Source organism: Lontra canadensis, unplaced genomic scaffold (assembly GCF_010015895.1).
Source record: "Lontra canadensis isolate GAN:19392208 unplaced genomic scaffold, GSC_riverotter_1.0 scaffold78, whole genome shotgun sequence".
In the NCBI taxonomy this organism is placed as follows: domain Eukaryota; kingdom Metazoa; phylum Chordata; class Mammalia; order Carnivora; family Mustelidae; genus Lontra; species Lontra canadensis.
Genome location: NW_022631072.1, coordinates 9,618,273 through 9,855,827, shown reverse-complemented (window position 1 = coordinate 9,855,827; position 237,555 = coordinate 9,618,273). Strand labels below are relative to the sequence as shown.

The window sequence follows — 237,555 nt, the reverse complement described above, 5'->3', positions numbered from 1 at the left end:
AGGGCTCGAAGTCTGAAGAAATACCTTCAGAAATTTCTTTTCTTTCTGCACACTCTGACCTTTCTATTATTCTTGACGTGGCTGAGGGTTCTAGTTTTCTGAAATTTCCTGGGGCTTCCCCTGGGGGGTTACCTTCTCACCTATGAGCAAAATGAGGGCTGCCTGCCAGAATGATGCAGACAGCCGTGACCTTGAGCACCGAACGGGGAGTCCAGCTCCAAAGTGTCGTTACCTTGCCTTGAGTTTAAAGACGATATCTGCCTCTTGGAGCTGTCATGAGAATTACATGACCAGATGTGTGTGAGGGTGAGCACAGGGGCTTACAAATGCAAGATTTCCTAATACAGAGCAAGGTCTGCTGAGGCTTCTTGAAAGTAGGTTCTCTTTTTTGTAATCCTTTATTAGATGCATTCGGATTCATGAAAGAATTTTGGAAAATATAAGCAAGTAGAAACAGGAAGATTCTCGGTCCCACCATTCAGAGCAACCACGTAACTCTGATTCACACGCCCTTGTAGTTGTCACTTCATGCCAAGGATTGGGCTATTTTCCCCCACTGTTGGAAGCACGTGGAACACAAGACGTCGTATGTCGCATTTAAACCTAACATCACAAAACCTTCTCACGTTATTTCAGTGTTTGTAAACCTAGAGTTTGTTTTTTCTTTTCAATTGAAGTTTTTGGTTATGAAACCATGGTTCTAAAGATATTTATTTATTTATTTAACAAAGAGATAGCACAAGTAGGCAGAACAGCAGGCAGAGGGAGAGGGAGAAGCAGGCAGAAGGAGCAGCAGTTTCCCCGCTGAGCAAGGAGCCTGATGTGAGCTCGATCCCAGGACCCTGGGATCACGACCTGAGCTGAAGGCAGTCACCTACCCAATTGAGCCACCCCAGCACCAAAACTGTGGTTCTAAAGCTGAAACTGTATTATAGCTGGGTGTGTATATGTAAGTGGCAATCCCTTTCCTCCCCTACTGGTTCCCTGCTTCTAACAACTTTATTTGTTGGTGATTGCTTTCTGGTGCTTGTATAATTAGCATTTTCCCTTCTTTCCCACGAGAAAAGTAACACACTAAATATCTGTACCTTGCTGTGTTTTCATTGAACAGTATATCCTGGAGACCATTCCGTATCAGTAGAGTTTTTCCTCCTTGCTTTTTATGGCATTGCATGGCTGTATTTTAGTTCATTCAGCCAATTTCCTAAACAGTGGACATTTAGGTACTTTTCAATTTTGTACCATTGCAAATAATGCCACAAAGAATGACCTTGTGTAAATGTAATTTTTTTTTTACAAGAATTTATTTTTTTTTGAGAGAGAGTGCACATGTGAGAGAAGGCTCGAGCAGTGGGGAAGGGTTGAGGGAGAGGAAGAAGCAGACTCCCCACTAAACAGGGACCCCACTGTGGGACTTGATCCTGGGACCCTGGGATCATGACCTGAGCTGAAGGCAGACGCTTAACCAACTGAGCCACACCCAGGCGCATGTAAAGGTAATTTTTAATGGTTACAGAGTACGCCTAACTCCACCTGACCATCACTTTTCAAAACTTGTCTTCAAACTCCATCCTCTGTCTTCCTGCTCTGAATTCTCTCTGCCTTATTCTGAATTATACCTTGGTGACCCCGACCTCAGTCTCCCCCGCCCCCAACCCTGAACTTGAGGCCTACACATGAGAATCTCAGCTTCCCTGGGGTCTCAAACTGGTTCTTCCCCAGTTCTCATTTTCCCCTATGGACCCAAAATGAAATGCCTGCGGGAACCCACTGATCTCCCCACCCCCAGCTTCTTTCTGGAGTGATTTGGACAGTTTATACCAGTTTATCATTCCTTGATTGTTTTTGCTTGTTTGTTTGCTTGGTTTTACTTTTTATTATGAAACAGATAAAGAGAAGGAATCAGACAGTGAAGACATAATACCTTCCCTCATCTAGATTAAAAAATTGCTAAAATTTTGCCATATTTGATTCATCTATGTATATTTTTCCTGAGCTATTTTAATTTTTTGTATTGTTTTGTTTTAGGTAGGCTCCATGCCCAACATGGGGCTTGAACTCAGGATACTGAGCTTGAGAGTCGCACGCTCTACCAGCTGAGTCAGCCAGGCACCCCCTAAAGCTATTTTAAAGAAAATTATAGACATCATGATGCCTCATATCTAAATACTTCTGTATACAAAACAGAAAGTAAGGACATTCTCCAAAAAACCATTCCACACCTTTCAATAATAAACAGTAATGTTTCAAAAGTAGACTAAGTCCCTAGTTTCTAACACCCAATATTGATTCAGATTTCCCCAGTTGTTCCAAAAATATCTTCAATTATGTTTTAAACCAAGATCCAATCAAATACCACAGACTGCGTTTGGTTGTTATATCTTTTTTATTTAAAGCAGGTATCTCCTCATTTCTTTTTTTGTCATCAAATTGATTTGAAGAGACTTGGCCACTTGTCTTGTGACAATGTCCTGCATCCTGGATTTGTCTGATGGCTTCTTCATGATGTCACTGATCTTGTTCCCTTTATGCCATGTCTCTTTGTCTTTTTTTCTTTTTTAACTTTTGTTTGCTCCATGTAGTTTCTTTTGGTTTTGATCTCTTTCCCACAAGAGGTTTTCCTCTAATGAATCCTAGGTTGATTGGAATCCCTGCCAATTGCTGATTGTTTACCTTACTGTGAGTCTTGCAATTATCAGCTGGATCCTATCCTCACATGTCCCCTGATGTCAGTAAATCTCATTCCCTAAGAAGATGCATCCAATTTCCTGCCTGGAGGGTGTACACCTGAGAGCCAATGGGAGGAAGGACTTCGGGCTTTCAGCGTTCAACACTTAAACATCCTTCAGTTGCCCTGTGTTCCAACTGAAAGCCTGGGTCTTGTTTCTCAGGCCAGAGGCCCTCTATTCTCTCCAGATAATAGACCTCTAGCGTTCAGCTGGGGTAGGTAGCGGGAAGACCACCACCCAGGAGAGGGAACCTGGGGGTCTAAATGCCTTTTTTTTTTTTTTTTTAAAGTAATCTCTGCACCCAACATGGCTCTAGAACTTACGATCCTGAGATCAAGAGTCATGTGCTCTATGAACTGAGCCAGCCAGGAGCCCCTCCAACTGCTGCTGCTACTGCTGCTGCTGCTTCTTTTTTTAAGATTTTATTTATTTGCCTGAGAGAAAGAGAGTCAGAGAGAGAGGGAGAAGCAGACCCTGCTGAGCAGAGAACCCAATGTGGGGCTTGATCCCAGAACCCCAGGATCACAACGAGCCTAAGTTAGATGCCCAACTGACTGAGCCACCCCAGCGCCTCCCTCCAACTGCTTCTTAAACAACTTTTTCACCAATCCTGCTTTTGGCTCTGCTTTCACCGTTACTACCCACGGTACCTATTGCTACTAATCCCTGGGCCTTTGGGGGTGTACTGTAAAGGGGATTCCCATTTGTTTGGGTTTTTTTTCCTACTTGTTGGCTTAATTTTGGCTTTCTTGGAGCTGCCTAAATTGCTCAGCACTTCTCTGTCTGCTTTCTGGCTTTCAAAATATTGTTGCTGCCATTTCCTCTTCTGTTTCCTCTTGGCCCTTGTGGGTTTTCATCCTTTCCAAATCCCTTTACTGATGCTTCAGAGGTATGGAAGGAGGAAGCAGGAGTGATACATGTATCTATCCGCCAGCTTTATCCAGCATTTGATTTAGAAAAAATGCTTGATCAGTCTGATGAGAATTTTGGTTGTGGAAGACTTGCCCCCCCGCCAGAGCAGGGCCTCTGGGTATTCAGATATGGGTGAGGGTAACGCGAAGAGAAATTGACCAGGATTGCACTGAAGAGAGTTTTGAGAGAATTCTGCAATGACTGGAGCTCCAGCAGTTATCTTGTGTTATGAAGTAACTTTGAAGAGGGCACAGAAAGAGAGGAGTCTGGGTCTAATAACACTGTGATACTCCCATATCAGTTCTGCACTATTTATCTCTGGACTTTTTTTTTTTTCTTTTTTAATGTACATAAGAAATTTTTTTGTTTTCCCCCCTCTATCTTATCATAATAATCAGTTATTACAAGGCAAATACTCTTTTTTTTTTTTTTAAGATTTTATTTATTTATTTAACAGAGAGACAGCGAGAGAGAGGGAACACAAGCAGGGAGAGTGGGAGGAGAAGCTCGGCAGGGAACCCCATGTGGGGCTTGATCCCAGGACCCCAGGATCATGACCTGAGCCGAAGGCAGACACTTAATGACTGCCCCCCAGGCGCCCTGGCTAATACTCTTCTAAGTGCTTGGCTTATATACTACTTTAATTTTTATACCACGAACCCTATGAAGCCAGTACTGTTACTGTCCCTGGTTGACGCCTGAGCAATGAAGCACAAAGAGATGAACTAACTGGCCTAAGGCCACATAGTCAGTAAAGGCTAGAAAACAAGGCAGTCTGGGCTTGTAAGCACTGTGCTCTGTTATGGAAGCATGGCCAAACCCAGTCCTCACTGACGTCCCGAACTCTACCACCCACCACGGTCAGCCAGTATTGGTGAATGATTTCTAAGATAGGAGGCCTGCTCCTGGACCCCCCACGTCATCTGTCCCCTGACATTGAAGCGAATGAAGGAGGTTTCAGAGCTTCCGGGTGCAACCATCTATGGTGCAAGCAAAGGCTGAAGGAGAAGCAGAGGCTGCAGGAAGGAGCCCAGTGACCTGGCAGGGCCGGGAGGTGTGGGCTGCAGCACGGGTAAAGAGCCCACAGCACACCTGGCCCCTTTACCCAAATGAATGAGAGGAAGGTGACAGAGAGAGACCTGGTAATCATGTCTATGAAGCATTTCCATCATTTAGCATCATTTCCTCAGGACAGATTCCCCAGTGTGGGCTTTGGTACATCTTGACTTCCTTTGAATAGAACTGATGAAAGAATTCTTTAGCCAAGGGCTGCCTGGGTGGCTCAGTGGGTTGAGCCTCTGTCTTCGGCTCAGGTCGTGGTCTCAGGGTTCTGGGAGCAAGCCCTGCATTGGGCTCTCTGCTCAGCGGGGAGCCTGCTTCTCCCTCTCTCTCTGCCTGCTTCTCTGCCTACTTGTGATCTCTCTCTGTCAAATAAATAAATAAAATCTTAAAAAAAAAAAAGAGTTCTTTAGCCAATTTCAGAGGTTTTACTAATTATGAATAAAGAGAGCGGCCTAGATTCTGCTAAGTGCCCAGTAGGTAAAATTCGGGACCAAATTTTAAGATATTAATAAGAGTGCTTGGTGCCATAAAACTGTCCTAATTGATTAAATTAATCAAAGACAATAGACATAAAGTATTGAAAAGGGAAATGAGTGCGTGCTAGATGTTAACTCTTTCGATGAGTGAGGAGGCCTAGGAGTGCAACTTCTCAGGAAGCTTTAATGAGAAATTTGGGCTGTTCCTGTTATTGCCTGATCTCTCTGAAACTTGCAATACTTGGGGATATAAATTCCAGTCCTTGGTCCCCAAGCTGACTGTAAATAAGCCAACCTCAAGGACACCTTTGCAAGCTAGAAAGCGCTCGAGGCAGAGTGTGAGTTCATGTAATTAGCTGTGATTTGTGGGGGCTGTGAGTCAGTTCGCCCTGGGTCCTGATGTGGCTTTCATGGGCTTGCCTCCTGGTCACAGAAGTAAGGAGAGTGGCGGAGGGTGGGCTTTTTGGGAGACCCCATGAGTAGGGTATGGATCGAAAACACCATTTTAGACATGTACTTCTTCTTCTTCTTCTTTTTTTTTTTTTAAGATTTTATTTATTTATTTGAGAGGGAGAGAATCCGAAGCAGACTCTGAGCTGAATGCAGAGCCTGATGTGGGGCTCGATCCCACAACCCTGAGATCATGACCTGAGCCAAAACCAAAAGTTAGATGCTTTTTTTTTTTTTTAAGATTTCATTTATTTGGGACGCCTGGGTGGCTCAGTGGGTTAAAGCCTCTGCCTTCGGCTCAGGTCATGATCCCAGGGTCCTGGGATCGAGCCCCATATCAGGCTCTCTGCTTGGCGGAGAGCCTGCTTCCTCCTCTCTCTCTGCCTGCCTCTCTGCCTGCTTGTGATCTCTGTCTGTCAAATAAATAAAATCTTTAAAAAAAAAAGATTTCATTTATTTATTTGACAGAGGGAGAGACAGCAAGAAAAGGAACACAGCAGTGGGAGTATGAGAGGGAGAAGCAGGCCTCCTGCTGAGCAGAGAGCCCGATGTGGGGCTCGATCCCAGGATGCTGAGATCATGACCTGAGCTGAAGGCAGATGCTTAACAATTGAGCCACCTACAGGCTCCCTACCCCCCCTTATTTTATTTTAAGATTTATTTTAGGGAGAAGAGAGAGAAAGCATACAGGGAGAGGGGCAGAAAGAGAGGGAGAGAGAGAAGCTCAAGCAGACCCCAGCTAAGCATGGAGCCCGACATGTGGCTGGATCCCACAATCCCGTGATCATGATCTGAGCCCAAACCAAGAGTCAGATGCTTACCCAGCTGAGTCACGCAGGCACCCCTTCCCTCTTCTTAAAAAAGACACAAGATAATGAAGCACATGGGTCCTGCCTTTGGAATGCAAATCTGCCTGCAGAACCACATCCTGGCTGAGCTGCCTGGGAGGAAACAGTTGCAGCAGCTCTCGCCAGAAGAGTCCTTCTAGAAGATTCCCCAGGAATATCTGTGACCACAGCACTTTCCTTTTGAATAGGGATGGGCGGTGATGGCCTGGGGGAGATCCTAAGCCAAAGCTAGACTGCCTGAAGAAACAAATTGGTGTCCCCATGAACACTTGCTGAAAAGCGTCCAAATTGGACTGTTAGAGAAAATGCAAGAAAATGATAATATATGTGAAATCAATCATGGTTTCAAATAGTTTTGGAGCCTGGGAAAGAAGTCCTATGAATGCTGGTCTGAGAATTGTTCTAATAGCTCACCAAGTTATTTGTTAAGTTTTTGAATCACCTAAGAGCAACAGGCTTTCTGAGGAAGGAACAAAGACTTTGGAACAGACAGTTCTGAGAAAGTCACAGACCTGCTCCACAGAATCTAACCGGCTTTATTCAGGGGAGTTTGATAAACAACCCAGCAGCCTTTTCTTCTCGGCTTTCATTTTCTCCCTTCTGATCATTCCTGTATTTCATGACTTCTAGTTCCTTCATTCACTTTTACCCCCGAGGATAGGGTCATGGAGCAATCAGGGATACATTCAGGAACAGAATATTAAAGGTGCCATCCTTGTTCTGCGTTAAAGAGAGAACATCATTGAGCCACGGAAAATGAAGCAAATCATTCACCTAGGACGGCTCGGAATAGATCATTCCCCCGGCTCTGCACCCATCCTCCGTAAATGAATCCAGTGCTTTTCTACAGGATTTTAAAAGATTTTATTCCTAATCCATTTTTCTCCCTAGAGCTTTGGAAATATGGCTCTGTAATTTAATGATTACAGGAGATGAGCAAAAGAATGAACTAAATAGGACAACATCAGCTTGCCTTGTAATGAGGGGCCAATTTTCCAAATATAGAGCAAAATCCCATTGTGGGGCTGTTGTTTATGATTCCTCCGTAACAGTGACACGAGAGACCCTATGCGAACACATACAGCGCCTTTCCCACACAACGGGCCTTCCCCTTGGCTCGTTAGAGAGTTTGGAGAGAGAAGCCATAACGATCCATTTCTCTAAATCACCCTCACTGCCCTGGATAGCAGTGACTTTGCTGATGGAATAAGACATCCCCGAAGCAATGGACAATAACCACGAGTTAGCAGGAGAGACAGCAAGCCCCCGAAACACCGGGGGATTTTCCTGTGGCTGATAAAAAGTAAGAGTTAGAAAGTATATATATGCCACATCTTCTTTGTCCGTTTATCTGTCGATGGGCACTTGGGCTGCTTCCATAATGGAGTATCCTGGATTAAAACCCGGAATAGGAAGGGGACCTTACCAGAAAGACGGATGAAATGGGAATCAAGTCTGCAGGTAAGTGAATAGTAATGTCCCAGTGTTAATGTCTTAGATTTGACAGATGCACCCTGGTTTGGTAATACGTTAGTTAGCCTTAGGGGAAACTGGGGGACAGGCATATGGAACTCTGTTCTCTGTACTTCATTGCAACTTTTCTGTAGATACAAGTTTATTCCAAAATATAAAGCTTATGTTAGGGGTGCCTGGGTGGCTCAGTCTGTTAAGCGTCTGCCTTTGGCTCAGGTTATGATCCGGGGGTCGTGGGATTGAGCCTCGTGGGGGCTCCCTGCTCAGTGGGGGATCTGCTTCTTCTTCCTCTTCCTCTCTCCCTCCAGCCCTCCAGCTCATGCTCTCTGTCACCCTCTCTCTCAAGCGTGTTCTCTCAATAAATACATAAATTCTTTTTTTTTAATGTTTGTGTTAAAAAAAAAAAAAAGTGAGGGGGTGCCCGGGTAGCTCAGTCAATTAAGCGTCGGACTCTTGATATCGGCTCAGGTCATGATCTCAGGGTTGTGAGATCAAGCCCCATGGGGCTCAGTGCTCAGCACAGAGTTGGCTTGTCCCTCCCTTCCCCCCTCTCCCCCTCCCCCTGCTCGAGTGTGCCCCTCTCTCTCTTCCTCTCTAAAATAAATAAATAAAACTTTTTTTTTTTTTTAAGGCCACATTTTCACTGGCTACTGGTGGGAGCATCAATGAGGGCAGGTGTTCTGACGCTGCTCATTAAAGGCTTTAGAAGCGCGCGGGCCCACTGACCTCTACCTTCACTCCCAGGAATCCGTCCTGAGGAAAGAGTCTGGGGTATTCATCCCAGCAGTCTCTGTAGTGGGGACAGTAGGCTTCAAGCTAAGAGGCTAACATCGGGACCCCAGGAACAATGATGATGTAGCCACACTGAGGAATATGCCAAGGTCCCAAAAGCAAGGTGAAGAAGTAAATTTGATGAGGGAAGACTGTCACCATATATCATGGAGTGGAAAAAGCCAGCCACAAACTATTCGGTATGGTATCGGGTGTCTCTCTCTTTTAATCTATGCCAGCTTAGGAGAATGGTAGGAGATTCACCAACACATCAAGAGTGGTTTTCTCTAGGCAGATGAGATTGTGGGTGCTATGGTCTGGATTGTATCCCCTTTAAATTCACATGTTTAACCGACTGAGCCGCCCCAGCAACCCTTAAAGCGCTGAGCTCCCGATGTGACTGACTGCATTGGAGATAGGGCCTTCGGGGAAGCAGCTAGGGTTAAATGAAGTCCTTAGGGTGGGGTCCTGATTCTGCCTCTGTAATCAGACCTTCTAAGAAGAGTGGTCTCTCCTCCCGGGCACGTGCACATGCATCACGTGAGCACAGAGCTGGAAGGCTGCTGTTTGCAGGCCAAGATGAGAGATCTCATCGGAGCCCAACCACGGTAGCACCCCTGTCTCCGACTTCCAGCCTCCAGAGCTGTGTGAAAGTAAGTATCTGTTGTTTCCAGCACCCAGTCTGTGGTATGTTGTTATGGCAGCCTGAGCTGATTTAAGACAGTGGGTATCCTGAGTTTTCTTGTTTTTGCTCTCTTGCTTTTCTATAGTGAATAGGAATTGCTTTATTCTTTGGAGAACAAAGAATGTGACAATTGTATTCTTAGAGTTTCACTTTACCACTGATGGAAGGAAACACAACTCCCCAGGTCTCCTTCAGGAATAGTGTTGGCAATCATTTCTTCATGGAGTCAACGTGCAGTGGGGCTCTTTACGTTTCACTCTTGATCTCGGGGTTGTGAGTTCGAGTACCATGTTGGGAGTAGACGTTACTTAAAAATAAAATCTTTTTTTTTTTAAAGATTGTATTTATTTATGTATTTGACAGACAGAGATCACAAGTAGGCAGAGAGGCAGGCAGAGAGAGAGGAAGGGAAGGAGACTCCCCGCTGAGCAGAGAGCCCAAGGTGGGGTTCTATTCCAGGACCCTGGGATCATGACCTGAGCCGAAGGCAGAGGCTTAACCCACTGAACCACCCAGGCACCCCTAAAAATAAAATCTTAAAAAAAACCACAACACACATCTGTGTATGTTAACTCAGCTGACTACCGTAGAAATAAGCAAGCAGGTTAATATACCTCATTGGTGAGGTTTGGGGAGGTTATGGGACTTGCCAAGGTCACGTGCCTTGTGGAGGTGAAGCCCAGACCTAGACCTCTTGACTCTAAGCCCAGTGCCCCTCTCTGTTTTCAGTTACTGCCTGTCCAGCTCTTTCTTTTGCGGGTAGTCCTGGGCCATCTCAGGAGTAAGATTTGGAGAGCTGACTCAGTCCTCCAGAGTCCCACCGCAGGCAAATTCTGGTCATCATAAATTTCATACTGGAGACAAAAGGTTGTTACTTTCTTCCACTTCCATGCCAGCCATGACCTATTTCTGGGTCTTGTGTTTCCTGGAAACTCAAAGGCTGTGCAAGCTTTGATTTAAGCTCAAGCAGGCGGCCTTGACCTCTCCTGTGCCGCACCTGGCCGCAGAGGTGAAGCCTGGATACTGGACTCCAGAAGCAAGGTGGCATGGCCTGAAATGGCTCTGCTGGAGCTGGAAAAGTCAGGATCTGTCAGTGTTGGGATCTGGCTTCAGATCTGTTTATGTATTTGTTCTATATTGGCAAGTATGAGCTTGGATAAACTGAAATCCTCTTAGGGATTTTGCGTTTTTGCAGTAGTGAATGAGCAGTTGCAAACATAGGCACTGTTTTCTAGATTCTTTTTTTTTTTTAAGATTTTATTTACTTAGAGAGCGAGAAAGAGAGTAAACGGGGGAAGGAACAGTGGAGGAGAATATCTAAACGACTCCCAGTGAGCACAGAGTACATACATGAGGCTCGATTCCACGACCCATGAGATCACCACCTGAGCCAAAACCAAGAGTCAGATGCTCAACCAACTGAGCCACCCAGGCACCCATATTTTCCAGATTCTTCATGTTCATAGAGTTAAATAAAAATTTAGGGGGAAAAAAATCAAAGAAGCAAGAATAGTTTGTATTGGTATGGGGATTGGTACTGCCTTCTTTGAGTATGGAAGTTGAAAAATCAGCTTACTTATAAAGTAGGAAAATTTAAAAAACAACAACCCCGTCCTCTGTGCAATGGACCTATCAGTGGTTGAAATGTAGAAGGCATTGTGCTAGGCTTATAAGAGATGCAAAGCTGAACACAAAAAGAATACCTACTCTCAAGATGTGAGTAGTCCACTGGGGGAGACAGACATGTACCCACATTTTTACCCAAGGCAGTCAGATTTCAATCCGGGATGGTGATTGGAAATGGGAGGGAAATTATTTTAACTGTCATAATTGCTGGGGATTATGGCTGGCATCTGGGCACGTCCAGGGATGCCAAACACCCTGCAATCTTGGGAAGTGTTCCATACGACAAAAACTTGTCTGGCTCAAAATGCTGAGTGTCTCAAGGGAGGATCCTGTGCAGGAAAAACTCTGGGTGGAGAGGCTAAAGCTTCCAGACAGAGGACACTGAGCTCATGCCAACAGGTGTGTGTGCTGATAGGCAGAAAAGGTTACAAAGATATTTTAGTGGAGGGGCCAAGGTGAGCCAGTCCCAGAAGTGAGAACACACAGGCCAGAGTCTTAGAATGACACACAATTCAAGGTTTGGGGACTGGAGATAAGACCGGAAACATAAAATAGGTCTTGAAGTGCCATGCTGAGACATTTGAATTCTATTTCCTGGAAGATCTTCCTGGAAGGAAGGTCTTTGTTATTTTTGATTTTTTTTTTTAAGATTTTATTTATTTATTTGAGAGAGAGAGAGGGATCACAAGTAGGCAGAGAGGCCGGCAGAGAAAGAGGGGGAAGCAGGCTCCCTGCGGAGCAGAGAGCCCAATGCAGGGCTTGATCCCAGGACCCCGAGATCATGACCTGAGCTGAAGGCAGAGGCTTAACCCATTGAGCCACCCAGGTGCCCCTAGAAGGAAGTTCTTACGCAAGACAAGGAATAAGAGCCAAACTGCTTAGGAAGGATGACGCTGGGCACAGCTCCCCCAGTTCTGGGGTCTGTGATTTACTTTACTTCACCTCTCTTAGCCTCGGATTTCTCATCTATGAAATACCTAGCGCACAGGTTTAAATGAGACATGCAAAGCATCCAGCATGCATAGCACGGCACACGGCGGTAACAATAACCATTTTTGTTTGTGGCTTCAGGCTTATTGGTTCCTGCTGCTACCACTCCCACCTGCTGGCCCAGGAAGCTGACCACAGATGTGCAGATTGGTGTGTCTTGGCGCAAAGGTTTGTTAGCCACTGGCAAGAGGGATGGTTCTGGTCTTTCCTTCTTGAACTTCCTTTCCAATAGAGAAATAGAGGAGGCACAACTGCAACCCATACCATGTCACTGTCCCCAGATGGACTGTCCCTAAATCACAAAGGAGGTCTTGAAGTCAACTGTTCAGGACCTCAGATGTCAACTTGCTCCTCTGAGTGAAATTCAGACCAGGCCGGTACTGGCCTGGCATCACACAGCTGAGCAGTGTGATCAGCTGGGACTGACCCACATGTCAGGACCCCCAGCCCTTGCCTCCCTTGCTCTGTCCCTGGTTGAGTGAAGAGGGAGCTGTTGGCCAGCCAGTGGCCCTCGCCATGCCTTACTCCTATGTCTGGCAGGTGAGAAGACCTCAGTAGGAGGAGGGGGACACCTCAGTCGGAGCAAGGACATCTGGCAGAGACCCTCTCTTCCAAACTTCTCCATGGCCACCCAGTATGTGCTGCTGTGCAGACTCAGGTTCAGAATCTCCACCATGGCCTCCAAGCTCCCAGCAGCCTGTCCCGCCGACACAGCCCATCTCTCTGCTCCCCTGCACACTCCGGCTGGCTTTCCTTGAAACCTTCCTGCGCTTTGCTGACACTGGGACTTTCTGCCTCCTGTTCCCGCATCATTTTCTCTCCTGACCGAAATCCTATGCCTCTTTCTCTGTCCAGTTCAGCTGTCCCAGACCCCAGGAAGCCTTCCCCTGTCGCCGCTTCAGGAAGGCCTCCCTCTGCTGCCTTGGAACACTTGGCCATGGCCCGGCCTGTCCCGCCTTGTGTCGCTGTGGGTTGACTGGCACCTGCCATTCGTCTCTGGAGCTGTATGTTCCTCAAAGGTGAGGTCAGCATCTCAAAGGCAGTGCTTTGGTTCAGTCTGACACTTTCAGGGCCCACCTCAGTGCTTTGCAGATCCTTGGCGATGATAAATACTTCTTCACTGGGATGAAATTTTTCTCTCCCCTGCTGTTTGGCGCTTAGTAACTGGCCGAAAAATCTTTGTTGACTTGATTTGAGGACTGAATGAAGAAAGTCTAGCATCGGGGAGGCATTTGTTCCCCCAATTATTTACAAGAAATTTCAGGGGCCTGAAATTATAAGCTATATATGGGAGCACAGCTGATGGCTTGTGTGTTCCAGCTTCCCGGAGTGGCAGTGGTGGTCTTGCTGACAGCCACACTCAAGAGGCTGGCCAGGCTGGGACCTTGCGGAGCTGGGGCAGGAGGCCAGGTAGGCAGGAGAGGGGAAGGAAGGCTTGGAGAAGCACAAGCTGCCGTATTTTTGGAGGGAAGTTGGCATTTCGGCTTGAACTTCACAACACACTCTTCTAATATTTTCTCTCCTAAAGCCAATGATAGAATCATTAACACTGCTTTTTAAATTTCACATGAGCAATTCTGAGGTTTGACGACCAGTAAGCTGATGGCTTGGGAGGTTGCTCTAATAACTTTATTTTCACAAAATGAAAGAAAATGACCCTGTTGTTGTTGTTGTTAAACCATTACGTGGTTTTCCTTTTCTTTCTTTCTTTTTTTTTTTTTTTTAAAGATTTATTTATTTATTGGGGAGAGAGAGAGTGAGTGAGAGAGCATGAGAGAGCATGAACAGGGGGTTGCAGGGAGTAGCAGAGGGACAGGGAGAGAGAGAATCCTCAAGCAGACTCTGGCCTGAGCTGGGAACCCAACGCAGGGCGAGATCCCAGGACCCTGAGACCATGACTTGCGCCCAGACCAAGAGTCGGCCACTTAACCGACTGAGCCATCCAGAAGCCTCTTTGGGTGGTTTTTAGACAATTGCACGGTAGGTTAAGAGTCAGAGCAGAGCTGGAGATCCAACCCCAGCTCCTAGTTAAAGCCAACCCACTCAGGTACTCCCGTTTGCTGGTCTAAAAGCTAGTGACTGAAGCTATCTTCAAGAACACCATGGCATGCCTTGTGCCATCTTCTCAGGCCTTTGCCCTTCTTCTCCGAGGCTGTCCCCAGAGCATGCCTGAGGAGGATGGGTTAAGAGAGTGGCTGACTGAGCAACAGTGGAACCCCAGCAGTGGTCCTTACCCAGGGTGTCAGGCCTGCAAACACTCTAGGTGGCTTTTCCAGCCACAGCCCTTCAGTGACTCTCCTGAGACCACCTGCGTGGCTGGCCAGAATTCTGGGTTTATGAAACCAAGGGAAGTGACTCAAGGCTCAGCTGGCTTAGGCTCCCTTTATCTGACCAATGGACTCCTCACTGGGAAAAGAAATGTGTTTAGGTCATCAGAAACTGGCAGAGGTCACCCAGAGATGCCTAGAGGCTAGAGAAGGAGCTGGAGATCTGGGTGGGGACTTGTGGTGGGACTTCCAGCCTTGTGTCTCTAAGGACAAACCTGTTGAAGTTGACCTTTAAACAGCACCCTCTGAATTCTTGGCCAAACTGGCTTCTTCTCTCGGAACGCTAGCCACGGACCGCAGCTGCATACCTCAAGGCTAATGGAAAATGTCGTCTGTTCTTAAAAAATAATAATAAAAATTTAAAAATCCCTTTTTGAAGACTGCGGAGCCTCCCACCACCCAGAGCGAGTGTCATAGAACAAGCACGGGTTTTTGGGCTTGATTTCAAGCCATTAACTTAATGGCTCTGGTGCTTGGAAGCTCCGCGGAGGACAAGAGTTACCCTGTTACATAAACATATTCATCCGGCTGAAAACATGTTATTGTTTTCTGAGTAATGGTCGTTTGAAGTAGTGTGTGTGCGTGATATCATCATGAATATTATTCAGGCGCCTTTGGAAAAGTAACAACAGCCCCATGAAGCTCAAAGGATGACAGCATTTCCTTCCCTCCCGATCAGATCGGGTATTAGAATCATTTTGCACAAGTTGAGGGCTGGTACCTGGCCATCACTGCCGAGAAGATAATTAGGAGATAATGTCAGTGGCAGAGAAAGTTGTCAGAGCCGAGTGGTCTCCCGCCGCTCTCTGAGTGCTGAGTGTGGCTGTGGGGACGGCAGGGGAAGCAGAATCCTTAGTGCGAATAAATGTGGAGGGAGAGCCCAGCATTCCCTTCGCTGCTAAGGAGATGATCGTCCGGCGGCACTATTCTGCGGATGGCGTGTCCTACCAAACGCCCATCCCGTTCCCCTCTGCTCCCCGAACTCCCGTGTGCCAGTGTGGGAAGAGGCGGGCATCACTGATGTTACAATGCACAGCTGAGATAAGGAGGCAGCTAATTGAATTTAATTCACTGAGGAGGCAACCAATTTTGTGCCGAAGCTTAACTTCTGAATGGTAAATATTTTGCATTTGGTGCTCTTCTCCTACAAACTGAGCGCCGATTGTTTTTGCAAGACAGATGGTTTCGTGGAAGGGCGGAATGGTGGGCAGTCAAGGAACAGCCCTCAGGGGACCCCGGGCCTGGCCTTTAGCCCCTTTTGGTGGGTTGGCCTGCTCTAGCTGTTGCCAGGGCTTGGTGCCTAGGGATGCACTCATGACAGGGACCAGGGTCTGTGAGGCAGGCTCTGTGATGCAACCCTAGATCCAAATTTAGATTGACCAAAGTAAACAAAAACACAACTCTCCCTCTCCACTGTGTGTGACAGCTAGTAGAACATCTGTAATATGCGCGTGTGTGTGCACATGCCGTCCTTATTTATGGAAAACCTATTCCTTGAGGCTTTGGATAGGATGTGATACCACATATTTCTAAACTTTGTCACTGGCAGTCAGTAGTTGGCTGTTTTGCTTGCATTTCTCTTGGGTGTGGATTCTTTGTTCCCTCTTCCCTTTTGTCTCTCCTTCCTTCCCACCCTTATCTGTTCTATTTCAGAGCTGGCCTGGGATGCTATCGCACATTTTCCTCCTGGGAAAAATAATTCACATTTCATCTCTGACTGAGGACTTAGCACAGTACTTGGCCCAACCTAGATACTCAACAAGAATTTGTGGGAAGAGTAAGTGGAAAACAAAAAACAAAAACAAAAACAAAACTGAACACCTGTTGTGGGTTTGTCTTTTTCTCTAGGAACTAGACCACAGGGGTGACTCCAGGGCCTTTGGGTTGTCATGGTGATGGTTTGAGCTACAAAAACATTATTCACCCAAACTGGGGTGTCTCCAGGAAGGTTATCCTTCTTCACTTGCACCTGGGAGTGACTGTCTAAATGTCGTGGACCAAGGAGTGGCACCCACTGCCACAGGGCCCGGCAGTTCACTTGGCTTCTTCATACTCAGAAGGGTCCTGTCCCTTATGACGACGAATTTGGTGGCATTTTTCTTTGTAGCTCACACTCGAGAACGAAGGAATGAATACAGATACTCTCACAGGCCAGTCCCAGTGTGGGGTAGTCCCTGTCTGAAAACAGTCAGATAAAACAAAATTAATTATAGCAAGAAAATTTAAAAAAAGGAGTTCATCCTGCCAGAATGAACTCGATGAATTTATAATTACTGAGATTTACTTTCCTTTGAGAAGAAACACTTATCAGAGATGGACTTTGATTAGCCAACGCTGGAAAGTGATAACTGCATAGTGACTGTGGTGAAGCCAGGGGGTGGGAGAAAGAGAACTGTTAAGTAAAGACAGAAATGCCGGTGGGGTGTTTCCTGTACATATATTAGCCTTGGGCTGAAAACCAGTCATTCGGGGCACCTGGGTGGCTCAGTGGGTTAAAGCCTCTGCCTTCAGCTCAGGTCATGATCCCAGAGTCCTGGGATCGAGCCCCGCATCGGGCTCCCTGCTCGGCGGGGAGCCTGCTTCCTCCTCGCTCTCTGCCTGCCTCTCTGCCTACTTGTGATCTCTGTCTGTCAAATAAATAAACAAAATCTTTAAAAAAAAAAAAAAGAAAAGAAAAGAAAACCAGTCATTCTCCAGGGGTCCAACGTGGACCTTGTGGGGAGGAGAATGTATATATATTTCCTACAATTATTTATATTTTTTAAAAAAGGGAAATAGTCCTCTTTTTTCTATAAAAACTTATACAATTTTAAAATATTACAAAAGTAAATAAAATCAAAGGCGTATATCCATGTAATCTTACCTTGTAGTAATGATCACATTGAGAGGACACTGGTCCTGCCATATCCCTGTGGGGGTCCCCTCAGGTCACCTGAAAACGGGCCTCATATGCACAGCCCAAGCAAGGGGCAGTGAATGTCCCCATAGACCCATCTGTGTGGGGTAATTCTGAGGGCTCTCAGGATGTGGAGTCCCAGGGGGGCCCATAGCACCCATCAACCCCCCTTGGTTGGCTCAGTCCCTCCCAGTCTCATTACTCTTTCTGTGCTTCCCAAGGTCATCTCTCAGATAAAGTGTGTGCACCCAAATGCTTGCCTCATGGTGTGTTTGGGGAGCCCTACTGCTTTCTAACCATCTCCTCAATATACACTGTCTGCACCCAGGATCAGGGAAGAGTCATGGCTTGGAGGTATCCCTGCCTTTTTACATCATTCTTTTCTCTCCTACCCAAGCCCTTCTGGTCCTCATCTCTGTGTTCCTTTTGCTGCTCAGCTCTCTGGTCCAGAGTTCATCTCTCTTCTCACGGAATCACATTCCCACCCGACACCTTTTCTTCCTTCCTTCATTCTTTTTTAAAAAAGGCTTTACTTACTTATTTGAGAGAGAGAGAGATAGCAAGAGAGAAGAGCAGGGTGGAGAAGGAGAAGCAGGGTCCCTGCTGAGCAGGGAGCCCAATGTGGGGAGAGGAGAGGTTCCCAAACTAGCAGATTCTGGACAGTCTTGTCTCGGAAGCACACTGATCACATCCACATGCACAATTTTGCACTTTTGCGAAGCCCTCTGTGGTACCTTCACCACGTGTTGGGTAAGCATCAACAGACTGTAAATGTCTTGACAGCAGATGTAGATCTCACATTCCTGTGGTCTCCCCTTCTGCCTCCTAGCAAACCCCAGGGCAGGAGCTGGCTGTTGCCGAACAGAGAGGCAGAGCCATAGTCAAGAGTCACCTCTACTGTGCCCTTACCAGACAGGATGCTACAGAGCGGTAGAAAGGTTTCCCTGTGAACATTTATGCTTTGCATCTCTTGGTCTGCATTTCTTGAATCTATTGACTTCTGAAGTTAAAGATAATTGCACATGTTACCAAGGATGTTATTTATTTATTTATTTAATTTCACTTTTTAAATATTTTATTTATTTGAGAGAGAGGGAGGGAGAGAGAGAGCACACACATGGGGGTGGGCAGAGGGAAAGAGAGAAGCAGACTCCCCCCACTGAGCCGGTCGCCTGATGCAAGTCTCAATCCCAGGACCCTGAGATCTGGACCTGAGCCAAAGGCAGATGCTTAACCGACTGAGTCACCCAGGTGCCCCTATTTATTTATTTTAAATATTTATTTATTTATTTTAGAGGGGGACGGGAAGGGGGATGGAGAGTCCCAAGCAGACTCCACACTGAGCATTGAGCCCGATACAGGGCTGGATCCCAGGACCCCCCCCAGACCATAGCCCTGGCTGAAACCAAGAGTCAGATGCTCAACTAATTATACCACCCAGGCACCCCTAGAACACCTATAATTCTACCCCCTTATTATCCCTTTTCATAAAACACGTAAAGTAAAATAGGAATAGAAAAGATTCTCTCGCTAACCCAGAGTTAAATCCTGTGAGTTAATGTTAGGCACAAACCACGTTAGACTTTTGTTTCTATGTGTATATTAAATGTAATATCTTTCCATATTTTTCTGTATCTATTGTCCATCTGTCTATCTATCACTGTTTATCATCTTGATAGAAAGAGAAGCTTATATTCCTGTACTCTCAGCAGTTCTCGTGTCCAGAACCCAAGGAGTTTCTACCATGCTCTCCCTTTTGTATCTGCTCTCAAAAAACACATCCCTGGTCATTAGGGGAATGAGAAGGCAACCATGAGCTACCACCTCATTCTTATTAGGATGGCTATTATAAACCACGAGTGTTGCGTGGGGATATGAAGAATGGAATCCTTGTACACTGCTGGCGGGAATGTAGAACAGAGCAGTCCCTGTGGAAAGTGGTACGATGGCTCTTCAGTAAATGAAACAGGGTGACATGTGATCCAGCAAGTCCACTTCTGGGTAAATACCTCAAAGAGGTGCAAACAGGAACTTGGACAAATATTCATACCCTCCTGTTCACAGTGGCGTTATTACAGTAGTCAAAAGACGGCAGCGACCTAAGGACCAGTAAATGGATAAACTAAGTATGGTACGTACGTATGACAGAATATCCTTCAGCCTTTGAGAGAGAGGACCTTTGGACACATGTTACAACACGAATGAGCCTTGAAGACAGTGCTGAGTGAAGGAAGCCAGTGGCAAAGGACAAATATCACATGATCCCTCTTGGACGAGGTTCCTAGAGTAGTCAAGTTCAGCAACGAAAGTAGAATGGTGGTTGCCAAGGTCTGGGGGGTGGAGTGGGGGATGGGGAGTTAGTATTTAATGACTATAGAATTTCAGATGGGAAGATGGAAAGGTCCCAGTGACGGCTGGACAACGATGGAGTCCTTAACGCCAGAGCCCCGTGCACTTAAAAAATGGTCAAAACAGTCGATTTCCTGTTATGTACATTCTACCCCCCAACACACACACAAAATAGCTTTGTGAAGGAGTCCAGGGCGGCGTTCTGTCCCACGACGACGTGTACTCTTCTAGTAATAAAGCCTACTGAATTTGAGTCTTCAGAAGGTTCCAGGCACCAAATCAATGATTCTATTTTCTTCTCTCAGTCACTCTGAGGTCGGTACTACTTCTGTCTTCATTGTTCAGAGCAGAAAACAGGGGCGGGAAGAGGTTCTGGTGACTTTCCCACATTTTCTGTCTGAGGAGGAACCGTCAGGACTGGAAGTCACGGTGGTTGGCTTCAGAGCCCAACAACCTTCAGCCCTCATGCTGTATCCTCTTTCTTGGGAAAGACAAAACCAGTGACCGGGCAGGCGGCCACTGTTGGGAAGGGGCTGAGTGCAGGTTCTGCCCAAGTGAGCACCGGCGGAGCCTTGCATTCCCCGGATGTGGATCAGTGCCAGGCGTTCTGACCAATTCTGCGTTCCCAGGCCCTTCGAAGGGAGTTTTTCAGCAACGATGACAGAGGTTCCCTGTACTTTGCAGAGCACGCTACCCCACTGCAGCTGCCGTCCCTTCTCCCCGCCACGGCCCACACCCCTTCTCTCAGAATCCGCTGCCTTTTTGACATGAAAAATGTACTATAATGAGTCTACTGGCTAATTAATTAAAAGGGAAGAAAATCCCAATCTTCAAATATGAAATGATTAATTACATAAGCATTCACGCCTCTGCACACCCAGAACAGCACGTCTTTAATGTAAAACTTTTTCAGCACATTATTTCCTGCCAACGTGGATGTTTTCTGCCCCTGCAAGGCCGACTTCTCATATACGCTGGTCCATTTCACAGCCAATGGCCCCAAATGATGTTTATCCTGCTCATTAGGAGCCTGTGTCAATTAAGCAGGCCTGGCTGAGCTGCCTGTCCAGGCCTGCCCCTTGTGGGCTGGCCTGTCTGTGTTCTCTGCAGCCCCAGCCTGCTGCGACACCCCCATGTCCCTCCCCACCACTTAGGGGCCCCGGTGCTGTCCACAAGACCAGGACAGAGCTCTGACATCAGAGAGCATCCTCGTGGAATGCTTGTCCTTCATGGCTTTTTAAAAAGCGTGTTGTAGGGGCACCTGGGTGGCTCAGTTGGTTCAGCTCCTGCCTTGGCTCAGGTCCTGATCCCAGGGTTCTGGGATGGAGTCCCCACATGGGGCTCTCTGCTGCTTCCTCTCTCTCTGCCCCTCCCCCACTTGTGCTCCGTTTCTCTCATGCTCTCAAATAAAATCTCAAAAAAATAAAATAAAAGTATGTTGTCTGGCACATGGACTCAAAAACTTCCAAGATGCTGTACCCTGCACTGTTTAGTTTTTTTAAATAACGTTTATATGTACTAATTGTTTCATGGGTACAGGTCTGTGATTCATCAGTCTTAACACAATTCACAGCACTCACCAGAGCACATACCCTCCCCACTGTCCATCTCCCAGCCACCCCATCTCTCCCAACCCCTTCCACACCAGCAACCAACCCTCAGTATATTTCCTGAGATTAAGAGTCTCTTATGGTTTGTCTCCCTCTCTGGTTTCATCTTGTTTCATTTTTCCCTCCCTTCCCCTATGATCCTCTGTTTTGTTTCTCAAATTCCTCATATCAGTGAGATCATATGATACTTGTCTTTCTCTGATTGACTTATTTTTCTAGCATAATACCCTCTAGTTCCATCCATATCATTGCAAATGGCAAGATTTCATTTTTGATGGCTGCATAATATTCTGTGTGTGTGTGTGTGTGTGTGTGTGTGTACACATACCACATCTTTTTTTTAAATTTCTTTTCAGTGTTCCAGAATTCATTATTCATACACCACACCTAGTACTCCGTGCAATACGTGCCCTCCATAATACCCACCACCAGGCTCACCAAGCCTCCCACCCCCCTCCCCTCCAAAACCCTCAGTTTGTTTCTCAGAGTCCACAGTCTCTCATGGTTCATCTCCCCCTCCGATTTCCCCCAAATCACTTCTCCTCTCCATCTCCCCATGTCCTCCATGTTATTCCTTATGCTCCACGAGTAAGTGAGACCATATAATAATTGACTCTCTCTGCTTGACTTATTTCACTCACTCAGCATAATCTCTTCCAGTCCCGTCCATGTTGATATGAAAGTTGGGTATTCATCCTTTCTGATGGAGGCATAATACTCCACTGTATATATGGACCATATCTTCTTTATCCATTCGTCCGTTGAAGGACATCTTGGTTCTTTCCACAGTTTGGTGACTGTGGCCATTGCTGCTATGAACATTGGGGTACAGATGGCCCTTCTTTTCACTACATCTGTATCTTTGGTGTAAATACCCAGTAGTGCAATTGCAGGGTCACAGGGTAGCTCTATTTTTAACTTCTTAAGGAATCTCCACACTGTTTTCCAAAGTGGCTGCACCAACTTGCATTCCCACCAACAGTGTAACAGGGTTCCCCTTTCTCCACATCCTCTCCAACACTTGTTGTTTACTGTCTTGTTGATTTTGGCCATTCTAACTGGTGTAAGGTGGTATCTCAATCCCTGATGACTGGTGATGATGGACATTTTTTCATGTGTCTGTTAGCCATTTGTATGTCTTCTTTGGAGAAGTGTCTGCTCATGTCTTCTGCCCATTTTTTGACATGATTATTTCTTTTGTGTGTGTTGAGTTTGAGGAGTTCTTTATGGATCTTGGATATCAGCCCTTTGTCTATAGTGTCATTTGCAAATATCTTCTCTCATCCTGTGGGTTGCCTCTTTGTTTTGTTGACTGTTTCCTTTCCTGTGCAGAAGCTTTTGATCTTGAAGAAGTCCCAAAAGTTCATTTTTGCTTTTGTTTCCTTTGCCTTTGGAGACATGTCTTGAAAGAAGTTCCTGTGGCCGAAGTCGAAGAGATTACTGCCTATGTTCTCCTCTAGGATTCTGATGGATTTCTGCCTCACATTAAGGTCTTTTACCCCTTTCGAGTTTATCTTTGTGTATGGTGTAATGGACATCTAGGCTCCTTCCTTAGTTTGGCTATTGTGGACATTGTTGTTAATTTTTCTGTTTTTCATCAGAAGAACCTCATCCCTCTCTTCCTCCCCTGCTTCCCAGCCGGGGCCCTGCTTCAGAAGCCTTTGTTCTCCTTCTTGTGCCTACTCTGCCTGAATTTTGCCCCTTGCAGGAAGTGGGGTCAGGAGTTCCAGGCCTGCAGGGGTTGCTGGGGTCTTGTGTCTGGTTGCGCAGCAGGAAGGCCTTTGTACTGCCTCTTCCCTGATTCCTGTTGACGATGGGCAGAGGCTGCTTGTCCTCAGGAGACTCATCGGGGCCCAAGGCCACCCAGATCCGCTGACGTGAGCTGGGTGCTGAACAATCAGTAGCACATGACACGTTTCTCAGAGGAATTAGCTGCCACTTCATAAGCAGGAATGTCACTGTGCATTGAATGATCGCATGGAGTGGTTGTCTCAATCGGGGTGGGAAACCTCACCTGTCATTAGCAAGAGAACTTGTTTATGCTTCTGGCTGTAAAAATCATAACCTGACAGGAGAAGCCTACAGAGGCAAAGCTCTACATGCCTCAGAGATGGAGAGATTAATGGAGGGCACATGCTGAGAATGAAACTTCCATTTTCCAGAAGCATAAAATGGTATTTTTTCCCCATAGATATTGTGAAAAAGAGAAGCTATTATGGTTCAACATTTAGACAAGCATTAAAGCACTTTTGATACAAATTGAAATTATTATTATTATTTATTTTTACTCCAGGGGCCTGAATTCATTAGCAAATGAGTTGAATTTTCTACTTCCAGGATTTGGGCACACAGGAAGTTTGATCTAGTGTCTCCTTTCTCTTTCCCACTTTGATCCCCTGAAATCTGTGCTGTCCAGTACCTTAGTCATCAGCTGTAGGGGGCTATCCAAAGAAAAATTAAAATACTGTAAAATTACTATTTAAATCCTTCAAATGTGCCAGCCACATTTCAAGCGCTCAACAGCCACGTGTGGTTGGCATAGACATAGAACATTACCATCCTATTTTTTTTGGTTTTTTTTTTTAAGTTTAAAAATGTCCTATTTTTTTTAAGTTTATTTATTTCTTTAAGTAATTTCTAGACCCAACATGGGGCTTGAACTCACAACCTTGAGATCAAGAGTCCTGTGCTTTACTGACTCAGACATCCAAGCACCCCCAGAATAGTCTATGGTGTTGCTAGTCTATCTTTATTATCAAAGTTAACTGTGTTTTGAGGTAGTATTTGTTTATTTTTAAAGATTTTATTTCTTTATTTGAGAGTGAGAGTTGGGGGAAGGGTGGAGGGAGAGGGAGAAAAAATCTGAAGAAGACTCCCTGCTGAGCGCAGAGCCTGATTCAGGGCTCCATCTCCCGACCCTGACATCATGACCTGGGCCAAAACCAAGTCGGCCACTCAACTGGCTAAGCTACCGAGGCGCCCCTGGGGTAGTATTTATTAAACAGCATTTTTGGATCCTATATGTAATTTAGATAACAAGTCACTGAAACACTTAATAGTTTCTCTCCCTAAATCTCTTCTCGCCTGGACCTCACCATGCACAAAGAACCCCCTGCCTCTATGCCTCAGCTACATGGCCACACAAAGTCGCTTCTTTTTTTTTTTTTTTTAAAGATTTTATTTATTTATTTGACAGACAGAGATCACAAGTAGGCAGAGAGGCAGGCAGAGAGAGAGAGAGAAGGAATCAGACTACCTGAGGCGCTTAGAGCCTGACTCGGGGCTCAATCCCAGGACCCTGGGATCATGACCTGAGCCGAAGGCAGACGCCTTAACCCACTGAGCCACCCAGGCGCCCCCATGAAGTTGCTTCTTATGTGGTTCTTAGAAATGAAAAATTCTCCAGGATTTTCTAAATCATAGGCCTGCAGGCCCAGGAGAGGGTATAAATGTTTAATTAGCAGCAAACTCAGCCAATGACCTCATTGTGTCAGGCCCACTGCTGCTTCCCCCCTTCCAACTGCCTTAGAAGCCACCTCAGATCCTAACTGGCCTAACTCCACCCATTTCCTCCAGGGAGCATCCTCTTATCAGAGTGACAGTGTCAGTGTGGCAAAAATGTCACCTGAGGTCATAAGGACAAAACTCCCTTGTGCCCACAAGGTGCTGGTCAATGGCTGTGGGCGTCCAGTGGCGGGCAGCTCAGGTTACACGTGGCTTTCTCAAGGGAATTTAATGGAAGGTGATTTCTTTGCTACAATATTTGCAATCAGTGTAAAAGTAGGTTTGGTCTTTTTTGCTTTGTTTTTAATTCTGAAGCACAAAATCCTTACCGAGAGCAGTTATTCTTGCTTCATTTAACTTAGAATCCTACCGTGCTGCTCGCCCCGAAGCTTGCAGGATAAATGGCACTTTTACAACCTGCCGGAAATTAAGTGCCATTTGACGGGTAGCTTTACAGCTCTCTTGGAAAAGTGTGTGTTCACCGCTCTCTGTTCTTGAATTTGATCAGCCCCTAGCCCTCCCAGAATTTGCAGGAAGTCAAGCCGCTGGCTGGTTAGCATTCCTGTGGTTAAACCTCATTCTGGACACTGACTGTTGTTGGCTGGACAGGCGTTCCGATGCAAAGGCAGGGACCTCATGAGGCCGTCCCCGGGAGGGAATGATTCAGAGGCCCATGGCACCCAAACGGCCTTGTAGACCTTCTCCAGGACCGGCCTTGGGATTGCTGCTCCCCTTTAGCCATTTCTGGGCTGGGGAGTCTTCCCTGGACCTGTTCGTGTTGTGGGTAAAGCCTGAAAGGCCCTCCTGTGGTTGGAAGGCCCTCTGCAGATGCTCTCAGCAGCCTATTGAAAAGCAGTAATACTCCATTGTTGCTGAAAGAATCCTTGCAATTAGAAGAGGCAGAGGAGAAATTATTACATTATTACAGAGTTAAGTTATTAGATCCGTTCCGTGGAACGTTCTTTAAAAACCAAGCTCATTTTCCGAGAGAAAATTTAATGCAATCGCTCTCTCTTTTAAAGCACCTGACGCCACCAGGCTGCCTCTAGCAGCAAGCTGGCGACCGAAAACAAGGGGTTGTTGCTGTGATGAGAACATGGCTGGGGGTGGGTGCCAGGCAGGACAATGCCAAGAAGCCAAAAACAATGAGAGGGGAAAAAAATGAAGTGAGAGTCCCCCCAGATGGTAAACACAGTGTCAGGGCTCAACAAACACATACACAGGCCCCACCCACAGTGCGGAATGTGGGGGGTGTGGGGGGTGTTGGGGTGGCAGCCACCATGTCAGTCTAGAGATGAACAGAAATTGCTGGTGGTCTGAGAAGACTGGGCACTAACCGGGGTTGTTATCGCTGTGGTACGTCTGGGAACCCCCCGTTTGTTGGATGTCTGCTCTGGCCAAGGCTGGGGGATGGGTGGGTCAGAACAAAGGGTTCATAGGGTTCATAGGATCTGGCAAAAGCCATCCTGTCTGCCCACTTGTTGCAATTATTAGCAACAGTAACAGCAACTACAGTTTCCTGAGTGTGTATTATGTTCTAGGCACTTAGTCTTCACAAAGCAGATATTATGCCCATTTTATAGATAAAGAAACTGAGGGACAGTGACGTTAAGTGAAACATCCTGCGGCAGGTGCATAAACCACTAACTAAAACCGCTGAGTTCACAAGGTCCTCATTGCACATGGTGGAACAAGGAAGGTGATTTTTATGATTTGGGAGCAGTTGTTATGTTATGAGCTTTTTGAACGACGTACCATGTTCGACTGTTACCTATGTTATTCGTATTACTAAATCATTTATTTTGACTGAGTAAAAGGAATTGGTTTAGAGAGACACTTAATGTAATCTATTCCTCAGATTCGTGGAGATTTTTGTAACGCTCTCAATGTTTCTTTTTAGTGGGTGTGGGAGAGCTGGGGACAGGAAGGAAGGTAGGGTGTTAAAAGGCAAACATAGAAAAGATTCCTCATAAAAAAAGAAAACACGTCTAGAAATGATTGCCCCATAAACAAAACATGAGTGCACACAGCAATTTCATGTTCTCATTCCACCCACTCGGTTGTACTTAATGATTCAAGAACAGAACTGCCTGGGCAGATTTTCAGGCTCTGCGTTCCTGACATCTGTGCTGAAACAAGGCTGTGTGTGTGTGTGTGTGTGTGTGTGTGTGTGTGTGTGTGTTCACAGAGCGCATGCTTCTGTTGGGCGGGCAGAAAGTACGGATACCTTGATTTGAATTTTACCTTTACCATGATTTAAATGAAAATAGATGCAGGTATTTTCCCATATGCAGCCATGGGCTGCTAGGGTAAGTGCCAGGGAAGAGGACAGGGTAGCCTTGGAGTCTGGGGGTTGAATGAGATGTGATGATCATGCAAGAACGTGCTAAAAAAAAGAAAAAAAGTCTCCTCCACCTCTCTTCACTGTTAGAAAGCCAGGCCTCAACAGAAGTCTCTTGCTGGAAATCTTTGGGTTGTTGGGATCGGTGCTTTAGCAAAGTCTCCTCCTGGGTCCGAGTCAGGGGAGGGCGGGGTAGTGGCTGGGGTTTCAAGCCCAGGGCAAATGGTGCTTGATTTGGGCTTCCCGAGTTCCTCAGTTATGGGTTTGGGGAATGTCATACTCTTGCCAGTCCCCTTTCTTTCAAGGGGGAGATTTGTCTTCCATTAGACACTTTTCCTAGATTTATAACTTCTTCCAACCCTTTTCTTCCATGGCCTTGCTTCCCAGACTTCCATGGTGATTGTTGGAAGCACGACCGTTTCTTGGAAGAAGACCTCCAAGCTGGCCTCCTTGTCTCTCCACCCCAGGTTGGCCATCTAGAACCACCAGGCAGGCTGTGCCCAAGTACTAGTGAACACAGACTGGTACCTTTGCTAACTGATCACACAGTCCTGTGGTTTAAACCCTTCATTTCACCTCTGAGACTCAAGAGTAGAGAAGTCACTTTCCCAAAGGAACTGAATTTGTCAGTAGGGAGGGCTGGGATCCACACCCAGGCTGGTCTGATGTTCTAGCCAAGTACCTGCCACTCCCTTCCAGAAGGTGATGGGAAGTTAGACCTATGATTTTGTGTTTCTGTGTAACAGAGATTCTAGAAATGCCAGATCTCCACTGTTTAAGAGTCTGACATGGAAGGAGAGGCAGGTGACATTATGGATTTGGTATTTGAAAATGATGTGATTTTTTTACTTTCATGCTGATGCTAAAAGATTGGCTATTGTTTTAGTAGGATACTTGTCTCTTAGGCCTTCAAGCTTTCAAGATAGAGTCCACATCCTTGGGGGCTGTTTTCATACTGGGTTCTACCTGACAGCTCTGGTCTGTTGTCCCATGGTCTTAACTAATATTTACCACTCTTGGGGAAAGGAGAAAGGAAGACGGAAAAGCAAAAGGGAGGCAAGTGTATGGTTTGAAGAAATGGAAAGATTTTTAGGTTACAAGTTTTATTGTAACTAGCTAACTTTATACAAACACAAAATCCAGTGGACTTAAAATTCTAATGCTTTATGTCACGCTAAATTAATTTTTGGTTCATGTCAGTGACTAGATCCAGTTTTATAGTTTTTGCTCAATATTATTTTCCATATAGACATCCATATATTTACATATTTTCTTCTAATTCTTTTCAGCACATATAATCTAATTTTTTCCGTTCTTTTTTTCAATTTATTTATTTATTTATTTGAGCATGAGAGAGAGCCAGGGGCAGGGGCAAAGGCAGAGGGAGAGAGAGAATCTTAAGCAGGCTCCGTGCCCAGTGTGGAACCTGACATGAGGCTCGATCTCACAACCCTAAGATCATAACCTGAGCCAAAATTAAGAGTCAGATGCCTAACCGACTGAGCCAACCAGGTGCCTCTAATCTTATTTAATTCTTGCCATCACCCTGTTAAGTTGAAGTTTTTATTTTGTGGCCCAGAGAGGACAAGGAACTAGCCTAAGGTCACAAGTCTCATGCAGAGCTAGGATCTGGACATATTAACTTTGAATGGCTATGGAGTACTCCATGTTTTGATATTGGTTAGAGTCACAAAGATTTTTCTGAAGACAAAATGTTCTCCTACCTGAAAAGGAAATGATCTATCAACATTAGCCTCCCTTTTTTTTTTTTTTAAGATTTTATTTATTTATTTGACACACAGAAAGAGAAATCAAAAGTAGGCCTAGAGAGAGGGGGAAGCAGGCTTTCTGCTGAGCAACGAACCCAATGTGGGACTCGATCCCAGGACCCCGAGACCATGACCTGAGCTGAAGGCAGAGGCTTAACCCACTGAGCCACCCAGGTGCCCAACATTAGCCTTCTTGAGACCCAGGGTTTTCATCTCTTTTTTTACCTTGATTACCAGTTTCCATGACCATCAGAGTGCTCTTGTAAATAACTACCCAGGGTGGTCACTTGTTTCTCACAGCAATGTGTGGAAATGATGTTTGTCCTTTTGTTCATTCGTCCGTCATTAATTCTTTCACTCATTTCCTCATTTCTCCAATAGCCCCGTGAAGAATAACCACCACAGTGTTAACCCGAATGGGCAGAAAGGTCCTCAAGTAACCCCCTCCTGTGGCTTAATACTTGGAGACCATCACTCACTAGCCTCTTCACACCTTTGCAAGGGCTGATTAAAGAATATTCTAAATTAATTGGAAGTTTGGGGTACGACTGCACGGAAACATTTTAAAATTCTAATTTTGAGGCACCTGGGTGGCTCAGTCACTTAAGTGTCTGCCTTCAGCGTAAGTCATGATCTCAGCGTCCTAGAATCGAGTGCCACATTGGGTTCCCTGCTCATCGGGGGTTCCGCTTCTCCTTCTCCCTCTGAGTGCTCTCTCTCTCTCTCTCTAATAAATAAATCTTTAAAAAAAATTTAATATTTATGACTTTTGGGGGCTTCATATTATTTGTCTATGTCTATATGGACTTCAACAGGTCCATGCATGCTCATTGTAAAATATTACAACACTGCAGACATGCATGAGCCAGAGAGTGAGACTCTCCAGTAGTTAGGAACGACCCTCCGACCCACGCTGGAGAAGACGAATCCTCCCATTGCATGGACAGGACCAACATCACGTTCATCCATGCTAAATGTGTATAGAGGATGTGAATGGAAAGTTGCAGGAGTCTTGTTTTGGATTTCAACTTTTTTCCTATGCATAATTAAGTGTATTTAAAATGCTTTAAAATAAATTATGAGTCACACCTCAGCCTTTCTTCACCAGTGAGATGAAACGGAATGTGTCAAAATTGAGTTAAATCCATAATCTCTGTGGATGTGCTTTTGACTTGCACATAAGGAAAAGCAGGCAGGCAGAAGTGAGGCGGCTTCAGGCGCCATATTGACATTCACCACCGAGAAGGTCAGAGCAGGGAGTTGATGTCAGTGTGGTCAGCCTGTCCTACAATAAAGCTGTCCCAGCACCTGCAAGCCTCAGCTGCCATTTCCCTTCCTTCGTGTGAGGAATGTGCCATCCTGACCCTCGACTCCTGTGAAAAAACACCACGCCTTAACAAAGCTTTAATTGTTTTTCAATAATATCGATACAAGCTAGATTTCAGGTTTCAAAGACAAAGTCGCACACCAGATAGGGCTTTATTGGACACAAAGCCTAAGAGATGACAGCTGAGATTTCTAGTCTGCTCCATGATAATAACCAAATAATTGCATGACGGGTGTCATCATTCTGAAAAATCATAACATGTGTGTAGCTCTCCATTTTATTTTCCAATATTTTACCAGGGGTGGGGGAGGGGGTGCTTGTCTTCAGGGCTATCACTAGCAGTTTTAAATGCTGGGAAAATGTTTCTTCTCTGCCTTCCTTTTTGCCAAAGAGAGGATAGAGAAAAGCCACAATAAAAAACACATGACGCTATTATAGTCCACTTTCTACCAGGCAAACTACCTTAGAATGGGCAAAATCCACAAGCACAAACATGTTTCCCCAGGGGAGAAACGTTCTCTAGTTTGCAGATTTGGCAGCAAAGGAAGAAACAGTAAAGTGGGGGAAAGCAGGGCTTCCTGGAGGCCTGTATTGTGGAGACACCCTCCCGATGGTAAAGCAGCCAGAACGAATGCTCATTACTTGAATTTCTGCTTCCCACCGGCAACACCAAAGCCAGGTGACATACGAGCCCTTCTGAACACAGGGAAGGATGGAAGAAATCAGGGAGAGGAGCCCACAATGACCTCAACGACTGCAATGCCTACATGCTTTAACTCGGCCAGACCCACCGCACGTCAATTTTTAAAAAGCCAATTCTCGGAAAATTGGAGAATTAAAAAAAATTAAGAACTATTTCACATAGAGGCAGTTCCTATTTATATTCAGTACAAAGCAATTTAAAATTTATATTGGTCTTCCATCCACTCCAGAGTGCTCTCAGATTGCCGCCTGCCAGACCCCATTAGCACATGGTCCTCCCAAATGGAGACATGGCCCTGCAGTCTGATTCACCCAGAGCCAGACCAGCGTTTGCGCTCACTCGCAATCACTTGGCAATTGACAAGATTCTCTGCCCCGGGAACTGTGGTCACTTCCCCTCCGAAGAGGACAGGGAACAACCTGAAGGGATCATGATATAAAGAAAGATCATGCTTTGATGCTGGGTGGGATATGCAAATAAGAATGAGAATAGCTGGTTCAGGGCTGTCAGAGCGCTGGGTTTTATTTGAGAAATGAGACAAAATCTTCCTATGATCAGCCACTCCATGTGACATCCCAACCCACACTCTGCTACTGACATTTTACCTCCCACTGAACAGCCCGGCTGTTGTAACATTTTCAGGATTCTTAATTTATGTCTTGCAGGATCTAAAATCAGATGGCAGGAACTTTAGGAAAATAACCAATGTTGACAGGCACCTTTATACTTCAAGAAGCTGGTACACCTCAGTGCTGCTAAAAGTTGGGGAATGTTCTCTGCTTTCGTTTTCCAATATATGTCCAGAAGACAGTAGAAGGGAAGCGAAGAGCTGTCCTAAATCATTTAATTCCTCTTTTCAATCTAAACTCTATGAAAACCCTTTCCTTTCACCTAGTATCTGTTAGCAAGCTTATATCCCTTTCTTGGTATGAGTGATTCCAGCATTTTAAAATTAATTAAACTGTTAATTGATTGATTGCTGAACTTAAATTAATCAAGAAAAGACTTCTACATATCATCAAGAGCTATGGAAAAGTGAAATGACGGGGCACCTGGGTGGCTCAGTGGGTTAAGCCTCTGCCTTAGGCTCAGGTCATGATCCCAGGGTCCTGGGACCAACCCCCACATTGGGCTCTCTGCTCGGCAGGGAGCCTGCTTCCCTCCCACCCCCGCCTGCCTCTCTGCCTACTTGTGATCTCTGTCTGTCAAATAAATAAATAAAATCTTAAAAAAAAAAAAGAAAAAAAGGTAAAGTGACTAAAAGGTAAGATCAGCAAGTTAACATTTATGTAAGCTTTATAAATTACTGAACTGTTGATTCTCAGAGCACTAGGGAGGGAAAGATGATGATGATGATTCCTACTTTACAGAAGAGGCAAATGAAGCTCCGAATATGGAAATGACAAGTTGCAGATCGCTCAGCCTTGAAGAAACTGCAACTCAAACCCATATTGTATCTTTTTTTCTATTATAGGGCAATGTTGCTTTGTAAAAGCAGCGACTTTGGCTGGGCTGATCATACGCCTGAAACCTTTGCTCCTCCGAGTAGTGGCAATGCTGAACACTGGGGCTCTTGGGCTTACACCTGGCAAAGTCAGGATGATGGTGTGGACCCTAGATCTGGAACATTCTGCCTTCAGCCTCTTCAGAATGAATTTATGTCTATTTCTCTATAATGTAGTGCTAAAGAGTACAGATTTTGAGCCAGATGACTAGCTCTGCTGCTAGGAGCTGACCTGGGCAAGGGACTTTTCTAGGCCTTTGATGAAGGTAATGAAGATAAAGATAATAAAGATGAAGATAGTGATAACACTTGCCCCATAGGCTTGTTGTAAAGATTAAATGAGTTTATTTGTGGGAAATACTATGTAAAAGTTAGTATCATCTATTGGTTTTCCACCTGCTTTCATAAATTCATCATAATATGCTTGTGAAAACCTCTAGTTTGATGATAAAGCTAAGAAAAGTTGTGCTCCATCCCTGGAGGTAGGAAACTGGTTTACTCCTTTCATACAGTACCTTGCACATAATAGAGGTACTGTACTTAAAAAAAAAGGTACTTAAAAACCACCTTCATTATTATTTTTTATTTGCGTATAGTTGACACACAATATTATATTAGTTTCAGGTGCGCAACATCACAATTGAAGAAGTTAGTATATTATGCTATGTTTACTGCAAGTGTAGCTGTCTGTTCCAAAAGATCACTATTGTAATATCATTGCTATATTACTTATGCTGTGCCTTTTATTCCTGTGACTTACGCATTCTGTAACTGGAATGCGTTACTATAACTGTAACTTCCACTCCTCTTTACCTATTTAGCCCACCCCCCCACCCCCCACCTCTTCTCTCTGGCAACCACCAGTTTGTTCTCTGTCTTTATAGGTCTGATTCTGCTTTTTGTTTGTTTATTCAATTTTTAAGATTTTATTTATTTAATTTTTTAAAAGATTTTATTCATTTGTTTGAGAGAGAGAGAGAGAGAAACAGAGAGAAAGAGCATGAGCAGGGGAAGCAGGCAGGCAGAGGGAGAAGCAGACTCCCTGCTGAGGAGGGAGCCAGATGTGGGGCTTGATCCCAGGACCCTGAGATGTGGGGCTTGATCCCAGGACCCTGAGATCATGACCTGAGCTGAAGGCAGACGCTTAACCAACTGAGCCACACGGGAACCCTCAATTTTTTTAGATACCACTTATGAATGAAATCGTGTGGTATTTGTCTCTCTCAGTCTGATTCATTTCACTTAGCATAATACCTTCTGGGTCCATCCATGAGGTCACAAATAGCAAGATCTCATTCTTTTTTATGGTTCTGTAATATTCCATTATATCTGTTTATCTACACACACACATACACACCACCATCTTCCTTATTTGTCTATTGATGGACACTTAGGTTGCTTCCATATCTTGCATATTGTAAATAATGCTGCAGTAAACAGGGGTGCACACATATCTTTATGAAATAGTGTTTTTGTTTTCTTTGGGTAATACTAATGGAATTATTGGTTCATGTGATATTTATAATTTTTAAAAGATTTTATTTATTTGCAAGAGAGAGAGAGAGAGTGCGAGAGCAAGCGAGCACAAAACCCAAGAAGTTATCTTTTTTCCTGGGGTGAAACCGCTAACAACCCTCTGTACTAAAAAGCTCTCATTAGCAGTTCTTCTGATTTGCTCCCCCACTCCCAGGTTGATGGAGAAGCCTGGCCAACGGGTCCATACTCCGACTGAGTGAGAGCGAGGCGCTTCACCAGGAGACCTACGGAGGGGAGAAAAGAAACCAGACTCTCTGCAAGTTTGCTAAATGAAGAGAAGCCTTCCACCCAAGGCCCAACTGGGTGACCCCTCAACTCTAGCCCTCTACGCCCCTCCTCAGACCTCCGCCTCAGGCCCCGCCCAAGGCCCCGCCCCAGGTCCGCCCCACTTGGTCCTGACAAGTCCTTTCGCCTCTGGCCTGATTCGCAGGGAGCTTGCGCATTTCTTGCGGCGTCTCGGCTTGCCCAAATTAAAAAATGTGTGCGAGGCGGGGGCGGGAACTTCGTGCTTTCTACAGACCCCGCTACGGTGGCTTTCTGAGCTCCCCTAGAGCTGTTTTTTTGCCTTCTTGGTCCTGGCACTCCGGCTTCTTGCTCCCTGATATGGCTGAAGAGGGCATGTTATAAGTTAGGCGCTCTCTGGGCAGCCCGTCTCCTGGCGCAGGGTCCTTGGGCTGAGACTTCAGGCGACGGCAGGGAAGACAGGGTCCTTTTCTGGGACAGTCGCGCAGGCAGCGGCTGCGGGAAGCCGGACACCGGGCGTCATGTATTACAAGTTTAGTGGCTTCACGCAGAAGTTGACCGGAACATGGGCTTCCGACGCCTATAGCCCGCAGGTACCGGTCGCGCCGGGCCGTCTCGGACAGAAGCGGCCGCCCGAGCCTTTGCGCTTGGAAGTCGTGAGGCCGGAGGCGGCTGGGATTTTTGCCTGCGGTTCGGTTTGGCTCGCCCCGCACGTCCCGGCCCCTCTCCACGTCTGCTTGCAGCGGCCGTAGAGCCGCTCATTCTGTAGCTGCTTCCCCCGCCGGGCTGGTCCGGCGCGGAAGTTGGGCCTGGCACTTACCTGGGGTCAAGGTGACCTCCGAGGTCGTTGCTTCTGGGTCGTGGGGTGGCTTGTGGGGTCGGCGTGGCCCAGAATGCGACCTGGCAAGAGTCTGAAGTTAGACTTTGTCCTATTTAAGGAGGTTCCGCTTTTGGTCCCCGCAGTGCTCTACTGTTATCCCCACTTCCTAGCCCCAAAAGCCGCATCAAAGCACGAGGTTGGAGAGCTGGGATGACAGCACCGAGGGAAGTCATAAGGGCCGGAGAGGCTGTATGATCAGAACTGAGGGACTTAATGGGATCTTTCAAATGTCCAGTTGAATCTGGGCAATTACGTGCAACGACCTTAAACGCTTCTCAGCTGTAAAATGGTTGACTGCAGCTATTTGAGTCTAAAAAGTAATCTGATTTCACTCATTTTGTTGGTTGGGAATTTCGGACTCAGTTGTAGACTCTTAGTAAGAGCTAACATCCCGGCTTTGCCATTTTATTTTTATGACCTTTATCAGGTTACTTAATTTTTTGTGAGCTTAGTTTCATCTAGGGCAGCTTTAGTACAGGTTAAATGAAGTGTCTTGTCACGTCATTAGTAGTCTTTGGCAGGTGGTTGGTACTGGCCGGTGATAGGTAGCTACTTCTTCAGAAGTTGAGTGTGAGATACCATCGTGTTCATTCCTGTCCTCAGAAGTGTGGGAACGGTTGGTGAAATATGCAGTTGGTGAAATATTCAAGCTGGAATCGAATAGTAAGGATCCCAGGTGGGATGCTCTGTTGTTACCTCCTCCTTTCTGGGGGACACAGTAACTTGCCCAAGCAGGAATGATGTTTAAAGAGATTTCAGGGTCGCCTTGGTGGCTCATTTGGTTAAGTGTCTGATTTCAGCTCAGGTCGTGATCTCGGGGTCCTGGGATCGAGTCCGGAATCGGGTTCCCTGCTCAGTGGGGAGTCTTCTCCCTCTCTCCATCCCACCCTTCCCGCTCATGCGCTTGCTCTCTGTCTTCCTCAAATAAAATCTTTTTAAAAGGTGATTTTAGTCGGGGCGCCTGGGTGGCTCAGTGGGTTAAGCCTCTGCCTTCGGCTCAGGTCATGATCCCAGGGTGCTGGGTTGGAGCCCCGCATCGGGCTCTCTGCTTAGCGGGGAGCCTGCTTCCTCCTCTCTCTGTGCCTGCCTCTCTGCTTACTTGTGATCTCTCTCTCTGTCCAATAAATAAATAAAATCTTTAAAAAAAAGTGATTTTAGTCTAAGATTAGATGTGCTGTTAATATTAACTAAAATAAGCGTGTCTGGGTGGCTCAGTCGTTGAGTGTCTGGCTTCAGCTCAGGTCAAGATCTCAGGACCCTGGGATCCAGTCATCCAGCCCTGCTCTCTGCTCAGTAGGGTGACGGCTTCCCCCTTCCCCTCTGCCTGATGCTCCCCCTGCTTGTGCTCTTTCTCTCTGTGTGTCAAATAAATAAATAAAATCTCTAAAAAGAATTAAGATAGGGCAGGTTTTGGGGATTTGGGAGGAAGGGTCCAGGTTTATGAATGTTGAACTTGTGATGATGTTATGTCTGGTAGTAGCTGGATTTAAGAGTATGGAATTTAATAGGTTTAGGTGTCTTCAGCCTATAGTTGGTAGTAGAAGCTGTGGTGGGGAGATCACCCAGGGAGCATATAGGGAAGAAAGGTGGGAATGTGATTAGACTACAGCAACGTGAAGGGGAGGGTAGAGGAGGAACATTTATCAAAAGAACAAACCAGGATTAGAAGGGAAACCAGTGTGGTGTCATTGAAGCCAAGTTGGTAATGAGGTCTAAAGAAGAAGTGGTCAACAGTGATTTATTTATTTTGCAGATTACAGGGGAATAGCTATTTCTGTCATATTTATTTCTATAGAAGAAGCGTATTTTTCAGTGCACTGATCATAAATGTTTCAGTTTAATGAGTTTTGACCAATGCATACACTGTAACCCATACCCCTGTTAACATATAGGACATTCCATCACCTCTAGGAAGTTCCCTTCCCTATCCCTGTCCACCTTCCTCTTGTGACTCTTATAAATAAACTGTTTTTGCTGTTTTTGAATTTCACGTAAATGGAACCACACAGTACTCTTTTGTGTAGGGCCTTTTTTCCCCCATCAATATTTTTGAGGTTCATTCATGTTACATGTATTAGTAACTCCTTTTATTGCTGTGTAGAATTTCATTGTGTGACTGTATCACAACTGATTTGTTTGTGGTTGTAGACGTTCTTTTATTTTTTGCATATTTGTCAGAGAGCACAAGCAGGAGGAGCTGCAAGCAAAGGGAGAAACAGGCTCCCTGCGGAGCAAGGAGCTCCATGCCAAACTTGATCCCCTGACCTGAGCGGAAGGCAGACACTTAACTGACTAAGCCACCCAGGCAGCCTGTAGATGTTTTTAAAATAGAGTTTTAGCATAATCTAGGTTTTGCGATTTAGCAAGGAAGTAAAATTTTTGACTGAAACTAACATATATTGAAATTAAATTGGCTCCCAGAGCAGAGATTATCCTGAGATGCTTGTGGTACAGGTAGGGCATTCAGATTTCTAGTGCCTCTTAAATGGTATTTCTCTTGAGAATGTAATCTTCTTAGTTACTTAAGATTTCTAACTCTGCGTTGAAAGAAGTGATGTGTAGGTTTTATATGTAGATTTCGGAGTGCTTGTGTCGGGCATCCCCCAAACCAGGTGTTCTGGCTTTGGCAGTTAGGAGCACTTCAGTTTTTCCTTTCTTGGAAACATTAGCACCCTGTAAAATGTAGATATTTATAACTTCCAGTGTTATGTAAAGTAAATAACCTAACATGCATTGAATAACCTGATATGGAAAAACTAGTTTTCTAACAATGGTACAGGTAGATTTTTGTAAATCAGTTTGATGGCAAGTAATTGTATTTTCCAGTGGTTGATTGAAAAGCATTTTCCTTATCTTTTTGTGTCCTAAGTCAAAGTAAATTGAGGTTAATAAACATATGAAAAGAGGCTCAACATCGTTAGTCATTAGGGAAATGCAAATCAAAACCACAGTGAGCTATCACTTCACACCTGCTAAAATCAAAAGATAGACAACAGGTGTTAGTGAGAATGTGGAGACACTGGAACCCTACTATATTGCTGGTAGGAATGTAAAATGGTGCAGCCACTTTAGAAATAGTCTGGCAGTTTCTTAAAAAGGGAAACATTTCTACCTTATGACTCAACAATTCTAGTTAAGAGGGCAAGATGACCTTCTAGGTAAAGGAAACTGAGAATGAAGGAGGGGAGGGGGCTGCAGGGGAATCACTGAGGAGTAAGTTTAGCTGTGGTAGGTGGACATAAATCATGAAGGGTCTATGATGATAGGGCTTATTTTTGTCAGAAACAGGAATTTACAAAGCATCTTGATGGAGAAAGTTGTGGTAGAGTCTTGTCCAGAGGTTGAAACAAGGGCATACTTCTCACCTTCCGTTTTGTGGAAGGTTTATGATGGAGGAGCAAGTACCATGACAGAGCTATGCTTGGAGAGATAATATGATTGGGAGAAACCACTACCAGGGATGTCTGTTAAACCCATACAATAGTTCAGGGTCTTCCAAGTGGGAAAGGAGTCTGGGGAATAAGGATTTAGCAACCAGTGAGGGAGATTGTGGGGGATGAGAAAGGAGGACTCCAGGATGACTGGGTAATGAGAGGATGGTGGTGCTTTCCTTATAATAAACAGGGAACTCCTGAATAGGTTTGTGAGAAACTGGGTGGATTTTGGACCTGCGGAGTGTTATGTGTCCTGGAAACATGGAGGTGGTGGTATCTTGCTGGCAGGTAGAAAGAACGAACTTGAGTTGCTGCAGACTGAAACTTTGTTTCTAGTCCTAAATCAGAGTGAATTCAGATCAGTGCACTGAAAAATTCTATGATTTAAAATATTTTAAAAAATTGAGTTTCTCTTATTTCTCTACTCTCCTCCTCCTCAAATCTAAAAGGTAGAAGAAGAGGGAAACTTGGGCCAGTCAACTTTGAAGGGAAAGAAATCAAGTTGACTTTTTTCTTTAAAAGACTTGGAGCAACTGGGGGAACCTGGCTGGCTCATTTGGTGAAGCATGCAACTCTTTGATCTTAGGGTTCTGAATTTGAGCCCTGCATTGGGTGTAGAGGTTACTTAAAAAGAAAATCTTTTTTTTTTTTTTTTTTAAGATTTTATTTATTTCAGAGAGAGAGAACACAAGTGGGGGAAAGGGACAGAAGGAGAAGCAGACTCCCCACTGAGTGGGGAGCTGAATATGGGCTTGATCCCAGGACCCCAGAATCATGACTGGAGCCAAAGGCAGACCCTTTACCATCTGAGCCATCCAGGTTCCCCTTAAAAATAAAATCTTAAAAAAAATTTTTTGGAGCAACTAAATTATACTGGGAAGAACTTAACTGCTAAATGTTGTTGCTTTTGAATGGCTCTTAATTGTAGAGGTAGTGATTGTGTAAATAGCTCAGAGATTTGATATTAAAAAGCAAAACCTGTGATTTCCACTTGGTCTCTAGTCCACTATTTTAAGAACAGCATTCACTGGTTTTCTCATTTGTGGGAGGTGTGGGAGGCTCTGCCATCAACTGCTGATTTGATTTACATGACTTTAGTTCTGAAATATTTAAGTCTACGTTGTGGTGAAGCTATAGTTTATTTATACATTCAACAGATATCTAAATGTGCTCTTCGCTTTTTTAAGTCTTGGGATGTAAGAGCAGTGAACAAAACATGCCAAAATCCTGCCTTCGTGAGGCTTCCATTGCAGTAGGGGGAGACACAGTAAACAACGTAAAATTCAGTATGTTCGGTGCTTATAAGTGCTGTGGAGAAAAAAAAAAAAAAAGACCAGGAATGGGTGATAGGTCGTTAGGAGGGTAAGGGGGAGGACATGCAGTTTAAAAGGATGTCTTGGGAATGGCTTGCTGAGAAGGTGACACAGGGGCAAAGACCTGAAGGAGGTGAGGGTACAGCCACGTGGATACCCAGAGAAGAGCATTCTAGATAGAGGGAACAGTGCCTGGTGCCTGGGAGGTTTAAGGGACTCGTCTAGGGGACTGGGGTAGAGAAAGGGGATGCTATAAGTTTGAGGGGTGCATCTCATGGCCCTGGAAGTCCCTGTAAGAACTTTGGGTTTTGCTCAGTGAGATAGGAGGCTTTTGGAGAGGTTTGAGCTCAGTAGTGACATCTGTAGTCACCGGTTGCTGCATGACAGTAGGTGTGGAAACGGAGGGTGATCAGTTGGGAGGCTCTTGTAAAAATCCAGGGGTTTGGACCAGAGTGTGGATTGGTGGAGATGGGTGAGAAGTGGTCAGATGCTGAGTGTTCTTTGAAGGTAGAGCCAGAAGGATTTGCGGTGTGTGAGCTGTGTGAAAAATGATTCTGAGCACACGGGTGGCTCAGCCCTTAAGCATCTGACTCTTGATCTTGGCTCAGGTCATGATCTCAGAGTTGTGAGGTTGAGCCGTATAGGGCTTCACATACAGTGAATGAGATTTTCTCCCTCTGTCTCCCCCCACTCATGTGCGCACGCACGTGCGCTCTCTCTCTCTCAAATAAATAAAATCTTAAAAAAAAAAAAAAAAAAGAAGGATTCCAAGGATTTGGGCCTGAGAACCTGCTGTTGTGCATTGTTGAGATGGGGGAGGCCCGTAATTCTTCTGTATTGGGACATCTGCAACCCTGGAAGGGGCATAGGGGAAGGGATTTGCTCTAGTTGCCTTCCTGTAAATACAACTTCCTGGTCAAGCCCACTCTTGGGAGCCCCAGTGTCAGTCCTGTCTAGCTGCCTTGAAACATTGGAAGCACTGACTGCTCTTAAATTCTTAGGAAATAGGGGTTCCTGGGGGGGCTCAGTCGTTAACTGTCTGCCTTTGGCTCGGGTCATGATCCTAGGATCCTGGGGTCGAGCCCCTCATCTGTCTCCCTGTTCGGTGGGAAGCCTGCTTCTCCCTATTTCATTTCCCCTGCTTGTATTCGTGCGCGCGTGCGCTCTCTCTGTCAAAGAAATAAATAAAATCTTAAAAAAAAAATTCTCAAGAAATTTAATGACAGATTGGTGAATACCCATTCCTTTTACTTGTGGGGCCAGGACAGCTGAGTTATTGATTGTATGGTATAATAAAAGTGGGTGGGTTTGAATCCATCTTTCGTATGGAATCTCAGCTTTGTTTTAATCATCTGTAATTGAGTGGGGGGCACCTGGGTGGCCCAGTTGGCCCAGTTAAGTGTCTGCCTTTGCCCTGGGCCATGATCCCAGAGTCCCAGGATTGAGACCCTGCATCAGTCTACCCCCCTCAGCGAGGAGTCTGCTTCTCTCTCTGACTGTCCCCCCTCATGCCTTCTCTCTCTCTCAAATAGTCTTTAAAAATAAATCATCTGTAACATGGGATGATAATACCTCATTTACAGGGTTAATGTGAAGAGTAAATTTATTTATGAAGATTATGTAGGGTCCTGAAAAGAAATGCTGATTATAAATGAAAGCAGAATGTAGATTTTTTTTTTTTTTTTAAGATTTTATCCATTTATTTGACAGCATCAGCAAGGGGAGTGACAGGCATAAGGAGAAGCAGCCTCCCCATTAAGCCTGATGCTTAACTGACTGAGCCACCCAGGTGACCCTAGAATGTAGAATTTTATACCTGACTGTAAAGATGTTAAAATATGAAAAAAAGATTAGAGGAGAATATACAATTTATAATAGTTAATGGGATAAGATGCTTAGATTATTGGTAACTTGAAAATTCCATATTCTAAACTTTTACAGTATTGTAAATGGAAATATGGAGTTATTTCAAACCATTAGGATGGTTGATACTCCTTTCCTCATGTGGTACTGTACAAAATCTGCTGTAGTTTTCAGTCACTTGGTAGGTGAACAAACACTGAGCGATTAGGTATAATCCTTTCTAAAAATGCTCTCACATTAGTTCTGTCAAAACAGGAATTTGACTTCAAACCATTTTCAGAGCTGCTTAGTAGAAAAAGTTTTTATTTTTGCATTCAAAGGGAAATGATCCTTATAGGAGAAAATACAAAGCTCAGAATAAAGGAGTGTTTTAAATTCTTCAGTTCAAAGAGCAGTACTTTCTGATGTTCTTATCTCCATAGTTAGGGCCTTCCGTCCCATTTCTAACTCCTGAATCTGAGTGTATTATATACTAAATTTAGACTAGCAGCTTACTCACAAAACTTTCTTTTTAAATCAGTTGTTGCCTTTAAGCAACAGTTGAGAAAGGGAAGTAGGGGCAGGTAGTAGAATACTTAAAAACCCAAGGCTCTAGACTTTAGAGGGGCCTGACTTTTGACACTAGACACCATTCTTTTTGCTATGCGATCTTAGGCAAGTTGCCCTCTCTGATCTAGTTTTCTCCTCTGTAAAATGGGTATAGTAACATCTTGGTAGGGTTGCTGGCAGGATTAAGTGAGATGATGTTTGTCAAATACTTGACAGGATGCCAGGCATATAACAAAGTCTGAGTACATAATTAGTGGCTCTTATTTCAAAACATTAATATCCATAATGGCAGGGATTGTGTCTGTCCTAGTCATCGTGCATTTTCAGTATAGAGTAAGTGCTCAGTCATATATGCTGAGTGAGAGGATGCAGTGCAGAAAAGTCCACAGTTCATGCCCATTCATGGGACTGTGTCAAAGAAATTGAAATGATGTTTATTTTGTGGGGGGAGGTTAATTGAAATAGAGTTGGTTTATAATATTTTATTATATTTCAGGTGTATAACATAGTGATTCTATAATTATATACATTACAAAATGCTCACCACTGTAAGTATACTTAATCATCTGTCACCTTACAGCATTAATGACCATATTCTGTATGGTGTACTTTTTACCCTTCTGACTTATTTTACAACTGGAAGTTGTATATTTTAATTTCCTTCACCTCCTTCCCTTATCCTCCCACCCTCTCCCCTCTGGGCCACCAGTTCTCTGTATTTATGGGTCTATTTCTTTCTTTCTTTTTTTTTTTTTTTTTAAGATTTTATTTATTTGACAGAGATCATAAGCAGCCAGAGAGAGGAAGGGAAGCAGGCTCCCTACTGAGCAGAGAGCCCGATGTGGATCTCGATCCCAGGACCCTGGGATCATGACCTGAGCCGAAGGCAGAGGCTTTAACCCACTGAGCCACCAGTTCTATTTTTTGTTTTATTTTATAGATTCCACACATAAGTGAGATATTAATCGTATTTGTTTTTTCTGTCTTATTTCACGTAGCATAATATCCTCTAGGTCTATGCAAGTTGTTGCCAGTGGCAATATCTTGTTTTCGTGGCTGAGTTTTACTCCATTATGTGTATGTGTGTGTGTATGTGTGTACACACACACCACATCTTTATCCATTCATCTATCAATGTACACTTAATATTGCTTCCATATCTTGGCTATTGTAAATAATTCTGCAATAAACATAAGGGTGCACATCTTTTTGCATTGATATTTTTGTTTTCTTTGGGTAAATACCCAGAAGCAGAATTACTGGTTGGTTTGTTTGTGTTTGTTTTTTGGAATTACTGGTTTGTATGATATTTGTATTTTTAATTTTTTGAGGAACCTCCATACTGCTTTCCATAATAGTTGCACCAGTTTATATTCCCATGAACAATGGGTGAGAGTTGCCTTTTCTCTCTATCCTCTATACCCTTGTTATTTCTTCAATTTTTGATACTAACTATCCTTGTTGTGGTTTTGATTCACATTTCCCTGATACTTAGTGATGTTGAACATTTTTTCATGTGTCTGTTGGCCATCTTTAAGTCTGCTTTGGAAAATAAGTGTTCAAATCCTTTGCCCATTTTTTTTTGGTATTGAGTTGTATAAGTTCTTTATATATTTTGTATATTAACCCATTATTAGATATATCATTTGCACATAGTCTTCTCCTAGTCAGTTGGTTGCCTTTTTGTTTTGTTGGTTTCCTTCACTGTGCAAAAGATTTTTTTTTTTTTTTAAGATTTTATTTATTTATTTGACAGAGATCACAAGTAGGCAGAGAGAGGGGGAAGCAGGTTCCCTGCGGAGCAGAGAACCTGATGCGGGGCTCGATCCCAGGACCCTGGGATCATGACTTGAGCCGAAGGCAGAGGCTTTAACCCACTGAGCCACCCAGGCGTCCCTGTGCAAAAGATTTTTAGTTTGCTATAGTCCCAGTTGTTTATTTTTGCTTTCGTTTCCCTTAGCTGAAGAGACCGATTCAGAAAAATGTTGTTAAGGCTGATATCTAAAAGATTACATATGTTTTTAGGAGTTTATGATTTCAGGTCTTACATTTGGGTTTTAATTCATTTGGAATTTATTTTTTGTGGGGTTTTTGTTTTTTTTGTTTTGTTTTGTTTTCAAATGATCCTTTATTGAAGTATTTTCCTTTGTAGTTCTTTTTTTCTTTTTCTTTTTTTTTTTTTTTTAAGATTTTATTTATTCATTTGACAGAGACGCACAGAGAGAGGGAACACATGCAGGGGTAGTGGGAGAGAAAGAAGGGTTCCCGCCAAGCAGGTAGCCTGATGCGGGGCTCAATCCCAGGACCCTGGGATCACAACCTGAGCCGAAGGCAGAGGATTAACCCAGTGAGCCACTCAGGCACCCCCAAAGCTCCTTTTTAAAAAAAAAAAAAATTTTAAAGTAATCTCTGTACTCAACATAGGGCTTGAACTCAGAACCCTAAGATCAAAAGTCACATGCTCTGCTGACTCCACCCGCCCGGCCCCCTGTGTTTTTTTTTTTTTTTTTTTTTTTTTTTTAATGTTTTATTTTAATTAATTAATTACTTTAGAGAGAAAGCAGTGGGTGGGAGGGGAAGGAGAGAGAATCTAGAGGAGACTCCACACTGAATGCAGAGCCTGATACGGGGCTGGATCCCACGACTGCAAGTTCCTGACCTGACCCAAAACCAAGAGTTGGATGTTCAGGGACTGAGCCGCCCAGCACTTCCGGTTTCATTCTTCTGCGTGTAGTTGTCCAGTTCTACCAGCACCATTCATTGAGGAGATTGTTTTTTCCCCATTGTGTATTTTTGTTTCCTTTGTTGTAGATTCGTAAAAATAATGGTTTTATTTCTGGGCTCTCTGTTCCATTGATCTGTTTTTGTGCTAGTACTGTACTCTTTCGATTATTATAGCTTTTGGTATATCTTGAAATCTGGGATTGTGATACCCGCAGCCTTGTTCTTTTTCAAGATTGCTTTGGCTATTTGGGACCTTTGATTCCATACAAATTTTAGGATTATTTTTTCTCATTTTGTGAAAAATGCTGTTGGTATTTGATAGGGATTGTATTGGATCTGTCGGCTGCTTTGGGTAGTGAACGTTTTAACAATATTAATTCTTCCAGTTAATGAGCATGGTGTCTCTTTCCATTTATTTGTGTCTTCAGTTTCTTTCATTATTGTCTTAATAGTTGTCAGAGTACAGGTTTTTCACCTTCTTGGTTAAATTTATTCCTTAGGTATTTCATTCTTTTTGTAGTTGTAAATGGGATTGTTTTCTGAATTTCTCCTTCTACTTCACTATTAGCATATCAAAACGCAACAGGTTTTTGTATATTTTGTATCCTGCGACTTTACCAAATTCTAATAATTTTTTGGTGGAGTCTTTAGGGTTTTTTTTTTTTTTTAAAGATTTTATTTATATATTTGACAGACAGAGATCACGGGTAGGCAGAGAGGCAGAGAGAGAGGGAGAAGCAGGCTCCTTGCCGAGCAGAGAGCCTGATGCAGGGCTCTATCCAAGGACCCTGAGATCATGACTGGAGCTGAAGGCAGAGGCTTAACCCACCAAGCCACCCAGGTGCCCCTTTAGGGGTTTTTTATATGTAGTATCATGTCGGCTGGAAATACTGAAAGTTTTACTTCTTATTATCTAGGATGCCCTTTATTTCTTTTTTTTAGTCTGATTGCTGTGGCTAGGACTTCCAGTACTATGTTGAATAATAGTGGGGAGAAGGGACATCCTTGTTTTGTTCCTTTTGATCTTAGAGAAAAAGCTTTCACTTTTCACCATTGAGTATGATGTTAGCTGGTGGATTTATCATATATGGTCTTTATTATATTGAGGTATGTTCCTTCTAAACCCACTTTGTTGACACTTTTTATCATAAATGGATGTTGAATTTTGTGAAATGTTTTTTCTGCATTTGTTGAGGTGATCGTGTGATTTTTATCCTCATTTTGTTAATGTTGTATATCCTGTTGATTGATTTGTGGATATTGAACCATTCTTGCATCCTGGAATAAGTTCCACTTGATCGTGGTTTGATCTTTTTAATATATTGTTGAATTCAGTTTGCTAAACTGAGTATTGCTAATTGTTGAGTATTTTTTGCACTTGTGTTCATCAGAGATACCGAGCTGTCATTTTCTTTTTTTATTTGGTTTTAGTATCAGGGTAATGCTGGTCTTATAGAATGAATTTAGAAGAATTTCTTCCTCTTCTAGTTTTTGGAATCCTTTGAGAATGACAGTTATTAACTCTTCTTTAAATGTTTGATAGGAGGTATTACCTATGAAGTCATGTAGACCTGGATGTTTATTTGTTGGGAGGTTTTTTTTTTTTTTTTTTTTTAAGATTTTATTTATTTATTTGACAGAGAGACAGAGAAGGAACACAAACCGGGATTGGGAGAGGGAGAAGCAGGCTTCTTGCTGATCAGGGAGCCTGGTGTGGGTCTCCATCCCAGGACTCCAGGATCATGGCCCATGCCAAAGGAGGACGCTTCACGGTTGAGCCACCCAGGCGCCCCTGTTGGGAGTTTTTTTATTACAGATACACTTTCTCTACTAGTAATTGGTCTGCTCAGATTCACTATTTCTTCCTGATTCAGTCTTTGAAGATTGCGTGTTTCTAGAAATTTGTCCATTTCTTCTATGTTGTTCAACTTGTTGGCATATACTTTTCATAGCAGTCTCTTAGAATCCTTTGTATTTCTGTGGTGTTAGTTGCAACTTGTCTTTAATTTGCAATTTTGTTTGAGTTCTTTTTTTCTTAATAAGTCAGCTAAAGGTTTATCAATTTTGTTTATCTTTTTGAAGAACCAGTTCTTAGTTTCATTTTTTTTAAGTCTCCAATTACTGATTTCTACATAATCTTTGTTATTTCCTTCTTTCTACTAACTTTGCTCTCCATTTTTTTTTCTTGTTCCTATAGGTGTAAAGTTGAGGTTGTTGAGATTGTTCTTATTTCTTGAGGTAGGCCTGTATTACTTTAAACTTCCTCTTAGGACTGCTTTTGTTGCATCCCAGATTTTGAATCATTGTTTCCATTTTCATTTCTCCGTGTATCTTTAAAATTTCCTCTTTGTGGGGTGCCTGGGTGGCTCAGTGGTTAAAGCCTCTGTCTTTGGCTCAGGTCATGATCCCAGGGTCTTGGGATAGAGCCCCGCAAGAGGCTCTCTGCTCAGTGGGGAGCCTGCTTTCCTCCTCTCTCTCTCTGCCTGCCTCTCCTGCCTACTTGTGATCTCTGTCAAATAAATAAATAAAATCTTTAAAAAAAAAAAATTTCCTCTTTGAGTTCTTCCTTGATCCATGGATTGTTTAAGAGCATGTTGTTTAGGGGCGCCTGGGTGGCTCAGTGGGTTGAGCCTCTGCCTTCGGCTCGGGTCATGGTCTCAGGGTCCTGGGATCGAGCCCCGCATCAGGCTCTCTGCTCAGCAGGGAGCCTGCTTCCCTTCCTCTCTCTCTGCCTGCCTCTCTGCCTACTTGTGATCTCTCTCTGTCAAATAAATAAATAAATAAAATCTTAAAAAAAAAAAAAAAGAGCATGTTGTTTAGCCTCCCATGTGTTTGTGGTCTTTTCCAGGTTTTTTTTTTGTATTTGTTTTTTTTTGTTTGTTTGTTTTTTGTTTTTTGGGGGTTTTTTTGGCTGTAATTGAGTTCTAGGTTCATAGTGCTGTGAATGGAGAAGATGCTGCATCTTAAATTTATTGAGACTTGTTTTGTGGCCTAACATGTAATCTCTCCTGGAGAATGTTCCAGATGCACTTGAAAAATACATATATTCTGCTGCTCATGGATGGACTGTTCTGTACATATCTGCTAGGTCTGTCTGGTCTGATGTTATTTAAAGCCACTGTTACCTTATTGATTTTATGTCTGGATTCTCTGTCCATTGATATAAGTGGGGTGTTAAAGCCTTCTACTATTATTGTATTATTGTTTCTCCCTTTGTGTCTGTTAATATTTGCTTTTTATATTTAGGTGCTCCTGTGTTGGGTGCATAGATATTTACAGTTGTTGTAACCTCTTGTTGGATTATTCCTTTATATAGTGCCCTTCTTTGTTTCTTGTTACAGTCTTTGTTTTAAAGACCAATTTGTCTGATAATAGTTTTTAGTATCCCAACTTTCTTTTTACTTCCATTTGTGTGGAATATTTTTCTTTATATCCCTTCACTTTCAGTCTGTACCTGTCTTTAGGTCTGAAGAGAGCCTCTTAATAGGCAACATATAGATGGCCCTTGTTTTTTATTCTTTGAATAACCCTTGCCTTTTTTTTTTTTTTTTAAGATTTTTAAAATTTTTATTTCTTTGTCAGAGAGAGCGAGCGCACAAGATTGCACAAACGGGGGAGTCACAGGCAGAGGGAGAAGCCGGCTACCCACTGAACAAGGAGCCTGATGTGGGACTGGTCCCATTACCCTGGGATCATGACCCGAGCCAAAGGCAGACACCCAATGACTGAGCCACCCAGGCGTCCCTGAATTACCCTTGTCTTTTGACTGGAGCATTTTGACCATTTACTTACTTACTTAATTAATTTATTAAATAGGGTCCACACCTAGCCAGGAGCCCAGTGTGGGCCTCAAACTCATGACCCTAAGATCAAGACCTGAGCTGAGATCAAGAGTTGAACGCTTAACTCACTGAGCCACTCAAGTGCCCCATTTTTTTAAAGATGATTTGCATTTAAAGTAATAATGTATAGGTGACATTTTGCTAATTGCTTTCTGGTGGTTTTTGTCATTTTTTTCTCCTCTCTTCCCTTGTAATTGATGACTTGTGTTTTGCTAGGATTCTTTTCTTTTTTCTTGTGGATTTATTATGTTTTTGGTTTCTGGTTAGCTCAAGTTTCATATGTAGCATCTTAAGGATATAGCAGTCTATATTAAGCTTATGGTTGCTTAAGTTCGAACACATTCTAAAATCACTATTAAATCCTCCCCGTGTGTGTATATGTATATGATGTCATATTTACATCTTTATTTTGTGACTCTCAACAAATTTTATAGGTAATTGATTTTACTCATCTTTTAACTTTCATACTCGTTTTATAAGTGATTGGTTTATTACCTTTATTATATGTTTGCTTTTAACAGTGAGGTTTTTTTGTTTTGTAATTTTCTTCCAGTTACGGCCTTTTCTTTTTGGCTAAAAGTCCCTTTAACATTTCTTCTAATTTGTGTTGTTCTGGGGCAGCCTCGGTGGGATGTTTGGAGCTGAGGCAGGTGCCTGTGGTGGAGGATTCCTCGGGGACAGCTGCGGCCGGTGTGCGCGGGGCTGAAGGCGCAGGCCGGCCAGCGTGCCTGCTCCCATCTGCCCTGTCAAGGCAGAGGGGGAACGTAAACAATGGTGCTTCCTAGCACCCTCTAACCAGAGAGAGTTCCAGCAGTTCTCCCACCATTTAGCAGTTGTTCTAGCATTAGTATACGAGGTGTTCTTCACTTATAGTCTGTTGGCCTTTTATTTTACTTTTTTAAGATTTTATTTACTTGAGAGAAAGAGAGTGAGAGAGAGCACGACAGGGAGGAGGGTCTGAGGGAGAAGCTGACTCCCGGCTGAGCAGGGAGCCCCACCAGGGACTCAATCCTGGAACTTCAGGGTTATGACCTGAGCCAAAGGCAGTCGCTTAAGCCAATTGAGAACTACTCAGGCGCCCTCTATTTGCCTTTTAAACTGATTGGGGTTTTTTTTTTTTTTGCCCTGCCCCCAGGCTGGGTGAATCTGTGTGTGGGCCTCCCAGTGCTGTCCCTCCCCACCGCAGTTCTAGCATCAGGTGCGGTTCCTGTTGTTACTGTGTCTCTGTTTCCTGCCATTCTCTTTGTGGCCCCTCTATCCTTTGCTCTGCAGAAGCTGTTCAGTCGGCCTTCAGTTCTTCTTCAGGCAGAGTTACTCTCTGTGTATAGGTGTAGATTTTGTGTATTCCTGGAGGAAGTGAGTTCAGGGTCTTCTGTGCTGCCATCTTGGACCGGAACAAGTTTGCTTTAATGCCTTTTAGTTGCCCCGTTGATCTTAATGCTTGCCTGGTGGGAGTATCATTGAAGCTTTCAATATATGATCTTTAGACTAGGTCTTGTCAGTTATAAGTAAGTTTTGTTGTCTTTGAGGAGATTAAGGACCAGGGGTCTGACAATTCTGTTAATTTGAGCAAAGCCATTTTCTCTCTCATCTGTAAAATGAAAGAGGCTGAGCTTGAACTCTGCTTCCTAACTTTAAATTTTATTTTTTTTAAGATAGAATATAAAAGGATGAAGTTTTATTGGTTTGTAACTCTTAGCTCCTATCTTTTAGAATTTAATATAAAAGGATGCGATTTTATTGGTTTGTAACTCTTAGCTCCTGTCTTAATCTCCAGGTTATTTTGGAGAACCATCTATAAACCTGCCACTGTGGCTTTTCTCTATCAGATAGAAAACCAGAGTTCCCCTGAGGTACTTCTTTTTTGTTTTAATAGCTTTATCAAGATACAATTCACATCCCATACATACAGTCATTTAAAGGGTATAACTCAGTAGTTTTTAGTGTGTTGATGGATATTGTGCAACCATTACCACATTAATTTTAGAGCATTTTTGTCACTTCCAGAACAAATCTATACCCTGCATTTATTACCCCACTGTTGGTCACCTCCCAACCCAAGGCAGCTGCTGATCTACTTTCTGTCTGTGTAGATTTTCCTATTCTGGACTTGCATATGAATGGGCTCATAGAAGATGTGGTCTTTTTGACTAGCTTCTCTTACTTGGCATGTTTTTAAGGGTTATTCTTGTTGTAGCCTGTGACAGTACTTCATTTATCTCCCCCTTTAGGTTCTTTTTAAGCCTGTATTCCTGTCCATGTGGCCCAGGGAGCTGCTAATCACAGACTTGCGTTGACCCCCAGTGTCATTGAGTGGGTATTGCTGACTGTGTGCTGTGTGCCCATGGCAGGCGCGCTGCTTTAGGCACACAGTGTCTCCTGCCGTCTTTTCAGGGCTAGATCCCAGTGCTTTTAGATACATGTCACAGATGAGAATACTGAATTTCCTTTATTTTTACTGTGTCTGTTTAACTTACAGGTTTATTAATGCCAGAAGGTTCAGTTACTCTAATTGTTTTGTTTTCTGGTCCTGAAAGACAGGTCTCTTACCATTAAAGGCTCCTCCAGATTGAGAGATTTTTTTTACTGTGTGTCTGCACACTTTCTGCTGTCTACTCTGGAGTTAGAACATGTTTGCTTCCCCTCCTCCCCCACCCCCATCTTAATGGCAGGGAATTCTTCTCTATGGGGTTTGCTGTGGGAAAGTGGACTAAGGTATTTTGTTGAAAGTTTAAGGACTTTAAATCTTAAAATTAAAGGCCTTGTAATGCAGACTCAGAGAGCCTTTCCTTCCTTCTTGTGTGGTTGAATTACTGCCTCCAGGATTCCAGACAGCCTGCTTGATGAAAGGTTGTTCATAAGCCCAGGCATGCTTTCAACTTGACATTTTCCTTTTTCCTACAGGGATTAAGGCCTTTGGTTTCCACAGAAGCACCACCTATCATATTTGCCACACCAACCAAACTGAGTTCTGATTTTCCTGTATATGATTATGCTGGGAAAAACAAAGTTCCCGAGCTGCAGAAGTTTTTCCAGGTGAGAGAAGACACTAGAATGGACACTAGAGAATAAGTTCTTATTTCGGCCATGAGTTTTCTCCTAGTTATTTTTTGCTTGCTTTATATTAAAATTCACTGAGCTATTAGAAGTAGGGGAGGCTCGGGGCACCTGGGCAGTTCAGTGGGTTAAGTCTCTGCCTTCGGCTTGGGTCATGGTCTCAGGGTCCTGGGATCGAGCCCCGCATCGGGCTCTCTGCTCAGCAGGGAGCCTGCTTCCTCCTCTCTCTCTGCCTGCCTCTCTGCCTGCTTGTGCTGCCTCTCCTCTCTCTCTGCCTGCTCTCTGTCAAATAAATAAATAAAATCTTTCAAAAAAAAAAAAGTAGGGGAGGCTCTCTTGGGTTTGCTGATCAACAGAGAGAAGTCAGAATTGCATTTTAGAATGTTATTAACGCTAATCTACATCCAGATAACTGAGAGGTCAGTGACCCCGCATCTCAGGTGCTGTGGGGCCGGCACTGTGTACCTCCTGTTGCAGCCTCAGAAATGTATGCAGATTCAGGACCGGTTTGGGGACTTTTGGTCAGTTGAATCCCTTTTTATCCAATAAGTAAGACTTGATTGGGCAACTGGGGTCTTGAGTTGCTATGGGGTAGGGAGTTTGGAGACTGCAAAATAATGGATTCAGCATTTTTAAACGGGTTTAACAGCTTACTGGAAAGAAGCTGCATACAAAATGGACTAGAGCGTATTAATTGACCTGGTGTGCTCAGACATCACTGGCTAACGATCAGAGGTCAGACTAAACGTAGGGCATTTCTTGTGCCTGTGGTCATTTGACTGTGGATTACCTTTGCATTTAAAAGAAATCCACCGGGGCACCTGGGTGGCTCAGTGGGTTAGAGCCTTGGCTCGGGTCATGGTCTCAGGGTCCTGGGATCGAGCCCCGCATCGGGCTCTCTGCTCAGCAGGAGGCCTGCTTCTCTTCCTCTCTCTCTCTCTCTGCCTGCCTCTCTGCCTACTTGTGATCTCTGTCTGTCAAATAAATAAAATCTTAAAAAAAAAAAAAATCCACCAATGCTTCTTTCCTAATTGAGCAAGATACAGTATATTATTTTGAAACGTGGAATTTGTTGCATGTGTGTTCCCGAGGCTCCATTTTGGAGAATGGCTTTGGCCTTACAGGCTGTGGCTGTGTTTATAAGAAAACGTATCCCACTCTTTCTGTCCGCATTCTAATGGAGTAGGGCTTTTTCCACTGCAGTTTTCGATGGATTAGTTCTAAAGTAGAGACATTTGTTCTTATTAGCCTCAACTGTAAAATCTTTCTATTATTAACCATGTCCTTGATAATTCTTGCTTTCCAGAAATCCGATGGTGTGCCCATCCACCTGAAACGAGGCCTGCCTGACCAAATGCTTTACCGGACCACCATGGCGCTGACGCTGGGGGGGACCATCTACTGCCTGATTGCTCTCTACATGGCTTCGCAGCCCAGAAACAAATGACTTCAGGCTGCAGAGGACTGGTTTGCTTTTTGGCATAAACCCTTTGAATTTTCATTTTTCACTGCTCTGTAAACATTTTCTTTTTTACTTGAATGGTTTACTTAACATTTTCCCAGAGAAATAGGAAGATATTAAGGCAGTATTTTGGTTTATGAAACGCACGTGGTCCGTCAGAGCTCATTGGACAGTTAAAACTATTGCTTAAAGAAATGCTGCTGCTCCTTGGGCTCCTGATTTCCCTGGAGGTTCTAGAGGAAGGCTGCACACAGGCTCATTGACAGCAGTCTGGGCTGAAGTCCTTAGGGACTCAGAGTGGTGTTTTTGAGCATGGGGTACAGAGGCCATTCTGGATTTGGATGTGATTGAGGAAGGAAGAGAGAAACCAAGGCCAGGAGTATGAAACGGAGGTTTATGCTAGTAGACACCTTGGGGGTTTTTCCTTCTTGCAGTAAAATGTTAAAAATTATTTGCAGCCTGACTCTGTTCATTGGACAGTTTGTTGCCAAGGGTTATTTGCCTCACCTCAGATATTTAGTGAAATTTTATGTGTAATTGTTTGTATTTATTCCACCTCGGGAACAGAAGACACCTGTTTAGTGTTATACTTTAGACCAGTGTGTTTTATTAATGCAGCTGTGACACAAAGTCTCCTTTACCTTTTCAAAATGTTATGGCTTTAAATTATGACTTATGTTGATTGTGGAATAAATACATGAATGAAAAATCTCAATTTTGAAGTTCTTTTGAATGACCTTTCAGACTACTTTCAGGATACCAGAGGCATCTTAAACCCGAGTCTCATTTCTTTCTTTTTAATTAGACACCAGATAATCTTTACAGAATGGTTCCTCAAAGTCATGTAATAGGCTAATGGCATATTGATGATTACCATATGGTTCCTTATAAGAAAGCAGCTCGCCCCTTAGTGAAATGTGCCTGTAACACACAGTTCATTTAGACATTAATTTCCTGTGCTGTCACATTGGTAGACTTCACATACGTATGTTCTATGAATGCTGAGAAAAGGTGGGATTTTATTATATATAAAGTGGTAGTCTGTGTCTTGCTGTAGCAAGGAACAGTGACCTTTTGCTGAGGGTAAAATAAACACCCAGCAGAATACTCACAGGCTAGCAGGCCCTTACTTGTCTGTACAAAATCTAAATTTTATTCTTCTCTGGTATTTCCTCCAAGTTTTTATTTTGAAAAACTTCGGACTACAGAAGGATTATGAAAGTAGTATAGTATACACCTGTATAACCTTCACTTAGCAATATATTTGTGTTTTTTTGTTCTCTTATAAATGCAGGCACATATAATGAATGTATGTAAACTACATTTGTTCTTTGCTGAATCAGTGAAGATTAAGCTATGGAATTATGATAATTCAGCCATAAAAACTGTAGGCAGTACCTTTAAGAATAAGGACATTTTCCTTTGTAACCATAATACAGTTATCACACTCCATTTAACATTGATAACAATACTATGTAATACATATTCTATATTTAAATTTCCCCAGGCATCCCAATAATGTGTCCTTTATAGTTGTGTTTTTTAAAATAACAGCCTTAATTGGAATATAATTCACACACCATAGAATTCACCTATTTCATTTTATCTTTTTTTTTAAAACGATTTATTTATTTTAGGGAGAGAGTGTGTACGCATGGGTGAGGAAGGGCGGAGGGAGAGGGACAGAGCATCTCAAGCAGACTCCCTGCTGAGTGCAGAGCCCCATTCGGGGCTCGATCTCACCACCCTGAGATGTTGACCCAAGCTGAACTTGAAAGTCAGACGTTCAACTGACTGAGCCCCCCCAGGTGCCCCTACAATTCACCTATTTAAAGTGTATAATTCAGTGGTTTTTACTGTATACAGAGTTGTGCAACCATCACCACAATCAATTTTAAAACATCTCCTTACCCTAAGAGAAGGTTCTGTCCTGTTAAGACATTTCCCCTCCCCCACCCCACTCCCACCTTAGCAACCACCGATCTATTTTCTCTTTCTCTAGATTTGGCTTCTTTGGGCATTTCGTGTAAATATAATCATTTGACACGTGATCGTCTGTGACTGGCTTCTCCCTGTAATGAGTTTGAGGTTCAGCCATGTTGTAGCACTTGTCATGTGTCAGGGCTTCATTCCTTTTTACGGCTGAATGCGACTTCATTGTATTGATAGGCCACATTTTGTTTATCCTTTCATCAGTTGATGGACATGTGGGTTATTTCCACTTTTTGACTACTATGAATATGCTATTAATGCTTCAATGGACATTGGTGTACGGGTTTTTGAATGGGCCTGTGTTTTCATTTCTCTCGGGTATGTACCTAGGATATACCCACGAGTGGAATTGCTGGGTCATGTAGTGACTCCGTGTTTAATTTCTGGAGGAATTGCCGGACTTTCCAAATCAGATTTACCATTTTATATTCCTGCCAGCAGTGCTAATTGACTTTTTTTTTTTTTTTAAAGATTTTATTTATTTATTTGACAGCAAGAGAGGGAACACAAGCAGGGGGAGCGGGAGAGGGAGAAGTAGGCTTCCCGCTGAGCAGGGAGCCCGATGTGGGGCTTGATCCCAGGACCCTGGGATCACGACCTGAGCTGAAGGCAGATGCTTAACGACTGAGCCACCCAGGCGCCCCATGCTAACTGACTTTTGTTTTTGTTTTACGTCCAGAAGCCAATCAAATGTTGTATTTAATTCCCGTGTCCCGTTAGCTTTTTTAAATCCAGAATAGTCCCCACTGTCGTTCATTGAAGAGTTTGAAGAGTTCAGGGCAGTGTTTTGCAGAACATCCTTCAACTTGGATTTGTCTTACTGTCTCCTTATGATTGGATTGAGGGTAAACATGTTTGTCAGAAATTCTTCAGATATGATGTGGTATTCTCAGCTTGATACCAGATTGTCCTATTATTAGCAATTTGAAGGTAGGATAACTTTATTCAGCTGTTGTCTGCCGGATTTCTCCCTTATAAGATACCCTTTCCCCTTTGTAATTAATAAGTAATCTGTGGGGTGGTATTTGAGACTGGGAACTTCCCATCGTTAGTTTACACGCAGTGTAGTAGTAATGGGTGATTCTTGCCTGAAGCATTTAATACTAACGTAGCTGTAAAAATGTGATTCTCTGTTCTATCATTCTTTCTGCATTGTTGACATTTCCCTGTGAAGATGAGCTCTCCTCTCCTCTTCCAGAGTTCTAGTGTGATTTCCTCACACTGGAATGATCACCGTCTCTGTCAACATTCATTCCCGTGCTTCAGTGCACCCCAGATTTGGCTTCTGTGTCATGTCGACGTGCCCCGTCAAATGAGTCTCTGCCTCATTTTTCTCAATTATCCCACCTTATGAATACATCAGAATTTAGTCACCTTTTGATGGGTAGTTAGTCGTAAATTTTTTGCTTTTATAAGCACTGCTTTAATATATGATCTTCCCATGTCATCTTAAATGTTGTTGAATGTTTGTAGGGTAATTTCTAGAAGTGAGACAAGGCAAAGGGAATGTGTGTTTCTAGTTTTGATAGCTGGTCCTCACTGAAAGAGACGGTGCTGGTGTGCTTTCCTACTTAGCTGTGGTGAGGGTGCCGGTTCCTCCTCCCTTTTGCCAGCAGAATGCTCTATCAGACTTTTTATCTTTGCCCTTCTGGTAAGTGGTAACATTTCTCTGGTTTCAGTTGTTTTTCTAGGGGCACCCGGGTGGCTAAGTCAGTTCACCATCTGCCTTCGGCTCAGGTCATGTTCCGAGGGTTCTGGGATCGAGTCCCGCATCAGGTTCCTTGCTCATGTGCAGCGTTGGTGGTATAGTGGTGAGCATAGCTGCCTTCCAGGTTCCTTGCTCAACAGGGAGCCTGCTTCTCCATCTGCCTGCTCTGTCTGCAGCTCTCCCTGCTTGTGCTCCCTCTCTCTCTGACAAATAAAATCTTAGAGAAAAAGATAAAATTTGTGGGGCGGGTAAAAGTTTAGGTGGAAAAGTGAAGTGAGAGTCAGTAAAATTGAAGGAGAAATTTCTGTTACATAGACATTTGTGTTTTTAACTAGATGGAGGTGTCTAATTGCAGTGCTATTTATGTGCCACTGAATACATTTATAATAGTTTACACCAATACCTGTCAGACACCAAAACTATACTCTTTGCAGCTATTTAAACATAACATCTAAAATTTTTCATTGTAAGCTTATATATACAAAGGGGCGCACGTAGATCGTCAGAATTCTTTTCAGGTGCACAAGAGCGAGAAAGGTTGCAAATGGCTCCTTTATACTTCTCCTTTCAAAGAAGTGCCCCCTCCTTGGTTCTTGTCACCCAGATTCCCTTTCAGGGTCTGACTAGCTTTCCTTCTGCTGCGTGGGCTCTTGTCTGGTGTGGCTCTGATGTGAGGCCATCGGGGGCCTGGTGAAGGAAGTGGTGGCTTGAAACACCAGCTGACTTTGATTTGTATACTTTTCCTTCTCTTTGTGTGTGGAGCTCTAGGCAGGCTCCCTGGGCTTGTTTGGTGTTGAGGTTTCCATTCCCCAAGTCTTCCAGACTTTTCTTAACAGTTGCAGATTGTGCAAACCTCTTATTTTCTGACCTGTTGATTAGTAGAGGTTACACCAGGGGCAATGATTCATTGTTTAGAAATTGGGATACTACCTGCTCTCAGCAATTAATACATTTATTTGACATTTTGCCCATATTTTGGGTTGCATCACCTTTTTTTTTTTTTTTTAAGATTTATTATTTATTTATTTTGCAAGGGAGCAGCATGCAGAAGGAGAGGGAGAAGCAGGCTTTCCGCTGAACAGGGAACCCTATGTGGGACTCAGTCCCAGGACCTGGGGATCATGACCTGGGCCAAAGGTGGACACTTTTGGCGCCCCTGGGTTGCATCAGACTTTAGCCCCCAAAATTGCCCAAGTTGGGTGTGATTGGAAAGTGGAATCCTGTCCTCAGTGCTCTTCTTGTCAAGGTCATTGGCCATCTTTGGTTGTTCAAGGCTCCTCTGACCCCGGGTTATCAAGGACTTCTACTCATCCTCTACTTCTGCCAGCTGTTTCATGAGGGTGCAAACGCACATGCTCTAAAGTGCCAGGGATCCAAAGATGAGTCAGATGTCTTTGTGCCGAGCACTGTGATTAAATTTAAGGAAACACCTTAAAATTTTTTAGGCCCTTTTCAGGGTCTCTGTTTCAGTGGCTTAGAGTTGATAAACCATATGACCAAGAAACTCTTCTGTTACGGAGGAATTCTGCTGTTGTCTCTCACCTGTCCCAATCTGTGTCCTCCGTGTGGTCAGAGGGGGTCTGGTGCTGTGGGACAGACTGCCCCTGGCTGTGGCTTCTGTTCTGGGAAGCTTCTGGCACCTTGGCTGTAGGTTGCCCCTGCTCTTGTGGAGGCATCAGCTGAGCCTTGCTCTTCTTGTACGAGAGCAGCTGGGGTGGCTCAGCCACCTCCCAAGGTGCGGACAGGAGTGGGAGGGGTCATTTGCCTTTTCTGGCATTGGCAACTGTCAGCTGTCACTTGCATGAGCTTGAATCGGGAACCGACCTTTGTGTGGTTCCAGGATGCAGGGGGTGCCGTGCTGCCTCAGGACATGTTGGCTGGGTGGATGCTGCTTCTGCTCAGGGTCTGGAATGGGTTCGAACCGATTTCCAAGGGAGTTGCTGCAAATACTAATGGAAACAGGGCAAGCAGAGTGGCTGGGAATGACATTCTTTAGAGAAATTTCGCCCCCCCTCAAGTTCTGACAAAGCCCTCCTGGGAAGTCATGCCTTTCCTTGCCCATGACCTTGTCCGTGACCTTGAGCTTTGTCATAGTCACTTGAGTGTACCTCAAGGCCCCGGCCCTTTATGCTGCTCAACAAACGCGAGCTAGATCAGCCAAGTGTAAGTATCACGGTCTGGTGGGAGTCCGCTGATGCTGCCCCAGGCTGTGGCAAGCGCTGGGGTCGCCTCCCAGTCAGCAGCGGAAAAGGGCCAGGGCCTGGCTATCAGGTACAACCCAAAGAATCCAGGAACTGGGTTTTGGAAGGCAGACTGGGGAGGTTGAGGCTGGGGCCAGGCTGAAGTGCAGGCAGCCACGTAGGCGATAGGAGCGTTTCCTGAGGGCACCTCCTCACAGGAGGGCCATGCCAGGGCTCCTAACGGTCTCAGCATATCTCTGGAGTGGGGAGGTGTGGGCAGAGGGCAGGAGGCAGAGGTGGGAGGCAGGGTGCACCTTGGACAGGGGTCTGCTGTCCCCAGCATTGCGGGGAAAAGCCAAGGAAGGAGGGCTCGGCTTGGTTGCTCAGCTCAGCCTGAGCCACTTTCCTTAGGTTATGGAATTGCCTTGGCACTGGAGAGGGTGGGGGAAGGGTGGAAGAGGTTCCAGAATCGGTTAATACCCATCAGGCTCCAAGCCTGTCTCCTCCCTGCCCCCAGCTCTCCCCTGCTTAGGCCACCAAACCTCCGTGTTAGACCGCGGATTAATTTGAAAATTGAGTTGCAGCTGGATGAGTTGATGTCAACTTCAAAGTTCACTGGTGCTTAATTAAAGCCATCCAGAGACTAAACCTGCTCCCAGGAAATTATTCTGACCGAATAATTAAAGAGAATAAAGGTTAGATTTGTGTTTCCAGCTAAGTCTGTGTTGCATTCGGCATCTCCAAAACATGAATTCCATTAACCTTTCGTGAACCAACATTAAATTGCTTTCAATTAGTTGTCATTCTAATTAAAGTAGAGTCACACAGAAGAGCCTTTGTTTATACTTGGTGTCTGTTCGCTTTTCTCCCCTGGAATTTTGTCCTCTTGAAGAAACGGTCATTTGGAAAATTGGTTCGTAACTTTGTGTCTGCCCATCCCTCCTTCAGTCAGGACCTGCTGAGCGAACACCAGGAAGGACTGGGCCGGGGGGAGGTAGGCCGTGGCGGCAGCCGAGGCCTGGGGTAAGTCTTCCCTGCGGGGGGCTGGGTGTGGGGGTGTAACTTGTAACGCGTCCCTGGATGGTGGGAGCCAAAGTTAAGGAATGGTGAGGTAGCCTGTCCAGCCTGGGCCAGCTTGGGCAGGCCCAGGAGGGCCTGTGGGTTAGGAGGGGAGGGTGTGCCATTAAAGACTGAAGCGACAGCCCGACTCTACTTGTGAGGACAGTCGTGTCTTAGGCTTCGTAGCCAACAGCTGCTCAGGCCTGCGGTTTCTTGGTGCTGCCAGCCAACCCCGCCACCACTGCTGAGCTGGCCCTGGAAGTCTTGTGGCTTCCTTTCTTTCTTGGGTCCCTCGCTCCCTGGGCTGTGTCTGGCTCCTCACGAGTTTTATGTGTATTTGGTTTTTGTTTGTTTTGTTTTCAAGATTTATTTTTAGAGAGAGAGAGCACAAGCAGGGGGGAGGGGCAGGCAGAGGGAGAAGCAGACTCCCCGCTGAGCAGGGAGCCTGACTTGGGACTAGATCCCAGGATCCTGGGATCATGACCTGAGCCATCCAGGTGTCCCTGAGTTTTATGTTCTTGACCTTATGGCCCATCCGGTGTCTTGTTGTCCTTTCCCACATGGCTTTTCAGTGAGCAGATCTGGGGTTGAGGATAGGCACTCTGCTTCCCTGTCAGACTGGGGACTTGTCCCATCTTCACCCACAGTGACCCTCAGCAGACTGTTCTCTAATTGCTCTGTGCCAGATGCTGTGTTGGGCAGTAGAGACCAGAGAGAGGGGACATTGTTTCTGGCCTCCAGGGCTCACAGAATGATGAGCTCACCAAAGTGGGACAGAACCATCTAGAGGCAGAGCCAGGGCCCAGGAGGGCAAGGGAAGGGAGCACTGTTTAAATACATAGTGTGCGCCTAGATGCTTTCCAGGAGATCATGGTGGGGAAGAAGTTTGGTCTGAGGGAAGAGCATGTGCGGATGGACAGTATCCCGGATGTGCGGGAAGAGGTGGGGAGAGGAATGGCAGGACTCAGGACTGAAGAGGGAGGCTCAGGCCAGGTCACTAACAGCCTGTGTGTGTGTGATTTCAGTGATGACTCAGGGTGACTGAAAGGACGAGACTGTGGGTACACAGCAGGGCATGTTTTGCTGGGGAGAAATGGGTTGTCGGTGAGGCCCCTGGGCAAAAATTCTGGTAGGCAGTTGGGTCTGGAGATAGAAATTGGAGAGTGAGCCGGCTTCGCGAGCAGCGGAAAGCATAGTGTCTGCTCCGACACTAGGGAGCGTATGTGCTCGAGCAGACAGCCTGGGGGAAACGTCCCTGTCTCCAGAGTGGGGGCGGGCAGGAGCCTGTGATGGCTCATAGGGGCATAAGAGCAGGGAGGACACGACGTTCTGTGGAAGAAGCCAGACACAACATACCATATTGTTCCATGTGAGTGAAAGTCACAACCAGGCAAAACTAATCCATGGTGACAGGGGCCAGAGTAGAGGTTACTCTTGTCGGGGAGTCCTGACAGGAAGAGGAGGGGTCACAAGGCTGACTCCTGAGTGTTGGGAATGTTCCAGGTCTTCATCTGGGTGCTTGTACATACGTGTGCATGGATACCGATACACTGAGGTTTGTGCTCTGTACTATAAGTTATACAGACACAACAATCTTTTTTTTTTTTTCTTCCGAGAGAGAGTGGGAGAGAGCGAGCACACGTGCTAGCGTGCGAGGGGGGTAGGTGGGCAGGGGCAGAGGGAGAAAATCTTAAGCGGACTCCTCGCCCAGCACAGAGCCCAACGTGGGGCTCCATCCCACAACCCTGAGATCATGACCTGAGCCGAAATCGAGAGCTTAACCTACTGTATCAGCCAGGTGCCCCGCCTAACCACGCTTTAAAAAAAGGAAGGCAGGCGGATGTAGACGGGAAGAAAAGTAATTTTTTCCATTCTTCCAACATTGAGGCTGAGACTCCTGAAATAAAAGAGATTAGAACAAAGGTACCTCCTGGATACACGGGAGATGCCCAGGGGGCAGTGAGTCCCTCCCCGAGGCAGCTTGGGAGTTCAGGCTTCAGTACCTCTCAGTAGGGAAAGGGGAGAGGAGCGAAAGCCTCTCGGGGAGAGTAAATGACTTTTAGGGAAGACGAAGGGGCCTTTAGAAGAACAGATGGGAGGTACGACAGTTGGTGACAAAGTTTGTCAGGATGTGGCATCCATTTCTGGTCTCCTCTCTTGTGTCAAGGATCAGGTTCCCCTGGCTGAATCCTCTCGCAGGGAGGGTGGATTGTAGGCAGATCGGGGGCTTCGAGAAGCTCCCCCTGCATCTGCTGCTTTTCAGGGCCTATAGCTCCAAGGCCTCACTGTACCAAAGTGGCATGTGTTGGGCTGGTGTGTTGTGCCACACCTGCGAGGGAAGGTGGCAGGAAGGAGGGAGGGAGGCCGGAGGGAAGCAGGAAGACTGGAGCCGGGGGTGTCAGCAGAGGGCGGATATTCCCGGGAGAATGATGTCCGGGTCACTCACCCCACGGGCTGGCTCCGCCACGACGCACGGGTGTGGCCGTGTCCTTGGAGGCTGACCTGTCTGTCCTCCTGGGTCTACCGGTGTGTGTCGCTAGCGCTGCGGAAGGAGCCGCAGAACAGAGCCCGACAGGGACTCCCAGCAGGGAGGAGCGAAGAGCCTCAGGTCGAAGCCCTTCCTGAGAAACGTCCTGTGCCCGGTTCGCAGCTCCCGCCTGGGCCTGGCGGCGTCCGTGCCTTCCCGACTGCCCTCCCCGACAAATCCCTGTGTTTAAGTTTGATAATGCTCAATTAAAAAAGGTGATGAATGACTGTAATTTAATTTAAAAGGACTTTCTTCTATTTTAATGTGTGGGTTTCCCATAGAAACCACTTGAGCTGCGGCGGCCCTTGGTGGCAGCTTCATTACCAGAGCCATCTGCGGGCTCACCTGGCTTCCCAGACAATCTGTCGCGCTGCGCCTCGCTTCCAGGGCCAACACCGTTTGTTGTGGTGGCAGCTCCAGCCAGCCCTCGGGAGAGGACGGCTGACGGCGGCTCTCGCTCACGCTCCAGCTGTGGGAGTGCCGGGCCTTCCCCAGCAGGTAGGGCAGAGAGCCCGAGCCAGGCGGGGTGCACCTCCCCGGACTCCCCCGCTCTGCTCCTCGAGGGGGCAAGGCCAGGGGGCGGGGCCTCGGGGCAGCCGGAGCACCTACACTTACCCGAGACCACAGTGGAAAATGGCTTTCTTGGCCCAGCTTAGTTTTTTCTTTTTCAAATTCCTCCCTTGCCCCCAAGGAAGGGCTGCCCCAGTGCGCCAAGGGAACAGGACTGATCTTCTCGGTGCTCCCAGGGTCCCACGAGGGCTGAGTCTTAACACATTCTTCCAGGAAGGAGGGGGGCTCTTGGCTCAGCTGAGAATGAATTCATCTTCTAAATGAAAACGTCAAAGCCTGGCAAACATTCCTGCTAATGATTCCGGCGATGAGGTATACGTGGGCAGCAAATAGTGGGCCACGTGAAAATGGATTTTGCCAAGGAAGCCCGGGGCCTGTCAGTCTCCTGGGAGCAGGTCTGATAACCTAATCTCGGTTCTGCAGCGGGGCCTGGCTAAGGAGTGGAATTCTTTCTCGTGTCATGTTATTACTTCCGAACAGGGACGGTTTCAGCTCCAGCGCTGGAGGGCAGGCAGCAGCGGCTGCTTCCGGAGAGAGGGTTTCCAAGAAAGGGAGTTTCCAAACCAGTTAGAAGCAAAGCCAGCCAGAAGCAAGGGGGTGGGGGGTATGGGTGTGTGTGTGTAGGTGTCTGCCCGTGCCCGTGTGTGCTTGCAAAATGGCCCATCCAAGGGGGGTGGAACCCCAAGGGCCATCTCGCCCTGGTGGGTGTTGTCGGAGGGGCACTCCCGCTGGTGAAGCCTCAGGGCTCCCAGGTTGGCTCTTTTCCCTGCTGTCCCAGATGCTGAGCGTTACCGCCGCACCTCCGGCAGCATCTCTGCCTCTCCTGGGGTCCCTTCACACCCACCCTGGAACTTGGAATTCTCCCGCAGACCTGCAACGCTGGGGGCCTCGCAGGCTGTGGAAGCTGCAGTTTGGTAAGCAGCAACTTGACCCATCGGTGGGATACCTCAAGTGCACAAGGACAGAAATTTTATGAAAAAAGATTGTTGTATTAAGACCCATTTCCTTTTCCACGTTCCCTTCGAAAGCATAAAGGGAAGTTCATGTTCCTACATCATAATTTTAAACTCTGTATTTTGAAATAGGTAGACTCACAGGAGGTTTCCAGCATAGCACAGAGTCCGTTGAGCCCTTCCCTCAGTTTCCCCTGATGGTGAGGTCTGAGATAATGTATACCCCCAAGAGGAGGAAAGTGTCCGCTGCAGTGACCCACACTGCCGGCCTTGTGCAGTCAGCAGCACTGGTGCGTGTGCTCCCGTTCATGTGAGTGTGTCATTCTGTGCAGTGAATCCCATGTATGGATTTGTGTGATCACCGTCCCCACCAACATGCCTGCAGACTCTTTATCCCCGCAGAGCTCCCCCCTTCTGTCCCCCCTGGCAGTCGCTAATCTGTACTCCATAGTTTGGTCATTTCAAGAATGTTACATAAATGGAAATACGGTAAGCATTCACGATTGGCTCTTCTTTCCCTGTGTATAATGAATGCCCTTATGCTTCCTCAAATTTTCATGTGTCAATAGTTTTGTATTCAGTGGCCTGTCGTAGGGGTTCTACGTCATTATTTATTAAACATCAAATTTTAACCTTTTGGATGTTATTATAGAATTTAAGCAATGGTTGGGTGGTTTCCATAGATGACCAACCTAAGATTCTTTAGTAAGGATATTTACTTCTCACATTTCAGATCATATGCTACTTAGAGCATGTGGTTCGTTCTCTAATTTCAGGGAGAACCTGACTTTGCCATATACCAGTTCTAAAGCACACGAGGCCTGTCTTTGCAACCTTCCTAGGTCACACGCACTGTTGAGGGCAGGGCTGTGTTTGTCTCGTCCTGGGGTTCCCCGCTGAGCCCAGCACAGCTCCATGCACGAGGCAGCCTGGTGACATACAGCTGCTGTGTGGACGGCTCCTTTGGACCTAGTCCTGTACACGTGCCCCAGGAGTCAAAGTGGCTGGAAGGTGCTGGCAGCACAGGACATAATTGTAGAGAGACTGAAGTCTACAGAAGGAAGAGGACCTGCCTTCTCGGGATCCCTGCCTTACAGTTCTGTAAACAGAACTAGTGTTCTGCAGGTGACACGGTAAGAGAATGCCAGCTTCTAGTGTCCCCGCTTCCAACCAGGTTTCCAAGTCAGCCCCACCGAGCCTGGGCTGCATGGGCATCGCTGTGCAGAGGCGGCCTCAAAGCCCTTTCCCGGGACGCACTCCGGCTTTGGGACCCGGGAGTGGGACCCGACGGGCCTTGGCTGCATTAACATCAAGAATGAAACAGGATGACCAGGTATGAAGGCTTTGCTTTTTACTGAAAAAGTTGTTTTTCCTGGGGCACCTGGGTGGCTGAGTGGGTTAAGCCTCTGCCTTCAGCTCAGGTCATGATCTCAGGGTCCTGGGATCGAGTCCCGCATCGGGCTCTCTGCTCGGCGGTGAGCCTGCTTCCTCCTCTCTCTGCCTACTTGTGATCTTTCTCTCTCTCTGTCAAATAAATAAATAAATAAATAAGATCTTTAAAAAAAAAAAAAAAAAAGTTGTTTTTCCTCCCTGAGGCCGTTTCTTCTGCCCCCACTCTCCTTTGTTTTCTGTTCCTTTAGTGAGACCTGGTGAAAGAAAACTCTGCCAGGAGTTGAAACCTGCCCCAGGAGCCGGTTTTGTGTAACCCCGCTGCGATGTTTAGCCATCAGCCCTGTAATTCTGCGTATTCATCTCCGTGGATGGGTGGCTGCGGAGGAAAATCTCTTTTCAGGGCCACGTGTTCACATTGCTAAGGGAGAGGAGGTACAAGATCAAAGCCCTCTGGCTGGGCACGGGCCGGCAGGCCTCCAGGCTTGTGCTGAGAAGTGTGGGATGGGGAATGAGGACAAAGTGGAGAAGGCACTTGGCTAAGGACGGGAAGAAGTTGCTACGTTCGTTTTCAGCGTAATGGAAACTGCCCAAAGGTTGGAAAACAAGGGAGCAGCGTCTCCACACCAGCAGGTTTAAATTGAACGTCAGGGACTGAGTTGGCTAACGAAGGCGGGAGAGCGGGCCATTGCTGGCAGCAGGTGCCACAGGATGGCGTAAGAGCCTGGAAGCTTCTCGGCCCTGTGCTCTGGTTTTGGGGGAGGCGGGAGAGAGGACTTGTGTGTGAGGAGGGTCCCTTCAGTTTTGTGCTTCCCCAGCGCCGCCCTTTCCAAGTCGAATCGCTTTGTAGCTTTTCTTGACGCTGCTCCTCGGTGCTTGCGGTTGTTTAACCGAGCTCATTCTTTGTATTAGGAACCGGTAAGTGATTCCTCTGTGGCGCGCCAGCCGTGGGGCGCGGGGCAGCCGCGAGGACTCGGCGGGCAGGAGGATGTGGCTTCCAGTCTCGGCTCAGCGGCTGGGAGTGGGACCCGACTTCTGTGTTCCTGAGTTGCCTGTGCGCTCAGTGGAGACTCACAGGGTTGCTGGAACCTGAAAACTGAGTGAGCGCAGCCAACGCTGTTCCCGTTGAACGGCAGCTGGGTACGAGCCCTCGGGCTTTGTTTTCACCCTTTTCGTATTTTTGTCTAGGTTATGGAAGTGCTACCAGTAAGGTTCTCTGCCAGATTTCTGGATTGGCCCGACAGAAATGTATTGCGTTCAGGAAGCCCTGGTCCCCCGAGGATGTCACCCGCGGGCGCAGAAATGAAACAGGCGGACGTTTCCAAAGGAGTCAGTGAAGTTTTTTTTTTTTCCCGTTCAGGATTATTTCTCTTTATTTCTTTGCCTTCTTTATATTAGAGCTTTAAGGGTTATTGTAGGGACTTACTAATGAGTGTCAAATAGAAATTCAGGTGTTCTTTGGAGATGGTAAACTAATTAGCACAGAACATTTAACATGACCCGAGACCTGTGAGGACAGCCAAGAGCGCCTCTTTACAAAAGGGCACATCTATATTTTGGTAGAAAGGTCTGGACCTTTCTGTGGTCCTTGAGGACTGTAGCCCAGGCGGAGGCGGCTTTTCCAGCAAGGCCTGGCTTCTGTGCTGGGGACCGACGTGCAGCACCACTGGGCGGCAGCTTCCCCCACCCCTCCTGGAGCAAAGATGGAGAAGGACACAGGCCTTCTTGCTTCCCTATTTCCTTTCCAGATTCTCTACCCTCATTTTTTCCTCCTTCCTCCGTTTCTAAAGGCTGTGTTTCTCCGGGCACCTGCGTGGCTCAGTCGGTTAAGCATCCAACTCTTAATTTCGGCTCAGGCGTGATGTCAGGGTCCTGAGATCGGGCTCTGTGTTGGGCTCTGCACTGAGGCGAAGCCTGCTTGAGATTCTCTCTCTCCCTCTCCCCTGTGCGCACTCAAGTCTTTCTCCTAGTATGAGTGGCAGAAGCAAGCTTTGATGTTACAAAACATAACCTCCTGGCATGGCCATCATCTAAGTAAAGGAACACGGGCCACTTGCTGAATCTCCATGTCCTTGTCTACAGAGTAACACTCCCCCAGAACCCCATGAAGGCCCGGGGTGGGGGAGGCACGCTTGGCCACACAGGTGCTCCTCTGTTGGCTGCTCTTTTTGACCCAAGTCCCACCTAACTGCTCGTCAAGCCTGTCGTTTCTGTCCTAAAAACATGTTCGTAAACTCAATCCCTTCATTTCAGTTCCAGCTTTAAGCTGGAAACCCAGTTCCTTCTAGAAGTTACACCAACACACTGGTGTATTTAAAATCAGTTTCATCATTTCCCCTTTATGGATATCCCTCTTCTTTGTATTGAGGGAAAAATCACATAGTTCAGTGGGTTTGTTCTGATGCCCGTCAAGCCATTTGTCTCCAAATTGTTAGAAGATCAATTCCTGCCCCAAGGCAGCTTCTCAGGGGCAAGTGTGTTGGGAGTGGCTGGGAACATATAGTCGCCGAGGATGAATCAGGTAACGAAGAAAACCTCATCATTTCCATGCTTTTAAAAACTAAGGTATGGAATGCTCCCAACCTGATTTTTCAGAAAGAAAAATTTGTAGCGGCCAATTTCTGGTTGTGGCGCAGAGGCTGTGTCCCGAAGCAGCACGGGGGAGAGGGAGGCCGCTGGGAGTGCAGGGCCCTGCCGATCGCCAGGACTTCACAGAGGCGGCCTGTGGGGAGGCAGTGACAGGAGGCTGGCAGGCAGGTAACCAGGATCACCAGGATTACCCCATGTTAAACATTAGAGAAAGTGTAGACATGAAATAAATTAAAATGAAGCTACCCCCCCCAGTAAGTGGAAGCATAATCAGAAGTCATTTCCTCTAACATTATGAGGTGGGGCTCGTTCTGACCAGAATAGGGGTATCCCCAGCGTCAGCTGATTAACTGCCGTGTCTTTTGGTAATGGACAGTCATGGAAATGAGCCGTATAAACGAGGAGTCAAGACACCTGAAACGTTTTGATCATTTTATTTTATAATCTTCAAAATTTTCTGCCATGAGACAGGAATGCATGATAGAAATGGCTCAACATCTTCACATGAAACACTTGGATTCATTTTCATTCACAAGTTTTCCTAAAAACATCTATAATTTCATAATCCCACCCACTTGCAACCATTATCACAGATTTAATTGACCATTAAACAGTAGTTGCCAGCAATAGAGAGCTGGGACGCTTTCTGCGCGTTAGTAGTGTCTTGTGAAACTTCCACCCAAGAGTATCACGAGTGTAAATCTCATTGTACACAGCAACCCCAGAGGTGACCGGTGTCCCTCAATAAACTCCCTGCTGGTCACGGAGAGCTGTATCGCCCAGGTGCTTAAAGAAATGCTTTTTCTTCTAGGACTACTTGTTCTTCTCAGTATTCTTCTCGCAGGGAGTAAGACGTGCTGGCCTGATATTATTGATGCTCTCTGAAAATTATATACAGAACATACTGAAAAAAGATGGATTGCTTGGAATCTATCTCTCTCCTTCTGAAGAGAACTACTTTGAGGTTTTTTTTTTTTTTTCTGAAAAACTGTAAACAAAAGGAAAGAGATATACATGGACATATACCTATACACATAGAGATATACACTGAGTATTTTCAATGTGGCGTATATCTTCCTATATAGATACACAGAGTGTCTACACTCACTCCTTCACACATACCCGCACCCTTACATACAGCATGTGAATATAAATGTGAGTGTCCTTGGGAGTTCACTGGAGTTTGTATATTAATTACCAAATGATGATGAGATACCTGATTTGTATTACTCCTGAGAAGGTACTAGAAGGGAATGACAGTTCTGATGCACTTTGGAATGGCACAATCACGTAAACACTTGCATACTTATACTTAAGACTTCTGAACTCATTCAAAGTTTCTAAACATGATCTAACAACAACAAAAATTCAGCAAGTTAAAAAATAAATCCAAAGTTTTTTATAATCAATGTATAAACAAATATATAGGAAATGCATATTTGTCGGTAATTATAGTAGAAAACATGTACTTAAGAAAAAAGTCTTTTGATAAGAAACAAAACTATCCAATGCATAAGACATGCATTGCCCAAAATAGCAGAGGACAGCCACATCAGAACTGCAAGGCTTACAGCAACTCTACCAGAGAAAAATTACCATATATAGCAAGTCTGTTAAGTATGCAATTTATAAAAAATTACTGACTGTTATTCATACTTCCATAAAAAAGAATTTGTAATTTTCAGTCTTACCCCCTCAATATAATCTGCATAAAAACTACAACTAAACTGATGAATTTCAAGCACCAATTCAAACTTACTGTATTTATATTTCTCCTATTATCAAAGGAACAAATTATGAGGAAGGCTAAGCTAAAATTAGCCAAGTAATTCTTACAGTTGAGTTTTATAGGCATGCGGTTTTTCTTCTTCCATTCACTTGAATGCCAAACATTGAAAAATGTTTTGGCCAGTAAAGGAATCCTTGGAGGAATCCATTATTTCTGAGTATTAATGGTTTAATATACATTAAAAGCTCTTTAACAAACCACTGCTTTCTTCGTTCTAAGATAAGATTTGCACACAAGAAATGAAGGGACTGTTCCTCGCGACGACTTAGAAAAGGGCAGCACCAGACGGCAGATGAGGCAAGCGCATCTGGACAGCTAGTGCTCGTGTAAGGAAATGACGCTGGGACTCAAGGCAACCCCACTACACGGGGCAATACTGAAGTTTTTAATAAAAAATTTCCACTAGACATTTGGGGTGGGAGGATATCTCAGTAAGAGAGCTTTTTTTTTTTTTTCTTCTGACTTTTCTGCATCCGGGGAAAAACAAAGGAGCACAGTCTGAGCCAGCAGATGAGTAACAGTGTTTGTGATGCCTCTGGTTGTTCCTGAAGAAAACTTGTTCAGATAACAAGGGGTTTATTTTAAATCCATACCACTGCTGTCAGTTTCCAGTATTTACATCATAGCACTTATGTACGCGGGTAATTTCTGAGACAACGTTTCAGTCTTTCCTGCTGTTAAGTTTGGTGAATTCTCAACACACACCAAAGCCAACCTTCACTGGGCCGGCCGGTGGCTCTAGAGAGACTGCAGGTAAGACTACTGAAAACAGATCGCGTGGAAACGCAGAGCTGCGAGAGTGATGTCCCTCACTCCCGGCCTGTTACCTGAACTGTCACAAGATCACATGCAGCTGAAGGAGGAGAGAGAGTCACACTGAAGCCCTGCGGTTAAGACAGGGCTGAGGGGTCTTGCTGGTGCTCGGGAAGAGTGGCCTCACTCTGCTCCTTGCCGCTCTCCGGGGACGGCTCCTCATACATGGGCTCACCGAGGTCGTCACTGCCCCCTTCACTCTGCTCCTCGACGTGGTCCTCACTGGGCGCCATAGTCTGTTCCAGGCTGTTCTCCAGAAGTGTGGGAGAATTGCTTATTCTACTTTCTTCTTCAGCTGCCTCATTTAAGGGCTGGGAAGGAGGTGGTGTGGGAGTATCAGACTGTGGGACACTTTCAATGGAAGAGATGGGGGCTTTGGTTAGAGTACCATCGGCTACAATCTCATTTTGAGGCAAAGATAACTTTTCTACAAGTTTCCACTGAATGATGCTCATGTCTTTTCCACCAGTTGAAATCAGGTGACTGTCATTATGAGTAAAACTGACATTGGTGACATGGCTGCTGTGGGCACTGTACTTGTGACTGGGAGCCTGGAAGAAACAGACAGGAAAATTAAATTCATTCTTTACATGCCTTTTTACAGCAATGGAAGCCACCAGGTAAGGGAGGTAATTCAGATCACAGCCAGAGTCAGCACGTCTGAGGAATGGAGCTAGCAGTCATTTCCTTTTAATACTCATTTCTATGGGAGAAACAGAGTAACATATATACATCCATATAGTCAGACCATATTATTTCCAAAAATAACGTAATAAATAGTCTGTCAGGTTAACTACGTTCTGCTGAGACGGGTAGGGGAGAATTTACAAGGTGGGAGGATGGAAGGTGATTTAGGAAATGGTCCAGGAGCTTTATAATGTTGATTGTATGTGTAACAAAATATTTTAGTAGGTTTACGAAACATTTAAATATCTACTGAAAAATTACAGATAAACTAAAAATAATAAAGCCTCTGCTGTCTTCTCTAACGGTCTTCTGGACCTTAACGGTGAAGGAGTAAACGAGCAGTGCCGGCCTGGACGCTGCCCCCCGCCCCGGGCCCCTCAGCATCACAGTGAAGAGTAACTGCACATCTTTTCTCACCAGCAACACAAAAATATCCCCAAACAAAAGGCCCTACAACACTTGTTTTTAATAAATTGATTTTACCTTTGCTTTGGAGCAGGGATACTGAAACAGATGAACTTTGCAGAAGTCATCAGCAACAGCGATCACCTTCCTGTTGTGGGATCGCACCAGTGCATTGATATCGGTCCCATCGGATCCTTCTGGCCAGACACCTTTGATACGGAAACACAGGGGTGTGGAAAAATGAGTCTAAAATATAACTGCGATGCCACGTGGGTTTATTTAATTTTAGAATATTAAACTTAGCTGCTAACATTTCCTTTACAAATTTCTTAGTGGTTCAATGCGTCAAAGGATGAAGTTTTACCTAAAAATCTAATAAAATTCAGTGAAAACAGCCTCAAGATGGAAAATTTAAAGACACAGAAATACTCACTAGTAACCAGCAGGTGGTGCTAACGAATAGTTTTAGCTTAACTCCCCTCCGCAAATAAGCTCTTCCTTTTTAAAGTTTCTAGTCGGAGGGGAAATTCTGTTTACTCGTACAGCAAAGTGCAGGAATACAAAGGTACAGCTCTAGTTCTTCCCAGCAGACACTGCGGAAGCCGCGTGAAATGTACCCTCTTTCTTTGCTGTTCTCTGCAGGCAGGCACTTCAAAGAAAACCTCCGAAATTCTTTATCTTAATGGAAATGCATAGGCCACCCACTAGTCTATCATGCTATCCCACAGAATCTTCACGCAACTATTATTTATATCCAGAGACATAACAAATTTAATTATTCTGAATCATGAGGCATTGGTGATCACATTCAACATAATTAGCACAAAACACGATTAAGACTAGATGGAGGCCTGCGCACAGCTGGAACGCCGCCCATTTCATTATCAGTTAGGAAAGACGTTAGGTTGAGGTTGGTGTAGAGGAGAGTAACTACCACGACTTCCAGGGCTTTGACGAAACCTCAGATGCGAAGCCTTCTGGCCAAGCGTCTGTGATTTCATGTTGGAGCCTTCGTTGTATCCCTGGGGGTTTCAGCTTTCTATAAGTTTGCTGTGGCCGAACCAAGAAAGAAGGCATGTGCAGATTTCTACAGAAATTACGATTCCATGAAAGATTCTGAGATGAGGAGGGCTGGTATCTTTCAGAGTGCAAAGTGATTTTGGAATGTAAAGAATTTCTTTGGGTTGAGTTCAATTAAGTTTGTCCTGTGTTCCTGAACTATGAAGCACAAATATTGGGTTATGGAATAGTTTGTCTTGATAAATCAACAACAACAACAACAAAAAAGACTAGATGGAAATTATGGAATACAGAAGGGCTGAGATGCTGGCCTCCTGTGGTTCCGTGCTATTCCAGAGAACAAGTAAGTTTTTGGTAAATTCGCTAAAACACATCTAAACACTTCTTAACTGACATCTCTTAAATAAATATTACCAGCTATTGGCTACTGTTTCCGCTTCACCCAGAATAAGGAAATTGTATATGGATGAGTTAGAGTTAGTTTTTAATTTCTTGTCAGCCCAGTACTCTCCTACGTCTCTAGAGCAGTTGCATTTAGCACAGGGACCTATAATGGATTATTTTTCTCACGTACACAGCAAAAAGAACTGTTCTGCTCTACGATCAGGCTGGAAGAGAGAGCACAACTGTCACAAGGCAGAGATGTTGTTAAAGGGAAAAGTATTAATATTCTGAACATTGCTTTAGGTACTGACGTCCCCCTCGTATCCAGTATTCTAACTACTAAGTAGAACATCTCTTTTTTGTACTTCGCAGACAAGGCTTTATTATCTTAACTTTTCCATTTGTCTTGTAACTTCTTCAGAAGGGAACCCGCAGATCGGGAAGGGCTTAGAAAACAGTCACAGGAAAAGATTTTGAGAAATATTTAAAACATGAGATTAGGAATGATTTCCAAATTTTATCTTAAAATAATGTCTCCGAAAAATGCCTTTGTATTTTGACAAATGGTGCTGGGACACCTGGACATTCACACGCAGGAGAGTGAGAACTGCTGACAAGGACGTGGGGAAACAGAATCCTGGGAAGTCACGCTAGTGGGAATGTAAATAGAGCAGCCACTTTGGCAAACAGTCTGGCAGTTCTTCAAAAGGTTAAACACAAGGTTACCACTGGACTCTGGAATTCCACTCCTAGGTACATCTCAAGGGAAATGAAAATATGTCTATAGAAAACCTTGAACATGCTTGTTCAAAGCAGCATTATTTGTATTAGCTGAAAAGTAGAAACAATCCAAGTGTCTCGTCACCTGACGGCGGATAAACAAAATGTGGGGTGTGCATACGATATGCGTACAAGGGCTCTCACTCAGCCATAAAAGAAAGTGCTGACACATGCTACAGTGTGGATGGGTCTTGAAAACACTCTACATGAAAGTCCAGAATAAGCAAGTTATTAGAGAAAGAAAGTAAATTAGTGGCTGGTGGGTACAGGGGTGGGGAGGAGTAGGAAGTGACTGCTTATGGGTAGAAGGTTTCTTACTGGGGTGATGAAATGTTCTCAAATTAGACAGTGATGATGGCCACACTACAGTTCTAAAACCACTGTACTGTTCTCTTTAAGAAGGTGAAATTATGTGTTATGCTCAAGCTATTTTAAAAATGCTTTTACAAATTAAAATACTTCAGTTTTCACGTGGAGGAAAAAAAATGGGAAGGCAATCTGTGCTATTATGTATACTTCTTTCAAGTGTCTTTTGTACTAAGGACCAAAAGTCTGCTGGATTTTGCAGAGAACTTCATATTGGTTTGATCCTAATACACCTGATTTCTTGAATCTGACATTAATAGCGATAACACTGAAGAACACATAACAGACTCTTTTTTATTTAGAAATTTAAGCAAGTAATTACTATGTACGAGAACACCCACAAAACCATCTTTTCCCATCAGGTGTCATGTTCTTACCAAAGACTTGAAAGCCTAGTACGCAGGTATAGGTTGTCCAATCAGTGTCCTTACAATCTGATCGATTCCTGATTAGTTTGCAGCCATGTGTAATGTCCCCTTTAAATTCAGAAACAGGAAATATAGTCATAGTGCCTGTATAAATGTATTTGAAAATGTATCTTGATTCAAACTAGCTATGTTTATTTGTAATCCATACACTGAAATCCATACACTGCATTAAGATACATTTAAAAAGGAAAAATAAAGTGTTCCCTTTAACAGGGTTTATAAAATTGTAAAATTGTTCCCCACTGAAATTGTTCTTTCTTTAAGAAGCATAAGTGCCCATGTATTATACTCTTTCCTCTCTCCAGGAAGAGTTAAATACGAAGCCATATTAGAGCAGCAATCTCGGGGCACCTGGGTGGCTCAGCGGGTTAGGGCAGCCATCTCCCTGAGTAATTTCTTAGGACACATGTCTACATATGTAAATTAATTCGTTACTTTCTTGGAGAAGTGAAACTACATTTGAGATTTTCACTCTTTAGCTCAGAGAAACATATGTCAAGTCAGAGAGCCAGCACGCACTCTCTGCACAATTCACACTCTGCACAGCTGGTTCACTTGCGCCTTGGACAGACCTGTCTCAGCTGGACGTAATCATTTGTACTTACAGTACAGTATCTCATAGTCTCCTGAGTTGGACATTATATACTTGTTGTCCGGGGACCAGTCAAGGTGTGTGATATAGCTGGAATGTCCCTAGGGAATAAAAGATCAACTATTAGAAAGCATTTAGCGTTCTGAACAATCAGGAGTTTAGTAGCCAACAGGTTTTCTGAGAAGCCATTCATCTGGAATTCCTAATGTGTACAGAGGAGTATCACAGCGTCTAGAACGGACTTGAGCTCACAGAAGGTCTCTAGTTCTTTTTCACCCTATCTTGCTGGGAACTGAAGGTGCAGGTATGCAAAGATACCGAGTGATACACGAAGAGTTCCAGAACTCCGGAGTGGGGGTGAAAGGTGGCTCGGCTGGTGGAGCATCCGACTCTTGATTGTGCTCACGTCACAATGTCAGAGTCATGGGATCAAGCCCTGCGTCAGGCTCTGTGCTCAGTGTGGAGTCTGCTTGTCCCTCTCCCTGTTCCTCCCCTTGCTCTGGCGTTCTCTCTCTAAAATAAATAAAATCTTAACAAAAACAACTTTGGAACGAAAAAGGGATCTCACTACAGTGGGACACACTGAGCACCTGGAACTTGGGAGTATCTTGTTGGCCTTTCCACCCAGACAGCAGCAACGAGCACCTACTACCTGTGTCAGACTTCCAAGAGGAGTCTTACAGGCTTGTGCCTTAAAGGACACTTCACAGATCACCTATCATTGGGCCTTTTTTCAAGTCACTGGTGTCCCCTTTAGAAGGGCTTAGTTTTCAAGAACGAAGTAAGGGTTCCAGGTTGGTCACAGAGAGTACATTTTTCCTGGGCTGCTGCTTAGCACCCACGGTACAGCCGCAGAGCTGGGGAATGCGGCACAGATACATGGGCATGGGGATGTCTCCTACAAAAACTCTTATCTCCAAAGAGTATTTGTACTCTTTCAAAACAGCTGAATCCAATATGACCATCTGACTCATTAAAACATTCCTTAAACAGGAGACATGATCTTTTTCTGGTCTAGTTTTTACTAACGCTGTGGGAATTAAGACAAAAAAACCTATTAAATGCTGTATTTTGTTGCCTTTCTATGTAAGCATTTGAGGATTTCTAAGATAAATCGCAAGTCTTAATGGTGGCACAATGAGACTCAAAAGCATTTTTATTTCCTATAGTCTGTGGTAAAGCATATTTACTTTCTATTGTACTTTTTGAATTACTAGCTTTCTGCATGTATTTTTTTAAATTAAAAAACTCAAAGTACATTAGATGCAGTTTCTAATGATTCACATAGTATTCTAATTTTTTTTTTTTTAAGATTTTGTTTATTTGACAGAGATCACAAGTAGGCAGAGAGACAGGCAGAGAGAGAGGTGGAAGCAGGCTCCCTGCCGAGCAGAGAGCCTGATGCAGGGCTCGATCCCAGGACCCTGGGATCATGACCTGAGCCGAAGGCAGAGGCTTTAACCCACTGAGCCACCCAGGCGCCCCAATTCACACAGTCTTCTAATTACTCCATTATCCTTCTGAAGTCTGACACCTCTCTGGAGCTATGATCTCCCTCACAGTGCTATATGACACATATATTTATACATTTAAATACATTTAAATGCTGTGAATTTGAGAACTGTGAAGTGCCTGAAATCCCGAGTTTAGGAGGTATACTGGAAAAAAAGTTGGGAATCACTTGCTAATAAGCAAAATGGAGACCTACCAACTTCACAAGAAATCAAGTTTCAAAGCCAGAAGGACACATATGGTTACTGGATATTTTCTGAATCTGGCAGGAGGATAAGGTTCACACAAATCCTTTTCATGGTACGTATGATGCCTGGTTCTGGCATTAGAAGCCATGCCTCTCAGATAAGACAACTGCTGGCTACGTGCACGAAGGATATTAACAGATTAACTAGGCAAAGTGCCGTCCTCCAAGAAGCATTCACACTAATGTAGAAATATTTAAAAATATCATCTGGGACTCTGTGAAAAGGCTTTAATAACATTATTTAGAGGAGCATCAGAAGCACTGTATATGTAATATTCATGTAGTTCCATCTGTATTGATTGGACACAGCACATATTTAGAAGGTAAATGAGTATAAAGTATTCTCAAAAAGGGCCCCTGAGGGGCTCCTGGGTGGCTCAGTGGGTGAAAGCCTCTGCCTTCGGCTCAGGTCATGATCTCAGGGTCCTGGGATCAAGCCCCGCATCGGGCTCTCTGCTTAGCCGGGAGCTTGCTTCCCCCTCTCTCTGCCTACCCAATATAGAAAAGACTTCCCCCTCTCTGCCTACTTGTGATTTCTGTCAAACAAATAAATAAATCTTTAAAAAAAGGGGGCGCTGAGTAGAAAAAGTACCCAATACAGAAAAGACTTTGGGGAAGTTACCAATTTATACTGGAAAAACGAAATGAGTACTTTTTCCCTGGTATGGATTCCAATATATAAGCAAAGAGAAGATTAAATGTAACTGGGGTCTATAATGTTACCTTCCCAGACAGCACCATGGAGAGTCCTTGCCCTGCCCAACTCACAGGCCACGGAAGGTACGTGCACTGCGTGAGGGAAAGTAGCCTCACATTCCACCCCAAGGGCACGAGACACAGTTGGGAGCAAAATCTAGTATACTTCCTTGAAAAGAAACAGTAAAGTACTCTAAGCTGGCACTTTCATTACTATTATTAAGTAATCATAGTAATAGATGAAGCCCAAAAATACTACTATGAAAAAAAATGAGAAATATTGTAGCTAAATCTTTGTCACCGAGAGGATCATCTAAATCAGTGAGTTGCAACACTGGTTGTATATTAAAATTACATGAAGAGTTTTTTAAAAAGTAGCAAGGCCTAGAGTTAGGGATCTAGCCTTTTCCCTACGGAGGTATTCAGGTGACACCCCCCCCCCCATCTAGAGCAGTGCTATCCAGTAGAACTTTCTGTAGTAATTCAAGTGTTGTGTATGTACACAGTCCAGTGCAGCAGCAACTAGCCACCTGTGGCTTCTGGGTACTTGAAATGGAACTGAATTGTACTTAGTTTCACGAACAGAAAGTTCTGGTTAGTAGCTGCGATGCTGGAAAATGCAGGTAGAGAACAGTCCATTCGTACTCTATGGATTTGAAATACCTCTTTTGTTATCTAGATTTCCATATAAACAGACATCTGTTTCTGGACTCTCTTTTCTGTTCAATTAGTCTATCTGCCTGTTTCTAGCCAATTGTGATAGTTTTGTGGGATGTGGAAAATTTCAGATGAACTTTAGAACCACTTTATCAATGCTGAAAACTTAAGGAAGACGGCATCAAATTTAGAGAGGAATTTGTAGAGAACAGATATTTTTATCAAGTCTTTTAACCTAAAAACACATTATGTCTCTATTTTTTCAGTTCTTTTTTTTCAACCATGTTTCCTGTGCTTTACTTGCTAGATTTATTCTCAAAACATCTTTTTGTTTTTGTTGCTTTTGAGAACAGGATTTTCCCCCTTGCAATCGCATTTCTTTTTTAAAAAATTTATTGATTTATTCGAGGGAGAGAGAGGGAGAGCATGCGCAGAAGCAGGGGGAGGGAGAGGCAGAGGGAGAAGCAGGTTTCCTGGTGAGCAGGGAGCCTGACTTGGGGCTCATCCCAGGACCCCCAGATCATGACCCAAGCCAGAAGGCAGACACTTTTAGACACTTAACCACTTACCCGACTGAGCCATCCAGGTGCCCCCCATCCCATCATGTTTCTGATGCTCTTTTGCTAGTTCAAGGGAAAGCTGTTTTTTTTTTTTCTTTTTTTAAATAGATATATATATTTTTTATTTAAGTAACCTCTACAGGTCATGTGGAGCTCTAACTCAACAACCCGAGGTCAAGAGCTGCATTCTCTTCCAACTGAGCCGGCCGGGTTCCCCCAGGGAAAGCTATTCTTCAGTGTCCTGAACAGCTGTCTAGTCAATCCACATTCCGCCCCCTTCCCTGAAGGATGGAGCTGAAACACTGATTTCCCAACCCTTTCTGCAGCTAGGGTGCCAGAAACCACTGAGTGGGGCTTCCAGGGAAACTTTTAGAGAACGGACTTAGGAGGAGAAGTACCTTTCCCCGGTCTAATGCTTTCCTCCTGGAACGAGGATCTGATAACCAGAGAATGACAGAATATAAAGAGAGAAAGATTTTGAGTCTCTAATGACTTCTGCTTAAATGAGAACACATCCCTCATTTTTTTAAGTCACCAGGTACTGCATATATCCTGTTACAGTAACAATGAATCCTAATGCCTTACTGAAATACTGGTAAGTTTTATGGATTAGTTTCTTAGAGATTTCTAAGCAGACAGTTTTAGACTTTTTTCTTCTTTGATGTAAGTTTTCAATTATCAAACTCCTGGCAAAAAGGACACTTACTTTTACCAGCACTTCTTTCCTATCCTAACAGACTCTGAAACAGTGCATCATTGCAACTTCAATATACTTCATTTCCTACGTTACCATCTCAGAGCAGCGGTGTTAAAAGGAATATAGGAATTCGAGTCAAGCAGAAAGCCAGTATGTTGGCAACCGGGTGTAGAATAAAATCATCTTAATCCTACTGCAAGTAGAGTAGAAACTTTAGGTTAATCAGAACACTCAAACTCTTTCAAGGAAAATACACAATTATCCATAATTAGAAAACTCTTCTTGAACTTTCACAGATTCATATTAAATGCTGAAAAACACCCCTAAGTACAGCCCAGGGCTCATCTAGTTACCGAGTACAAGGCTGCTGCTGGCATCCAACACTGAGTGGAGAACATTCTCAGCACAGTGTATCCACGGTCAACTCTGGGTCTCCCAGCAGCCTGCATGAGGGCGCCCACTTAGCAGAGAACAAGTCCAGGGGGCAGAGAGAGGTTTCGTAACTTTATAAAGAAATGGTGGAGCCAGAGTTTAAGCCCAGGTCAGAGAACACAGCACTTAATTCATGCTTATCTTTTACTCATTTCTCTAACACTGAAGATGAGCAGAAAGTAATTTCAGAGTAGCATTTTAAGAAAAGGAATATACAAGTAACTAAGGACTTTTTCAGTACATTTCAAAATAACACAGCTGAGATAAAGAAATGGTGTGGAGGGGCGCCTGGGTGGCTCAGTGGGTTAAAGCCTCTGCCTTCGGCTCAGGTCATGATCCCAGGGTCCTGGGATCGAGCCCCACATCGGGCTCTCTGCTCAGCAGGGAGCCTGCTTTCCTTCCTCTATCTCTGCCTGCCTCTCTGCCTACTTGTGATCTCTGTTAAAACAAAACAAAACAAAACAAAACAAAACAAACCTGTGTGGAAAGTAACAGATTGTAAAACTTCACAATCCTCAACTCACATTCCTCAAGGAATTTCAGATAACCAACCAGCGGTCTTCAAATTCTTTTTATCTATAAGATCTTTCTTACACATTAAATATTATAAGAAATGCCCAATATGCAAAGCAAAGAAAATCATATCCATACCAGCCCGGCTTAGCCCCACTCCAAACCTTAGGGCTTTGCAGGAGACAAGTTAAAAAGAGCTCCAGAACCCAAAGCCTTTTTTTTTTTTAAATAAACTTTTCTATAGAAGCAGTTACAGTATCAAAATGCTTAGGGGTGCCTGGGTGGCTCAGTCACTTAGATGTCAGGGTCCTGGTTTCAGCTCGGTTCATGATCTCATAGTCATGTGATCAAGCCCGGCTCTATGCTCAGCATGGAGTCTGCTTGAGATTCACTCTCCCTCTGGCCCTGCCCCCACTGACTGCAGCTCGTGTGAGCACACTTGCCAAGTGCGCACGCGCTCTCAAAAAGAACTAAATCAAACTGCTACACAGTCAATGTGTGATACAGCCATGAACCCCTGAATCCTACAGTTTAATCAAACCACTTTTTCTAATATGTACTAAACACTAAGAAGATGGATGTTTTCATGGAAAGTAAAAGAAAAAAAAAAGGTTATTTTAAATTATATGGTCTAATTAGCAGGCAGAAAATGCCACAGATCTGGTAGAGCCAGCTTGGGGTGTGTGCTGGAGGGAGTGCAGAGCACCTAGGGGGAGCCCGTAAGCAGTGCTCCCAGAGGCAAACCTGGGAAGTCAGAGGACAGAGACAGGTCACAGAAGAGAAAATGAAAGGCTGCCACAGACAAACAGTATAGAGGGATGACTCCATTCTCTCTTCCTCTCCATCCCTCAGCCTGCCCAGAGAGGTCAGGTTCATGAGGAGCAGATTACTTCTTGGAAGATCACTGGGGTTTCTTCCAAGAGAAGGCCTGGGACCATGTGTAGTAAACAAACTTGAGGTGTCTGAGGTTGCTACATAAGAGCAAGTAAATTCAATGACTGGAAGAGCAAGTTTTGTGAGTTTACAGAAACTGCAGTAGAGGTCCCCCAGGAAGCTCCGAGAGTTAACTTTACAATCAACATAGTGTAAGAGTAGAAAAAGGCCAAGAAGTAAGAGTCATCATAGGTCCCAGGCCGGCAAGGATAGTCCAAGGGTACAACCTGACTGCACATATGAATCTGTCCAAAAAAGTGTCATTCAGGTGGGTGGTCACCAAGGAGTCACAGAGGCAAACGTGGACAGTACCCACCTAATGTCTAGGATAGAGGGACCTGAAGACCAGTTCCAGGGGTAGCTACTGACTACTGGGGATGTAGGTGCCAAGGCTGCCAACCTCCTGATTATACTCTGGTTTCACATGCATATTTTTGCCTGAAGGGAAGTACTGGCTGGAGGATGGGCATGTCCTGTCCCCTTGGCATTTACATACCTTATTTTAAATGAATAAACTAGCATTCTGATTCTGAGTTGGTTTCCTGAGGTTTGCTTATAGAGAGAAAACCTGATTGGCCAGAAGAAACTAGGGTTCAGTCCCTTACCAGTTAGCTTTTTTAGAAGTTGGTATTTTATAAGACAGTTTTGGAGAACTTGCATGATGTGAGTCCATTTCTCTAAAATGGATCTTGTTTTGTTTCTTAGCTTATGATTGTGAGCGAGGCCTTGGCCTGTAGTAACTTTGTCAAGCATGCCTTGCTTGTTCAGTTTTCTTGGATACCAGTCGTCATCTCAACTGACATTTGCACATAAAATGATGCCACAAAGAGGGACAGGCTCCAAGTCCTTGGTTAACTTATTAAAGGGAGATTCTCTAAAGTTCTAAACTATGGTGGTTACTTAAATACTGACTAGTACTAGTACTAGAAATAAAATAGAAACAGCATTTGTATTTGCAACTCTAAGAGTAGTTCCCAGTCTTCACAACAATCCTATATAGTAGGAACTGTTATAATGCCCAATTTTAAGATAATAAAATTAAGACTCAAAGAAGTTAATTAACTTGTCTAAAGTCTCAATCAAGTAAGCAGCAAAACCAGCATTAGCTCCCTTCTGTCTGTCCTATACCCTAGCAGACAAGAGATAAAAGCAGTTAACATGAAACTGTAAGACCAGCTGGTGGAAGCAGACAGCAAGGAGAAGTGACAGCAGGAAGCAGAGCACAGAACATTCAATAATTAGAAAAGCAGAGTAGCTGAGCCTTTTATTATAGCCTCCAACAGTACTATCAACTTTAACAGTTCCTAAGGATATCTCAAAATAGTACTTTCAAATGTTTTAAAGATAAAAGCTGCTTAATTGGAGAAGGCCAAGTCTCATGCAATTGATAAGCTTGCCATTTCTCAACACTTCCAAGGTCATTCTCATTATCTAGTGTCATTCACTGCTGTTTCCTTTCTGGATCAGTTGTACCATAAGAGCACAAGACAATGAGATACACACAGAAAAATCTGAGGCATTTAACATTACACTGGAAAGTCTGCACTACTAAAAGAAGAGGGTCAGCCCTGGATTTGCCACATCAAGATGTGACCAAAGACAAGTCCTTTATCTTGTCTGAAAATCAGTCTCTACATCAGTAAAATAAGAGCTGAGCCAAGTGTGTGCTACAGAACTACCTGTGAAATTTTGTGATTCTACAAGATTATACTTTAATTGATATACTCTTATTTATTAAAATACCAACTTTTTTTAAAAGGTTGGAGTGAAAAATTAAGAAAAACTTGGTGCCCGGTAGGGTAAACTACAGTAACCTGAAAATTTCTTTCAGTGGAACATTTCATTTGCTCATGTGGTTACAATGAAGCATTACTGTACTATTTTGTATCACAAATATCATGATAATCAATTAAAAGACATTTCAATAAATTAATGGGTAATGATTCATAACTGTTATCAAGGCAAAAAAAATATTTTGGATAAATTCTAAAACTTTGATGTTGCCTGTAGATCATTTTATAGGCTGGTTTTAGCGTATGGTACAAAATATGTGTGTGCATGTACACATGTGTGTGCACAAAGTATATAAACAAGTCTCTTCTTTGAACAGTAAATGGCCTGGGTTTCACTTATGTATATGTTTCTAAAAATTAAGTTTTTTATTTATCCCCCTAAAACTATTTTGTGATGTGTGCCACCACTAACCACTATTTCATCAAGTAATTTTCTAAACCTTTCCTAACATACACACCAAGCTACTTCATTTTTTATAAAAATAATAGTTAACACATATTGAGTACCTATTATTTGCCAAGCACTATTCAAAGTATTTTATACGCATTAATTTATTTTAATCCAGTGAAGCAGAAACTGCTCTTATCCTCATTTTATAGATGAAAAAACTGAAACAGATTTGTAAGTAACTTCCCAAGGTCACACTAGCTTGGAATTGGTGAAATACAAATTCAAATCCAGGTAATCTGATCCCAAGTCGGTGCTCTTAACCACTATGTTATACTGCCTGCCTTTCTTGTCCTGCCCTCACCTCAAATGTATACTTTTTGAGGACAAGGAATAAATCTTACATATATTCCTGGTGTCTAGAACATTTCTTAAGTTAGCAGAATGCTTGCCATAAGGTGTACTCAGTACGTCTGCAGAACTGAATCAAGTTTACCTTACAATGATAACAAAGTCAATCAGAACAAATTCAAGAAGAAAAAAAAACAAAAACAAACAAAAAACCAAACAAATTCAAGGAAATATGCTTCTGTTAACTCTCTTAATGCAGACAGATCTCCATATAAATTATTTTACTTTAGTGGTAAAAGAGGTGATACAGGAGATTGCAGGGTGTTGGCGGTCGACAGGAATGTGGGACACTGGGATTAAAAGTGAGATACCCCTTCATTTCTGACTCACATCAATTTTCAAAAAGTGTTATTCTAAGGGTTTCCTATGGAAATAGCTTTAAGACACTGCCTTAAAACTAGTCAGAAACAGACAGATATTAAACTCCCATCAAAAGAAGAAACACTTCTAAATCACACAGGGAACTGCAATATTCTGCTGTTAAAGTAAATCTGTTTTCAAAGAGATTAAAGTTTAAAGCAGTTAAGGATAGTAAAACAATGGCTATATCAATGTAAAAATCTAACTTATCTCAAGTAAAATTTTCCAACAATTTTACAGCTTAATTTATTTTACTTCAATACTTACAGTGCACTTTCCATGTCTGCTGTATTTTCTTCCATTTTCTGAGACTACATAGAGGTAAATAAAGTTGTCATGAGATCCTACAGCCAGGAGGGTGCCATCTAGAATGAGACAGGAAAAAATGTTAACTAGAGAAATGTACTGAGCTGCTATTTTATTGGACCTGTACTAAATGAATGATATTTTACAAATGTTAAATCTCACCAATTTAACTGTTATTTTGCATTTTTTTTTTTGAGGCAAACCAAAAAAGACTTACTTTTTAAAGATTTCTTAACATATAATGTATTATTTATTTCAGGGGTACAGGTCTGTGATTCATCAGTCTTACACAATTCACAGCACTCACCATAGCACATACCTTCCCCAGTGTCCATCACCCAGCCACCCTATCCCTCCCACTCCTCTCCCCTCCAGTATGTTTCCTGAGATTAAGAGTCTCTTATGGTTTGTCTCCCTCTCTGGTTTCGTCTTGTTTCATTTTTCCCTTCCTTCACCTATGATCCTCTGTCTTGTTTCTCAAATTCCTATCAGTGAGATCATATGATATTTGTCTTTTCTTATTTGGTATTTGATGAATGAACCCTTCCATCACTAAGCACACTTGAAAAACATGGCCATCTAGTCCAGTCATTTCTTGGAGATACTCAAAGGTCGGGGACTCTGGGGTCATCTCCTCCTAGTTAGTTACACACTGGCTCCAGGGAAGTTAACGAGCTCTTATGGGTCTAAGTACACAGCACTCATGAGCTGAGTGTTCAACTGCTCATTTCAGCTGAACACACATGACTCTCCAGCTTGGGAAGGGACTATGTTCTCTTCTTTTATGGTCTCTTCTATTGTTCTTACCATAGAACAGACGGTCAATAAAGTCCAACTGATCTTTGGATTTTAATTGCTACATTTGTAGCAATTTGCTAGGACAACACTAAAAAAGCCAAGCCAAACAGAAAACCTTTTCTGCTTTAAGATAACTTGTCAGGCTTATAGCCTGAGCAAATATTCTTCCTTCCATGTTTAACTCAGAGAACAGTATTCTGCGCTTCCTTTTAAACAACTTAGAAGCAATAAAAAAGAGCCTTTGAATCCCACACTGATCTAAGGACTGGAATATATTTTCAAATATAAGCAAATGTCATTCACACTAACTCCAGGGAAGAATAACATGAATGGAAACATATTAATAACGGGAAAAGGGAATGGGAATATTATGGAAACATAATTAACATTCTGAATAAAGTATAAAGAATTATTCAAACAAGGCTAAATGAATTTATCAAATTCTTATGAGTTGCTGAGTATTTTATATAAGTAACAAAATCATGACTATGTAGCCAGTAATACAACTAGATTTTAAAGAACTTGAACAGCCTCTAATAGTGTGTATTTTGAATATTACTATAATTTATATCTTCTTATATACAAAAAAGATTGCTAAATAGATGTAACATTCAGCCTAATACCTATTCAAAATCCCAAGTATGTGTAATTCCCCCAAAGTGGGATTTGACTGTATTCTGCTTTCAACTGCAAATGCAGTTGTAACAGTTCATTCTAAATTTGCTTGATGATTTAGAATGTTGTTTAACTTTAGAAGATCTTTTGCAGTTTCCCGCAACAGAATTTAATCTGATGTTGGGGGAAACATATTCATTAGTTAACAAGTTTAGAGAGTAAAGAAAAAAGTAGTCAGTTTTAGTGGAAGTGAAAATATGCACTGACAGAGAAATGCTGTGAGTGCCAGGATGGGGGTAAATCCGCCTACCTACTGAGTAGCGCACCACGGAGAGCTGTTCATTCCCATCTGTGTGGATAGAAACTAGATCTCTGGTTTCTGCATCTAGAACAAACCACCTGTTAAGAAGTAAAAATCAAAGTTTTCTTCAGATATTAGCACTTAAAGAAAAAAAAAAGATTGCTGACTTTTTCTCCCTTTTAAAAAATTTCAATGAATTTTAATAATGCCTTTAAATATCACGTTTCCATCATCCACTGAAGGATAAATTCTGCAAAATGTTGCTAAATACAATGTATATATATGGACCTAGGCACGTTCTCATTTCTATTTAGGTAATCACTCAATGCCAACTGGGTCTCTTTGCTAGGTAGCATCTAAACAGAAAGTTAAGATGACAGGATCAGTGTTTTTGAAGATTAAACCAGAGTTGGGGAAAAAGAAATGAGTCAATTGAAACAAAGGACAATTAAGAGCCAATTTCACTGATGGTGACCATATACAATAGAGAAGGTTATAAAAGGGAAATGAACAATAGAAGACACAGAAAAACCTTTAGTAAGGACGTAGGATAGGTTGAGCTGAACACTGAGGAAATAGGCGGTTCAGTGGCAGAGGGGGGACAGCTGCACAGCTATGGAGTTGGGAAGGAGCATAGGCAGTATGAAGGTCGGAGGGGAAAAGCACAGGGCTCTTTATTCAGTGTGATTTCAACGGAACCAGCAGGGGGCGCTCTGCCTCTCCAATACCTCCACATGTGCTCTGAATTTGCTTTCAAAGGTCGTTTCTTGTCCACATTTACAGGAGAAGTCAAAATGTGAACAGCCTTTTGAGAGGTAAAATAATGGTTAAATTTAACTACATTATAAATGACTTATCCAATATTTTTATAAGAGCACTTGAAGAGGTGCCTGGGTGGTGCAGTTGGTTAAGCCTTGGACTCCTGGTTTTGGCTCAGCTCCTGATCTCAGGGTTAAGAGATGGAGCTCTGCACTGGGTACCCTGCTCAGTGTGGAGTTTGGTTAACACTCTCTCCCTCTCCCTTTGCCCACTGCCCCTCACCCCGCTATGCTCATTTGCTCTAAAATAAATACCCCCCCTTTTTTTTAAAGGGCATTTGAAGGGAAAGATGGTGCTTCAGAAAAAGCTGGCAAAATATGAGGTATAAAGCAAAGAATGGCAACTGAAGACAACTAGAGACTGGATAAGTGAGAGGAAGGCAGGTTATAAAGAGCATACATAGCTGCTTGGAGGACTTTAGAGTTAGGCATGGCCTGGCTCAGATTAGTCCCTAAATAAGTATTTGGAGAACGAATAAACAAATATAAGGTAAGTCTTGAACATGACGGAAGTCAAGTTTTAGGAAGAATTATTATTTTTTATTTTTATTTTTTAATATTTTTTTTTATAATTTATTTGACAGAGAGAGAGAGAGATCACAAGTAGGCAGAGAGGCAGGCAGAGAGAGAGAGGGGAGGAAGCAGGCTCCCTGTGGAGCAGAGAGCCCAATGCGGGGCTCGATCCCTGGACCCTGGGATCATGACCTGAGCCGAAGGCAGAGGCTTTAACCCACTGAGCCACCCAGGCACCCCAGAATTATTATTTTTTAAAGATTTTATTTATTTGACAGAGAGAGACACAGCGAGAGAGGGAACAGAAGCCAAGGGAGATGGAGAGGGAGAAGGAGGCTCCCCACTGAGCAGGGAGCCCGATGCGGGGCTTGATCCCAGAACTGTGGGATCACGACCTGAGTCGAAGGCAGATGGTTAACGACTGAACCACCCGGGCACCCTCAGGGAAGAATTGTCTGATGTGATGAGAACAGGACAAGACTAGCAAGTTTTGTTTTTAAGATGGGAAAAAATCAACCACTAAAATAAGCCAGTGAAGAAATAATGACAGTTCCTTGTAATTTTGAAGCTTTAAAACTAATACCTGGAAAGAGACCATTTCCCCTTCAGATTAAAAGAAATATTATTTAGGAGAGAGAAAAGGGCATGAAAGAATTAAAAAAGTTTAGTGATGTCGCTTAACATGCCTTAGTGCATGCAAGGTAGAAGATGAAAGACTAAAAGATGCTGACTTTTACTACCTATCAGTGAAATCCCTCTCTAATTTAAAATATTCATGAATGAATTTTAGTAACTTGTGAGCTATGGGATGAAACTTCTAGGTAGCTAGCCAATTCATAAATTCTGTGTTCTATGTTGGTAAGAGAAAGCGCTTCTATGTGAATACCTGAGTTAAGGCCAACAGCAGGAAGCTGGCACTCTGAAGCTCTCTGCTGTATGTCTAGCGATCATTTCCATTTCACAAGGTGTGTTACTTTACTACAACTGGAGAGTACCCATAGATTATCCGTTTCTTCTGAGAACGTAATTTATTAATCAATTTTTATGGCTAACATTGTTGAACTCCTCTGGGGCCAGAAAACCAAAGCTGATGCCAGCGAACGGCCTTTTCAGAATCAGGGTACAAAACATCCCAACCCAGAATGATCAGACAGACCTAAAACAACGAGATACAGTGCCACTCTGTAGGTATCAGATGTCAAGTTTTTAATGAATTGAAACTTTATTATCTTAGGCATTTGAAAAATTATCATTTTTTATCAGGAGAGCCCCAACTACTGTTCCCCCTGACCCCAAACTACTGTTTTAAGACTGTTTCCAAGTCAATTTAATCTTCCTGGGAAAATGACAAATAATTTTCTCTTTTTGGAAATTCCCTTAAAAAGTAGTAAACAAAACAAAACCCCCAACAAACCCTAGAATATCTGTTGGTGTAACATGTAGAAACCTAAAACTCTGAATTGTTGACTAATAAGAAATGGTAGCTATAAAAAAAAAAAAAACCCTCCAAAAAACAAACCTGCCTACTTTTTCTAGTTCTTTAATTATATATCAGAGGTTAATCCTATTTTAATCAAGAATTTTTAGTAATAATTCAATAACTTTGTTATAAGAAGTACCTAACTTTCATAGGGACTCCAGCAATAATTTAAAAATTCCCACTCTTTCCATTGCAAGAATTAAGTTCTAGCTTCAGAAAAGACTTTTGGGCTCAGGACCACGGTCTCTAACAAATGTCTGGGGAAGACAACAAATCCTCTAGCAAAGGGAATTTTCAAGAAATAAATATTTAAGTTTCATCATGGTGTTGCAGTATGTTCTTATTTCAGTCCAGAGTATATATACTGGAACCAAGCTTCTGCTTTAAGATAATGTGGATCATTACCAGGCCTAAAGGACCTAAGGCCTATAGGCCCAAAGGACCTAATGCATCCTTCTAAATGTAATTGCTCAGTAACACAGAGGGGAAATGTTTGGTGATATATTTAAATTACTCTGACTTGTGCGTCAAGGACCAAAGCCTAGTACCATCATTTCTCTTGACTTTCTAAAAAGATCTATATTGATTTCTTTGGTCACAAGAAAAGAATCAAGATTTTAGAGATGGAAAGTATATTTTAAAGCCCCTAAGTGAATATATAGATTTTTATAATGAGTTAAAAAATATTCATCATAATATAAAGTGTGTCCTCTGGGTGGCAGGTTTGTAACCCACCCCCCACTTGCCCTGTGCCATTCCCCCCTTCCTTATGATCTTCTACTTATAAGAACAGGAATAATTTATATCAGAAAAATGTAAAGTCAAAACAGGGTAAAGAGAAGCCTAATAAACCCCTCTTATTTTACAAATAAAAACAACAAAATGCTCTGATTTCAAAACATCTGATCAGTCATCAACCACGTCATTAGTTCAGAGAGCTTCTGGCCCTTGTGCTTTTCACTAATATCACACAAGGGAAGGGTATGACTCCATAGAAAGTGCTCTTCCTAGGCCTTTGAGATACCTTAACATTTAGGGATCCAAAGAAAAAAAAGGAGTTAGCCAAGGAGGCCGAAGAATTTATAATCTAACTGGGGAGAAGGAGTGAGTTCATAAAGTGGTAAACAGTTCAAAGTAATATGAATTATACAAGTTATAAGGATTATGAAGTCTCAGAGCAGGGAGTAATCACAGAGGAGATGAGTGGTCTAGGATTTCATCACATCAAATGCGGCAAGAAATAAACAGGTAGTGAGCAGTAGACAAGAAACTACAAAAAGGGTTGGCATATGTATGAAGGATAGCGACTTGACCATTCTAGCTGGAGTGGTGAGGGAAAGATTTTTAATGAGCTTTTAGAGGCCAGGCTAACAAGTTTGGATTCCACTGTTTAGGTATCAAGAAGAATTTAGTAATGTGCAAAGCCAGTCAGGTCACAGTTTCCCACATTTGCTCAACCTATTCCTCCTGTTTAATATGAACTCCTGACTCTTCACTGCTTCTTCAAGATCCAGGAACTTCAAGGCAGGACCAATCCCTCCCCTGTGAAGCATTCTCTGACCTCACACTCACTGTAATTTCTCTGTTGATCTTTAAGCATCAGTGCCTGTTTATTCAAGTACTATTACACTATAATAGGATATGTTCTTTACCCTTTACGTAGTATCTAATCAGGTTACAATCTACTTAAGGTTGGGCCCAAGTCTCATATTTCTTTGTGCTACCCACTGCATCTAGTTCAGTGCTTTACAAGTTGCTGGAACTCAATCAGCATATGAAGAGTGAATCAGAACTGGACTTGTAACAAGACAGAACTCAGAGAGATTCATGCTGATGGAGTTCAAAGACACCATGCACAATGGGAAATGAACTCAGAAGTACCCATGGGCCAAGTTAACACCAAATTACAGAGAGAAAAAGCTATTCTTTTCTAATTAGAAGCTTTCTCTTCTAATTATGTCAAAGAAAAGTCTCAGCTAATGCTAATATGTCTTTGATTACTGCCCCTTTTGAACAGCAGGAGCATTTCTTAGACTCAGAATTTTATAGTCAATAGTACTTTAGCTACACTGTTGGCTTAAGTGACAGTCACCATCAAAATTGTGGAGTTGAGCCTTATCACTTAATTCTCTCCAGGTCTAGGATTTTATGATTCCATGTCAACAACCAAATTCTTTACTCACTCACCAGGCTCACTTCCCCAGCCTGCTTCCTTGTCAAAGCTGTCACCATCCCTGCAGACCAGAAACTTTGGGATCTTTTTTGAAGTCACCTCTCTCGGTCTGTCCACTACCCTTTCTATCCATATATATATTATATATAGTATGTTCCATATACTGACTCGATTTGATGGATTTCTTTCTTTGAAACAATTTCCAACATTCATCCTGCTTTTTATTCTCCTTATCATCACTTCCAGCCCACTGATTTCTTTAATTTCAGGTGTCTAACCTCCATTTATCAGCCTATAAAATGGCAAAAACTCTGTTGGCTTGGAAACAGAACTGGGTCCAAACAAGACCAGAGTAAAGTTCTGTGTAAGGTGCTTGGAGAATTCTGAGATGATACAGACCTGGTATCCTGATGGGGTGGTAAATATATCTCTTATTCCTCTGAGGTCGGGGGTGCTATATAGATTAAGTGCCTTTAGGGAAACTGGTTTCAAGAAATTTGAAGGGGAAGGATGATCAATTGGGGTCTTGGAAAAATCAAGCAGAATGTATTTTTAACAATTCAGAGATTATAAACTTTCAAATTCATAGCAGTTCAGGTTTACACATATCTTTATGAAAAACTTCAAATCCCATCAAGAAACCCAAATTTTAAAAAACAAGATGATGTGGTAAATATACAATGGAATATTAATCTGCCATAAAAAAAGAAAGAGATCTTGCTATTTGCAACAACATGGATGGACCTAGAGGACATAATGCTAAGTGAAGTCAGTCAATCAGAGAAAGACAAATACATGAGTTCGCTCATGGAGAATTTAAGAAACAAAGAAAAAGAAAAAACCACACAAATAGACTCTTAAATACAGAGGTACAGAGGACTGGGGTGGGGTGAAAAGGATAAACAAGATCAAGAGTACAGTTCTCTTGATGAGCACCAAGTAATATACAGAATTATTGAATCATTATGTTGTACACATAAAACTGATAACACTGTATGTTAATTGTACTTCAATTTAAAAAATGAGAGAATGTTATATTTGGAAATCACATGTGAGGTATGGTGCCTAAGTGTAATTTATTAATTAAATGGTTTATAGTTACTGGTTTGTTAGATCTAAGATTTTGGTAACTAATGATTAACAATACTAGTACATACTAACTTTTACCCATTTATATGCTTATTACCTGATTCCAACACCAGGCAAAGGCATCACACAAAAACTACAGACCAATATCCTTTATGAATATAGATGCAAAAATCATTTTTTAAAGGATTTTATTTTTATTACTTATTTGACAGAGACACAGCGAGAAAGGGAACACAAACAGGGGGAGTGGGAGAGGGAGAAGTGGGCGTCCCAAAGAGCAGGGAGCCCGATGTGGGGCTCAATCCCAGGATCCTGACCTGAGCCAAAGGCAGAAGGACTGAGCCACCCAGGAGGCCCAAGGGTGCAAAAATCTTCAACAAAATATGAACAAATTGAGCTTGGCAACATATAAAACATATATACCATGACCAAGTAGGATTTACCTCAAGAACACAAGGTTAACATCTTAAAAACAACACACTAGTCTGTATTAATAAAGGACAAAACATTTTATCTCAATAGACCAAAAAAGGATCGGATTTGACAAAATCTAAAACTCTTTCAAGATGAAAAATTCTCAACAAACTTAGAAGGAATATTCTTCAACATGATAAGCAGCATCTATGAAAAACCTATAAGTAACATTATACTTAGTAGTGAAAGGCTTTCCTTCTAAGAGAACAAGATAAGGATGACCACTCTTGCCACTATTAATTACTGTACTTGATGTTCTTCTATTTAAGACAATTAGACAAGAAAAAAAAATCATTCCGATTGGAAAGAAAACAATTTGTAGATTACATAGTCTTCCTGACTACAGAAAATCCTAAGGAGTCCACTAAAAAACTATTAGGAGAAATGAGCTTATTAGCAAAGTTGCAGGATACAAGATCAGAGGAGAAGCAGTTATATTTATATACACCAACAATAAATATTCTGAAAATGAAATTGTTTTCTCAATTTCATTTAAAATCATATCAGGAGAATGAAATACTTAGGTACAAATTTAACAGATGTGCAAATTTGTACCCTAAAAAGTAAAAACAGCTTGAAAAGGGAAGCTGGAGACATCACAATTCCCAACTTCAAGTTAAATTACAAAGTAGTAGTGATCAAAATGGTATGATATTGGCACAAAATCAGACGTACAGATTAATGGGATAGAACAGAAAACTCAGAAATGAACCTACAACACAATGGTCAATTTATCCTTGACAAAGCAAGAAAGGCTATCCAATGGGTAAATCTCTTCAACAAATGGTGAGAAACCTGGACAGCTGCATGCAGAAGAAAGAAACTGGACCACTTTCTTACTCCAAACACAAAAATTAATTCAAAGTGGGTTGAAGACTGAAATATGAGACCTGAAATCATACAAATCCTAGAGAACACAGGCAGTAACCTCGGACATAAGCCATAGCAATTTCTTTCTAGATGTGTCTCCTGAGGCCAAGAGAAACAAAAGCAAAAATAAACTAGTGGGACTTCATAAAAATAAAAAGCTTTTGCACAGCAAAGGAAACAATCAACAAAACTAAAAGACAGGCTTTGAAATGGAGAAGATACCTGCAAATGACGTATCTGATAAAAAAAAGTGAATAATCCACTTAAAAAATGGGCATAAATTTTTCCAAAGACTGACATTATATATGGTCAACAGATGCATGAAAAGATGCTCAACATCACAGATCACTGGGGAAATACAAAGCAAAACCATAATGAATTATCACTTTACACCTGTCAGAATGGCTAAAATCAACAACATAAGAACAGGTGTTGGTAAAGTATGGAGAAAGGGAAATTCTTTAAACTGTTACTGGGACTGCAAACTGGGGAAGACACTCTGGAAAACAGTATGGAGATTCCTCAAAAATTTAGTAAGAACTACCCTATGATCCAGCAATTGCACTACTAGGTATTTACCCAAAGAATACAAAAATACTAATTCAAAAGGACACATGCACTCCAATGTTTACAGCAGCATTATCTACAATAGCCAAATTATGGAAACAGCCCAAGTGTCCACTGATTGATGAATGGGTAAAGAAGATATGATACACACACAGGAATATTACTCAGCCATAAAAAAGATGGGAATCTCGTTTTTCAACATGGGTGGAGCTAGGGAGTATTATGCTAGGTGAAATATCTCAATCAGGTAAGATAAATACCATGTGATTTAACTCACATGTCAATTTTTTTAAAAAAAGATTTTATTTATTTATTTGACAGACAGAGATCACAAGTAGGCAGAGAGGCAGGCAGGCTCCCCGCTGAGCAGAGAGCCTGATGCAGGGCTTGATCCCAGGACCCACGATCCCAGGATCATGACCTGAGCCAAAGGTAAAGGCTTTAACCCACTGAGCCACCCAGGCGCCCACTCATGTGTCAATTTAAGAAACAAAACAGCAGGGCTCCTGGGTGGCTCAGTAGGTTAAGAGACTGCCTTCATCGCAGGTCATGATCCCACAGTCCCATGATCAAGTCCCATGATCAAGTCCCAGGTCGGGCTCCCTGCTCAGTGGAAAGTCTGCTTCTCTCTCTGACCCTCCCCCATCTCATAGTCTCTCTCTCAAATAAATAAATAAGTAAAATCTTTAAAAAATAAAATCTGACTCTTGATCTCTGCTGAGGTTATGATTTTGAGGTTGTGGGATCAGTCCCATGTGGGGAGGTGGCTTGGGATTCTCCCTTTCCTTTGCTTCTCCCCTGGTTCGTGCATATGAGTGCACGTTCACTCTCTCTCTCTCAAGTAAATAAATCTTTAAAAAGAAAAGGCAAAACAAATGAACAAAGGGAAAAAAGAGAGAGGGTCAAACCAATAAACTCTAGAGAACAGACTGCTTTACAAGGGGGAGGTAGATGAGGGATGAATTAAGGAGTACACTTGTAATGAGTGCTGAGTGTTGTACGGAATGCTGAATCACTGAATTGTATGTCTGAAACAATTATTACACTGTATGTTAACTAACTGGAATTTAAATAAAAATAAAAAATAAAAATAAAAACTAGGGGTGCCTGGGTGGCTCAGTGGGTTAAGCCTCTGCCTTCAGCTCAGGTCATGATCCTAGGGTCCTGGGATCGAGCCCCGCATCGGGCTCTCTGCTCCGCAGGGAGCCTGCCTCCACCTCTCTCTCTGCCTGCCTCTCTGCCTACTTGTGATCTCTGTCTATCAAATAAATAAGTAAAATCTTTAAAAAAAAAAAAAAAAGTAAAAACTAGGAATATTTTTGAAAGAAATTGAAGATGTAAATAAATGGAAAAAGCATTTCCTGTTCATAAATTGAAAGACTTAATACTGTTAAGATACTAACATTCCCCAAATAGATTTAACTAAAAAAAACAAAAAACAAAAAACAAAAAAAAAAACCCTATCAAAATGCCAGCTGGCTTCTTCGTAGAAACTGCCAAAATTAATCTTAAAATTCATGTGGAAATTCAAAGGATCCTGGATATTCAAAACAACCTCAAAAAGAGCAAAGCTGGAGATTGGAGGACTCACATTTCCCAATTTCAAAATTTACCACAAAGCTACAATAATCAAGGTTGTGATACTGTGCAAATCATATCTGATAAGGTACTACATCCAGAATCCATGAAGAATCCTTACAACTCAACAATAAAAAGACAAAACCAGTTCAAAGATGGGCACAGGATTGAACAGATATTTCCTAAAAAGGCTATAAAAGTGGCCAATAAGTACATTAAAAGATAACATCATTCACCATCAAAAAAATGCAAGTCAAAACCACAATGAAAAAGCATTTCACACCCACTAGGATGGCTATACTCAAAATACAGACAATGACAAGTGCTAGTGAACATGTGGGGGAATTGGAACCCTTATACTTTGCTGGTGGAGTTGTAAAATGTAGCTATTGCGGAAAACAATTTGATTATCAAGAGATCAGCAAGTCTACTCCTTGGTATACGCTCAGGAAGAGTTGAAAACATGTCCATGCAAAAACTTTTATATGAAAGTTAGGTCAAAGAAGCTAGTCACAGAAGATCACTTATTATAAGAGTCTATTTATATGAAATTTCTAGAATAGGCAAATCTACAGCAACAGAAAGACCAGTTGCCCAGGGTTTGGGGAAATGGGTGAGGGTAATGAAGAGTGACTACCAATGTGTATAGGGTTTTTTTGTGTGTGTTAATGAAAATATTCTGAAATTAGCTAGTGATAAAGCTTATGAACTTACTAAAAACTACTTAATTATATACTTCAAATGAGTAACTTCTGGCATATATCTCAATAAAGCTGTTAAAAAGAATCTTTTATTACGAGAGGATTAGCATGTTAAGAAAGAACTACGTCCACTTAGGGCTATATGTTTTTTTTCCCTTAGAAATTATAGTATTAATACATTATTTTAAATGACAATTTTATTTATCACTGTGATAATTTATAGTTGTGCTTACTTCTTGATTCCAAGAAACACATTTCTAGATTTGGACATGAAAAGATCTTTAAACATTTTGCTAGTCACCTTTTCTAGATCATGCACAATTTGGACATGTGTTGCACTGTATTTTTAAAAAAAATTTCCTTGTCCTAAGTGTGACTTTTTTTTACAATGAGGGGTCAGTGATAATATATCTGAATGGCTACACTGAGGAATTTTCAGTTTCAGACACTACAAGCCAGGTATTCACAAACCCATGTAAAAAATAAAAATAAATGAGAAAGTTCTCCAAGAATCAACAGAATCTAACCAGATGCGAAACCAAAGACAGGAGTAATGGACAGAATGAACACGGATAACTACATCTCCCCCAGGTTCTAAATAACGTCCATCACCTTTTATTTAGGAATAACATCACTCTCACTTATAAGGTGTTTCCTACTCACAACTCCAAGAGGAAACGACTGGCTTTAAGTCAGGTTAACTGAGTGACTTTTCATTCTAAGCTTGCTCATTATGACTTTGCAGCTACATGCACACATGCAAACACACACACACACACACACACACACACACACACACACACCCCAGCTTCACTGAATGAAGCAGTGTGTCTTAATGATCCAAATCCCTCTAGCCCTTGCACTCTATTCAGTGTTTCATTCCTTTGTATATACAGTAAATATTTCTAAAGTATGTCAGCAGTGATTTAACCTTCAATATTTCTAAGCATGCTACCAACACCCATAAGCACATGTCAAAGGCTATTAATGGAGTAGTGGAAAGTGACTGATCAGCTTTGGAACCATATAGAACCTGAGTTCAAATCCTAGCTCAATCACAAGTGGTAAGCTCTATGGGTTTTGGTTTTCTGTCTGTGCAATGGAGAGATCAATGAATATTTTGCTGCACTCTTGTGAAAGTTTAAAGAAATACATAAAAATAACTAATAAGCTATATAAATAAAAATATATAATAAATACATATTTATAAATATATATATATAAATAAAGAGATAAATAAAAATAATTAGTCTTGACCTCAGCATTTGTGGTATTTGTTTATCTACCCAAAAACAAACTGAAGTGAACTCATTTGTGGCTTTCTGGAAACAAGTTTAATACTTTAGTTCAGGTTGCTTTTAATGTGCTTAACACTTTTTTGTAAAATAGAAAATAATTCCCTTCAAATCCTACAAAGTGACCTGACATACACCTAAGTTGAAGTAATAATCTAATAACAACATGCATTTTGGAGAAATCTGAGATAGTAACACTGTCAATATTTCCAAGTTTTCACCAATTACTCTCCCTCCCTAGCAGTCTAATTCTAAAATTCAGTTCTTTCAGACTCAATCAAATAGCATCCATGTTTCAAAGTTTATCACTAGAGACCTGTTTTTTTATCATTTTTTTTTTAAAGTAGGCTCCATACCCAGTGTGGAGTCCAACACAGGGCTGGAACTCAACCCTGAGATCAAGACCTGAGCTGAGATCAAGAGTAGATGCTTAAATGACTGAGCTCCCTGGCATCCCTTCATGATTCTAGATTTTGTAGTGCTGTATAGAAGGAATTTGAGTGTTTCATTTGTATCCAACAACCAAAAGGAAATACTTGCTATTAAAAAACTCCAAATGACTAAATTAAGATTTAAATGAACTGATTTGAAATATCTGTCATATAAACAAAAGTGTTTATATTGTGTTCACAATAGTTTCACCTCATCAGAAATCAGCATTCCACATTTTCTACAGGTTTAACTTTTGGAAATTTACATCATATTTTCCTTCTGCCTCTTTAATAAATTATTTATGGATGAAGGCTACTTCCTAGCAGAGGTAATAAAAAGAACTCTATTAAAAATACACAGATAATAAATATGTGTTACTTAATAACCTTAGAAAGGTACTGTATAAGGTCTGTAAAGACAAGTAATTAGTAACAATTTCAGAAAATATAACTTTATAACCTATCTGTGTAACATTAAAAAAAAAGGATGACAAAAGCTAAAGAAAAAATGATTTATAAAAGCTCGACTGGGTTATTTCAGTTTCAGTTCCCTTCCCTAAAAGAAAATGAGGAGAGAAACTTTCTGACACCATAGAAAATTCTACAGAGGATCAAGCTGGCTGAACTATCACCTTTTGAATGAAGCCTATCCTAACCACTCTTATCTTCTGCAACTGCACCCCCTCCCAAACTCTCTGGCTCAGTGTCCCACCCCCACCACCCTCATGGCTTTAAACATTTTCTAACTTAGTTATAATATTTATTTTTTATCCTGTTTCCACCCACACACTAAAAATGTGGGCTCCCCATGGGCAGGGATTTTTGTTCTGCACGCTGATGTAGCCTGAATGCCCACAGTAGGGTCTAACAAATGGCAGGTGCTCAAGAAATAATCACTGAACGAATGAATGAGGCTACATAACAGAGGAGAGCAACAAGCATATTCATGTGCCACTTAAAAAGATTAGTCCTCTAGATCAGATTGAGAACATTCTGAATAAAGATTAAACATCCCACCACTTCAAATTACTCAGCTCACATTTCCCTTCAAGACCCTACCTGCCTGAGTGCGTTCCTATGGCCACCACTGTGCCACTTGGATGAAAATCTGCACAGTGTCCTGGTTCCTAGAAGAGAGACAGACAGCTGTTGGGGAGTACATGTGAAAGTCTCCCTAGATCTATGGGAATAGTGGCAAAAACATTTGAAAATAATTGGTTTCATATTGACATGGAATTCTGATCAACTTTCTTGTAGCCAGTGAAAAATATCACATTGATATGAGAGGAAAAAGAATTTCAGAGCAGGGAGGGGTATGTTGGCAAAGTGGCAAGGGAAAAGGACAGCCAGCTTGTGGCTAGGCAGTGGAACAATAAGGATAATAACAACAAACATGTATACAGTTCTTTAGTTTGCAAAGAACGTGTATACACCTTTGGGCTAGAAAAGGCTGATGTCTGGGTCGGGTAGGGAGAAAATATAGTAAGAGATCAACTCCAAAAGAAGACAGTAGAGTCTGTTAGTGAGCAGCGCTTACTGAATCCAACTGCAACACCACCAGAGGCCCAAACATTTCTGTAACAATTAATCCTCCACAAATATGTCAAAATCTTTTTTTTTTCTACTGAAACAGAAAAATTGAGCTTTTGCCCTAATTTGCTTCTTCAAAGTGGATACATGTACACTTCGTGACTAAACATTCTCCCCTTACCTCATCCCCTTTACTAAACTACACACTTGGGTTTTAACCAATGCGGAGTCCTTTTTCCTTTGCTGCTCCCAACTGCCGGTTTAGGGAGTTTTCGTGGGGGGATTATGATCACATTTTGCTTTACTCACATCTACAAGCCTGGTCCATTCTAGCCTGTGTTCCACTGAGTTCCACATGCACACCTGTCTGTCCTGAGCACATGTCAAGAGCAAATCTTTGAAGGGATGTGTGGCAAGACCCCAAAGCTCATCTGTATGACCCTGAAAATGAAATAGACCCATTGTTTTAAGAAACAGAGGGCATCATAAAAAATATTCAGTTAATGGTTAAAATCATACATCTTACCTGTACTTCTATTTGGAAGCCATCATTAAATGTTCCCCGCAAAATGAAATTTCGTGATGTGCCTACCAAAAATTGATCTGCCTTTCCTTCTGCTACAGCTCTGATTGTTCCATAATGATCAGGAACCTAAAAAATAAATTTATAAAGTCACCCTACACATAACAACATGTATTAATTACTACCCGAAGACTGCATTTACAGCTGTAAGCAACTATGGGATAATAAATGACAGAATTCCAAATCTGAAAGTCACATGGTAATATTATACTAGGAAGTTTATTTACTCAATTACATTTTATTATACAGAAGTTATAATGCATTATCAACATTCTTTGCTTTAGTCAATTTAATTTAGATTTAATATGATTTCAAGAGTTCAGTTAGGTGTAGGGGAAAAAGTTCTATTAGACCATATAAAAATGTGGTCTGGTTTTGTTATTTACTGGTTGTTATTTGGGTTACATCATTTAGCTGAAGACAAATTTATCTAAAATATGGGGAAATAATTATATATACTCTACCTATTCTTGATTGTTGTAAGGATAAAAATGTAAGAATAACACAAGGGAGATTTATTTGTTAACTAAAAAGCAATATATTGCAAAGTGTTATAACTATCATTCATAGGACTCCTTGGGAGATCAATCTCATTTAATGCACTACACGTTATACTCTCAGTGAAGAGTGTATTAATAAGATAATAAGCCCAAGCAATGACTCTGAAATAATGCAATTTTTCTTTATGAAGGAGGACCCAAAGTGACTCCTCAAAGCACAAATAATTAAAGTCCAAAGGTAATCCAAACTGATGTTAGCAATGGCAAAGGGGATGAACAGATGGTGCAGCTTTTGATTACAAAGGATATAAAAGTTATCTGTGAATAAAAGAAATAGTAAAGGAAGTGACATTTTCATTATGAACCTGAGGTTGTGATAAAGTGACTCTTTCGACTTCTTGTCTGTCTCCTTGGCAATAAAACCCAAGAGCAGTATACTGTTGGGACCCTCTTTTTTAAGAAAAGATTTTGTCTGGAAAACACATTATGTGTTGACAACAGCATAAATTCAAAATTTAAATCACCCCCCAAAAAAGAAGCAATACTAAACTCTGTGAAATTTGCCCTTGCTTTGAGAATCACTGACCTATAGAATGCTATTATTAACCATTTCACTTCCAGAGACCTCAATGCAAGTAAGAAACTCCCCCCGAGCGCAGAATACTTGTCAGGTGTTGTGGATACACCTGGTGCAGGATATGAAGCAGACATATACACAGAGAGTGATTATCATTAAGCCCACTGTTTAAAAGATTATTTTCAAGTTTTAAAATCAAACTGGTTATTTTTTATAGCTTAGAGGTGGATACTGTATCTGATGAATGCTGAATTTAAGTCTGCATGGTTATATTTTTAGATCAGTAAAAGATAATCTCAGAAATAAACAAAAACTACTTAGTCTGACCAATATATAATATATATATATGTATATTTACTCTTTCCAATTATTTTGTTTAATAAATGGTCCTTTTTCCTTTTTCTTTTTATGAGAATGAAATGATAAAAATGTGCACCAGTTAGGAAAAGAATAAATGAAACAAGATGGGATCGGGAGAGAGACAAACCGTAAGAGACTCTTAATCTCACAAAACAAACTGAGGGCGGGGGTAGGGAGAGGGGGGTGGGGTTATGGACACTGGGGAGGGTATGTGCTATGGTGAGGGCTGTGAAGTGTGTAAACCTGGCGATTCACAGACCTGCACCCCTGGGGCTAATAATACATTATATGTTTATAAAAAATTTCAAAAAAAATTTGAGGGAAAAAAAAAGTGTGCACCAGTTTCCCAGGAAAGTGTGTTAACTTATTATGGGATGAAAGACAAGCACTTAGAAAACTTAACATTTTAAAATTTTCATGTTTCATTTTCATCCTTACCTCTATTTCTCTTTCAGGATTCAAATCATGATCCCACAGAATTATTTTTCTGTCTTTCCCACCTCCAGTTAATAACATTCCATTTCTCATCTGACAAAGTGTAAATACACTGCCATCATGAGCTTTGATTTGTTTGCTGATCTGATAAACACCTAATGAGATGAGAGAAAAAAAAAAAACACTAGTGATATTTTCCATCACTTTAGTGTCTTTTTGGAAGAAAACTTTAACTACAGACTGAAGAATCAAAAGTTCCTCCTTTTGCATTTATGTCAATATTCAGTTACTCTGAAAACATTTCAAAATAATTCTTACAAAAAGATATAATTCCACAGACAATAGAGGATACATTAGCTTACTATCCCTTATAAGCATCCTACATGGTAGGCAGGGTAGGTATTACTCTTCTGATTTTAGAGCTGAGGACACAAGTCTTCAATGTTTCCTTAAGCTTTCCAAAAAGTCTTCATTTCCTACTGAGGTAAGAGCCATAATATTTAACATTTAATAACCACTGCTGGGACACCTGGGTGGCTCAGTCAGTTAAGTATCTGCCTTCGGCTCAGGTCATCCCAGAGTCCTGGGATTGAGCCTCTAGTCAGGCTCCCTGCTTCTCCCCCTGCTTGTGCTCTATCTCTCTCTGGCAAATAAAAAAAAAAAAAAAAAAATATATATATATATATATATATATATATATATATATATATATATATATAAAAATAACCATTGTTCATGTGGAGGCCCTCTGCTCTGCCAATGACTGCTCCTTTTATTTGCTAAAAAATGGAGGACTGGGAAAGGTACGGGGGTGGAAATGGGCACCAGTAGCCTAGAACAGTGGCTTTTGATCAACTAGAAAAGTATTAAAAACTGGTCCGGCTGAACCAATGTGATGGCTGAATGACAGCCCAGGTTTCTTATATGTCCATAGCACTTTACCCAGGGAGGAACAAGGCAGGTCCATAAAAATATATTTTAAGTAAAGTCTACGTAGACATTAAAAAACAAAATACATACACATGTATGCTTGTGCGCGCGCGCGCGCACACACACACACACACACACAACTGACCACTGAACAATACAGGGATTAGGTATACCAACCCCCTGCACAGTCAAAAATCTGTGTATAGCTTTTGACTCCCCCTAAACTTAACTACTAATAGCCTACTGTTGACAGGAAGCCTTACTGATAATAACAATAGTTGATTAACACATATTTTGTATGCTGTATGTATTAAATATATATTCTTCCAATAAAGCTAGAGGATAAAATATTACTATTTTTTAGAGATTTTATTTATTTACTTGTCACAGAGAGAGAGAGAAAGCACAAGCAGGAAGAGCAGCAGGCAGAAGGAGAAGCAGACTCTGTGGTAAACCAAGGAGCCCCGATGTGGGACTCGATCCCAGGACTCCAAGATCATGACCTGAGCCAAAGCAGTTGCTCAATGGACTGAGCCACCCAGGCATCCCTAGAGAAAATATTATTAAGAAAATTGTTAAGAGGGGCACCCAGATAGCTCAGTTGGCTAAGCTTCAGTCTTGGTCCTGGGGTTGAGCCCCACAATAGGCTCCCTGCTTAGCGGGGAGTTCACCTCTCCTTCTCCTTCTGCCACTTCCCCCCCATCCCCTGTCCTTGTGCTTTTTCTCTCAAATACATAAAATCTTAAAAAAAAAAAAAAGACATTTACAGTACTGCAAAAAATCTGCATATGAGTAGACACATGCAATTCAAACCTATCTTGTTCAAGGGTCAGCTATGTATGTATATATGTGTGTATATTTTATATGTAATCAGATACTCTTTTTTCCTTTATATTATATTATTTATTTATTTAGTAGGCTCCACATCCAACATGGGCTTAGACGCATGACCCCGAGATCAGGAGTTTCATGCTCTGACAGAGGCAGCCAGGCATCCATCAAGACCCTCTTTCTTAAGGGCAAGGGTAAGATTTTAGTACAAAAACTATAACCACTTCATTTCCTGAGAACTCCTTCTTTGGTATTCATGATACCTTACCTCAATGAACCTCTTTATCTGGCTAGTAAGGCTGGAAGAGCAAGAGTAAAAGCTCTTTGGAAAATACCTTGTAGAATCAGTTACTAGGTTAAAAATGGGAAGGTAGCACCTTGTTTAAATATGGCCAAAGTGGGGTGCCTGGGTGGCTCAGTCGCTAAGCATCAGCCTTCAGCTCAGGTCATGATCCCAGAGTCCTGGGATTGAGCCCTCCATCGGTTTCCTTGCTTGGCAGGGAAGCCTGCTTCTCCCTCTCCCCCTGCTGTGTTCCCTCTCTCGTTGTCAAATAAATAAATAAATCTTAAAAAAAATGGCCAAAGTAAGTAAATAAGTAGATCTTAAATCACTTGGAATAATAAAAAAAAACTATAGGTTTAAAATTTACTCACTGAGAGAAATGGGTGAAGGGGGTTATAAGGTTCAGATTTCTAGTTATAAGATAAATAAGTTCTTGGAATTTAACGCACAGCATGGTGACTACAGTTAACAATGCTGTATTATATACCTGAAAATTAAGCTGCTAAGAGAGTAGGTCTTAAAAGTTTTCATCAAAAGAAAAATTTGGGGGCGCCTGAGTGGCTCAGTGGGTTAAGCCTCTGCTTTTGGCTCAGGTCATAATCTCAGCGTGCTGGGATCGAGCCCCGCATCAGGCTCTCTGTTCAGCGGAGAGCCTGCTTCCCCTTCTCTCTCAGCCTGCCTCTCTGCCTACTTGTGATCTCTCTGTCAAATAAATAAATAAAATCTTTGGGAAAAAAAATCTGTAACTATGAGGTGATGGATATAAACAAAACTTACTGTGGTCATCATTTTGCAATATAAACATACATCAAATCAAATTATTATGTTATATACCTTAACTGTATACAAAATTATATGCCAGTTTTATCTCAATAAAACTGAAAAAAAATTCACTTTCTAAATTGTTCATCAATGGAAGAATGGATAAACAAAATATGGTATATTCATAATATGTAATATTATTTAGCCGTAGAAAGGAATTGAGATACTGATACATGCCACAACATGGATGAACCTTGAAAACACTAAGGTTCCAATAAAAGAAGCCAGTCACAAAGGACCATATATTGTATGATTCAGTTTACACGAAATGTACAAAATAGGCAAATCCACAGAGATCAAAAGTAGACAAATGGTTGCTAGAGGCTGAAGGGAGGGAGAAATGGGAAATGATTGCTAAGGGGCCCAGGGTTTATTTTGGTGATAATAAAACGTTTAGAAATTAGGCAGTAGTGATAGGTATATAACTCTGTGAATGTACTAAAAATCACTTTATTATATTTTTAAAAGGGTGAATTTTGGGTCTGTGAACTGCATCTCAATAAAGCTGTCACTGAGATTGTTCACTTTTACTTATTTGAGCTACCATTATATTTTAAAAAATTAACTGAAATTTGTAGGGCCTTGGTATCCTTGAAAAAAGAATGCTACAGCAGAATCTAAAAATTACTCAGTGTGAGGGAGCTAGTGGTACAGGTATTTAAGAGATGGGTATATTTGGTAGGGAGAAAGGAAAGGGCTTGCCTGATTTGGAGTAGAGCTTGCTAGAATGTGCAGAGCTGGGAGCAGAACTCCAACAAACTTGCTATTCACATCAACAGCCTCAGCTCACATCAACATTTATCACCTAAAAATACTTTAAACACTGAATACCACAACTGTGTCCAGTACGACAGACAGCCAATTATCAATCATGAGAGAAAAGACATATGAGAGATGTGAATTTTTTTCTCTTAGGTAGGCTCCACGCCCAGAGTGGAGCCCAGTGTAGGGCTCGAACTCATGACCCTCAGATGAAGACCTAAGCTGAGATCAAGAGTTGGACGCTTAACCAACTGAGCCACTCAGACACTCTGAGGTATGAACTTTTTAAAGAGTATTGCTGGCTGGGTCGGGGAAGCAAAGGGCTTACTTTCTAATGAATGGTCAACAAGAGAGTCTGAAAGTACCATGGTACCAAGAAATTACAAAAAGCAGAAATGTGGACTTTCATGGATCTCCATGAAAATGTAGAAAAGTGCAATAGTTTTTCTGTTTTAAATTCAGTCTTCCATACTTCCAGAAAAGACAACCTTATTAAACACTTAAGATCTTCCTAGAATGATGGAATGTTAGAAAGCAGAAAATAAACCTGAGAAACAAATGCTCCATCAAGAATAAAAATATCTAAGTAGTATCAGCTCCATGACATTTCCACTCCCAAACCTCCTACCCTATGACCTTTATTTCCTGAGGACCTAATATTGAGATAAAATTTCTGTGTTTCAAATTTAAACATGTTCAAATTTAAACAAAGTTCCCTTTAGATAGTATTTACCAACAAAACAAGAAAGATTTCTTTCTCATGAGCCTATATTTCTGACATTCCAATTTAAGTCATGTTTGAAATACTTACCAAGAAAAATAATTATCCTTGAATTTAAAATGGTGTTTCTTAGTTCCTTAAAGGAATTTGGCAGAGTTAAGAATAAGGGAAATTTAATGATCTTGTAATATTCTCAATTTATAATCCCCCCACTTAAAACTTATAAATTATTTCATAAAAGAAAAATCTGAACTTCCTCATATAGGTAAGAAATAAGTACCTTGTACTCACAGGATAACAGAAAATGCTGGAACAACCTAAGTGTTGACCATCAGATGAACTGATAAAGAAAATGTGATAATACACACATATAAACAATGGAATAAAAAAAGAAGGAAATCCTGTCATTTGTAACAACATGGATGAACCTTGAGGGTATTATGCTAAGTGAAGTTAAGTCAGACACAGAAAAACAAATGCCATATGATCTCACAAGTAAAATCTAAAAAAAAAGAACTAACAAACAGAACAGACTGGTGGTTGTCAGAGGTGGTGGTGGGGGAAATAGGTGACAATGGTCAAAAGGTAGAAATATCCAGTTATAAGATAAACAACTTCTGGGATTTAATAATGTACAATACAGTGACTGTAGTTAACAATACTATATTGTTGAAAGATCCTGAGAGTAAATCCTAAAGATTTGTGGTAATCATTTGGCAAACATACATATATCAAATAATTATGCTGTATTCTTTATGAATCACTTATGAAAGAATACTTCTGCCATCTAAAAATGTCCCTTTATCAGACATGTTATCACAGTATTTTTGGTTGAAAAGGCTTCCAGCCATGGATGCAGAAATACATATTAGGGAATATGCAAAACAGGTCAATCTATTGAAATTTTGGGCAAGAATTTAAAAAATGGAAACTTTGAGTGTTCTGATCTAAGCTTATACATTTATTTCACTGCATTCATCAAACCCTTCCTCTAGCCATACTTATACAATGGAAACACTCAAATGTACAGAAAGAAACAAAATTCTTAGGAAGTTTGCCCATAGCAGGATCATAGCAGAGTACAACACAGTCCATTTCATGTACTCAGCAGTTCACGAAGATTAGATTTCCTATTTCCTGTATGTTCACATGCAGATTTTCTTGGCATAAAGGCAAAGCCACAAGTTTTTTAGACAAAAAAACTAGATAAAGACCTCTCCCTGCATCTCATCTCAGCGTGAGTTAAGGCTAATGAAGGGTACACTTACACCCAAATTCTGCTTTGTGTTGGAGGATAACATGTCAACAATTTAAGTCACTGTTTTGGTAGATGGTAGATGGTAGACAATGCTGTTACTCGTATTTCTAATACTGAGCAAATGAGCCCAGGAAAAAGAAAATAGAGATGAGTGGGAAAGGTAGTTGATAGTATCACTGTTCTTTTTTCTTAAGAATCCTTAAATCCAGGGGCGCCTGGGTGGCTGAGTGGGTTACGCCTCTGCCTTCAGCTCAGGTCATGGTCTCAGGGTCCTGGGATTGAGCCCTGCATCGGGCTCTCTGCTCAGCGGGGAGCCTGCTTCCTCCTCTCTCTCTGCCTGCCTCTCTGACTACTTGTAATCGCTATCAAATAAATAAATAAATAAAATCTTAAAAAAAAAAAAAAAAGAATCCTCAATCCACTGCCATCCTTCTCATGAATTTTGAACTTAAACAAGACAAAAGTAGCTAAAGAATGCATGGCCAGTGATCGAGATCAGGATCATTGGTAATACAACTAAAGAATTAATTTCTATCCAATTCACCCACCAAACTTGGGAATTCAGCTGAATGGATACAGAAAACACTGCTGTAGAATATATCCCCAAAATACAGTATAAAAATCTGCACAATCGTGAAATCTACAAGGCTACAAATTCCACATTTTCATGAAAACTGTTTTCATCAGTACCACTCAACTTTTATTCCTACACTAACACCCAAAGTTAAGATTAAAGTCATTCCCTTAACAAAATGTGTAACAAATAATCTTTAAACAGCTAGTACCAAATGTCAGATATTGTGTTAGAAAGTCTATCAGGGAAGACAGACATGTAAATTAGGGCTTTCTTTCTCAGCAGAGAAACAAGGATTCCCTTATTCACAAGTTATTTGTGGTGATTTCCACAGTCTGATGCAGAGACTCCAGGGAGACAAAGGGAAGTTGTTTCAGTTTAAGGTGAGGTGGATGAATTAGAGAAACCAGGATGTATGTGCTGCTCTGCCACTCCCCGGAGGGAATGTCTCAGGAACTACACGTTGGTTCCCTGTCAACCTCCACCACTTTTCTTGGGGATTCTCAAGAGTCTGATTGGTTTAACTAGTTTTCTTTCTGCTGCTACAACCTGTTGCTGCTAATGAAGAATCTCTTTCTGTTCCCAGCCCACTGATTTTAGAACAAGGTCTCTAATTCTTCTCTCATAACCTTCTACTTTGAAGGAAGCATAGTACTCTGGATATTCTTTCAGCTTTATTTTTCTTAAACAGTAAAGAAAAACGGGGTTGAAAAAAAGGCTATTTTCAGTGCCGTTCTTTAATTTTTTCATCTATCATTGAAAAGGGCAAAGTGGATTGTGCGTTTGGGTGCAAATGGGACTTAAAAAAATATATACGTACTGCAGCACCTGGATGGCTCAGTTGGTTAAGCATGTGCCTTCGGCTCAAGTCATGATCCCAGGGTCCTGGGATGGAGCCCCTGAACTGGCCTCCCTGCTCAGCAGGGAGCCTGCTTCTCCCTCTCCCTGTCCTTCTGCCACTCTCTCTGCTTGTGGTCTCTCATAAGCACTCTTTCTCTCAAATAAATTCTTAAAAAAAAAAAAAAAAAGGTATTTATATTTCTGAGGACAATCAATTTGAGGTAAAGATAAAGAAATGCCAAGGCCCACTACAAGGACTGGGAAGACGGGCTACAGTAAGAAAAAGAAGAAGGGGACCAAACTATGAATTTATTCTTTTTCCCTCCTCTCTCCCATTTTTATAACATGGACATGCACAATGCCCTCACAGAAACTCTCAGACCCAGCTCAAGGGAGACTGAACCCTCTAGTCTGTTGCTATGCTGGGAAAAGGAGAGGAGGAAGGTAGGAAATGTGCCACAAATGTAGTAATTAGGATTATCATACTTTTTTACTATACTATAAATAACTACTAATCATCAGCTGTTAAGATCTTTGGAAACAGGCTTGAGAATCAGTAAGGATAGTTTTAATCACTAATTATTTAGAAAATAATACCTCTAAGTTTATAAGGTTTGGGTTTTATTATTCATTTATTATAAGTCCAATATCCACAGATAAGACAAAAGTTTCAGGAGGATCCCAATTCCAACAAGTAGAACTCTAAAGTAACAGTCTGATTATGTGATGTTTTATGACATTACTATTCTTCTTCAATACATTAAAAATAAAAACTTCAAGTCTTTAACAGAGTTGCCTTTACTGAAATCAAAGTCATCCTGCAAGACCCTCCCCCTACTCCCCATTTACCCAGATAAGATATCTCAGCTCCTAAGGCTCCAGTCTCAGAATAAGATGGAGGCTCTTGCTCTTCTTCAAGGACAATTCTTCCTCATATGCTCAATCCAGGTATTCTCATCTCTCTTTAGCCTCCTCTTCTTTACCGGCAATTCCCATTTTACTTTCAGGTTGTAGGCAACTTTAGAGAAACTACTGACACTAGTAACTCTCTACTTCCCATTCCATTTTCATCTTGGATTCTCAAAATTCTCCATTTTGAGACTGGCCGCTCTATACTTAGGTGTTTGGGGGCCTTATTGTTCTATTGATATTGCAAATTACTAGTGGTCGATTCTTGGTTTTTATTCTTGACTTCTCTACAGCACTGATAATCCTGGAAACTCTCTCCTCCCTTCTTCAGGGAGGGAGTTAACTTTTTTCTTTTTAAATTTCCCTTCTGTAATCCTTGCAGGGTCTTTTTTGGTTATCTAACTGGGGGATAAAGGACCCCTGGCCTCTTAACTCTTCTTCTGTGGTGAGCTCAACAACCAGTTTAAAGGATTCTTGTGTATAACTCAAAAAAATCTGTATCTTAATCCCTACTTAAATTATCCATTACTTAGTATATATTAAACTGACAATAGGAATTATAAAACACTACAATTTTTAAAAACACATTTTCTGTGGTACCTGGGTGGCTCAGTCAGTTAAGAGGCTACCTTTGGCTCAGGTCATGATCCCAGGGTCCTGGGATCAAACCCCACACTGGGCTCCCTACTCACTGGGAGGGAGCCTGCTTCTCCCTCTCCTGCTCGCTCTGCTTGTGCTCTCTGTAAAATAAATAAAATCTTAAAGATAAAATAAAATAAATAATAAATAAAATAAAGTAAAATAAAATAGAATTTCCTTCAAATTGGCTAGCTCTTGTCTCTGTTAACTTCTACAAACTGATTCACATCCTGGATGCCTCACATTCATACCCACCCTTCTGCCTTCACTTGCATGCACTGTTTCCCTAAACTGGGATCAAGGTTCCATATCTTTTTTAAGTCTTATACATTCATTATGGTGTAGCTTAAATACCATTTCTTCTGTGATGGCTTCACAAAACACTAATGATCAGGATGATTTCTCTCCTCATCTTTACACTGATTAAATTAACATATATCTGTATCATCTCTACTTTGAATTAACCTCCTAAAAGGAAAGTCCGGGTATAGTCAAATGTAGGTTATATATGTTCAGTGAACAACTGTAAGGAATTTAATTTTTAAAAATAGATCATCATGAAAAAACCTTAAAAACAAAAGGCATTGGGAGGAGTAAGCACCAACTGGCAACATCGAGACATGTGCATTTAAAGTGAGGACTTTGATGTGAGAATACTATACCTTTAGGCCCTTTCCCGGGGGTGGGTTCTACAGTAGTTTTGCTCCATATAAGTATGACTCCACCTGAGTCTCCAGTAAGAACATCTCCATTCCCCAAGAATGCTAAACACTGCACAAATTTTGGCTTTTCATATTTCTACAATGAAACAATGAGAATTTTCAGTTTTCCTTTGGCATAATGTTTGTTTACTCAACAATTAAAAAAATCAAAAGTTATATGTTTATAATAAATAAATAAATAAATAAATGCTAAAAAAAAAATCAAAAGTTTTAAAATGAACTTGCAACATTCTGATCCTTACCCCAAAAATTCCCTGTTTTCTTGTTAGTGAATTGCCACTCCAGGTCCAGAAAAAGATATGAGATTTACCACAGGTTATTATGGTATTTGCATCTGTTGGATGGAACTCCACAGCCAAAACAACTTCATTTGTTGTCTGTGGATAGAGAAATAAAGCTTTAGATGAATGTATATCTTTATCTCCATCAAATACCAATTACAGCTACTGACAACCAAAGACTGGGAAACATTTTGAGAAAACACCTTTTCTTCGAAGACCAACTTTCCTGAGAATTTTTAACAGATTTTTCGAATGATTTGAGTTTGATGTCCTCATACTACTGTATCATCTTTTATGTTATTTATATATAATAACTGCACTAAAAAGACACATAAATTAGTTTAAGATTCTTTTAATTTTTTATACATTAAGGTAAAAGTACACTAAAACTAGCAAATGCAAGAGCCATGTACATTCTATCATAAAGACAGACTGTCATTTTGATAGGAAAAAAAAAAGTCTTCTCTTTCTTGGTACTATTACTACTGACCAAGAAAATATTACTGATTTAGAGATTCATCATCAGGCTGAGGGCTTATAAAGTAGATGCAGAATGGTCACTACTGATAACTATAGAGTAATGAAGAAACAAAAAACTAACAAGTTTTATGCTCTTTCCTCAAAAAAACCTAAAAAGGATAGGAGTTAAGTTTAAAAGAACTAGAATGAGACAGTAGAAGAAAACAGGCATGAGGGCCACAAAGGAATTACAGATATAATTTTTTCACTGAAATTACTGAATTAGCAAATGTTTTATGGCAAAAGCACCTATTCAAACTTAACAGGTAAAATATACATGCTTGTATAGCTGTTTATTGTTAGCTGTTGTTTATTTGCAGGGTGACTATTAATATCCATTTTTAAGAAAGATTTATTATTTTTAAAAAAGATTTTATTTATTTGAGAAAATGAGAGGGAGAGAGAGAGAACATGAGAAGGGGGCAGGTCAGAGGGAGAAGCAGACTCCCTGCTGAGCAGGCTGCCTTATTCGGGACTCAATCCTGGCACTCCAGGATCATGACCTGAGCCTAAGGCTTAACGCTGAGCCACCCAGGCACCCCAGATTTATTTCAGAGAGACAAAGCACATGAGTGCATACAAAGGTGGGGGAAGGGGCAGGTGGACAGACTCTTCAAGCAGACTCCAACACAGGGCTCCATCCTGTGACCATGAGACCCATGATGACCCATGAGATCATCACCGGAACCAAAACCACTACTGACTGAGCTACCCAGGTGCCCCCTTAATGTCTATTTTTTAACTTTAAGAACTTCATGTCAATGAATTAATCTCTTTTAGAGATGACTAATTTTTGTTTTGTTATTAACATCATCTTTAAAATTTACTTTGACCCCAGGATATTTTACATTAATTTTTATCAATTTTATCAACTACATTAATTTTATCAAATTATATTATATGTACAGAAGAGTACTCAAATCCCAAGTACATAGCTTGAAAATATTCACAAACTGAACACACTTCTGTACAGCATCTAGAACAAGAAAAAGAACAATTTCTAACATACCAGATACCTAAAAACTTAGATACCTTTTCTAGACACTATCCTCTATGTCTGCTCAAGTAACTATGATCCTGATTTACAGCAACATAGATTACTTTGTTTTATTTAAATGGAATCATACAGAATGTACTCCTTTGTATCTGACCCCATTTTATCTACATTTGTGAGATTCAGTTCATATTGGTGCATATATTGTAATTTGTTCATTCTCATTGCTGTACTGTATTCCTTTGTATGTAAAGATCCCATTGTTGATTTATCCATTCTCCTACTGATTGGCATTTGGGTAACTTCCTTTTGTGGGGCTACCATTATTTTTGATTAGTTGTCTTTTGGTTAACACATGGATATACTTCTGTCGGGTTTATACCTAAGAGTGGAATAGGAGGGTAGAGGTTATACACGTGTATATGTTCAACTTTAAAAGGTAATGCCATTTTCCAAAAATGGCTGTGCTGATATCTGTGTTCAACATACAACAGTGTATTAGAGTTCCAGTTACTTCACACATCACACTTGTAATTTTTGTCTACTCTTATCGCTTCATATTTCCACACATACTCAGCTTGTCAACTTTTGTGAAAATCATGCTGGGATTCTGACTATGCTGAAAATACAGAATAATATGCACAGATGTAATATCCTTATATTTTCTTCTATCCATGATTACTGTATATTCCTTCATGTATTTATGTCTTCTTTAATTCTTGTCAATAGGTCTTAAAGTTGCCTTGCTGAATTTTAAACTTATATAAATTAACTATGTATGTACCAACTCTCCAAATTTCTGTGACTTAAGCAAAAATAGAGCTCATCTACAGTGGGAGAGAGTAAGGTCAACACAAAAGAAAAGGAGGAGAGAGAAGAGAGTCAGTGATGCAGTCCTGAATCAAGTCATTCCTGAGACAAAATTCCCCTCTGACCTTTTCTAGATGTGTTTTTTCTCCTTAACCATGAATCAATAAATTCTCTTCATCTTTAAGTTGTTTTGCAGTCACTTGCACTGGAAAGAGCTCTAAAACAGACATCTGGGATACAAGGAACTTCGGTGTGACAAGCAAGGGGAAAAGAGTTTCTAGCTTTCACAAGTAGGTGAAGTGTGGTAGGAGGTGAAACAGGTTGAGGGCTAAGGAAGATGACTAGTGCAGAATGGGAAATGTTGATTTTGATTTACAGGATAGGACATTCAAATAAAGATGCCTAGCAGGCAACAAGAAATATAGGTTTAAGTGTGGGACAGAGATCTGGGTTAGAGTTAATTGATATGGGACACAGCAGACAGTAATTAAGGCCATAAGAGCATACATGATACCATTGGAGGACACGAGATATAACTCTGAAGAATACCAACATTTAAGGCCCTGGAAAGGAGATCAACAAGTGACCAGCAGGAGGAAAACCATAAGACTTCATCTGGTAGCCTTTACTACAAAGGATCACCCATTTCACTTCAGTATAACATCCTCATGTTTCAATGTTAAATTACTTTTATGGCTGAAAGACAATCTACATCCTCATTTGTATTTTTCAAGTTTGGAGGTTTCCTGACATGTCATATTCTTTTCAAGCACAATCAATCTACCGTCTCTTTCAAAAGATTAACTTACACTATTTAAAAGAATCTCTTTTTGACCAACAAGCTGAAAGCCTGAAGCTTATACCAAACAAAACTGTTGAGAGAGAGAGAGGGAGAGCGCGAGAGAGAGCGCACAACTAAAGAGGAATGTGATGTTATTTAAGAGTACAGCAAATATGTCATAGGCTTTTTATAGTCATTCTGTCACTCTGAATCCCTCTGAAAGCCTATGAGAGGGAGACCATTTCTACCCATATGAACATAGCTGCAATGTTAAGCTTATGTTCTTCTCTTACAAGTTATAGACTGATCCACACAAAGGGATCAATCCTATTCTACAACAATTATACATGCTGTAGCATTTTATGTAATAACCCCATACATGTAATTAAGACCAAAAAACTTACTGTTACATATGCTTTTTAGTTATGTGAGTCATATTCCTAGGACGAATTTTTTCCTTAGGGTTTTAAAACTTTAAAGACTGAATGAAGTAACAAATTTTGTTAAGGAAACCAGGTTGAGTATTCAGAGTTAATTCTGAGATGAGATAACCATCTACTTCGGCATTTCAGTAGCACAATGTGTCTGAAATATCACTGGAATTTGGTTGAAGGTACCTGACTATTTTATCTTAAGAATAATTTAAGAATTGACCTCAGGATCTATAGATACTATCACAGAAACTACAGATCATAAATAGATGTTGTTTAAAAAAAATAGATTAAGAATGGTATTCTTAGTATCATTAGAACGATGGCAATCAATAAATCAAATGGATAAGGCCAGCTGGTATGCTTTTACAACTTAAGGATATGCAATATACTTCCAAGGATCTGCAAAACAAATAATGTATTCTAAAAAATAATAATTAAAACTTCTTTTGATTTACCTTTATTTCTGCTCCTTTTGATTTTTTCTGCCAATCCCATACAGTAAGCATATGCTCATTGGAGTCATCAATAACACATAAATGAACACCTGAATCCTAAAGAAAAGCCAAATAAAGGCATTTAGAATTTTCAGTTAAGTTTGACTTTCTAAGAAGAAATACCATTTTATTAAAACTGCCAACATTAAGATAATCCCAAATCCTTTAAACACACAGCTTCTTCAAAGAAAATGATTATACTCTTCCCTGACTGTATTTTTTTCAGAAATATAATGAAGACTCCTTAAAAAATATTTTCTACTTTTAATTTTTTCCCCAGGTTAGTTTCTACTTGTGATCTAGTTACTTCTGTTATTCAGAGATAGCAATTTAGTTTTCCATGATATATCTGACTTACATTAACATGAATAAATGAGATAAATTATTTTTTTTATTATCCTTTAAAAAGTTTTTTTTAAAGATTTATTTATTTGAGAGAGAGAACATGGGTAGGGAGGGGCCAAGTGAGATGAACGAGAGAATCTCAAGCAGATTCACCACTCAGATGTGGAGCCCAACGCCTGAGATTATGACCTGAGCTGAATAAAGAGTCAAACACTTAACTGACTGAGCCATTCAGGCGCCCCTCTTTTCTATCTTTCTGAAACCATTTTCATTCACATAATTTAAGTCTCCCAGTTTAAGAAAAAAAAAATGTGGATATTAAAAAATTATTTGTTTTCCAGTAGCATTTGCAATATATGCCTAATGACATATATGGGAGAAAGAAATACTGTGGAGAAAAGTAAGAGGTAATGATGAAGGACAGAGCTTGCTCTCTTCTTTTTATCTTTCTTTTAGCCTGTATTAGAACAATTACCTAAGCCAGGAAAAGTTAAGAGTATGAGACAATCCAAGATAGTCTTAACACTGTAATAATGGTATCAACAAGATGACAACAGTTCCTGCTACAGAAATTTAGGGATAAAAAAGGTAGTAAAAGTCCTTCAGTCCATTTATCACCTTTCTCATAATTCTTGTCTCACAGGACCTCTGGACCTTCAGTACCTTCAAAGCTAGCAAAGTTTCTACGTCCACCCAAATTTATCTTTCTGTTCTTAAAATGTCCCTTCTGCCTCCATGTCCCACAAAACTCCCATAATCCATAATAAACCTGCTAAGAGCTAGGAACTGCAGAGGTAATATGAATACATACATATATCCTAAAGTATGAGTGAGGGCCAATAAAATCTGGAGGGGTGTATTTGAAACTTAAAATCATGGATCCTAAAGTGTAGATCTCCTGTATACTCTATAACAATTGTATATAATTCAAGAATAAATAGAATGTTTCAGTGGGTAATATCCCTCTTTCATTTTCCCTTCAGGATAAAGCCTCAAGGTTTAGATAGGACTGCTAGATACCGAATTTTAAACTCAAGTTGTCATCAATTCAGAACCAAGATAATTCACGATTTTATTGAGTACAAAGGTCTGATTTTTTAAAAAGATTTTATTTATTTATTTGAAACAGAATGAGAGAGAGCATGAGAGGGGGGAAAGTTAGAGCGAGAAACAGATTCCTGACCGAGCAGGGAGCCCAATGTGGGACTTGATCCTCGGATTCTAGGATCATGGCTCCACAAAAGTCTGATTATTTCATTTGCTCCAACATGACCTCAAGAAAAGCCAGTATTTGTGTGGAACTGGCCAACTTTCATGTCTGAATTTTCTAAATAAAATATATTTCCATGATTCAGGCTGAAGCAAAAGCACGTCCTACTGCTTATTTCAATTATACCATGCTATGTATATATTCCTCTAATCATTTCCTGTTACTATAGGAATCCTACTTCAGAACAAAAGTATAATTAAGTATAACAACCTGTATCCCATTTAAACCAAATACTTTAGTACCTACGTTAAAGTGCTGGCCATTGCTAAGCAATAGCTAACAATTCAGAGTTAGCACTTTCTGTGAACATACTGGGCTTATTTTCTTTTCTGCTTCTTTGCACTGTTTGCTTGCTTCTTTAAAAATTGTTACTTACTGCTTTTGAAAAATCCAGGCATCCTACTCCCCGCTCAAAGGTCCCAAGTCCAATAATTTGCAGTGTGGATAAACTAACTGAATCCCACACTCTGACATGGGGTTGCAGAGGCTGCAAAGACAAGGGGAAAAACATAAGATCGCAAGACTATCTGGTATTCAGTGGGTGCAAATAAATACTGCTACCAAGCAGAACTGTCTGCCATCTCTAAAAAGCAGTAGGGATAGATAAACATCTAATATAAACCAGCTACTACATTAGACAGGACCCCAAAGAATCTTGAGGAGGTATTTTCTTCTCATACTATGAACACAAGAAAATAACAACAGTGATAATAATAGTAGCAGAAAATGATTTAGTATTTACTATGCCATCTACTATTCTAAGTACATGTATTAATTCATTTAATCCTCACAGTCCCATAAACTATGTACTATAATAATCACCATTTAACAGATTAGGAAATGGAGATATAGAGATTTGAATAACTTGCCCAAAGTTATACAGGTTTTTTTTTTTTTTTAAGATTTTATTTATTTATTTGACAGAGATCACAAGTAGGCAGAGAAGCAGGCAGAGAGAGAGGAAGGGAAGCAGGCTCCCTGCTGAGCAGAGAGCCTGATGTGGGGCTCGATCCCAGGACCCTGGGATCATGACCTGAGCAGAAGGCAGAGGCTTTAACCCACTGAGCCACCCAGGCGCCCCCAAAGTCATACAGTTATTAAAAGGCAGAGTTAGAATTCTAACCCAAGCAAATTTTCTCTGGATACTCTGCTTTTAACATTACCTTAATTCCTGGAAAATAATGCCTTTTTTTCCTAACCAGTGTCCAATAAATTGCTAAACAAACAGTTCTTAAATAGAATTTGAAACCGGAAGGGGCCTTAGACTCATCCAATATAACCATTCCAACTCCTGAATTTTAAACTCAAGCCAGAGAATGTCATGGGTACAGTCAGACACGTTAATCAGTCATCAATAATACTCTGTTGATCCTTACAAGTAAGATATTTATTACGTAAACCAACTTAATGATATTGAGTAGGAACTGAAATTTTTAAACTGTTATCAGTTCCAGTCACATATAAAATCAAGTCCATCAAAGTAGCGAAATTTTACTATCTTCTGGCAAACACTGATAAATTACGCTAAGTTAAAAAAAAAAAAAAAGTAAGAAGCTTCTGAGTCCTCCCAATTTTACAAATAAATAGTCCCCTTAGGGAGAATATTTCCTTTTAGAGAAATATTTAAGTAGTATGATTCTCTTTTGTTTTTTGGGATGTTCTTACATTCTACTGTTTTTTCCCTCTTATACTAGAGATACCTTAGCGGCATTTAAAAGAATGAAATAAGCAAGCCATGGTTAAAATTACAATCAATTCCATTCTAATGGCAACATCACTGACAGCATGCAGAACACTAAGCCACTCACCCTTCCATCTTTATCCACTCCAGCTATCTGTCCAGTTGCAATCCTAATTTTGTCAGGATGTACAGCAAGGCTAAAACAGCATTATTAACAACAATTTTAAATATGGGAAATGTGAAACAGCCGAAATATGCCTTAGTAACAACATCTGTCAAACATTTTTCAGTTTTTAATCATTAAAAAATTCTCATCGTGACTTATCTGATTTTCTTTAGCAAATCAACCACCTAAGTTTTGACCATACTTTTTCTTCCTTTGGTCAACTAAAACAGACAAATTAATGGAGCAGTAAATTCACATCTGTGGCAGGATAACTTAAACTGTCTTCATCTGTTCAAGTTCCTTTCTAATGTTGCACACACGCATGCAGTCAGATGGTTTTATCGTAGTAAAGATGCGGTACTGCACGGTACAAATGTAACCTATTACAATGACAGCATTTTCCCCGTTTGCTGTATCCTTATGCATTATTATTGACTGAACAGTTCTTCTATCATTTCTACTTTTCTACAAAGGAACACAGTAAACACAGTACCTCCAAACTCTTAAAATTAAGAGTTCTTAATGCTGTACTCTTATAAGTCAAATATGGAGCAAGAAACTCTTAAGAACAAACTGAAAATAGTGCAGCATATATGCCCACATTTTTCATGATAAACATGAGAGACTAGCAAAATTTTTAAAAAGATGTCTTCCTGTTTATATCTAGACTCTTTATACATCTTGAAACCAAGGGATAAGCTCATTGAGAATGTAAATTTTTTATTCTTAGTATGTATTGCTCATAACTTTCCATAAGAGTATCAATTTAAATTATCATAAGAAACAAAAGTGCTTTAAAAGTTCCACTATAACTTCCCCATATTAAAATGCCACTTTTTCAAATATATCGTGCAGCATGCCTTTAATATCCTTAACATCTGAGCTCTCCACAAGAAACCATTTCTGAAAAAACCCAAATTAAAAAGAAATGCAAAAATGACAAAGAAAAAAAAGACAAGTGTTCAATGATACCAACCATTTCACACAGTCTGTGTGACCCAGGTAGTGTCGCTGAGTTCTCTCCTCATAATTAAACAGTACTACTACTGATGCTATGAAATACACTATTTCTCCGGTAGGAAGAAGGTAAACATTAGCACGACAGTCCTTTCCTCGATAACCGTATCTTAAACACAAAAGTCAAGGTTTTTAATAAACACAATTTTTAAGGTGTAAACTAACAAGCTTTTCATGGATACCGAGGGGCATGAGAAAGGTAGAAAGAAAACGGGAATGCACCAGAGCTAGGAAACTCAAGTCCTGCCACTATCCAAGGTGCAATCCCGAGTTTTTAACATGCATAAATCTTAGTTTCCTCATTCCCCAGACAAATACATATTGAGTTCCTAACATGTGGCAGGCACAGGCTGAACATACCGTTCTGAACAAAACAGAGGCCTGCGTCCCTGAAGATTATGCTCTCTCAAAGATGACAAAAACAAAGACCAAAAATATCATTAGAAATTGTTGAAAGAAAAGTAACAGTATCCCAGGAGAAAGCATAGAAAGAACACCTAATTTAAATGGAGAGAAAGTGAGGAGAGGGATCAAAAGAAGTGCTGAGAAGATGACATTTGTGCTTGACCTAAATAAGGAGTAAGACAGCCAGGCACAGTTTAGCAGGCAGAGTGTTTATTAAAAAGTTGTACAGAATTACAGGATTGGTGAGCTTTCCCAAGCTAATTTCTACAGAAATGAGGGAATGAATGAAAGGGTAGGGGAAAGAGTGTAGAGGAGAATGGAGGCAGAAAACGGAGTTCAAACTACTAGCTCCATTCTGCTTCATGGAGTTTCTCAAAGGTTCTAAGAGAAAAATTTCTAAGTGAAATTAAGGGAGCTCTTTTATATAGTCATTTTTTACAAAGTCTGGCTGAGAAGTTAATTCTGGAATTAGAATCAATCATATTAATTTGAGCTCGTAATAAAATAATTTACATTATTTTGCAAGTTATAAAATGCTTAACTGATGTTTCCTTATTTAATTCTTACAACAGCTCAGTAAAGTAGGAGTTATTAACCTCTTTTTATAAGGGTAGTAAGGTTCATTGGGGGTGGCAGAGCTGAGACTCAAACACTAGTCTTCCATTCCAGTCCAATGCCTTCTCTACCACGCTACAAGCAGCTGCCACGATGTTCATACAGTACCGCTTGTCCTATCCAAACACATGAATTTGGGTGGTTTTAAATTGCTAAGAGCAAAATATATATAATATGTGAAAGATGAGAAGTAACATCTCTTTACTTTCTCAAGTGGTTGTGGTATTACATTTATTACTTTTTTTGTATAGAGATAATTTTGATAGAGGTTAGGTAAATGAATTTTTCTTAAACTAAAGACAAAGCAACCAAAGTTGCTGTCACAGTAGAGAAGGATACACCCACTCCAGTTTCAGCTTCTCAGGAGGCAGTTCTGTTCTGATGTCATCATAGTTTTCAACATCAGAAGGAATGAACATTGTAATTGGCCGACCTCGCATAAACATTTTAACATATTCTCCTTCTGTTGAAACACAAGACAAAAGTTAAGTCAATTTTCTGAATAATCATAGAAAAGTGGATTACTATGGTGATACAGTAAGAACAAGACAAAAAATAGCTAGTTCATAGTTCTATTCTTATTATACATAATTATTTTTATATAAAGACCTTGTCTAAACATTGCAGGAAAAACTACTGTTCATTCCTTAAATGAGAATAACTATTTTCACAATTAAACTAAACTAAATTAAACAAGAAGGCCAGGAAAGCTGAGGTAGAAAAATGGAAAAAAAAAATCATAATGAAAGTTTTCCTAACAGTTGAAAATAAGAAACAGATTATCAGGGCAGACAACAATCACGTCTACCACATTACTTCATCAATCTACTGATTTTTTTTTTAAAAAGATTTTATTTTTTGAGAGAGAGAGGAGAGAGCGAACAAGCACACAAGCAAGCACAAGTGCAGGGAGGGGCAGAGAGAGAAGCATGTTCCCTGCTGAGCAGAGAGTCCAATGCAGGACTTGATCCTGGAACATCGGGATCATGAACTGAGCTGAAGGCAGATGCTTAACCGACTGAGCCAGCCACACGCACCAACCTACTGATGTTTAATGAGACATACAAAAAACATGGCCTGAGACTACACCATGAGGAGAGGGGTCATACAGCATCATAAGTCAGGATGTGGAGAGAGAACAAGAGCTCTGCCACATATAGTGAGTACAGCTAGAAGGGAAAGAAGACCAACTTCCCTCACTTCATGACTGTGCCAACAATCAGGGTTGGGTCTAAACTATTTTTTAAAATATTTTATTTATTTATTTGACAGAGACACAGTGAGAAAGGAAACACAAGCAGGGGCAGGGGGAGACGGAGAAGCAGGTTTCCCGCCGAGCAGGGAGCCCAATGCGGGGCTTGACCCCAGGACACTGGGATCACGACCTGAGCCAAAGGAGATGCTTAACTGACTGCACCACCCAGGTGCCCCGGGTCTGAACAATTTAATTCAATTACAATACACTAACAGTTTTTAAGACAGTGCTAGGAAATATTTTTTTTAATTAGCAAGTATAGGTTCCAAAATAGCTCTTATTTACATAAAGCAATAGTTGTTTATAAGATCTGCAACAATCTAAAACTAAAGATGCTAAAGTCTAAAATCAATATTTATTGTATACCTTTTATAAAACGAAACAAAACTTCCCTGAACAAATGAGACTATTTCTTGAAAACAAAAACCAAAAAATAACATCCATTCTCCATCCCAGCATCCCAATGACCAACATATAGCTAAGTTTAGTAGATGGTGACAGTGATGGTGAAATGGCCACAAGAAAACCTTAACAGGAAGGAGAAAGTAAGGAACCTGAGTACAAAAGGATAGCATGTGTTCAGCAATTACGAACTTGTTTGGCAGGATATGAAAAAACAGCAGAAAGAGACTGAAAATGTGGACATCAACCATAGGCCGATACAACTCTAGGGCCTCTAATATAATGACCTAAGCTACCAAGAATAAGAATATATAATAATTCAATAGTTTATATAATGAGAACCATGGAAGAAGGAAAGATAAATTACTTGATGAATGTCTGCAAGTATTTGTGCTTATTATGGGTGAGAAGTTCAAGTTATTTTTATTATTATTACTCACTTGTGTTTGGTCTCATGGTTAGATCTAAGAACAGGCTGAGACCTCCCACGCCACAGTTTTCACACCACATGATACAGGTCTTTATTACTTCTGAACTAAGAGTGGGCTCTGCTTCCTGATGATTTTTAGCATTGCTGGACTTGATGAGAACTAAATGACTACCAGCTGCAACTATTTCTTTTCTGCAATCATCTTTATTGGCATCTTCTTGTCCTTTTTTTGTATAGTTTACTTTCTTATCATCATCAGTTTGTTACAAAATTGCCCTCGTTCTTTTTTTTTTTATAAGAATATAAATTCTTGGGGTCCCTGGTTGGCTTAATCATAGACCATGTGACTCTTGATCTTGGGGTTGTAAATTTGAGCCCACACTGGTGTAGAGATTACTTGAAAAAAAAATCTGAAAAAATGTATATATAAATTCTTAGAGGCAGATATCCTGTCCATTGGAATTTCCCGCAGTATCTTTGATCAAAGGCGTGTGTCATAAATGTTTTCTGGATGAAAAAATAAAGCTATTAGCAGATGTTTCTACCACTTAGTTGAGATCAGATGTCCAGCCAAAGGGATGGATTTAGGAACAGCATTATCAAAGAAAAGAGAAGTTCTCCTTTGCTAACAGAGACAGCTCGGAATACCACATTGCTTCCTCTGCCGATTATTCTTTACCCTTAGCAGCACAAGCAACTAAGTAAAAGCAACTATCTAGTGCTTTCTAAAGAAACTATCTAGTGCTTGTCAACTTTTCTAATATAAAAATGGCAAAGCATGTCAGGATGAAAATGTTTTCTCTGCCTGGAAGCTGGCAGTACATATGTTGAGGGCCAAATACATAAGCTAGGAACCATGAATAAGTCCTGAGATTGAGGGAAGCAATCCATTATAGTGGAAAGAACATGAGCTTTTGGGAAAAGACTGATCAAGATGTAAATTCCAGCTTTACTAATGACTAGCTGTGTGACTCCGGCCTAGTTTTCCTAATACACAAAATGACACTAGCTACTTACCACCTGCAATTATGACTCACTGAATAAGACGTCACACTGTAAGGGGTAATATGAGGTCCTCAACAAGTATTCCCTTCCCTCTGAGAATGATTTGTACCATTCTGGACCTTGTCTAGGAACTGCTTACAATATGTGATTTAACACACTATAATATCTCTTCATAATCTTTAAACTGACTGTCCACAGAAGAGTATGTATAGGCAAATAAGCTAGAATTCTCACTCTATCACGTACACTTTTTTATTTTTATTTATTTATTTATTTTTAAAGATTTTGTTTATTTCTTTGACAGACACAAGTAGGCAGAGGCAGGCAGAGAGAGAGGAGGAAGCAGGCTCCCCGCTGAGCAGAGAGCCTGATGTGAGGCTCGATCCCAGGACCCTGAGACCATGACCTGAGCCGAAGGCAGAGGCTTTAACCCACTGAGCCACCCAGGCGCCCCTCATGTACACTTTTTTTTTTTTTTTTAAGATTTTATTTATTTATTTGACAGACAGAGAGAGATCACAGTAGGCAGAGAGGCAGGCAGAGAGAGAGGAGGAAGCAGGATCCCCGCTGAGCAGGGAGCCTGATGCGGGGCTCAATCCCAGCATCCTGGGATCATGACCTGAGCCGAAGGCAGAGGCTTAACCCACTGAGCCACCCAGGCGCCCCTCATGTACACTTTTTAAAAAAGAATTTACTTGGGAGAGAGAGAGAGAGCAGAGAGAGAAAGAGAGCACATGGTGGGGGGTAGGAGAAAGGGGAAGGGAGAGGGAGAAGCAGGCTTCCCGCTCAGCAGGGGACCCTACATGACCAGAGCCTAAAGCAGGTGCTTCACTGACTGAGCCATCCAGATGCTCCTATCATGTACACTATAAAACAGGGGTCACAAATTGACTTACCTACTGGCCCACACAGAAAATGCAAATGAGAGCAGTAAAAGAATAGAGGATGACTGACTGGGACTCTGGGACCACTGGCACACCCCATGCTTAAAGTAGGCAGTAGCTACTTTAAGTCCATGAAACATGTGGGCCTAGTGTTGCTAGATATTCCCATTTTTTTAAAAAGAGAAATGGGAAATCTATAGTTTATTGTTATATCTCCCGATTCTTAAATATTTAATCCCTGTGGGGAAAAAAGGGGGAAATACCATGTGAAAACCTATCGTTGGCCTGCATACTGCAGTCTGTGAACTGCTGTGTTTTGTTTTGAATAAAGAATACAGTCTTTACCTTGGGAATCAGGTAAAATACAGTCAAAGAAGAGTCTCTTTTCTCCTCAACCACTGTTGAGTATATATTCTCACTGCAAACTTGTTCTTGAGACCGTCAGACTTCTTGACTTTAGAAAGGATTTTAGAGTCCATTTATCTGTTTTACCCCAATGCTACCTTCTAGCCTTTCTTACTGTAAAACTACAGTAACACGAAAGTCAAGAAGGGATGGGCCATGGGACCAAGGAAGATTATGAGATCAGTTATATTTTTCTGGTGTTCCAGAACAACAAGCAGAGGAAAAGAAACTGCTAAACTATCATGATAATTAGTAAACACAGTATAGAGCTTTTCATTATTCAATAATGAAGCTGCTTTCTAGTGAAATGTAATTAATCTCAACATTTTATTTCTTACTTGGCACTGTGAAAATTCCTTGGACTGAGTGGGAGGCTATACAATATAGTAGACAGAATATAAGATTTGTAATCAAGTCAGACCTTGGTCTGAACTCCAGCTTTACCACTTACAAGTTTATGCCAATAAAAAAATTTTTTTAAGAGAGGGAGGGAGGGAGGAGGGGTAGAGAGAGAAGGAGAATCTCAAGCAGGCTCCATGCCCAGCATGGTCACAACCCTAAAATCGTGACCTGGGCCAAAATGAAGAGTTGGACACTTAATCAACTGAGGCACCCAGTGCCCCTAAATAAATCTAATCAATGACAGCTTAATTATAAAAGAAGAAATTCTGTGAGATGCTATTGATAAAAATACTACAATCAATACCGAAATACCATTAGTTTGTTTCTCCAGACACATATAATGTTGGAACTCATAGAAATTTGAGAGTTCACCTAGTCCAACACTTTACTTTTAGAGAAGGGGAAACCAAGGCTCAGAGAGGTCAACTGAGTTTTTAGACTGTGTTCCAAAATTCTGATTTAGAATTTGTGGAACATTTTTATTCTAAAACTATGTTTTAGATCTGCAGCATTCAAAACAATAGCCACTGATTCTGAACACTTAGGATGTGGCTAGTCTGAATTGAGATATGTTATAATTGTACAAAAAAAAAAAAGATACTTCTGTTCTATTATCTTTGGGAAGAGTGAATGCTAGGCAGAAATATTTAATTTTCTTTTACTCTTTTTTTTTTTTTTTTTTTTTAAGATTTACTTATTTGTTTGACAGACAGAGATCACAATTAGGCAGAGAGGCAGGCAGAGGTGGCAGGGGAGCAGGCCTCTGCTGAGCAGAGAGCCCGATGTGGGGCTCAATACCAGGACCCTGAGATCATGACATGAGCCAAAGGCAGAAGCTTTAACCCACTGAGCCACCCAGATCCCCTTTTTTTGAGAGAGAGAGAGAGAAGAGAGGAGAGCTTGTGCAAAAAGGAGGAGCAGAGGGTGAGGGAGAGAAAAGCTCAAGCAGACTCCACACGGAGCACAGAGCCCGAAGCAGGGCTTGATCCCACCACCCACTGAGCTCATGATTGAGCTCAGGACCTGAACCACAAGAGTAAGATGCTTAACAGGCTGAGCCACCCTGATGCCCCTCGGCAGAACTCTGAAACACTTGATGTTAATACTTTCCTTCCTTTGTCCTTCTCACTGCTGGTACTTCTCCTTTGGTCTACTCTTGTTAATTCAATCTTCCACTTTAGCATCTCCCCTAGGCTGCCCTATCCTGCAAAGTGCTCCAAACTGCAAAATGACCTTCATACTCCTTAATCCAAACTTTTTGGGACAGTTGTCTAAGGTGTTCTGAGAAAAGCACTATTGCTGAAATTATTCCAAGAGATATAAATAACTAGTTACTAAAGTTACTTATTTAAGTAAACTCTATCCCCAACACGGGCCTTGAACTCAGACCCCAAGATCAAGAGCTAAATGCTCTACCAACTTAGACAGCCAGGTATCCCAAAGAAAGGTACCCCAAAGAAAGGTAAAGTGGAGAAAGAAGTTAGTACCCGGCATACTTTGCTCTAAGATCAGTTCCTCTAGTGCTTTTTTCCCCACAGCTTTCTCCCTTTTGGAGAGTAAACAAACAAACAACCTAAAGGCTTTCAAAGGCAACAGCAGAGCTTTAGGGTTTTGGATTATGACTATACTAATTTGTATAATGGGTACTGCCTATAGAAAACCTTCTGAACATCTAGAATCCTTACAGTTTAACACATCTTTTTCCCCAGAAGTTTCCATTTTAGATATCCACTTTTATTTGTATTTTACAATCTTTACAACTAAAGAGCCCCCCCCTCGCTGAAAATTGGAATTTAAATTTTATATGTAACAATAATGTAGTGGAGTGTGATGCTATCTAGTTCCATCAAACAGGAAATTGGAGAATCTTAATTTAGTTTGAGCTTTTACCAGTTCCATTCCCCAAAACCATGGAACCCAAGAACATGTGATTAAACAAAAGGTTAGCAATACTGACTTTAATTTTGTAGTACAAAGTGACAAAGAGCATTTTAGGTAGGCTAAAATCTTTCATAAAAAGAAATTCTCAAAAGATTTCAAGTCCTAATGATCCAGTTATATTGTAATAATAATTTAATATTTCAAAATCCAATGAAACAATGTAATCCGTAAATATCTTTGGACTTTGAATAAGTAACTTGATTTGTACAATAAAGTCTAAATTTCACCCCTTTCCAAAGGTCTAGCTATAAAAATAGATAAAATGTAGATCCCCAAATAAAAAAGGGGGGTGTGAATTTAGAAGGATATAATCTAACCCTATTTTGCAGATTAAAAAATTCTTAGTTGGGGTGCTTGCCAAATAGTACATAGTTTTACTTGCTAGGACAAGAACCCAGGTCTGAAAAATATGACCGAGTAGTAAAATGCTACCTTAATTTTCTTTGTTCTATAGGAAGACTTCTACTGGTTGGTAAATTTTACTGAATTCTTAGTTACATAGGGGCAGGGCTGGGGTGTGGGGGTGAAGGTACACAACACCAAGGTATAAAAGAAGTAAACCTAACCCCTTAGGAGCTTACACAGAGACATAAATAAGTTTTAGGTAACTGCTCATCAACTCTTAAATGACAGTAATAAGCCCACCTGAAGTTACTTTCCTGAATGTAAATCTCCTTTAATCAAATTTCTCTTTGTTATTTTGTTTACAACTCTGCCATTAAATCACTTCAAGATAATCAGATATGGGCATTTGCTTAAGCATTTTGGATTATTTTTACTCATCCTAAAAAAGGTTTTCTTTGGGAAAAGATGGGAACGAAGTCTAGTCCAACAATGAGACACACATAACTTCCAAAAGACTTGTTGCGATATTGCTGAAAACGTTCCTGAAGTAAGTAAAATATGGCTGTTATGGTTGTATTTTAAAAATTGCCTCAAATCACTCACTTATATCCCCAGGAAAAGTTATTTTAAGCACTAAATTAAAGTTTTTTAAAAATTTTACCTGAATATATCAAGTCGGATTTAATTTTTTAAAAATAAATTCAAAAGAGAAACTTCAGCTAGAGCAAACTCCAGCTCTTTTTTTTTTTTAAAAAGTGTTATTTATTTTAAATATTTATTTATTTATTTATTTATTTGACAGATCACAAAGAGAAAGAGGAGGAAGCAGGCTTCCTGCTGAGCAGAGAGCCCGATTTGGGGCTCAATCCCAGGACCCTGGGATCATGACCCGAGCCAAAAGCAGAGGCCCCAACCCACGGAGCCACCCAGGTGCCCCAAGAGTTATTTATTTTAGAGAGGGAAAGCACGAGCACAAGTGGTGGGAGGGGCAAAGGGAGCAACTCTTCAAGCAGACTCCTCACTGAGCATGGAGGCCAAGGTGGGGGCCTAAGGCGGGGGAGGGGGGCTAGACCCATGAGATCAGGGGGTAAGCAGAAACCAAGAGTCCAAAGTTCAATCAACTGAGCCACCCAGATGCCCTGCCTCTAGCTCTTTTTCTTTTTTAAAATATTTTATTTATTTCAGAGAAAAAGAGAGCACGCGTGAGAGCACGTGAGGGGAAGAGCAGAGGAAGAGGGACAAGCAGACTCTACGCTGAGCAAAGTGACAGACACAGGGCTTGATGTCATGACCTAAGCTGAAATCAAGATGGATGCTTAACTAACTGAGCCACGAGGCACCCCTCTTTTTCATTTAACTGTAATAGAAAGAGAACCAGCAGGTCACAAGGGAGCAGTAAAAACCTATATACGAAATTCTAATTAAAGAGAGGCTTCACCTTTACTTTTAATGTTTTATTAATCAATCAATCAATCAATTAATTAATTAAATATTTATCTGAGAGCGAGAACAAGCACAAGGGGGAGGGGCAGAGGGAGAAAGAGAATCACAAGCAGACTTGGTGTGGAGCTGTGGAGCCTGATGCAGGGCTCAATCTCAGGACCCTAAGAACACGACTTGAGCCCAAACTAAGAGTCAAAACTACAAGTCGGACACTTAACCAACTGCACCACCCAGGTACCCTATGTTTTATTTAAAAACAACCTGAGTTAAAGCAAAATGTAAAGATTAAATAAATCTGGGTCTTTAGTACACATGTGCTTGCTATTATTTGTACATATTTTTAGAAATATTAAAATATATCAGTCTTTTAAAAATTAAAAGCTTTATTAAAGTAAATAATCAACAATATTTTTGGTAAAACTGTTCCTTGGAAAACCAATTGCACAGTTTAGGAACATGGCATGTGATTTGCTATGGTTCTTTCTGCAGCCTTAGTATATATATCACTGATCAACTGTACCTCTTTTCTGCTAAGCCTAATCATAAGTTTCAGAATTCTTTTCTAAGTGCTTCAGGAAAACAGTAACAAATGACAGAGTAAGAAACACATACGGAGTCTAATTGCCATTTCTGGACAGAGTGGATTTTTTACTATGCTAAATCATTTAACTGGCAAGCTTGAGGAATGGAGATTTTTCTGGTTAATTGCATTTTTCCAGTTTAGATTTTTAAAAAAAGCTTATGCCTGTGGCTTGTGAAAATACAGTACAGATGAAGTCTTTAACCAGAATAAAATAAATACGCACAAGATAAGGATGTTCTGTTATGAAATGTCATATTCTCCATGTCCAAAGGGGACAGGTTGGACTTTTTTTTAACTGAAGATAGGAAAAAGAGGATGCCAGGAACTCATATTCTTTTTTTCTTTTCTTTCTTTTTTTTTTTTTTTTATTAAGATTATTTACTTGACAGAGATCACAAGTAGGCAGAGCGGTAGGCAAGAGAGAGGGGAAAGCAGGCTCCCTGCTCAGCAGAGAGCCCCATGTGAGGCTCGATCCCAGGACCTTGAGATCATGACCTGAGCTGAAAGCAGAGGCTTAACCCACTGAGCCACCCAGGTGCCCCAGGAACACATATTCTTAAAAGTTGCGATTGTTTGCATTAAAAAAAAAAAAAATGGGACAGCCTTTAAACATATTTTAATCTAGAAGACTGCTAACAACAACATCAAGAAATAAGAATCTCTGCTTCATAGGACTTACAAAAAAAAAAAAAGGAATTTTCCCAAAGAGAAACCCTATCAGTTTCGTTTTGAAATACAGAGAATACATGGACAAAGCCCAGACTCCTAGGGATACAAGTAATGTTTATGTTGCACATTTAAAATGATTCAGTATCTAAATTTCTGAAGTGATTATATTTTTTGGAAGTATAATACCCAGTTTCCTGCTTTTTCTGCCCGTTCACACTAGAACAGACTTAAAGCTAGCATACTTCTTCCTAAATTTGGGAACTGCAAAGTTTTGGATACCATCTTAGTAACAACAGGGATAAATTCTATCTATAGCTCAGTTAAGGGCTTTTGGCTTTTTTAGTTTGTTTCAAACTGCATACCCTCTTAGCAGGTATATACTCCCTCCCAGTAGGTAACACAACGGAGACAGTGTCAGCAGATCACTGTTATCCTTTATATTCTTATAGACAAATTTTAGCTGTTCTTTCAGATACTATGCTCAGTTTACAGAGGTGTGATCAGGTTTGGACAAAACATGCCTGCAGCCAACAGGACAGAAAACAACACATGGCATGAACAAAAAAGACATAAATTAAAAGCAAGTTAGTTAAGGTATGAGGAGCTGTCTTCCATTTTCTATTTGCTGCAAGAAAGGGTTTTAAAAAGTTATTAAGAGAGACTCTTAGTGACATCTAGTCTAAGCCTTATGTATGTGAGGAAACTGAGGTCCAAGGTCTCAGAGTCATAGGGAAAACTTTATTCCCAGATGAACAATACTTCATTTTTTTCCCCATAGGCAAATTCTTAACTCATGCTCATGATTTCAGGTATTGAGGATTCTGGTTCTTTAAACTTTGTTTGGTGCAGGTCATTTCACCCCTAACTATGTCTCAACTTCTTATTCTTGGACTCTTTCTGCCATAACACTTTACTTCCCCTTCCTAAGTGAGGTGCCTAATGAAGCTTCTGTTACTTACAATGAATCTGTATTTAATAAATGTAATGATTAACAAATAGAAAATTGTATGTACACTATAATCAATGACCTCTTTGCTGTCCCTTAACACAGCAAGAAAGCTCTCACCTCACGGCTTGTGTACTTTCAGTTTTCTCTGTTCATGAAGTTCTTTTCTCCAGATATCCATATATTTCACTCATGTCCTGTAGGTGGTTCAATGTCACTTTATCAGAAATGTCTTCCCTAACCACTCTATGTAAAATAGCAATTCTCTACTCTTCTCATTCTTTCTCAATATATATTACCGCCTGACACATTAAATATTATTTTTTTCTTATTATGTAGAATATAAGTTCCAGAGTGCAGACTGTCACTGCTATATCCCCAAGTGCTTAAGAGCAGGGCCTGACAAAATAAGCACTCAATAAATATTTGTTATAAAGAGCGAATGTTCAAAATGTGTATCTGATAAAGAACAATAAACATACCAGAACAATAACGGCTGTCAAAATAACAAGATTAGTCAGGTTTTTTTTCCCCTTTCTCCAATTTTGTAAACGAGTTTAGTATTTGCAGATTATTTTAACAACTGTTTTGGCTACACCAAATTACTCCCATGTTTTATGTAGCATGTATTTCAAAATGACTTTTAATGACTTTTAAAAAGTATTTTTCACCTACAGTCATTTTAGAACCTATAGTTCTTGCATTGATCTAGTAGTTAAGCATGAATGCATCTAAGATTAGAGCCAGGAGGCAACACTGTGAAAGGAAGTAAGAGTGCTATTTGAGGACTGATGATTTTTCCTCAATTAAGCAGTGGGGGTCTGAGTCATTCAGGCTCTCAACATGACCAGACTAATTAACTATGTACTAATTCTAAACAATGCTACAAGATGCTACAAGAGAAAAAGGATTTAAGATTATTTAAGTTTGGGAAAAAAACCCAGTAACATGCAATAATTTGAAGACATTCAGGTTCTCCTCTAGAAAGGAGGATATAGGACACTTATTTTCCATATTAAAAAAAATATAATCTACTTGATTACCGTAAGGATGAGTTTATAGACTGTATACTAATTTTATTATAAAATCTGTCAGATAGTTACCTATTTTTTACAACAGATAATTTTATAAAAGATGCTTATAGTCCCCAAAGTTAGCTCCAAAAACTTGATCAGTAACTTATCAAATGAATAGTACTATATTAGAACCTAACCACTACATCTAACAATGAATAACCCTATAAGAAAACTTATTCACAGTTTAACCTGATGTGCTAAGTCTTTCTCTTGCAGTCGGGAGAAGAATCCAAAAGAACTAGGGAGAAAAGTGATGAAATGAGATTCCTGTTTCAGTATCTGAGTGTAGGTAAAGACTGAACTCAGTAAGAGTCTCTTTTTGGTGATATAAGCTGTCCTTTCTTCCATACCTAGCCTCAGACTGTCCTGTGTACATCCCATTCCACTCCACCTCCTCTTGCTTTCAACTACAGTTCTCTCCTTCTACCTAAGTACTGATCAAAATATGCAGTTTTACAGCTCTTCTTGTACTCTGCTGTGGCTGAAGGATATAGGCCCTTCAGGTCAAGCTTTTTCTGCTACCACTCACCTAAATGTACCAAATGTAAATAGTCTTCTTCCCAAATCAAAGCAGATGGCTTGGAGCAAGTCATACTGGTCATTGTCAAAAAAGAGCTAAAGAAATTAATAAATTATATTTTTAAAAGATTGTCCAAAAATGGTATTTTGGATTAATAACTAGAGTATAAGAAAATGTGGTGTAAAATATGCCATGCAAAACGAATACAAACTTTAAAAATATATCTACAACTTATATTAAATAAAGATAATCTATTTAACAGTTATCTTTTCATCTTACTCCACACATCCGAGTGCAAAAATTTTACTGTCAGATTCACATATATCAATAATTAAATTTTATTTGGTACTATGTCCCAGGTACTACATTTTTTTTTAAGATTTTATTTATTTATTTGACAGAGAAAGATCACAAGTAGGCAGAGAAGCAGGCAGAGAGAGAAGAGGAAGCAGGCTCCCTGCTGAGTGCACAGCCCGATGTGGGGCTCGATCCCAGGACCCTGGGAACATGACCTGAGCTGAAGGCAGAGGCTTTAATCCACTGAGCCACCCAGGTGGCCCCCAGGTACTATATTTTATCTTTAATTTTTATATTAACTCTATGAGGATTTACGATTGTCTCAATAATAAGAAAATGAAGACTTATGGTAAAATAACCTGCTCGAGGTTACACAGCTAAGTAAATGGTGGAACTGGTCTCTGGACTTCAAAATACATGTTTAAACACTGATACTATGTTGTGTGCTACACTTCTCTACAAGTAGATTAAGTCTTATAGAAGCTGAAAATCAAAATTCTTACTCTTTTCCACACATCTCCTCCACCTCAAATGTTCCCCATTTTACCAAGTTGCTCAAGCTATTCTTCATAGATAGATCTCATTGTTCCTTATCTCCCATACTCTACCTATCTCATCTCTTAAACCATCTAGAATCCTTCTACCAGGTCTCAACTACCTCACAAGCTGAAGCACAAGAGAGTTTTCTATGAGGGTACACTCTAGTGACAGAGTCTATATCCAGACAGAATATAGCAGATTAAACTGGAAAAATAATAGACTCATATTCCAAAAATAAGGCTTCATGCAAGCAACACTTGATATTATTAAATTCTAACATGTGGGACAACCTTTTTGAGTTAAAATTCTTTTAACAGAATTTATTTTCCTATAACCTTTTCCAGCTTTTCATTCAATCCTCCTTCCTAGATATTGGCTAAACCCCTGCTTTAGTGATGCTTCTGCAGCAAAATCCTTCCCTCTTAAATACTTTTGTCTGCTTACCTAAATGACTTTGAAAACGGTCACCAACACAAAACACTCACTTACTATCTACTAATCTTACGTTCCTTTTTCTTTCCAAAGAACATACCAAAACATGAGAAAGTGGCAGGCAGCTGTACAAGGATCTTACAAAATTTGAGCTCTTTAGCAAAATATGTAATAATAATAGCACTATTTTATAGTTTTACAGTGTTCTCTATTTTTAAGTGCTTTTCTTTAAAAAAAAAAAAAAAGGTTTTATTTATGGGGCACTTGGGTGGCTCAGTTGGTTAAGCATCTGCCTTTGGGCAGATCATGATCCCTGGGTCCTGCAACTGAGGTCCAAGTCAGGCTCTCTGCTCAGAGGGGAGCCTGCTTCTCCCTCTCCTTCTGCCCCTCCTCACACCTATGCTCTCTCTCAAATAAATAAATAAAATCTTAAAAATTTTTTTTAAATTTATTTATTTGAAAGAAAGTGAGCATGAGTGGAGGGGGAGGGGCAGAGGGAGAGAGAGAAGCAGTCTCCCCACTTAGCATAGAGCCCAAAGTGGGGCTTGATCCCAGGACCCGGGGATTATGACCTGAGCTGAAGGGAGACACTTAACTGACTGAGCCACCCAGGCACCCTAAAGTGCTTTCATATACTTTATTTCATTCTTCAGCAGTCATGTGAACTAAGCTTTATACGTACTATTCTCAGATTAGAAAACTATCTCAGAGACACTGTCATTCTGCCTAGGTCCCAAGGCTATTATGCAGAAGAGTCAGGACCAAATTCTAGACAGAGACTCTCTATCCACAGCTTTTTCCACTATTTATCGCTACTTCTATTTTTAAAAAATGTTTTGATATATAATAATTGTCTTTATAAATAAAATTTCATTTTTCCCTTTCAACCATTAGGTAAGCTATATGCTTAACTATAAAAAAGGGAGATGGTATGACATAACTATAGAAGAATGACAGCAAAAATCAACTTCATTTAGAATTCCTATGTAAAAAAAATGATCTAAAGATTACAAATAAATATTTTTCTTATTAGAATTTAAAAAAGTAAAAATCCATAGCAATTAAGTTAATCTCTAACAAAAATTTTAACCACACTGTATCTAATAACCCAGAAAATAAAGATAACTATGACACATAGAAATGAGCTATAAAAAAGCATGCACAGAAAGGACATGCTTTCATTTAGAACAGCATGCTTCAATTAAATTTGCAAGCGATCTAAGGAGAATGTAAAACTGATGAAACAGAACTTACCTAATTTGTAATTAAATTAAGTACACATTTATATAGAGTTTGTTCTCCTTTTTTGGTCAGAACAAGCCAACAACAGCAAGTAGCCAGAAATTACAATTAATATAAAAGAAAAATTCAAGAGGAAATGGGTTTGCTAGACTCATTATATATTCAGTCTTAGTTTCAAGAAATGAGTGATTATTTGCAATGAAGTTGGCAAGACAGGAAATTAAGTTAAAATTTATCAATCTTTTAAATGGCTTTTCTCAGCGCAACTTTTATTGTTTTTTAAAAAGGGGGAAATTCTCTTTACTATTTTATACCTCTTCGTAATGACACATTTATCTCTACTGCTGACCATGAATCTTCAGAGCTCACAGAAATAAAATGGATTTTTAGAAAAATAGTTGGATTCAGTAGTCCAAATTATCCTATTTCTTATATTAAGAGGAAGTCAGATAGTATAAATAATGAAAAGCCAAATAAGAGATCCAGTAAGAAATTAACTTAGAAGGCGACCAACTGTTAGCTTATTCTTACCTTGGTTGTTTTTTTCACGGGTTGACATTTTTGCTGGTTAAGACAAAAATGACACATCTTACAATAAAAACTGGGCATTTTCTTAAATGACTATAATAAATGAACTTCTCTTTGATTATTATGAGCTAATAAAGTACAGTGAATAAAACAAGACAATATGCTTAAAAATTAGCAAAAATTTAACTGGTGTAGAAAAATATTTTTTTAAAGGATTTTTAATTTACCTTGGTTGATGATGACATCTTTATGCCTACAGAAAAAATTAAAAGATATTTATGTTATAATTTTATCTTGCTTATCATGAGAATCACCTCAAGAAATTGTAAAAGCTTCAATGTCTAGGCCACACCCAAGATAAATCTTTAGAAGTGAAATTCGGACATGGGTATTTTCAAAAGTTTGTCACTGGTCTCAACTATTAATATATGTATCTTTTTTTAAAAGATTTTATTTATCGAGAAAGCGACAGAGCATGAGTGGGGAGGAAGTGGGGAGGAAGTGGAGAGGAAGGGGGGAGGGAGAGGGAGAAACACACTCCCAACTGAGTAGGGAGCCCCATGCAGAGCTTGATCTTGGAGACCTGGGATCATGATCTGAGCCAAAGGCAGATGCTTAACTGACAGAGCCATCCAGGCGCCCTCTAACATACACTGTTTTAGAAAACAATGAATATTCCGTAAGATCACCTGAACAGTCAAAGCAGAGAAAGAACTTACAAAAAAATCACTGAAATCTTAGGGGATTATAGAGATCTATTATTTGAGTAGGGAACACTAACAGGAAGATAGCTTTCTTTTTTTTGGACAATTACAATAAAAAACAGACTTAGAACAAAAAGAAAAGATAAATTATAATATAGATTTTTTAAAAAATGATCAAAGCAGGCATATAATTATCCATGCAAGCATGACAGTCACAGAATTATTAATTTTCAGATATAATTAAGAAAGTGTAATACCTACTTGTCTGTATTTTTTATAACTTTTGATATTAATTTTGATGTTGAAACTGCTCTCAATAATTTATTACGACTCTCATCTGAATTTTCCCATGAATTATGTGACTTTTCAGCTGTCGGTGGTCGTTTTATGCTGGAAGAAACATATTAATTTCTTAGAGAAAAATTCTATGAGTAGCAATGACATGTAATTGACAGCTTAAATAGAACATAAAAGCAGCAAAACATTTCCTTAAAGCTAATCCAGAAAAGAGAAGGAAGGATTAGTTGAAAGGTTCTGTCTGGATGAGTGAAGGAGTTAAGGCAATGAGCAAATCTGTTTATAATGTTCACTATTATTCAGAATTTTCACTCGAAGAAATATTATTTGATTAAAAAATAAATCTGTACTTTATGTTGATAGAAAAAAACACCTATGCTTCAATCCTAGAGTAAAATACTTCTCATAATTTGTGAAACTGTGATTGTGAAAAAAACAGTACTTTTTCAGAGTTATTACAAAGCTGCTATTTTCATCTTTTATATTCTTGTGTAATTAGATTATATACGATACAAATGACACTAAGTAAAATGTGGGATTAAAGGTAAAACTCTTGTGACATCCTTTAAAGATAATTTCTACCCATGATCAGAAATAAACATGACTTAACACCAGAGTGTTGTATCATCAACAATGATTCCACACATGTATCAGTGAAATTACTGACTTATAAATGATTTTTCAGCTGCATTGCTAACTATCCTACCACTCATCCAGTCTCCAACACTTCTTGCAATAGTATATCCAAAGAGCAATTTAGAATGGCAAGCGCATTTCCAGGAGACCTTAAGAAGCTGGAAAAAAAAGATCTGGGACAAAGAAGATACCAAGTCAAATCAGAATCTTAAAGAGATCGATTATAAAAAAGTCACCTTTAACCACACACAATCCAAAGTTACATAACATTAATAAGTTATACCCAAGAAAAACTCAACATGAGACCAGGCAAAAAAAATTACAAACCATTTAGACAGCATAAGAATCTGCATGAGACACAGAGACAAATCATTTTTTAGGAGTTAAACATGCATCAATCCAATGGAGAATGTTTGTTTTCCCTAATTTCTATTAGGGATTTGAAGCAGAACATTAAATTGAGCAAATAAAAATATGTTATAAATCTTTGAGGAATGGCTGTCATTTTACTAAAATCCTAGTTAGTTCTGGGAATGGTTTAAACTTTCCTGAGATTTCCAAGCAGAAGTATGATGAATAAAATATATCTATACCTAATCAAAAGCCTGAATCAGCATTTCTATAGTAGGCAAATTTCATTTTCAGTTGGTCTGAATATCTGATTACAAGACAGGTGTAGCACTGAACTCCCAGCATGCAGGTTTAGATCCCTAATTTAGGTTCACACACAATGTTAGAATGTTTCTCCCTTCTCCCCCTCTCATAGCTTTAAAATATTAATTATTACAGACACAGAGAGAAGCCCTCAAGCAAGCCTTTAGCATAGAAAAGACCAGTGAAATGGATTTATTTCTCTACTCAAGCAAGAACTTATCCTCCCAAAACCCAAAACTGAAACTGTGATGCAGTCACAATGAAGAGCCATTTGTGAAGGGCCTTTAAAAGTTCAAGGTTGTAATGATGCCAAAATATGATGAGGATAATTACAAATGGCAATTTTCTGTCCATGGTTATAAATTTATGCATCGCTTAGATAAATTTTGGTAATTTAATTATAAAAATGTTGTTTGGTATTAAAGTAGGTTATTAATAACGGTATTCCATTCACCAAACTGTTTGTAACTGAGGTTTTCTTTTTTCCAGTTTTAACTGAGAAATTTTGACCTTAAATCTTTCTTTTCCGAAGTGCTAAAATACAGAGTTTAGCAACAAAGAAGCGGTGGTGAGGGGGAAGCCACCAGGCTTTTCTCTTGGAATCCATGGATAGACAGCTTTTCTCAAGTCACAGAATTTAGGTATCATTACAACCATTCCCTAGCTCTGTACTCAGGGACAGTTAAAACCTTTTGGTGGGAGCAGAATTCTTGCTTTCTTGAGTTTGTCTGTGTATTTGGAGAGGCTGTGAAGAGGGCTGGGGAGAAGGTGATGCTCGAATTTGTGGACTTTGATCATTAGAATGAGATTCCTCTTTTTTTTCTCTCTGTCCTTGTGGTTTTTCTTTCTTTTTTTCTGTACCACTGTAAAATAAAGTATAACATGGAACAACACATATTTAAACAAACAAAAAAAAAAAGATATTTCAAACGATGGAATTCAAAATACTAAACCAAACAACTAATACAATTTACATTGTTTTCATTTAATGATGAAAATATTTCTTTGAAAATTCTGGAAGCTATTAAAATCTTCAGTAAAGAATTTATAAGAATTTTAAGGCAATATATCCTATGAAGATTGTTTTGGGACCAAAATGGCCCAATGCATTTTGCCATCTTGGCGTATTTGGGGGAACAACAGCAGCTCTCTTAACTGACTTCAACTTACCCAAATCAGAGCATCAGTGACACTTCCCATTACCTCTGTAAAACATACTGTATATATATCAAGATATACAAAACCCTGTTTAGTAGATTATTCTGGTTCCCATTTCTTCTATTTCTCCTCCTGCCAGTTGAGTTTTAAATTTACCAGGAATTGTAGGTATCCTCCCACCAATCCAGAACCTGTTTATGCCAGTTGCAGTGATTATTTTAATTACGTAAATTAATTAAGTACAAAGAAAACTTAAAAAATATGTGTAGAAAAGAGAACTGTAATTTCCATGAAAACTAAGTTGAATGCTCTGGGAGACGCCATAAAATTACTAAAAAAAAAAAAAAAAATGCCATTAAATTTTATGTAGGTGAGACAATTAAGCAAAGTTAAGGAAAAAAAGTAAGAGAAAGAAACGGGTTCTAAAAACTCTTGTTCTGCCAGAGTTTTAAATTTCTTTGTCTTAAAATTGAAAGTAATCATTATAAAAAATAATTGATGGCTGGGAGTGCCTGGGTGGCTCTGTCGTTAAGCCTCTGCCTTCGGCTCAGGTCATGATCCCAGGGTTCTGGGATTGAGCCCCACATCGGGCTCTCTGCTCAGTGGGGAACCTGCTTCTCCCTCTCCCTACTTGTATTCCCTCTCTCGCTGTGTCTGTCTAGTAAATAAATAAAAATCTTAAAAAAAAAAAAAGTGATGGCTGTACTTTATGCAAGATAGTCAACAAGGAATCTAACCAGACACACAATCAGAAAGAGGGTGGGAATCTCGGCCTTTCATTAAAAAATTGACAAGTCTATGTGAATATATTTGGCGTTAAATATTTAAGATATTTACATATAAATTCTTGTGATTCTGCACTTCTGACTCTTAATTTATGAAGCACTTGCCATTCCCAATCACTGGATAAGAGTCCTTATACTGCACATTTTTGACAATATTATAAACCAGATGGAATCAAGATTTGAATTCCATGGTTGAAAAGGCAGAAAACTCAATTGTCTACAGTTCTAAATCAAAGGACATTTTATAATTTGACTATAAGGTGCATAATCTACAAGGAAGTATGTTTAAGAACATTTTAAACAAATATACATAGTAAATACAATCTATCACATAGTAAAAGTTAAAAATACTAAAATATAATTTTTAAATTAAGAGAGAGTGCACACATATACATGGTGGGGGGAGAGGGGCAGAAGGAGAGAAGCTCAAGCAGATTCCCCACTGAGATCAGGAGAGCCCCCAACAAGGGGCTCCATCCCTTGTCCCATAAGATCATGACCTGAGCTGAAACCAAGTCAGATGCTTAACCTACTGAGTCACCAGGCGCCCCTAAAATATAATTTTTAAAATGACATTTAGTCTGATTCAGTTCTGATACCTTGACTTCAGACTAGGCCCCAACTGCCTATTTATTATTCAGTTTTTAAAAGTATGTGCTGAGAAATGTAGTTCTACCTCAAAAATATCAAACTAACTTTGAAATTTAAAACGCAGTTAGAAATTCTTTCTTGTTGGTCTTCAAACTATCCTGAATGCACAGGCCACCAGTCTTATGTGGGCCTGGTACAACCTAAGAGATTTTCCTCCTAGGGGTTTAAAAGCAAAGTACAGAGCCTCTGCATCATAAAGTAAAAAGTCAGCTGGTCTTAAGATTACTGAGTTACTACTGTGCATAATACTGATAACTGTAGAGGACTACAGTTACATAAGAAAATGGGCTGAACACAAAGTATTATTAAATACAAAGAGTTTATTAAAAATTTTCCACAATGCATTTGTTTTCTTATAATTTGTCCTTTTCTCCTAAAAGGGAAGCATATGCAATACATTTTGGCATGCTTTAGACAAGACCTTTAAAAGGCCTAAGGATCAGGGTGCCTGGCTAGTTCAGTTGTGGTGAGCATGTTATTCTTGGTCTCAGGGTTTGAGCCCCACGGTGGGGGTAGAAATCACTTAAAAAGAAAAGATGTTAAAAATAATAATAAAGAAAAAATAAAATAAAATGCCTAAAGATCTTGTCGTTCCCTTACCATTCCTGTGGCCAAATGTTTGGTTAACAACTATAAATCCAGACTGATGAATAATTTAGTCACTGACATTAATCAAGGCAACCACTTCCTATCAGTACATTTTATATATTATTCCATTAGTTAAGGTATTTTCTCAGTTACTCTTTGAAGAAAACAGTTTTAAGATTATGTAGTTGATCTCTTATGGTCTCTCCAAATTCTGTATGGGATAATTTGCTAGGAATTACACAAAAGTGGAAAAATTATGTAAGCAATTAATTTATTGATGAAAAGAACATATAGAATGTAAATCTGTAGTTTACTGAAACTTTTTTCCTGCAGTAATACTACTGCCTGCCTACCTACCATCCCCTGACACAAACACACAGTATTATAATATTTTGAATTACGCTGTAATTTTATAGTCATGGTAAAGGAATAAAAGTTTTAATAGTGTTCAGCCTCCCACTTATATACCAAAGATTCTATTTCTCCTTTAAAAATTGCTGTATCACAAATGCACTGCTTGCTACAGAAAATTTGTTTATATAATTAAATATAGTGATGCATATCTCATCAACAAATGTTTATCAAAACAAAACCAGGAAACAAAAATACATTTAATGAGAATGCAAAGCTTCTTCACACAACTTGATAAATACATGAATGTAAACCGAGTATAGGCTGGGTATCTACATTCATAGTTAAAGAATTCAAAGGACATGCTCACTTTAATTCCATACAGCTCTATTTAATTTGTTTTTCAAAAGTAGAATGAATTATCACTTTCAGACAATTTTACGTTAGCTTTTCTTTCCCTTATTATAAATGGATACCTTTTAGCAGCAGATGAAAGAGTTTCCTTTCTTGCAATTGCAACAGAGCTGGTGTGGCTTGGCTTTCTGTTTGCACCACTCCCGTTGGTTATACAGGACATAGAAATAGCTTCTCGAAGGCCTGGAGGGCCTAAAAGTGGTTAAGAAAAAATTTTTACATCAAACTTTAAAATACTCCTCAAAAATTGGAAGTTTAAAAAATTAAGTCCATTAGTCTTAGAACTAAGTAAGCAAAGTGCTCCCTCTGGTATGCAGCATACAATATTAATGTCTCTAAACTTAATCTCATCAAAACAGACCTATAAAAAGGCCATGCTAAATTACCACACTGCAGCTAGACTTACTCTCAGCGAAATGGTTTGCCCTCTACACACAGCAGCTTTAAAACACATGATGCAAAGTAAATCACAAATTTCTACATTACTGATTTTCAGAAATTTCAGCTCTACTGAAATCAAATTATTTAGAAATTCTAGAACCATAAATGTTAAATCTGACAGTTATTTCACTTAAATAAAGCATACATGAATAAAGCAATCTCTGCTTTCTTAATTTACATTGTAGAAGGACTGGAATAAATATGTGATAGGTATGCTGGTGTGGTTAGGAAAATTCAAAGTTACTAGATAAAACAGCCTTTATCTACTAAAGGCAAATTCATTTAAAAATTTGAGAATAGAGGGGCGCCTGGGTGGCTCAGTGGGTTAAAGCCTCTGCCTTCGGCTTGGGTCATGGTCCTGGGGTCCTGGGATCGAGCCCCGCGTCGGGCTCTCTGCTCAGCAGGGAGCCTGCTTCCTGTTCTCTCTCTGACTGCCTCTCTGCCTACTTGTGATCTCTGTCTGTCAAATAAATAAATAAAATAAAATAAAAATTTGAGAATAGAGAACAGTTTTGAACTTCTAGACTGTTTTCTCACATACACACAAAATCTAATTTGGCTAATCTCACCTTTGTTTCCTTGCTTCTCATCATAAAAGCACACAGAGTAAAAAACTTTTCTGTATGAAGCCTAAAGTATTTGGCACCCTAGACAGTACCATATATGATGGTGTAACACTGCATTTTTTGACAAGAACAAGCTGCTGGGGGCCAACCTGTATTACGATCATCTATAATGTTTCCTTAATATAGAGATTCCTAGACCTAACCTCTGACCAAGTAATTCAGAAGAAAGGAAGATGGAGATATCTACTGTATTTACTTTTTGAAATTTCCCAGGAAAATTTTTATTTATAAGAATGTACAGTAACTTCCAAATTATGCTAATATCACCGGTCATCAGATTTACTGCTAGTCTGCCAAACAAGTGACTCCTTGTTGTATTGATAGCTTTTGTTTTTTATTGTGGTAAAATAATTATAACAAAGTTGACCATTTTAAGCATTTAAAAAGGTACACAGTTTAGTGGCATTTAGTATAGTCACAATGTTGTGAAGCCATATTGGATTGCAGAATATTTTGATTACCCCAGACACCCTCTACTCAATGAACAGTCACTCCCCATTCTCTCCTTCTTCCCCCCAGCCCATGTCAACCATTAATTTGCATTACCTCTATATATCTGCCTATTTTGAATACTTCATATACATGGAATCATACAATATGTGCTCTTTTGTGTCTGGTTTATTTTACTTGGCACAATGTTTTCGAGGTTTATCCATGTGGCAGCATGTGTATGAGTACTTTATTACTTTTTATGGCTGAGTAATATTCCACTGTATGAATATACCACATCTTGTTTATCCACTTATCTATTAAGGAACACCTGAATTGTTTCAATCTTTAGGCTAATGTGAATTGTGCTACTATAAACATTTGCTTACAAGTTTTCATTCAAACATCTGTTTTCAGTTCTACTGGGTATAGAACTAAGGAGTAGAACCACTGGGTCACATGGTTATTTTATGTGTTACTTAATGAGGAACCATTAACACAGCAGCTGTACCATTTATAATCTCACCAGCAATGTCTAACGGATTCTTATTTCACCATATCCTTGCCAACACTTGCTATTTTCATTTAATAAAAGCAGATATTTATCTTGGGAGGGGGAGCAGAGGGAAAAGGAGAGCGAGAGAATCTCAAGTACACACCCCACTGAATGTGGAGCCTCCAATGGGGCTCTATCTTACCACCCTGAGATCATGACTTGAGTCAAAATCAAGAGGCAGATGCTTACTTGACTGAGCCATCCAGGTCTCCTGCATTTTTTTAAAATTATAGCTAAACTTAATATAATAAAGTGCTCAGTTAATAATATTAAGTGCCATTTCACTGTAGTTTTGATTTGCATTTCCCTAACGAGAATCTCACTGAGTTTGTTGGCCATTTGTATACTTCCTTTAGAGAATTATCCATTCAAGTCCTTTGCTCATTTTTCAATAAGACAATGTGATAGAAGTTGTTCACAATGCTCTCTTACAATCCATTTTTTTCTGAAAGGTCCCCACATTCATTTCTGGTTTTAGTATTTAAACCTTCTTTTTCATTCGACCTAAAAGCTTGTCAAGCTTGTTCATCTTTTAAAAAACCAACATTTGGTTACGCTGGCTCTATTGTTTATTTGTTTTCTACTTCATTTATCTCTAATCTTTATTTTTCTTTCCCTCTGCTAGCATGGCATTGGGTTTAGTACTTTTCTTTTTCTATTTCTTTAAAGTCAGGTTACTGATTTGAGATCTGTTTCAGCACAGGCATTTATAGCTACAGATTTTCCTCTGAGCACTGCTTTTGCTACATCAACAGCTGGTTTTGAAATACAATTTTTTTTAACTTTTTGTTACACACCCAAAAAACCCCATTAACCACTATGTAAAAACAAACAAACAAACAAACAAACAAACATATAGTCTGCAATCCACTTTCTATGCTCTTTCAATGTCCCAAACCTCATTTCAAAACGTAGATCAATCACATCCATTGGGTATGGTACCACAGCTGTAGGCCTATTATATTATTGCTATTACATCAAAACCAAAAACCCCAAAAATGCAAATGTTGAAAAGGATGTGAAGAAACTGGAACCCTTGTGTATTTCTGGTAGAAATGCACCTCAACCTTCTGCAATCTGGCTATCATCTAACCATTTCACAGACATTTTTCTTGCCAAGATGGTGACCTTAGTTCTTTGTCACTAAATTCAATGGGTACTTTCCAGTGCTAATCTTGCTCAACGTTCCTTCAGCATCAAATATTGCTGATCACTCAGTCAAGGACAATGTCCTTAGTTTCTAGGACACTGCCTTTGCCTGAATTTCTCCTTAGCTCTCTGACCATTTTTTCTCACTCTCACTTGCTGTATCTTCTTCTCCAGCTTACATCTCCCCCCCGACCCCCAGATTTATTTATTTGAAAGACAGAAAAAGAGTGAGAGTGCTCAAATGGGGAGGGACGGAGGGAGAGAGAATATCCAAGCTAACTCCCTGATGAAACAAAGTGTTTTATAAAAGAGTAAAAGGCAGTTACTGGCATCAAGGCCTTCAAAATCTTGCAAGAGAATCATACTGGCAATGTAAATATGTGGTAAACAGAGTATCATAGAAGTACTAAGACATATAACTCTGTAAAGATGATTAAGAACACAGAGCTCAAGAAAGATTTCCTAAAAGAAATGCACAACAAACTGTTAAGCCAGGTAAAACGTAGGTGATAAGATACTTGGATCTTATTCTAGTATGTGTAAAGAAACAGAAAGAATGTAATAGCTAAGTGGGTGTGTATGTGCATGGAAAGGAGGAAGCAGACAAAAAGCTCTTTGTATGGTGAGAATGTAGAACAAGAGGGAGCAGAGTTCAGATGGCAGAGGTAAGCAGCAGTTAGATCATGGAGACTATCTAAAGAGAATAGAGGCCACTAAAAGGTTTTGAGCTTAAAAAAGGAGTTAGTTCAATTTACATTTTAGAGAAAACCCTCTAGTGGCTATGTGAAGAGCAGATTTCAGGGCAGTGGTCCAAGCATAAGATGATGGGAACCTGAAATAAGAGCCTGGTAGTATGAATGTAGAGGCGGAATCAGTTTTAAGAAATGTTTAAGACTTTAAAGAATAAGGTATTCAGTTTGGGGACCTTTTACATTTACGAATTCTGAAGGATATACACACAAGCAGAGAAATCTAGTTAAGTAGATAGACAATTCTGAAGTGCTGAAGTCCAGATCTGGGAACAATTTGGGAAATGGCACTAATAAGTAGTGGCTGTGAAAAATCATGAAGGTAGGTGAGTGCTGATGTAATCTCCTGCAAGAAACTTTCAAGCCCAGTTTAAGTATTTTATTCTAGGTGCTCCCACAGCACCCTAAATTTACCTTTTTAATACCAATTATTTATAATTTTGTAATACTGACCTGTCATCTCAGTTTACCTGAGGTCCTGTGGGGGCAAGGTAGTGTTTTTTATTTCTTTAATCTCCAGCACTTAAAACAGTGCTGTGTACAGTGAAAAGATGAAGGAAACAGACACTGACATACAGTATATGGTATGGAGTAATATTAATAACCAAACAGTTGCTACGTGCTAGGCACTGTCGTAGGTACTTTACAAGTAGTATATCCTTTGATTTTAAGCATAATCCTAGCAGGGATTTACTATTATCATCTGAATTTTACTGCTGAAGAAATTAGAAAGATTATTAATATACTCAGGGTTCTATTGTAGTAGGTAGTGAAATGAAAATTTGAGTCCAGGCAGAAGGGATAGTAAGTAGAAAGAATTCTGCCTAATGTAGAGTGACATTTCAAGCTGTGCCAGGATAACAGATAAGAATTTACCAGGGACAGTATGGGGAAAGGACATTCTAAGTAGCTAATAGTACTAAATCATCAAGGTCACCAGATTTCAATAAAAATAGCAAGAAAAAGCCAAAAGAAGATTTTCATGATCTCTTTCAATCCTACAGTTTGATTTGAGTAGCTCTTGGTACTGGGAACCCTTAGTATTTGGATGAAAGAGTAAAAGATCTCCCAAGGTAGAGGCAATGCTTTAAGCAGAGGCAAAAAACAAAAAGGAACTGTGAGTGAACGCTTGTTTTTCAACTGAGAAGTCTAAAGTGTATTCTTTGAAAATCAGGACCCAGAAGAATGGAACATAAAAATGACTACTGCAGTTAATCACAAATCCATGACTGGAATGCACCGTTAGCAAAACACACACTCACACCACCCCCGCCCCTTCCAGGGCTTGGGTATTATAAAATCTGAGCTGTAATCTCAAAGATTAGCCTATAAGACTGGAAGCAACAGTAACCTCTAGTAACCAAAGGCACAAAAGTAAAAGTAGTTCTAATTCTGAGCAGCAACCCAGCTGAAATAGAAACTTAGGCTAAAAGTCTATAAACCAGGAAGGTATTAATTTAGTTTTAATCACAGTACAGTTTCCGTAGTGTAGTGGTTATCACATTCGCCTGACACAGTACAGACCATCATAATGCCAGTTAAAAGCCAACAATAATTTTTATGACGAGGATACTAACCATATGGTTTATATTCCTGATGACAGACCCAAGCATATGACCTTTTTGATAACTTAGCCTGACAATTCCTAAATACTTCTGAACTTCACTATACTCTCGACTCACACAGTAAAAAGTTATCACTAGAAACTACTACATATTCAAAATCTCACAATCTAAGGGCACCTGTTGGCACAGCTGGTTAAGTATCTGACTCTTAGTTTTGGCTCAGGTCATGATTTCAGGGTTATGAGACTGAGCCCCACATAGGGCTCCATGCTCAGCATGGAGTCTGCTTGGAATTCTTTCTTGCTCCTCTCCCTCCACCTCTGCTCCCCTCCCTGCAAATAAATAAATAAAATCTTCAAAATCTCAAAATCTCAAAACCAGATCCTGGCTACCCTCATCCATAAGATCTCTTGTTCCTACATCTATCCCAGTAACTCTCTCTAAAGCGTGTTTTTTTTTTTAAACCACCATTTCCTGCTTCTAAAACTTTCTTCTTCTTCTTCTTTTTTTTAAATTTTACTTATTTGAGAGGGAAAGCACAAGCAGAGAAGGGGAAGAGGCAGAGGGAGAAGCAGACTCCCTGCTGAGCAGAGCCAGACATGGGGCTTGATCCCAGGATTCTGGGATCATGACCTTAGAGGAAATCATACACTTAACCATCTGAGCCACCCAGGCGCCCCTAAAACTTCCTTCTTCCCACATTCAATGTAACAAGTACTTACCAAGGTATCCCAAGAGTAGCTATGTTAGTAAGAAACTGTTCTGCCTTCAAAGAGTTTACAATCTAGCAGAAACATCAAATATACATACCAAAACAGACACACAAAAAAATTTTTTTTTTTTTTAAGATTTTATTTATTTATTTGACAGACAGAGATCACAAGTAGGCAGAGAAGCAGGCAGAGAGAGAGGAGGAAGCAGGCTCCCTGCTGAGCAGAGAGCTCGATGCGGGGCTCGATCCCAGGACCCTGGGATCATGACCTGAGCCGAAGGCAGAGGCCTTAACCCACTGAGCCACCCAGGCGCCCCACACAAAAAATTTTTTAAACAATTCCAAGAAGAGACAATAAATGGAAATATTTTCAGGAACTAGTTTGAGCTTTATAAACAATGGGAAAATTTTTGATCAGGAGAAGGATAAAGGTGGTGCATGGAGGAAGAACTCTAGCTGACATTCAAAATCTTTTATTTATCTCAGATTCTCTATCACATGCCCATAGCTCTAACTGCAGACCTCTTCCACTCTCCTCATACTCAAGCTCCTTTCCATTTGTCTCACAGGAAGGTGCACTTTAGTCCTTTTAACTCCTCATGACCACTAATTTTTTAAAAGTATGTTTTGAGCTGAGGACTCCTGGGTGGCTCAGTCGGTTAAGCGTCTGACTCTTGTTGATCTCAGCTCAGGTCTTGAGCTCAGGGTTATGAGTTTGAGCCCAGGATGGAACATCTCAGAAGTCTGATCTGTTGTCAAATGATAAAACACTCTCCCATCTCCTTCTACAATTACCAGACATTTTAGCCCAAGGGCCTATAAGGGAAATTCACACCTTCCAACCTGATTAGTGTAATTTACTTATCAACAGCATTTATAGCAAACTTATGACAACCTTGTCTTCTCCCAAATGTTATTTGAAGTAAGAGGCAATGATACAAACTAGTGCCTATCTGCTATCCCAGATTCTATATAATTAGGACTGTTTTCTTTTAGAAAACGGACACCCTCCACATTTCAATTTTTCCTCAGGGTTCTCTCATTTCTCAAGTGGCATTTGCAATGCTTGATACTTTTGGCTTACCAACAGTTTCCTGGTTTAAGATGACTGATTCCCACCTTCAGATAAATTTGATTCCTTTGCTTGTATACCATTGTGTACTAACAGCTTGTCTTCACATAATGTGACTGTATTCTCAAATTACATTCATTTGGTCACCCCAAGAGGTCTTAATGGGTTTCCCAGGCACCAGCTGTGACATAATTTGTCTTCCTGGCAGTTAATACTGCCTAAGTGTTCCCTGGGCCTTCCCGTTTGTTCCAAAGTACAGGTAATTTTTTTTTCTTTTGGCAGGAACTCAGTGGCAACTGCTGCATATATTATGAACACATGCTGTCAAAAGGAAAAAATTCTCCACAGAAAAGAAGGTATATGAGAAAATTAAATGACTGGCTACCTAAAAACTGTTAGGAAAACTTTCTACCTCAGATAAGCATCTAGCATAATATACTCAAGAAAAAATAGGGCTTAGCTTTAATACTGCTGGCACATGGGAGAGGATAAACTAAAAGAAGAGAACTAAAAATACGGAAATGACTAGTTAGGTGTATTTCTGATTTTGGCATTTACTGAATGGCAATACTACTATGAAGTAACACAGCAGAATGTCATTAAGCCATAAGCATACACACTATTAACATTTAGTTTTAGTCACATCTAAAGTGAAATCATGCCCTCTGTCCATATCACTACCATCTGCAAAACTAGTTGACTTCATCAATAAGGAAGTTAACCTGTGCTTTTAACCACAGCTTTGTAAAAAGGTTCCACACTTAAAATTATCCATGGGGGTTTAGTCTTACTCCTAAAGAAAAATTCTCTAGAAAATGTAGCTATCTTAAGAAGATGATAGTGATTATTGTCCTGTCAGTATTTTACATGAAAGTGAGTATGATAAATTCTAATTTCACAGAGGACTAAAAAATCTCACATAAAATTTTCCACAGTATTGGAAATTACCTTTTACCTTTTCAATAAAGAAAAAAAATACAAAATACCCACAAAATAATTTCATTTTTTAAAAAAAGTATTTTATTAAAAAAATTTCACTGGAAAATACTTTGCTTAAAACGTTTATTCCAAATGTTTGTATCATTAATATATTAATCCTGTTTAATATCAAAACTGACAGGGCACCTTGGTGGGTCACTTGGTTAACCCTCTGACTCTTGATCAGGCTATGATCTCGGGGTTGTGGTTTCGAACCCCATGTCAGCCTCTATGCTCAGCACAGAGTCTGAGCTTCTTCCTTTCCCTATGCTCCTCACTCTGCTCTCTAAAATGAAAAAATAAAAAATAAAAACAAACAAAAAAACCTGACAGTTGATCTATTAGGTTATATACAAATGTCAATAATGAAGAATCACCTAATAATTTTTCCAATTATTTCTACTGTGTACTATATTTAAACTCCAAAATAAAGTTGTTTAGAATTTCTAATAATAAATTAGAAAAATTTAAATATATTTATATTTATATATATTTAATATATATATTAAATATATTTATATTTAAATGAATATATTTAAAATTTATATAAATTTATATATTAAATAAATTTATATAATAAATATAAATTTAATATGATATAATATATAATATGATATATATTATATATAATAAATTTATATAAATTTAATATATATTATATATAAATTTAAATAAATAATATATTAAATAAATGTATTTCTCTTGATATCTAAATATCAATCTCAGAAAATATAACTGGTCAGGCAAATTTCTCCACTAAAGGGAACTAGAGCAATTAATTCTTCACAATGAATTATGCTCATCTCTAAAATAATATTTCCCCAAATTATTATATAATCAACTTTCCCATTAATCTATTATATGGATAGCGTTTCAAAGTCTGTGCCTAAAGTAATGAAGTAACTTAAAGAATAATCGCTAATGGACCCCATTTCAGAATATAAACATATTGGCACATTTTTAAGAACAGCTGTCATAATAAACTTATGAAGTAGAATCAATGGAAAGAAGCTCTGTATCTAATTAATAATTTAAAAGAATTAAGAGTTGGTAGTATGTGGTGGAAAAGAGTTCCAATGTAGCAGCTACAGGTGGTTCTGTAACTCCAGAACTGGGTAAATCTCGACTAAAGAGCCTTAAATAAAACTGATCCCAAATTCACTTCAGAGACAAAGAACTAAGTCTAAGGACAACTGGAAAAACAAAAAACAAAACAAAAACACCAGAAAGAGTAACATACAAAAAGTATGTTCCTGGAGAATAGGAACTAGAGATATTTAGCTGTCTTTGTATTTTAGGACACTGAAATAGGTTAAGTGATAAGTAATGGGTGTATATACAAATTACCACTGCCTTCCAAATTATTTATTTATTTATTTAAGATTTGATTTATTTATTTGGCAGGGACAGCACAAGCAGGGGGGAGCGACAGGCAGAGGGACAGGGAGAAGCAGGCTCCCTGCTGAGCAGGGAGCCTGATGTGGGGCTCGGTATCAGGACCCTGGGATCATGACCTGTGCCTGAAGACAGATGCTTAACTGACTGAGCCACCCGGGAGCCCCAGCCAACCAAGTTATTTTAAAAGCAGTCTTTAAATTTCTCTATAAATATTTTTTTATGGAAATACCTTGGTAAATTTAAAAAAAAAATCAGACAAAAATGTTTAAATTTTTCTCAACATAAAATTACAACATGCTGTTAAGCATAATAAATTCTTAAATTTTTTAACTAATATGAACTATTAAAATAAGCTTTCAAAAATATTGTGGATAATAACCAAACACCACATCATTCTCTCTTTCAGAATTAAAATGCTTATACAAAATCAGAAGCTGAGGGTACGTAACAGCAGTTATAGATTGTAAGCATGTTCTTTCCCTACTCCAAGTTTACCCTCCCTGTAAAGCCCACATACATTAACTGATCTGGCTCACCATTCTACTCTAACAACTCCAGAATCCTTTATTAAAATCAATTTATAACCAAATAAAGTTTTGCCTGGCTTGATCTTGGCAGTCCTCAAAGCTGGTTCTCAAAAAAATTTAAAGACTGAAATGTAATATTATTAGCCCAAGTGGTTTCTATTAAGTCTTTTACCAAACTTATCATCCCTGTCACTGACACATTTATCTTAAAAACCACTAGTGGAGGGACGCCTGGGTGGCTCAGTTGGTTAAGCAGCTGCCTTCGGCTCAGGTCATGATCCCAGCGTCCTGGGATCGAGTCCCACATCAGGCTCCTTGCTCAGTGGGGAGCCTGCTTCTCCCTCTGACTCTGCCTGCCACTCTGTCTGCCTGTGCTCGCTCTCGCTCTAGCGCTCTCTCTCTCTGACAAATAAATAAATAAAATCTTAAAAAAAAAAAAAAAAATTAAAAAAAAAAAAAAAACCACTAGTGGAGAAGATCAATCCAGCCACCTCTCTAACTCTCCACTATTTTTTTTTTAAGATTTTATTCATTTATTTGACAAAGACACAGCAAGAGAGAGAACACAAGCAGGGGGAGTGGGAGAGGGAGAAGTAGGTTTCCCACCGAGCAGGCAGTGTGATGCAGTTTGATCCCAGGACCCTGAGATCACTACCTGAGCCAAAGGCAGACACTCAACGACTGAGCCACAGAGGTGCCCCTGGTTTCTCTTCAGATTGTATAAGTCTATCCCCTTTCACTAACTCTTCACTATTAACTACCTAGGCCTAGTGTCTTTGAGGGTGGGAGATCTAAGAATGGGAATCATGCTGTGTATGTATACCACATCCTCTTTATCCATTCATTTACTGAAAGTACAGCACAGGGAATATAGTCACTAATGTTATAATGTATGGTGACAATGACAACACTTATCACGGTGGCACTGAGTAGAAACAAAATTGTTGAGGGATGCCTGGGTGGCTTACTTGGTTAAGCATCTGTCTTCAGGCTAAGGTCATGATCCCAGGGTCCTGGGATGGAGTCCCACATTGGGCTTCCTGCTGAGCAGGGAGCCTGCCTCTCCCTCTGCCTGCCGCTCCCCCTGCTTATGCTCTCTCGTTCTCTCAAATAAAGAAATAAAATCTTTAATTAAAAAAAAAAAAAAACCCAACCAGAATTGTTGAATCATGATACTGTTGATAATGTACAGCTGAAACTAATAACATTATATGTCAACGATATACTTCAACAGTAAAAATTAAAAATAAGTTAAAGAAAAGGGAACCACAAAGCCAGGCAGAATGAACCACCTCAGTGCGTTCAAGGTGACTCAGCATCTTTTTCTTAAGGTCTATGGTCTTTCATTCTCTCATCATTCCAACTCATCCTTTTGACCACCCAGGAACAATTTTACCTCCTTGAAGAGCATCATTTTCTCCTGAGGAAGACTGATACGGAATGAAAAGTTCCAGCCCTAACAACTGAATATTTAGTAGCCCCATTCAGTTTTATCTCTTTCCAGTCTATAGCAGAGGTAGTCTTCCAAGGCCAGTAGTTTCTTACCTGCTCTAGGATACTTACTCAAACTCTCAGGAAACTAGCCTCATCAATTACTACCCCCTTGTGACACCCCCACTAAAATCTTTTCTGCCTTTCTGTCCTCAGCATATCTTTGTGTTCAAGTTTATAACATCTTAAAAAAAAAAAAAATTAAAGCTGACTTCCAATTTAGCAACTTCCTCTAGCTACTATCATCTTCCCCTCCCAGGCAAATTTTTGAAAGTGTGGCTACAGTTGCTACTCCCAGTACCACAATTCTCAACTGCTGCTTCTCAAAATACTGTAATTTGATTTGCAATACTATCACTCCACTGCAATTGCCTGTGGATGTTTCTAGTAATCTTGCAACTGCCAAATCCAATGGTCAACTCTCAGTCTTTGTTTTATTCAACCTCTCTGTAGCATCTGGCAACATGGATCACTCTTTCTTTGCTGAAATACTAGAGCTCCCAACACAACAATCGGGAACCTTGTTCCATTTTATATCCTCTTTCTATGGCTTAAACTATTATCCACAAGCTAAATATTCCCAAATTCTTACTGCTAGCCAAGATTAGCATGAACACTAGACCTGCAATTCCGCTATCTATATGTGTCTATCTCCACACCATGTATACCACAAACTCACATTCAGAAAGAGATTTCATAAATAGCCCTAGTTTTCCCACTGCCAAAATAAAGAATAATCATGCCTATGTCCACCAACTCTATGAAAAAAAAAAATCAGGAAGAATATGAAATAATAAAAACAATTGCTTGAGTAACATGAAAGAATTTTAAATTCTTTCTAGGTGGTTGGAGGAAGGGAAAGGCCACAGGATATCTGCTCCAAACTCAGAGTAACAGCATCCTAGTGACTTTCTCTCAACCTGCGAAAAACCTCAATATCTTTAAGTTAAAATTAATATTATATTGGCATCGGTAATGAGTCTCAGAGCTTAAGTTCTTCAGGATTCTGCTCACTAATGACCACTTAAGGCCTGGAATAAGGCTATTTAAATTATGATGATTTTTATAATTTCTTACTGACTCAAAAAGTACATGTTATATTCAAGATACAATGCTAATTACTATGGGAGATACAAAAAGAAGATTCAGTTCCTGCCCTCAGTAAATTCATTATCTGACTGGAATATACTAAATTCACACAAATACTATGAAAGCCTTCAAGTACAATCAGTGGTATTACCAAAAAACTCCCATTTAAAATAATAAATAGTAAACTTTCAGAATTTCTTAGGAATAAAAAAAAGGAAACAAAAAACTACAGTCAGTTAATCCAAAAGACAAATATAGTTTATACTCCCAATTTCAATGTCACTGATAAAATACACAAGTTTTATATATTACTGCAAAGAAGGTGTTGCAAAAAGCAAGATTCTTCCTACTTTAACAATTACCTTTACTTGGAACTGATTTTTTCACTGAGGCTACATGATCTTCAGAGACTGCAAGACGCCTCAATACGTCAGCCAAAGCTGCCTTTAGCACAGTGATTTCATCTTCTTGTTGCTGAACTCGTAACTCAAGAGCTGAGAGGCGATCCTGAACGTCAGATGTACTTGCAGCAGAAATACTATCATCTATAAAATGAAGAAAATATGGATTTTTTTAGAATGAACTGTTTAAGAAAGAATTTAACAACGGATAAGATCTATTTATGTGAGTCTTATAAAAGATAAAAATCGGGGGGGAACCCACCATTTTTACACAGATTAACTTCTGCAAATATTTTCACAGCTATTTGAATGAATTAAAAATAGTAAAAGTTAATACATCTGACACTTAATTAAAATTATGAAAATCTTCCCCATGATCAAATTTTCCCTATTATTATACTATCACCTTAACTGGTTTTTTCATCAAAACATTCTCTAAATGTATCACTTTGGAGACTTCTGGAAACTTGTAAGACAGTAAACTATCCAAAGCATTTTTTTTTTTAAAGATTTATTTGAAAGCAAGCATGTACCAGCAAGCGGGGTTGAGGAGGGCAAAGGGAGAGAATCTTCAAGCAAACTCCTTGCTGAACATGGAGCCCAAATCAGGGCTGGATCTCATGACCCATGAGGTCATGACCTGGGTTGAACCCAAGAGTGAGACGCTCAACCGCTCTTGGGTGAACCACCCAAGCACCCAGCCAAAACATCCTTGTTAATCACCACATTATTATCCTACTTCTCTATGAAAATAAAAAAGGAGTACAAATCACTTCAGTTTTGCTTTATGTATCAGATTGGGAACCAATCACCTTCAGCATCAATGATCAGAAAACTCTTTATTTCAGTCTTTATTATTGTACTCCCAAAGTGTCACAAAATACTGCTAAATATTCTTGTTGTTCTTTCTTACCCACTAATGTGCCAACCTCTTGGGGAGAAAAAAATTGTTGTTTCTGTAGAGTACCCAGCTAATATTTAGTTGCCTTAAGTATGTAACAACAACAACAAAAAGACTAAATAAAGTTTAGCTACAACATAGCAATTACAAACCACTTCCAAAGCTATGTAACTTTAGAACACACTGTTGGGTCAGTCAGAACCTAAAAATATAAAAATTTCAATTGTTGGCTAATTCACTACAAGCAAGAAAATTCAGAGGGGAATTCAGATTCTTACATAAGAATGGTCTGGACCAGAGTGACATAAACTGGATCAGGCATTCACACAATAAGACACAGTGTGCCATTTTTCTCATATTGAGATAATGTGCTATCCATCTTCTTAAAAAGACAACTTAACTAAGAATTAAAAGAAAAAAAAAAACCTTCAGCATTTAAAAAACAAAGCTATCACCATTTATTATGGATCAGTAAACAATATTCACATTTAAGATCATATATGCCTACAAATCTCTCAGGCGTACATATGTACTCTCTTCTGCCTTTAGAATTGTTTCATGACAATCTTTTGAGAAGTATTGATATAGAAGAAAAATTATCTTCAATTTAGACTTTAACAACTAGTTGTATAATCTTAGGCAAATTATTTTACTTCTCTGAACTTCAATTTCTTCATCTTTAAACAGGTTACGATGTAGGTGCCTAGGACACATCTGACATCTAATAAACATTAAGATACAACAGAAGAGTACAAAAGTTATGATTTGAAAGAAGTGGACAAATGCAAAATTGCTGCTGGAAGTTTTAACACTTCTGTTTCAAGTAAATTTGTACATTATAATAAAGTTGATTACTTGATAAATTCCTAAAAAAAAAAAAAAAAGTTATAATTTGAGAGCTTTGGGTGCATTTTTTACATAAAAGACCGTTCTGTCAAAGTCTCTGTTGCTTAAGTAAGAACAATTCCATTTTGAACTTTAGAAATTTTAATATTTGAGGTCTTTTTTGTTTCCATAGTGGCCCAGCTAAAGTCTAGCTGAACCACACTCTTTGTAAGCTGTGTTGTATTATGTCACTATTATTACTTTTTTAAGACTTACTTATTTGGGGAGGAGGAGAGTAGAGGGAAGGGCGCAGGGGTGGGAGGAGCAAAGAGAGAAGAAGAATCCCAAGCTGACTCCATGCTGAGTGTTGAACCTGACACGGAGCTCAATCTCATGACCCTGAGCTCATGACCTGAGCCAAAACCGAGTCAGACGCTTAACCAACCGAGCCACCCAGGCATTCTTATGTCACTATTATTTTTGTCTGCCCAGAATGCTTTCGTATTTTCTTCCTTCTAGTGGGAAGAACAGCAGCTCTTCTCTTTTTGTGGAACTCCACCATTTTCTTAAGTCCTATTAGGGCCATCAATGATGACTTGTTATCCCCTCTACCACTCTACACTATTAATAGGTTGAACCATACAAAATGGCTTTAGTTGGTAAAAAAATATGACTATCAGCAATTTCATATGGTTTAATCTAATAACTACCTACAGGAGTGGTTGTGAGATATGAGGTAGGTCAAATGGAATCCTCCCCAAGTTTCCCAAAAAGGAAATTGTGGCCCACCTCTCTTCATGGTTTGCTAACTATAAGGACAAAGACCTAGAGCCATTAGTGATAGAGTTCTGACTGCCCTGAGATCCAGTTCTAATCTCTGTAAGTCCTGGACCTTCAATTCTCAGAGATGCTCTAATAATATTCCTCCTAGCTAATTACATAACCTTTTTGCAAACCATTTCTTATAACCCAAAAGTCCTGATGAAGTCAGTAAATTATATGGGCATGTCATTCTACACTATTCTCAATTTCTGAAGGATGAGTTGTATATTTAAATTACAGTCAGAAGGGAGTCTGAGTGGCTTAGCCAGATGGAAGTCTGCCTTCTGCAGGGGTCATGATCTTGGGATAATGGGACCGAGGTCCACATTAGGCTCTCTGCTTGGCAGGGAGTCTGCTTCTCCCTTTCCCTTTGTCCCCCACCTTGCGTGTGCTCGCTCTCTCTCACTCTATCTCAAATAAATAAAATCTTTAAAAAATAAATTACAATCACAGATAAAATATGTGATTTTTATAAACACATGATCTTCTTAATTACTTTGGGAAGGTAACAGAGCCTAGTGGAAAGATTATCAGACTATAATGCCAAGGTTATAGCCCTGCATTTTACTACTGGCATGGTAACTGTTTTTACTTTGGTCAAGTCACTTAACTTTCCTAACCTACTTTTTAAATTTTTTCAGAAGATTTATTTATTTCAGAGAGAGAGAGAGAGAGAGAGAGAGAGAGCAAGCAAGCAGGGGAAAGGTGGAGGGGGCAGAAGGAGAGGGGAAGCAGACTTCCTGCTGAGTGTGGAGCTAATGCGAAGCTCAATCTTGTGACCCAGAGATAATGAGCTGAGCTGAAACCAAGAGCCAGATGCTTAACCAACTAAGCCACCCAGGTGCTCCATGACTGAGGTTTTTATTATGAAACTTGGATAGTTACATGAAAGGTAGTTCAGCTTATAAAAATCCTACCACAACCTGCTAGATACTGTGGTAAGACACAAAGACAATTTTTCAAAGGGCAAAATAAATACAAGGTTAACTATTAACAATGTCCTGCATTTATACTGTACCTTTCATACTTATTACCATATCCCCCTCCTCACACTATCTATATTTTATATTTGAGGAAATAGCTTGAGAAGTTAAATAGCTTCTTGCCCAAGGTCACCAAATCAGTACTGATACCTGAGACTCAAACACAGGACTCTTGACTTACAATTTAAGTGCCCTTTACTCTATTTCATGCTGCATTCTTTAATAATCACAGGAGGACCAAAAAACTTTTTTTTTTTCCCCACAAAGTACTAAAGGAGTTTAAACTACTGAGTGACATAATCAGGTTTTTGTTTTGAAAAAGTAATTTTCGTTTCTGTGTTAGAATGGGCCAAAAAAGAATAAGAATATAAGACCAGGCAGGAGGCTACTGTAGTAACCCACGTGAAAGGTAATGGTGGCCTAGGATAGGGCTAAGGTGTCTGTGTCTCAGTTTGTCCAAGACAAGTATGTCCACTATATTAGCATAAACATTATCACGATGCTCCTTCTTGCACTCTCAACTTTCCCCCTCTGATGATCTATTACAGGGTCAGCAGCAGTGGAGACACAAAGCAACAGAGCAGCTGATCCCCACAGTTCCTTATAACTCTAAAATTCTATACCCTTCCTATCTAAAATCTTGGCTCTTCACCTTTTCAGGAGCAAGAATCTCTTTGGGAATCCAACAAAAGCTATGGAAGAATAATGCAAGAACTCTGGGGTTAAAAGGCTTCAGTAAATCTGTTTGCTACTTGGCAGCTCTGGGACTGATCTCCTCATGCGTAATTTCTTCATGCTAATTAGTACTTATCTTAGGCTTGAGGGTGTTAGATAAGATAATACACAGTAGTGCCATACAGTGAGGGTTCAGTAAGTTTCTATCTTGTATAGTGATGTTCTTTACTACACTGTTTACTACTGCCACAAAACTGGAAATGACCTAAAGTCCATGGATGTGGTTAGTAAGCTATGATACATTCACATCATAGAAAGTTAAAAACAATGAGGTAGGTATATAAACTAAAAATTGAGAGCTCTACAAGACAACTTAAGTAACCAAACTGCAAAACAATACATACTGAATAATGTATTAAAATACATACATGCACCAACATACTTCTTAAAAAAAAAAAAAAGCAAACTATTTAAATATGTAAATAATGTACATACAGGAAAAAAGTCTAGGAGGGTATACATCAAATCAGTGATTGCATTGTTTCTAAGAAAGTGAGATTAGAAAGACTGGAGTAAAAAGCAATTTTTGTTTTTCATGTACTTCCATATTATCTGAAATTCACCATAAAAATGTATTATATGTTACTTAATCTTAAGATGCATTGCTTTTGAAGCTTGATTTCTTAAACCACGTTTCCTCCAGATACAGTGTTCCAATTAAAAAAAAAACCAAAAACCTAGAATTTAGGCAATTAACTTAAATTTGCATTCATTGATTAAGGCTAGAAAAGACTATCTTAAAGACCAACAACTCCTCTTGCCATTTTATAGATAAATAAACTGGGACTCTGGGTAATCAAGCGAGTTAATCTTGGTCACACAGCAAACTGGGGTTAGAGTTCCTCCCTCAGATGACTCTCTAGAATCTATTGTTCTACTTTGGAAACTTTTTTTTTTCTCTCCCAATCTCTAATGCACTACACTCTTGTTCACAAAATATATCTGTTCAGTAAATAGAATATATGTCTACTTTCTGGGAGCCTTTGGCCTTTTCTTTTTCTTGGAGAGAAAAAGGGGTGGGGGGAGAAAAGATGAAGAGGAGGGAAGGGCAGAAGGAGAGGGAGAGAATCTTAAGCAGGCACCATGCCCAGCAGGGAGCTGATCTCCCAACCCTGAGGTCATGACCTGAGGCGAACTCCAGAATAGTATGCTTAATTTACTGAGCTACCTAGGGACCCCTGTGGGAGCTTTTTACACTCCCTTTTCCTAATCAAGCATATTAGCTCTTTTTCTTTGTATCACAATAGCCTCTCCTGTCTTTGCTTCTTCTCAAAACAGTTTCTAGCCTTGAAAGCTAAAATATGAACTACAAATGAACTCTCAAGGGTTGTTAAACTCACTGTGGGGTCAGGGATTGAGGGAGGTGAATGGAGAGAGAAAGAAGGTCCATTAGTTTACTCTATTTATCAACATAATTCTCTTTTATTAGAGCTGCAACCAAAGTTATACGTAACTAAGTAAACTTCAATATTCCATATTATAATTTAGAACTACAATGATAATTGTTCATTATGCTTTTACTATAATGAATTAGTTAATTTGGCTTCTGAGTTGTTAAATATATTACTTTTCCAGAGGTAAGTATACTTTATTCTAAATATCCAAAAGTTGGCAATGCAGCATCACATCAGAATAAGACATGCCTATAAATTCTAGCACCTTTTCAGTGCCAATGATTTTGTGTAAATCTTTCTAAAATAAAATACTTTCTTGCTTTCCTAACAAGGGCATACAGTCATAATTTAGCCACTTCTAGATGACTCAATCATCCTTGAGAATATTAGTTATTTTGTGCTGCAAGCACTGTGATAGAATGATGCCCTAGAGACTACTATATTTCTAATTAAATAATTGGAAGTACTACATTTTCAAATTTCTAGTCTTTCTTGCTACCTTTTCTGCTTCCCTCTTTGCAGTCAAGATTAAGTATGCCTGTCTATAACAACACTCCTTTCCAATCTAATTTCCTACATTATGGACTCTTGGATAACCAAGCTTTTTGAACTGTTTATAAAAAGAGAAAATAATCTATGAAATTAGGACTTCTATTATTGAAAAAAATGTTTTATTAGATATGTATATTACACACATATACATTATGTATGATTTATACAATCTAAACAGAGAGGAAAAAACAAGGCAGCCTCAGGCCTAATATTAGTGTCATTGGAGCCCCAGAGGAAAAGTGATAACAGGGCTGTAGCTGAGGAAAAAAAAAAAAAAAGTGAAGAAATAATTGCTCCATTTCCCAAGTTAAACTAAAATTTACAAATTCATTAAAATGAAGTGTATTCTGAAGTCTCTATCTCCACCATACATAAAAATAAAATCCAAGTAGATTAAAGAATTCAAGGCAAAATTATAAAACCTCCAGAAAGAGAAAATATCTTCATTTCATGAAGTAGAAGGGAGGATCCTAAAGGAGACACAGAAAGGATTATCATAAAAGTTAAGACTGATACTTATCTACATTAGAATTCAGTACATATGCTTACTAAAAGACACAATAAAGAGAAAAAGCAATTTAAAAACTGGAAAAAGATAGTTTTAACATCTATAATTGATAAAAGATTAGTATCTTGAATAATTCCTAAAAATTGATAAGACATAAAATCCTACAGTAAAGACCTTGACTAAGCATCTCAAAGGAAAAGGAACAAATGGCCAATTAACATACAAAATGAGGCTCAATCACCTTATTTATTTTAGAAAATTAAAACCATATTAAATACTGTTCTATACTCACCAAACTGGCAAAACATTGAAAACATGATAATATCAAGTGTTCCCAAGGATACAGAGTAATGTGAACTCATACATTATGGCAGGAGGTAGGTACACTGTTTCAATGACTTTGAAGGGAAAACCCAACTATGGAATCACCTGATAAAACTAAAGATGCACTCATCTTATGACCCAGCAATTCCACTCCTCAATGTATATATCCTACCCTACGGCAGGGGTAGCAAATGTTTTCTATAGAGCTAGACAGTAAACATTTTAGGCTTTGCAGACCATACAGCCTCTGCAGGAACTCCTCAGATCTGCCTCTGAAATACAAAAACAGCTATAGATGAATATGTAAATGACTGGGTATGGCTATGTCCCAATAAAACTTTATTTACAAAAGAGGTTGTCAGCCAGGTATTCCCAATCTCTGCTCTTGCACTCATACACCAAGAGACATGTTCAAGAATGTTTACAACGCTATAGTTCAAATAAGAAACAAACTGGGAAAAACCTAAGTGTTCATCAACTATAAAATGGGTAAATAAAGTGTGATACAAACATTCGACAGCATATTAGAGTGGTAAACTATGGCCACGTGCAACATCATGTATGAATCTCAGGAATATACTGGTAAGTATCAAAAGCAAGTCAGACAAAAAGTAAGTATTATATCATTTAGAATAAAATTATAAAGCAATAGAGTAATAAAAACAAAATTTATGACAACAGTTACTTCTGATTACATAGGGCAAGGGACAGTACAAAGAGGAATCCACAGATAATATAACATCTGTGTCATAAAAACAATTAAAACATATATTGTGTTACACTTTGGTGGGGGTAGAGGGAGTCAAGTGATTTTTCTCTTTTTGTTTTGTTTTGTTTTGTTTTTCTCTTCTGAAAAAAACTCTGAGGATGAGGATATCATAGTTAGATTCCTCACTTCGTTTTCTAGAAAACAATGAAACCAATCTTTGCAAATTAAACTCCGAAACAGATAAAAAGTAGGTATGAACTTCTGAAAAAATGAGGTCTTATGTCTTAAAAACAACTAAAATCAGATGGTTTTTATGATAGCCTTGAGAGCTAACGGTAGGACCTTTAGCTTTACCTATAAATCTTTGGGGAGAAAAATAGCCCATTTCAGAAAAGTATACTTTTCAATACACAATACTCTCCAAAGAACAAAACTCTGATCTCCTTTGCTAAAGTACTTCTGTTAAGACATTGGCAGGCCTTATTGGGTAGGAAGATAATGCAGATTAGATTACAGGAGCTAGTAAGAATGAAGAAACATGAGAAAACAGTAACAATACCATGCTCTGTCAATAACTTAAAAAATTATTTGGCACTAGCTTAAAGGACTACCAGTAGGCAACTTTGTTTAAATAAATGGTTGCACTATGGTATACCACATAGCTCTTAAAAAGAATGATGTATATTTGTAACCATAAACAAGTTTACTAAGAGTGACAACATATTGTGAAGAGAAAAAAATTACAAGGCAAACAATTATAGTATATTCTGTGTAGAGCTGCATATCCATAGGTATACATGTACATAAGAGACTATAGGTATATCACTGAGAAGCAGGATTTATGAGGAATTTTGCTACCTTATACTCTTTTAGATGAATTTTCTGCAGATATACACAAAATTCTGTGTAAACAGAATTTAAATTATTTTATCAGTTAAAAAAAAGCAAAGCTAATTTAGGCTGTGATATAAACCTATTTTGTAAATTTTCAATGCAAACTTGGTTAATTTGTAGATTTTTATGCATAGTGAATGAAAGCATTTTTGTAAAAGTATGAATATAGTGATGTTCAAAAAGAATATTCTCAGGCTAATAAAAGAAAAAAACTGATATAATATATTTGAAAGACCTGGTCTTTAAACATTATTTCTTCAAAAGACAAAACACAATTACAAATGACATGCTACATTAGTAAATTTGTATCAGAAGGGATTTAAATGACTTAAATGATTTTTTTGTTTTGTTCTCAATTGGAACTGTTGTCTTCAAATATTACTGTATAAAGACAGAAATATTTAAGGACTACAGTCAAGAAGTCATGCACTACGGATTCTACAACAGCTAAAATTTATTTGTGGAAATAAACCAAAGAATATATTCAGAAAAACACAGCGGCCATTAGGAAGATATATTTATGCAGGAAAGAAAAAAGTTTTCTATTTATCACAATCTACTTCCAAAAATCACACTTTTCTCTCCAACAAGTTTTAATACGACATTTCAACTATTAAAAGCTTGGCTAATTTATTTTGTTAGTAAATGACAATATTAATTATTTCCAGTTAACAATATTATATGAAAATAAGACTTCGCCTTCAATGAAATAACACAAATAATGTTGACTTATTTTGCATTTTTAAAACTGTGGTTTTTTCATTGTAATATAGTCTTACTAAAAAGTCACCTATTAGCATAAATTAAAAGAGAAACTGTGTTAAGTAAAAAAATGAAAAACATTTTTGCTGCAGTTCTCTGAGCATGGTAGCTGGTCCCAAAGAAGGGCTTTACTTCACTGTATCACCAGGATTCATTCACAATTAAAATGGCTCCCCCCTCCAAACTTTTTACTTAATTTAACATGAAGAATTAAAAACAGATAATTCTGCTTCTGATGAAATTTTTTGGTTAGACTTCATAGAAGCAAACGTCAAGCTTAATTACACAATTTATGATTTGCTATTATTTTAGAGAGGCATTTTTGGATTATTTTCCATTAAAAGCTGCTGTTTTAATTTTTTTCCCTCAAGAATAATATAATGGCCATCCTTTCCGGAGGTGGGGGGAGGCAGGGAAAGAACAAGTTGAGCAAAGCCTACTCTGTCCTCACAATAGGATTATATTTGTTTATACAGTGGGTTCAGTCTTAAATACTTTATGAAGGTATGCAGGCAAATATTTATGCCACTATTAACACATATATTTAAAGAGAGGAGGCAGGAAAAAAGAGAACTGATCTATAGTCATTCCTAAATCCTCATACTTCTTTTGTCATGAGTAAAATCTATGCGACGGGTTTGAATTCCCAGGAAAGGAAAGATACGTTACCAGTGCAGAAGTTCCTAAGTGTGGAGGAAACATACACTGAAGCAAGACCAGGCAAACTGTCTTCCATTCTTGCCCGCTATGTTACAAGCAATATAAACCAGTTCTGTCTACGTTTTCTGCTGCCTTCCCAGACAGGTCCAGAGCAAATCCCAGCTCTCTAAATCTCACAACATACTTTACATTCTGAGGAAATCCTCCTGGCCCAGATGGCCCAACACAAAGCATGTCTATGTTGGCGCAAATAAAAACTTCTTAAGATAGCTCTTCTGCCCCTTTGCTCTCCGAAGTAGAGAAAAGTTTTCTACTTCTTTATAAAGTGAGACAAAGACAGGGAAGAAGAGAGCATGCAGCCAAAAGGGGGTGAAGATACAAACAAAAAACTTGGGCTGCTTTGGGAGTGGTTACACTCCAGGCACAGACAGAAACACATGAATTAATACACGACATGAATATTCACTACAATCGTTTTCATTGTTCTCAGATAACTATTTTTCTTATCTTCCTTTAATTAAGGATAAGATACAAATGCTTCAAATACAAAACTCAGTTTTTGCCTTCTGAAATAAAACATACTAAGAGTTTCTATAAATAACAGAGTTAAAGCCCCCAAAGTGAATATTTTCTCTACTAGGAAATAAAATAAACAATGTGTGTGCAAAGTGGCAAGTCACATTTCCTTTTTCCTTTTTGTTTTGAATAAAAATCCACTTGAACTGTAAAGAAATTAAAATAATTTTCACTTCTCAATGAAACTTTAGTGTTTTGAAACTTAGGTGTTAAAACATGGCTGATTCATTATAACCATTTCACTTAACTAAGATGAATTAACAATGAGAATATTTTTCATAGTTCACTAATTTTCCAAATTACTGCAAAATAATACAATTGCACTAAAAAGTAACCTATAATAATCAACTGGCTGGATACTCCAATTTTAAACTGCTCAGGCTTAGAATAATGTAAATGTACAAAGGAATTCAAATTATAAATATCTTTACTCTGTCTTACAAAATCATGCAAAACCAACTGAAAGTTAATGAACGCAGTATGTATTTATTCTTTTGATAATTACTTCTAAAGCTAACCAAAGAACAAATTCATGGAAGTAAGTGTCAAAACTAAGCTACTGGAGGTTTATCTCTTCAATTTGTTGGTTTTAAGCTATATATTTATAATTGAGAAAAGGAAATTTAAATCAACCCAAAGTAAAACAGAAACAACATGACTGATATAAACACAGACACCAAAAAAATACTGTGAAACGGATAAAGCCTAAACCAAATTGAACATTATGAACTGTACTACAAAGACTGAGTCAAGGATAAACAGAAAAGCTTATAAGAGATGGAAAAACAAAGCAAAATAATCCAGATTTAACATTTTCAAAAAGCCTTTATGGAAAAAAGTGGGAGCCATCAAAGGAGTGTTTCCTCAAGTGAGGTGAGGCTTGGGAAAGTCCTTCTCTTTCAAATAATAACTGGTACAGATTCATCAAAATACAGGAGCAGTGTGAAAGATTAACAGGAGTCAAGTGGGCCAGGGAGTGTGCAATGTGTGTGAAGCAAAGGACATTTAGGACAGATCACATCGGTAGAATAAAAGCAGACAGAATGAGAAATATAATGATACAAAAGAAATGCGGTATGCCTGGCACAAACTAGAAAGGAGTTCAAATTCTTGCAATGACCCCTGAGAGGCTCTGTGGCAGAATGTATATTACATTTTTCTTCAATCTCCAGACAAACCTAAGACTTTAGTTTTATAACCGAGTTGTCAACTACTCTTCTTTACAATACATGTAGCACAATTAAAAGATAGTTCACAGTCTCCTAAGATTAGAGGAGCTGTACGAAGTTCTGTAACCAAGTGCTTTCTAATACAAAACCAAAAGGCTCCTCTTATACATCAGTGTTTGGGGCTTCTTTTCACCACCTCCCACTTGCAGATCACTACTAATTTATAGATTATATACCTTGGGCATTCCTTTCTTCTCAAATCAAAATCTCATTGGAGGCCAGAAAAAATAGTTTCTAATCTCAGTTTAGTTTCTATGCTCAAGAATCATCTTCTCTCTTTACTATTACAGTCAAGTATCTTTTCCAACAGCCTATTCATTTATTCAAGTATACAAAGAATATTTTCAACATGCTGAGACAAATAAAAATTTTACCAACCTTCCCACTAGAAATTGGAAATGAAAGGACAGGGGCGCCTGGGTGGCTCAGTGGGTTATGCCTCTGCCTTCGGCTCAGGTCATGATCTCAGGGTCCTGGGATCGAGCCCCGCATCGGGCTCTGTGCTCAGCATGGAACCTGCTTCCTCCTCTCTCTCTGCCTGCCACTCTGCCTACTTGTGATCTCTGTCTGCCAAATAAATAAAATTAAAAAAAAAAAAAAAAAAGAAATGAAAGGACAGATTTAAGAAAGACAGAGAATTGATGGAATATGGTCCTTGATTAGATGGGGGATTAAAAAATAGGATGATCCTGGGTGCCTGGGTGGTTCAATCAGTTGAGTGTCTGACTCTTGATTTTGGCTCAGGTCATGATTTCAGGGTTCTGGGATCAAACCCCCTGTTTGACTCCAAACTCAGCCCAGAGTCTGCCTGGGATTCTCTCTCTGCCCCTCACCTGGCTCACACACACTCTCTCAAATAAATAAATAAAAATCTTTTTAAAAATGAAATAAAGAGGGACCTGGGTGGCTCAGTGGGTTAAAGCCTCTGCCTTCGGCTTGGGTCATGATCCCAAGGTCCTGGGATCGGCCCCACATCGAGCTCTCTGCTCTGTGGGGAGCCTGCTTCCTCCTCTCTCTCTGTGCCTACTTGTGATCTCTATCAAATAAATAAATAAAATCTTTTAAAAAAATAAAATAAAAATAGGATGATCTCTGTGGTTCTAATTGGACAAAAGAGTAAATGTTTAAGGTAACCGTGAGACAGGGATTAAAGAAAAAGCAACAAGATGGGGAATGAGCAAGTAGAATGATGAGTAGGTTTTGGAGGTTTGACTTCAGGGTCTGAGTTTGAGGTCGCTGTAACAAAAGTATAACTAGATCCTGGTCTTAAGACAGAGGTCTCAAGGGGTTCTTGGGTGGCTAAGTCCGTTAAGCAACCGACTCCTGATTTCGGCTTAAGTTGTAATGTCAGGGTCCTGGGATCAAGCACTGCATGGGCGCCACACTCAGTGGGGATTATGAGGATTCTCTCTCTCCCCCTTGCCCCTCACCCTGCTCACCCTTTCTTTCTAAAATAAATAAATCTTATTAAAAAAAAAAAAAGAGGCCTAAACTATGAGGTATACATTTGGGAACTATATTAGAATATAATTGCTAGCCAGAGTTGTAAGGATTGAGATTTGGAGTGATAAGAAAATAGGGCCAAGGTATTTTATGTGCAGCCAGAGAAAAAGGAACCTGCAGAGAATACAGGATAAAAACTGTCAGGAAGGTAGTCAGACATGAACAGACATTTCTCCAAAGATGACATAAAAATGGCCCAGAGACACAAGAAAAAATGCTCAACATCACTTGAAATCAGGGAAATACAAATCAAAACCACAATGAGATAACACCTCACACCAGTCAGAATGGCTAAAATTAACAAGTCAGGAAATGATAGATGCTGGCGAGGATGCAGAGAAAGGGGAACCCTCTTACACTGCTGGTGGGAATGCAAGCTGGTGCAGCCACTCTGGAAAACAGTATGGAAGTTCCTCAAAGTTGAAAATAGATGAACTTAGAGGGTATTATGCTAAGCGAAATAAGCCAATCAGAGAAAGACAAGTATCATACGATCTCACTCATATGTGGAATTTAAGAAACAAAGCAGAGGATCATAGGGAAAGAGAGGAAAAAATTAAAAAAGACGAAATCAGAGAGGAAGACAAACCTTAAGAGATGCTCAATTATAGGAAACAAACTGAGGGTTGCTAGAGGGGAGAAGGGTGGAGGGATAGGGTAACTGGGGAATAGACATTAAGGAGGGCACATTATGTAATGAGCACTGGGTATTATATAAGATTGATGAATTACTGACCTCTACCTCAGAAACCAATAATGCATTATATGTTAATTAGCTGAATTTAAATTTTTAAAGAATTTTAAAAAGGGAGGACGTCCACAGATACAGGAAGGAACATAATGTCAAAGACTGCAAAGACATCAAAAGACAAAGACTGAAAATAATCCACTGGATTTGGTAATTATTAGGGGACTTTTAAGCAGAGAAGTTTCAGTGGAGTGATGAGACAGAAGGAAGACTGATGCACTGAACTGTAACTAGGAGGTAAAGCTTTTAACAAATTTTGGTTGAAGATGAAAGGGAGGAATAAATCGATGAGGAATGGGGACTGTGTTGTGCAAGACCAATGATGGAGTTTTGTTAAAGGTATTAAGGCAGTGTATTTTTAGGATTTAGAGAAGAATCAACAACAGAGTGATCTGTACTAATATGAAAGGGCACACAGCAAAACTCTAGTGTTAGAGAAGATGTGAAGGACTAAAATATAAAATACAACCCAGAGGCACCTGGCTGGCTCAGTCAGAAGAGCACATGGCTCTTGATCTCAGGGTTGTGAGTTCAAGCCCCACAGGGGATGCAGAGATTACTTACTTTATTTTGGGGGGTCCTGGATGGCTCAGTCATTTAGCATCTGCCTTTAGCTGTGGGATGGAGCCCCGAATCAGGCTCTCTGCTTGGCGGGAAGCCTGCTTCTCCCTCTCCCATTTCCCCCCTGCTTATATTCCTTCTCTCACTCTTTCTCTCTCTGTGTGTCAAATAAGTAAAATCTTAAAGAAAAAAAAAAAGAAAGAAAGAAAAGAAAAGAAGAAACTATTTTTTTTAAAAAAGTGGAGCCCAATGTAGGGTTTGAACTCATGACTGAGATCAAGACCTGTGCTGAGATCAAGAGTCAGAAGCTTAACCCACTGAGCCAACCCAGATGCCCCACTTAAATAAATAAAACCTTAAAAAAGAAAAAGAAAATACAGCCCAAAGAATGAGCCTTAAAAAGGAACCACTGTTTTATCTAAGAAGGAAGGGAAGAAGATGAAAGCAGGCACAGATGTTTGCTCTATACCTACAGTTTTAATCTAATAAAGTAGAAAAGGTCACTTGCTGGAAAGAGCTGGTTAAAGAATTGTAGAGATGAGTATGGAAAGTTTATACCATCTGATACATCATAGCACAGGATATTGTTAATATCTTTTAATAAAGTTACATTCTATATTCCTAACTAGACTGCAAAGTCCTCTATGAGAGAAGCTATTTCTTTTTCATTTCCCTCTATACCTGTAAAGCACCACAAGCAGTGGTAACCCTCCAAATACTGGTTGATTTATTGTCGACACAATGTAGAATCAGCAGCAAAGACAGGATAAAACAAGGGGTGAAAAAGAAACCTCTTTTACCTTAGTGACATGCAGAGTATTGGGATGCTTTAGAAGAACAGAATCCCCACCTGAGAAGGTTCATGGGGCTAGAAAGAGAATCTGGAAGAAACAATCTTGGTCAATGACTGAAAATGATAGAAATGAGAGAAAAGATGGGTTATCTCTCATTACCCTAAACATTTCTTCTTTTGGTTTCTTCTTACTCTGACTATCCCCTTTTCCTCTTTTGTAGCTAACTTTGGAGATTCTCTGTCTCGCTCTCTTTCCCTGCCTTTCTTCCCCTCTTTGCCACAATATGCCCCAAACAAAGTATATTTTTGTTACTGCTCTCACAGTTTTAGAGATTTAGCCCAATCAAGAGGTTAGATATTTTTGCACTGCAAGGCCTCAACCCAGGACTCCAGACAACCTTATTTCACTAGAATTTTCCTTTTATGAGTAAATAAGCTAAAATGTCTATATCTCTCATAAAACAAAACAAAACCTACTTGATTTCCCTCCCTGAATACTCAGACTAACTCAGTGCTTTCTTTGTGTATTTAGTCCTAAACTCACTCATCCACATTTACTTTCTCCCTCTTCCCCCTGCCACCTACGCCTCCTGATAAATCATCAGCCCTTGGTAGAAAATATTATATCTGTCTTGCTTTAAGAAAAATATTCTCCATCTGGGAATATGGTGTGGTTAAGCCTCTGCCTTCAGCTCGGGTCATGATCTCAGGGTCGTGGGATCGAGCCCCGAATCGGGCTCTCTGCTCAGTGGGGAGCCTTGTTCCCCGCCCCCCGTCTCTGCCTGCCTCTGCCTACTTGTGATCTCTCTCTCTCTGTCAAATAAATAAATAAAATATTATTTTAAAAAAATTCTCCATCTAAATCTTCATTAACAATATTGTTCTTGGAATATGAAGTTCATATGTAACTAAAAACTTATTTAATATGCAAATAATGGTTAAGAATATAGGGCTGGGGGTGCCTGGGTGGCTCAGGTCATGATCTCAGTTCAGGGTCCTGGGACTGAAACCCTCATTGGGCTCCACGCTCAGCAGGTAATCTGTTTTTCCCTCTCCCTTTGTCCCCCATTCCAGCTTGTGCTCTCTCAAATAAATTAAAATCTTAAAAAAAAAAAAAAAATATATATATATATATAGAGAGAGAGAGAGAGAGAGAGAGAGTACTGGATTTAGACTACCTGGATTCAAACACTGGCTTCACCATTTACTAACTGTACAACTCTGGTCAAATTTCTTAACTTCTCCACACCTCAGTTTCTTCATCTTTAAGATGACGCTAAGAGCACCTAACACAGAAAACCATACAGAATTTAATTAGCTAAATCATTAAAAAGCATTTAAAAATGATAGCAAAATAGTGAGTCTTATAAATGTCAGCTATTATTAAAATCATTAGTAATATTCTAAAATAAGGGCCTGGTAAACCCACACCTAGACTGCCTAAATTCTTTCTTTCTTTTTCTCTCTCTCTCCCTTTCTTCTTCTATGGAATGCTTCACGAATCTCCATGTGATCCTTGCACAGGGGCCATGCTAATCTTCTCTGTACCGTTCCAATTTTAGTATTATATGTGCTGCTGAAGCGAGTACTATATTGCTTAAATTCTTAATGATCAGTAAGATTTGCAGGGTCAGGTACCTAAGCAGTAAAGATTTACTTGAAAGTCTCTGAAAAGCAATAAAAGAGATGCTACATTATTTCATTAATCACTAATTCACCCAGTTCCATCTCATCAACAGAAAGTTAAAAAGACTAAGTTATAATTAGCAGAAAATATTCAAAACAACACAAAGATACATATTATTTAGGGGTGCCTGGGTGGCTCAGTGGGTTGGGTCTCTGCCTTCAGCTCAGGTCGTGATCTCAGGGTCCTAGGATCGAGTCCCGCATCAGGCTCTGCTGAGTAGGGAGCCTGCTTCCCCCTCTCTCTGCCTGCCTCTCTGCCTACTTGTGATTTCTCTCTTTCTGTGTCAAATAAATAAAATCTTAAAATATATATATATATATATATATATATATATATATATATAATTTATTTGATAATCACTTCTAACATTTAGTGAACTTCTAATTATATGTTGTTCGTTTTGGCATTTGAATAAGATGGTCTCCAAACCTAAAAAGCATGGAAGAATGGGGGAGCAAGAAATGTAAACAAATACAATAAAGTATAATATAACACTTGCCCTGATAGGTTTATATAGAAAATAGTGGGACCCCAAAAAAGGAAGTCAGTCAATTTTTAATGGGAGGGGGAAAAATGAAAGTTTGGTCTGTGGAACAAGCAATTTGAAAAAAATACCGATGAGAATCTTTCTAAAGCAATGCAACTGGACAGCTATATAAACCTATAAACCATTAGGCAAAAAATATAACTTCTAAATAATAAAATTAACCAAAACGATATGATTGTAAGCTACGTATTAAAATTTAAATAAGCTCTAAGTATATGATACTTTTAGTCTATTTTTAAAAGTAGGTAGCATCATTGCTTTAAAAACACCAAATTTTTAGCTTGCTGCAAAATATTTATTCATTCTACTTTTTACTGAATGATTGACTACTTTGTCAGGCACTATGTTAAATTCCAAGGACACAAATTCAATTTAGTTCTTCCCATTTGAAAAAGGAAAAATTTTTTAAAGGCACAACTTGGAAAAAGATACTGCAACACACACAAGAAATATATAAATATCAATAAGGAAAGATGTCGACCTGAAAAATGGAAAGATGTTGAATAAGCAAGCTTGTTTGTAGGGAATGAGGGAGGATGGATCTACGTTACTAGCAATTAAAAATACAAGTTAAGGGCGTCTGGGTGGCTCAGTGGGTTAAGTCTCTGCCTTTGGCTTGGATCAGGATCCCAGGGTCCTGGGATCCAGGCCTGCGTTGGGCTCTCTGCTCAGCAGGGAACCTGCTTCCCCCACCCCGCTGCCTGCCTCTCTGCCTACTTGTGATCTCTCTCTCTCTGTGTCAAATAAATAAATAAAAATCTTAAAAAAAAAAAACAAAAACAAAAACACAAGTTAAGGGGCACCTGCGTGACTCAGTTGGTTAAATGTCCAATTCTTGATTTGACTCAGATCATGATCTCTTGGGATTTTGAGACAGAGTCCTGTGTTGGCTCCATGCTGCTTGGAATTCTCTCTCCCTCTGCCCCAGCCTCACTCATGTGTACATGCTCTCTCTCAAAATAAATGTTTTTAAAGAAAGCACAAATTAGGGGCGCCTGGGTGGCTCAGTGGGTTAAAGCCTCTGCCTTCGGCTCGGGTCATGATCCCAGAGTCCTGGGATCGAGCCCCGCATCGGGCTCTCTGCTCAGCGGGGAGCCTGCTTCCTCCTCTCTCTCTCTGCCTGCCTCTCTGCCTACTTGTGATCTCTGTCTGTCAAATAAAATAAATAAAATCTTTAAAAAAAAAAAAAAAAAAAGAAAGCACAAATTAAAATCACAAGCTATGATTTCATATCCCTTAAATAAACAAACACTATAAATTCTGGCAATACCAAATGTTGGCATCGTAACTTTTATATATTTTGAAGGTAAGTGTACATTAATAAACTACCTGAAAGAATAATCCAGTGAGATTTATTAAATATTAAGGTACATCTTCTCAAAGGATAGGAAAGGTTTACTAACAAAGTAATTTTTATTAATAAGGCAGAGACAGTCTTCTCCATAATCAGTGGTGCATTAATTTTATGACTCTATTTCTCCATGGTACAGAAAGAGAATAAGAAGGAGAAAATAAGGAAGATAACTTTAAATTTTTATTTACTGCCAAATTGGGAGAATTCAGCATGTCATGGTACTTTATTTTTTTAAGATTTTTTTTTAAAAGATTATTTATTTATTTATTTGTCAGAGAGAGAGAGAGAGGGAGAGAGAGCAAGCAAGCACAAGTAGGCAGAGTGGCAGGCAGAGGCAGAGAGAGAAGCAGGCTCCTTGCTGGACAAGAAGCCCAATGCAGAACTCGATCCCAGGACTCTAGGATCATGACCTGAGCTGAAGGGAGTGGCTTAACCGACTGAGTCACCCAGGCGTCCTTCATGGTACTTTTTGATTTGAGATCTTTGCTTATCCATAGTAATGGTTCTCAAGCTGATAGATATGATACAGATCTACAATAAAGAATAGAAACATACTTCAGAGAGAAAGTAAGGGACTAGTCAGAGTTCTAGGCGAGGACAGGTATGTTTACATCTTCAGAAAACCTTTCCTATTTCCACAATAAGGAGTATTTTTTAATAAATCAGCAACATGTTGTAGTCAAAGGATTTGATATTGTTGGATAAGGAACTGAGACACAGAAAAAAAGATTATTTTCCAAGCTTCTACCATATACCCAACACTATATTAGGTATATGGTAGGTTAATGCAAAAATAATGCAAAAATAAAAAATAATGCAAAAATTTTAAAAATGCAAAAAAAAGCATTAACATATGAGAAAGATAAATCATAACTAAGTTGAATTTATTGAAATCAAAGAAATTTATCACTTAAGAGAAAGTAAAATCATTCAGTTCAGCAGAAAGCATTTCAGGAAATTTAATACCCATCAAAACAAAAACACTAAATAGAAGGGAACATTCTTAATCCGATTTAAAAAGGCACTGTAGCAGATCATATTTTCTGTGTCTCTCACTCTTGCTAGCTAGACATACACATACATTAACATAGATATGTTGTTCTTACAATGACTGACAGATACTCCTTTCACCCAAAAGAAGAGTCTGCATTCCCTTCTCTTGTGTCTGGGTGGGGTCTGTAACTACTCCAACCCAAATATGGCAAAAGAAATGCTTTTATGACTTCTGAGATGAGGCTGTAAAAAGGATACAGCTTCTACCTGGCTTTCTCTGCCTTGGGAATGCTTGCTTTAGGAGAAACCAGCTACCATACTGTGAAGCAGCTCACACTAGCCCATATGGTAGACCACCTGGAAGGATTCAGATAGACAGGAAAGGAGGCTCCCGGCAAATAGCCAGCATCAACAATCAGACATATGAGTAAATGAGCCTTCAGATGGTTCCTTCCCTACGCCTTTGCATCTTGCAGTCAAGGCTTCAGACAACACAGAGCAGAGACAAAGTCTTCCAATGGTGTGACCTATCTAAATTCCTAATCCACAGAACTATGACCATAATAAATGGTTGCTTTATGCCATTAAATTTTTAATGGATTATGTTGCCATAGTAAGTGCAACAGGCATATACCAAAAATTTAAAAACTACCCCATCATATTCAATGTTGAAATACTGAAAGCTTTCCTTTTCAGATAAGGAACAAAATAAACAAGGATGTCTATTCTCACAACTTTTATTTTATATTGCAATCCTGCTCAGTTCAGTAAGACAAGATAAAGATTAAAAATAGAACTATCATTCACAGGCAATATGATTGTGTATATAAAAACCCCCAAAATATATAGACAGCTGATTAGAATAGAGAGCACAAGGTTGATGGATATAGACCAACACACAAAATCAACTATATTACTATACCCTAGCAACAAAAAAGGAAAAAAAAATGACTTTAAAAGATCATTATAAGAGCACTAAATTATATATATATATATATATACACACACACACACACACACCAGTAATTAAAATGACAAAACAATGTTCAAGATGTCTGCACATAAAACTAGCAAATGTTGTTGAGAAAAATTAAGGACCTAAATAATTAGGTAAATATACTGTGTTCACAGATTGAAGACTCAATGAAAATAAACCACTTTCACCTTGACTGAATGCAATATGGAAAAAATTCCAACACTTTGTATGTGAGTATGCATACATGTGTTCATTGCATGGAATGTGGTACATTTATTCTAACTGATACAGAAAAATAAAAAGTCAAGAATAAGTAAAACCCTCTTGAACAAGAGGAAAAAGGTAGGCATACTTGCCCTACTAGATATCAAGAGACTTACTATGAAACTATAGTAATTAAGACAAAGATAGACAATTAAGAACCATGGAACTGAAAAGAGAATCCAGAAAATAAACACACTCATATACAGACCAAAAGCAGTACTTTAGAGATCCAGCGAAACAAGACTCATGCCAGTAAATAACACTGGGTCAAGTGGATCTCCATATAGGCTGGAAAATGAAACTTGACCCTTTCCTCACAGTATATACAAAAATTAATTCCAGGAGGACTATAGGTGTAAATGTGAAAGACAAAACAATAAAGCTTTTAGAAGATACTTAAACAAAGTACAGAAATCACTATTGATAAAGGAAAAGATTAATAGTGGGACCAATCTTACAACTGAGAATGTGTACTCATAAAAAGATACCATTAAGAGTGAAAAGGCAAGCCAGAGTAGGAGAAAGTTGTTAGAACATAACGGATAAAAGAATTCTTATCCTGAATATACAAAGAATACTTATAAATCAATTAAGAAAAGACAGTCACATACAAAAATGAGTAAAAGATCTGAAAAGGAACTTTCTACAGAAGAGGATATTCAACTGGCCAGTATATGAAAAGGTGCTCAATCTTACTAGCAATCAAGAAAATGCAATTTGAAAACACAATAAATACAACTACATACTCACTGAATAGCTTAGTTGGCAAAGATGTTGAACAACATGAACTCTTAGAATTGCTTGTGAACTGTATACTATACAGCTACTATGGAAAACTATCTGGCATTATTTATTAAAGTGGAATAAACACATTCCCTACAACTCAGCAATTCCAATCTTAAGATTACACTCAACAGAAATATGTACAGACATGTACCAAAAGATATGTACAGGAATCAGAGCAGTTGTAACAGTCAGACAGTGGAAACAAACCAAATCCATCAATATCAGAACAAATAAATTGTGGCATATTTATATAACGTATCATTCAGCAATGACACTGAATCAACTACGCTACATACAACATGGGTGAATCTCAATACTGAGCAAAAGAAACCAGACACAAAAGAATATATGCTTTATGATTCTACTAATATAAAGTACAAAAACACATACAATTATACAATATTGTCAAAAATCAAGACAGCAGTTATTTTTGGAGATGTGAGAGGGGTAATAATTGGGAGCATAGGAAAGGGGCTCTTCTAGGGTGTTGGGTATGTTCTCTTTCTTGACCTGGATTATGATTACATGGGTTATATGGCAATAAAATGACTTAAAAAAAGATTTGTTTTTTAATTTAAGATTGTATTTAGTTTATTTTTGAGAGAGAGAGAACAAGAACAAGCTTGACGGGGGGAGAGGGACAATCAGACTCTGTGCTGAACACAAAGCCTGATGGGGCGCTTGTTCTCATGACCTAAGATCACTGCCCAAGCAGAAACCAAGAGTCAGATGCTCAACCAACTCCATCACCTAGGTGCCCCTAAAAGGTTTTTAAATGTAGAGCTCATGCCTATATGTTACGAACATTACAAATCCTATGTAAAAAACAGAAATTTGAAAAGTATGGATAAAAATGAATACCTTAGATATCTTCCTAATAACAGCAATTGCTTCATACTTTCACTAGTCTGTTGTGTGTCTGTGTGCTGGAAAATAACTGAAAATAGCATACTTACGTCTTCCAAGTGAACCAAGTATTTTAATCTTGTAGTTATAATTTTTTATTACTTTCACACATTCCTATATATTGCCTCATTTTCCCAGTGGGATTTAATCACCAAGATGCTTATTAATATTTGAATTTTAGGCAGGTCTAGAGTGGTGAATATTATTAAGACTTGACAAACTTTTTTGTCTTGGTAACTAAAGATTTTTAGTTAATATTTTAAAGCATAATATATATATTTTTAGAGAAAGATTCAAACATTTCAAACAAGTCTTCTAAGTAATTTTGACTTTGGGGAGATTAGATCACTAATTTTAAACCTGTCATGTTTGAGCTTGAACCAAAAATAAAAGATTTGCTGTGCCATTTTCTCTTCTCCTTTATCAACATAACTTAAATCTCTGGTTTCTTCAAAGAATTCTTTGTTAAGTCACCTATCTATTTTGTGGGAATCAGATAATATAATAGGCAAGCACACTTAACAGGGTACAGGTAATGGTAATATAATGCAACACATGCAGAATGAATGAAAGAGGCCCACTGTAAATTGGGAACTCCCAATCCACCTTAGGTGATAGCTGACTGACAGACTGAGAAAACATTTTAATCATTTTATTCAATATTGGTAAGACATAATTTCTTTCCTTTATTTCATTTAAAAAGTAAATACAAAAATTCTAGTATTTCCCATGCACTGCACCACCAATAAATCATCTCACACACTGCATTCTGAAGACCCCTTCGAGGGCAGCAGGGAAATGGCCAGATCAAATGTGCAATTTAAGAAGCTCATACCCTGGTGGCTAAATGGAGGGATGGACTTAAGGCAAAGGAAACTGCTGAAAGATCAGACTAGAAGCTAAGAAATAGCTAAGAGGTGAGACCTGTGCAGATCAGACGTAATGGTAGCCTAAATAAGGCAGTGGCAACATAAGTAAAGGAGTAAAATATATTTCTGCCAGTGGTAGAGCTAATGGATGGCTTTATCCTCCCCATTCCTTATCTCAATCAGCCTCTTTATTCAAGATACCCAAGGAGCAACTTTTTCAATTAACTATATATATTTGATATGGACAACTGATATTTTTTCAATCCTGTGTGACCAATGCATATATTAATAAGATTTTTAGAGAATTTTGCTGCTCTGAATGATCTATAATATACTGCGTAAGGGAAAATACTGTGATCACTGAAAAACAGTTTCAAAACATAGCTTCAAAACATCCCTTACCCACCCCCAAACGACACAAAAATTGCCACCCCTAAGTCCTTCTTATATAGAAATTTTGAAGCAGCCCCCCTGGCCACAAAGAAGTTTCAAATGCTCCTGTATCAAAGCAAAACAAAACCCCAAACACATAAACATACATATGATATTTTAAAATGCAATCTATCATTTTTTTAATTTGTGAAAAGTTACAAGAAAAATCAAATATAAAAACTAAAGCAGGTTAAAGGTTTGCAGAACTTGGAGATTTTTAAAGAAGGCCTTTTCAAAAGATTTTCATCTATTTCTTTTCTTTTCTTTTTTTTTTTTAATTTACTTATTTGACAGAAAGAGACACAGCAAGAGAGGAAACACAAGAAGGGGGAGTGGGAGAGGGAGAAGCAGGCTTCCCACTGAGCAGGGAGCCCAATGCAGGGCGGGCTCAATCCCAGGACCCTGGGATCATGACCCGAGCTTAATGACTGAGCCACCCAGGTGCCCCAAAAGGTTTTCATCTATTTTCTTATGAAAAGGGGCACTTCGACAGATGGGGTTTCTACTATAATTAATCAATTCAAGATCTACAACTAAACTTATTATTGGCTTCAGAATTCACCCTTCTAAGTACACTGTGAGTTCCTCACTGCCAAGAGCCATCATTGTTTAAATGATGTCACTGATAAACTAGGCAAATATGTTTCAGTAAATTTTTAGGAATACATATAACAAACATTACCCAACTGTATTATATCTCTATTAAAAGTTTTCATTGACTTTGAAAAGAAAAAGAAGAAATCATTACCATTCCATAAATCGAAATCCAAAACTCAAATATTCTTACTGTCAAATAAAGCATCCCCAAAATTTAAAGAACCACCCATGTACTTCTAGTATGGAATTTTACTGTGCTGTTTGGATAGGAACCAAGTATGAAAGGCTGACACCAAAGTAAATATGATGGGACAAATATAATTCTCCTTTCCTCCAGCCTTCTAGTCTCTTCAGACCAATTCTTTTCAACCATTTATGAGGAGGATCCACATAAATGAGAGATACAAGTAGTAATCTCAAGTGTAGAATACACGGGATGTCCTGAAGCCCACTATATAGAAGATGGTATAATCTGGATCACTTTAGATCTAAGACCCATAAAGTAATCCCACGATCAACCTAACATTCTAGAAATTTTCCAAAAAATGGGATAAACAGACCCCAGATCAAATTCCCCATGTCTTTCCCAAAGTAAAACTACATATTCAAAATTCATATCAAACGTAGACCATTTTTCTCATTTCATTTGGCCATAATATTTGTTGATAGATCTGATACTTGGGTATATATTCCCAAAAATGTAGGTCAAACAATACCTAACTGCTAATTAAGACAATGCATATATGCACACACAAACATGACCAAACATACAGAAGTATATTTTAAGACTCCCCAGAGAGCTTTTTTTTTCATGAGCACAAAGCTCTGTTTAGGTCTGTATTATGTAAATAACTTAATTCAAGCACAGTGAAGCCTAAAACACAAATGTTAGCTTTCAAATATCTAAAGTTACTACCCGAAAAATAGTAACCATCTGCTCCCACAGAGGGCCAAACAAGATGAAATATACTCGATGTATTAAATGAAGAATGCAGGTTAGGTAAGTTTGTGTGTATGTATGTGTGTGTGTGTGTGTGTGTGTGAGATACACACACACACATACATACAGAGAGAGAGAGAGAGAGAGAGAGAGAAAGAAAAGGTTAATTCTAGGAAGAATGAATTTGACAATCAAGAACTGCTTTCTCTAAAAAATCTAATAAGACACTCAACTGCCTTGATGGGTTCAGCAGAATCTTGTATCAGTGTAGGAGGACTCAAAAAACTATCTTCTGTAAGACTGTATCCCTACAATTACAGAATTCAATTTGTTTGAACTAGCCTTATCTAATTAGCTAATTATGCTAAAGCTAGGAGAAAAATTTAAAAATACCACATACATAAGTATACATTGTATTAGCAAGTGGTAATGTACTGCCTATTGCTTCTTAGAGTTCACAGGAGTTCCACAACAAACAGGAGTAAAATTCAGAGTAAATACACGTATCTAGTCCTTGTACTTGATATCAAAGGTTTATAATATGCTTAAAATTGCAGGTAAACCGTAAATAAGAAATTTACTCAACCCAAGTCACAGAATACCTGTCAGAATGCTGGCGGTAAAAATGAAAATTTACATGACAAAAATGTTTCATCAAAGTTGAAACTACAGTTTTTTCTCTTTCTATTCCTGATGCAGAATAAAGTCAATTTTTTATTCCTTACAACTTCTCTTCAGTTTCATCAATTTCAACTCTTAAGGTTGTATTAGAGGGATGGGATAAACTTTACATATGGCCAATTTCAGGCATAAGTAATAACATGTCACTGGGTTCAATAGCTTTCCTTAGTTGGAAAACAATTTAGTTGTCCAATATGGCATGGCTAAAAACAGTGGTCCGAAAACAAACCAATTAATTAATAGTTAATTATTATAATCTAAATACTGCACATATTTTTTAAAATCTTGGCAAACTATGTATACTAGCAAGTATAAAAATACATGAAATGGAAAAAGAACAGGAAACATATTAATAGTTATACTTATGCTGGAATTGTGGATGATTGTTTTTATAATTAAAAAAAAGGGGGGCGGGTGGCACCTGGGTGGCTCAGTGGGTCAAGGCCTCTGCCTTTGGCTCAGGTCATGGTCCCAGGGTCCAGGATCGAGCCCTGCATCGGGTTCTCTGCTCGGCAGGGAGCCTTCTTCCCCCCTCTCTCTGCCTGCTTCTCTGCCTACTTGTGATCTCTATCTGTCAAATAAATAAATTTTAAAAAATCTTTATAATAAAAAAAAAATAGATTTCTCTTTTCCTCTAAAGATCTTAGACTATAGCCAAAGTTTGGCTGGATATGTGACAAAGCAGGTTGAAAGTTCCCAACAGATAAGTTTTCAGAGAGAAGATACAGTAATAGACATTCTTTATATTTTCTGATTATCCTCCAATGTGAAAGGATCAGGAGAAATAATTTAAATCTGTATCTGATTATCTGCAGCTTAGTTTTTAAAAAAAGATTTTACTTAATTAATTTGAGAGAGAGTGAGTGAGCATGAGCAGGGGGGAGGGGCAAAGGAAGGAGAAGTAGACTCCCTGCTAAGCAGGGAGCCTCAATGTGGGGCTTGATCCCAGGGTCCTGGGATCATGACCTGAGCTGAAGAAAGACACTTAACTGACAGAGCCACCCAGGAGTCTCTGCAACTTGCTTTTGAACTCATCAGAAAATAAGACATATTGATAAATAAAGATGGGATAACCTAACTATAGGAAAATGTTAATTATAGAATCTAAGTGATGGATACATAGGTGTTCACTGTTCTTTCATCTTTTCTGTAGAGTAAACCTTTTTCTTCGTAAAACAGAAAAACTATGTGAGGTAGACAAAATTCTCGAGGAAAAGATAAATTGCAAAGTACTCTGGAAGCTTTATAAGGAAATAAAAATATTACAGTAGCTGAGTTTTATGAAAAATCAGCTTAAATTATATGATTTTAATACTATTGTTTTAAAAAATTAAATTTTATATATACTGTGTGAAGTTACAGATTTTTAGATCCTGTAGTGTGGCTATTCTCCAAAGTTGCCTCCCCGCCATCCCCATGCCATCCCCTGCAGTATTCATGCCCTGGAGTAGCTCTCTCCTTTGAATCTGGTCTGGCTCTATGTCTTGCTTTTAAACAACAAAAGTTGCAGAACTTTCAATATTAGATATTAATAAGTCTTGCAGATTCTAAGACTCTGGTTTCTTTCTTTAGAAGTACTGAGCTGCCATTTTAGAAGTTTAACCACTCTAAACCAACATGCTGGAGAGGCCACATATACGTGCTCAGTTTGAGAGTCCCAGCTAAGCCCAGCCTGTCAGTCTTCCAGAAATCCACCAGACACGTAAATAAAACTGTCTGACCTTCTAGTTGAGTATCACCAAGTGACATTATGGAGAAGAACTGCCTTATTAAAGTTCTACCCAAATTTCTGACCCACAGTATTGGCAAGACAGAACAACATGATTGTTGTTTTAAGCCACTAAATTTTGGGTATTTTTTAAAAAACAGAATTAATGAGGAATCTTGAACAGTAACTATTTAGTCCAAATCCTTCATTTTTAAAAACTGATCGATTCTCAATGAACTGAAAAATAAAAAAGAACTCTAGGGGTACCAGTCAGTTAAGCATCCAACTCTTGGCTTCAGTTCAGGTCATGATCTCAGGGTCTTGAGATTGAGTCCCTCATCAGGCTCTGGGCTGCTGAGCCTGGAGCCTACTTGGTATTCTCTCTCTCCCTGCACTGCCCACCCCCCCCGAATCTAAACTCTAGGCTTAGCAGGCAAGAATAAAAAGATAAAGGAAAAGGCTAAATAGGAATATCTCTGCCTAGCTATTCAAATATATAAACCCCAGCATATATTAAAAACTCAACTAAGTAATAAATAGCAGACCATTTCTTAAACCATTATTTTTTTTACACATTGGACAATATTTATAGAAGAGTAAATGTGTTAGATATAATTTTTGCTATTTAGTTTATACTGAATCTACTGTTTGACATTCTGTTAATGATCTGTGACTCCCACCTAAGTTGCTGTTTTAATAAAGAGGTAATAGAGAAGGAACTCAATCTAAGAACAGAAAATGTTATAAGCCTCTACAGTTTGGTTTTCACTGACTCATTGGAAAAAAAATTCATGGATCACAAACTTGTGTGTGTTACCTACCACTTAACGCGATACTTGATGTAGGCAAAAAACCAAAACCAAAAACAAACAAAAACCCACCAAAGTTCTGTGACTATACACAAAATAGGTGCTTGATAAGTGTTCACAGAATATTAAAAATCCTACACATTCAGCTTATAATTGTATGAGAGAACCTTAAGTTGGTGATCTAAAGTCATCAATACCCTTAATTTTATAGTAGTTTTAAGAAAAGGTGGGGTGCCTGGGTGGCTCAGTGGGTTAAGCCTCTGCCTTCGGCTCAGGTCATGATCTCAGGGCTCTGGGATTGAGCCCCACATCGGGCTCTCTGCTCAGCTCAGCGGGGAGCCTTCTCCCCCTCTCTCTCTGCCTTTCTCTCTGCCTACCTGTGATCTCTCTCTCTCTGTTAAATAAATAAATAAAATTTAAAAAAAAGAAAAGGATAAGCACTTTCTAATTATAAAATATGAATTAAAAGTTCAATTCTCACATCTGTCATAAAACTAAAAATTTAGACAGTATTAAATTATCAATCACCCTTATCCATCTTTTCTTTTAAAATGCTTCTAGAATTTTTTTCATGCTAATAAAATGATCAAACTATTCTTTTCTTCCAGGAAAGGCAGCAAGGCAAGTTTCAAGAGAACAGGGAGACAGTAAGTTAAATTAACTAAATTGAAGCATCTATCTGTAACTTAAATTTCATTGTTTCAATGAGAAAGTATATAACCTTCTTGGAATGATTATATACTTGGAAATACCTAATAACATTTTTATTTGCACATTTTTAAAAAAAGCTTTTATTTATTTGAGGGAGAGATTGTGAGAGAGAGCACAAGCGGGCAGGGTGGGGGTGCCATTGCCGGAGAAGCAGGCTCCCTGCTGAGCAGGGAGCCCAATGCTGAGATGCAGGGTTCAATCTCAGGACCCTGGGATCATGACCTCAGAGCCAAAGGCAGACACTTAACCAACTGAGCCACCCAGGCACCCCTTATTTGCTAGACCTGTCAAAATTAAAACACCTTTATGCACGTCATATATAAAGAAGGGACTGTAAACTTTATTACAAAAGTCAAAGGACATTTATCCATTGGTTCTGATACTTTCAAACTCTTCCAGTTAATATCGATGCAAGACTCCACCAAAGCTAACTTCCTCACTGTTCTGCAGGTAATGCTGACTCAGTTCACTTTGTGGTCTGAAACGACTTCACCCACCTTCAGGACCCCACTACAGGTCTCACCTCTAAGCAGCTCTTACTTTTATTGAACACTGAACCTTTTCCTTCCTTACCTCTCATAAGCCTTACCTCCATCATGGCAGTACTTAATACCCAGTGGTATATTACTTTTTTTTCATGTTCTTATAAACTGTTGACCAAATATGACTGTAAGCCTCTTCATGACAGACAATATTTCATACTTTTCAATCTCCCACAGTATGTACTATGGTAGGTACACCAAGCACATTATAGACATCCCAATAAATGTTGAAGTGGATACTAAAAAACAGTTATACTGTAGTTATGAAAAAAACAGCATGCTCTAATGTATGAAGTACATGAGGGTATGAAAGACAGAAGTTTACATGGCCTACTTTTAATTACTTCAAGGCGAAAGTCTCAGTTTTTAATACCTAACACTGTCCCAATATTTAAACATAACTGATTTTTAAGATAAACCTAAGAATTCTCCTTAACATGACTTTCTATCTACTGCGTGATATAAAATCTTATTTTCAAATCAACTTCTCTAAAAACTAGATCATCTTAAAGTGCTAGAAAGTAAAGAAGTTCTCAAAAAAAGTGATAGGGCTATGTCAAAAGAACCTGTCATAGTCAAAACTTAAACCATAAAGTACTAAATTCAAAAATCACTTAATTTCAGGAAGGTTCCTCCAGCCCTTGATTAGAACTGTGTACAAACCAAAGTAATGTTTTTCCAATTCTGAGAAAATGGAAAGCAATAAATTAAAAAGTGATTCAGGTGAAGCTACAGTAAATAAGAACTGACCAATAAGAAAACAACTATTTTTAAAAAGAACAAAAAGTCAAAGAGCATAGGGTCCAAGATCTTTCCATGCAGAAGCAAACAACCCTAATACATTTCAATCACCCTTGAGATATTGTATTTTAAACATTACTTATGTGAAAATTAGTTATACCTGATATTTTTATATTATTATATATTTTGAGGTTGTATGTTTATACATATATTTAGTTACATATATTTTTAAAGTGTTGGTTATGTGTGAATATTACTCCTATAAAACTTTCACAAAACATGTATATTATACGTGATATTATCAGGAAGTGTTACATATCCCAACTCAAAAATAGTTATTTCTTTTTAGAATGTGATCAGTAATCATGCTAACATATGTTTACATTATTTTTACATAACCATACTGAAAAATAGCAATAAACGTATAGCTAATGTGTATGAACATTTATTCAGTGCTACATGTAGCCTTATTTAATCTTCACAAATTTAGCATTATATAAAACCGTATGAAACTGCCAATATGCAACTGTTTTTGACCTACAAAAACAGTATTTAAAATATCTGCATATTACAGATGTATAAATTAACCAAAGAGAGGTTAAGCCAAAGATTACATAACCAATAAATGGTAGCTTTGGAATTTGAACCTTGGCCTGTCTTTTCTTTTCTTTTCTTTTTTTTAAATTCCTGGGAGTACAGCCTACAGTTCTTTTTTTCCCCCAAATCATCTTAGTGATTCTGTCATTTAGTACCATGTAATAAATTCTTTCTGCTCAAACTAGCTAGAAAAGATCCTGGGTTTCTGCAACTAAATGTGATAAATAATGGTTCTATTTTTCCCAAACATAATTCATTAACTAATCCATCCTCTTCCCATTAGTTCGAAATGTAACCTTCATCATAAGCCAAATACTTTATATATTTGAATCTGTTCTTTTTAAAAATATTTCCGTGTTTATTCAACTGCCAACACCACACTTTTTTAATTATTATAACTTTATAGTAATTGTTAGTATGTGTTTGGATAAATGCCCAGGCCTGTCTTGATCACTGTTCTATTCAAACTCACCAGTGACTATTACAATTCCCTGTAAGGATTCAAATTTTATTATTTGCCAAATTAAACAGAAGTTGATATCCCTCAAGTTAACGCAGGTAATACCCTCAACTGTTTCTTATATTAAACAGCTCCACCATCGGCAAGCCCTTAGGCTCTGTTAAGAAAAAGAACTACTTTACCCAAATGATCAGAGAAACCATGACAAATAATAGAACAAACACGTACCATGTGCCTCTTGTATCATACACTCTAAGGACACATCACTCAGTATATGCGCCAAAAATACATTTCTTAAATCTAATCATGATGAAGAATCAGACAAAGCCACGTTGACAGACATCCTACAAAATAAATCCTCAAAAATGTTAATGCCATTAAAAGAAGAGAAAAAAAAAAAAGGACTCAGGAATGGTTCAGTTCAAGATTAAGGAAAGCAAGAAGACTAAAGAAACAAAAACTTAGGGGCGCCTGGGTGGCTCAAATGGTTAAGCATCTGCCTTTGGCTCAGCTCATGATCTCTAGGTCCTGGGATTGAGCCCCATGTCGGGCTCCCTGCTCAGTGGGGAGTCTGCTTCTCCTCTACCTCTGCCTTTCCCCTGGCTTGTGCTCTCCCCTCTCTCCCTGTCCCCCCCATCTCTGTTTCTGTCTCTCAAATGAATAAATAAAATCTTAAAAAAAAAAAACAAAAAAAAAACTTAAATGCAGTGCATGATCTTGGATTGGAACAGGAAAAAAATGCCATATGGAACAAACTGGTGAAATGTTAATAATGTCTACAGATTTAAAAATAATATTGTAATGTTTATTTCCCAATTTTGATCGCTATACTATAGGTGTGTAAGTGAATGCCCTTATTTTTAGGAAATGCACAATGAGGTACTTAGGGATGTATTTGCAACTTCCTTTCAAATGGTTCAGTAGGGAAAATATCTATGTAGAGAAAGAACAAAAGAGCATACATGACATAACTTTAACAACCATGAGAGCAAAGAATATTCAGGAGTTCTTTTCTATATATTTGAATTTGTTGCAAAATAAAAGTTAAAGGGAAAAAGAAAGGAGAAGTAATGCATTTTAGAAAAAAGTACCATATGCACAAACACAGAATTCATGAAGTTTTTACTTTTATCCCACATTCTAAGACATATCAAAAACAAGTACAAGATATGGTCTCTATTCTGAAGGAATTTTCCATTGAGCTGAGGTGACAAAAGCAAATACATTTTTTTAAATAAAAAATATCATAAAGAAGGACAAGAACAGCTATCAAAAGAGCGACAGGCAAAAAAGTGCTAGGAATTTAAAGAGACAAAAGATCAGGATGGACAAGCATGGTCCCACTGAAAGAAAAGACATTAGATTCAGGTCCTGAAGTCTAAGTAAAGCCTGGCTAGACAGAAAAGAGAAAGAAGAACATTCCAAAGTAGGATATTTGTAAATAAATGAATGAGTAATAGAGATTGATTATACAGTCTGTTAACAATGGAGAATGAAAATCAGGGCCAGAAGGGAAGGCTGCAGCCAAATTATGGAGAGCTTTGAATCCCACCCTAAAGAAAATCAGATTTTATACTACAGGCAATAGCCAACCACTAAGTGATTCTGACATATTATTAATACAAATAATTTCTACATTTCTGTCTAGAAGTCGTCAAACTATCACTCTTCGCAGATGATATGATACTATATGTGGAAAACCCAAAAGACTCCACTCCAAAACTGCTAGAACTTGTACAGGAATTCAGTAAAGCGTCAGAATATAAAATCAATGCACAGAAATCAGTTGCATTTCTCTACACCACCAACAAGACAGAAAAAAGAGAAATTAAGGAGTTAATCCCATCTAAAACTGTACCCAAAACTATAAGATACCTAGGAATAAACCTAACCAAAGAGGCTAAGAATCTATACTCAGAAAACTATAAAGTACTCATGAAAGAAATTGAGGAAGACACAAAGAAATGGAAAAATGTTCCATGCTCCTGGATTGGAAGAACAAATATCGTGAAAATGTCTATGCTACCTAAAGCAATCTACACATTTAATGCAATTCCTATCAAAATACCATCCATTTTTTTCAAAGAAATGGAACAAATAATCCTAAAATTTATATGGAACCAGAAAAGACCTCAAATAGCCAAAGGAATATTGAAAAAGAAAGCCAAAGTTGGTGGCATCACAATTCCGGACTTCAAGCTCTATTACAAAGCTGTCATCATCAAGACAGCATGGTACTGGCACAAAAACAGACACATAGATCAATGGAACAGAATAGAGAGCCCAGAAAGAGACCCTCAACTCTATGGTCAACTAATCTTCAACAAAGCAGGAAAGACTGTCCAATGGAAAAAAGACAGCCTCTTCAATAAATGGTGTTGGGAAAATTGGACAGCCACATGCAGGAAAATGAAATTGGACCATTCCCTTACACCACACACGAAAATATACTGAAATGCCTGCTGATTCAAGGCATACCACACAGAATTAATATATATATTTATTTATTTTTAAAGATTTTGTTTATTCACTTGACAGATCACAAGTAGGCAGAGAGAGAGAGAGAGAGAGAGGAGGAAGCAGGCTCCCCGCTGAGCAGAGAGCCTGATGTGGGGCTCTATCCCAGGATCCTGGGATCATGACCTGAGCTAAAGGCAGACGCTTTAACCCACTGAGCGACCCAGGCGCCCCCCACACAGAATTTAATGCCAAACATTTATTAAATGCCTATTTGGGGTTAGACAAGGTGGGGAAGCAGACTCAGCACCAACCATATGGTCCCTAAAAAGGACTGTTTAATTCAACACCATTGACACCTATAATAGGTATTGGTCAAACAAATTATTATAGTTTTAGTGTATCTCTTCTCTTCACAAAATATTAAAATGTAAACATTTGCTGATAAGCTTCACTGTATGAAATAGATCTTTATTTTGTTAGTGTTGATTTGTCAACACTAGAAGTTTTCATTAAGCGTTTTAATTCAGAATCATATATCAGTGATCACATCTGGAAGTATTTTTTGTTATACATAAGCCAAACTTACACTAAACTCATTCTACAAGGTCACGTTTATAAATGACAAATTGTATTCTAAGATGCCAATTTTGTAAATGCTACGTGAATCACCTTTTTTGAGAACCCTTCATTATATTTCCAACACCCTTGGCAGAGAATCAAATTACCTCAGCACCTAATACACAGAAAGAAAGGCCTAGAATCAAAGGGATTTTTTTTTTCATGATTACAGAATGAAACAGCATTCTGTTTGAATATTTATAATTTCTAAAAGCATATGGTGTGGTAATGGTAAGAATTATAATATTAAAGGCTCTCATAATCTTGGCATTTCATGAATATCTGCTCAAAAAAACATTTACCTAGATTCATTGCTAACTTGCAACCGTACCTAACAATACTAATTTACTGTAAAGAATCATTAGAATTATTCCCCATTTCTGTTATCCTTGGTGGAGAAAAGAACAATTACAGCAAGCCATTCAGCAGGGGTAGCAAACTACTGCCCAGAAGCTGAATCCAATCCAATGCTCTGTTTTTGTAGGGCAGCAAACTAAGAATTATTTTTTACAATTTTAAATAGCTGAAAAACAAATTCAAAGAAGAGTTCTTAAGGACCCACAAAAATTATATAAAACTGTGTTCCTAAATAAAGTTTTATCAGAACATAGCTCTACCCATTCTTCTAGGTACTGTGTGGCTGCTTTATAAAATCAGCAGAGTTGAGTAATTCTGCCAGAGACCACGTGTCCCACAAAGCCTAAAATATTTACTATCTGGCCCCTTACAGAAAAAGTTTGCTAATACCTGCCACACAGCACAGCAGACAAGAGATTAAAGCCTTAGGCACTGAAATCCGACCAACCTAGATTCAAAACCTATTTATGCCTCTAGTAACATAGCTTGTCTAGTGATTAAATGGCACTACAACTCCAATTTCCAAATTTTTTAAAGACAGACAATAATAGTATCCACCTCATAGAACTGTTGCAAGGATTAAAAAGGATAAACACATGCAAAGTGCTCAGCACTACACCTAATAAGTAGGAAGCACTAAATATTAGGTGATGTTATTTCATATTTTTTAAAACATTTTATTTATTTATTGACAGAGAGAGACAGCTAGAGAGGGAATAGAAGCAGAGGCAAAGGAAGAAGGAGAAGCAGGATCCCTGCTGAACAGGGAGCCTGACCCAGGGCTCGATCCCAGGACCCTGGGATCATGACCTGAGCCAAATGCAGATGCTTAAGGACTGAGCCACCCAGGTGCCCTGATGTTATTATATTTTTATTATTCTCATTATCGTAGAGTTGCAAGGGAATCTCTCCCTATCAAACTGCTGGGGTCCAGGCCTTCTTCTTATCATATACATATACACAGCACAAAAGTATAGCACCTATTCCTTTTCTGATTTTTTCCTTCTTTAGCTCCAGGAAATAAAAGTCACACAAAAACATGTAGAAAAGGCCTTTATAAAATACAGGGTAGCTATAAACTCTGGAAACAAATACAGATTAAAATGATTTACAATATTAATCTGTGATTCCAGACTTTATGGCTACCCTATACAATCGTTTCTATAGGAAATGATACCATTCCTTATACTACAAATAAAATCTACATAATGTTCAAGTGAACTATGTTATATTCACTTTACTTACGGCTATGTTAAGACATTTGGTTTGCTCAATGATGACAAACCAAATTTATTCAAGTTCAGAAAAACTGTAATGTATATAATACAGATTTGAAATGTTTTCATTTTGGATCCTAGGGTAAACAAAAAGGACTATCAAAGAAAAATTATGTCTACTGGACTATGAAGAAAAAAATAAATTTCCCTTTAAATGATATTTATGGAAAGAGTTATATCATACTTATATCTTAATTTTAAGTTCTTAAAGATTTAATAGTCACAAATTCAACTTCATAAACCAAATGGACATACACTGAGCCTAGCTATGTGGCCTTGAGCAAGCTATTCAACCCAAGCCTTAGTTTCCTCATCTATAAAATGGGACAATGATACTCTCATAAACCTTATTGTGAGAATTAAATGAGTCAATACATGTAAAGACTGGGAACAGAAACTGATACAGACTTGTGCTCAATAAATGTTAGTTACTAGAATTATATTTTCATTTAACTAAATCACCACACTTTTTTAAGTAGGCTCCATGCCCAGCATGGAGCCCAACGTAGGGCTTGAACTGACACCCCCAAGACTAAGACCCAAAATCAAAAGTCAGATGTGCAACCAACTGAGCCACCCAGGTGCCCCAAATCTCTACATTTTGATGGGAATGCCTTCAGTTAAAATTCCTAGCTAGCATGTAGCCAAGAAAAACCACCTGAATTAGCACAGATCATAAAAATCTTCAGAAATTCAACTCTAATGATGGAAATTAGAATACAGGTATCCTTCACTTAAAAGGAAATTTACATGGACTTCAAATTTTTAACATGTCATAACTCTAAAGACTGTGGTCTTCCAAACTTGACTTATACTATATCACGGCCATGTTGCTATTACAATCAACAATTAGAGGATACAATTCACTTCATTCATCTGGGCCATCCCTAGGAGAACAGAGCAGGCAATCCATGGAGAATAGGGGAGGTGGCAAAGACCTGGACTAAAGGATGCAGTGGTAGTTTGTGGGTGGGCCATCATTTCCTGCCTGCTTCCTCTATACTTCCCTGCAAAGCACTGAAAATTTCAGTCCTTTGCCTTATATGCTATTTTCTCCAACAAAGATTCAACAAAAGGCATGCCAATATTATTATGAGTGTCTGCAAAAACACTAAAAATGGCAAAGAAGATTTAAAACAATCCTTCAGGTATGGATTTAGAAATATTATGATATTTAGAGCCAACCTGCTGAACTTGAGGATTATTGTCTCTACAAAGAAAATATAAGTCTAAATTAGAGTCACAATTTCTGAAACTACTTTTCATCTGAGAAAATGCAAACAAAAATTGTTTTTGTTTTCATCCTGATGACCAGTAAATAAGAATAAGAATACATATTTGAAGGGTGCCAGGGGGCCTAGTAGGTTAAGCATCTGCCTTAGGCCCAAGTCATGACCTCAGGGTCCTTGGATCAAGCTCTGTGGCTGGCTTCCTGCTCAGCAAGGAGTCTTCTCCCTCTTCCTCTGCCCCGGCCAAGCTTGCGCCCGTTTGCGCTCATATAAATAAAATATAAATAAAATACATATTTGAATGAAGCAATTAAATTTGACAGCCACAAATTAACATTTATCTATATAAGCATTTACAGTGAATTCACAAAACATTACTATTTCTAGCTAAGTGTAGAGCAAAGGCCGTAAGTAATGCCCTTCAATACTCCTTATTCATCTCTACACAATACTATATTTCTATTTTAAATATTAGTAACTTTATTTACCCAGCCATTTTTTATCCCATTAAGAAATGACACCCTGTCAAAATTGTTTTTTAGACTGACACAAATGACATTCCATGTAATTGTTATCATTATCTCGTAGAAAACAGTCTCCTTCCATGCTTCCACAAATACACTTAGATAATTTTTGTTTCCCTAACACATTCACCATGTGACTAGTAAATGACAGACCTTAGATTTCCATAACCTTGGGTCCTTCTCTGTCCCACCCATCCTCTCCCCTGAAAGGCTACTCTCCTTTCCAATGCTTTTCACTACGTCCTTTGTGATGCTGCTTCTTTTGTAAACTTCCCCAGCGCCCTTAACAGGACTTCACTCCACGCAACTTTCTCTATAACTCTCATACAACAGACTAGAAGATACCAGCAATTTATCTTCCTCCTATCATGGCACACATATGATTACTCCAGAAGTCTCCTGTTACAACCTTTCTCTTTTACTTGTAATTAGGCTCTACCTAATCGTCATTATTATCATCAACCAACTTCCCAGTCACTCCCAATTTATACAGAATTTTAATGCCTGTTTTACTATCTTCCTTGCCATTTTGGTCATCATCAACCTGACTTTCAGATCCATCTGAACATCCTAAAGCTGCTCTCCTCCTTAAAGATAAGATATCCAACTACAATGGCCTTTATCTCCAATGTTCACTCAAATAATCCACCTGTGTGACCCCTCTAGCCCTTATCACCCAGAACAGTTATGCATCTGGAATAAAATTCATTACTTTGACCTACAACCACCAGTTCTTATCCTTCAGCTCTTTCCCTTTTTTTCCCCTCACACTTTACTCTCTAGCCTCATGGAAACTTTGGTATTGTGCTCCTCCATCTTCTCCCTAATTATAAGCCTTGTCTTGGCTTCAGTTCTTTCCCCATCCAGCCCACGTACCCAAAATACATCCCCTTCAACCACTATCACTACATTACCTTCAATTTTTGGTCCCTGGTTCCTTTCACACCTTTTCTCCCTCTCTCTAAAGTTTTATCTTCCCAATACCAGCACACTGCAGAGAGCACACATGGAGGGGATACACACCACAGAGGCCACCACAAAATCCTCAGTCATCAAACTCATCTGAGTCCATTTCCCAAGCAAACTCCCACTCCCATTAGCCGCAGCAGCTATGTCAAATCTTCAGAATTCTCTTCCAGTTTCCAACTCCACCACTTCTCATATTTTCAGAATGTGTCCTCACCTCCTCTTTCAAAAAGGAAAGAGCAGACTTCAGGTAGATTACTCCTCTCAAAACTGGCATCCCTGCCTCCTTTTCTCCAAACTCCATGAAACAGTTGTTTCTTTGGTTAAATACTCATCCTTTCTCAATGCTATGTAGTTCTTGTGTCCATTATACATGTCCTACTCATCTCATATCTCACCTACCCACTGCTCACTTGTTCTGAGCATATATACATTCACATTTCTATCAATTCAAAAAATTCATGCTCAATTTTATGTCAGACCCCCCTCTACCTCCCTGAAGAAAACTCTGGTAGGAATAAGCTACAGTTGCTGTTTTGACATCTTCATTTTCTACTCACCACCTGTCCCATAGAAAACTGATCTCCATAGTTCCACTAAAATCACTAATAACCTAATTTAGTCCTCACAACAACCCTATGAACTAGATATAAGTTCTATCCTCATTTTACAAATGAGGCACAGAACATTAAATAATCTGTGCAAGGACAGAAACTATTAATTGTGGGAGCCAGGATTTACACTCAGGCACTATGACTCTCTCTAGAGCCCGGAGTCTTAACCACTATCCTATTATAACTACATATATTCAAATTATAAGCACATATATTATTCCTTTAATTCCATTTTACAAATCCTGGCTTGGGGGGCTGGTGGGGATAGGCACATCTTGAATTATTTCCAGAACTGTAATCTCTGTCAAGAGCTAATGATACACTTAATTAGGCTTAACTCACATTTAGTCACTATTCTGGTTCACTGGTTTGTTCTGAAGTGTCAGTAAATGATTACTTTCAAATCTTTGTTTTTTAAGATGAAATACGCACTATTAAAATATATTTCCCAGGTATTTTTTTATTTATTTTTTATTTATTTTTTAAGCCTAATTTTATTTTATTTTATTTTTTTTTGTAATTTTATTTTTTATAAACATATACATATATATTTTTTTCCCCCCAGGAGTACAGGTCTGTGAATCTCCACGTTTACAAACTTCACAGCACTCACCATAGCACATACCCTACCCAACCCAGGTATTTTTTTAAAGATTTATTTGTTTATTTGACAGAGAGAGAGATCACAAGTACGCAGAGAGGTAGGCAGAGAGAGAGGGGGAAGCAGGCTCTGTTGAGCAGAGAGCCTGACGCGGGGCTCGATCCCAGGACCCTGAGACCATGACCTGGGCCGAAGGCAGAGGCTTAACCCACTGTGCCAACCAGGCACCCCCCCCCCAGGTATTTTTTTATAAAGATTTTATTTATTGAGAGAGAGAGAGAAAGAGAGAGAGAAAGAGCAGGGGGAGTGGGAGAGGAGAAGCAGACTCCCCGCTGAGCAGGGAGCTAGACTTGGGGCTTGATCCCAGGACCTGGAGATCATGACCTGAGACAAAGGCAGATGCCTAACCGACTGACCCACCCAGGAGCCCCCAAAAAGTATATATCTAAGAGATTTAAAATTACTAATTTATTGAAAAGATCTACAATTTATGTTGCGTTTACACTACTCACCTTCCTTTCTAAAGTCTACTGTTTTGTTTTTTTTTTTTTCATTTTATTTCTTTTAAAAATTTTTTAGAGTGGGGGAGGGCTGAGGGAGAGAGAATCCCAACAGGCTCCATGCCCAGCACAGAGCCCAATGCAGGGTTCAATCTCACAACACCGAGATCCTAACCTGAGTCAAAATCAAGAGATGGATGCCTACCTGACTGAGCCACCCAGATGCCCTGACTTTTCACTTTTTTAAAAACATTATTTGGTTAAATTGAGATCTAAAATATATCTTCGCAAACAGAACTGTTATCACCTGCTGGCAAAGAGGACTAGAGATTTTATTGCCTATGTTTATCTGTTTTGGGTTGCCTTCACCATTGGTAATTTTTCTAGTAAGTTAAAAAGATATACTCTTTTTAAAAAAAAAGATTTTATTTATTTGAGAGAGAAAGAGTATGAGTGGGGGAGGAGCAGAAAGTTCAGTATCAAATCTCTGATTCTGAAATTCTCAATTACTATATTCAACTTAATGAAAATATTCCACCTAAATGTAGTCAACATATGGCATGAAATATCACCAAGGGTTAAACAATCTTCAAAGATACACTTGTCTGCCATGAAAAAGGAGTAACTGCTCCTATAAAGTTTGGTTAATGGAATACTAGGTTCTACAGAGAATTCAGTTACTGAAAAATAATTAACTTTAATAACACTTGGTGCAATAAAGATTGGAAGGAAAAAATCTCCAATGACCTAATGCTCCATTTCCGTCCAGGCTTCCTGTAGTAAATGTATAATGTTGCAATAAAACTCTTTGAAAAATGAATCATCTTGAACCAAACATAATCAACAAGATAATGATTAACCAAAGGCTGGCACAAATCCTACCAGAGTAATATACTGCAAATTCAGCCTCTTGAAAGATAACTCATGTTCAATGCTAATATCTCAGAAATGTTAAGACAATGACTGGGTCCATGCAATATGACTATGGATTGACACAAACATATGTAGAACTACATTTAAAATCTTCCTGTCTTAAATTTTTATAATTTTCATCATTTACCCACAAACTATGGGCTTCATAGTGTCATATCTACATTGCTCATTTTCCACAAAACTCCGGAAAATTACTTCCTAATGTTTACTACAATTTATGTGTTTCTGTTTATTTTAGTAAGTCATAAAAACTGAGCATGACTTGTTAGGTACCATATTACTACAAACACTGTATCCTTTTAAAAATGTAATAATGTATCATCTTTCACAAAATTAAATGGGTAAATTATCACATAGGGCACATGCTCTAATGTTTTAGATAGTAGCACAACAGAGTTATCCTATACCTTCTTACTTCAGAACAATACAAATCTACCAAACACTAATGCAGGTTAGGAAAACCTGGCTAAATTAGGGCGGCCACAAAACAAGGCTAAGTTAGCTGGATCCTAAAGGACTGAACCTAGAAGTCTGACCTCAGAAGCACAGTTTCAATAACCAACGAGCTACCTAACCATGTAACTACTTGGAGAACTAATTATTTTATTATGTAATATTCAAAACTTAATTGGGAAGTAAAGCAAAGTCTTAAACCAACAGTGCTGTTTGTTATTGTTTGTAAGGAAAAATAGGAACTGTAATCCTTGTCTCATACCCAATACAGAAATCAATCTGAAACAACGTAAAAGTAAAAGCACCAGCCACAGGAAACAAAAGATAAATTAGACTTCAACAAAATTTTAGAAATTCCTACTAACCAAAAGACATCCTTAAGGAAACAACTGGGCAAGCTGCAACCTGAAGGAAAATATTAAGGGCATATGCAGCTGACAAAGGATTTATATTCATTGCACTTAAGTTCAACAAACAATAAAAATATAAATAATCCGATTGAAAAAATGTGAGGTGAAAAATATACACATATATTTTTGTCTAATCTCATTTCAAAGGACTTGATTTTCTTCATAGACGGAAGGATATTCCAGTTTCAAATAAACCATTCACATTCGAAAAGTTTATGATAACCATCTCTATGGGTGCATTTTTACAGGATATAAAAATAAAGCATTATAAATAGGATTTAAAATGAGCACATGAATTGCCTTGAAAATGGTAATAGGGAAATTCTACAAAAATATGACAATAAAGATCAACACATTAAACACATTAAAAAGAACAATGCGTATAATGGCTCTTAACAAATAACAAAAGTGAAAAAAATGAAAACAAAGTACATCAACAATGACCCTTTAAGAAATCTCAGAGATGAAAGAACTTGAGAAATTAAATCATTTTCGTGCTTATGATAGCAGCAGATTACGTTTGGGCCTAAGAAATAAGTTGCAAGAGCAATTTCTTTCCTAAGAAATCTTTCCACTCTCAGTCTAAACAATTACACAACAGACATAACTCTAAAATACTTTTCCTCTTTTTATTCATCATCCCGAAAACTTTTATTAGTTTTTTCTTTAGTAAATTATGTGCACATTATGTGGTATTTATTATGAAGCATGCTGTGATGTAGCTCATGATGAAGACTAAAGTTTAGGGTGCCTGGGTGGCTCAGTGGGTTAAAAGCCTCTGCCTTCGGCTCAGGTTATGATCCCAGGGTCCTGGGATCCAGCAGTGCATCGGGCTCTCTGCTCAGCAGGGACCCTGCTTCCTCCTCTCTCTCTGCCTGCCTCTCTGCCTGCTTGTGATCTCTGTCTGTCAAATAAATAAATAAAATCTTAAAAAAAGACTAAAGTTTAGATAATGAAGCCAAAGAGGCAAACGTCAATTCTCCCAGCTTCCTAGCTATGCTCACCACAGTCTTGGAGCCTGCTAAGCAGTTTTACTACCATTGTGTTTCACCTCTCACTTCTCTAGATTAGCAAAATCCTGAATGTTTTTTACACATGTACCAAGAATCTCAGGGTCAGAGTGCTTGGGTGGCTTGGTGGGTTGAGCCTCTGCCTTTGGCTCAGGTCATGATCTCAGGGTCCTGGGATCAAGCCCTGCATCGGGCTCTCTGCTTGGCAGGGAGCCTGCTTCTCCCTCTCTCTCTGCCTGCTGCTCTGCCTACTTGTGGTCTCTTTCTTTCTTTCTCTCTTCTCTATCAAATAAATAAAATCTAAAAAAAAAAAAAAAAAAAAAGAATCTCAGGGTCTTCAGATAATGACTAAAGAAAACTGAAAACGATACTGGAGCCAACTATTTTGAAAACACTGAGACAACAGCAACCACTTTCTAGGCTTTTGAATTCTTGTAGAAGCCAATTACTCCAGAAAAATACACTTATATTTTAATATGTGAAGTTTCCTTATTTCTCATCCTACCCTTCATGTTGTTTTGTTATAAAAGTGACAAGAGAGGACCAAGATCTTTGCCTTAAAAGCGTTATTAGATTAGAAGTACTGGAAATGGTCAGAAGTCAATCATAGATTTCTTAAGACAACAGAGTAATTTCCACCGAGATATAAGACCTAGACTCTTAGGAAAGAGACACTCAGTTGGGACTTTCAAAACTCAATTTGAGATGGTGATAAAACAAACAAGTGGCAACGAAAACTAGAGTGAAGGAAAAGAGAAGTGAATGTGATACAAATAGGTAAACAAAAAGATCTAACAGTAAATCCATAAATTAAATGATTGTAAATAGATTCCATTTGGCATTGCTTGTGCAACTCATAACTCCCCCAAGTGGCCATGTGTGTTCCACCCTTTCCCCTCATTTGAGAAACTACTCAATTCCCCTCATATTATTCTAAACAGGGTTTCCAACTGAAAACTGTTACCTTCCTACATGATGGCCTTGCCCTTCCCACACCCAATGAGTAGTTGTGGGATTAAAAACTGGATGTGAGCAGTTTTTACTCAGTTTACCACTGAAAGAAGTTTACCACTTCTTTCACCACTACTATCCAAACCCCCGTTGTCAACATCTTTCACCAGTAATCCTTCAAGAATCCCCTAAGATCTGAGGCTGTAGGGGTCTAGAAGGAAGAGACTTAAGGTAATAAAGTTTGACAACAGAAGAAAATATAGTAACTCACACATACTCAAACAATCTAAAATTTAAGTTTTACTATTCTTGTTCTCATTTTGGCAAGAATATCTCAATTCTCCAAGCAGTTCTTTCTTTCTCTCCCCCCACCCCATTTATTGACTTACTTATTTAGGATTATATTCCCTATGCTGTTCCTTTCATTCCTGTGACTTACTCATTTCCTAACAGGAAGAGTTCTTTTAAGAGGAATCTTTCAGCTTTCATTTAACAAATCCTGTTGCTTCTTTCCTGTATTTCTTTTTTAAGATTTTATTTATTTATTTGACAGAGAAAGAGAGATCACAATTAGACAGAGAGGCAGGTGGGGTGGGGGGGGAAGCAGACCCCCGCTGAGCAGAGAGCCCAATGCGGGGCTCCAACCCAGGACCCCAAGATCATGACCTGAGCCGAAGGCAGAGGCTTAACCCACTGAGCCACCCAGATGCCCCCTTTCCTGTATTTCTAAATTTAAAATGAAACTATGAATTTCAGGGTGCCGGGTGTTTCAGTTGGTTAAGCGTCTGCCTTCGACTTAGGTCATGATCACAGATTCCTTCGTTCGAGCCCCATGTTGTGCTCCCTGCTCAGTGAGGAGTCTGCTTCTCCCTCTCTCTCTGCCTCTCCCCTGGCTCATGCACACACTCCCTGTCAAATAAATAAATAAGAAAAAAAAAAAAAAAAGAACCACAAATACGGATTCCATTTATAAGACACACCACAGAAAAAAATAAAGCCCAATTTTTAAAAAAAGATTTTATTTATTTATTTGACACAGAGAGAGAGAAAGAGCACAAGATACAGAGGGAGAAGTGAGTGGGGAGCCCGAAGCAGGGCTCAATCCCAGGACCCAGGGATAATGACCTGAGCTGAAGGTAGACACTTAACCAAGTGAGCCACCCAGGTGCCCCTGAAGCCCAATTTTGATTTTTTAATGTGTCTTATGGTTTTGGTGACCAAGAAAATGAACTAACTGTTCTCTTATACTTCTATAATTAAATGAAATTTAATGACTGAATTTTTCATAAAGCACTCATTCTCTAATACTCAACATAAGAGAATAGGAGCAAATGGAAGTACTGTGGTATACTGGATTTTTTTTTAAGATTTTATTTATTTATTTGACAGAGAGAGAGAGATCACAAGTAGGCAGAGAGGCAGACAGAGAGAGAGGGGGAAGCAGGCTCCCCGCCGAGCAGAGAGCCTGAAGTGGGGCTCCATCCCAGGACCCCGGGATCATGACCTGAGCTGAAGGCAGAGGCTTTAACTCACTGAGCCACCCAGGCGCTCCTATACTGGATTTTTGAAGGCATAAAACTTGCTTCATCACACCAACTGTATGATCTCAAACCAACTTTCTTAAATCTTACAGCTTCCTCATTTATAAAAATAAAGATATTAATGCCTACTCTAACTCCTAAGATTGTTAGTGAATCAAGAGATCATATTCTTGGGGTGCCTGGGTAGCTCAGCGGGTTAAAGCCTCTGCCTTCAGCTCAGGTCACGATTCCAGGGTCCTGGGATGGAGCCCCGCCCGGAGCCCCACTTCGGTCTCTCTGCACAGCAGGGAGCCTGCTTCCTCCTCTTTCTCTCTGCCTGCCTCTCTGCCTACTTGTAATGTCTGCCCCCCAAAAAAAAATCTTTAAAGAAAAAGTTTAAAAAAAAAAAGATCATATTCTTGAAAGAAATTTTAAAAAATAAACTCTAAAATAGAAATATAAAATATTAACACTAAAATATAAATAATCATTGAAACATATCATTTTCTGTCTACAAAGCTTTAATTTCCTCTGCACTGTTTTTCAAACGTAGAAGAGAATTTTACTGAAATCTTTGCTATACATTAGAGTAATCAAGACGGTGTGTTACTTCCTCAGTGATAAACACAGCAGTCTATGAGTCCAGCACAGAGCGACACAAGTGCTCTACTGCTCTCCAGCAAAAGTGCACCAAGGCAGATCAATCCACAAAGGTAAATCTTTTCAATAAAATGGTGCCAGAACCAAGAAGTATCAATGTACAAATCTCACCTCATTCTATACGTAAAAATTAATTCTCAAGGGATCACAGACTTAAAAATAAAAGCTGAAACAATAAACTTCAAGAAGAAAATAACAGGAAAGAAACTGTGACTAAGAAATTTTTATTCATGGGGCGCCTTGGCAGCTCAGTTGTTAAGCGTCTGCCTTCACTCAGGTCATGACCCTAGGGTCCTGAGATCAAAACCTGCATCCGGCTCCCTGCTTGGTGGAAAGCCTGCTTCTCCCTCTCCCACTCCTCCTGCTTGTGTTCCCTCTCTCGCTGTGTGTCTGTCAAATATATAAAATCTTTAAAAAAAAAATTTGTTTGATTTCTGCCTGCAGTTCTAGCACAGAACTCCTAAAACTCTTAGAATTTTCTAAGTGGCAGGGGTGGAAAGAGAACTTTTCAACCATACCAGAGTTTATGCTAATGGGGTAACTTTGGAGAATGGGTGCTGATTACCAGAGGAATCAACCAGGTGATTAGAGAGCTGGAACTTTCAGCCCCCGCCTCTAAATCTCTGGGGAGGGGAGAAGGCCTGGCAGTTGACCTGTCACCACTGGTCAATGATTTAATCAACTATGCCTATGTAATGAACCTAAATGGTATTCAAATGTTCTATGTAAGAACTCTAAATGATGGGGTTCAAAGAGCTTCCACGTTGATGAGTACATCAAATTGTTGGGAGGGTGACACTCCCAGAGACGGCAGGGAAGCTCCCCACCTCTTCCCACATACCTTGTCTGGTGCATCTCTTCCATTTAAATAGTTCTGAGTTGTATCTTTATAAAAAAAATAATAATGGTCTAAGTAAAGTGTTTTCCTGAGTTCTGTGCATCATTCTAGCAAATTGCTAAACCCAAGGAGGGGACCATGGGAATCATCCATTTATAACTGATCAAAAGTACTTGAGGCCCAAACTTGCAACTGGAATCTGACATGGGAGGCAATCTTGTGGGACTAAACCCTTAAACTGTAGGATCTGCACTAATGCCAGGCAATTAATGTCAGAATTGCCTGGTATGGAGAACCCATACATCTGGTGTCAGAAGTGTCATGAGTAGAGGAAATAAAGAGTTTTTAGAATCTTTGTGGCCCTGGATTAAACAAAACTTTCTTAGGAATAGGACCCCAAAAAAAGCACATATATTATAAAAAAGAAAAAAATGATAAATTGAACTTCATGAAAATAAACTGGTAAGTTGGATTTCACCAAATAAAAACCTTTCACTCGTCAAAAGACACTGTTAAGTAAATAAAAGTTCCACCACAGTCTGGACAAAAATACCTGCAAAGACAACCCAATTTTTAAAAAATGAGAACCATATATGGAAATTCATAAAGTAGATTAGTGGAAAAGAGATTTGTGGTTGCAGGGGCAATAGGGAGATACATACTCAAATGTTCATAGCAACTTTATTCGTAATAGCCCAAAACTGGTAACAAATGAAATGCCCATCATCTGGTGAATGGATAGACTAATTGGTGATATATTCATACAATAAAGTGTTATTTGGCAATAAAAAGGAACATATTACTGAAACATACAACATGGAAGACTCTCAAAAGCATTTTGCTAAGTGAAAAGTACAAAGACCACAGATTGTAAGGTTACAGATATACGAAATTCTAGAAAAGATAATACAGTGATACAAAGTAGATCTGTGGTTGCCAGTAACTGGGGGTAGAAAGTACTACTGCAAAGAGGTATGAGAAAACTTTCTGGGGTAATGGAAATGTTTTATATCTCGACTGTTGCAATGGATACCTAACTACATAAAATTTTCAAGGCCTACTGTGCACTTAAAATTAGCATATTTTATTATAGGTAAAGCATTGTTCAATAAAGCTGATTAAAAAAAAAAAAAAATCTCGAGCCACCAGAATGACAGTTAAGCATCTGACTCTTGGTTTTGGCTCAGGTCATGATCTCAGGGTCATGAGATCAAGCCTCCATCAGCCTCCCCGCTGGGTGTGGGGCCTAACTGAAGTTCCCCCCCCTCTTTCCCCTTCTGCCTCTTCCCCCAGCTTGCTCTATCTCTTAAAAAAAACAAAAACCTGACAAAACTTCTATTCTTTTTCACTAAAATCAAGATATGATAATGAGGTTTCTGTGATGCTTTAAAGAAATGACTGTGAGAATTTGCTATCAAGAGTGTATTTTATAGTCACCTGGTTGGCTCAGTCCATAGGGCATGCAACTCTCGATCTCAGGGTTTTGAGTTTGAGCCCCACGCTAGGGGGAATTACTTTTTTTTAAAAAGTAGAGATTACTTTTAAAAAAAGTATTTTATTTGGTAACAAAAATGTCATATAAATTCCCAAAGGAACAGAGTACACTCAGTTTTGAAGGAGTCCAATAAAGTCTTGACGAAATAGCAGACTAGCTTATCCAAGGTTACACAAAATGTCAATGAGGAGAGGTAGGAACCTATTAATAAGCAGGGGAAGAGAACGATTTTTAAAACCTTACTCTCAAGTGCCTAAAGACACTTTCTCATACAACTCACAGGAATGTATCTTTATCTTATCTGTTGGTTTTCAAATTCCCTCATTTTCCTTAGGGTATATGGTAAGTCTGTCAATATCCTACAGCAAAAAAAGGGACACTGAAAGGATCCATAGAAGACCCCCCCAAAAGTTGGAGCCAGATGGTGGGAAAGGCTGGATATCAAGCCATATTAGTTTATCTCTAGAAACTGGAAATGATAAAAAGTTTTGAGCTGGGAAATACAAAATGTTGATATATTCAAAGAATAATTTGGTGGCCATATGGAAGTTAAATAAGAACAGGAAAAGATCAAAAGCTAAAACATTCATTTCTAGACATTGAAACAATTGCCTAAAGTGGGTCAGAACACTTAAAACCACATTAGTGGTTTTCAAACTACTGAAAAAATTTCTTTGTTGTTGCCATGACAGAGTCATACCTTTATGAGTTTCATCCACAAAACATCTAATATCATCTTATAGGTGCTACTATTAAACAACTGTTCAGAGCACAGCAAATAGCTCAAAATGCTCTAAGTACCAAAGTAGGTATTAAAGTCCGGAAAGAAAGAGGGCCACAAGGTGAAAGACATGACCTCATGCTGATCACACAACCCACTGTTTGCCTCCACCATCACCGCCACCCACAAACAGCTGTTTGGAGATCTCAGCTGCATCCTGGGAATTCTCCTTAGTAATTGAACAGGAGTCCTGAATCTAGGCTGATAAACAGATAAATGTATAGTAATTAACCTGGTAAAAAAAATATTTTATATAAATACAATCAAATTCTTCCACAAGAAAAAATATTAAAACTGCAAGGAATACATGTTCGAATACTTAAAAAAAATAATAAAACCTTAAATATGAATGATGAAACAAAAATATAAATTAAGAATCTGAGAATGAACATCTAAGAAAGTATACATATTTCAAAATCCTATCATAAAACCAGATGCAATGACTAAGATGTAGGATAAGAAAGTAGCATTAGCACAGTTGTCAATATTTTACCAATCCGTTTTGCATTCCCAAGATTACTTTTCTCTAACCTTATGTGACACAGCTAAACCTCACACAGGTCATATCACCATCTATTCTATGAAGAAAGGATAGTGTGCTTATAACTGACAATGCAGGGGTGCCTGGGTGGCTCAGTGGGTTACGCCTCTGCCTTCAGCTTGGGTCATGATCTCAGGGTCCTGGGATCGAGCCCCGCATCGGGCTCTCTGCTCGGCAGGGAGCCTGCTTCCCCTTCTCTCTCTCTCTGCCTGCCTCTCTGCCTGCTTGTGATCTCTCTCTGTCAAATAAATAAATAAAATCTTTAAAAAATAATAATAATAATTGACAATGCAGACATCAATGCTTATACAGGAGTCATTGATATCCTACTGTGAATAATGAAATCTGTTTATCATCTATCTCCCCTCACCATAATACAGGCTCCAACAGAGTAGTGATTTTTGTTTCTTTTGTTCACTGACATATTCCCAGTATAAAAACAATTCCCGGCATGTAGGCATTGCTGAAAAAATATTTGCTGATTATTAGATTTTCATTTTGGGAGCTGTAATTAATTTCAGTCACCAAAAAACTGTCACAGATATTACTATAATCATCATCCTCAAGTAAAGGTTTTAATAACAGGTTCCGTTTTACTCAATCTACTGAAGAGTTACACTTGAGGGTATTTTTTTGAGGATATTTTTAAAAGCTGAAATTAAGATGTTTGGGTCCTTTAGAAAGTTATTAATTTATGTAATGTGTCTGACATTGTTCCTGAAATCACAGCTGAATAAATGTTAGCGGCTTTGTCTTGCTACCCCCTTTCAAAAAGTTATTCACATGAACCAAATTTCTTGAAATGTCCATCAAAGACTATTTCCTAAAAGCAAGTATACAGAAGATTTTACACTTAATCACAGGACTCACATTCCAGCAAAGATACGGAAAAAGCAAGTATCTTAGAAAACTGCTGCTTATACAGGTGACAGAGAGGGCATGCACAAGTCATAGAATTCAACTGTCTTAAATTAGGATGACACCGGGAGAGCAGAGCTGAAAACAGCAGTATATGTTGAAAATTGCAACCAAAGTTCTCTCTATTGCTAGTCTGTCATTTTCTCAGGTATATGGGGTGAGTGGGGAACAAATATCATTCCTGTAAGCGGTTTCCAAGAGCTGGGAGGGCCACTGTGTCCTGACGTCTATTTTCCTGCTTACACCCTGAACAAAGACATACATCTGGAAAAAGAAAACAGAGAAACAAAAACCCAAAAAAGGCTGGATGGTGGAGGCTTAAGACAGCCCTCCATGTTTCCAAAGCTTCCCATACTCAATCACAATTCTTATTACTTTGTATTTTAAAAGCTTACATTATATTATAAGCTCCATAAGGGCTCTGTTTATAGCTAGAAGAGTGCTGAGCACATACCAAGCATTCAATAAATATTTCCTGAATAAATATGGTCTGAATCCCCCATAGAATTAAAAGCTCAATGAGAGCAGGGATTTCAAGTGTCTCATTCACCAATTTTCCAATGCACTTAGCCGAAGTATGATCCAAAGAAGCTAATCAAAATCTATAAACTTAGTGAACGTGTTTGTAACCAGGAAACAAACAACAAAAAAAAAACGTGGTCTATATGTATGAGACACTAACCCATACATACCCTTAGCCACTACAGTATATACTAATGAACCAAAATAAGGAGTTTCACAGTGTGTGTTTCAATGTGCATATAATCATTAAATTTCATAACAAATAAGAATTTCAAGAAGTCAAATGCTAATTACTTTCCCAATCATCTCGCTTTACCCCAAACTTTGTTTCCCAATAATTTATCTCAAGTAATCCACAACACTAGATCATAAAATTTCAGAAATTGTTCATGCCAAAAACACACCCACACTAATTATAATTGGGGAGACTAAAGAAATAAAACAAATGCCAAGAGGTACTCAAAGCAGTCAAAGAAAAATCAAAGGCTATGCCTCAACTAAACTGAAAACAGGATATCCTTCAAAGTTTTAAAAAAACAAAAAACAACAAAAAAAAACCACCTCCTACTCACTCATCAACAGGATTCAGTTATGAGACTTTTCTGGAACAAATGGCTCAAAGAAAACTGCAAACAAATTTTTTCATTTGCTCTGACGTGGCACTTAAACATCAGCATTCTACTGTCACTTAAAGATTAGTATAAGGTAGTCATCTCAAGACCAGGGGGCAAGAGCAAAAGACAGTTTAAGGAAAAAATGTAAGAGGTCAACACTAATTAGTTTTGTTTTAAAACAGGAAGTCATCTCAACTTTAGGAAGTCATCAATTTTGGAAAGGCAGAAAAAGCGCATTCTCTGAAAAAAATTTTAAAAAGGAAAAAGTGGGGTGCCTGGATGGCTCAGTCATTACCCAACTGCCTTGGGCTCAGTTCATGATTCCAGGTTCCTGGGATCAAGCCCCACATCCGGCTGCCTGCTCAGCAGGAAGCCTGCTTCTCTCTCTCCTCTGCCACTTCCCCTGCTTATACTCCTTCTCTCGCTCTGTGCTAAATAAATAAAATCTTTAAAAAAATAAAAAGGAAAAAGTGCATTCTTATGGAATATGAAAAATACAGCATAATTTGACTCCATAATATACTAACATCTCACTAGTACAGAGATTTATCTTAAACAAAAAAAACCCCACAAAAAACAAAAGATAATCTTAACAAAAGAAAACAGTAGGAGTATCAGCAGTCTATAATTCAAAACATATTTATATCATCAAGTTTGGGAACTAAAAAGCTCACACATCTTACTAAGGTCCTCATTCAGAAATCTATTCTCTTTCTCTGAGGCACATCTGGTATCCTGTTACTCACATATCACTAATATTAACGATATTTATTAGGTATGATCCTGTCCCTGTAGATGCTACACCATACAATTTAGATAGGGATAGGCCTTGATCTCTGGATTCCTTTTTTATGAAAGTCAAACCAATCCTTACTTGTAAATCAAACCAGCTTCGTCATCTGGCTTCCCAGACCACAACAGATTTAAAATTGGAAATCAAAAGAAAGGCTAGACTAGAAACAGTAACCAATCCAGTAACAATGGTCCCTCCAGAGCTTAGAGGACCATTTCGTGCCCCAAGGAATGAGGTTTAGAGAAACAGCTGACTGGGGAAACTGCAACAGGAAGTGTTTAAAAAAAATTTTTTTTTAAGTCCATCAAAAGCAAGGAGGCCAGCAAAGACCACTAGAATCAGGACTCAGGAGTCAATCTGAAGATGCTTCCATAGATTGATGACAGGAAAATATGAGCATAAAAAAAGTAATGGCAACATACTGAAATACATAAAATATACAAAAATCCAAAAACTTCCGATTTAAAGCATATACAAAAGACAAACATGTTTTAAAACACCAAATGATACAATTAGCACTTGCATTAAACTCTACAGAACAGAAGCTCTGGTTTCTTCAACAAATTGCAAAAAGAAAAGGAAAGGGAAGGGAAATACAGTATCAAAAGACTTAGAAGAGACACAGCAACTAAATTGTTTGGATCTTGATTAAATGCTGATTTAAACCACTGTAAAGTGACACTTACAAGACAATCAAGATATCTGACTGAATATCTGATATTAAGAAATTACAGAGGCGCCTGGGTGGCTCAGTGGGTTAAAGCCTCTGCCTTTGGCTCAGGTCATGATCCCAGGGTCCTAGAATGGAGCCCCACATTGCTTCCCCCTCTCTCTCCGCCTGCCTCTCTGTCTACTCGTAATCTATCAAATAAATAAATAAAATCTTTTTTAAAAAATTAAAATTAAAAAAAAAAAAAGAAAGAAAGAAAAAAAGAAATTACAGACAGGGGCACCTGGGTTGCTCAGATGGTTAAACATCTCCCTTTGGCTCCAGTCATGATCTCTGGTCCTGGGACTGAGCCCCAGGTCAGGCTCCCAGCTCAGCGTGGAGTCTGCTTCTCCCTCTCCCTACCCCCCTGCTTGTGCTGTCTGTCTCTCTCTCAAATAAATCTCTAAAAAAAAAAAAAAAAAAAAAATAAAATTAAAAAAAAAAAAAAGAAATTATGGACAAAAAAAATTAAATTTGAAAAAGAAGAAAAAAAGAAATTATGGACAAATTTAAGGTCTAATAATGAAAGAAGAGTCCTTACCTTTCAAGAGATATAAACTCTAATGTTATGGGTGAGATTTTGTAAATGATACAACAGAGAGAAAGGAAAGGGAAAGGGAAAGGAAAGGAAAGCAAAGCACACTGACACTAGTTGACAAGCAACAGCAAGGAAGACCGTTATAATTACGTAGTCAATTAGTGTATGGAGCAAACAGCCCTACACAAAAAGCTCTTGAAGGCATCACTGTGTTATAGCAAAGAACCATGTCCAACACTCATAATAACCACCATTGGTGATCAAGAATAAGTTAAATTATGTTCTATATACACAGCTTAAGGAAACCAGATGTCCAAATAATGGAATACAATGCATTAAAGTTTATATTTATACTTGCTGAGAAGGAAAGATGAGCATAATTTTGTAAGTGGAAAAAAAACATGGTTGATTTTGCTGCTTAAATATATTTTATTTTACCCAACCGCCCTAACACACACAGCACCTAACAGTACCTTACCCCAAGATAACTGCTGATTGTTTAAACACAGAAAAAAAACAGTAAGGAATATAATCTTGAATGACCTCCCACTGAAAAATATGTCTTCAAACTAATTACATTAATGATCTAGTCCCTGGTTTAACACCATTTTTAAGTGTAAGATAAAGTATTATGCAGTTATAAACTAGTAAAGAACCATAAAAAATGTTAGCTTAAAATGACTTAATTCAAACACTCATCTGAACCCTACTTAAAATTATATAAAATACATACTCATGTATTATGGGCTGAACTGTTATGTCCAAATCATTTCACTGTGTCAAGAAGCAAGAAAGGCCTCAAAGAATGATGGGAATATATCAAAAGAAAGCAGAAGCTAGCATGGATGGGCATCCTCTAGCCAAAATGGGGCCAATTTGAGCATCAAAATAAATAGTAATGGTAACAGCCCATTGAAAAAAACAGAGGATACCTGAGTTCATAAAGGTATAAATAAATCAATAAATTGAAAGTCCAATGAGGAACAAAATATTTACAAAGTTTCAAAGCAACTAATGATCAAAGTGGACATCACTAGTAATGGGACAAATCAAAATTATGCACCACAGAACAGGATGCAATGAGACAAAACACACTACCTCTGTGGCATTTGTGCTAAGGATACATGAACTGAATCAAGAGGAAACATCAAATTAAGGGACATTCTACAAAACAACTGGCCTGTAATCTTGTATCAAGTTCATAAAACCCAAAGAAAGACTAGGGAACTAGTCCAGACTGAAGGAGACTAATGAGACAGGACAACTAAATCCAACACTTGATTCTGAGCTGGATCTTTTTTCTATAAAAGACATTATTAAGACAATTAACAAAATCTCAATGGGCAATAAGGTATCAATATTAATTTCCTCGTTTTCTTGGTTGTATGGTTATGTTGGAGATCATATAGTGTGTATATCAGATATACACACTACAACATTAGAAGGTGACAGGGAGGGGCACCTGGGTCGCTCAGTGGGTTGGGGCTCTGCCTTTGGCTCAGGCCATGATCTTGGGGTCCTGGGATTGAGCCCCGCATCGGGCTCTCCGCTCAGCAGGGAGCCTGCTTCCCCCTCTTTATCTGCCTGCCTCTCTGCCTACTTGTGATCTCTCTCTCTGTGACAAATAAATAAATAAAATCTTAAAAAAAAAAAAAAGGTGACAGGAATCAGTTCAACAACTTAATTCTCAAATCAAATTGTCCAAGTACAAAGAACATAGACACCCCACCACAACCTCTTGGGCTAGATAAGGGCTACAAACATATGCCTAACAGAGGTCAGGCAAAGTAAATACCTGAAACAAGGTAGGTATAAGGTAAGGACTGAGACTGCTTATCTCACACAATACCTAATGAGTATACAGATCATCTGGAATGCAAGCCCACCGGGGAAAGATCATTCCAGAGATCCAGATTTTTATGCGAATTTTCCCAATTTTTAAAACACTCAAAAGGGCCAAACAAAACATGTCTGTCGGCTAAATCTGAACCACAGCTGGCTCAAGCTCAGAGGCATGTTTCTCAAACTGAGACCTAGGGATAAAAGGAAACCACATGGTACACATGGAACATATTCTTACAGCAACAGTTTTATCCAAGAGTTTGCCTGAAATTGTCAGAGAGAGGAGCCATTTCTATACTTTTAAAAAGCTACATTATGGAGTTTAATGCAAAGCTCATGATTTTTTAAAAATAATCTGAAACTTACAAAAAGCTGTAAGAACAAGAATGGTACAAAAAAAAACCCCATACAGCTTTTACCAAATTCACCTATTAACAATTTACTCATTTGTTTTACTTGCCCATGAGCAGCCTCCCTCCTATATGTATATTCCTCCTCCCTATATGTATATACATATACACAGCTAAGTACATATGCATACAAATATGTATGTACACGTACATATTACATCATTTTTTCTGAACCATTTGAGAGTAACATATATACCATGGCCCTTTATCTCTAAAGACTTCAGTGTGTTTTTCCTAAGAAAAATATTCCCTCACATAACCTAAGGATAGTTATCATCTTTGGTAAATTTAACACTGATGCAACACTTTTATCCAATCTACATCCATATTCTAATTTTGCCAAATAATCCAATGCTACCCTCTACAGCATTTTCCTTTCTAACATAAGATCCAGTCTAGGATCACATCAAGTAGTTGTCATGTCTCTCTATTCTCCCCTAACCTGGAATATTCCACAGCCTAACATTAACATTTATTAAAAAAAAAAAAAAAAAAAAAAAAAGATAGTCTTCCCACTATTTTAAAAAATAGGATGTTCCCCAAGTCAATGTTCCCTTATTATTAGATTCAGGTTACCCACTCCCTGCTGGAGTACTACACATATGATATGTTCTTCTCAGGGCATTACATTCAGAGGCACACAGTGTCCACCAGTGCTATTTATTTTGATCATATACTCAAGGTGTTGTCTGATTTCATCACTTTATGAGGTTACTTTTCTTTCTTTCTTTCCTGCTTTCTTTTTTTTACCTCGTTGAAACTAAAGAGCAATATATGGGGAGATATTTAAGACTATGCTAACAACCTGTTCCTCATCAAAATATCCCTAGATTCAGTATCTATCAATGATTCCTATCTGGACCATTCCTTACTAGAATGGTTGCAAAATAATCATATGAATTTTTAAGTTAAACAGACTCCAACTTTTGGCTATACTCCCAGATCCCTCAGGTGTAAGCACTCCGCCTCCCCTACTTTAGGAGCACCACAATACAATGGTTTGAATACAAGACTAGAATAATCAGGCAGAGCCTCCAGAAAAAACAAATGTACTGAGCCATGCCTTGAAGACTGGATAGATTTCAAATAGCTAATGAGGTGAAGAACCAGTTAAGACACAGACGGCTTCATCAGGAAAGCTAAAAAGCAAAAGCAAAAACAAACAACAAACAAAAAAACAACACAACATGGTGAATTCTTTCACAAAGTAAAAAATATACCCTACCCTACCAGTTTTACGGAACTATACTTCTACATACTGAGTTCGCCTAAATTATGCTGATTCTAAAACTATCAATATATTTTTACTGCTATTAACTATATTCCAATCATTATATTCAAATCCTTCAAAAACAGAGCACACAATTTAACTACTTCTGTTCATCCACTTTTTCTGTGGATGTCAACCTTCCTTCCCACTTAGTCTCTCAAGGATTGGGATCAGCCACTAAAAGTGTGTATTTCACCTGACTGCAATCCACAGTAAGAAATAAATTTTACACTGCAACCTAAGGCAAACATATGGAACTGAAATTAAAAGTTCCTTGAAGCAGTATCATGTGAAGCACTGAAACTTAATAATCCTTCTTTTCCTTTTTATGTTGATCTTGACCCCAAATAATTTCTAAACTCATAATAATAAGTCATGCATAAGGCCAACATTTGAAAAACACTACCCTAGAACCTGGCACGGAATTCTTTACCACATTCCCAACAAAGTCTGGGACAAAGTTTTCACTCATTCCAGGTAAAATGAGAAAAATAAGAACATTATGAGTGACTTTTTAAAGGACTCTTCACAGATTGTGTACAGTAATTATTTATCTTCAAAGCTCTTTCTTTTATGAAACAATGGTGAAAGAGAAGGTTATAAGTTGTTGATTATATACTGGCCCCCTATTTTTGTCCCCAAATTTTACTGGACCATAAAATCGCCAATGTTGTGCTATGAGATTTTAAAGACACATTAGAGTGTCAGCCTTCAATGAGTTTACAATTTGGTGGGAGAAATAAGACTAATAATATTTTTAAGACCTGTCATAATTATTTCTACCTTATAAGAAGAAAGATTCTGTGATAGGTGCCCTAGGAATCCTTTTAGGTTAAAAGTTCAATACTTTGGGCTGGGAATGAAAGGGAACAAATAAGGAAGGGTATTTAGAAAGGTAACAATATTTGAGTTGGGCCTTAAAGGGTACTGAGAATAGTCACAAGGATGTGAAAGTGCCAATAATACCTAGGGAACAAGAAACAGGTCATTTTGGCCAGAACTTGAAAAGACTGTAGAAGGAGATAATGGAGGACCCTGAAAACAAGGCTAAGGTGTTTGAATTCAGTCAAGGCAATGAAGCTGAAAGAGGGAATGGCATACTCAAAGCGCCACTTTAGGAATATTAACCTGAAGGCCACCCCCGCCCCCATATAAAATAAATTAGACAGGTGGAAATTCCTTAGGGTATGCAATAATCCAAAAATGAAATAATAAGTATTTGAACTATAATGGCAGAAAAGGAAATTAAGGGATGAGAAAGGTGACAAGAACTGAAAAGTCCCAGAAGAGATGATTAAGTGATGGGCAAAAACGGGAAGGAATCCAAGATGGTTCTGATGTTTCAAGGCTGGATGAAACAGACAGTGGAAAATAAGGAAAAACAGCTGATTTAGAGAAGAGTTCAGATTTCAGATACGTTAGATGTATGAATGGATCATGAAGAGTCAGTAGTAGGTACAGAAAAGAACACTGAACACCATCACAAAAATCTGAGTTCAAATGGAAAAAAAATATTGGCATCCAAAACAACAACTAGAATACAACGTTTTAACTATAGTATGATTTTAACTATGTAAAAAATTAGGCATCGAAAAAGACTAAAAAATATATCAACATGTTAACATGCATACAGATGAGCTACAGAAAAGATCATTTTTCTTTCTTTCTTCTTTTGTATTGTTTTTCACTGGCTACAAATCTAACAAATCAGGCCTCCCACCAAAAAAAGAAGAAAGCAGAAAGAAAACTCTGGATTCAGAAAGTCTTAAAAAAAAAAAAATCAAACTCTCTGAACCTTATGTTCTTCATCTATAGAAGAATAATTCCTTCTCTCCCAAGATCAGTGTAAAGATTAAATGAGATAAAGCATAAAACATGCAAGTTAAGGCCTTAGAGAGAGCTAAAACTACAGGACAAGAGATCAGACACAGACAGAGAAACATACTACACACCTGGAATCTTCCATACTGAGGTAATAGTCAAAGAAGTAGATTACAAACTTATTAAAAGCCTTAGAATCTATTTCAAAATCCAAATGTTCTTCCCAAATTTCTTATGAATATTGAAGTTTCACATGTTATAGAAATGGACTCATATGCATAAAGTTAAGACAGTACTTTTCCCACATGTTACTTAAACATAAGTTTGCTAAGTGAATTATTTCATTGTTTTAAAAAGCCAGGCTCTTCAGAGGTAAATTTAGCATCTCCAAATGTTCCCTCTCAGAAGTTACATGCTTTATACATAGCACAGCATTCTAAATGGTGTTTCTCTCCACTAGTCCCATTTCTCATACTTCATTTATGCTTAAACATCTCTGGATATCTATTTAAAACCAGATACTAAATTCCTAAAGGACAAGAAGCATGTCTTATATTTGTCCTTCCCTTAAGAACAACCAAGCACAGTACTGGTCACAAAATAGGTACTAACCCATATACATGCTAAAAAAATACTCTAACTCATGTTGTAGTAACCACATAAGAGTTACTGCTTATGTCTGGTTGTATAACTGAAGCCTATCTTAAGCCCTTCAAAGAGACAACTAATAAATTAAAAGAAAAAATTACCTAAATATACTGTATGAGAAACATTTTTATGTGAATAAAGAATGATTAAGACTAGATTAATACTGGGGTGCCTGGGTGGCTCAGTGGGTTAAGCCTCTGCCTTCAACTCAGGTCATGATCCCAAGGTCCTGGGATCGAGCCCCGCATCAGGCTCTCTGCTTGGTAGGGAGCCTGCTTCCCCCTCTCTCTCTGCCTGCCTCTCTGCCTACTTGTGATCTCTGTCTGTTAAATAGATAAATAAAATCTTAAAAAAAAAAAAAAGATTAGATTAATACTTAAAAAACATATACTGCATTGTTTCTTTAAGAAAGTGTATGAGAGGGGCGCCTGGGTGGCTTAGATGGTTGAGTGTCTGCCTTCGGCTCAGGTCACAATCCCAGGGTCCTGGGATTGAGTCCCGCATCGGGCTCCCTGCTCAGCTGGGAGTCAGCTTCTCCCTCTCCCTCTGTGCTCTGTCTCTCTCAAATGAATAAATCTTAAAGAAAGAAAGAAAGAAGAAAAGAGTATGAGATAAGAAATCATAGTTCTGATACTGGGATGTTAAAAAGACTGTTCTCGGGGTCCCTGGGTGGCTCAGTGGGTTAAAAGCCTCTGCCTTTGGCTCGGGTCATGATCCCAGGGTCCTGGGATCGAATCCTGCATCGGGCTCTCTGCTCGGCGGAGAGCCTGCTTCTCCATCTCTCTCTGCCTGCCTCTCTGCCTACTTGTGATCTCTGTCCAATAAGTAAATAAAATCTTTAAAAAAAAAAAAAAAAAAAAAAAGACTGTTCTCAGGGAGGATTGGTGGCTCAGTCCTTAAGCATCTGCCCTTGCTCTGCTCATGATCCCAGAGTCCTGGGATGGAGACCTGGATCTGGCTCCCTGCTTGGAGGGAAGCCTGCTTCTTCCCCTCTCTCTACCCCTGCTGATGTTCCCCCTCTCTCACTCTGTCTCTCTGTAAAATAAATAAAAATCTTTAAAAAAAGACTTTTCTTGGAACGCCTGGTGGCTCAGTTGGTTAGGTGTCCAACTCTTGGTTTCATTCACCTCCAGTCAGGATCTCATGAGTTGTGGAATCAAGCCCAACGTCCCTGACCAGTCTAGTACTCAACAGGAAATGCACCTGAAAAAATCTTCTCCCTCTTCCCCTACCCCCACCCTTTAAAATAAATCTTTTAAGAAATATTATTTTCTTAAAATATTTCCCAAATGGAAGTACACCACTTCCATTTTGTTTGTTCATATACCCTGGACCAAAATGTTAGGTTTCTTATAGATATTAACCCTACAATTCATTCATTACAAATTTTATTTAAAAACTTTCGAGTTTTGTTTTTTAAATAACCTTTGGAGCAGAAGTTAACACTGATATTGTTAACTGTATGCTTTCTTTAAAGTATAAGCACTGACTAACCTCTAGGCTAATTTCAAGACAAATGTCTCAAAGTTAAAACCTTTATTATGAAAAAGAGATGGTAAAAAGACTAAGGATGAAATGTGTGTGTGTGTGTGTGTGCGCGCGCGCAGCGATCAAAAGGCAAGCTATGAAGATACACTGTTTAGGGTACTCCCCCAGAAATTTTTTTAAAAAATTGTTTCCAAAGTGCTGCCTTTTTAAATTACCATAATCTGTGAACTAAAAGATACTATGCCTAAGGGAAATTCCACAGTACAAGCACCTGCCAGCCAACCTGCCTAAAATTAATCAGCGGCAGGGATTAAAAGCATCCTTTAGATGTTTTTATGCAAAACAAAAGTAATATGACAGGTATATAATTTCAGTGTGGCACACAGAACATAACCAATCACCTAACATTGCTCTCAATGATTTCAAAAGCCAATACACGAAACTTTAATTTAGACATCTTATAAAATGCATAATGTTTTCCTTATCCAACACTCAGTAATCAAGGATACAGTTAAAATTTTAAGTTTTCCACTTTACAAAATGATCCAGCATAAAATTCCCTTAATCAGCATCTCTAGAATCATTCTGTTTATAAAGCACTTAACTTTTCTGCTTATATAAATTAAGTTTCCTCACATTTTTTTTCAAGAACTCACCTGGTATACAAAAGGAGATACACATGTATACTTCCTTGAGAATAAATAAATGCTTTCAATACTTGTGACCCCAGATGAACTTCACATATTTTAAATTCTTGCTTAGTTAAAAAAAAAAAAAAAGTTTTTTAAACACCTTCTAGAATACAAGTGCTTGCCTTTACATTCATAGCTCTCTTATGACAAAATAAAGATCAGTGTAACTCTAAGCTCTAAACTAATGAACTGCAGGGAACAGAAATAAGCAATCTGGCAAGAGCTAAGTAAAGCTGTTTAAAGACTACCAGTAAAATATACCAGCGTTTCCCCTCCCCCACCCCTTAGAGGTTTCGATTAAGATGGGGCCTAGTTTTACTCTTACAAGGGGGACAGAAAGAGAAAGCACAGAGCTCCTGCTGAAAACTGTCTTCATCAGGAGCAGCTCCAGAAATACTACCAGGAACCATTTCTTTCCCTCTCTGCTGACATAGGTTCCTCTCTTTAGAGACCGGCATCTCCCTTGCAGCTGATGAACACCTACCTTATCTAAAGGAAAGTCTTACCCACTCAAGGATGCTATCAAATGAATACAAACAAACAAACAAAAAACCCCAATGTTAGGGTCAGCTATAACACTCTTTATGAAAAGTGGAGCCCCCTCAGCAATTCATCTTCATCTTTCAATCGCTATCAGTCGCCTCGTGAATTGAATAAAAAGGGACAAAGTCATTTAATAAGGTATATCTACTATTTCAAAATAAACTAACGTTCCACCAATTGGTGATAAAGATTCCCTCAAAACACTTAGAGAAAATGAAGCCTTGGTAAGCCTTCCAGAAGTCCGTGGAATCAACAGGAAAGAAAAGCTGATTTCTACTTTGAGTAGTGCTCGCACCATTCCTAAATGCTGAGGAGCCAACAACTCAGTCCCACGTCTCCCAATATACTCAGTTTCTGCCCTAATATATGATCACCTCTTTGTGGAAACATATAGGTCAAGTCTTTCAGTCCACTGTGATTAGCAAATAAATACAGGCATGAGGCAAAAAGGAGAAAAAGAAAGAAAAAGAAAAAAGAAAAGCAGTGAAAAACTGATGCCTCTTTAAAAGGAGCCAAGAATGAAACAACCTATGTAAGGAATTAGAAGACATCAAAGGTTAGATAATGGACAACAGGTGCCCTTGGGAGGAAAGAGTAACACCCTGTTGTCTCCTATTTTAGGATTTCCACTCTCAAAGCACTCTAATGTGTGTTTTTCTTTTCTTCCCACAGAGGGTCAGAGCCAAAACTACAGTTTTTACTATTTAATACCTACAGTGGGTCCATTGCTCTTCAACTAACTTTTTGACTTCAGATTTTAAAAAATTCTAATATGGCTGAATAATGGGTGGCCTATGGCCAGATCATGCACTGATCCATGAACATTGATCAACCAGGGATTTATTACCAAGAAAGGTGTCTGAATACCAACTACCTCCAGGTAAACTACTGAAAATACAAATCCAGCAACAGGTTATCACACAACTGCAGAATCAGCCACAGCAGAAACTGTTTCTCTCACCATCATAACAGTTGAGCTCAATCTTTAGAGTAACCAGATTCCAACAGCCTCAAAGAATAGTAATTCCAGACACAGATTATAGGGCGCTGAGTACCAGCCTCTAGTTCTGATTCCCTTCGCCAGTTACAAAATACACTACCTTTATTCTGCTGAAAAGGAGCACTGAAAGGATCCTGAAGCCTACTTAATAACCTCTTCCATTCCACAAAGACAACATACTCCAAAAATGGAGAATCCTTTCTTTCCCTGACAGAGGCCCCCTTTCCAATGGATCCACTGGGCAGAATTACTTCTCCCCAGCATGCTCGAAGAGCCAGAGAATACTTCTGCTTTCGCTCTTCTTTTATAAAGAGGGTCCCCCAACACAGATACACCTCTTCTTTTCCTGTGTTAAGCAAATGATGCTTCGGTGCTTCTAGTTCTCTCCACCACCGCAAAATGTTCAGAGAAGTGGAAGGAGAGAAGGGAAGTTGTCAGACACGTTGAGATACACTTAAAAGAAGTCTCCAAATTTAAAGTGAAGACCGGGGGGGGGGTGCCCTCTTTCTCAAGAGGGTGTGGGGGTTCCTACCCTATAAAGGGACCCTCTGCGTGGGTAAGGGGTGCCTCCACTCTGAAAGAGAGCTCAGTATGTGCAAAGGGGGAGGAATGTTGTGCCCTGAAGGGGTCAAGGTTTCAGAAACGGGTGCCCCAACCGTGAAGGTAGGTCTGTGGGGGGAGCCGTGAGCGTATGGAAAGGGATGTACCAGCTAGTGGGGGGGGCCTCTCTGAGAGAGGGGGTTTCCACTTTGCGGGAAGGAGGGCCCTGCACTGAAGGGGACGCTGGGAGGAAGGGAGGGTCTTGCCGAGGAGGACTGGGCATGGGGGGAGGGGTTCTGAATCCACGGGAGCCAGGAGAGGGGCGGCAGCCTCGAGGGGAACATGTGCAGTGGAACTACTACCATCCCCAGGGGCAGGGTGGAGAGCAGGGCCTGGGCTGTATGTGGAGAGAACAAGGCTCCCACCCCGTGGAGAATACGGAGGGCTCCCCAGCCGTACTCACCGAGGCTGCCGGCGAAACCGTCCATCTTGCGGGGAAAGCGCCGGGCTCCGGGCTCAGCGGGGCGGGCACTTCATTCAGCGGACCGACAGAGTGGCCGACGCTGAGCCTGACCCGCTCGCTCTCGAAGTCGCCCGGCTCGGTTCCTACCTCCAGCCTCTGTGATCCGACCGTCCGTCTGACCCGGGGCAGTCAGTCGCAGCCGCCCGGGCCACTTCCCCGTCAGGTACAGAGCCGCGCCGCTCCGCCGCCTGCCCAGCCTCCCTCCCAGGCAGCAGCCGCGAACGCCGCGCCGCGCCCCGCCCCCGCGCCCGCGCGCAGCGGTAGCTCCGCCCCCGCGCACGCCGTCACGCTTCCGACTCCGCCTCCCACGTGACAACATGGAGGCGGGGGTTTGCCGGCCCTTCCCTCTCACCTTGCTTGGGCTTTGGGATCCGGCGGCCTCGAGCCGGACTAGTGGCTACGCTTGCGCAGTAGTTCGGCCGAGGACCTGGGGGTTTGGTTTTTGAAGCTGGTAAGGAACCGGTCGTGATAAGAGTTGGCGTCTGGCCTGAGATTCTTAGGAGCGTCGAGGGATTCTCTCTCATAGCCCCTAGGGAGCCTGCGGAATCCCATTGGAACCCAAGTCCAGAATCTACCCCGCCCCCCAACAGAAGATGGTCACCCCCTGTGTCCTACAAGGACACAGAGGAGGCAACCAAGTGAGAGGAGGACTCCCTTTTTCCCGGATCTCCCTCTACCCTCGTAGGGGATATATGGGGGTGAGTCTTCCTAACTAAAGGCCATCACTGCCATAGCCTCAGAACTCAAAACAGACTGGAAGCAAGGAATGTTAGTGCTGGGCAAGACCCAAGAGTTCATCTTGCCTCCTCTTCACGGAGAACACAACCTTAGAAAGGACCTGACCTGCCCAAGGTCATGGAGCCTGGTAGAAGCAGAGCTAGAACTCAGGCTTCTTTACTCCCTCTGGTGTTCTTTCCACCAGAGATGTAAAGCCATCTCTTACAGGGCATATAATTAGATTGCCTATTAGTGAACTATAACGAAGAGTTTTAATGGTAAGCCTGAGCTCTCAGCCCAACTCGATGTGACTACGTAGATGAGCGTCAAGTCACTAAACTTATTTAGGACTCAACTTTACCCATTTGCGGATGGAAGGACGGGACTTGTAACCAAAGCATTACATATAAACACTAACTTCATCATCCTCCTCTCTCCCCCAATTACCCCTATTCTCCCTCCTTCTAAAGGGCGTCCAGTGATTTCCAAAGTTCTTCTTGGGACTTGGTTGTGTGAATCAGAGTAATAAAGAGGAGAACTGTAAGGTGCTCGTGGACTAAATTGATGTATACAATAATTAAGAGCTGAGTTATGGAAGAATTAGAGTCATTCTAGACAAGTCGCGGGAGAAAGGAACAGACTGGAGAAGGAAGAAAAGAAATAGGAGGTTAGCAACTATCATAATGAGAGGGACTTAGAATTACATAGTTAAAAGGATTGTAAAACATTTCATTGCTGTCTTGCAGTAAACTTCTCCCCCCCCTCCCCCAGTGCCTCTTTAGAAATCTCCCGTAAAAATCTAAATTACTTTTCATATCTTTTTTGGATATCAGACCTGTGTGTCTTCTGAATAGCATACCATGTGGAGACAAGCTGTAAGGCAACAAAGATAAATTGAGGTTACAGACTAAATGGTGTCCAGAGTTTCCTCCTGTTTCAAACTTATTTACCCCAAGTTTCCCCTACTACGGGCATTTTTATATCTGTAAGTTTCTATTAAGTCTAACCACTTAATGTTTGAGAAGGCCTTAATTCTGACAGCTGCTCTTCTGTGTCTGCATACAGCACTCTCTGCCTTAGGTCAATTGAAAGAATAAGAACTTCCACTGATATACTACAATACATATATATATATGTATGTACGTACATGTATATACATTTTTTTAAATTCAGAGAAGGATCCACATTTTGAGGGGCCTGAAATTTTCTATTTGTGGAAATCTTCTAAAGATTAGGTTAAATGGAGTATTTATTTAGACACAGAAAAGAAATCACAACAGATTACACATTTTTTTTTGTTAAAGATTTTATTCATTTATTTGACAGAGAGAGATCACAAGTAGGCAGAGTGGCAAGCAGAGAGAGAGAGAAGGGGAAGCAGGCTCACCGCTGAGCAGAGAGCCCGATATGGGGCTCCATCCCAGGACCCTGGGATCATGAACTGAGCTGAAGGCAGAGGCTTTAACCCACTGAGCCACCCAGCTGCCCCCAGATTACACATTTTAAAGAAAACTGCAAATACTGCAAATGTTACAAAATCAAGAAATACAACGTTCAATTAATTGCCTAACATAACTTCAATATTTTTTTTTACTAAATTTCTTGGTTGCATACTCTTTGATTATTTCTTCATATGACAATGATTCTTTTTTTCTTAATAGATAATCTTTTACAGGGATCCTGCTATATGCCAGGTTTTAATATCCAGGTGTTTTATGCCTAACCCCATTCTAATGTTACATCAAGCCTATGAGGTCAGTGTTATGAATATGAGAGTGGTTTTAATTTTTATTATTTTTTAAAAATATTTGATTATTTGAGAGAGAGAGAGAAAGAGAGAGCGCACAAGCAGGGGGCTGAGGGAGAGGCAGGCTCCCCACTGAACAGGGAACCTGATGTAGGACTCGATCCCAGGACTCAGGGATCATGACCTGAGGCAAAGGCAGTTGCCCAGCCACCTGAGCCAACCAGGTGCCCCATGACAGTGGTTTTTAAATAACTTTTTAATAGAGAGGATAAAAAGATAACCTAGCTTTTCCTCTAGCATTTGATCAAATTTGTCTTTATTAGTGGAATATAGTTGGAATGCATAAAAAAACCACTTTGCACATAGTAGTACAGCTATTCGTAGTGCTGCTGCAGTAATTCTGATTAATTCTATTTCACATGATTCCCATTTAAAAAAAAGAAAAGAAAATGTATGGTGAATTTTAAATTATGCATACTGAATTACCGAGTATATTCCTGATAGAACTTCTATTTTGTTTTATATCATTGACAACCAAGTATGTATCATATGTATAATGATTAGAAGAATTTTTCCTAGTCTAGATTCTGGCTTTTTATGTTTCAAACTTTATTTCTCCCATAAGACCACACAATTTTTCAGTGCTACCCATATGTTCATAGTATATTATGAGCCCTAGTCCTACCACTTCCATGATAGGATTCTGGGTGAGTCAGTGCAGTGGCCCATAGGAATTTTCCTGGAATCTATTACTAGACAAAGACAGCCAGCAATAATTTCATTAAATGTGACTGTAACTCCTAAGTATCTCATTAAGCCTGAAATTAAATGTATCTCCAACTCAACTTCTGTTAGCTAGATACCTAAAATATCCAAAGCCACTCCAACACCACCTGACATGAGGTGAAATGTGACAAAGGAGAGATTATAGTGGAAAGATACAGTTTTCTAGTCTTAGAAGAGGCTCTAGAAGAGTCTTGGAAGAAACTCTAGGAAGTTTCATTAACTTCATGATTAATCTGCTTCTGTTTCAGTTACTTTTTTTAAAAAAGAGAGAGAGAAAGAGAGCATGCTCAAGTGGAGGGGAGAGGGACAGAGAGAGAATCTTAAACAGACTCCATGCCCAGCTTGGAGCCTGACACATGGCTCAATCCCACGACGACAAGATCTGACCCAAAATCAAGAGTTGAGTGCTTAACCCACTGAGCCTCCTAGGTATCCCTCACTTACTTTTTTTTTTTTCCTTAAGTAACCCCCATGTTCATCCTGAGTAGTGAGGACAATCAAAAATCACACACACACACACATATATGTATATATAAAATCATATATATATATATATTATATATATAAATTATATACATTTATATTCTTTGCCCTTTTCATATATGTGTATATGTATGTATATGTATATATATGAAAAGGGCAAAGACAGGAAAAATGAAATAAATGCTGGTGCAGAAAAAGGACAACTAGCAGGAGTAATATAGCAATTATTCTTCCACAGCAATTCTGGAATCCTGGGATAAGCACAATGTTTCTATAACCAGAATGCTGGGATAAGCATTATGAAAGGCAAGGAAAGTTCTTTGCTTGAATCTTAATCTTCCTTCCAAGGAATTTCCTCGTCCGTTGTGCTCCATGGCCCCTGGCTTTGCTAGTCTATGAGAGCTTGTTGAGAAATATACCTTCCTTATAGCCTGTTCAGCTCACTCCTTACTGGTACAAATATGAGATCAAAGATTATTTCCAACTCAAATAATCAAAGAATTTCTTTGAGAACATGATTCCCTCAAAAACTTGGTAGGTTTCTAATCCACTTGCTTCGAGTCAGCAATATGTGCCAATAATCACACCCATACTTCTTTCCTACACATAATTCTTATGCATGATTTTTGTCTTTGCTTTCCTTTTCCATTTCCTTTCTCTTCCTGAATTTAATAGGGGACTAATTCAAGCCATTAGATTTGGATGAGATGACCACACTCTTAGATCATTGTAGTCTGTCTGGATCTAAATGGATCTTCATTACTCAAAGGTATTTAATATTTTGTTTCCTATCTAGAAGTAGTCAGCTTTCTAATCTTTTAGCTTCCAAATTTCTAGACTTCTCTAATTCTCTTTTATTTCTGTTTCCAAAGCAGTCAATTCTTACTTGAGTTTTTCTCTTTCCTGCAATGCTTTACTAAGGTTAGCAAATAGTAGCCAACACATATTATTACTCTCTTTTCAAAAACTTCCTCTAGAGTGATAGGCTTATTAGGCACGTAGTGCACTACCTTCCAGGTTGCATAAGCAACAGTTGTAGCAAATCTTTTGCCATGCCATGGCAAGTCTCTGGAGTAATTCAACCTCCAATATTTGTTTTCACACCATCTCTAACCTACTATGAATTCAAGATTACATGTTTTAGTTCTTTTTTCCTTAGAGCAGCATTTGACTTAAAGGTTTCTTTTTCAGTGTTAGTCAAGATAAGCTAGATGCTATCACAAACAGTCCCCAAATTTTAATTAGCTTAATATAATAAAATGTTTTCACTTCTATCAGTAACCAGTGCAGATCATCAGGGGACTCTGCTCCATGAAGTCATTCAAGGATCCAAGCTTCTATCTTGAACTCCACTCTTTTCAGCTAGCAAATAGGAGTAGAAGTAGTGGGAGAACACAGAGGACCAATTAGGAAGCTGTTATGTTTCAGACATGGAAGTATGCTTCCATGTCTGAAACATGACACACTTCCATGTATACTTCCATGTCTGAATCATCACTTTTATCCATAATCCACGGGCCACATTTTAGTTACAAGACTGCACTCAACTGCAAGGGAGGTTAGGAAGTACAGCCAAACTTTGTAACCAGAAGGAAAAGAGAAACATTTTAGTGACAACTAGCCAAATAGTTCCTGCCATACTTGTCTTCATAGCTCTTATCAGAGTTCTAATTTTTTTTATTTTCTTGAATAATTATTCAATAAGTATCTCTTCCAGTGTATTGTATACAACAGGGAGATCTTTTAGAATGTGGGAGAGGTAGTACATCCAAGTGGTTAAGACTGCAGGCTCTCAGATCATACTGCTTAGATTCAAACCCCAGTGCTACCACTTAGTGGCTGTGTAACACTGTCTCTGTGCCTCAGTTTCTTCCTCTGTAAAATGAAGATGATACCATTTCTACTTCTGAGAGTTACTGAGAGGATGCAATGAGATAGTAAACATAAACCCCTTAGAACAGGGCCTATTGTGTTCTAAGTACTCAGTAAGTATTAGCAGCTATTACTATTATAAGTGGGCTTATATGATGCCTGTGTTTGCTTAAACCATTGTATACTCAATGTTTATTACAGAGAAGCTGGTCAATAAATATTTGTTAATATTGGACAAACATAGAAGAACTCTGAAAACAAGTCAATCTGAATACATTATTCAACAACCAATATTCCACTATTTTAAAGCAACCAGTATTAATTTTTCTGTTTTATATTTATCAAATTAGATCTGAAAAACTGTTTAATAATGCCATAATAAAGTGGAAAATTGAACATTAATCACTCAAAATGAAAACATAACTGTACGTTATCATCAAACACACATAAAAATCCAAATGTACTATACAATTACCAATTACTAGGTAGTTATTTAGATTCTTCAAGGATTTATCTTTGGATTATCTTCAGTACAGAACTCCCCCTAGACCTCACCTTGAGCCCCTTAAGTGCAGTTTAATTCAGGTAAATGTAAAATATACACATTTTCCAAGAGTTCAATTATTGCAAAAGGCTAAGTATAGCTATATCAAATAATACAAGCTTAAAACATTCTCTTTAAACGTAGAATCTTGACTCTGTGCATCGTTACCTTCCCCTAAATGTCGAAATGGTTTATGGTGGGACAAGTTTCAGAATGCTCCCCCCCCCAAGATTTTATTTATTTATTTGTCAGAGAGAGAGAGAGAGCACAAGCAAGGGGAATGGCAGGCAGTGGGTAAAGCAGGTGGCTCCCCGCTGAGCAAGGAGCCTGATGGCAGGACTAGATCCCAGGATCCTGGGATTATGAGCTGGGCCAGATCAAGACCTTAGCCAAAGTCAGACACTTAACTGATCACCCAGGCGTCCCAGTTTCAGAATAGTTTTAAAGACACACAACATCTATTGTCAAAGCCTTGACCTGAGTTTTGAAGGAAAATAAAAAATTCTTACACTGATTTCTTTGTTTTGCTCTCATTAGCTAGATGACCCTTCAAGATAACTATAAACTGTTTCTGGCTTCTCTACTTTTTCTGTCTGGGTCAGTCAAGAATATGTTGTATCGTTGGTGTGCATCCATCAGCTCTTCAAGGAGTCACATTGCGTGGGGGTTGGGATGACATTTCTCGTGATCTGTAAACCCCAAAGACCAAACTTGAGGGTTTATTTAGGGTTTTCTCTGTCCTCTGTGTTTTTCATTTCCCTTTGCTTTGGTATGCATATCTCCATAGACAGCCAAATCAATTTCATGACATTTAAAACTTTTTCTGATGTCAAGTGGAGAAAAGGAACAGAAAAAAAAGATTTTTACAAAGTAATAAAAGTTAAAACTGAGGTGTTTAAGTGGTGCTGTTTTTACCTGTCTGTTCTTGTCCAAAAGGCACATTCCCAAGGAGGGAAGATTCTACTTGGTTCCTTAAATTGTCAAAAGCCCCAGCCCAGATTTTCCAACCTACCGCCATACTCTTGCAACATTATTTTGCAGTTGGTTGATGCCAAGGCAAAAAGACATCCTTTTAGTGGTTAAAGAAGATCAGTTACTTAAGTGATTTCATATTGCTGTTGTATTTATGGGTTTGTAATAAAACAACCTTCAGGGGGGGAAAAAGTGTCAGTCAAGAAAAATGAAGTGTTTTTTGTTTTGTTTTTAGATTTTCTTAGGTATGTTGGGCTTTCCACTCCTTTTATTTTGTTGTCTTAATGTTATTTTAAAGACTAAACCCTATATTAATGGAATTTTTTAGATTGTCCACATGAGCTTATGTGTGAGAGAACAAAACTGAAATGGGTTTTTTTTTGCGGGGGGGATTCTTTTTTTAATTACATGTTTAATATAAGCAGTGTATGAAAGAGCTCCAAAATCTGTAAGATGCTAAATGGTAGGGTTGTTCTAGCTTCCAACCATAAAGAATGCCTAGGCCTAACTAATATGATTGCAGAGAAAAAACAAAGAGCATGGGAGGATATACCTAAAGTGTTCAAAAATAATTGCCTCTAGGAAGTAAAACTGAGAGGGGGAAGACAAGGGTAGAGAGAGGTACAGGGGATTTTGCTTTTATATTATTTTAATATCATAAATGTATTTTAATTTTTAAAAACCATTAATGACATATAAAGAAAAAAATAAGTTGTACACTCTCACCCACAAATTGTATCTGTAGAGACTGGTTTAAAATATCATGCTTATTAAATAATTGTTCTCCCGGGGCGCCTGGGTGGCTCAGTGGGTTAAAGCCTCTGCTTTTGGCTCAGGTCATGATCCCAGGGTCCTGGGATCAAGCCCCACATCGGGCTCTCTGCTCAGCAGGGAGCCTGCTTCTGCCTGTCTCTCTGCCTGCTTGTGATCTCTCTCTGTCAAATAAATAAATAAAATCTTTAAAAAATAAAAATAAAAAAAAAATAATTGTTCTCCCAAGTTTGGCATGATTGTTATCTTTCACCTAAGACTTTCCAGACTTACTGACCTCAGAAAAGAATCAAGCAATTAACAGTCTTGTAAATTCTTGGCAAGAGCTTGTGTGAATGAATCTATCCTGTGGGGATCACCAAACATGCCTCACTTAGGGGGAGTTGCTCGGTAGATACATGAGGGGGTGAATGAATGTGGACACAAGCTAATGTTGATAGCTTTGTTGGTGCCACTCATGACATGCAAAGAAAAGAGACCCAGCATGGGCTGAGGAATTAAGTTTTTCTAATGCCAACCTAGGATTAATGCCATGAGGTGGGGCTGGAGATTGTGGAACCAGCTTCAAAATGTCTTTCTACGTGCTACAGCTTCACCACAGTTACTGGATGTTGGGCAAACCTTAGACATGATAACTAATAATTTTTATCTGTCCACCATAACTATRCATTTTTTCCCCCACAAGGAATTCATAGCAGCCTCTCATAAAATTGAAATTCTGCTGGAAAATACTTTAAAATAGCAATGTTATGGTGGAAAGCAACCAATCAGGGAAATTCAACTCTCAAAATTAATAACACAGGAAGCTCTCTACTTGCAAATAAAATATTTCCAAAAGGTCATTTATAAGTCAGTTATTTGAAATCAGGAACAATGCTATAAATGATGGTTAGATTGCCAGCCCCCGAAACATGTAGAATGCTGATCCCAACCTGCCTGTGTTAAAACCACATTAATGAAAACCTTATTCAAGGTTTTGAATCAGACAGGTCTGTAATTGAATATTGTCCATTATAAGCATCTGTAAGTTGATGTTGCAACCGAAATGCATATTATAGCAACACTGTTCTGACTTTCAAAGAGCTGACTTACAAATGCCCTCAAAGATATATTTTATTACCCCCACTTTTCAGACCAAAAAAATGAGCCTCAGAAGTATACAATTAGAGTGTGGGGAAATCAGGGTTTGAACCCATGTCTGTCTGCAGCTGAGGGTCAAGTTCTTTTCAGTGTACCAGTTTGCCTCTTAGTCTCTTTGGGATTCTCGTTTAGAGATCCTTGAACGCCAGGCTGAGACATCTATCAACAATGTAGTTTTAGCAGCAAGCGATATGATCAAAGTATTGTCACAGAAAAATTAACCTGTGGATGGATAACCTAGAGGAGGCACTGAAAGTGGGGAATGCAATTAAGAAGCTACTGCAGAGCTCATGGGGGTGGGGGGTGGGGGGGTGTCTCTGCAGAAAGGTCAAAGAAGAAAAGAGTGTGAAGGGAAACAACACATGAATGAACAGTAAACAAAACCCTCACAGACCTGGATGACTGCCTCAGAAGCTGAGGGAGCGGAAGGGGTAAAGGAGAGTTTTGAGGTGCAGTGTCTAGTGATGGAGAAAATGATGTCAGCATTAAATGCAAAGGGCAACTTCAAGAAATGAGGTGATTATATAAAATAAAATATGGTGATTAGTTGCCATATTTCACTGGCCTGCATCAGAATTCCTTTCCTTCTGTGGGAAGCTGAAGGGAATTAGAGGTCATTTTTGTCATGACTTAGACCAATTGGAAGCCACAGCTCAGCTTTTTAAATTGGAGGGGGGGATAACACAAAAACCAGCAATTAGGTACCACACTGGAAGTTAGGTTGAGAATTGAAGTCCAGCACTGATAGTGGGGGAGGGGGGAAGATAGGGGGACAGCCAGCTCCAGGGCAGCGTCCTCAACAGACTCCTCCTGTGGGGTGAATTTGGCTGTGCCTTCTGTGCCCTAGACTGCCTGGGTTCCTGCCCGTTTTCCATGCTTGGTCCTCTGGCTTCCCTGTCTACCCAGTGAGCCACCTGATATCCTCCCAGTGAATTCATTTTCTGTGTGACTTAGCCAGAGTGGGTTTCTGTTGTTAGCAGTTGAGAACACTGAGTGGCACAAACACTTTTAAAAAGATTATGCTAGCATGATGCTCAGATGCCTAGATGGAAGCCTCCAGCACACAGTTTGAAATGTGGGACTACAGTTTAGGAGAGGGCTGGGTCCGGGAATATAGATTTAGGGTATTTCTAAATAGAGTCAAAGATGTAAGCCATGAGAAATCATCAAGGGAAAAGATTTAAGAGATAGAGAGAGAGAGAGAAAATAAGAGTGTAGGACTTGAGGGACCACCAATATTTATTCAGGAGGCAAGAGAATGAGTCAGGGAAGAAGCAGTAACAGTTGTAGGAAGCAAATTGAAACTAGTGCCATAGTGGTGCACCTGGGTGGCTCAGTTGGTTAAGTGTCTGCCTTTAGCTCAGGTCCTGATGCCAGGGTGCTGGGATCGAGTCCTGAGTCAGGCTCCCACCTCCATGGGGAGCCTGCTTCTCTCAGTCTCTCATGAATAAAAAATTTTTTAAAAATAAAAAAAAAAAGATCAAAAACAAAAACAAAAACAACCTAGTGCCAGATCACAGAATGCAAAGGAGCCAAGACTTTGAAAAATGATGAAAATCAGGTGATATTAAATACTAGGGTCCAAGGAAGAGGATAACTGAGAAAGGGGCACTAGATACAGTGATTAGAAGGCCACTGGTCTTTAGAGAACTGTTTTATCATGATGGTGGGAGAGGATATCAGGTCGTAGAGGGGGTGAAGGCTAAAAGGGTGTTGTGAATGCAGAAGGAGAAAACACAGGTCATTGTTTAAAGAAGTTTGGCAGGATTTTGTCTGTCTTTTTCACTGTTGTTATTTCCAGCTCCTAGAAAAAGCACGTGGCATATGGAAAGTGCTCAATAAATATCTGTTGAGTGAACAAAGAAGAGCAGAAGCAGAAGATTAACTTGAGTAATGGGGCATTTCTAGAGTTGAGGGTACCTTACTAAGTCTTCTCTCCTCCTTCCTCCTTCAGCTGGAGAACTTGATTTCCTAGACTTTCCAGTAGTTACCTACTAGATGCTTCCTTCCCATCCCACACTACTATCCCCCTTACTCCACTAGTCACTCTGTTCTTACTGTAAGCTAATAGAATGACCATTCCTTAGATAACAATTCCTCATCCATGTTCATTTCTTACTATCCTCAGAAAATAATATTTCTTAAACTAATGTATGTCCCACTCAGAGGTAAGTCCAATATTATTCATCCATATTTATTTTCATACCACAGTAGACTCTCAGCAACCTGTTGCCGATGACCTGATAAAACTAAGCCTGATTAGCTAGAAACTTAATTTCAGGTATACGATCAGATGATACAGCAATTGCAGATTTTTAGACACTCCCTACCCTATGATCCCTTAAAACACCAAAATTTAAATCTCGTAACCAAATGACCAAATATAGTATCAAAACATTATAAAGAAATCTTGTAAAAACCTACAGGTAAAATGGTCTCTAATTTAAATAACAATAAACATAAAATGTAAGATTTATTTTATTTTAAAATTTTCTCTCTCCAGATGTCAGAAGCCTATGAGTAAAGAACAGGTATTTAAAAAAAAAAAAAAATAGGGGCACCTGGGTGGTTCAGTCAGTTGAGAACCCACCTCCTGATTTCTGCTCAGATCATGACCTCAGAGTCATGGGATTGAATTCCCCTTCGGGCTCTGCACTGGGAGTAGAGCCTGCTTAAGAGTCTCCTCTCCCCCTCCCCCACTGTTCTCTCTCTCATTCATTCTCAATACATAAGTAAGTAAGTAAGTAAGTAAATAAAAATAGAAGTTTAAAAAATAAGTTGCAGGGGTGCTTGGCTGGCTCAGTCGGTGGATCGTGCAACTCTTGATCTAGGGGTTGTAAATTCAAGCCCTATGTTAGGTGTAGAGATTACGTACAAAAAATAAAATATTAACAAATAAAAGAATAATTAAAAAAATAAAAAATTGTAACCGGAAGTGTAAGAAGTCTAAATGGTGTTTAAGCGCAATGAAACGCTTGGGCTATATTAAGAAGATTAAAGGCCTGGAGGTTTCCCGCCCCTAGTTTATGGTTCTTCATGGGCACAATTAAAGCCCATAAAGGCTTTGCAATGTACTTAAGAAGCAGTTTCCTTTTTGCCTGCAGACTTTAGGGAGGTAGTCTTTGAGTGCCTATTGTAGGTCCATCAGAGGAGTAAGCTGTATGAGTGTTACTGTATTAATTTGCCTTTAGGCAGTCAGAAATTATTTTTGGAGAAAGGGAGAGATATAAAGTGAATTATTTGTTTTTGATCATGTCATTCCTTTCCATTTCTTTTCTTGGTAATTTCATATGCATGTGCATGCCAACAGAATGCGTGAGTATGCATGCATGTGGGTCCCCATGCAGGTGGTCAGGAAGCTTTTCGGATCTTTCCTCGTCCTCCTCCTAGTCTAAAGCTTGGCTTTGCCCACACAGAGTGCTTGGCCAAGGTATGAATTGTCTGTAATAGAGGAGCATTTTCAGTTGCATAGGCCAGTGATGGTCATCATTAATGTCCTCCCAGCACAGGAGTTCTTCATTCTTGGGTACGTGGAGCCTGCTCTTAACTGAATGTTCATTTCTAGATTAGGCCTCCATAGTCATGTCCCCTCAATGTAAACTGGGAAGACTGAAGTTTTGGGAGGATCTATGAATCTGGTAGTCTACGAATGAAAATGAGAGTCTATGGTAGTCTATGAATGAATATGAGAGGCCCTCAGACCTAAACCTTTCATTTCAAAATGGCAGCATTTTTGCACCAGCCTGTGTGGCAAGATGTGACCCAGGTACACACAGTCCATGGCATAAGATGGGCTACTCTCAAACCAAAGCAAGAAGCCATTCTTGTGGAAGCGCCCCCAGAGAGCTTCCCAGGGCCAACGGTGTGGGGAAGCCATCTTCTTGTCAGTGTGGAGCAATTGCCAGTCTCAGTCATCCAGGGATTTGCACAAAACCAGGCTCACCAATTTGGCCCAACTGCAGGTCAAGCAACAGAGGCAAAACTAAGGACAGGAGCAGGCATTTCACAGAGGAAGAAATACAAATCACCAATAATTCTGTATAAGGGCAAGAATATTTGACATGTACAAATTAAAATAAAGAGATACCATTTGCCAGAAACTAAATTGGGAAATTAAAAAAAAAATACTATTCAGTATAGATGAAGAGGCAGGAAAACAGGTAGTCTTATATACCACTAATAGATGTGTAAGATGGTTAACATTTCTGGAGAGCATGTTAGTAGTGTTTATCAAAAACCCTAAAATGTGAATTACCTTTAATTCAGCATCTTCACTTCTAGGAAGGAGCCCAAAGCAAATCATCACAGGTATCGAGGTATCTACCAAGAAGTCTCCTCACAATTTTATTTTTTAGTGGTGCAAAATAAAAAACAACCTGCTACAAGAAAAGAGGAGATTATAAAATAATCCTGTATGACCTCAGGATTATAAAAGAGATGACCGGTATATATACAGATCTATGGGTAAAAGAGTGAAAAAATATCCACAAGAATGTTTACTGTGATAATGTCTGAATTCTGGGATTCTGGGTAATTATTTTATTCTTTGTACTTTTTTCTAAGAGAGTATACTCAATTTTGAAGAAGTCCAATAAAGTTTGTCAAAATCAGTCTCTGCACTCAGTGTGGAGTCTGCTTGTCCCTCTCCCTACGCTCCTCCCCTCAAATAAATAAGTAAATAAAATCTTTTTAAAAAATAAAATTAAAGGGGCGCCTGGGTGGCTCAGTGGGTTAAAGCCTCCGCCTTCAGCTCGGGTCATGATCCCAGGGTCCTGGGATCGAGCCCCGCATCGGGCTCTCTGCTCAGCGGCGAGCCTGCTTCCCCTTCTCTCTCTGCCTGCCTCTCTGCCTACTTGTGATTTCTCTCTCTGTCAAATAAATAAATAAAATCTTAAAAAAAAAAAAACCCAAAACCAAAAGGCAATGTACAGCATTCTGAGGACTAGCCCAGGTTCATTTATGATTTAATTACAATTCAGGAGATACAACTAAACTTCTTGCTTAGTTTTCTTATCTGCTCACCGGAGGAGTTGTGGTGTCAAGTGTTTAAGGGCAGAACAGAGTTCTAGTGTGCTTCTGAGAGCTACTGTCCATGAATTCATGAAGTCAGAGAAATTGAACAGCTTTCGCTTAGATGTCTTCTTTGACCCACACTTCGCTATTTGGGATCAGGGTCTCCAACAGGGTAGATGTTCCCTCGTAGACGGTGCCCTACACATTCCTGCCCGCCTGGGGTGCCGGGAACTCTGAGCTGCTCATGGTTATCCTTGGATTGAGGGGTGCACTGAAGGGAGAGCCAGGAGAGTTGGTGGGAGTATATCACTTGTGATGCTTCTCTCAAAGTTATGACATCAGATCCTCCCTGAAACTCTTCATGTTCTCATGGACAACTTTTATCTAAATCAATTTATCTAAATCAATCTGGTCCTTAAGTGATCTCCATGCCCCAGTCTCATTTTCCCACAGTGTTCCCCATAATGATATCTAAAGTCTTGGTCACTGTAAGTATATTAGGTGAGACCTAGTAGGCATTTACCTAGAGCCAGAATACCTATAGGGGTGGACTTGAGAGAACTGGACACAGCGTTTTCCCTCAATCATGTCACCAGAAGACAGATTATTTCACATTGTCTTCAAAGTAGAAAGGGGAGAATGAAGAATAAGCTCCCTTTAAGGAATCCGGTGAGTTCTCTCTGTAAGGAATATTGATGTTTCCTCACAGCCAACCCTGCGAAAGAAAGACTATTGTGAAGGTAAAGAAAGGCAATTCTTCTGACATGGAAATTGAGACATATTTTCTTGGTGAAATCCCTTGGTAACAGGGGAATGCCTTCTTGTGTCTTTGTCTGTCATGTTCAGCATCTTTATATGAGCACAGCTAATCCCCTGAATGTGCAAGTTAGCCCAGGAGGATATAGTGAAATGGACACTCCTACAATTCTGAGGGTATGGGGGCATGATGGTTATGGAGTCCTTCTGGGTATGATGTTTCCAGTGGGCAATTTGTCAATCTCTATCGAAAGCCTAAAATCATTCATACCATTTACCACAGAAAATACAGTTCTGAGAACTTATTTTGAGAAATATTTACATATTTTTTAAGTAGGCTCAACTCCCAGCATGGAGCCCAATGCGGAACTTGAACTCACAACCCTGAGATCAAGACCTGAGCTGAGATCAACAGTCAGACACTTAACCAACAGAGCACTCAGGCGCCACAGAATTAATTTTTTTAATATGCAAAAAGACTATATAAGAATGTTCACTGAAGTGCTATTTACAAAAGT

At 39.5% G+C, this 237,555-nt stretch overlaps 2 protein-coding genes, 1 long non-coding RNA gene and 1 other non-coding gene across 9 annotated transcripts in view; 1 reads left to right on the top strand and 3 right to left on the bottom strand.

Annotated features, from left to right (window-relative positions):
* Positions 1 to 34,560: 34,560 nt before the first annotated feature.
* On the top strand, positions 34,561 to 53,970 carry LOC116881881 (cytochrome c oxidase subunit 7A-related protein, mitochondrial). Of its 2 annotated transcripts, none has more exons than XM_032882020.1 (3): positions 34,561 to 34,724; positions 51,641 to 51,772; positions 53,100 to 53,970. In XM_032882020.1, exons 1-3 carry the CDS (start codon positions 34,653 to 34,655, stop codon positions 53,238 to 53,240), a joined length of 345 nt encoding a protein of 114 aa, XP_032737911.1. In that variant the 5' UTR covers positions 34,561 to 34,652; the 3' UTR covers positions 53,241 to 53,970. The 2 variants fall into 2 exon arrangements, with proteins under 2 accessions (XP_032737911.1, XP_032737912.1); XM_032882021.1 differs by lacking the exon at positions 34,561 to 34,724 and adding an exon at positions 42,692 to 42,718.
* A 16,807-nt stretch (positions 53,971 to 70,777) lies between these two features.
* On the bottom strand, positions 70,778 to 222,463 carry EML4 (EMAP like 4). 5 transcript variants are annotated; one of them, XM_032882015.1, is made up of 24 exons: positions 222,177 to 222,463; positions 156,510 to 156,692; positions 143,428 to 143,557; positions 140,108 to 140,281; positions 138,093 to 138,221; positions 137,355 to 137,380; positions 137,131 to 137,163; positions 122,122 to 122,245; positions 120,722 to 120,871; positions 119,707 to 119,776; positions 118,275 to 118,385; positions 116,245 to 116,340; positions 112,213 to 112,347; positions 111,911 to 112,046; positions 102,683 to 102,834; positions 100,751 to 100,876; positions 100,534 to 100,665; positions 99,754 to 99,821; positions 86,715 to 86,803; positions 84,953 to 85,050; positions 75,500 to 75,587; positions 74,844 to 74,942; positions 71,995 to 72,125; positions 70,779 to 71,375 (listed from the first exon to the last, which is right to left on the bottom strand). In XM_032882015.1, exons 1-24 carry the CDS (start codon positions 222,199 to 222,201, stop codon positions 70,902 to 70,904), a joined length of 2,979 nt encoding a protein of 992 aa, XP_032737906.1. In that variant the 5' UTR covers positions 222,202 to 222,463; the 3' UTR covers positions 70,779 to 70,901. The 5 variants fall into 5 exon arrangements, with proteins under 5 accessions (XP_032737908.1, XP_032737909.1, XP_032737906.1 ...); XM_032882017.1 differs by lacking the exon at positions 140,108 to 140,281 and having other exon boundaries at positions 70,778 to 71,375; XM_032882016.1 differs by lacking the exon at positions 137,131 to 137,163.
* On the bottom strand, positions 173,507 to 173,616 carry LOC116881906. The gene has a single exon (XR_004385524.1). It is a non-coding gene; the product is annotated as a U6 spliceosomal RNA (small nuclear RNA).
* Positions 222,464 to 236,235: 13,772 nt separating the features above from the next.
* Positions 236,236 to 237,555, bottom strand: part of LOC116881879 — an 11,208-nt gene continuing 9,888 nt past the window's right edge. The window contains exon 3 of the long non-coding RNA XR_004385511.1: positions 236,236 to 236,996. This is a non-coding gene — a long non-coding RNA (uncharacterized LOC116881879). The remainder of the gene's footprint in view (positions 236,997 to 237,555) is intronic.

Excerpts from the sequence above, each read along its gene's own strand:
- LOC116881881 (XM_032882020.1), top strand. The coding sequence starts at position 34,653 with ATGTATTACAAGTTTAGTGGCTTCACGCAGAAGTTGACCGGAACATGG. Across the intron at positions 34,725-51,640 it reads CCGACGCCTATAGCCCGCAG|GGATTAAGGCCTTTGGTTTC; the intron begins GTACCGGTCGCG and ends TTTTTCCTACAG. Across the intron at positions 51,773-53,099 it reads AGCTGCAGAAGTTTTTCCAG|AAATCCGATGGTGTGCCCAT; the intron begins GTGAGAGAAGAC and ends CTTGCTTTCCAG.
- EML4 (XM_032882015.1), bottom strand. The coding sequence starts at position 222,201 with ATGGACGGTTTCGCCGGCAGCCTCG. Across the intron at positions 156,693-222,176 it reads CGGTTTCGCCGGCAGCCTCG|ATGATAGTATTTCTGCTGCA; the intron begins GTGAGTACGGCT and ends TTCATTTTATAG. Across the intron at positions 74,943-75,499 it reads AGACTATGAGATACTGTACT|GGGACATTACACATGGCTGC; the intron begins GTAAGTACAAAT and ends CTGAATTTAAAG.